This window comes from Nesoenas mayeri (assembly GCF_963082525.1).
Source record: "Nesoenas mayeri genome assembly, chromosome: 2".
NCBI classification, from domain to species: Eukaryota; Metazoa; Chordata; class Aves; order Columbiformes; family Columbidae; genus Nesoenas; species Nesoenas mayeri.
In genome coordinates, this window is record NC_137543.1 from 144,657,137 (window position 1) to 144,938,906 (window position 281,770).

General features: G+C 40.7%; 3 protein-coding genes across 7 annotated transcripts in view; 2 read left to right on the forward strand and 1 right to left on the reverse strand.

The window, feature by feature from the left end:
• The window catches only part of LOC308038007 (polycomb complex protein BMI-1-like), a gene marked incomplete at its 3' end in the record, with an annotated part of 14,244 nt that extends 6,453 nt beyond the window's left edge, over positions 1 to 7,791 (forward strand). The window contains exons 6-14 of the mRNA XM_080340199.1: positions 4,138 to 4,271; positions 4,681 to 4,777; positions 5,477 to 5,532; positions 5,654 to 5,704; positions 5,958 to 6,066; positions 6,157 to 6,202; positions 6,747 to 6,845; positions 7,296 to 7,376; positions 7,462 to 7,791. Coding sequence (XP_080196325.1) covers positions 4,138 to 4,271; positions 4,681 to 4,777; positions 5,477 to 5,532; positions 5,654 to 5,704; positions 5,958 to 6,066; positions 6,157 to 6,202; positions 6,747 to 6,845; positions 7,296 to 7,376; positions 7,462 to 7,791 — 1,003 coding nt within the window. The remainder of the gene's footprint in view (positions 1 to 4,137; positions 4,272 to 4,680; positions 4,778 to 5,476; positions 5,533 to 5,653; positions 5,705 to 5,957; positions 6,067 to 6,156; positions 6,203 to 6,746; positions 6,846 to 7,295; positions 7,377 to 7,461) is intronic.
• An 11,927-nt stretch (positions 7,792 to 19,718) lies between these two features.
• Positions 19,719 to 54,543, forward strand: SPAG6 (sperm associated antigen 6; the record flags this gene model as incomplete). The annotated part of the gene is made up of 10 exons (XM_080339843.1): positions 19,719 to 19,743; positions 19,826 to 19,921; positions 30,978 to 31,144; positions 34,776 to 34,959; positions 41,482 to 41,687; positions 42,560 to 42,733; positions 45,135 to 45,287; positions 47,665 to 47,856; positions 49,050 to 49,166; positions 54,520 to 54,543. 10 exons carry the CDS (start codon positions 19,719 to 19,721, stop codon positions 54,541 to 54,543), a joined length of 1,338 nt encoding a protein of 445 aa, XP_080195969.1.
• A 58,441-nt stretch (positions 54,544 to 112,984) lies between these two features.
• PIP4K2A (phosphatidylinositol-5-phosphate 4-kinase type 2 alpha) lies at positions 112,985 to 231,214 on the reverse strand. Of its 5 annotated transcripts, XM_080338577.1 has the most exons (13): positions 230,886 to 230,994; positions 209,740 to 209,807; positions 206,074 to 206,195; positions 205,056 to 205,140; positions 166,739 to 166,836; positions 165,522 to 165,618; positions 146,963 to 147,115; positions 134,154 to 134,300; positions 131,614 to 131,652; positions 121,813 to 121,926; positions 118,330 to 118,573; positions 117,261 to 117,364; positions 112,985 to 115,560 (listed from the first exon to the last, which is right to left on the reverse strand). In XM_080338577.1, exons 5-13 carry the CDS (start codon positions 166,801 to 166,803, stop codon positions 115,480 to 115,482), a joined length of 1,044 nt encoding a protein of 347 aa, XP_080194703.1. In that variant the 5' UTR covers positions 166,804 to 166,836; positions 205,056 to 205,140; positions 206,074 to 206,195; positions 209,740 to 209,807; positions 230,886 to 230,994; the 3' UTR covers positions 112,985 to 115,479. The 5 variants fall into 5 exon arrangements, with proteins under 5 accessions (XP_080194703.1, XP_080194701.1, XP_080194704.1 ...); XM_080338575.1 differs by lacking the exons at positions 205,056 to 205,140; positions 206,074 to 206,195; positions 209,740 to 209,807 and adding an exon at positions 226,707 to 226,760 and having other exon boundaries at positions 230,886 to 231,214; XM_080338578.1 differs by lacking the exons at positions 209,740 to 209,807; positions 230,886 to 230,994 and having other exon boundaries at positions 206,074 to 206,499.
• Positions 231,215 to 281,770: the final 50,556 nt, after the last annotated feature.

Sequence of the window (281,770 nt, forward strand, 5' to 3'; positions counted from 1 at the left end):
TTCCCTCTTTTCTCCCGAGCTCGGGAAGAGTAAATTTACATTAATTCCTTTGTCAGATCTTAAAGATGTCACGAGTGGGCTCCTCGTGCTGCTGATAGGCAGCACTGAAAAGTTGCTGGTGTATGTTTTTGTGGTTGTGTGGCCTTGGCAATATACAGTGCGGGGTATTTCTCTGTGTTTACTGTAAATGTTTGCAAATAATCTGGTAAAAATAAGCAGAAAAATGGCATTTCTGTAGAAGTGAGATAGTCACCCTTCAGCCTCTATAAACTTTGATTCACTCCTCCAGTCTCCAGAAAAGTTGAGAAAAACCTGGGTTCATGTGCCCATTAGCAGGCTTGGCGTTTAAAAGATTTTTTTGCGTCGTCTGTAGTGGTCAGAGCAATTTATTTTATGGGACGGTCTCAAGGACCAGGGACATTCTGGAAATGCAGTCCAGTAAAACTCCTTTGAGTGACTCTGTAGTGCGTCCTGGATACTGAGACAGACTTGTGTTGCAGTTTGCCAGGGACACGGAGGCTTGACCTACCTGGTCACTTAGGTAGTACAAAATTAACATTTTAGTGGATTTTTGAAGGTAGCCGGATCGTGTCCTTTATCTCGTTCCAGGGAGGCGATTTAAGGAATTGGGGTCCTTTTGCACTCTGTTGCCAATATTCAGGTCTTTCCTCGCTGCAGCGAGCTGGGCAGAGATATTTGAGCTTCGTGTGCCCTCTCGGAAAGAAGCCCCGTCCCTCCTTTAAAACATATGTGACCATTTTTAAGCGAAAGGGTCATAACAGGCTCGATAGTAAAAGTGGCTCTGACTGATAATGGGTGAAGATGTAGAATGACGGCTTCTTTATTCCTGATGAGAGAGTTTTCTGAGAGGAGATGGGTGCAAAGTACACAAACCTACCCCAGCGATGCTTCTATTTTTTATGTGTGTATTTTCTGTTGGAGACCTGTCGAGCAAGGTTTGATAGATCATTGCCTTTATAGATTTTTAATAATGTGGCTGATTCTTGGGAGATTACACTTCTGTTTTTCTTCATTTTGACATAACCTGTTTAAGGCCTCTAAATAATCAGTCGGCTGGCATTGTGTACTTCTAGAGAGTATTATCTTCGTATATTTTGCGTTTGGTTATTCTGTGTGTCAATGTGTAAATATATATTGTCCTGGTTAAGAGCCTGTTGGTATTGCCTGTGTGAAGTGTTGGTATTCGCTGTGCTATCAGTACGAGCAGGAAAAAAAAAAATCTGAAAGAGTTTCACTCGTACCAAAATATCAAGCTCAGGCTGCTGAAGTAAAATGTGCTGCGTTCGTGTTAGGTACTCGCAGGCACAGACACGCGTGTGCGTGTGCCTGTCCGGGTGTTTTTTGGGGGAGAAGTTAGGCGCCAGGTTCAGCTCGCTGGTGAGAACAACTGATTTCAAAGATAGCTCATAGCACGTTGAAAATGTGCTAACTTTGGGCAATAAATAATCCGCGTTTAGGGGTTGCTTCGACAAAACAGGTTTCACGGTTGAATTTAATCCCCCTCCATTTAGGAAAGGGCTATGCCTGCGTGAAATAAACGCGTTAATGTCTTGAAAGGTTTGTCCCAGTCTGGCAGGGCTGGGAAGGAATTCTTGGTCAGCCGACTTGCCTGACCTCGGTCACTGCTGGGTTTTTTGGTTCAGATTTTTATGAATTATAAGGTAGTGACTTGAACAAATAAAACACAGAACCGTGAAGGCAGCCTGCCCATGTTTAAGTACCTAAAGGGACCCCAGAGTCGCCGGCTTCAGGGCACTGGACTCTTCAGAGAGGAGTGCACAAGCCAGGGCTCCGCTTTTTCTGGGAAAAGCAAACCCTCGGTATCAGTTTAAAAGTAAGAAGCGGAAGATCAGGGACCCTGGGAGCGACATTTAAACCATAGTACAATGCAGCGGGGGTCTTGCTTTCTCGCACGGGGGTAGGAACAGATTTTGGGACCTGATCTGGCTTGATGCTTCTTGCACTTTGCTTTTCTGTGTGGTGCTTGGCTGCGGTTTGGTGCTGGGGAGGGGGTTATCTGCTGCTCACTCGAGGGTTCTCCTGCAGCAGCAAGAGAGGTTTCCTGGCTGGCGCTGTGCACACTTCTTGGGCAATATTGTACCCCTGTCCCGGCCAGTTTGGCCGAAATGCAAAACTTTTAGAAAGCTTGGTGTGTTGGCTTTTTTTTTTTTTTTTTTTTTTTTTTCCCGCTGCTCTGACATCGAAGTTTGCGAGTGACTGGAGAGAACCTCGTGTCTTGAGGCTTCTGCAGCTCGCACGGTGCTGCAGTGAGAGGAGGCTCGCAAGCTTTGCCTCGGCAAGAGTGGGGACCAAGGGCAGGAGCTGGTGTGCTGGGAGCACTGACATGGGGAAATGGGTAGCTTGCGTTGGAGTAACGTTGTTACATTACATTTTTCAGGATCTGGTTGGCATAAAATAATTTAGTCTGCATTTGACGTGGCTGACAGGTTTTTCTCCTGGTGTCATTTCCCCCTTACCTCTTATTCCCTCTCATTTTAAATAGCATGTGTGCATCTAACATTGGTGCTAGTGCATCCGATGGGACTTTATAGGTTTCAGACTGTGAAAATGACATTTGTTTTTCACTCTTGTCGCCGCATTGTGTTGACAAGGTGTTGATTTAGCTTTAGGAATGATCTGGTCACATGGTCCTTCGCATGTTGTCACTAATGTACCGTTCAAAGTCGGTTTGGGCTTTTTCCTCCACTTCGGCAGGCTTTATTACTGAAAAGGGGGTTGGTTTAAGGATCCCGAGACTTTTTTTCTCCCGTCCAGGCACCTTACTCTGGTGTTGCAAATCTCTTTCCACCTCTTGAAAAACTTTGCACCGCGCTCGCTTCGTCCGCGGGAGGCTTTTCAAACGAGAGTCAAAAGAGGGTGGGAAGGAAAGAAAGAGAAAAAGAGGAGGGGAGAAAGGAAGGATGGAGAGAAAGAAGGAAAGAGGAGAAGGGGGGAGAGGGGATGCCGGCGGCGCGGAGCGGGAGCCGGGGCTCGGCACCCCGCCGGCGGTGTGGGGGGCTCGGTCCCCGGGAGCGCGGCTCGGCAGAGGGAGTGAGCGGAGGGGGAGAGGAGCGATCTCAGACCAGCTCCTCGCACCGAGTCGACGTGGAGAGAGGCCCCTGAGAGGATCCGAAATGGCCGAGGCTCGGGAGGAGCCTCTGACGCTCGGCTCCGCCGGGCTGAGACCCCAAAGCCCGGCTCAGCCCCGCGCCCGGAGCCGCCCCGCCGCCCGGGCTGCCCCGCACCGCGCCCCGGCAACCCTGCGGGCTGCGGCACCCCGACCCCGCCCGGGCCGCCCCCCCCTCTTCCCGCCCTACCCCTCCCCGCTTTTCTCCTCCCCTCGCAAGCGGACTCCCAGACCCCTACGGGCTCCTCCACCCCTCCGCCAGCCCCCGGGCCCTGAGTCCCACCCCCTGGCCCGGCTCGGCTCGGCCCGGCCCCCGGCCGCCCCCCCGCCCGGCTCTCGTGTGTTCCCAGCGGTGGCAGGATGCCAAGTGTAAGTGTAAGTTGCTATAGCAACCCCCTCGGAGAGCGGAGCAGATCCGGATCGGCACCGAGCAGCAGCGGCAGCCGCCCGGACCCCCCTGGCGGGCCGGCCCCGCCGCCCTGGTGCCCGGCCCCGCTCCGAGGTGCGTGTCCCCCCCCGTCCCTCCCCCCGCCGCCCCTCCCCGCTCTCCGGAAATGCCAAGGCAGCCGCACCGGGAGGCGCTGGTTCCCCTTTGTGCTGCTCGCCAGCAGCCCGGTGCCTGGCCGTCCCCCCCCGGAGCTCCCCAACGCATCGCCGCCGAGCCGCCCGGGGAGCCTGAGCCGCCCGGTGCCCCGCCGCGCCGCAGGGAGAGTCCGTGCCCGCCGGGGAGCGACGCGGTGGGTGCCGCGGAGCGACCGCGCCTCCACGGGGCTGCGCCCGGGGCGGTGCGGGGCCGCCCCTCCAGCCCCGGGACCGGCCCTCGCCCGCCACCCGGCCCCGCGCCGCCGCCTTCCGCGCTTTATCTTCCCCTGCGCCGGGGGATGCGACTGCACGGGGGAAGGGGACGCGCTAGATCTCGGCACCTGGGACGCCGCCGCCGCGCTCGTCCCCGCTGATCGGTCCTGTGTGGGTGTGTGTGTGTCTTTCAGAGCCGCCCCTCGCCACGCCAAAATGCACCGAACAACCAGAATCAAAATAACCGAGCTAAACCCCCATCTCATGTGCGTGCTCTGCGGCGGGTACTTCATTGATGCAACAACCATCATAGAGTGCCTCCACTCCTGTAAGTATTGTCGGGCTCTCCGCGATCTTCCCCCGCCGCTTCCCACCTTTCCCGATATCCCGGGAACACACACACAAAACACCCCTCCCCAAGCGCAAATCCCCCGAGGTGCTCGGCACCGCTGTCCCTCCGCCTCCCCGACGGGCTGGGAAATAGGTGCCCCGGCTGCGGTGCAGTTTTTCTGGCGATTGCCCTGCGGTCTTTGTTAAAGTAATAATATATGTACTCTAAGCGTCTCCTTTTCATGGTAATTGCAGCTTATTTGGGTATTTGTTTAGCTTAAGCAGCGCGATGCTGACAATGGACGATTTGCTATAGCTTGCATAGTTTAGAAAATCGCACCTCTATCTATGCATATCTGACGGTCACCTACAACCATCACTGAAAGACTTTCGTGTTTGACTTACAGTCTGTAAGACCTGTATCGTGCGTTACTTGGAGACCAGCAAGTATTGTCCTATCTGTGATGTCCAAGTTCACAAAACTCGGCCACTTTTGAATATAAGGTAGGAAAAAGAAGCAATGCGCGCCCTCCATCTCCTATTTTACTTTATATGGGGAGACCAGCAGTAGTCGTGTAGATGTTATCTCTTCATCTGTGATTTAAATGTGAAAGGACTTGTCAGTTTACAAGCTAACTCATGTGTGTGCTCTGTCTTTGGAGTTTTGTCATTGATTGAAATTGAAGATTTCTCTGGATGTGAGACAGAAAGTTTTTGTTGGTCTTTTTTTTGCATATGACAAGCTTTGATGCTGCCTCTTCCCTCTCTCCCATTCTCATGTACCATCCCGACAGTTTTTACCTCCACTTTCTATTTCTCCCAGACATGCTTCACTCCAGCCATAGCTTCTAATGATGAAAACTCTTGCTGAAACTTTCCAGGCTAAAAGGCAAAAACCTTCAAAACATGTCTCTCCTTTCAGAATTTTTTTTTTTTTTGGTCTCTCTATTTTCTGGGGCTTCCTTCGGTCCGCGAGAATTATTTTTGAGTTGTAGTGGCACAGATGAGTTTTGGTTTATAGCAGTATTTAAGAGCAGTGGTAGTTTGATTACATGGTCTTGTAAGTTAACTTTTTATGACTAGCCTCCCACTTTGTAGAAGATGCCGCATTGTTGTGAAAGATTATAAATGAGGAGCTGCCACTTAGATTAAAATACTGCTTCATCAGCTTAATTTTATGTTTTGGGGTTGTTCTTTTTTCAGGTCAGATAAAACTCTCCAAGATATTGTATACAAGCTAGTACCAGGCCTTTTCAAAAGTAAGTAGTTAAATTGGGTTTTTCTTAAGAGCAGAAAAGCAAAACCAGAGCTGCTGTGCTGTATCAATGCCAGGAGTTACAGAGTACATACTAAAAGAAAAATATGTGCTTTTCCATCTAGATGAAATGAAAAGAAGAAGGGATTTTTATGCTGCTCATCCGTCGGCTGATGGTAAAAGATTCTCATTCGCAACTTTAACAAATGTAGTATTGACCTAGATGCTTTGCTGTTTAACTTACAAGTTATGTATTACCATGACAGAATTTAAGAATTAAATTTAGCGTAGTAAAAGTTTATTGTTTTAACAGTTAGGTAGCTTTAATTCATAATCTTACTATGGAGATTTTTTTTCTTGTTACTGAGAATTGCCGTTCTTCCTGATTTGAATTTCAAAATGTAAATTATTGTGGAAATTTCTGCGCAGCTGCCAATGGCTCTAATGAAGACAGGGGAGAAGTGGCTGATGAAGACAAAAGAATTATAACAGACGACGAGATAATAAGCTTATCCATTGAATTCTTTGACCAGAATAGGCAAGTTCCAGAATGGCAATATTTTATGTTTACCTGACCAATAGCAGCTGTATTTATTATTTGTCGTAATTGTTTCATTTCTTCTCACAGACTGGAACGAAAAGGAAATAAGGAGAAAGAAAAATCAAAGGAAGAGGTAAATAACTTTCCCTTACTCTAGAGGAAACATAACACACATGAACATCTTTGGGGCAGATTTGTAGCTGAAAAAAAATATATAGGTGTGTGCGTCTAGAACAAAAGCAGCACACCTCTTATAATGGCACAAAATATAGAAGAGGTCAAATATCTTCATACAGCTGTATATGTAAACAATTATTTAAATAAAAAATACCTGCAGTGTTACTTTTAAAGTAGAATCTGATTTTTTTGTCAGATTCTGCAATAAATTATTTATTAATTTAAAAAAATCAATATGTAATACATAAATATTCTAAAAAGGGTTTTACTATGATATAAAAATCTTGATGTATAAAATCAGTTGCATTTTTATTACTTATTCTAGAACTGTAATTTACCACTTGTTTCTGTTGTTCCCTATAAAGCAGCAGAAATTTATATATTATAATTAATCATTTAATAAAGTACATTAAAAAAAATAACATAAATTGTTAGAGTTCCACTTCAGTGGGAGTAATTGCTTGTTCTCTGTAGACTGATTTCCTTTACTATTCCATCAGGTGAATGACAAAAGATATTTACGCTGCCCAGCAGCAATGACAGTGATGCATCTAAGAAAGTTCCTGCGAAGTAAAATGGATATACCTAACACTTTCCAGGTACCTACAGGGAAACAGTGATTTTTTTGTTTGTTTGGTTGGTTTTTTTCTTAAAATCAGTCTTGCTATTTTAAGCCTGTTCATGCTGGTTAGCACTCATTTTCTCATTACAGCCAACTCCAGCAAATGATAACTACCAGGCATTTCTGGTGTGTACAATAAGTTGATGGGATTATGAATGTTATTTTTAAAAATATCTATCCACAGAGCTTGGTGGCACTCTGTAATTTTTTTAATGCTTTAAATATAGAGGTATCAAGAAAGTTGCTCCTTAACGTATTTAAATATATCTAATAGATATGAGAATTCCTTACTCCCTTCTACTTGTGGTATAGCATTTTTTCAATTTTCTGTTATCTATGGCAGCGGGGTTACTTTCACCTCAGAGCAAATGTGTGTAGGGGTAAATGCCTGGATGCTCTTTAATGTAGTGATTCATATCTTGAACAGATCGATGTGATGTATGAAGAGGAACCTCTGAAGGACTACTACACTCTCATGGACATTGCCTACATCTATACCTGGAGGCGGGTGAGTATGGCTGGTGTGTCGCCCATGGGCGTGCGGGTCATGGCCCCAGGAGGGCACTTACTGGGGTCTCCCCTTTGCCTTGCAGAACGGGCCTCTCCCCCTGAAATACCGGGTCAGACCTACTTGCAAGAGGATGAAGATCAGTCACCAGAGGGAAGGCTTGAATAACAGCGGGGAGCTGGAAAGTGACTCTGGGAGCGACAAGGCGAGCAGCCCGGCAGGAGGCATCCCCTCCACCTCCTCCTGTTTGCCCAGCCCCAGCACGCCGGTCCAGTCTCCTCACCCCCAGTTCCCCCACATCTCCAGCACCATGAATGGCACCAGCAGCAGCCCCAGCAGTAACCATCAGTCCTCCTTTACCAACAGAGCACGGAAAACATCGATAAATGGCTCCTCGGCCACTTCATCTGGTTGATGCACCAACCAGGCTACCGCCCCTGCCCCTCCTTTATATAGATCTCTCCATGCCATTACAGCTTTATAGATGCTAATCCATGTGACTATCGTCCAAATTGCTTTCTTTTGTAGTGACACTGAACTTGGCTATAAAAGGCGGACTAGGTGACATTCAGGATGGACGTTAATGGAAACGCAAGATTGAAATGTAAATTGTTTTCAGAGGACTTGGAAGCAAACAAAAGTTACACCTTCACCTGTTCTGAGTGATGCGGAGTTGTTTCCGTTCCCACCATGTGGACCTAGGAGTCTGCAGAAATCAATACAAGTCCTGGGAAGTAGTTTGTTAATCCAGACTAACTCCTCCATTGCGTTCTCTTTGATTGTTATTGTTCTTATGCTGTTTTGTGAACCTGTAGAAAGCAAGTGCTTTTTCATCTTCAAATCCAACAAAATGGAAAGAATATGCATAGAATAATGCATATATGTAGCCATGTCACTGTGAATAACAATTTTTGCGTATTAGCCATTTTGATTCTTATGTTGCATCTTTTACTTCTCTGTTGCTGCGCAGAACCGATCAAAAGAAAAGTAAACTTCAGTTTTACAATCTGTATGCCTAAAAGCGGGTATTACCGTTTTATTTACTGACTTGTTTAAATGATTCGCTTTTGTAAGAATCAGATGGCATTATGCTTATTGTACAATGCCATATTGGTATATGACATAACAGGAAACAGTATTGTATGATATATTTATAAATACTATAAAGAAAATATTGTGTTTCATGCACTCATGATATGGTTGTTAAATTTCTAAACTGGTTCGACCCTTGCAGATGCCGCCTGTTTGAGCTTTGCTCATACTGCAAGAAACACTGCGTGTGAGAGCTACAGTATTGGGAAAGCACATTCAAGTCTCTGATAACCTGGAGGCAATTGGCAATCTTAAAAGGATTTTACTGGCTTTGTCTTTTTTTTTTTTCTGAGTGATATATTTTTACTTTACCAAATGTTGAAGTGATGATGCAGTGAAGAAAAAAAGAAAAAGGGACATGGAAGCCTACGATCTGTTTGATTACCTTTTTGTTATATCTGGTGCGGTGGGACTGTGTTTTTAAAAGCACATGGAATCATTATAGAAGCCATAAACTTTTTGGTATAAATTTTAAGGAACCAGCAAGTTGCTGGATGAAAGCATTTTATCTAAATTTGTTTTAATATATATATGTGTATGGTACAGTACTAACTTCATTAAAATTTAACAGGTACTTTAATATTTCAAATAAATTGTGGAGAATGCCTCCTCTTTAATGGCCTGCAAATAGGTGCATTTTATTAGAGGCTTCTAAGGGTATTATTTTTTCAGTAGAAGGAACTTTTCCACCATAAAGTATGAACAGCCCAGAACACTTTTCAGTTTGTGCTTTGCTTTGGTCGAACTTTGTGTGTTCATCACCCATCAGTTATACATTTGTGAGGGTGTTTATTCTATATGGATATTGTTTCATGTTTGTACGGGAAAACTGTAGTTAAACATTTCATTGTCTCCAGTCTGCAAAAGAAGCACAATTCTATTGCTTTGTCTTGCTTATAGTCATTAAATCATTACTTTTGCATATAAATTGCTGTTATTTGTCCTGCTTGTTTTTATAGACCAGGTGACTGCAAATCCTCCACAAGGTTATTGCTTATTGATGTATAATGTCTTGTTAAACAAGAGTTGATATTTTTTTCCTGTAGTAAACATGTACAGTTCAATTTCAACAGTTAAAACTTCAGTTTTATATACACGAATAACTTTCATTTATAGCTGATCAAATAAATAAATAAAAGGGATAATTCATTGAAAAATAGCAAATGACCTCTGTTGATAATGTGGTGTTGAAGGACAAAGATTTGTTCCCATTGGAAGTCTTTCTGGGTGCACAAAAGATTTTAGTGAACATAAGAGTATAGTACTAAAATAACAAGAACAAAGCCTAGAAATCGCAATGATTTGGTTTGGTTGCCTACCTCGAAAACATTTCCTGTCTTTATTTGACCCCGAATTATTCTTGAAAATAAACAAATGGTGTATTCTTACATCCCGGTCAGCCACAGGTTTTACCTCTTGTCTGTTCCAACTTAGCCCCTGTTAAACTGCGCTGGCTGGGAAAGGAAGAACGTAAAATTTGTGATGGTGAGTGCCAGGTTCTGCCTGCGCAGCTCTGGATTGCTTTCTAAAGCCTCACTAGAAACAAACAGGTTTTAATGTATATACTCCATGCGACCGACTGCCTATCTTGACTCTTCCCTCACCTATGTGAGTTAATCACACCGTACTGGTTGAATTAATTCGCTCAAAGACCAGCCCTCAACCTGCAGCACAGTGATCAAATTGCGCTTATTTATACTGGAAGTAGCTGATAATGACAAAACTTAGCATCAAAATGGAACTACTTTCGGTGTTTGTAGAGTGCCTGTGAAGTATAAAGCAATGAAACAGGAGCTGAATAATTCCCTTCGAGGTTTATGAAGCTCTTAAAACATTTTCGACGTCTCCCGTCCGAAAAAGAACAAACGTTTTCAGTAGCTCTCTCGCCGAGCTGCAGAAGCCACCGAGGATATTTGTCCTGCCATGTGAAACTTTTGTTTAGCTGCTGGGCAAATGGCACTGGGATGCGTATATATTGCTAAGCACAACTGGGAGGACGATCAAAGATAGTATCTTGGTCTTCTACTTGCGAAGCTGCTGTGTCAGCCTCCCCGGTTTCATGATATTTTTCTTTGCAGCTACAATAGCGAATGGGTTTCCTTGGAAATATACGGAAATCCTCCCTATTTGGAAAGAAATCTCAGCTCAGTATACGTAAGAAGAATCTTTTTATTATCCGACGTTGCATTTATATAGACCGAGGGGTAAAGCCGAAGTCTGCTGCATTTCTCTGAGCGTGCTCAACAAGCAATCGGATCCAAAGTGGAGGCAGGGACGGTCTGTGCCCACTGGAAAATGATGTTTTTCTGTCCGTCCGACCAGATTTTCCGCCCTGGTTCAGCTGCCTGCAGCTCCAAGCAGCGCTTTTGTGCCCGGTCGGAGTGGGGAACAAGAGGTAACGATCCAGCCCCGACGAGAGCAAGGGAGAGGGAGCATGAAAAGCTCCACAAGCTTCTGGAGAAGACAAGCAGAAACAGGAAAAAAGAATGCAGAAATGTACAGAAAGAGAGAGAAGGAACATGACGAGCTCGCTGAGCCGAGCTACTTGTCCTCCAGCATTGCTCAAAACAACCTGCGCCGACGCCATTCAGCAGGCCAATGCCGGCGGCCGGCACCGCCGAGGAACTCCCGAAAATCGGCCCCTTCCCGTGGGCAGGGAAGGGGAACGCAAGGCGGTTTTCGCCGCGGCGCCGCGGGCCCGGGGAGCACCGAAGCGAGCTCCGGGGAGCTCCACTCAAAGTCGGCGTCCTCCGATTCTCTGATAATGAAGGGGAACACTGAAACCCGAAGGCGGCGGCAAAGCCAGCGGCGGGCGTCCTTCCAGCTGAAGCAACTCTTTTGGTCCTTTATCCCCCACTGCTGCCGAGGACGTACCGCCTGTCACCTCCCCCGCCGTACCGCTGCCCAAGGATTCCCTGGTTTCGCTGGGGATTTTCAAAGTGCTGCCAAAGCGAGACCTACCGCGGACGGTACCGGGGCGAAGTCTCCCCCTTTCCAACTCTGCCATCCCTGCTCCTCCTCTTCTTCTCCGCAGCCCCGGACCGCCCGTCCCTTCGCGCCGGTGGCACAGAGCTGTGCTCCTGCTGTCCAAACATCACTTCTGGACTGTTCATCTCTCACCACGCAGGAACTCCTGCAGTTCCGATCTTTGCCACCAAACCGGTTCACGAGGATCGGGCTGTCTCGCCGCGCCTGGCTCCGGTTTCCAGCCCCGGCGCGGGGCGGGCGGCGGCAGCGGCCCCCGCCGCCAGGAACCGCAGCGGGGGGCGGGTTGCTGCGTCCCCGCCGAGCACCTTGAGCCCTTCCAATTTTAATACGGTGAAATTCTGAAACAATGTTTACTCAGATAAGTGTTTCCTGTTTCCGCTGTTAATTTTTAACGTTCTTGCTTCTACTCTGGGTACTTGAAACGGATTTCCTTTATTTTACTATAAACAGTTTCTTTTTCATGTTTTCTGCCTGTCTCCTACTGAAAAAGTGCCTTGAGAAGAACCTGCTCTCCCATCCGAAGGGCTGCGAATCTCCGCTTTCCCGAGTTCAAAGTCATTGCCCTGCTCCGAGGGCTAAAAGCCACAGTTGCTTTGTGCTTTATTAATTCAAGAATTGGAAGAGAATTGTGGCAGCAAGGACTTCTTCCAGCTGCGGCTCCTTCACTCCTTTTCGCCACGACTAACAGAAGATTATCACCAGGATAACATGAAAACTGTTAAAGCCCGGTAGGGACCGGGGCGACTTTCGGTCTCACCATCATTGGGGATGGGACATTTATTTAACAGCGATGATGTGGGCTAAAAAAAAAGAACAAAAAAATCAGAAAAACAAGCCGGTACCGGCTAAAGCACGAAGGACAGGTAATTTCCACGGCAAACAGAGGTTTTCCCAGCAGGGAATGGGCACACAGAGGGACCCACATCCCCGGTCGCTGCCGCGGAGCCGCGAACGCGCCGGGCAGGGCAGCGGCGGAAAGGCCGCGAGCGGCACCGACTCGAGGCTGCGAGGGGCCCGAGGGCCTCTCGGCCGCCGGGGAGTGCCGCCGCCGCCCGCCCCGCGCCGCGGAAGGCCGGCGGGAAACCGCGGTACGACTGCGCTTCGCTCCGCGCCGCCTCCGCTGGCCGGGACGTGGCTCCTCGGCCGGAGCGGAAACGCGCCTCTCGGCCCCGCCGGTGCCACGGACGCGGCCTGGCCCCCGCCGGCTGCCCCTGCCGGCTGCCACCCCACCGGGCGGGCCGGGCCGGCTCCGCGCCCCCCGCCGCCCGGGCAGAGGCCATCTTGCGCCTGCGCAGCTCCCCGCCTCGCGCCCGCGGAACTTCGCCCACGCGCCGCCAGATTCGAACGGGGCGCGCGGGGACCCCCCGGGCGCCCCGCGCAGCCGCGCACTGCCCGGCGCCCCGCGGAGCGCGGCCCGCTCGGCCTCCAGTGGCGGGGCGGCCGCGGCGAGATGCGGAGCTCGGCTTCGCCGCCAGGCCGGGCCGGGCCGGGCCGGGGCGGGCCGGGGGGGACGCGGCCGCAGCCGCAGGTCCCCTCCGCCGAGTCGATGCAGCGGCGGGTCCCGCACCGCCCTGCGCCCCTGCCTGCCCTTCCCCTCCGTCCTGCCCTAGGGTGCTCCAGCGGGCCCGGACGCTTGGGGATGTGCGTGCCGGGAAGGGGGCACTGGGACGCGGCTTTCCAGCATCCCCGGGACGGCTGCGGGGCGCAGTAGCCCCGTGTCCCAGTCCGCCCTGCCGCAGGGAGACGGCCTCCCTCCGAGGCTGGCCGTCTCCAGACCTCCCCAGGGGACGGCGGAGCCCCAGTCCCTCTGACCTCCCCCAGAGAGAGGAGGGGGACGCGGCAGCCATTTGGTGCCTATATTTTCATGGTACGCAACTGAATATCGCACCTCGTCTAGAAAGACAAAGGAGTGTATGCTCCCCATACAGGCAGATGCTTTCCCCGCACCTCGCACCGATGCTCTCAACGGAGCGTAGGGCGATATTTCCCAGGGAGCGGCCAGGTGAGTCTCCCCGGTGGCAGGGAGGCACTTTTCCCGTAGCAGAAGCAGCCAACAGCCCTTCCCCCTCCGCGCCCGCCGCCGGGCTCCGCGCCGCCGGTGCCTCTCGCACGCCGCATCCTCGGTGGAGGAGGCCGAGGCCGGGAGGCGCCGCCCCGCATCCCGGGGCCTCCGCTGAGCGCGGACCTCCGGGGCATCTCTGTCAGTACTGGCATTTCCCACTCCTCCCTCTACATGTGCAAGGGATGCTCGAAAGATGCCTCCTTTACGAGGCATTTTCTGATCTGTGAGACAACATCGTGCCAAAGATCCCGCGGCTGTTGGAGGCCTCCGATCCTTAAAAACAAACAAACAAACATAAAAGCCAAAACCAAACTCCAACAAAAAAAAAATCTCCACGCCAAAATAGCACTGCATACATGATCCCCAAAACTTTAAATGGGAAATACGAAACAAACAAACAAAAGCCCCATACAATGCAACAAACAACAACAAACCCTCCACAATACCAAACAAAACCAAAACCAAACAAAAAAATCACCCAAACAAACCCAAAAATTTCAAAAAGCAAGGCAAAAACGATGCTGCAAGGGAAGGTGTTGGCACGGCCATGGTGCAGGGATGCTGTGTGAATGACGCCCCTGAGGGGCAGCTGTCGCTGCACGGGGTGCTGAGCCTGCGCATCCCCTCTGAGGATTCCTGGCTCCGGCAGCCCGCGGGCCAGACCTGGGCTGCTCGGGGCGCCGAACTGCAGCTCCTCCGGGCTATCGGGTGTTCCGGTGCAGCCGGTCGGGACATGTCCCATTCGGAGAGACGGGAGTTTGGTTTCCAGGATGAGTGGGCTAGTTGTGGAGGGCGAAGGGGTGCGGCTGGAGCCCCGGGGGACACCGCACTGATGCTCCCCGGGCTGGGGCGCTGCCCACGGGCAGGCGGACCGGCAAGGGGAGCCCCCGGGCACCGAGGAGCTGGCAGCAGCAGGGACAGGGGGGGACGAGACAGGCGCTCAGCACCGAGAGGGATGCCTACAAACCACGAGCTGCCATTTTGTCTCTTTTAAGTGGGTTGCCTTTCCCCTCTCCTGGAGCGCAGTGCGCGGCGGTGGCAGCGGCGGCTGCCCTTGCCCTGTCCCTCCTCGGCCGCCCTCCGGGGAGGCAGCTCGGGGCTGCACGGAGGTCCCCTCGGGAAGGCGCCCACCAGCCCCAGCCTCTCCAGCCCTGGCGTTTTCCTTGCCACCTCCGCCCTAGGTGCTCGGGGTTTGCAGGCTGTTCAGCTGATTTGTTGCTAATAGCAACCACACGACAGCGATTTGCAGCCTTTTCTGCTGCTGGTGCCTCTCGTTACACCTTCTTCTGCAGACCGGGATATCGTCGTGTGGCTGCTGCGGGTCCCCACCCCTCTAACCACAGCAGACAGGGACAATGATGGGGCAGGAAGACGAGGCGGCCGCGGGGCGAGCGGTGGACTTCGCCGGGCGTCGCGCAGATTGGGTCCTTCTAGATCTGGAGCTAAATACTGGCCAGCTCCTCGCCACCGCAGCCGCGCAGGCTCCGCGTATTTCTCATTGTCTGGCAGCATTGTCGTGAGCTGCCAGCGCCCGCAATCCCACCGGCATGGGCGGGTGAAGCGCTGCTGGGTTTATATATGTAGATGCGGACAGCGTTCAGCGCCAAACCGACACACACCCTCCCCCGAAGCAACAGACACAAAGGAAAACCTCGTTCCTTTCAAGTCCTCAGAATAAATTAAGCTCCGGCTTTCAGTTTTGGAACGTCCCGAAAATATTTGTCTCCTCTTTTTTTTTTTTTTCCTTTTTTTTTTTTTTTTTTTAATGACACTGCACAAGCGCTGACGGTTCCGCAGGAAACCAGAGGTGTAACCATATGCACGTGGTTAAAAGGGCTGAGCTCTACCAGCTGATATTTCCTGACCCCATCCCGCAAGTCAACCTAAGATGTTTTGCCCTTTCCCAGTTTTTTTATCCCTTCGAATTTTTATTCTGCCTTCGGCTAGTGCAATGGCGACGCACCAATCTCCACTGGCCAAATCTACACCGTTTACATGTTTACGGTTACAAATGTCTGCTCAAATGCTAGCGTCGTCCTCCTAGGCGAATAAAAAGGAGAAGTCCCCTTTCTAGTGTGTTTGAAGTGCCTCAACATCTCTATCTTCGTCTCACAGAACTAGTTTACTCTACAGGAAAGTCTCACAAACTAAACTCACTACCAAAAATCCGGAGTACCCCAGAATATTGTGTGTTGCTGGAGCCCCGAGTCAAAGCTCAGGGAAAAAGAGAGGGGTCTCTCCACTTCTACAGTCCCGCTGACAGTTTTTGCTAAAATTAGGTAATGGCAAAACCCAACTTAAATTTGAACAACAACAAAAAAATAATCAAGGATTCAAATATATTTCAGTAGAAGCTATACACAGAGATGGAGATCACTCACTCAGCACACTCTCTTCGAGACAGCACTTCAGTTCCCTACATCCCATTCACTCCCACTAACCTTTCCACGCTTAACCTCCCTTCTTTCAAAAGCTCAGCGTTTTCGACTCCAATCCGCGGGAGCGAGCGGAGCGGTTTGCGCGCTGCTCTTCCCACCAAACGCACTCAGTCGTGCACGCACGGGATTAAAAATCTAATTTCTGTAACCCTGTAAATATCTGCTTAAAACTTTGAACAATTTGCCAGGCGTGTGGCAAGCGGAGGAGAATCTCCAGAGGCAGATCAGGAGACGCAGCGCGGTGCCGAGGGGTGCGGGGGGCGGCCGGGGACGGCCGCGGGGCGGTGGTTCCAGCCCGACTCTCTGCAGCCCCAGCGCGCTGTCCCGGTGGACACCGGTGGGTGCCACTAGGAAGTCCCCACACCAACACGCGGGAAGAGCTCACCTTGTGATGAGCGTCGTGCAGTTTCATGTCGTAGAGAAGCAGACACAACTTGTCCAGACGTGGCACCACGGAGCGGGAGTCGGGGGGGTCAGCGAGCCCGGCCCTGGACCTGACACCCAGCGCCCTTACAGCCCAGGGACCTCCGGGGGACCAGACTGCTCCCGTGCGGGGGCTGAGCCACCAGTTGCCTCGCACCCGAGGGGACGGGACTAAGCCGGGAAAGCCCGTGGTAAGCCCCCTCGGCACCCCTCACTTTCCCCAAAAAACTCCAGGAGCAACTTCGCCCTTCATCGGCTTTGGGAAAATGACGCTTTCCCGCCCCGTTACGGGCGTATTTCCGAGTGAATCAAAGGCTGAGATTTTAAAGAAAGCGAATGAACGTTATTAATTTGGATATTTGTTGCCTGTTCCCTTGTCTCCGCTTTATTTTTTTAAGATGACGTCTACAGTAACGCAGTTGTTACTAACACCGCACGTCTAAGGATACAGGTTTCCCACTAATGAGCACCCCAGCAGCAGGCAATGAAGTCTCACAACTACGTCATTTCCATAAATGATTTTCCGTCTTCAGTACTTTTGCGAGAACTGGTGACATTTCCGCAGACCGTATTTGCATGGTGTTTATTCCTCGTTATTAATAATAACCATGTGAACAGACTCAGTATCAAGCAACGAAATATAACAGTAAGTTTTGGAGGTAGTCAGGGTGCGTTTTGTTGTTTAACTTATCCGAACATTAGACTTAATTAGACAGATGAATCAATGTATCTGTAATCGACACATCTGCTTTTTTTTTTTTTTCCCCTCTGGAAGTAATTAATCACTGTTTGTTTATTTTTTTAATTTAACTTAAGAACAGAAATAAGTATACAGAAATGTGTTTAACAGCTGTTCCCTTCTCAAGTACACATGGTGATAATTTCCCAAAATATTTTCTGTGGCAAACGACCTTCTCACCAATCTGATTTAATTTGTCTCATTTATTTGTAAAGAACAACACATCGCCTGTTTTGTTTGTTTGCTTAAAGAGAGACTTTTTTCACATTAAATACTCCTGGAAATACGTGGCTCATTTTAGACCATCATATTGTTTACATTAGCCCACCTCTTTTCAGCCGAGCAAACCCAGAGATGATTTATTAATATTAGACTTCTTTCTTATACTTTTTCAAACTTTTAAAATGCGGCTGAAGTAACTTCAGCCTTTAAACTTTAGAGGTATGAGACAAAACTTTATAGTGTCAGTCATCTGATTTTGTACATTTAGAGCTTTGCAGAACAAAATACCAGCCTATGAAATCCTGAAGCCACTGTGCCTCAGAGGGTGGCTACGGAAGGGGGCATTTTTAAATTGAATTATTAGACTCCGATTTTCTGCTGTGGATCTCAATTTCACGTGGAGCAGCCTGATCGATGGCAGAGCCAACTAGCAACTCCGTTCGCAAATATCCAGCGTCTTGGGAATCGCCCTCAAAAGATACTGGAGGAAATGTAGAATCCATTTACATTCAAATCCTGATGACCCTGTTTTCATTTTGCAGTCCCACTGTTCGCATTAGTTGCTGTAGAGACCTCCAACGCTGTGTTTACTCACAGATGCAACCATGCTGGCAATCGGCTATGAAGAGAATTATTCGTAAATAGTCCTTAGAGCCGGAGACACCAGGATGCAAAAAGTGGAAGGCACTCACCAGTTTACCTGCCAGAGTGATACGCTGTTGAAAAAAACTAAGAAAAAGTACTGTTACATGGCAGAGGAATAACTAGTATCTGTGCTTGGCAAAGCCGAGGGCTGCTGCCGGGTAGTTCCCCCAGTGTCCCTTCCTGCGCTCTCCACTGCACGCAGAGAGCGGGAGCTGCCCCCCAGCCGCCGGCACGCGAGCGGTGCAGGCAGCTCCCGACGCTGCGCGGGTGGGTGCGCTCGGGTTCATCATCAACTCTGCGCGGCTGCATGGTGTGAGCAAAGCCTCCCCGTCCCGCGGCACGACCCGCGTGGCTCCTGGCAGAGGGAGTGGCTGTAGCCCGCGGAGTCGCCCGTGGGCGACCGCGCTGCCCACTCCACCGACAAGCCGCAGCGCTCCGCGGCCGTGGGTGGGCAGGGGCTGCGCGGTTCTGCGCGGAGCGAGTTTAACCCTCGTGTGGCGCTAAAAAACCCGGAGTGGGCCGGCGCGACGGTGTAAGGAAATAGCATAGATCCCCGAGGAGGAATCGCGGTGGCGGTGAAGAAAAAGAAAAAAAGGAAAAAATTAAAATCAAAGGACCTCCTTTCCCGAAGAATGAGGTTCCTGTGGGGACAGCTCCGGGAGTGCTGCGGCTGCCCTTATTTTTCGTTTATCTTCCTTTTTATTTCTCCCCACCCAGGAAGCGAAGGGGGAGTAGGATCCGGACAAGGGGACCCCGCAAGAGCTGCCGAGCGATGCGTGGGGCTCAGCCGGGACGGCGGGGCTTCCTGTCCCTGCTCACCGGGTCCTCGGCAAGCTGTGCAGCAGCGGAGCGGGACGAGGCAGCTCTCCGACCGCGGCGAACGCAGCGCGGCCCGTGGAGCACCTGCCCGGGCCCGAGGGCCTGAGAAGTGACTCCCTGTGCGGGGCGGCGCGGGCAGACGGGTGCCCTTCGCCCGCCCAGGCGCCTCCGTCGCACTCCCAAATATCAGCGGAGGCCGGCAGGTCCCGGCCCAGCCGCCCGCGACCCCAGCGCCAGCCCCTGCGGTCGAGTCTGCGCCGCGCTGCGCGGTACACAGGGGGACAGCAGCGGCGGCCGGCGGGGACGAGCCACCTCTGTGGCCCGGGCAAGTCCCTGCGCTGGGCCCGGCACCGTCCCGCGGGCGCTGGCACCGCCGTCCTGCCCCGGCGCTCCGGAGGACGGCAGCTCTCGTAGGGAGTTGAGTGAACACAGCTGCCTGCGTGCGTTCTGATGGAACTGCCCGTTCCTTTATACCCATTGATACATCTGCACGCCGCTGTGTATGTATTTGTGGTATGTATGTGGTACAGAGGCGCCAAGTCCTCTCTCCGCAGACCTGTCGGTCCGTACGCCCCCGCGCATCTCTATAGGTGCCTATACCCACACCTGTACCTATACATATACCTATACATTTAACACAAGTGTGCAACATGCCTTCAGGCGGGCATAGCCCCCGGGCTGTGTCTCTCTCCGTCCCCGCACAGCCCCACCGGCACACACCGCCGATCCCCTCCGGAGCGGCGCGCAGCGGGCCCGGGCACTCCGCGGAGCACCCCGCGGCGGCCGGGCGCGCTGACGTCACGGGTGGCGTTAGCGCGGCCCCGCCTCCCCCGCGGCGCGGCTTCCGCCTGGTTGCCAGGGCGACGAGTACACAGTGCGGCCCTGCGCGGGTGCGCAGCTACCGCGCCGCCGCCATGAGCCAGAGGCAAGTTCTGCAAGGTAGGCCGGGGCGGCGGCCGGGGTCGGGGCCGGGGCCGGCGGGGTGGCCGCTAACCCGGTGCCCCGGCGCTGCCTCCCGCAGTTTTCGAGCAGTACCAGCGCGCCAGGACGCAGTTCGTGCAGGCGGTGGCCGAGCTCGCCGCCCGGCCGCAGAACATCGAGACCCTCCAAAGCGCAGGTACGAGCCCCCCGCCTTTCCGCCACGCCAGGGGCGGCGGGGCCGGGCCGTGCGCGGCCTCGGGGATTTCCGCGCCCCGCCGCTGCGCTTGACGCCCGGCAGCGCCGCGTCCCTCCCCTTCAGGCTGGGCGCTGAGTTTCCAAGGGCTTATTTTCCCGGTAGGACTCGGGCTGGTCCCCCGGCACCGCGGTGCGAGGGCGGGCTTGGCAGGTCCCGGTGGCGCGGGTCAGGTGCATGCGGAGCCGAGCCGAGCTGCGGGGTTGTCTGTGTTTGTTCTGAAGGTGGATGTCTCTGGCTGTGACCTCATAACTTTTATTTCGGGGAAAATTTCTCAGTGTAACCAACTTCTTCATTTGCTTCCTTGTGCTTCCGATGTAGCTTTATGTAAAGTACAGAGAACAGAATCCCCGTTGACGCCAGTGCTGACTTGCCAAGAAAAACCTATTTTAGAAGTAACTATTTTTATACTGGCTTTACAAGTTGTTCCTGAATTCTTGAATGCTTTTTACCAGCAGATTTGCTCAGCTTAGGAGGGAATTGCTTTTGTTATATTGCTGTTGTGGGATGTCATGAACCAAATTGAGCATTTTTAGAAACAGGAGCTGTGGGAGCACTTCTACCAGCTGTTGTGCTGCTGACATCTGGCACATCCACTCCCCTTGTCCAGCGTTCCTCAGCTGAAAAGAGGAAAAAGAAGTGCTCAGTAATCGATTACTTGAAAGCCAGATTGAAAAAGTGCTATAAATGAATTGATTATGTTTTGGTTTGTCTTGTTTTTGTTTTCCCAAATCTAGATAAGCTGTCAGTTTTTGTTTGTTTGTATTGGTTTGGTTGTTTTTGTTTTGGGGTTTTTAATATATAGAATGGGAACAAACAAACAAAAAAGAAAACCAATCACATAAATACTTTCAACTTTTGGGTGTTATATTTACAACTGTCTATTGAAATGGTTCTGTTGAAAACCTATCACTTAAATTTTCGTTAAAGAAATACTTGCTTTAATTTTGGGAGTGACACACTGATACCAGGCGTTTTGGATTGCTTTGCTGTGCTTTTTTTTTTTTTTTTTTCCTTTTCCTTATCATCTTTCAGTGAGTTAGTGCCGCTGGTTTGGTTTATACAAATGATCACTATTTACCAAAGAGACATCTTGGTCATGGAAATAATTTATGTCTTATTTATAGGTCCTTCTATGTCCCTGTGCAGTTCTGGTTTTTAGCTGTTCACAAAGATCCAAAGAGAGTGGCAAGATAACTTTAATTACATTGTATTTATTGTTCTTAAAATAATTATTTGATGCAATACAGTTTACTAGTTTATCTCAGAACTGATTTGTTGCTTGTGCAGAAGAAATAATCAGTTCAGAGGCCTGAAACTGCACAGCCAGCATTGGCCTGAATGTTAACTTCACAGGGATCATGCTCCGGGGTAGTTATGTGGAAATGTGCATTTGTGTAGCTTATCATCCTTCTTGGCTCATTCTGGTACTGAGTTGCTTTTCCATAGGCTTTAATTTCTTGGAAGCTAAAAAAGAGAGGAATATCTGCAGAAATAGTGTTTCCTATTGCCATTTATTTGAATGGCTGAGGCTCACAAATATTTTACCTTCTTCCCCAGTGTGTGCCTTTCAGACTAATTCATAGTTCTGTAATTCAAATGGTAGCTGTTAGTTTTGACCCTTTCTGGATGTGCTAGATGCAGGTTTTAAAACCTTCTCTTAATGAAATGTGATTAAGTGGTTTTTAAAACCTCCCCCCAAATAAAATGTGATTTTGTCCTTTTAAAAAACACTTATACAAATATTTTGAGAAATAGCTGTCTAGCAGATAACTGGTGTACCTCTTACGGTCTTGATCTAGTGAGCTCTGGAGCAGTGAGTTGAAAAAGATAGATGTCTGTCTACATGTCTGTATAAATCCATATTTGAAAGACTGGGGACTCATTTCTTGTTGATCACTGTTTTAAGAGAATGCAGGAAGTCTTTGCCTCCTGTCATTTTCCATTAGGTTTATGAGTTGGGGCACCTTGAAGGGTTCTTTGGTTGGATCTCAAAGGTTGTCAGGGTTTAGTCTTCTTCTGGCTGAAGCACAAGGCAAGATTACAGTGCCTGAATTTGAACAAAACTGAGCCCTTAACATTTACTGTGGTGTACTCTTGCATTATATTCCTGGTATATCCAAAATTCAGACTGACAGCAGTGAAAGATCAGTGCTCAAGGAGTCACATTTTTAGAAGCACTTTTGAAAAATACTTAGTATCTTATAAGGAAAATAAATACTAACTTGAGACCTTGTTCTTTGTGGAGGTGTCTTTGGGCACCTCAGTAACATCCTGGAAGATGGAAGTGTGTTTAAAAATTAATTCTTAATTACACTAGAAGGCCTGCTCCTGCGGTATTAAACCAGGTTCAAGCAGCAGCAGACTGCAGCATGGAGGGCAGAAAGCAGCCGGGATCAGAGCTGGAAGTTCCTGAAGCTGGCTTGGCTGTTGAGAAACCCCAGGGTACTCTTATTGTGGAGACTCTGATGCACGTATGACCTGTAAAGAAAACTGGTGTGAACTGGCAAGCTGGAGAGGAGGTCAGAGAGGGCCAACAAGAAACCCACCATTTCCCAGGGCATCTCTTTCCTGAGGCTTCTGTATCTCATCAAGCTCTGGAGCTGCCTTTCCCACTGAGCAGAAATCCCAAAAGTGGTTGTAACCAGGGGACTGAAATCACACCCTGGACTTTGACACATTTACATGGCACTGGCTCTGTTGTGGCCAGGAATGTCCTGGGGAGTTAGTACCTGGGAGCTCAGCAGCTTTCGAGTGGCGGGGAAGTGCAAGGAATGATCAGAGAAATTCCTTTGTCAGAACTCATTCCTGGGTATTTTCCAACTCCGAGGTTGGCTTTGATAAGGTTGAATAATAATTGCAGGATTTGTCCTTCTAATGTTTAATTAATTGATACTTGGAAAAAGAAAAATCTCCAAAAGTCTTAAACTTTTTCAGTTTAGTAAATACATATATGTGGAACAATGACAGACAATTAATTTGTCAAATCTCATTTCTGGAGGACTGTTGACTAATGGGAGAAGCTACTTTGATAGTAAAGTTTTAAAACATATTCTTTAATATAAACCTATTCATTTGACGGGCACAGCTCACGAAATTTGGTACTGGAGTGCATTATTGAGCTTCAGACCCCTCGTTCTTCCCAAACTTAAAACCCTAGAAATAGACTGTTTTCATCTGTAATGTCATATGAATTCAAGCTGCCTTTCTTGCACTGAGATTTAGGCAGCTTTCTGTCTTCTACAATGTTTCAAAGAGTGGTAGTTACTGAGGGCCTAATTTTTCTTTCTTTGTCTGCCTTGTGAAGTGCAGCAGTCTGTAAATAACTAGTCCATTTGAAATAGTGTTTTGTTTTGATTTTTTTTTTTTAAAGAGACATTTACAATTCAGCATTAATAAATGTATCAAAATTATACTTGAATTGCTTCTGGGTATCCATTTTTGTATTCCTTCATAGCATGAATTAATTTTTTATTTATTTGGCATTAGAGCTTGCGATGGGATTGATGCTTTTAATTTGTAAGTTATTTAAGGATATAATATAGATTAAGAAACAGTTTAGCAACTTAGCCTTTGACTTCAAAGATATTACAAGATCAGGTCTTTAACTTCCTTCTTGGGGCTGTTCACATTCTTAAGCATAATGGCTGTGGAAGTCATCTCAGGCAGGTACCTTCAACTTCTGTTGCTGTGCTTTACCTACTTGCTGGCCAGTACACAGGGTTCCAGGAGCCAAGTTCTAAAATGTTGGTGTAAAGGAAGACCCTTTCCCAGTGAATCTCTTCCAACTGTCCTCTCACTCCATCAGCCCACAACCCTGAGCCCAGGTCTCCTTTCCATTCTGCCTGGTATCAAGCTGCTTCTGAGGCCTTACACTCCAGCATACAAACTGTACTCCAGGATAGAGTCCTCTCTTCCTCTTTTACCTCTGGGCATCTGCTCCTGTTTCCGTTCCTCACAAGCTGTGTTGGCAAGAGGCTGTAGCTTGGGGTCAGGGCTTGCCTGCATCAAACCAGGGCTCTGTCACAACCACTGGTGGCACGGCAGATTTTCCCCTACTGCATGGTCTGTTTTTATGCAGGTAAAGGATGATGTCATGGGCATTAGTTCTCTCCTGGATCCAGAGCTATTTCGCTTGTGATAGGTTTTAAAGGTGGTATTTCCAGCTCTTTAGAGTGGTTTTAGGAATCTTTATTTTTGAGAAATTCACTCATCCAGTTGCACTGAGGCTTTATGGTTGTGCTCTTCTCAACTTCACTTTCTAGTGTACACATTTTAAATGTACCTATTTTAAATGCAACAGTTGGATGCTTGGCCCTGTGTTAGGAGGATCAGACTCTGGAAAGGCATTTCAGGATGTAGTTCGAGATTTTAAATAATATTAAAGAATGTTCTCTGATAGTGCAGTGCTTTGTAGAAAGCCTCCTGGGTGCGTAGGCTGTGTAGAGAGGAAGGCTATTGAGTCAGCTGTGCAGAAAAAGAGCTGCTCCGTTAAGTCATCTGTTTTCTTGCCATATCTGTATCTTGCAAGTGGATATGCATGGACAGACTCCAGTTCCCCTGTGTAGCTGGTTTCAACATTTGAGTCTATGCATCCTGTCTTGTGCAGGATTTTTTAAAAAAATAACTTTATTTTTAGTTAAATGCTTTGCTAAGTGGGAGAGAAGTATGCAAAGTGGCATGAAAGGCAAAAGGTTATTTTTGGAGTTGTAGTAGATCAAGTGAGGAGAGTAGCTTTCCCTGAGGCTCGATGATGTAGTGGTGCTTGAGGAAGGGAAGGAGGAGGCTGTGTATTAAGGAAGGTATCAGAGAGATGAGAGGAGAAAGTAAATGCAGCTGAAGCTGGAGGACTGTCTTTTTCTGTAACTCAAATCAACGGAAAGTTCAGCTGCTGCAGGATTCTTCCTCAGCCTCCTGGCCTGTTTGGAGATGATTTGCAAATAGAAATTTCAAAGCCAGAATTTGTTGGGAACTTCTGTCTCATCTTAGTGAGTGGCCATTAAAAAGAAGCAGCTCCTTGGGACTACCTTGTTTTTTTTGTGTGTCTGTGGAGGACTGAGTGGTGGCCACTGTGAGAGGCATTTTCAGAAACTCAGTCCTCTTGGAACAGGATTAGTTCTGCTCCATTAGTGCAGAAACAGGGTCTGGAAAATTATCAGTGAGATCAGCTTTTAAGGAGGAGAAATGTACTTCTCCTCGATCCTTCAGAAATCTCCAGCCCAGCTGTCAAACTGAATCTGTATTATGTCCCACACCATCTGGTAATTGCTGTACGAATTACTTGATTACCCAGAGTCTCTGTTACCAAACTGTATTTAATGTTTCCTTTGATATTGGAAGGATTGTGGTTGTCTCATGCATGGAACTGTCACAAAGAAGAGTCCTTTCTTGGGCTGATTCACACTTGAAGGGTATGTGCTTAAGACGTGTTTACCGTGTCATGTCTGGAAGAGGATGAATCAAGACAAGTGAGTGGGAAAGTTTGCTCTCTCACTATTCTTCTGGGAAATTTGTTCTAAGTGTCTCACTTAAAACTCACTGCTATGCTGCTTCTAGGAAAGGCTAGTTGAAGATAAGGAGCTGGGGTGAGGCAGAAATAAATTTCCATTTGATTTCCTTCTTATATCACCTGAATTTGACATCAGGAGCTCTGATAATCAAGGTGATATGATGAATATTTGAGTGCTAATATTAGCTGGGTGAATGTTCTTAGTGTAACAGGTAGCACACAAAAATGAGAAGACAATGTTATATTTGATCCAAAGCATAAATTAGAAGAGCAGCATCTTCAAGATAAGAGTGTGTCCAGAGACAACACTAGCGTAGAATGACGTTTTTCCACATTTACATTTTAAAACTGTAATAAATTTTGGTTTTAAGGAAGGAGGATAGGGTAGGAGTAGTCACCTTCAGGTACAGAAATGGAGAGAATTTGAAACACAGAGTGATGTTTCTCTGACATGTGGCTATTCAAGTTTGACAAGGGTTTGGTGGGGCTGGAAGGAGGGTAGAGGAATTTGGCCTGACTTCCAGCTGATTTTCCCTAATAAATCAAAATGACCAAATGAAGATTGCTGTCTTCAGAATAGTGATTGTCTGACTGCAGAAACTTGGAATGAAGAAACTTGGAACTTGCTGCTGCCCTGAGTGTGGTGTTTATTTTTTTTTGGGTTTTTTTTTTGTTTGTTTTTTTTTTGGTTTTTGTTTGTTTGTTTTGTTTTTGGTGTGTGTGTGTGTGTGTTTGTGTTGTTTTCCCCAGATAGGCATCAGCCAGCACTTGCTTGCTAAAGGAAAGTGCATCAGGCCTGTGCACAACAGCTCCACTTGAGAAGTGTGTAAGAGTGATTCAGCTTCTGAAGTGTGTCATTCTTTGAAACAAATCTGAGTGGGAAACCGAGGATAGAAAGGGAAATCGTTCCTTGCCCAGGGTCAGTCAAGGTTCTGTGATGCAAGAGAGAATATTTGGCAGTAATTCTTTGCTACCCTGTTTGAGTCGCCAGTGGGAACTCTTCCAAAACAAATCTAGTCAAATGGTCTAAATGCCTTATTTTGTAGTTTACTTTCTGAGTTGCTGCCTTTGAATTGAAGTTAATGAATTTCCTACTTCTGTTAGAACAGGCTTTTTTTAGAAGAAGACCAAAGAGTTCTCCTAAAGTTTTCGGCAGCAAGACACTGCTACTCCCTGCTCTGTATGGCCTCATTCACTTGATGGAACTGTAGAAGTGTAATAAAAGGAGGTTGTTGGAAGGTTCTTACCTATTTTCCTACCTTAAGGCAGTGTTAAAAAAATTTGAATGTAATTCAAAATGCTGATAGGAATCCTGGCTTGAATCTTGTTGGAGAAGAGAGGTAGACTTTGCTGTAGACAGGACAGTCAAAAAAAGTGAAGAGATCAAATAGAGGATCTCACCAAATACAGCTATCTCTAGGAGAAGGAGCTGGGTTGGACACGAAAGCTTCCTCCTGTGTCAGGCACATCTATCTTTTCCAGAACTATCTTCAAAAGTAAATGCAGTCATCTTGGTTTTCCTATAGATGTTTTAGTGAAGACCGTATAATCTCTATATGGCTGTTTTCACACTCTCAGAATTGTTTATTTTTTCTAAGTGCTCTAAAGAGAGAAACAGTTTGGTGAAGATGTAAATATCATGACAATTATCAAAACTCCTCAAGCAGTTGGTCTTGCAGTGGAGTCAGAGATGATGGATAGTATTTCGATGCAGAGAAAGAAACTGGTTTTAGAGAAGGTGGAAAGCAGAGGTAGAAGCTTTTAATTATGTCCAATGCACAGGCATAATCTAGGCCTATATACTTCTCTCAATTCTCAGTTAATTTGATGTCAATATAAGGCTTGTACAGCAACAGGAATTGATTTTTCTTTTTCTTGTTCCACCAAAGCTCTTGTAATGATAATTATTTGTTCACTGCCTTTTCTCACTAGTAGACGTGACTTTGAGAAAATATATTTACCTTAAGGATCAGCACAGTTTCTATATTTTTAAACCTTTTCCATCAATTCACTGTTTTTTTTTTTTCCCAATGTGTTTTAGCATCTTGTGTCTTCAAACAGTAACTCTCACTTTTAATCTCTTTCCTTACCTTCAGTTTCATCAGCTAAAATAATTTGCAGTAGAATGCTTTGTGCTGACGCTTAAATGTCCTCACTAAACTTTACATGGTTTATAATACAAAGAAAGGAATAAGGTATTGGTCATGGGGCGGCATGCTGCTTGGAAGCATTTTCAGGCTCAAGGCTTTTTAGCTTATATTAAAAGTGAAATCTGTATCAGCTAATCTTGAAAACAGAAATTAGATAAATCTCATATTTGGGACAGCTCAAAACATATATATAGGTAAACTTTCTTAAATGTGGTTTTACATTTTTCAGTGTCTGGGTAGGTCATGCAGGCCAGAAATGTGTCACGTGGTCTGGATCTAGCTCATGGGCTTCTCCTGGCTAAAGTGACTCTAGGCTGTTTAAATTTCACTGGATTTTGAGACCATCACCAGAATTAGATTGTCTGCCACATCCTGATTGAATGTCCCACCCATTAGGCTCTATGCTTTTCTAGGGTCAGGACACTGCACACAGAGATGCTCCTTTTTTTTCTCCCAACCACTTCTAACAGTATCTTTTAGATCAATAAAATGCCTGTTGTTATTATTATTATTATTTCTTGTTTTTCTTTATTAAATAATCTTGTTTACATATTATCTTAACTCAAGGGCTCAAATGTAGTATCAGTCCACTAAATACAAGTCTACTACTTCTAACTATTCCCACTTTACTGAAATATCTTTAGTGTAATGAGTCAGAAGAGCATGAGATCCCCTTAGGAATTTCAGCAGCTGTTTGACCATGCAGCTGATGTTAGAGGGAAGGACAAGAAAATGCTCTGCCATAGAGGCTCCAGGTGACTTGCTAGAAGATTGCTCGCTATAGATGATATACGGGGTTGGCACCAACTCACATGTTTGTTTATTTTTACTTTTAATTCGTCATATGAAGTACTTAGTGCATTTTGATATGAAGTGTAACTTGCTAATGAGACCATACCTGCTATTTGGGAGAGTTTGTGAGAAGATGTCAAAATGATGACCATATTCTGAAGTAGTGATTTCTGCAAAGTGCTAAAGGAGTTCACATTGATCTTACAATACTGGAGGATCTAGCTTTTCTCTGTCGGTACACAGGAGGCCTCTTTCAGCTCCCAGTGGCTTCCATAGAAGTGCAAGCAGGCCTCAGTTATACTACAGACCTATTTCCATAGGTTCTACATGTACATGTTCAATTAATGCATGTTACAGAGCCATTTTTGGTGCTTCTGTAGTGCTATTCAGACATCACAATTTCATTTCACTTTTCTTCTTTCACTACATTGCCCCCTGCGACCTGTGAACATCCTAGGAGGCCGTACCTATCACGGCAACGCAGCTTCTGTCTGGAGTATTGACCTTCCCAGAACAAATTCATTAGTGATTAGCATGGCCTCCATGGTTAGTTTTACCCTCTCACACACTCTTTCGGAGCCATCTATAGATTATTAGGCTATTCTCGTCTTACTGGGAGAAATTTCGTTTTCATTTAACAGCAATGTTGTCTGTGAGAAATATACTGCTGCTCAAGTTTTTTTCCTTTCATAGTGCCCCTTCTGTACAGAAGTGTGCTATGAGTGTAACTTGTTACAGCCTGCATCCCTTTGGACTATTTTTTCCTCTAAGGCCCTCAGCTTTTCCTTGTTATGATGTGCCTGTTCAGCACCTGGGTGTCATCTGCCATTAGGTACTGATCCTACTTGTGGGACTGTCACACCAAAAGACCTTTGGTCAGTGCTTCTAACCACACAAGCCTTAGGGAAGGGAAGTCTTGCTTTCTTCCACACTCACTCAGCTAAATCTCCATCTTTGTTAGCCAAAAAATGTAGCAGAAAGAGCTGAGACAGCTGATACAGAGACATCTGAATGTAGCTGTGAGTATTTGATGTTCTATTGTAGCACTTTTGCATCTTCAGAGAGCATTGCTTTCTGGCTGAGGTATAAAGCTCAGAAGTATTAATTAATGAGGTCCCTGGTACAGGGGCAGCACTTCTGAAGAATCGCAATACAAGTAATTTTCCTTTCTCAGACCTTGCAAATAATATTTTTTATTGTAACCATGTGGATCTTATTTATATCCCTGTTGAATCTTGGTTTAACTGTAGGAAGAGCTTCCACATACAGAATGGTCTTGATCGTCTTTGTTGCCGTTTACTGAATCTTTGCCAGTTCTATTCTGGGGGAGGGTATTAAATGCAGGATAGATTTATACAATAGCATAGTCATGGTTTCTGCTTTGGCCTTAGTTCCTTTGCAAATAATCCTGAGCACTCTGTATACTTCTGTGGGTGAAATTTCTTTTCTGCCACTGAGCAGTGAGCTGGTATCTCCGTGAAACTGTCTATTCTATCATAGAGATCTTTCTCCTGAGTGATAGGATCTATTTGGGGTCCATCACTGTGTATTTAAAGCAGGGATTGGCTTCGCCGTGTGTGTTCGCTTTCTCTTGCAATCTTGTTACTCTGTCATTCTGTCTCTAGTTCCTTACAGTTTCCCTGCTTTGAGCCACCTTGAATAAGTCTTGAGTCCCCAGCAAAGTCTCACCTTGCTGTTCATGCCCTGTTCCAGAACACAGATCAATAGTGAATGACCCATGTCCTAGCGTGGAGGCCTGAAGAACTGCACTGTGACCTCCTCCCTCCTATTGCAAGAATGGAAAGTTTACTCCTCCCATCTCCTATTTTTAGCCAGATATTTATCACTGTAGGGCCTTTCTTAGGCAGTAACTGTTAATGGTTCATGTCACAGCTGCTTTCTTCACCTAATTTCAAGTATATCTTATAAGACCACCCTAGAGAATGGACTTTCATGTTCTTTCATGTTTAACTGATATGCTGTAAACTCATCAGTGAAAACCCATAATATATGATAGCGTGATAAGAAAATCATCAACTCTTCTGTCCGCAGTATTATATATTATGATTATTGGTCCTCAAATCAATCATTGCTTATAATAGATGAAATGTAATTTGGTGTAATTCAACGTAGAGGTTCTGCTGCTGTACTGAATGAGTGACATGCCAATGTCGGCTCAGCAGGACCTCCAGATGGAGTTTCCTGTGTGTACTTTAACACATGCATTTTATATTTGAATACACCTTATTTTCTTGTGTATACTTTAACACATATATTTTTATAGATGTTTGAATAGAGGTTATTTCTATATATAACTTTTTTTTTTTTATATTTCAGAAGTGTTTTGTACATGTGAAAAATGGGCAGAAACACTGCTAAGCATCAGCAGTGCTGTCCAAGTGCCAACTTCATTTCAGTGGAACACCTGGATTTCCTACAAGTTCTTATTACCCGGAAGAGTAATTTAATACATTTTTATGAATTGAGGCAAATGCTTAGAAAAACTTCTGCTAACCAAATGGGCTTTTCTGTTCCTCGTGTAACTCAGGTGTCATGTCTTTGCTGAGACCTCTTTTGCTGGATGTTGTCCCAACTATTCAACAGACTGCTGCTTTGGCTCTTGGGAGACTTGCCAATTATAATGATGACCTGGCAGAGGCAGTCGTGAAGGGAGACATTCTTCCCCAGCTCGTGTGTTCATTGTCTGAGCAGAATGTAAGGCATCATTGTTTTCTTAAGTAATCATTTATTTTTTAACTATTGCATGGGGGAAAGGAAGTCTTTGTTTCATCTGTCTGCTGTTATTCTAATATGCCAACAAATGTGCTGTGAAGTCAGAGACAATATGTTTGAACTCCTGAGAGATTCATTTGTACTGTGTGCCTAAGTTTGACTTTAAATAAGTTTGACTTCAAAATATCATCTTATCTTGTAGTACACTATTAAAAAAAATCTATTTGTGGTGCTGCTATATTTTTGAAATGCTGAGTGATCCTTTATAAAAGGTCCATCTTTAGAAATGAGACAGTTTGAAAGCTGTTGTGATAATTGACTAGGGTTTGTTGATAATACTAAACACTTGTAAAATACATATACAAAAATGGAACTTCTATATTGGAATATTTAATATCTCCAAACATAGCTTTTTGGAAATCTGTAGCATGAGAAATATCAAACCACTGACACAGGGAAATACACTGAAAGGTTTTAATCTTCATAATTGTAAAAAAACCCCACAAAATTATTGTCATAATTCAATGCAAGTGAATCTGTCGATCTCTTTTTCTCTGTTCTTACCATTTTTCTTCAGGTTTTGCATATATTCCAGCTTTGATTTTTCTGGTGATCTTAACCTAGATTAACAGAAATACTTTCAAATAAGGTTCCCAGTAACTGGAAAAAAAGAGACAATGGAGAGTTAAGTGCATTGATATCACAGCCATACTTAGATTGCAGTTTTGATTTATTAGATTTAGGAGAAGTAGGATTTCAATGGAAATATAATTTGGAAAACCATATATTTTCATTTTCAGTCTTTTGAGGAAAATGTGAATGTAAGTACTCACTGCAGATTTTTTTTGTGTGTATCTGGTTATTGCCTATATAATTAATCTTAAAAAAAAAAGCCAAAGAAAAACCTTGATGTCGAAATACTGGCATGGTATGGAAAGTTAGACAAATTTATAACCCTTTTGGTTATTTTATTTCTATTTTTAAGGGAAGAAGGGGAGCAAAACTCTTTATCCTCTATTTTTGAGTTGGAAACCACCCCCTTGCTACAACTCAAAGCCCTCACTAAATTAGCTTGAGTACCCTGATTTATCTCTTCCACATTACTGCCCTGCTGTCGTTACATCGAGATGGCTGTAATTCAGAATCACTTGGGGCAGCAGCAAGATTAGTGTGAGGTCATGGAAAGCCTACTATGCCTTGATGAGTGAGGGCAAGTGAAGGAAACTCATTATCCAGTTCATGCAGAGTTTAGCAATGCATGCAGTTTGTTACTTCCCATAGGCAAAAAACCCCCAAAAACCAAACCTAAACCAACCCAAATAAGTTTTCATTCCACTCACTGTTCGTGTATCAACATTTATATTTAAGGAGGAGATTCTTTGAGCATACAATAAATACTGATTCTGCTGATTTATGGAGTACAGTTACAGGGTCACATCCCAGATAAATGTTTTGTCAATTAAGCTTAAAGAAAATACAGTTTTACAGTGTGTTCTGACTGTGCCTGTGAATATGGGTTGTTTGTAAATAAATATGTTTTGAATAATAGAAACAAAGAAATGTTTTTCTTTGCCAGGAGCATAATTGCTTAACAGAAATAACATATTTGCACAGCTGTATATTGGTGTAAACAACTATAGCTCCATTGAGTCCAGCAAAACTTACAGTAACTTGCATTAACTGGGGTTTTGACCATTTGTCTGTACTGTTTCCCTTCTATTCCCCCTAAATGATGTTTAATGCTTTGCTCGTAAATTATGTTTAATGTACCTGCTTGTAGGCCTTAACTTAGAAGACTAGATTTTTTGACATTAAGGAATTATATCAGTACTGGTAAACTAAGGAAGGTCAGGGTGTTTGAGCGCTGGAAGGTGACTGTGCTCTTTAATGATTAACATGCTCTCTGATGTGGTTTTAGCCAATGCCAACCGTCAAACTACTTGTCAATGCCTGGACATGGTTAGGGGTTAGTGCGAGGCAGGGACAGTTTCCAGTAGTGTAGATGAGGCCATGGTGCTTTGAGGGAAGAGGATGGGCATGGCATGCTGGGTCACTGTCCTTCAGGGCCACAGAATGGGCCTGGGTCCGTTTTACTTCCTGTGGAACCATTGCAGATATTTCTCTGTTGCAGTACTGTGGTGTTTTAGAGCTATTTCTCTGTTGCCATACTGTGGTGTTTTAGAGCAGACTTTTGAAGGTGTTTGGGCACCTTACAGGATGCACAAAAGCACTCACATCGTTTTTTGTTTCTTTGGACTTGATCCAAAAGGGATGTGGGCTTTGTATTGTTGAAGTTTTGGGTACCTTGACAGTAGGAATCTGTCAGTGTGAAACGCCTAGGCCCTCTGTGCATGGCAGGGGAGAATCAAGCATCTTGGAATGAAATTAAAGCCAGCTGCCACATAGAGAATGAGACCTGGAGTTAGGGATGATCTGTCAGCTGCCAGGCTGGAGAACATACTCCAGGCACATGGATGTAGCAGTAGATTACTGGTGTCTCATTGAATCTTGCACCCATTGCTGCACAGTGGCTTCATGAAGGAGGGAAACTGGCTTTCTCCCAGCACAGTTGTCTCTGTCTGGAGTCCTTTAACTGGGCTCTGGATTCTGAAACTGTAAGATAGGGGAAGAAGTTTAATCTTTAGCTTACACATCCCAATCATATTTATGAAACTGCAGGAGCAGACCAAAATGTGACTTTTTGGGGGAAGACTTTAACTATTCTTTTAGAAGAAACTACAACCACTGCTACAGTTTACATGGAAGCCCATGATGTGTGCAGCACCATATGTTATATATATGCTCAAAACATGTGTTGGGTCCAGCACTGAGGGAAATGGGTAGAACTGAGACAAGTGCTTCAATTTTGTTTGAACTTACGATAGAGCTGCCAAGGTGCTTAGTCCTGTAGAAAGGGAGCTGTTTCTGGACACAAGCAGGAATAGAAGTGCAGGCTGCCCAGTCAAAACTGAGAGTCATTCAGTTTGGGTGTTTGCTGGGATGGGTTTTCAGGATCTTAGCTGTGGGCCTAGGCAGCATTTAGGCATTTCAGGATTCAGATCCTAAACCCTCTAGTTGGATCTAATTATCTGTATCTCAGTTTCCTGTTTGTAAATGTAAACAATGTTTTATCACAGAGATGTTGTGAGGGTATATACCTTAGAAATTGTGAAACCTTGCAAGTGTCACAGATGAGTAGAATTATTTTAGGAACTTGCACTGCGTAACCTGTGTAATCTGGTTAAATATGTTAAGAGCTATTGTTTTTGCAGCTCTTATCGTTCACTACTCACTTAAACAAACAGACTTATCTAGACTATTATCTTTTCCCCATATCCTCTTAGCCCTCTCATTTTTTCTGTTTGTTTATGCACTTACTGCAAATTTTAGATCATAGACTGTCTCAAAGAAGGACTGTTAGCTCATTGTTTGTGTGATGTCTGGTGGTCCTGATTTGGATCTGTATGAGATATTGCTGCTACTAAAACAGTCTAAAAGTCTAATTTATGCATGTCTGTACTGTATTATACTTTGAACTACTTAATGTCAATAATTTCTTTTTTGTTTTGTTTTGTTTTTTAACCTCTTTCTCCTCTTCTCCTCGTTTGTATAGCGTTTCTACAAGAAAGCAGCTGCATTTGTGCTAAGAGCGGTTGGTAAACATTCTCCACAGCTAGCTCAGGCAATAGTTCAGTGTGGAGCGCTGGAAATGCTTGTGATTTGCTTGGAAGATTTTGACCCTGGAGTCAAAGAAGCTGCGTCTTGGGCACTTGGGTATATTGCCCGGCACAATTCAGGTAACAGGTTTCACGTGTGTTATCTTTCAGCTTAATGATATGTGAGAGTTATAATAAATTGCATTTGTGTAATATTAATAAATAAAACTAGATGCTTTTTCTTCTCTACTGTTATAAAATTTTAAATTTGGAATAAAAACATGCTCTAACTATACCAGTTTTACAATGCCGTACCTTTAGTGGGAAACTGACATATCTGACACCAGCACTGTCCAGTTATGAGAGATGCTCTATGAGGAGATGCACTGGGCCTGTGGCCAGGAAATGACACTCTGCTTTATTCTGCTTCATGGAGAAATTTCAGAATCTTTATGTATTGTATTAACTCTTACTGTGGAACAAGGTTTCTTTTGCTCAGCATTAGTTGTTGTTTTATACAGATAGTAAAATGGAGAAGACTAGGCAGAACCAGGTTTCATGCAGCTGACAGCAGTGCCTCTAGGATAAATGTGGCAAATGCATTGCACTGGCTATGTTATCATTACCCAGTAGACCTCACTCTTGTCCAAGAGTCAGGAATAGATCCTAGGAATCCGATATCGAGCAGTTCACTGCTGTCTCACAAGCAGTTGTATAACTCACTGGCAGTGTCATGTTCCTATTTAAAAGCTGATCCATGTGTCTAGTAATTCTTTTACCAGCTATTTATATAGTTCAAGTAAAAGCTTAGAGCTTTGAATCAAGTGAAGGAAGAAAGTGCCGGATGGAAAGGATGGGAGAAATGGCTTGTGTTCATATTGTTTAAAGTTCAGATTTTTCTAGGATCACAAGGTTAACTCATTTATGTTAGTTTTGGCTCTAAAATGTGCATAGAATGAATTTGGAAGTGATTTTCTTCTTCTTTTTTTTAAATCAACACGGAGTGCTGGACTGCGGAAATCATGGGAGATTTCCCCTTCTCACTTAGAGAGAGGCTTAACTCACTGCGGCAGACTCCAAAGTTGTCAGCACCTTCCTACCAGACTGCTTTTTCTGGGGAACAAATTAATTCTTGGGGCACCTCTATGGGCTAAAGATCTTTTATCTTCTGGTCTTTGAGTCTGAGTCGCACCCTTGGTGGAAAATAATAGTTGCTTCCATCTGAAAGGTATTTGTTTAACTGTCATTTGAAAGTGTTGCTTTGTATAAATGTGTGTAGTGTGTGTGTCTGTGTTACTCTTAACATAAACATTTATGTAGTTTTGTTATGTCAGTAAATCAATATTGACTCACCTCAGTTGCCCTTCATGCTATTCATTGCATGAACGCTGGCTGATCTTTAGGGTGATCCAGTTCACTCTATGATGGCATTGTCTGCAAAGATGGAGATGATGTGGGGGTATTGAAGAAAAACTCTTTGTATACATTTTTATTCCACAATTAAGGATTATTTATTTGAACAGCATTTTCAGAAATCAGGCTGGAATTGCAAGTGCTACCAAGCTGCAAGCATCAGGACATAGACAGATCACTAGATGTAATAAGTTAAACAAAAAAAAAAAACACAACAAAAAAAGAAAAGGAAAACCCAAATAAAAGAACCCCAAACTGGCCCAAAATAAAAAAAACCCTGAAAAAAAAAAATTGTTCTTCCCCTACCCAGCTATCGCCAATTTGGGGGATTTACCTTCCTCTGTAACACAGTCACAGGAAGTCTCTTAAATAATTACTGAAAGTAGAGGAGTTATACTGAAGAAAGATCACTCTGTGCATGGTATGTTTCTTACACTCCTACGAGCATGCCTTTGCAACAGGATATTGTTGGAGATGGGATACCAAGATAGATGGACCTGTTCTTATCATCATCATTGCAGTTTACTGTTCAAGAAAGTCTGGATTAGACTCACGTGCTTGTGTTGATAAAATTTGGCAGTTATGATTTTTTTTCATTGACTGTCTGTGGATACATATTGCAGCTTAAACTGTAAAAATAGACTTGGGTGTGAAATGGTTTTCCCCACCCACAAAGGGTTTTTCAGTTTCAAAAATTGTTTCGTTTCCAAACTGGGACAACATTAAGTCAAGAGTTTTATTTTTTTTCTCTCCTGAAAAGGTTGGAGGCCAGGGAGGCTTATTTGCCTCCAGCAAGAATAGTTCAATAATTAGGGCATATGTCTGGGATGTATGTGGGAGACAGATTAAAGCCCTGATCTGTCTTAGGCAGGATATGAACCTCTGTTTCACTGAACGCAAGCAAAGGCTCCCAGCATTAGGTGGTAACTGCTTGTAATGGGGGGGTCTCTGCTTTTAATCAGAAATTCCATCCATGACCTGGTAAAACTGCTGTCTAGGAACTGTGGTGTATGTTTCCATGAAAAGACTTCAATGTTGAGAAATCAAGACCTTTTTTTTTTTGGCTTTTTTTTTTTCCCCTTGAGTAACACATTTTCTGGCTAGCAAGTTCCTTGCTGTTTTCATACAACAGTCTCTTAAAATGCAGTTCTTCTGTGAACAGATGTTTCCAGAAGGCCTGTGAGATTTTAGGTCAATACAAATGTCTCATGAGATTTCAAGACACTAGAAATCTTGCCAGGTCAGATTCCAAAATTTAGGAACAGCTCCTGCAGTTCTGCTCTTTCTTGAAGGTTCCTTTGAGCTGAATTTCAGAAACTGATCTTCCTCTAAAGTACGGAGATATGTGTGCTGTGATTTTACCATTCATTATATCTACTGTATTATTTCTATTTATGTTTGAAAAGACAATCAAAAGACCATCAAGGCCATGAAGGGTATTTTGTAAATTTTTACTTATACTGTAACCAGTTTCTTTTAAAATGTGAAGTTCTTATTTTGAGACATGCAGATAACTTAGCTTTCCATTTGCTCTGCCTACATAAAAGGTGTAATTTATAAATCATCTCATACCTGCTTCAGCATGTTGTAAATTGGTAGGAAAACAAAAATAAACAACACTATTTACACTCAGGCGTATTTCTGAGAGTGGAGTTACACTCATTTTCTGTCATACAGTGATTCTCTAATGCTCGCAGGATAGCTTGGCTTGGAAGGACCTTGGGAGGTCTCTGCTCGAGCTTCCTGCTCAAAGCAGGGTCAGCTGCAAGGTTAGACCAGGTTGCTTAGATCTTCAGTGATTTGAGCCTAGTGATAACTCTTTCTTATTCCAGGATCTAAGCTTGCCCCATAATTAATGGCCTCCAGCTGACGAAAGCTTTTCCTACTGGTTTCAGTGGAACTTTAGCACTGTGGTTGTAGCAGTCTGCACAACCTGTGATTTTGGAGTGCAGCATTGGGACTACATGTGGGGATTAGAGCCTTCCTATGTGGCCATTACATGATCATACTGTCCTCAGAAAAATACAGTGTTGGTGGTTGTTTTGGTCAAAACCTGTTATTTCCTGTGGATACACCTGCCACCACAGCAGGGGCTGTTTGAGAGCCCTGGTAGTCCGGACTGAAACTTGCATTTGCTTCCAAGCAAAGAAGGTTTTGCTGTTGCCTTCCACTACGTGAGTATGACATTTGTTCCCAAGCGATTTTCGTTCTCTGCAGGCTACCTACACGTGCGCTTCCTCAACTTTGACTTTTCTCCCTAATTGTGTTTTTGCTTGGTTGGTTGGTTTTTAATCCACACTGTTATTGTCAATATTGCAAATATGTTAATGTTAACTGTAGGCTACATTAGTTCAATCCCATAAGACTTCTCATTGGTTTCAGTGGGTTTGTAGTCAGGATCTCTTTGTTCACTTTCCACTCTTCCTGATCACATAAACTCATGATTAGTCCCTGATGAGTACTTTTGTATTGAGACAAATCACTACAACTCTAGTACAACTACTAGCTGAACTGGTGACATCTTAAACTCCGAAGTCTGTCTTTATCAGGCTTTCTTCTACCTCCAAGTCAGTCTATCTTCCTCTCTGCAGTATCTCCATCTACTAAAATCTTCTTCATATTGTTCTGGACAAAAGCAACTAATTTATGGTGGGTTTTGAGTCCAAGTTGTCTTGTCTCTGAGAATATGCAGAATAACATTTCCTACTTTCCCTCAGATAGGGGAGAAGTCCTTATTATCATGTGGTTGGACAGGTTCCTTGGTCTATACCCCAAACTGAAGTTCCAGCCCAGGGTTTTCGTATCTTTCTGTGGACGTAAATGAGGTTCATAAAGTATTTTTTCTCTGCTTTCTCCTCTTCAGCTATTGGTCTTTGTCTTTCTTGACAACTGTATTTTTGATTTTAACTCTTTCTCAGCCTTCACTTTTTTTCACTTCTGTGTTTTGTAAGTGGATAGCAACATTTCATTAGTTCTTTGGTGTATAGTCTGAAAAAAAGGTGTTCTACCCAGTGAGAAGGCTAATTTCGTCTCTTTTTGAGGAAAAAGAATTGCAATTATCGTAGAATCACTAATACTTAGTATCACAATTTTGGGCTAAGTTTGCAATGGACTGTAATGGGAAGATCTGTTTTTTCTTTTGTCCTTTCCTCAGCTTTTCTGACAGTCTATTTACTTCTTGATTGTCTTTTGACACATGGTCCAGCCCTCCATGTGGTAAGTTATTAGCCATATAAACCACTGAAAGAGAAAACATTTACTTAACCGTGGCCAACACTAACCATCAGTATTTAAATGATATCAGACTTCTAACAGCAAGAGCCAATCTAAATTGAATCAGATTTAGTTTGCTCTTTTAAAATAGCTTTTTGTGGTTACTGTTGGATGCTTGGATGTAGCTGTAACCTTAAAGTATTGCTCCTTCTCTCCCTACTTGAAGTTCATGATTTCAGCTCATAAGGCATCATGGAAACCTATTCTTGTAGCACTGCCCTGTTCCCCTTGACATGATTTTCTTGATGTTAGCATCTCCTTGGCAGACTGTAGGCAATTGAATTGGTTGCTCTGAAGTTGCTTCTGGGGCACACTCAGATGGATTCACCTGGACTGTTGGTCTGTAGTTTATGATGTATTCCACTTGGTCAGTGTACAGCGTCAAAATACAATTTGAAGAGATCAAGTATGGCTTTTTTCCATGAAAAGTTGAATGTAGCTTATACCACTTACACTGACTAGCTAGTTTTCAGATACATTTCAGATACATTTTGTTTCAAGTTTGTAAAATTGCAGATATAGCATTTGGCAGTATTTCAATATTTTGTTGAAATACTATGATTTGTGTGTATTTGGAGGGTTCACGCTGTATTTTCAGTCAAATAGTTATTTGAAAAATGAACCTTGAAGGGTTGATTTTTGTATTAGCTTAAACATCTAATTATTTATTTTAATTTTGTAAGGTAATATTTAGACTTTGTTTAAAATATATTATAAAATAACATACAGTGTAAATATTTGACTAATCACATATACTGGAGTGTGTGGCTATAATTCACTAATTGAAAACAAATTTGGTCATTATTTGGATATTAACAACATAATGATGACATGACTTACAGATTTCATGAAAAACTGTATTAGTCTATGTATATTTAATGAAGTATGCTATATTTTTCTTAGTATGAAAATCTCTTTATGGATGGACTATAAATTAAAAGCTAAGTTAGAGTCTTGAAATACAACAGCCATATGTTGCCATGGTACTGTAAGTCAAGATAAATGTTAAAGATAATAATGGATATGCATAATAAGGTGTAGCAAAACTGAACTAAGAACCTAATAGATTACTGAATCCTCCATGATTTTTACCACTTTTTCAACACTATTTTAAAATAGCACAGCTTGGTTATGGTATAAATTTTGCTTCTGAAATCCAGTAATTCTTATTTTAGGACTGTGATTAATGCTACATACACAGAGAGAGCTAATGAATTTCTAATAGTGTAATTCTGTCCATGTCAGCTAATCATATGCTCTGTTTTTTTTGGTTTTACATTTTTTTAATTTAAGGTGCAGTTAGTTAAGAATATTGTACTAATCTTAGGCACACAATATCCAAATGATGATATTTCTCATTTGTGTAATTGTGTATGATAACGTTTTCATGTCATTAAAGTATAAATTCTGTCTTGTCCCATGTATAGTAGCAAAACCTAGTTTTGATCAGCAAGTTCCATTTTTCCAGTCTTTTATGTAAGATAAATCTTTAATGTATGTTTTTTGTATTTCTGTTTTTGGCATTCGATCTATGCTAATATCTGCTTATCATTTAAAGAGGGTAAAATGCTCTCTAATTAGGTGGTTGGTAAAATTTCGGTACTTTGGCTTTCTGTGTTGTTGTTAGCCATGCATAAAATGCTTTCCTATTGATCAGCGTAGAATAGCCAGGGTTTAAACAGCTGACATCTGCTTACTTTAAAAAAAGAAAAAGAAAACAGAATAACAAACCATTTCAGCCTAATCTACCTCAAATGTGTGCATGTAAATGGGGGTCCATCTATTGACCTGCATTCTTTTCAGTTGTGGATTGGTCCACACGGTTTATGAAACCAGGAGGGCTGATTTGAAATGCAGATGTCGAGACAGTGAACTGCACCCTCCCCTTTTTCCTTTGCTGTATCTGTCAGGGTGAAAAATGGCTTGCACAAGGGTCAGTCACCCATACTCACTTAATTACTTTCCTTGGACCTACAGAACTGTCACAAGCTGTGGTGGATGCAGGAGCTGTTCCTCTTGTAGTGCTCTGTATCCAGGAGCCAGAAATTGCTTTGAAAAGGATTGCTGCTTCAACTCTCAGTGATATTTCAAAGCATTCTCCAGAGTTAGCGCAGACAGTAGTGGATGCAGGAGCTATCGCTCACTTAGCTCAGATGATCCTGAACCCTGATGCTAAACTGAAGGTACATTTAAAAATTATTTTTTTAAAAATCTCCATTATACCAGTCATTACTTGATATTGAATCGAAGACACTGATGTGCATTTTTATTTAGGAAGCTCTTGTTTGGGGCGTTAACAAAATGTAACTACATAGTTAGTGACAAAGAGTTCTGAACATATTCACAGATTTAACTACTGGATAAAAACTGCCACTCTGTGAGGAGCAGCTAAACCAAGCTTTAAAGTGAATAGTATGAATTTTTTGTTTTTAGAATTTTATAGTATATGAAGAATTCAACAGATATTTTTCATAGATAAAATTTGCACAATTCAGTTGCAAGAAAGGTTTTACATACTTAAGTTTATACTATGAACCAGTTAATGTTAAATGTGTACTGTATTGTAGAATGTACTGTCTGATATGAATAGGCGTTGTTGAAGGTTTAATCACTAGAGTTTAATTGACAAAAAAAATTGATTCTTAATATAACTTTTCCGTCTAACAGAAGACAATGTAAAAATGCCACTTCAAACAAATAGATAAAAATGCTTTAATGTAAGGTCTGATGGACCCAACTTATGCAAATAAAGATATTTGCTATAGATTTCACTAAATTTTAGGTTTAGATGGTATATATATATATATATTTATTTTTTGATACATAGCAAGCTTGAATGGGATAAAACAAAGGACAAACTTTTATTCAGGAACCAGTGAATGTTCTGTGCCATTATACTCGTGCATGAATTGACTCAGTGAATTGTAAAATAGCTGTAATTGTTTTCCCTATCCTGCTTTGTTTTCCTTGATGCAATAGATTTTTGTGTGCAGGAGGAGTGTGTGTTGTGGGATGTTTGTATACTATTGATTTTATAACAATTTTTATTTACTAGCGTCAGGTGCTGTCAGCTCTAAGCCAAATAGCAAAGCATTCAGTGGATCTTGCAGAGTTGGTGGTTGAAGCAGAAATTTTCCCGGTTGTGTTCACATGCCTGAAGGACTCAGATGAATATGTCAAGAAAAATGGTGCAACTTTAATTAGAGAGATAGCAAAGCATACGCCTGAGGTAAAACCTTGAAAATGCAAATACAAGGTCATATCATTAGATTTTACACTTTAAATAAAATACAGGATTATTCTGTCATTTGCTTTTCGAGAGGGAGGGCAAATAGCTGTTTGGCATGTTCATTGGAAAAATATGGAAATGCTTGCTGATATTATGAGATGTGTATTGAATATGAATTGTGTTAGGGAACTGGGAATCATATAATGTATACCTAGCTACTTCATTCCATAAAATATCTGCACAGAAAGGGAGTTTTAGACTGTCAGTATTGTCAATCCTAGATATTAAAAATATCATGAGAAAAGCCTCGCAGAAGTCATGATACCAGCTAATAAATGACAAGATCATCCTATAACAATAGTAGATGATGTGCGCCTTTTAAAGAAGTCTTCAGGTGTACTAGGATCACATCTTAATTATTTTTCCAATGACAATGAAGGTAAAAAATTCTTACTTATTATTAAACTGCTGATAGTTTCTTTTATTAGCTTGAGTTCGTAATTTGAGCCTCAGCATTTGCAGTGTTTTTGCCAGTAATTGATACAGGAAGGTGGGAGTGTTTGGCAAAGTCAATTCAATAAATAAATAGAAAAAAACAAATAATTGTAACTATGTTAATCTGTCATACCATAGAGATAATTAAAAGGCTTTAAATATGACTCTGGAATGAAATACAAGCAATTTATTTGTGGAATGCACTAATGCTGAGCGCAGCCATTTCAAAATCATGATGCTGGCTTAACAGTTAAGAAGCGTTTAAACATGAATATTGTGCTGTTTCTTCAGCCTGCTAGTCTTTAAGCCGCTGGTGATTAAAGGCTGCAGTCTTGTTACATCTCCTGCTTTCTCTCTGCACCTTGTGAGCAACACAACTTCGCTTTCTCAAATAAGTGAAGAAATTATCATTATCAAAGGGGGGCAGTAAAGTTGGAAGCCAGCAGCCAAACTCGAAGGCTGCAGGTGAAGGAGCCTCCACACAGCGGGATGCAGCTCTCCAAAGGAGCTGTAGGAAGCATCTCGGTGACTCCCAGTGGGAAGTCACCATCCACAGTCACCTTGAGAGTGACAGTGATGTCTCTCCATCTCTGAGCAACTCTGTTCAAGCAAAACATGTTGCAGCAGAGACAGACTGGCAAATGATATTTCTAGAGGAGCTGGCTGTGTCAGCCATGTAAGCATTGTGGCTTTTGGATCTCAGCTCTCTGTCTGCGTATGTGGTAAAATTCATGTGAAGGTCGAGATCTGGGGGACTTGCAGCAGGGCCTGAGGGTCACAGCACCAGGGAGAGTGTCTGTGCAGGAGCTCCGTGTATGTGGCTGTGCCCACACGTAGGACTTGCTCATCACTGGCTGCAGTTCACAATCAGGTGAGCAGTTTTTCCTAAGTGATAACTTTAAATTTCATCTAGCTGTTTTTTGAAAAAAAAAAAACAAACAGTGGCCTTTTAAAGGCTCAAATGCAACGGTGTGTTTTGTGTTTTTATAAATCAACTGGATTGGAAATCCACATGCCTCAGTTTTGTTAATTTAATTTTGATTTTTAAGAACATGTTTCTTTTGCTTTGGGATCTTTGGGGAAAATGTGATATACCTAACAAGACAGAAGAAAATAATAATAATACAAAATTATTTTTGTTTCTGTGCATTGTTGATGTTATACATACACTACTCCTGTCCCTCAAGTGATGTGAGAAGTGAATACCTTTTGGAAAGAAACATTACATAGCTTGATGCACACAGCAAGCATCATAGACTGTGGACATGTTTACAGTTTATAAGCAAGGCTATATAATTTGGCATTCTGGGGCAAACTCCATTGCCCATCCAGTGTGTTCCATGGGCACCTCCCTGAGAATACCCTAAAACAGCAGAATGGTGGAGTCCAAGTCAGTTTTGGACATCCATGACATTTGTCTTCATGTCTCAGTAGGGGGTCCACAAAGGCTTTTATGCCACAGAGAATGCAGGTGCGAGGAGGAGTGGGCTTTCCCTCTGTCCCCTGCACAGAATTTACAATGTTGACTCGGGAATGAGTGGACACTAGTATGAAAGAATATCTGGCTCAGGGGGTGCATCTTCAAGGGCATTCAGGTATTAAGAGTGTCATTTGGATGATTCTTTGGTGTGTATTAATGGAATTGAGAATACATCATTGCATGCTGCGCAGCACCAAGAATTCAGAGTACTGATTTCCTTGCCATAAAGTCAATCAAAAACAGAGTAGCAAAGCAGCTTCATTCCTGAGAACTTAATGTTAATGCCCAACAGTCTGTATGATACATCACTCTTAAACCACCTTTGTTTTGTAAATCAGGAGCAATATATTTAAAGACTTTTGTAATGTAGTGCATTATGCCTGTTGATACTTCACAGTATCTAATCTCTTCCCTTTATCTTTTCAGCTTTCACAGCTTATAGTAAATACAGGTGGTGTTGCTGCTGTGATTGATTGTATTGGCAGCTGCAGAGGGACTGTCAGGCTGCCTGGCATCATGATGCTCGGTTACGTAGCAGCTCATTCGGAGAATCTGTCAATGGCAGTGATTGTCTCCAAGGTTAGCTATCACTTTGTCATCTTCCTGTAATTCTTCAGTGGCGTTCTGAGAAAGAGATACAAATTAACATAGGCAGAGAATATATTTTGTGGCAGAATTGTATACTTGCTGTTGACAAATGAACTTTCTCCTGACATTGCAGCTTGCTGTGGCTGAAATTATGTGGTAACCTGATCAAATTGTGTCTTTGCGAAGTTGAGCCTTTTATAAACTGTCCTGGATTAGTTTGTGAACATCCATTTGTATTACAGTACATTATTTTTCTGTGTTGCAATTGAACTGGTACAGAAAATAAGTCACTTATTTTCTGTGGTCTGTTTCCTCTTAAAATGAATATTTGTGGCTACATCAAAACCCTTTTTGAAACAAGAATGTTTAATGGCACGTTCTTCATTACACTAACATGACTGCTAGTACCACTAGAGTAGCCTTGCAACAGGATTCTTCAGACTTGAAAAGACCTCTGTTTCTAATGTAATGTGGTTTGATTGAGTTGTTAAAGTGACATTTCAAGTGAGATAAACTATACATTTTCAGGTTTAAATAAATTCTGCTGGGCAATGATACAGAAGGGAGACAATTCGCAGTATTTGCAATAGGTGAAATTAGTGCCTGACATAATATTCTGATGTGAATAATGCTAACTAATGACAGGAGGAAGGAAGTAATTTCACTGAGCATTGTTGGCCCGTTTTCACACTATGTCAGTCATTTGAAATATACTGTATGACTGGAAACAAGGAAACAATAAAAACAGAGGAACAGAAATGTCCTCTAGTAGGAATGCCAGTTAAAAAATGGAAATTGCTGCAACATAACATCAATAAGTATGCAGGGAAGGTAAGAGGGATAAAAAATAATGTTCTTCTGCATTTGAAAACGGAAGAAATAGACACTTTTTCCTTGCCCTCTCTGGAGGCCCTTCTTCTCTGGATGTGTCTCTGTCTCTCCACAGTCAGGATGCCCAGAGCAAATGTGCTCCTGCTGTTGAGTGCTTGACATTCAGTGGGATGAATCTAGGATTAATTTCATGAGGAGGCATCTGAGTGATATATTTTTGAAGAGTAATAATGGCTGCTACCATAACTGAATGGGAGTGCAATGAGAGATTTTGTAGGCATCTGTGTAAACTGTCATGAAATGAAATATTTTAATGAATGATCCACAAAAGAAACCCAAATAAACTCAAAATCCATTACTTCAGGGGAAACTAACCTTGTGGAGTGGTACATAGTGCTGAGGACAGGGCTTGGTAAAATGGAACCATTTGAAAGAAACACACTGTGGCATAACCACATGCAGTTACACATCTACTGTGTTAGGATATAAAGTGATAGCACCATTCTGTGGTACTATATTCTGGAAAGGATGAATTTTGAAAAATTATTTTTGGGGCCCTACTGGACAACCCTTCATTGTGGTCTTCTGCTGCAGTGCAGTGGCAAAAAAAACCCCAAACAATTTAGTCCTTTGCAGTATTAAAGAGTGGAAGATGAAGCATTACTGGAAAAGAGAAGCTAATCTATCTGTAGTACTAGTGCATGTAGTTCTGTTGTCTGTATCTGAAAAGAATCTTGAAAAAAAAAAACTAAAGGGTGTGCAGAAAAGATGAAAAAAAAAATATCCATAGGATGGAGAAAAAGGTTTTCTAGTTAGAGGTTGAGTAGCCTTGCCTTACCTAAAGGAGCAAGAAGTGATTCCTGTTGAAATACGCTGGCATAAAATACCAGCTACTAAGTAGCTCCATAATCCTGTGGAGAAAGGATAAAGATTGTGACCCTGAACCCAAAGAACTTCAGTAACAACTGGATGCGAATGAGGTATTCTGCATCTCTTCTTGTCTTCAAATCAAGAGTCGAAATCTTTCTGGAAGTGATTGTCTGAGTGAAACATGAACTGCTGGACTCAAGAAAAGTTTGATAAGTTGAAATTTAGGGCTGTGGATTTAAAAAAACCCAAACAACTCAATAATCGAACCCTTCTGGTCTTAAACTGCTTTCGTAGATTTTTCATAGATTCATAAACACTCAAATTATTTTATTTTCAGTCTGACAAAACTGAAGCCTTTACTCTTATTACAGCTTGAATTGTATCATATATTCCTTTTATCCCTTAAATTTGTGTGTTAGGTCAAACTGCCTTCTGACTGAAAACATTAAATCTGTTTCTCTCTTTAAGTAGATTTATTAAGATTTATTCAAAATTCTTGCTAGTCTTGATGTTGTAAAATTATGACACCACTAACATGTGTTCTCCTATAGCTTATTGTAGAAGAAGAATGTAAATTGAGAAACATTTTCTAACAATCTGTACCAGTTTCAAGTTGTCTTTCCCTGGTACAGATTTGTAAAGGTTGTGCTTTTGATTAATGCTACAGGGGGTACCATCACTGTGTGCCTGCCTGATAGAGGAGCATGAAGATCATATTAAGGCAGCAGCTGCTTGGGCCTTGGGACAGATTGGAAGACACACTCCTGAGCATGCACGTGCTGTTGCAGAATCAAATGTGCTACCCACACTGCTTGCTATGTATATGGACATACGCAGTTCAGAAGATCTTCAAATAAAAGCAAGTATATTTGTGATATGAATATCTGCAGTATGAGATGTTTATTGTAATCACCAGGTATAAGTGCTTAAAAACTACTAAATGGTATATGCTGTTATTGATATTCATTGAGTCACAGACTTCCTGGGTGTAGGGTGTCCGAAGGCTGCGTATCATTTATGAGGATTGGCTGGTCCTAATGGGTGTGCACATGGTGCATAGCAAATCACACGGTGCAGCCACAGCAGTCTAGTCCCTCATTTTCTTCCCAGTTTAAATGAGAGTTGCATACAACCATAAACGCTATAATTTCTTGTGAGCGACTAATTTCTAATTTTTTTTTTATTTTTAAGTATAGGCTCTTGTACAAAATATTTTTGTCCTTGTAGCAGATTTGCTTACATTTTTATTATTATAAGTAAACTATAACAAATCCTCAAAGCTCTGTTCTTGAAAATGTGCAACTGCTCATATTTAGGGCTTTCCTTGCATGGGAACCAGTAGAGTTGCAATTTGGCAAAGTGTATTTTTGAGAGACAGTAAGTGAACCGACTGAAGAGTATAATATGATGGGATATGGTCTCCCATGTTGTACTGTTCGACTGAAGTATCACGTTCCAGATCTGTAAAACAACTTTTGTATAGCTGTTTTCAGTGGTCACCAAAATATCAAGGTCAAGTCAGCTGTACCTGTAATCCTACCCAAGAAGGTCATTACTGCTTGTAGCAGCCCACATTGAGTCTGTTTGCAGAAACTGAGCACTGCTGTACAACTGTTTCACTTTCTTTCCCTCCCTGCATGGGTGCTTGTGCACTTTGCTATCCCAGACCAGCAGACTCGCCCAGTAAGCCACTTCTAGAACACAATCTTTTAAAATGTGTTTTGATTTAGTTTTCTTATTATATTACAGTACTTCAATTTACTTAAAGGGTCTACTCGTGCTGCTATTGTAGTCAAAGGAAAATTGCCATTACTTTGACTGTAGATAACATAATAAGGATGTGATGCACTGTAGGTTTTGAGGTTTAATATATCTAAGTAGAAAATTGATTCTTCATTAAGTCACATGATAGATATCATAGTTTTTATTGAGAAAATGCGTTCTGAGAATTCTGATCAATTTTCTTTTTTGATCTGACTTCAGTGATATATAACATGAATTCTTGTTTTCACTGATGCCTTACTATAGCAATTTTATTTTGCATTTTGATAGACTAAAAAAGCCTTAAAGAACATCCTTCAGAAATGCACATATCTTCCAGCACTTGAACCGTTGCTGCATGATGCCCCTCCCAATATTATGAAACATATTGTTGGGCAGTTTAGCAAGGTAAGAAAAGGCTCTGCCTGATGAGTAATGTTTTAATTGTTTTCCATTCAGCAAGGAAGCCATCTTTCCAAAGATGGAATCTCTCTAAAGGTCTCAGTTGTTTTCTCAGGATCCTCAAGGATCCCCTGCAGAAGCAGCTTGGAGCATCCCATTTTTTTGTCTGATAAAGCTGGATACTGTTTTATCTGCCATAATTCATCCTAAGACTGGGAAAACAGTTACTTATGAGCAAGGCGGGTTTTTTTTCTCCCTTGCCCTTTGAGATTAAGTGGAGTATTAACTCACGTGCAAATATTTTCACTGAGCCAATGTATCACATAAATCCCAGTCACATCTGTTTTAGATAAAGTACAAGCTGTCTGTACAGGAGTGACTTAAGTCAGGTATTTTACAGTAATCTAGAGCAGAGGTGTCAAACTCATTTTCATGGAGGGCCACATCAGCCTCCATTGGTTGCGTTCAAAGGGACAAAGGTAATTTTAGGACTGTATAAATGTAACTACTCCCGCATTTATAAAGTTCTAAAATTACATTTGTCCCTTTGAAGGCAACTGCAAGGCTGATGTGGCCCCCAATGAAAATGAATTTGACACCCCTGCTCTAGAGTATAAAGGCTGTCCTGATTAATTTTCAGTTTCCATTAAGTAAGTGTAAAAATCCCAAATCTTTTCTCATCCCTCTCAAAATTCAAAAATGTTTGTTGTTAATTACATTGTTGATTTGAGCACACCATGTAAAAAGTTATATAATTTAATCAAAGTATTTCAAATTATCTGAGTAATTGCTAACTCATCAGATTTCCAGTGTCTGCAATGTTCACCAGCTGTTGGGAATCCTGCTGAACTATATACTGTCTTTTGTGTAATACTCTGCAGTGTAATCTGTTCGCAGGGGATACCAGGCTCTCTTGGTGAGATGTTCTTTCTGGAAATGACCAAATAAAACACTCTTGATATTCAATTCTGGTTATCACAGCTCTGGAAGCACTGCTGTTTGTAGTGCAGATTCCTGATTACACTGCCACTCCTAGGTTTGTTCTGTCTTCCTGCTAAGTCTGTACAGAGAATAGAGATTTGCACAGAATCCAGTGCCTTTTGCTTCTGTGTGCTGACTGGAGCTATTAATGAGCTGAGTCATAGTAATTGGTTACCCAGTGTGTAGAGTTGAATGTTGTTTGCTGTTGCACTGGTTTTGTACCCTTCATATCAGCTGATATTCTGGTTTATTTCATTTTTCTTCTCCTACATTGTACTAAACAAACTATACTTGTCTGGGATTTGCTCTTCTGAAGTATACATTTAAAATGAAGTTCTCTGCAGTGAAAGCATTTTTCTTTCCTGTATCATAGCTTGGGAATTTTTTCTTCTTAGAGCTATGGTGTATCGCTTCTGTGGGCTTATTTATAGCACAGTAAAGCCTTATTTCTGAGCTGTGTTTCAGAGTGGGATGCTATCCGTTCTTGGTGCTGGACTGTGTCATTTTAGCATTATCCTTCTCAGGGTCTGTGCAATTCTATGCTGTCTCAGTTTGGACTGGGGGAAGGGACTGTGTCTCAGAGGTGTTGTCTGTCCTTAGGGCCTCTTCCAAGAGAGTTTTCTGCTCTCATATCCAGCCTGGGAGTCCCGGTGTGGAGCAGGAAGGCAGGGAGGGCGCCGTATCCTGTCTCCTTGCTGGTTCCTCCTTGGCAGTTCTTGTTGTGGGAGATCTGTGGAAACAGACGCCTTTTCAGTTCCCATAATGAAACAATCACGGTTGTTCCTGACACTTGTGTGGAGTACATAGTAGGGACAAGTCTCTATGCTCCTTTTTTCTTTTTTCCCTTCCCTTCCCTCTGCCTGACTGTTGATATTGCAGAGCCTATAGGGACCAGAGAAATGAAGGCTGTTTGCCTATATGCATGGTAGAAATCTCATTCTTCTTTTCCTTCATCCTTTTAGGCAGGCCCTTCCTCCTTCAAGTCTCTTGTTTTACACTGAGATACAATCAAATTTGTGGCTTGATTTTTCTGACCAGTGTGAAGGCTTCCAAAATGGTTTTACCCCCCTACTATGTAACTCTCAGAGTTGGTTTTAAAGCTGTCTGGTTTTGTTATAGGTGCAGCTGATGTTGTACATTATCTCTTATTTCCCCCCACCCTGCCTCCTCCTCTTTTTTTTTTAATATTATTGCAGCCCTGTGGGTCTGTGGACTACATGCTGTCATTCTTCCTCGCCTGGCTCAGCCCCCACCCCCTTCTTCCCCTCCCTCCCTTCCTCCCATCCTCTGGACAGAACCGCATATTGGCATCACTCAGGGAGCACAGAATGTATTGTCTGATCATTTCTGCTTCTCATCCCCTTTGGCTGCAGAAACTTCACATTTTTGCACTGTGTGTGTGTGTTTGTAAAAGGCTTCCATGGCTACACAATGTGTTGTAGGATTTTAATATCTATGAATTTAATAGTAACATGTAATGCGTCAAGGCTGCATTGTTCACTTGCAACAATTCTCAGTATTGTTTTCATGCAGTAATCTATACTGGATCATTATAATGATATAAAATTCTGCTCTACAATTAAACTGTGGAAATTGACATAAAGACCTGAATAACTTGGTTTAAGTGGAACAGATGCTGTTGTTATTCCATGGTAGTGTTGCGGTTTTATTATCTATTTAATCCCCGCAATCTTTTTGTCTCTGTATTCAAGAAATATTATTTATCTAAAGATAAATATTCAATTAATTATTTTTAGATATGCTACGTATTAAAGTACATGTTAAATTATGTTATAACCATGAAGGGCTGTTTGTGTGTGTGTGTGTTTGTTTTTTTTCCCCTGTATAACTGGGTGTTAAAATACAGTAGTCATTACAGATGTTGCACCTCTGATGTTCCATTTTAGCTGTCCTCTGAATTAAAAACAGATAAGCAATATTTGAGCCTAGGAACACCGAGATTCCTTTAAAAGTCAACATTATTTTTTTTCCTTAATATACTTTTCTGTGCGTAGGTGTTACCACATGACAGTAAAGCACGTCGTCTCTTTGTAACAACTGGTGGACTTAAAAAGCTTCAAGAAATACAAGCAGAACCTGGTTCTCTTCTTCAGGAATATATCAACACTATTAACAACTGCTATCCAGAGGAAATAGTAAGGTAGGGAGAATGAAATTTAAAAAATTCATACTTATAACATTGTTAGATGTTTTTTCACAGGAACAACAGAAAGCAAGGATTTAAAATATTAATTGAACTTCCGCATAATTTGTTTTTAATAAAACAGCATAACATTTGGTTAACTGACCCAGAGGTAGTGAAACCACCAGACACACACTTTTGCACACTTTCTTTTGATTGTGTTTAGAATCAAATTGCTTTGTCTGTAAACAAATCCCAAATAATCAGTGTCTTGCAGGAAACTAGGAAGAAAAGTCAGTCCTGTGCTACCCAGGCAGATTCTGAGGCTTCAGCACAACTGCTCTCATATTAATGGATGTCTGTGGGAAGTTTAGTTTATCTTGGTAACTTATTCATGGATTACTCAGGCTCCAGAAGACAGGCATTGGTGAATCTTTGGATGCATCCTTGACTTCCCTAAGAGCCTGGGGTATTCAGAGGCTCCTTTGAAACTTCTTCTGATGTGCAGAGGGTCCAGAGCCTCTCCTGCACAGTTGCTCTGCCCACAGCTGCCCTTCCTCCCCCAGCCTCATCATGAGGCTTAAGTGTTATATAAAAGGACCATACACCAGCTGTCTGCACCAAGTTGAACTTTGCCCTTAATGAATACAGAAACACTATTAAATAGCTTACAGTCAAAATGTCACCGTCCTAAATTGTAATAATGAGAGAAATGCCCTCCTAGATTCTAGATATCCATTTACTAGTCCTTCACTCCATCAACATATCAAAAGGATGTTGTACTCCTGCACTCCCTCTACAGGCTCTGAAAATCTGCATCATCAATTTTAATTATAGCAACAGAGTTCTTCAACTAATAGTAGCTACAAACTAAGTCATGCAAAATGAAGCCCTGTTTGTCTCCACAAGGAAAAGCCAGCAGTTGCCAAATTGGTAAAAGCAAAATCATAAAGAAACTTTATTCTGCAGCTAATACTTCAGAGGGAAAGAGGACATTTGCCTGTGCTTTTCTGGATATAATTAATGTTTCTTTGTTACAGCTATTTTTTTTCCCTCTAAGTGAAACAAGGTTAGTCATATAGGCTGGGATGTAATAAAGGGCCCCTTCGAGCATCTCCTGCTTGCCTCTTTGTACTACTGCTTGGTGTTGGTTGTGCTGCCTGAGGCACAGCTGCTATAATAGACTCCAGCTCTGGGTTTGTCCTGGAGACCTGTTATTGTAGGCAGTTTGCAGACTGAATATAATAATGCATTGAAAAGTTAGCTTTACAATCAGAGAACTAATACTAGTTTTTAAGAGTTACATTATGCAGACATCGTCCAGAAAATGAACAAAACAAAACAAACAAAACCTCCCAAAGTAAATGGATCTTAATTAAGTGTGAAAACATTGGGATTTCTATTCGAATACGTTTTAGGCATACATTACATGGAAGTGTATTCCTCTCTCTTTATAGTTAAAGCTTCCAGGGCTCAGAGATGACAATTTACGTGCCTGCAAAACCAAAAATGTACTGAGATGTATGTTTTTAGAATAAGTCAGTAATAATTTTCAGATACTCTTAACCTGGAAAAAAAGAACTAAATGCAGCTTTGGTCATACTTACATATTGGAAACATGTAGTTGGTCCATTGTGGAAAACCAACTGAATGACAGCAGGACAATAATGGCACCACAGAGTCCTACTCTAATGAAAACCTATTGGATAATCTCTGTCCTTGAGTTGGCATTAGAGACAGAAGGTCATTGTGATAATTTTTTTTTTGTTCCAGAATCAATGTGTCTTACATTGATGTAGACTTTGCATTAGCTTTGGGGTGTGTGTTTATGTTCGATGAACAGCAGTAGACTATTGTTGTCTGGCAGCCTATGGTTCTGTGTAAACTCATGCTTTTTTTTATTAAAGGCCATAATTTCAAAAGAAGTTAACATCTACATTTCTCAGTAAAGACAATGCTTATGGCTGCTGAACCTATATAAAAACTAGCCACTTAGCTACATGCCCTAAAAGAAGCTAAACATACTTTTGAAAACCTGACTTCCAAGTATAAATGATAACATAAGTTGAAAAAGCAGTCTCTTAAAACGTTGTAAGGGAATAATTGTAGAATTCCTTGACCAGTGTTTAGTACTAGCATTTTTTTCCTGATCAGTAGAAACATGAATAGTGCTTTATTACTTAGCACAGAACATACCTTGTAGTCTAATGCATAAACAAAATGTTTCTCTTTCAGGTATTATTCCCCTGGATATTCTGAGATACTTCTGGAAAGGTTGGAAAATTACCATCCAGTTTCATAGACTTTAGGTTTTTATTAGAGCTGTATTTCACATTTATACCTTTTTGACTGTAACACAAATACAGCTGTTGAAACTCGTTTGATTCTGAATCTCTTTCTACTGTTTGAACTACTGAAAGAGCTCAGCAATTCCAGCAAGCTATATTTTATTCTTTATAAATTTGTTTGCTATGTTTTTGTTCCTTTTAGTTTTTCTCTAACATTACTACCAGATATTGCAGCATATATGAATGGAATTTCATGCAGGGGCGATGATTTATCACAGAAGCTTTTTTAGAATCAGTCATTTCCTTTTCCGTCCACAAGAAAGGTTTGTTATTATCTCATTGAAATTTTAGCCTTCTCAGTACTGTAACTATTTTCCCCTTTTGCCTTTGCATATTGTTTAGAGCTTCCCAAGCTTGATGAGGGGGAAAAAGCTGGCCCCTGTGCTTTTTCTAATTATGGAATCCATTCTGCACTGAAATATCTCCTACTGCTACCTTTCAGAAAGTAAAGTCATGTGATTTTGCATCTCCAGACATGCTACTAGCTGCTAAATTAAGAAATAATCTGATCTGATGATGATAAAAGGGCTGAATTCTGCATGATGTGATAGTGTGGTGGTCCTGGCATGGCAGATAATACGTGTTCTGCAAAAGTTATCCTAATTTAAAGTAGGATTCACTGGAGGGAAGGAGCAATACACTGTTTGGTGTATGTATCGTTGTTCCTCTTGGAAAGAACAGAGTGAACTTAGAACTTCCACAGGCACAAAGCGAAGGACCCTGGGAGATTTGGCTCCAGTTGGGTCAGCAGCAGATTTGTGCAGCTCAGAAGAGAGGAGAATTGCTCGGCTGCAGGAACTCTGTTAGCAAAGTTCTGAGCACGTTCAGAGGAAACCTGAGGATACCTAAGTCCCACTGATTTGAGTGATGGGACTAATGCTGCTCAGTACTTTTTCTGTAAGAGCTGAAATTGCTACAGAATTAAGTTGAAACACACTTGGAACTTAGTCGTGAAGTTGCAGGTCACATTGATGTGGAAGTTATTTGAGGTTTGAGCTCTTGCCTGTCTGTAGAACATCCTGGAAATATTTTTGCCTTTTTTATGTAGAGTGAAAAAGCTCTAACATTCTGCTTACTCCTCTGGTGTACTGTAGCATCAGGGAGCAGCATACAACCCTTTAGTATTCCCTAACACGTAACTGTCATTTAACGTTTTTTGTTCTTCTAACCGTTTTTTTTTCCCTTGTGTGCAGCAGGTTGGTTTGTGTGTGTGTGTGTGATGGGGTTTTTTGTTTGTTTGTTTTTTTCCTCCAAAGACTAATAAACAGTGTTTCTGGAACAGGACATTGAAATACTTGCAGCCACAAGGAAAGACATTATATGAAAACCCCCACAGGAGAGAAACTTGTCTACTTTCTTAAACATATTATCTGAATGCGTTTATAAAACAGGGGTAGTCTCTTCTATCACTCGTAAAACAGGAGCAATGACTTGCTGCAGTTGGAAATTATTTAGAGTGGCTTTTCTCTGCCAAATTCCAAATAACTATTTTCTTCTATACTTGTCAGTGTATTTTTCATCAGTTCACAAAAACACTGATGGGCTATCTTGTGTTAAGGTTTAATTCCACAAAGGGCTGTGCTCCTGCTGTGAGGTACTTGGTGCTCTCAGACTCTGCTTTTCAGGAGGAGCAGGGGATGCACAGTTCCTTGCTCTATGGAGCCTGAGATGGAAACTGTTGGTGTCACAAATGCTGGTATAGAAACCACACCAGCTGGGTTCTTTCCTTAGCCCACATCAGAGTGAAAAGGCTTGGAGCTGACTAGCTTCTATCAAATGCCTTTTCAATTTTGTTGTTTATACTCTGACATTATTAATGCTAGGACAGTTGTGGAAAATCATTAGGTTGATGAAAAATATTGTTGTAATATTCAATAATTTTCTCACATGCACTATGGATATTTAAAAGTCAAATCTTGTGCAGTCTCTAAAAGAAAATGTAATGGAAGGGCTTCCAGACAGTCTTGAAGGATCTGAAGCCTTTATTTTCCCTAACGGAACAGAAATGTTACAGAGGGCTGAGCGCAGTTGCAGTGCAGATGGGAGGCAGGGTAGGCACAGAGCTGCGTACCCAGAGCTGCATCCTGTGCTGGGGAGCACACCCACACCACACAATGCTAATGTATATGTGTTGTGCGGAGAGAGTGAAGAGGCTTCAGTCCCCTGACAAATGTGCTCCTGCTGTGTCACACTGTGCTACACTGTAAGGATTCCACAGGGTTAAATTTCAATGCCTAAACAATTTGTTCACAGTCTTTTCACAGTCTTTTTCTGATTCCTGACAAAGGAAGTGATTGCACAAGGCAAGCCTTCAAAGCGATCTGATTGTGCAGAGCACAATCCAAATCAGACCTAGCATAAATACATCTTCGCACCAGCTAGGCAGTTCTATCCTAGGCCAGTGGGACTGTTTGGCCTCTTGTCACAGGACTCTCCCAGATGATGTGACATCCCATTAGGCTGTGGCAGTGTGAAGTCCTCTCCTACAACCTTGGAGACCTCCTCAGCTCTCCTTTGCTGGCACGCTGCTTCCCTGCCTTGTACCCACACCTTGTGGCTGGAGGCTTACCTGGAGGTACACATCTCCCCAAGGCAGATCTAGCCCTTCACAGCAGAGTTACTGCTAATTTACATTTTAGGCTTACATTCCTAGGGCCAGAGTTGCTTTCCTGTGGTGTTTCACAAGCTCTGATGTACAGCGTTTCTATTCCATCCTACCTTTTGGCTGAAGTCATCATTTATACTAATGTTTGTAATTGCTACTCTGGCAAGCTTCAAGTGTGTAACATTGTCTCAATTTAATAGAATAAAAAGTAGATTTGCATTTTAATTCATTGTGTAAATGCTGTTTTTATGCTAGTTCGTGACTGTGATGCTAGCGAAGATGAAGAACGGGCTCATTTTGCAGCTCGAGCCTGATGCCACCTTTGTATGTTTGTCTCAGCTTACCACTCAACAGTGCCTACTTCTGAGCTTAGGACACACAAGCATTTCAAGTAAGAGTCCCTCTCACAGAGGTGGCTTATTAAGACACAAAAAAATTAAGCCAGTGCTTTGGCAGAAACAAATGTGAGCAGAGACAGCCCTTAAATCATTTTTCTCCTTACTTTGACTGCAGCATTTGGACTTTTGAACCCAAGTCTTTAAAGATCTTCTCTGGGGGCCTGAGACATGATTTTTGACTACGTTACTATAGCCATTATTACATCTACAGATGCAAACCAGGGCCTTGCAAGAACATGTGGATGTGTAAAACTTTACCATATTTCATTCAGTGAATGGATTAACTGGCCTACAAAAGCTCCATTCTTTATCTGAATGACTGGGAACCAAGAGGACCTGAAAAGAGGAAATTCAAGGAGTTCACCTCTTGTGAATATAATTATGTTCTGCGTTTCCAGAGGGATTTACCAAGGGATTGCTTTGTCTCGTCTGAAGTGATCAATCTGCTGGAGATCTGCATCTTAAACAAATGAACAAAATGTTGAAGGAGCTGAATGGAATTGGTGAAGGAAGAAATGAACCTCGTTTTGTGAAGTAAAGGGTAAATTTACTGTAATTAGGAAGTGGATGGAGTGTGGATGGATCCTCAGCGTTCTTGGTTTGGTCTAGGTTGAGGTGTCAAACTCATTTTCATAGGGGGCCACATCAGCCTCACGGTTGCCTTCAAAGGGCCGAATGTATTTTTAGGACTGTATAGATGTAACTACCACTACATTTATACAGTCCTAAAATTACATTCGGCCCTTTGAAGGCAACCACGAGGCTGATGTGACCCCCGGTGAAAATGAATTTTACACCCCTGGTCTTGGGGGTTGTGAATTAACTTGGCCAAAAGGGAGTTTTATGCATGGAGGATGCCATGGGACAGCCCTCAGCTTCTGGTGTAAAAGGGAGTTCTCTGATTTCTAGGTGTCTAGGGGTGCCTGACTATTGTCCCTTCAGGTGAGGGATCTGTGAAAGAATGCTTGCCTCCCTGTCTTCCTTAATGGCTGCTTGGTGTCCAATATCTTGGTTGTTAGACTTTTAGATCTCACTGTGTGACCAGGGTAGAAAGGAAATCTGGAGTAGCACTAGATTGCAAAGCCAGTGGTTCCACTTCTTGCACTAACATAGGGTTGCTTTTATGGTCTTGGATAGTTATTACAAATCCCTATGTATCATTATCTTCAGCTGTGAGGTATCTGTTGTTCTCCTTTGTTAACTTGCAGAAGTGCTGGGAAAATTAAATTAATATGAGAAGTCAATGCAGCAGAACTTAAGCTCTTTATAACTGATACCATACTCAAAAAGGAATATTGTTCAAGAACCTACAAAAACTTACCTAAGAAGTCTTCAAGATACTGATTTTTAGGTTTTGAGTTGAACTAAAAGCCAGTGTATTTAGTGAGTTTCTTCATCTGACACAATTTGAAGGGATGTTGGAGAAAGAGGAAATTACAATGTCTCTCATGACTATACTGAAACTATTGATGTCATTTTTGTATAATACTTAACTGTTAATATTGATGCTACTATGCTGTATTCTGCAGTCAGCTCTATAATTTAGCTAGTGAAAATACTAATTACGTTATTACCGCTGTACTGTATTTCTAGATACTGCACAAAAGATTGAATTAGAAAATACATATAAGCAATACTACAGCATATGCTGATGATGAGAATGCCTTTGAAACCAGGAAATGGTCTTGTACTGCCTTTCACAAGAAGTTACTCTTACTTGGGTTAAACACATTTTGTAGTTGTGTTCCCTTCTAGCCAGAGGTCCGATTATGAGGCTCACTGAGTGCTCAGCGAAGTGCTGAGGGTCATCAGATTTGCTGTCTGTAGCAGAAACCAGCTGTGTTCACTATTGTGCATCAGCATGCTATGGAGAGGAATGATGCGAGTGTCCTAATGTCATCAACTTAAAAAGATTTCCACAGAGATTTTGAAGGATTGCTTTTTCTTCATAAAAATATGCTCCTTCCTACTAGTTCTTACCTCCAAAATGAGTTAAATAATAGGTACCCAGATTAAATCTAGCTATTCTATATTTTGTTCCTTTTATAACAAAAATTAAATTTTGAGGGGTGTGAAAGTGTATTAATGTCTTTCTTTGAAACAAAGTTCTTGATTATTTATGTCTTCATAGTCTTGTGACAAGAAATGTGCCCTTTGCTCTCAGAGGAAGTTTTGTCTTCACTGATACAGACTAGTGACATGTTTTATCCCTGTTATCCTATTTATAATTAGGTCTGATGTCCTCTATACATGTTCACCTTTCAATATTAGGTCAGTGTTAAAGCCATTATCAACCTAAAAGGTTGGATTACTTCCAAGATTCAGTCTTTGTTGCCCCACAATGCTATAAATTATATTACAATCTATTGTTAAAAATTAATAATATGCAACATAGAGGTCTGATGGAATCATGTTAATGAGAATACTGAAGGTTCATTGACTTGCAATATCATTAGAGCTCTGAGACAGGTTTATAGCCTTGTGCAATGTATATTTGTGTTGGTTTAGACACAGTATTTATTTGGTCACACCCAGCCAAATGTTTCCTTACTAAATTAAAATAAATGCTGGTTAGTTCAATGAGCTACAAAGATATATAGTGTAATTTCAGGTTCTCAAGTCACAGAAAATAAGCCCCAACAATGTAACTCAGTAAAGGATCAAAAATGATGGATATACTAGAGTGAATATAAACAAAGAGGGAACCAAGTTTACTGAGTTGGGTGAAGTTGTTTTTTTATGATTTAAGCAATGTATAAAATTTGAAAGAACAGCTTCTATTTGTAGTCTGCTCTGATCTTCCTGTAACCCCTCACTGCATACACATACATACATACATGCTTGTAAGCATGGTCAACCAAAATGTGATCGTAATTATTTCGAGTTTGGTCATGGGGCTTGTTGTCGCTGCCTTCTGCTTTGGGGCCAGGCAGTTGTATCAGATGGTGATGTGGTGGTTGCGCTGCTCATGTCAGCCTGGCATTGGATCATGAATCCTACAGACATCTTATGGGAATGGAAAGGAGGATAAGTCCAGCGATTCTAGAAGCAGTTTAACAATATGAAACTTGCTTGCTTTCAGTTACTCCAAAGCAAATGCTACGCCAGCTTATCTGTGAAGACTGCAAGGGCTTGGAGCACACCCAAGAGAGGGAAATTTGACAGTGGGAGGCTGGGTAGGTGTCGTGGTTTAAGCCAAGCTAGCAATTCAATCACAATAGCCACTCACTCACCCCCCTCCCCACCTCCTAAATAGGGAAGAGGATGGAAAGGAAAGGGAGAAACTTGGATTGAGATAAACACAGTTTAATAACAAAATACTAATACACTACTAGTAAATATATATATATATAGAGAGAGAGAGAGAGAGAAAATAGAAATAGAAGATGAAAGATACTCAGTGCAATTCCTCACAAACTCTGTCCACACCAAGCAGCCAGTCCCAGGAAGTGGCACCAGGTCCCGAACAGCTGATCCCAGAGAAAGAAAAGAGGAATAAGGCAAAAAGGCCCAGAGGCCTCTGCAAAGTGGCAGGATGGCAAAAAAGCTGAGCTAAACATCCCGAACAGAACTCCCCCAGCTCCAACAAAAAGAGTGAAGAAACGAGAGACCAGAAGATCCAGATTCTTCTTAAATATGAAACATGACATTAATGGAGCACAAGTCTAATGAGGAACAGTTGAGGGAACTGGGGCTGTTTATCCTGGAGAAAAGGAGGCTGAGGGGAGACCTTATCGCTGTCTACAACTACCTGAAAGGAGGTTGTATCATGGAGGGTGTTGGTCTCTTCTCCCAAGTAGCAAAGTGATAGGACAGGAGGAAATGGCCTTGAGTTGTGCCAGGGGAGATTTAGATTGAATATTAGGAAAAAATTCTTCATGGAAACTGTTGTCAGGCATTGGAACAGGCTGCTCAGGGAAGCAGTGGAGTCACCATCCCTGGAGGTGTTTAAAGGACATTTAGATGAGATTCTTTGGGACATGGTTTAGTGCTAGAGTTAGGTTAGGTTATGGTTGGACTCGATAATCTTGAGGGTCTCTTCCAAATGAATTGATTCTATGATTCTAATGGGATGGAATACTGTTATTGATCAGTCTGTATGTCAGTCAGGTCTGTCCCATCCATGTCCCCCTTCCTTGATGCCTCACACCTGTGGGCAGAGCGCTCAGAACATCCTTGGTTCTCAGACCAGAGCAATTAAAAACATTAACTTTGTCTTGTGGTGTTATCACCTTATTCTCAAACTAAGTCCAAATAATAACCATGCTAGCTATGAAAAAGAAATATTTCTAACTGCATGGAGAAAATTTTCATTCATTTTCAGTCAAACCTGCACAGCAGGGGTCAAGGAGAGCTGGCCTTGTGTCTGTGCTGCTTGAGTGCCATCGCAGCCAGAGGGGGAGCTGAGATCAGTCTGCCCTTCTTTGGATGGGTGAAGTCCCCACCCTGCCCTGGAAAAGGCAGAGTACAGCACATACCCATAGGCTGAGAGGAATTACAGATTTCTCTCCCCTCTTTCATCCCGTGTCTGTTCAGCAGCAGCACAGCAACCCTGCCTTGCTGGGTCTGCCACAAGGAGAACTTCCCAGGAATACCTCAGGACACCCAGGGGTGGTGGTCATTAGTGCTCTGAAGCTGAAAACTGCTATGAGTGCTCTTATTACTGTTTACTGATGTGATCAATGTGTAGCTGACCTTGACTCACTTCCTTGTGTAATTCCTTCGGTTAAAGTGGAGAAAATGAACCATTTTGATGACAGTGTTTTAAGAAGCTGCCATTTCAGAAGCTATAGCTATGCCTGTGATACATCGACCTGTCCGACAGCAAGGATGGAAACTTGGCTTTCTCTGAGGTTTAGAGCTGTGATTTGGACCATCTCCTCATACTTCTGTATTTTTTTTATATCAGACATGACTTACTAGTAACAATAACTGTTAAAATTTTTGCCATTGACTTGAATTATCATGAGGTCATGAATTGTTACTTTAGGCCTGTCCCTTCCCCCTCCAAGTGCTTTTTTAAAATCCCAATTTTGTGTTTATGGTAATGCAGTTGTGCAATGGGAATGTTTGGTAAAATTGCCATTTAATTTACAGTAGAAGAATGCTTTAGCAGCTGTTTTCTAGCAGTTTAACTACTCTGACCTCAGTGACTGTTCTGAAGAGACTGAAAAGTAATTGAAAAGGTGAAAAAGTTCAGAACTGTCCTCTCTTTATATTTTTTTTTTTCATTTTTTGTGTTTCTTTTTTAAAACATCTTTGAAATGGCTTTGTAAACAATTTGAGTTTTTTCTAGATAATTCAGATGAGAGAGGAAAGATTGCCAGTTTACTGGGACTTGCTCTCTGACCACCTGAGAAAAATGAGTTTTTCATTCTCTTGAATATCATCTGGAGTAATAATAAAATGTGCTCTTGGCTGGGTTCCTTCTGTGTGAAAATAGACAGAGCTACATCACTGCACACCTAAAGGAAAGACATAGAACTACAGAAGCAATCTGAAATCTGGATTTTTCCTGCTTCTCTGCTTCACAAGTACCTCTCCATTCTCCTTAACCTGAGTAGTCCAAAGGACCAGAGCTAGAGATCCTTTTATACACAGCTAAGTTGCCTGTCAAGATCCCAGTGTGAAAACCCCTAGCAATAGCTAGTGAAGGAACTGAAAAAATCCGCAACACTAAAAGGTAGTTATAGATGAATGAAATGCGGTGCTAGCGTGTTGGAATCCTGGGGTGACAAATACATGAAGAACACATGGAAGTAGGATGTTAGTTGACTAGTGTTGCAGACAAGGCATCCTACTTGTCTGGGGAGCTGGTCCTGCAAACCCTCAGCCAGGCAAAGCTTTTGTTGATGTGACTGTGCACTGAAGGAAGGTTCCTGGACCCAGGCATGTGGCAGTCAGATGACGGCAGCACAGTTCCCGTGATGTGCTCTGGGCTGGTGGAATGGTTGGATGACAAAACTCTGCAACTTCACACGAGTGTGCTGTAATTTGAAGCCGTCTGCAGGGAAACTGTAGGCAGCAAGTACAATTTCTAAGCCTGATATAAATTCCATCCTGTTTAACTGCCATCAGTTCTACTGCTGCAGAATAGCAAACCAAGTGAAAGAACAAAGCAAGGGAGAGATTTGATCTGGCTTCATAATGCAGTTGGAAAACTCCTCATTAGAAGAGTGTTTTCCACAGCCCCAAAAGCAGAGCACTGAGGCCTTCGCTGTCTACTGCTGCCATTATCCTTGTTTCCTGAGCGAGCGGCTGGTCCATTTGCTTCTTTCCCTTTGTCCTGCTGAACGAAGCAGTGGTTCGGTCACTTTCTTCTGGATTTCCTTCATCTTGTCTCTCTGTCGTTTTGGTTTTTAATTCTTTCATTTACTTTAACTCAAATTCACTAGTGCATGCATCTCCTACCTGACTTTTATCTGTGGGAGAGATGCAAGAACTTTGCCTTTAGCTCCTTCCAATGCTTTTCCAGATCTCGGGTACTCCCTCTGTTCCTTGATTCCAGGTTGTGATGCACTTAAATAATTTGTCCTCTGGTTTTGTTTATCTGGCTAATTACTCTCCACATCTCCTTCAGCCCTTCTCAATTACTACTCCGCACATTGCTTGTCATAGTTCACACTCCTTTTGTTTAACTTTCCTTTTTCCAAGGCTACTTACTGAGTCTTGGCAGAATTGTTATAGCATTTCACAAACAGCTGTTTTTTGCTGTGACAGTAGGCTGATTTATGTCTCAAAAGCAAACACGTAGGCCTGCCTATTAAATGCCTACAGTATAATGACAAGCACAACCCATTTTTTGAAATATTTTAAAAAAATTAGGGTGGAGATTAAAAATAGGGAATAACTGAAAAGAAACATTCCCAAATGGAGGAGCAAGCATGCTTAAGATGAGCAACTGCCTTCATCCTTCTCTCTGTGTCTCTCCTGCACCTTTCCATTACTTTTTCCCATTAATGTTCAATGCATGATGCATGTAAGGTATGTCTGTCGGTGAGTATTACTTTCACCAGCTTTTCTTTGCAGCAGTATGTCTATAAATGGCAGAGAGCATCATTCCTAATTACATGTTGCCCCCAGATGCTCCATGGGTGATGCTGATGGATTGCTGTGTGGGTGGTGGTGACAGGGCTGGGGGAGGGGGAGCCGGGATGCAGCTCCTCTAAGTGGTAGCAGAGGTCTCTCTTCGGGCTGGGCTCATCTGTCCTCCTGCAATAAAGTGAGCTCAGGAGCCTCTGAAAAGGTGCATCTGGGCTTTGGAAAAGGGGACGTAACGCAGGAAAGGCTTCAGGATACAACCCAAACAGGGAAGCGGGAGGGGCTGGGAGAGACAGGGGATTTACCTTTTACCTGTCACTGCAGAAAGCACTCAGCACGGAGGGCTGACACAAGCTGCTAAATCACATTTTCTTGATTTCAGTTTCCACCCTGCCCTTCATTCTGTGCTGGTGGTGTCAGTGCTAAAAGGCAGAGCCTTATTGCAACAGGCTGCAGCAGTTGGAGGGTGCCTGCCCTGCCAGCTGCAGGGGCTCAGCTTCATTTCATTAATGGTATTTCCAACAGTGACCTTCTACATGGATTAAGGTATCCCTGTTGTGGTTGAGGACAGACAGTGCTTTGGAACTGAATCAGGCCTTTTTAGGCTGCCAAAAGTGTGGCTGTGGAGCAGACTGAACCACTGACTTGTACGTGTTGCCTGCTCACAGGCCAGGTCTGTAGAGGAAGTTGGTAGAGGAGGAGGAGGAGGAATGATCATCAGCCTTTCAAAGGGACAGGCCTTCCCACAGCGTAGGGATGGACGTTCCTGCACTGCAGGCTGAAGAGGAAGAGTGAAAAACTGAATGATCCTAGACCTTGAAAGGATGCTCTCCAAACCCCAGAGAAATCCAAGAAAAGGTGAGGGGGTGAAAGCAGAGATTTCCAGCCAAGTGTTTGTCATTTTTGCACAGACCTTTACTCATGAAGGGCTGCTAATGGAGAAGGAGGAAGTGAGAGAGCACACGTGTGCGAAAGTGCATCTGCAAAGTCTGTTTCCTTCTCTCTGTAGCTGTCCTGTGGTCACTGAAGGTTTTTATATTTAGTGTGCCTAGCAGGTCAGCCTGCCAGCAGGTCAGCTACTAGGAAGGCACGGAAGGAGGCAGGTAATACTGGCTTTGGGAACTGAAGCAATTGGGCTCTATGGGTTTTTACATCCCCAGCTTAGTGCCAGACCAGAAATTCACTCCATCAGAGTGTGCACTGAAATTAGGAAGTGTCCTAGGACAGTGTGCAAGAAGCACATTTAAGAACAGAAAGCATTAACTGGTACATCAGCCCGATGGTCCGTCCAGCCCTGAGTCTGTCTCCGACAGTGTGTCGAGGGTTAAGATTGCGGGGTGACAATAAAACCCTGGCAGATGTATTGTTAACCCCCTCTCCCCCCCACTTCCCCCTTTTGCCCCTCCCTCTCCCCCCTTCCACTCAGGACAGGCGATCGGGAGAGAAAAAGAAGGACAGAGAGAAGAGAATTGAAAAAATTAAAGATGTTTTACTAATGCTACTAATAAGAATAGAGAAAATAATACAAAATATACAAAACCAATCTTGAAAGTCTCAGCAACTGCAGAGCCGGCACCCAAAGTCCTGGATTAGACTCCACAGCCAACCAGAGCTGGATTCAGTCTGTCACTGGCCTCAGTTCGCAGGGACGACTAGCAAGGTCCTCTCCTAATGTCGGCCATAGGGAAAAAGGGACGAGATCCTCGTGATCTCCCATTTTATATGAAGTATTCACGTGAATGGAATGTTATACACAGTTGGTCAGTTGTTCCTCGTCGCCCCTCTCGCGAGATGTCCATCCATGCTTATCAATAAGTTTGCATTCCATTGCTAGGTTTTACCAAAACATGTGTCTGGTTCTCCAGGAAAATGCAGTTAATATGAAGGCTTTAGCTGACAGGTAAAATTCACTGAAAGAGAAACTTGTTTTTAACAAAACCAGGACACAGTGGCAGGAAGCAGTGCTGCCTACAGAGAGCAGGTGAGCCTGGTCAAGTCCTGCAGCCCATCCTCTCTGTACTCCCCCAGCATCCCCAACTGCTGGATTTGGATATTAGAGGCTCATCACTGCCTAACTCTTCTGGTACCTCATTGTGTGGAACTATTGCCCACTCAGTTTTATGAAGTCCTTCTAGAGTTACTTGCCTTGCAGAGCTTAGTGTCACATACATACTTGAGGACTTAGTCTCCTCTCTTCAGGTACTCACTGGAAGTGTCGAGTAAAGTCAGTCCCACCATCAATCCCCCAGCGGGGAGACCTTGCTGATGCCTGTTCTGCACCCTGAAAAGTGACTATTGAGCTTTATATTTTGCTTCATATCCTACCTCCAGTTTTCAGCCTATAAGAGTCTTCCCTCCCATCCTGTGGCAAGTTAATTTATTTGATAACCTTTGGTCTGGAACCTCATCAAAAGCTTTTTCAGAGTTGGACTGTTCTGTGTCTGCTGGGCCCACTCTGTCTTTACTGGTGATCCTGCCTTGTTCCCAACAGACCATGTTTATCCCTGTCTACAGTGACTTAATTTTTTTAGGCCCTACTACCATTAGCAAGGATGGATGGCAAACTTTCTGGTCTGCAATTACCCAAATCCCTTCTAAAAGCCTTTTTGTGGCTAGGAGTTGCAATGCCAGATTGCCAGCCCTCTGGCAGCCTGGTGCTTGCCACGCTGGGTTACCCTCCCCATCCCGCGCAGCCCGAGGCCGAGAGGTGAGGACAGAGTGGAGCTTTACTCAGGAGTGGAAACTACCACCCAGAGAAATGTTAGGAACTCATTTTTTTAACTTTGAAACACATTTGCTTGAGTTCTGAAGTGAGTATTTAAAAGCCAGTTATTCTTTTGTGCCCTTTCCTCCATAGACACAAGGCATTTTACATGGCTTCTCCTACAATGGTCTACAAAACACAGAGAAGATGTGTAAAGATTATGTGATAATACAACTTCTGTCATAGTTCTTGTACCTGGTATTGATATATAATTGGTAATTGGTGGAATATTCCCTATGGCGTGACAGGAATATCTGCATTGGAAGTTTATTGGAGTAAAGGTGGGGAGAGAGACCATAATTCCATACTGAAATCATATAGATGAGGGTTTATCAAAACAAATGAGCACAAAACTGAAGAACATAGCTAAATACAGACCCTTTGGGCTAGAGAAACACCACAATGAAAAGTTTTTGGCCCAACTAGTGAACACAGATACCTCTTACATGACATTTGATGGGGGACAAATGCTGCTAAGGAGACTCTGAGAGGATCCAGCTTGGGAAAGAGTCTGGAAGGTGCCAAAGCCATTTCCTTGTGCCCACTCACAGTCAATGCAGTTTTGCAGGTAATACCCTTTTGTGATCATCACCAAGATGAGGAGAAAGGAAAATACAAAACAAAAAAAGAAATAGTGAACAGTAAACAGAAACACAGGAGGCAGCAGTAAAATAAGTCAAATTTCTCTTAGGCTCAAGATGACTATCAAGGAGCTTTGTTCTGGGAAGAGAAAGTGCCGCAGCAGGATGGGAATGCTTGGCTTGGGTGGGCTGTCATATCTGTCATCATTATAAACACGGACAGATGATGATTATCTCTCCATTCTGTTTCTGTTTTTTCTCGGTCTACAGAGATGCTCATCCAGCTGTTTTCGTCACAAAATTTATTCAGCTAATTTGTCCACTTTCCTTTTCCTTAGCGCACCTTTTACCTTCATCAAGCTGGTAGCATCTTCTCTGTGCCCACTGCTACTTTCAGCCTCCCCTGTTCCTGGAGATGCTGACTACTTCCCAGTGCCTGGTGGTGTGTTATTGTCTTCCTCCTGCACTGCTTCTCAGCTTGTTTTCCCCTGCACAATGCGGCATCTCACACTGCACAAGGCGAAGGCAAAGTGGGGGGAGAAAAGCAGGCAGCGGCCGGGGGCTCTTCAGGTGGGTCACTTCTCACAGACACGGGCTCCCTCTCTGCACCCATCCCTCGGGTACTTGCCCCTCATTCAGTTTCTAGCCTGCAGCACCAGCGTGTGTAGAGCCAGAGCCAGGCAGCTACAGCACAGCTCATTCAACTACTGCTGTAAGATTTCGAATACAAGGAGGTTTCACAAGGCTGCAGCTGGAGGGAAATAATTTTTAGAAGCTGATTCCTCTCCAGACCTTTTGGAGAAGATGTGTGTAATCACTAATTCTTTCCAGTCTCTGGTTTTGTTAAGGGAGGTGAATAAAGGTACTCTAAATACTTTTTTTTTAATTTTTTTTTTTTCCAAATGGTAACTAGGATATAGAAATTGTACCTAGTTCTGCAGCTCTGCACACCCTGAGCTTGTCACAGCCTGTGTCTGAGGGGGACCGCTCTGAATGAGATTTATGTGTGGGCATTTGGTATAACTGGAAACAGATTGAAGCTTAGTGTCAGGGCATTTCATGACATGCAGAGCCTTAAAATTATTACAAAAGTCATCTGGGGACCTGCACTGACAGTGTGCAACCCTTCTTGCCAGAGTTGTTCCTACCTGCTTACCGCAGCCTGCAAAACAAACAACCAACCATGCAATCGCAGTGTGGAGAAAATGCCACGGTGATGGATGATGTCCAGGTGTGACCTTTCACCTGTTACGGTAGCCAAAAATCCTTGCAACAAGAGTGCTTGATGGAAGATTATGGGATAATAATAAAAAAAAAGAAAAGAAAAGAAAAAGATCAATCAGGTGAAGGATTCTGTTGTTAAGAAAGTATTAACTATTTTTTAAATACACAAGCATCTGACAGGCCAAGCCACACCTAAAAGAGCTAATGATAAAGCCACAGTTGGCTGCAATGGTTCAGTCCAAAGGGCACTGGTTTGTTGGCGAATGCAGAGCATATCTTCAGCAAGCTGCTACAGCGAATGCAAGAAACTGAGCACATAATCTATTATCAAATGCATGGTGGAAACTTGACATTTCAGCAATGTAATATACTTGTTTTCCAGTGGCATGAGACTAATATACTCCTTTTCTGTGCTTGACGCAGCGTCATTCACATCTGAGCAAAATAAATGGGGAAGATGGTTTTGGTATCTATTCTTGACATCACTAATTTTAGCACCACTAAGGAGAGGGATTTTTTTCCACTAAAAAAAAAATAAAGTAAAAAGCACGTGAGTCTTAGAATAAAAATAATTGTGAATGGCAACATCGCTGATGTTTCTTTGATACTGACACTTCAATATCTGCTGTACATCCATTATGTTGTCTGGAACGAAAACCAGCCCTCAAATTGACACCGTGGTGGTATGAAATCTTTCCAGCTCCTCTGAACCCCCAAAGCAAACCAGGATTTGTGTAGCTGAAATAAATATAGAATGACCATGAACGAAAGCTTCTTAATTCAGCCCCATCAGTACAATATATTACTTCTCTAGTCTAACTTCTATGCTGTGTGCAAGAGGTTTTGAATCCCAGTTTTGGAATCAGTTGCTTATTTCCTTTTTGCAACACCTCCTACTGTTGCGGTGGTTCATAACATACAGATCTGCATATCGAGGAAAAATAAGGGAGAAAAGGATTTTTTTTTTGCTTCCAGTCCTACCTCCTCTGAAATGCCTGCAGACTATTTTTTTTCCCCTATGGCAGAGCTCCTATTATGTGCTTTGCACCTTTAAATGTGCGAAGCATCATGTCTGCCTGGCAGGACCCTGAGATTCAAGACAGAAGAGAGACAGGCTTTGTTTTCTCTCTCATGGAGATGTTGCATTTGGTCGCGCTTTACCATTAGATTGGCTTGCAGAGAGGGTTAGTAAACAACCCCATCCTGTTTCCCAGTTTCTTTACATTTTCTGTACACAAAGAGCAAAACGCACATTTTCCCCCTGCACAGGGAAATGCCAGGAAAGGAAAATGTACAAAACCTCAGCATGGGGAAGCAGCGTCTCCTTTGCTGCAGAGCCTGCTTGCAGCAGACAGGCAGGATGAACGCTCACAGTTGAAACTGCAAAACAAAGAAAATAAACTGGCAGGCACACGTTCTTGGGTTCCTAAGGATTATTTCTTTTCCTCACCAACCTGCTCACAGCCAGTGCAATAATGAAAGTTTGCAGCTGCATGGAGGTCCCACACATACGACTGCATTTGCAGATTAGGCATTTGCCTTTGCATTTTTGGTTCGTTTCATTTCCTACCGGGTTCATCCATACTAGAGTACAAGAAAGTAACAATACTGTGAAGGTCTTTCTTCACCTATGGTAGGTTACTGGTTAAATTGGTTAAGCAATGATCTGATTTTGCGACTTGTTCCACATGAGCAAACGCTGGAGCTGCAGCCAGCAGGGAGGGAGCCTTGGCTGCGTCCCACGGGGGTGGCTTTCCTGTGGGGTGACAAGTTTGGAGCCCTGAGTTTTTCAAGGATAAGTTTCCTTTTCCCCACTCTCATACGGGCTTCATAAGCTGTATGGTGGCTGCTTTCTGAGAGGAGGTGAGCCTCAGGAAAGCCAAAATGAGTGAAGCCACATGAGTATTTGAGTTTGTTTGCATGGTCAGAGGCTTACCCATGCTGTCAATTCTGATGAGTTCATGAAAAAGTGATGGCAATTTGTGGGGAGGCTTCTAGGCTTTTGGCTGAGGTGTGGATGGACTGTGGTTGGCGCTGTTTTCTTTTTTTCCCCCATACAAGTGACCTCCTTGGGAAAAAAAAACCCCAGGATTTATGTCAGAACAGTGTTCTGCGTTCATTAAACTGAGATGCAGCTGCCGTGTATGTAGATGTGTGCACATGGAATAGCAGTCTCAGTACCAACATCCTCCCTCAAGAATCCTGTTGCGGGAGGACAGTTATAAATAACTCCTTGGCCACTATAATTGTTCTGCCAGTACAAGCTGCCAGAGAACCACATTGACTCAGCACACACCCGAGCAAGATCCTTTCCCTGGCAGCACCTCCCACCACATAAACATCCCTGCAAAGTCACGTAGGTGCCTGGTGGCGCAGGGAGCCGGCATAAGCCAGGACTGAATGAAAATTAATGTTTGCAAAATATACTGAATATAAAAAAAGCACTGCTTAGGCGCTAGTTAATATTTTTCCAGTACCCTCTTATAATTCTGTCGTTGCAAAAACTGCAAGTGCCTTCCATGCTCTGGCTACCCTGGGTGTTTTCTGTGGAGAAATGGATGTTCTGCCGCTCGCACAGAGCCACGCTGGTCCTAACCGAGCCAAGTAAGATGATTTTGTGTGTTCACTGACAAGTGGAACAAAATTGTCCCCCATGCTAATGTTGTGAAGTCAGCCTGCTGCTATGGTAGTTTTTATGCCTCTTCTGTCTGCCACAGTCTTACCAAAGAAAGCTCGCTGGCCCTGTACCAGGTAGGAGGCTACAGCCTGATTTTTTGTCGCTGTTCCTGAAAGGATGTTAATTATTTTTGGTAATTACATGGGAGATTCTTTTTCTTATTTTAAAAATTACCTCAAAAATAATAATTAGGAAGCTGTCATTATTATTTTTTTTCAAAGCAGGTTCTACATGGAATAAAGAACCTAGAGATTTGATTTGCTTTTTATCACTTGGAACACCAAAATGACTATAAATGAATTCAAATGTAATTTTCCTGAGAAAATAATTCCTCTGTTATACAGAACCTATTTACTGTACTTCTCAGGGCCTGTTTTACCTATGTAATTTGAAATTATTCAGAAAAAAAAAATCTGCCTTCTGACTGCCTTTTCTACAATTATTAATCCCTACAAGTAATTGTAAAATACTTTTATCTTCAGAATATCACTCTCTAGCTTTCCAGGAATCTATTTGAACATACACAGTAGGTTCCCATAACTACATGGCTCCATTTATAACAGTATGATTGCTTGGTAGATTTGTAGGTATATTAGTGTGCTATTCTTACATTGCCATATCTCTTTCCTGAAACGGTGATGGCATAACACGTACTAATGCATCATATCTCTTATATGAGGAAAATTGCATCTGCAGTAAATGTTTTACCAGTATAACTGCTTTGGTAAAATAAAATTGTACCCCTGCCTAATTATAATGAAAGAAAACCATGACGTGGACCAAAACTCACTAGTTAATTCTTTATTACAGTATGTTTCCAGCTGCAACAGAGTTTAAATATCACATTTCCCCTTGTGAGTTATTTTATTTTTTTTCCGTAATTTCACGGATTTATTACTTCTAGATGCAATGACGACATCAGTTACAATGGGAGCATTTTTATCTTTGCCCTGCGTTCTGTAGAGACAAACCTCTAGGAGTCAAACAGTGAGCTTTCAAAAGATGAGCTTATCTCTGAGCTTAAACAAGGTGTAGCAACCCTGACATGGGTCTCTTGCATCAAGAAAATGTCATTTTTCCAGCCCCTAATAGTGGTCCTCATTCTGTAAGGTAAAGATAGTTTCATAGCTGTGTATTTACATATTTTTAGCACCATCATATACTTTGTTTTCAATTGAGAGGTTATATTTAGAAGTTTCTCAAAATGTGGAGCATGTGTTAGATTTCTTTTGCGTAATCCATCAAGACTAATTTGATTTGAGACCAGTGGCTTTTTTTTCCCCCCATCTGTTTGGAAAAGTGCAGTTGTAGAGACATCAGTCATGTAACACTTTCTGTGAACCAGCTTTACTGACAGTTGGGAGTTGTCAGTAACCATGTGGATTTCAAGCTCTCAGTCTGGCTTCGCGCAGAACAACCCTCTGACACATAATTTCCACAGAGCCACAGAATTTAAGGCCGGAAAGGCCGAACGTGATCATCTAGCTGACCTCCTGCCTCGCCAGCCCAGGGATAAGTCGTGTTTCAAGCCTAATAGCTGCAGAAAACACCAGCCTTTGGGACAAACATACACTCAATTTAATAGCATTCGCTTGCCAATGACCAGTAATTTATTTCAATAGTTAACGAATGTTATTTAGTTCATATGTATGTTGTGCACATAATGTTGTGTGCTGTTTCAGCTGATCTAGCTACAACTTCCAACCTTTGGAAAGCTTTAAGAGAAGCTGAATCTGTGTTCCTTGTCCAAATAGGTGGAGCCCAAAGCCCATGTTGGGTGAGGGTGAAACAGACAGATGCCCCAGGCAGCAAATTGCTAGAAGCAGCAAAACGGATCTGCAGAGGGAAAATCCTGTCCTTGCTGCCCATGCCCACAGCTCTGCTCTGAGTTGGCTCCCCCGGTGCTGGGGCACAGGCAGGACCTTGCAGGGCTCAGTGCGGGCTTACAGGGCTCGCTGGCTCTACCGGTGTGCAGGAGGTGGAGGGAAACACACCAAAGTGCCCATAAAAACCTTTTTCCTTTTCAACTAGGAAGCAGCAAAATTCAATTTTGCTCCTATGCTGCTGAGAAATAATTCTCTCTCTTTGAACCAATGCAGAAATCTCCCTTATGTTCACCTTTGGAAAGCTGCTGTACTGAAATGTCTCAGCCTCTCACTGTAAGACACTGTGTTCCCTCTAGGTCTTCTCCTGTTCATTCATATTCTGCTCAGGAGGTGGCCGTGGAACAGCCCGTGAGGGGTGATGTCAGAGGTGACATAACCTACCACGTCATACTTGGCGTTTCCTTTTCTCTGTGTTGGCGTGCACCGATCTCTGTATTAGCTCTTTTTTTTTGTGTGACAGCAGTCTGCGCTGCAAATTCAAATTCATTTACTGTGCTCTCCAAGTCTTTTTCCCTAACCTCTGCTGACCAGTATGGTAACTCTTCTGCTGTAAATCTTTCATCCTTGTAACTGTCTGAGCTTGCTTTTGGCTGCACTGAGAAGCTTATGGTTTCACTGTGCTCGTGCAAATGATCAAGTTGCCTCTTTGGGTTACAATCCTTCCTCCTTGTTAGTTACCGTTCCCCTGGTCTTGAAGTTTTTAAAAATGTTACTCAGGAATCACTGTATAGTTTCTTCTAGTGCAGTGCAAAAAATAAGAAATAGTGCATATTCAGCTACCTTCTCTTTGCAAATGGGAAACAAATCCACTTAATCTTATTTTATCAATATTTTGTTATTACTTCATACAGTTATTATTTTGATTAGTTAATTGTAGAATCAAAGGACCTCTGAAGTTCATCTAGTTCAACACTCTGCTTGAAGAGGGGCTGTCACCAGCAGTGGACGAGGTGAGCCATGGTCCAGCTAAATCCTGAAACATCTCCAGGAGCAGAAGTTCCACAGCCGCTCTGGGCGATTTGTTACAGGGTGACACTGCCCTCCTGATGAACCTGTCTTCTCATGTCCAGACCTCAGCTTGTGTCCACTTGCCCCTCTTACAGCCTCTAGCACTAAGAAGATATCTGGTTCTTGTCTGCATAACCACCCTTCAAAGAGCTGTGGGCAGCTGCTCCAGTGGTCCTGAGCCTCCCCTTGATCAGACCAAACAAGCACAGCTCCCTCAGCTCCTCTCATGCTGCTCCAGGCCTCTGAGCATCTCACTAACCCTCCGCTGGACCCTTTCTAGTTTCTCCATATCCCTCTTGGACAGCTGGACCCAGAAACTGGGTGCAAAGCTGAATAGAGGAAGATAATAACTTCCTTCAGTTTTCTGGCCACTGTCTTCTTAATGCAGCCTAGGATGTGACATGCCCTGTTCAGATGAGAGCATGCTGGTGACTCACATTTGGCCTTGTGTCCTCTGTAATGCCCAGCTCCTTTTCACCAGGCTGACTCTTCAGTGAGGTGCTTCCTAGCCTGTGACAGACCATGTTTTCCTTGTTTAGCCTTATGGGGTGTCTGTTGGCCAAAATCTTAAGTTTATAAAGGAGCCTCTGCGTTTAAGTTTTGCTCTTTGTCAGTCCAGACAGTTTAAGTCATCAACAAATCTGACTGTGCCACCATCAAGGTTGCTGATGAAACTACTGAACAACGTGGATCTCAGTACCGACCCCTTGGGTGCTCCTCTGGTTGCTGGTGACCTGCCAGACAATCCCTGATTTTCCAGTGACTGAGATGCTCCTGATCAGCAGATAGTTCCCCGGTTTCCTTTCTCACCTTTTAAAAGACAGATGAAGCGTTAGCCTCTTTCCAGCCATCGGGGACTTCCCCAGTCACTGCAGTTGTCACAGACAGTAGATGCAGTCTCACAACCACATTGGCCAGCTCTTTCAGGAAGTGGGTGCCAACCCTCATGTCCATCTCTTGTATGCTCCCTTTTTGCATTTTGTTTCACCAAGAAGGTGTTTCCATAGCCAATCATGTCTTCTGCCAAAATTCCATCTTCCTGCACAACAGGATCGTTTTCTGCTGAGCTCTCAGTAAGGTCTCTCTAAAAGTTGTTCAGATCTTCTGGGCACATTTCTACTTCATGGTTGCATCCCAGGTGATTTTATTTATCATACCCCAGAGTAAATGGAAGTTTCTTCTGAAATCCAGAGTCATAACTCTGTAGCTTACCTTCTTCTAGATCCTGAATTTAATTATGGTGACGGAGGATAAGCCCAGGCAGATGCTGTGACCACTTTCACCACTGATAAGACAGGTAGAGTGTAACCCACGACTGACCCCTCACTAGCACAATGTAAGAAGCTCCTGGTTTTCCTGCTCAGTGCTGTGTTGCCCTTCCAGCAGGTGCCTGGATGGTTGCAATCCTCCATAAGGATCAGGACTTCTAAGAAGAGCACTTCTGCCAGTTGTCCTCATTCACAGGCTCCTCCCGGTGAGGTGTGCTGTGAGAGGCTGCCCCGTCTCCAGTAGGACTGTCCCCTCTGCTACTCACACAGAGACTCCCCTGGTCTCAGCTTTCCTGCTGGAGCTTGGTACAGTCAGGGAAGTCCTTAACACAGAGCACAACTCATATCGTTCATGTTTGATTCACTGTGATTCACATAATCTTGATTCATTTTGAATCTCTTGATTCATATCACTCTTGTTTCCTAATCAAGATATCGTTGATCTCTAACCTTACAGTCAAATGCAGTTGAAGACAAGAAATCTAATTCCTCTTCTTATTATCTGGGCTTGGTATAGAACCGTAATAATAATAATTACATATATTTCTTTATCCTCAAGCTCTTTGAACCTGACCCACACAGAATTTGATGTTCTCTCATTCAAGACATTTGCACATGATGACATCAGAAGATGAAGTTGTATTTGCCGCAGAGCACCGCATTGGCACCCTAGCATGCCGTGGCTGTGAAGGTGGAAGGTATTAGAGGGGGATGTGAGCAAATCTTTGTGCTAATGAAGGTACCACACTAACATTAACATCAGGCTGAACAAGCAGAATTTTTTTCTTTATTGGTTAATCCCCCAAAACCCCAAACAATCATGCAAAGAATAGACTCTTTTGAATGAAAGTCACACATTAACTTTATGTTTATATTTTGCTTCCACTCTAGTTGAGTGGGTTTTTTTTCCTCCTTCTTCCACTCATTCATTTGATCGGGATTTTATATAAAAGAACAGAAGTGAAGATTTTTTAAAAATTTTTTTGATTTTTTTTTAAAAAGCAGAAAGCTTGCTGCAGAACTTGGGCTGTTCCTGTTGCCAGAAGGTGAAGCAGCCTGGCTGCACGGTGACTCATGGCCCTATGCCACATCGCAAATAATGCTCTTATTAATCTCTCCAGGCTTTGTTCGGGCCCCCCTCCTAGTGGTGTCTGATTTCACGGTGCGGCGTAGCCAAAGGTCAGATAAACTACATGATGGCCAGAGTTGCTACTGAAGAAGGAAATCGGAAATGCCTCTCCCAGCAGTTTCAGCAATGGGAATGGAGAGAAAAATAATTTATTTTACTATGAACTTCCCTGATGCTTCACCTCATATTGCTGGTTCAGCAGAGGAAAGCTGTGGTACAGCAGTAACCCGGAGAAGCAGCAAGCCCGTCTCTGTTGCAAACTTTTCTGGATCTGCCCGACTCAGTACATTTTTCAGTAAAATTGTTCTTTCTTAAGATGTTTGATCATTTGCAACAAATGACAGTCCTAATCTAAAGAAGATGCTGAGTTTTGTCTCTAACTGAGCTGATGTAATTGACTGATTCACTAATTACTCACTTTTCCCCAGATTTGATTCAACATACTATTCACAAAGAGAAAACTAGTCACAAATTAGTCAGGCTGAAGTTTGATGTGCCTGGCTACGGGACCATTTTTTTGTTACCAGTTTCAGATTAGTGATTACTCCAGCGAAACTAGCAAGTGCTTCTTGCAAGTTGTTTCTTTTCCCCCATGGCTACCCAAAGCGTTTTTATTCAAATGAAATGGAGCCAATACGCACTGGGCTGGAGCGCTTTGCAACCAGCTAGTACAGCCAGATCAAATACGTATGCGTACTGTAGACATCGCGTGGTTTCCTCGCTCTCCTTTGAACCAAGCTGTCTTGTGGTTTCTGGTGACTGCTGCCTCTGTGCTATAGGCTCTGGGTAATGCTGACACATATAGGACTTATCTGGAAAAAGAGAGAGGAGCAGAAGACAACATCACTTCCTGCACACACAGCCCTGTCCTGTTCTAGCAAAGGTCAAGACCTTGTCAAAGCTCATTTCAGGAGAAACTCCCTGGGCTGTATTTGAATGATTTTGGGGGCAAGGAAACCTGCCTTTGGCTAGAAAGATACAGGAGAGCAGTAAGTTTGTTCTTCAAAAGCTTCATAACTTCAGGAACAGGCATTGCAATTCCAGCCTCATATTACGATCTTCAGCATCACGTTTGGGCAAGTCTGCAGCATGTGGGGCTGTGTTCTTGCTCTGTCACGCAGAGACACATCAGCCTTGTTCTCCAGCGCTGTGTGGGGCCTTTCTCTTGCAGCAGGGCTGCTGCCGTCCATGTGGGCACAGGGCTGCTGTCGGCTGAATCCAGCAGTGTTCTGTTCCCATCTTGAGCAGAAGCCAGTAATTGCACAAAGCACAGGAAAGGGGAGAGACTGATCAGGGGGTCTGTGTTAAACATGGCCTCTGCAAGAGCCAGGGCAAGTAAGGCTTTGCAGTGAGCAGATTTGGGACTTGTCAATCTCTTGGCCATTTTTGAGGAGAACAGCCCCAGCTCAGCACCCCATTTTACAGCTTGCCAGCAGCTGCTCTGGGCCGAGATCTCACCCCATTTCTGCATGCCACCTCGCTCGTGGAACCATGGCCATGGCAGGGATCAGGGAGGTGACAGCCAGGGCCAGCCCTCCTGCCCCAGCCTCTGGTGTCCTCTTTGTCACTGCCTGTCCCTGAACAGCCTCCTATTAACCTGCTGGCTGACTGGTGGGAAATCGTGCGGGAGCCCTGCCCTCTTCGGTTTGCTTACCCAGAGGGTTTTACTTTGCGGAGAGTGGTTATTACTGCTCTGCTTTTGTTCTTTGTCATCAGTCCTGCCTTATTTTAATGTGGATTAACTGTTAATAATAATGTGAAGCGTTAAGCTTTGGCAACCAGCTGAGCTCTGCACAAGTCCGAGGACAACGTGGCTGAGGCACGAGGCTGCTGGCAGCTGTGGCAGGCAGCTGGACATGCCAGGCACTCTGTTTGGTGGCCGGCACAAGCGGCTGCGTCCCGACGAAGTGGGAGGGGAGGTGGGAAGGGTGGCTCAGCACATGCTGGTGTAGGGGTCAGCACCAGCCCCTCTCCTCTTCAGCCCCGAGCTTCTCCTAGCGCTGCCCTTCGGGGTTCCTTCCCACTCTCCCTGTCATCCCTCGGGAAGGCGGCGGGAGGAGAGAGGAGAGAAAGATTTGGCTTTACTCATAGATGCTGCTGCTGTGGAGTCACTGCCATGTGAATGTAGATGGACAGGCAGAGGTGATTAATAGTAAGACCTATTATTTTAATTGAGTCATATTTGGCCTCTCACTTTTGTCAGTACTCGATTTTTTGCTATTGTTATAGTGTGAATTTGGAATTAATGTAAAGTATAATAAGAATCTCTCAGCTGGCAAACACAGGCAAGACTGAAAATTAAAATGGTATGTAAATCTCACAAGATTAGGGCATAAACTGCAGCAAGCACTGGAATGGCTGAAGCTTGAAGATGCTGGAAAAGCCTCTCTCCACATTATTCCTGATAATACAAAATCAATTTACATTTAATGCATTTTTTCCAAATAACCATCTACCACATGCTATTTGATATTACTAATGAATGCAGAAATTGGATCTTAATACATTCCAGGGAAATATTCTGCAGAGGTTTTATTAGTTCTAAAAATACTCAGTGGCATCGCAGTACTTTGTCATTAAAATTGCCAGGTTTTGAGATACAGATATCGTGGAACTGTAATTAAAATGCTGTGGTGCTGGCAGTGGCAGCGTTTTGTTTTGAAATCCCGGGTCCTTTCTGATGGCTTTTGAGCCACCGTTTATGAGATCCTACCACCCTCCTGCTTCCACCTCTGCTACAGTAATGAAGGCGAGAGAACGGCAGCAGGCAGCAGCCGCTGCAAGGACGGAGCAGAGGAAGGAACAAGGAGGCATCAGTCAGACTCATGCACAGCACCAAACTCTCACATGCTCTCCTTCCTCGGGGCTACCTCATCCTGCCCCGGTGCCCCTGAAGAAAAGGCAACAAGCACTGAAATGGTTTCTTCCCACTTGGGATACAAATTAGGCTCAGGGCTGTGAATGCTGCACGGTCCTGCACGTGGCAGAGGCCGCTCAACCTCGTGCTTTTGGGGGCTGCTGCGGCAGTAGACGCTGGCTGGAGCTGCTTCTCCCAGAAATCCCAGCAAATCCCATTGAAATGAAGGCATCTAGCACACGGAGTGGGAGAAATCTCAAAGAGCCTGCCAAGGAGATAAGCCCTCAAGTGCTGGAGCACACCCTCGGCTTGCCATCCCTGTGACAACCATGGTGGCTGCTGAGGCTGCTGCGCGGCTGGGGTGCAACAGCGGCTGGGGGGCACAGAAGTTGGGGTGCGCAGTGGCTGGGGTGCACAGATGTTGGGGTGCACAGATGTTGGGGTGCACAGTGGCTGGGGTGCACAGAGGTTGGGGTGCACAGAGGTTGGGGTGCACAGAGGTTGTGGTGCACAGAGGTTGGGGTCCATGGCGGCTGAGTCATGAAATCCACCTCGCCTGCCGAGGATGTGCAAGTCCCCGCGCTTTTGACAGTTGCTTGGAGCTCCATCTGCAGCACTGCTGGGGAAAATATCATTTCTGCTGCTCTGAAGGCAGCCCCGAGCCATTAATTCCCGGCTGCGGGAGAGCGATCCCGAGCATCGCAGAATCCAAGAGTGCGATGCCGGCTCCTGGTGCTGGGAGAGATGGGCCTGGGGCTCCCCGCGGGTCTGTGTCAAACAAGCACTATTTCTGACGTGCCAAAAGGTGCTATTTATCTCTGCAGATTAAAGCCAGCCTGGGTGCGGGGCAGCCCTGAAAGTAGGCCTCTCTGCGCGGTCCTGGGCAGCCGGGCAGCCCCCCCATGACTCAGCTTCCTTGTCTTGGGAATTAGGATAATAATATCTGCCCATGGGAGCTTCATCGGTTACAGCCAGTGGCTAAAATTGTCAAACCAAGTGAGAGAAAAGGGCCATGTATGGTTAGATTTCCCATCAGAATTTGTTTTTGATATGTTTTTGTTGGTTTTGGTTTTGTTTGGTTTTGTTCTCCCGCTTCTATCAATAAAACCGAAGTGAACTGAAAATGAGACACATGGAAGAGAAAAATAAAAAGAAAAAGAAAAAGAAAAATGAAAATAAAAAGAAAAAGAAAAAGAAAAAGAAAGAGGATAAGAAAAAGAAAAAGAAAAAGAAAAAGAAAAAGAAAAAGAAAAAGAAAAAGAAAAAGAAAAAACCCACACTCGATCTAAATAAGACTCTATTTGCCTGAAGCTTTCTGTTGTCTTTAACTGTTTTGTTGTGCATACAGGCAAGCAACCCATCTCTGGCCCAGAGGAAGGTTAAGACCCCCAAAATGAAGGCTATCAGAAGCAAAGTGGAGAGATGAGTTACAACAGCAGCATTAATATTTTTTTCGAATCCTTTTCAGCCGTGGTTACAGCTCCCATTTATTCTGCCACTGACTAATTTGATCAAACATTGTGAACAAATAATTTGTATTAAAAATCATGCAAGTTCCACCCTTCATGCAGTTGGCTTCAGGCAGGTATTTATTGGATAACATAGTCTCAGACTAGTGAATGTTGACATTTAATTAATATGGAAGCTTAGCATTGTGAATATGAAGAATAGAAAAAGGCCCAAGAAAATCCTGTGATAATGAAAGGAGATGACAACCAGGTTCTGGTAGTCAGACATTTCTGTTGACATTGAAGGGTCAAATGTAGATATGTGGTGGAGGGCTGCAAATAACACACTGCAGGTCAGGGTTTGCATGTACAAATAGCCCTGTATGACGCCTGACTTATACCTGCTTGAGCTGCTTGTATTTACATCGGCGGTACTATGGTAGATATTTTTGTTGTGCTTATACTAGGAAAATGTTACCAAAATAGGGAGAGAGGTAAAGTGACAGTAAAGTGCTATGCCTGTGAATGCATACCGCACAGCTATAGGATTGCCTTCCATTGACCATACTGGAGAAAAAAAAAGCAAAATTAGGCTAGTAAAACTGCATCTGTATTAGGAGATAGCCACCATGACCCACATACCTATGCATGCAGAACCCTGTAGCAGCTCAGTAGCACTTATGTCCTGTCTAACTTGTGACATCGGCTCCCACAAAAAGCAAAGAAACTGCAAAGAACTTGACTGTAATAAAAATAAACTTATAGAACTTACAGAGACTTACGGCAATGGTTTCTTTTGTCAAGCATAAATCAGGAGCATGAGGTTGCCTGAATTTTTCATTCTATTAACTCTGTAGTTCTTAAGATGAAAATGGTTTTGGAGAAAGGAAACAGAAAGAGTTATTCTGTACTGTACACTGAGGATATCACAAGACACGCTAAATTCCCCAGTCACTTTGTTGGACATAAATCTACCACTTACTTCTGTTTATTTTGTGGTTTACCTTATAAAAGCAATTGTGCACAGAATCTAGTTTATTGTGTGTGCAGGAAGGATACTACTTTTTCCTTACATTATTGGGCTTTATAACTAAACCCCTATGCTTTCATGTACTTCACACTTAAATTTGACAAAAAAGAGGTGAGAATCTGTCTTTTTCTCTGTTTCACATTGAGATTCAACAGAGAAGTTTCTACTGAGTGGAAACAGATATTCCACTAGAAGTCCACTGCTGCTGTACAATTTAAAAGCTTTTTCAACACCACAAACTACCTCAAGCCAAACAGCTGGTGTTGACTAAGAACAGTATTTCAGTCTGTTACATGCTGTGATTATTACTTCCCAAACAAGAGTTTATACTTCATTTTCAGTGAAGATTAAATTAATTAGTGTGGCATGGGTATGATACAAGAATAAGGAGGTGAGTGAAATTAACAGTTTTCACCTACTCTGAGGTTTGTTTAATTATTTCCATTTGTAAGTGTTCTTCTGGGATTGTATTTTAGCAAAAGTACTTCTTTTTGAACAAATATTACACTTTTCAGTTCACGCAGAAACACACAAGCTCATCGGAGTGAGTTCCTTCCATTTTGACTATGTACAACATACTAAAGGAAAAACAAAATCACGCTGACCAGGCTTAGAAGCTCTTTTCATAGCATATATTTAAAATTAGTGCTGTCCTCCCCAATAAGTAGGAAGAATTGTAGTGTGTGAAGAAGTTGTATGTTGCTCCTTTATTATATTGGAAGAAAGTATTTTCTCATGTTGCAGGAAAATTGTCACACTAAAGAAAGCTACTACTTCCTCTTTTCTCCATTAAAATGTAATGAGCATTCTCCTAAACCGTCAATATTATTGCAATGCTTTTCTCTCCCGAGATCAGGGATTATTCCTCCATCATAAAAATAAAGTTTAGTGTTTAAAAGCTTAGCTCTGCATTCATAATGTGCTGTTGATATAAAAAATCTTCACTATCCTTACAGTTGTGTGAGCATTTCATAAGCTATTTAAAAATGAATAATAATTTAAAACACCTGCTTTAGAGAGCAGCCCCTAAGAATCTGATTCTACAAAAACGCTGGTTGCCCTCACATGCCCTTAATGACCAATTACTGGCAGCAACATAACTTAAGGTTTTAATTGATGCTTTAGCCAGGATTTTGACTTACTATAGTATTTGTAAAGATTCTAATTACATGCTATAGTAGAAATTAGAAGGCAATTTGTAAATGTTTAGATCAGTGTGATTCATACAGTAAAACTAGAGCAGCCTAAACATGTACCTAGCTTTACGGGTGGGAGCAGTCCACACTTAGAAGAACTACCTAAACATAACTGCAGATTCAGGTCTTAAGAGATAAACACTATCAATCTGACCAGGTTTCATTGCCACAGAAATGTGGTATGTAGTATAATTTGTATTCCGTCAGCTATAAGAAGAAAATTTCTTTTCCTATTTGAATGTTAACTGTGGATACTTATTGAGATATATGAATATATTTGTTATTTTAAAATATATAAGCAAGTAAATCTTAGTGTACATCTTCTTCACAAGAAGTTTCTGATGAACATGTAGACATATGAGGCATTTTGACAGGACCCCAAGGAGTGTTTCTTTCCTTGAAACACAGCCCTGGAAAACTGAGTTTGCACCATGCGCTGCAGTAAATTCTGGATTCACTTTGTGTGAATATTTTTCCACTTTTGGTTAAAAATGACTGCATCAGTGATCGCCTCACAAAAACTAGACAATATTTTGTCCCTCTGAAGCATATTTGAAAACACTAGATACAAAAGTAATGCAAACAGAGTGAAAACAAATTACTTAAACAGCAGAACCATTTTTGTAGTATCATTCTAAAGGCATTCCCAGCCTTCTGCCTTAAAAAACGTTCAAAAAGCATTCAAAAACAGAGCAATTTAGAGGTTGCATTTGCTATTCAAAACAAGATAGAAAAGCTTTAACTGCGCATTACTTACAGTTGTACAGTTCCTTAAAAAGTCACTTAACATTTCCTGACCATAGCATTTTTGCTCATCAGCCAAACCTTGCTCTTTGCATGCACAAGCCAGCCACCAGTGTTTAAACAGACTTTTTCACACAATTCTTTAAAGAAATCAGTTTCCTTTTAAAATTTTGATACAGCCTGAGGCACCTATATTTCATAGAGACAGAGAGGGCAGAAGCATTTTGTTTCTGGGCAGCACAGAGTACCTGTTCTGAGTTAGCTCTTGCTTCTCTGACTCCCCTGAATGATTCTATTGATTTCGAGGGGTCCACTTGCATGAGAAAAGTGAGCAGCAGAGACTGGATGCTCATTTTATTGTTCCATCCAACATGGATTCATTTTCTAGGATCAGTTATTCTGTGTGATGAATGGGAAGTGCAACTAAAAAATTGAGCCTAGAAACCTAATGTTAGCAGAGAGTGCAGGGAAGTCTGATTGTGAAATATGATCCAGAACGCATTTACTAACAGGCAAAACTCGAAACTCATTTCTCACACAGGCAAGACTGTTAAAGTCAGTAATACTTTGCTTTTCCATTACAGACACCAGGATTTCTGCTGCACAAAGGCTGAGCAGAGCAAAGATAGAAAGATTTGGTACTCAGAGCAGCAGTACTTTAATTTACCGAAACCTCGCGTGTGCAGAAGGTAGAATTAATTTAATTGCAAATAAATACCAAGAAATAAATTAATGAAACAGTACTAAATTTTGCAACAAAAATGTGTTATGGTTAAGATACTCTTTTGTGTCAGTCTTCTTAAAGAGAGGGAGACAAAGGAAAATGGGTAGGGAAAAAAAGGCTGTACTGAAAGCACACACAGAAACCAAACACAGGAAAACTGTTGGGGACTTAATAGTGCTAGAGGTAAATTGGCCACTATTCTTTCTATCAGAAAGAGACCAGAGTATTTGATTAAGTTAAACAGGAGCCATTTCTTTGTTCCTGAGAATAGAGAAAGCGACATTTCAACCAGACAACTGAGAGAGAGAACACAGGGAAAAAAAATCTATTAAAGAGATAACAAAAGAGAAAAGCACTTATACTAATTCTGTCAAAACTCATGGAGCATCCTGAGAGGTTTATAAAGGTGTTCTTCTTCTAAGGCACACAGAGACCAGGCTACAGTAGAATATTTGTGGTAGGTCCAAAGGATTGGTGATTTCTTGGCATTTCTACAAGTTAAAGGCCCAGTAATGCCTATGAAATAAGCTAAACAACTAACTCTATGAGGGCAAATAAAACAGCACAGCTGCGTGGATTAGAAATTAAATGTTATAAAGACAAAAGCACTCAACCTCTGAAACACTGAAATTATTTCAAGAGGTGCTGTAGAAAGGCAGACCAGCAGATCTGATGAATGTTTTAGCTGTTTCACCTACGACAGGAAGCTCTCGTGTTCTAGAGAGGGTCCAGCACTAGTATTGCTATAAATGAAAAAGTAAAAAGATGTAATTTATTGAAATCCATCATGTCAAATCAGTATCCTTTTATCTCCATGATAATTTATAATATTTACCAACCAGAGTGCAAAATAAAACATAACCCTCACCTGCACTTATATTCACTTAAATCACTGTCCACCTTCAAACTAAAACCCCCCAATTCTAATCATCTGCTGTTATTTGTTCTTTAGATTTCATATGTGAAGAAATAATCAGTTATCCTTTGAAAAAAGCCTAAGTCTCCCATTTCTGATAAGTTCACACAGAATGTATTTTACAACAGTTTGTATACTGAATGCATTTGGTGCAAATACCTTGATCTTACTGGGGCTAATTTAGGGTAAATACTGATTTGAAAGCAAAATATGGCCCACCAGCTTCCATATTTAGGTTAATGCAAAGATTTATTAGTCCTCTAGGTAAACATTGACCTTGGCTTCACCTTGGTCAATATTTACTTCTCAAGTTAATAAATCTTTATATTAACTGCAATTGAAGTCACTCTCTGCTTAAGAGATAAAGACCAAATAGGACCTCATATGAAGACAGCATTCATCAGATAAACTCTGCAGCTTGATTTATCTTCTTGCTCACTCGTCTTAAAAAAAATGATAATCCATAGATGGTGAAAGATGTTCCTCTCTGGAGGTGAAGGTGGTGAAGGTGGTGGGATTTTCTGTTTTGTTTTTGCTTTTGGTTTTTGTTATTGTTTGTTTGTTTGTTTCTGTAATTTTGTGCACTTCACTTGCATTTAAAAATGATGTCACAGCTTTTTGTCTCTTTTGCTTAGGAATGGTCAGAGTTTCCAGTATATTATTCTAAAGGATGTTACATCCCTACACAGTCTATTTACCTATGGGCAAACCTGGAGACTATTTTCTTCAGTGAACAGCCCTTGTGATCACAGAGTTGGCTGCTATTTGGTTTGAACAAGGTGACAGGTCTGACTTTTTGGAATTCATAGTTATTTTCAAAAAACATGCTGACTGGGGCTGGTGAGAATGACACTGCGATCAAACAGCAACAAGAAAGAAATCAACTAACATGTGAGGACCTTGCAAAACCAGGAAATATTGAACTTATGACAAGAGGCATCAAGGACATGATTTAACCCACCTACTGGGAATGGGAATATCCATTACTCTAAAATAAATTGTCCTAAGAAGCATTTTGATAAATAGAGGATGAATTGAAGTCACAATTAGAGATTTTATTGAAATTAACAAGGAAAAGGAAAAACAGAGAAGAACAGGTTTATACATCTTCTCTCTTCATGATTTCAAACACTCTTGCACTGATTAAAATCTCACCATGCTTTTTTCTCCACACTTAAGTTGTGCTTTAAAAACCAAACCAAACAACATACATTTTGTTTATGGGTCTCTCTGATGCAGTCCAGACACATTGTACCACATTTCATTTTTAAGCAGATTCTGAACAATATGAAGTCTTTCTGCTTGACTGATGTCCAAAAATTTAGGACTTGTTGAGAGGTAATTACTCAGATTACAGAGAAATTAAAAATTGAACTTTCTGAGAAAAAAAATCAAAGCAGCATTAACCTTACAAACTAAATGGCAAGTCTGTTTCCTTTTTAAAAAACACGTTTAAGATCTCACTTAAATAAACACTTCATGCATGCAGGCACTCCCTTTGAAGTCAATGGGTTTAGCCATGGATAAAACTAATCCTAAATTCTGTGTAGAAAGACAGGTACAAAGTCAGTGAATCATTTAAACCTCACAGATTCTCAGCATTAGGCTTAAAAGCTTCAGAGGTCTCTTGTTAGTCCTTTGGACCAGAGTTTTTCATCTTCTGCAAATCTGGGGGGCAGGATTTGTCCTCACTGGAAGATAATTTCAGACTCTCCAACTACGTTCCTCTCATCCATCGAGTGACAGTTTCAGCATCCTATTGTTTTTCTCCATGCAGCGCTGATGAATTTACAACGATGTTGTGATGCGTTTCTGAAGGCAGTGCAGGGAAATGTCATGCAAACTCCATTAATAAATCATCCTATTGGCATCAACTGTTTGAATGGCACAGCCAGCTCTACTAGCAAGACAATACATTTGCATCGTTGTTGTGTGTGTGTGCATACAAATCTATATGAGTATATATACTTCCAAACACCCAAAACCTGATCTGCATCTCTCTCTCTCTTTTTTTTTTTTTTTCCCCCCCCATCGTTGAAAAGAGCAGCTTATCCAGTAAATGACAAGGCATACAAAAGGATACAAGCTGTATAAAGGCAATGGTGACTGGTATAATATACCTCTGACGTTCATTGTAAATGATGTAACTGTTCACGGCTGTACTTCTCTCTACACTGTCTTTCTTATTTCTAGATCATGAAAATAAACCACAGATAATATTTCAACATGGTTACAAAGTCAGCCAGGATTTTAAAAGAATATTTTAAAGGATAGACATAAATAAATAAAGAAGGTTTTCCTTAATTTACTGGCATGTGAACCGAGAGTTGAGAATTTAACTGTTTGAAGGCTGTACTGTGAGTAAGTGGAAGTCCTGAGGGAGGGAAAAACAAACAAATGATGGCTGCTGACTCCCAATATTCCACTTCAATTGGTGGGGGTTGTCTCAGAGAAAGACACGTGAGCTTTTCCCGGCGGCAGCAGGATTTTGACATCTAAAAATAAGAGGGAGCATTTGCGTAGTGAATCACTCACTTATCTGCATCACAGGTTTGTACTAAAAGCCGGAGCGTGTGTCCGCGGACGCCGGTCCTGCCGCGGTGAGCACAGCAGCCCGAACCGCACCAACGCGGCACCGCGGAGCGCACCGCGGCGGCTCGGAACGCGGGGCCGCCCCAGTGCCAGCCCCGCGGCACCGGCACCGGCACACACAGCCCCGCCCGGGCAGCTCTCGTGCGTGCCAGCCGCCCAGCGGAGCCTCCCGACCGGCCCCTCCGCCCCGGGGGGCGGCCCGGAGGGCGGCGGCCGCTGCGCGGGGCTCGGCCTCCCGGTTGCCATGGGACCGGCCGCCGCTCTGCCGCCCCCGCACCGCTCCGCGCCGGGCTGCGGCTCTCGGGCACCGGCGGCCGGCCCGGAAGGAGGCTTTCCCCGCGGCTTGGCTGCCTGTTCACGGGAAGGGGATGGGAGAACGCGGGCTGTGCGCGCTGATTTTTAAAGCCTCTTGCGTCTTCTCTCTCCGAAATCAAGTGGCCGAAATTGTCGGAGGAATGCCCCCGCCCCCGCTCCGGGTCTCTCGCCTTTGTTGTGCTGAGCCCGGCACCGGCGAAGGCGTCGCTAAATGAATAGTAACTTGTCTTTTAAAAGGGGCTGGCAGGTGATGCCCCGTCCCCGGCGAGCTGGCTGCAGGAGGCGGCCGGCACCGTGGCGCTGAGACAGAAGAGGCGCGTTGGGGAGGTATTAAACCCCTTTCTTTCCCCATTTAATCCACTTCCCACCCTAATGTGACTACTTCCCCGACATACTGCGTGCCGAGGGAGCCGGACACACAGGGTAGTCAAGGGCGCATTTGTGTAATTAATAAAGTAAATTATAGGGTTTTAAAAATTAATTCTACTCATTTAGACACCAATCTGTTAACGAGGCATGGAAAACTCCCGGGATCGATAGTCGGGAGTAAAAACGAAGTAGGTGAAGGAGGTGCCTGCTGAATGGTAAAAGGTTTATAGAGGAAGTATCCATATCTCAGGCGATATAAATATATATAAAAGGATATGTATAAATCTTTGCCTGCTCTGGCGGGGTCTGGCTTCCATCAGCGGTACGAAGGCAGCCGACGTCTTCCTGCTTTATGGGGCTCCAAACTTTCCCTTCCCCAATACCGCGGGGCTTCAGCTTTTGCTCTGCCGCATCCTCCAGTCAAAGAAGCCCCTGGCTCGCACCATAAATATTAATACTCTACGCTAGCGCGAGGCATAATTATCTTCCCTTAATTGCAAATTCAACCAAAAATTGAGCCTGCTGTCATTCAGGCACCTCTAAATTATTGTAATTAGGACTTTTTAAAAATGTCAAGTGAATCCCTGGGCTGAATGTTAGTCCTTGTATGCAGTAGTGCAACATGTAAACCATATGCTGTGCCGCACTGGTCCGGGAAACCCCACTGCCGGGAGAAGCCCGGCCTCCCCGTCCCGACTGCAAGGGAGAGGCTCGGCCCGAAGCGACACGGGCTGCAGGGCATCCGGGAGGAGCTGGCGAGCCCTCGGGGAGCCCCGCTCCGCCGGGTCCCGCCCGCAGCACACCGTCCCGGGGGGCTCTGGCGGCCAGAGAACGGCGCCCAGCCCCGGAGTCGATGCCCGGCTGCGGCTCTCCGGCCACTCCGCGACAGCTCCCACAGCCACCGTGGACCCATTTTGTCACGGCCTTTCGTTCCCCGCGGCTCCTCGAAGAACCGACCCCTCCGACCGAGTGCTGTCCGCGGAGCCCCGCTGTGGGGACGCGCTCCCGCTGTCCGCCCCGGTCTCGGCGGCTGGGGCCGAGGCTCTCCCGGAGGCGGCGGGGGCTGTTTCTGCGACTCCCGGTCCCGCCCCGCCCGCCGCGCCGTGCCCCCGCCCGGGCAGGAAGGACGGGGCCGCGCCCGCCGGGCGGGGTTTGCCGGGGTCGCCCCGGGGCCTTTGTTTGGGGCCGGAGGGGCGCCTTGGCCGCCCTGGGGCTCCTCAGGGTCGGGCTGGGGATCTTCGAGCCAAGCAGGACAGGCTGGGGAGCGCCAGCTCCTCAGCTGTATGTTGAACCGGGGCCACCTTTCAGCACTGGTGCTGGGGCCGATATCTGCAGGTGCTGCCCAAAACCAGGTCTGTTCGCGTCATCTTTTGGGGGTGAGAGAATGAGTCGATTTCTTACATAAATCACTTGACTGGCGTGGCACTGTGTAGCTGAGCCATAGGTGAGGAGAGCAGAGAGCTCAGTGTATTGCTGAGGTGTGCAGTAATGTAGTTGTGCCTCTTTCCTCAGTATGTCTCCTGAGAAGTGGGCAGAGTGCTACTCCCCGTCGCATCTGGGCTCTAGGGTCCTTCTTCAGGCTCATAAGATAAGCCTTGTCTTTCTCCCCAAGGTGAGGGCACTATTTCCACCAAAGTATGTGCATCCTTCTGGATGAAGCTGGGGTGCTGTGCAGAAAGGAATACCAGATTTGTGGGGCCAGCAAAACAGCAAAGCAAAAGGGAGCCCATAGTCCATGCTGAGGATGTTCTTCCAGAATGGAGGGATCCTGGGACCCAGTCCCCAGTGATATGTAAGCAGCCTTTTTGTCAGATGCTAGAATATGTCCAGTTGCAGAGGTGCAGTCTGCTAGTGCTACTGTTTGTGAAGTCTTAAATCTGATGTGCTGCCTTCCAGCCTGGAAGGGAGAGAACTAATGTTTTGTATTGAAACTTGACATCAAGCTTTCAGGAATCTGTAAGTAAATTAATGCTTGGGAAATGATCTGGCACAGCACTAAGTGTAAGAACCATGCAAGCACACCATCTCGTTAGCCAAAGAGATGCTGCTTGCTTGGTTGCGTTCTCACATTTGGTGGTAAGGCTGCATAAGGATCTCTTCCCCTCTTATCTCCAGTTTATTCATTCTTGCCCTCATGCTGCCTGCTGTGCTGTGCTTGCAGAGCTATTTGTGTGGCTGTGAGTGATGCAGACTGAAGAATTGTTACAGCTATTTTTTATCCCACTCCCCAAGTCTAATAGCTCTGAATTCTACTGAATTGTGCACCTCTCTTCCCTAGGCACACTCCTACACTGTGTCTTCACTAACACAACTCACACAGAACTCACCCGCAGCTTCTGATGTCCCAAGCCAGGTGACAGAGTGAGGGATAAATAGAATTATATAAACAAAGAGCTTATTTTTTATGATGCTTAGTGTTCTCCCTGGGAGTTTTTTTCCTGAAAAGGAAATTGAGACAATAAAATACCATCAAAAGAATAAATATACAAAATCAAGCACGCAGGAAATGACGAGACTTTTTCCTCCAAGTTAATGTGGCCTTACTGTGAAGTGCTTTTGGTCCATTTTGATTTTGAGATTTTACATCATCTTTGCTTCTGGACTCCATCATTTAATGCAGAAGATACCCCATGCCCTGCGAGCGGGTCCAGGTTGTGTTTTGATCACCATTCTTCCCTTGCACGGGCTACGGTGTTGTGTGGGCACCAGGAGCAGGCAGTGCGGAAGGTAAACCCCCGTACCTGGGGACATGGCTTTACCTTTGCTGCAGAGCTCATCTGTCACCTGGGCTAGTCCTTGCAACAAACTTTTCTGAGATGGCCATTTTGTGCTGTTCTTATTTGTGGTCCTCAAAGAGCAGTAGAGACCTGAGCTGAAGGGGACCTGTTTGGGAAAAGCTTCTGTTTAAGTTATTGAGAGCTACATTGTGAATCTGTGAATCCCTACAGAACATGAAGATACCACAAGACCCAGCTCCCAGCGTTTCCAGTTGGGAGATCCAAAGCCGAGGGCATTAACAGGACTTACTGTCCCTGCTCAGCCTCACCTGGGGCCCACCCCGCCCATGGCCCAGGACCTCACATCAGCCCAGCCTGTGGCCTCAGTTCCTGTCGCAGTGATGCTGTAGGACGCTGGAGGATGCTGTAGCCCCTGTCCTGCTGGCCCTGAGGCAGCAGCCAGCCCTTGCTCCCTGACAAAAATCGTTGGCGAGATCTAACAGTTCAGCTTTAAATTTTGCCTTTCAAGGTCTCGCATATACAACTAAGAGAATAATGCCACCTTGCCTCACAGTGATGAAGTGCAAATAATTTTGTGTTTCTAACAAGCATGAGCTAGCGAGGTGGGAAGACCAGAGAAAACCCCACATAGAACTTACTGGTACAGTGGGAGGCTGGAGAGCCCTCACTGCAACATGGCAACAGCAGATCCTGCCTTAAAGCAACCACAGGGGAGTGAAAAACTGGATGCTTCTCATTTTACTCTGCTGTTGTCTTGAGCAGCTAAATTGCTTACAAACTAAAAGGTCATTTGAAAGTTACCAGGCATGTTAGCTGTTCTGTAAAACTTAAAATAATATTACACTCTTTAATATTTTCCAGTGCAGAGCATGTTACTCCCCTTCTCCCCAAATTTTGCTTCCTGAAGGAGGATATGGTGGCAGAGTTGACCGTGTTCTGGCCCTGTTGAAGTCAATGGGAGTTTTTCCTTGACTCCATGAGAATCAGCATTTCATACAAGGCAGAAAAGTTTCACTCCTTTGCCTCCTTAAATTCAGGGAAGGTCTGTGGATTTGGTGAGCCCTAAGTGCTATAGAAAGCTGTTTTCTTGAGCCCGCAGATACTGTCCCTCTTTTAGGTAAACCAAATTGTGTTTTAAATTCCAATTTCAGAAGCAGACACAGATGTGATAGTTACCACCTCTGAGCAGGAAACTATGGTTGTGTAAATGGGTCAACATGCTGCCTGGGCTTGTGCGAGAGAAGTGTTTTATTTATATTACAGAAACCATAGTTTGCTTAGAAGGGAAGTTTTAGATTAAATCTTAGTGTTTTAGGAACAAGTAGAATCAGAGAAGCTTGTGCTTCACTAGTTCTCAATCATTCTGCAGAGATATAATCTGCTGTGTATTTTATTTGCTTTGTTATTTGCAGTAGTGTTAATAACATTGTTTGCAATATTAATAATTTAAGATTGCTGTGAACTTGTGATTAACTGTGTGTGGAAAAATGATTTGGGATGGTACTTATGCAGCCAGTAGCATACTGTCCGTGAATTTGCAGATACTATTTATTAGCAAGTTTGGTTAGAAAGCCCTGTCATGCAAGTATAATTGCCCTTGCCCTCAGTTTGAGCTTTGCTGTGATGGCAGCGTCCTATTCCGATGTGTGAATGAGTGGTGCAGCAGGAGAGATGCTCAAGGGGTGGTGCTGGCTCTATGGGGTCTGGAGTTGGAACAAGAACATGGAAATGGCATGCAGGTGTCTTTGGCCTGCTTGGTAGTGGAGGAAAGAGTGAGGGTGAGCTTCCAGAGAAAAGAGGACACTTTCACTGGGAATATCTTTTTGTGCTAATAGAGACTTTCTGCTGAGTACCTTGACAGCAATGAAAGGCAGTTAATGAGGTGCAGAGCTCCCCTTTGCCCAAGCACTCTCACTGTGCTCCTTGCCAGAATCTAGCTCTTACTAGCTGTGCTGGTGTGCATTACACAGCCTCAACCCAGACTTCGTGTGGGCTGAAAACAAGGAGTTATGATAAGATCACCCTGTGCCCTACAGCTCAGAGAAGGCAGGAGAGGAACCTTATCCCGTGGAAACTGCAGGGGGCACAGTGTCATTACTAGAGGGCCGGATAATTAGATGCTGTTAACTTGCCTTCCCTAACGGAGAGCTAAGGTGGGATGTTTAGTGGCAGAAAACCAAATCCTGGCTTTGAAGACTTATCCGCATAAAGGTGCTGTGGTTTGATGCTGGGTTGGTGCTTTAGCCCATTGCCGAACAACAAGAGGTACCTGCTGGAATCATTTTTTTCTTGCTGTGGCAGCGAGTCGCTCGAGGAGCTTGCTGGCCCAGGTGATGCTTTGGCTTCAGGGTGTATAGCACCAGGTCGTATGACTGCAGGTGTGCTGGCAGCCACAGCACTGCGTGGGCCTTGGAGCAAGGGCCAGCCGGAGCAGACAGCGGCAGGGCTAAGTCAGCACAGTGCCTTCCTGTCAGCCGCCAAAGCTGGTGATGAACCGAGAGGCAGCTCCATTGGCCCCGATGCAAAGTGACAGGGAGGCCTGTCAAGAAGCCCCATGTCACATCAGGAACACAGCCCCTGTCATCCTGTAACAGAGTATTTGCTCCTGTCCTCATCAAAAGGGACACACGATGCAGGGGGATTTGCTGAACACCCAGCACTGAGAATTTGAGAGAATAGGTTCACTTCACCTTTTCAAAACAATAAAAAGCACAGAATGTAAAAGAATTATTGTCAATAGAATACTTTCTGCTAATACTTAATACTTTGAAATATATTAGTTTGGAAACTGAATATATTCAATGATACTTTTGGATTCTTATATGCAGCTGTGAGTAGATCGCTCTCACCTGTTCTGGGCCAGCAGGATAAGGCATTTGCTTTTAATGTGGGGATGGGGATATGACCATATCCTGAATAGTATCTCTTCTTTTTTTTATTCTCTGCAGAAATGCCTTGTACAGCTGACATCACCAGTTCAGCAATCTACAGTGCTGAATAATCGTAAACATGTTTGTCCTACTTATTCCCCTGGAGGATTTTTCCACTTAAAATATTTAAAGGAATATGTACTTGCTGTGGCACAGGTCTATTAGTTGAAGTGTAGCTCAGTGTGTAGGGGAAGATTAACCCTCCCCGCGGTCTCTGCCCTCTGACTTGGCAGCAACACCTTGTCCCTACCCGGCCAGCCCTGTCCCTACAAGTGCTGGAGCAGCAGCGCTGGGCAGAGCCCCAAGGGGTGCTTTGCTTTCCCTCCTTCCAGTTCTGGCCTGTCAGCACCTTTCCGCAGCTGGGACCAAGCTCTGCTGTTCCTGAGGAAAACCCAAACAAATAATCCCCTTAATCTGCCTTCACCCCTTCCAGCAGTTTCTCCAGAATTGTGTTTTGTGATTGATTCTGAGCTCTGAGTGAAGCTTTGCTGTGAGTATAGTATTCATCTAGTGTCTTGTTTAGTGCCCAGTATCTTGAGGGCTCATACTACCACTTTACCTTGTGCTTGTGAAGTCGCCTTTTCCTACCCAAACTCTTGTCCCTACAAAAATGTGTAGGAACTTTGTAGCTCAAAGCAATCTGTACTCCTCTGTCAAATTTGATTTAAGCTGGCCAAAGGGTTTGGATGATTACTGGGTCATACAGACACAGAGACACATGGTGCCTGTGCATCCCGGTTTCCTTAGGAAACTAAGTTAAAAATGACATCTGTATATTTTCCTAGGATCAGAAGCCAATTTATTACATCTGTGTGCATGGGGAAACCCTTCCTTTATGACTCCTGTACTTAGTGGCAGAAAGCTTACATGCAAAACTTGAAATAGATAACAGCTGTCTTAATGGGAAGCTGCAAAACTTATGGGCCTGGCCAGTGTCCATAAAGAAGCTGGGCTGAAAACCAGTTCCAGGGTCAGAAAGGACAATGGCTATCCAGCCTGACTTAGCTACGCAGTTGTTCCTTGGCTCACACTTTTACGACTTGTTTTCCAAATTTTTATCACTTTTGTGCAACTGTCTGTAAGGAAAATGAGAGATTTGGAGAACTGGCCATCAGGACTGCATGTAGTAGAGGTCTCAGGAGTGAATTGTACTGTAGAAAAATCAATTCCTTTCACTCAATATTTCCATTTGCACCTTTATGCCACAAGCTCGTATTCTGGTGCTTATTTGAATGGACTCTGCAGCTTCCCTCTGAGAAACCGATTTTCAAAGTAGTCTCCTGTCCTTCTAGCACCACCTACATTTCTGATTTCCATTTGACTTTTTTGAAATGTCCTGTAGGGCTGTGATCATTTAGCAAAGCTCATAAGAAGAACATGTCCCCTTCACTACTTTCTGCAGCCCTTGCTTTTAGTGCCCTGCACAAACTCTACTGACCTAGATCTTATGGCATTGTGTAGATGACCAATAAATTGATAAATTGATAAACAGACAGAGAACTAGTCCCAGAAAGATCACCCAGGAAATAGACTCTTTCAGTTACTTGCTTATTTAACTACACCTGATTATTTAATGTTCTTCAATAAGATGGTTTTTAATCCGTGTATGCCTTATTATCTTTATGTAAAGCAAGTTCTGCCTATTGTGTGGTATCAAGTCAGGTGCCTGGGGAAGGTTCAACTGTACTTTACTGATGCAGCTGTCTACTGGATTCTACTCAACTGCCTACCAATGCCAGGCCAAATAGTCCATACCTTCAGAGTAAGTTTTCTGTGTTTTAAAATAAGGAAGCACAATTTGACATTTTCTGGTATTGCGCAGGAAACTGGGGCTGTCCAGGCAGAGTTTTGGGTGAGATGCTTGAGGTGGACCAAGGGCTGTGGGTGATCCTGAAACACTGTGGAGGATGGTGCAGAAAGGGGGCAAGCATGAGGAGAAAGCTCATACTCCTGCTCAAAGGAGGGATGGGATCTAGGGTTCCTAAATCTCACCCTACTTTTCCAGTCACCAAATAGCTGAGAAGTTCTCTAGTGAGTCTTGCCTTGTGCTCCCTTCCAGTGCTGGTCCACCCAGATGTAACAACCTACTCCTGCTTCCAGCTGGTTTCTTACCTCAGTTGGTAGGTGTGTTGATGGTGGATCTAAGGATGTCCACCCCAGTGGCGAGCCCTGTGGTTCAGCATCAGTGCATGTCATACAATTTCTGTTTTCGGGGGGGTTGCCTTCAGTAAAATTTCTTCATTTGTTGTAGAGGTGCTATAACCATGGTGTGATGATTAAGGCAGCCAAATGATGGAGAACCGGAGCCTACCTTTGCCATTGCTACAGGGATCTACATTTTCCTGGTCAGATTATTTAAGGCAGAACTTCTGTACCACTGTTTTCATGTTTGTGAAATAAACTGGTCAGAATGTTAAACAGTCAAAGGTGGAGTTGACAGGATGACAGCTGTGCTTTGAATCTATGGAGTTCTATATAATGTCAAAATACTTCGAAAAAGCAGGCCCTTGGCATCTCAAATTACTATTTATTTTTTCCCCTAATCTGTCTCCAGTTCACAATCTGTAAAATGGGAGTAATGATGGTGTCTTCCATCTAACCTAGGAGGTAAAAAAAAAAAAAAATTAGTGAAGCATTTTGATACAGCAATGAATGTCCATAAGGAACTGAGTAATTCCTTTTGAACAGTAGAGTTTAAATAGCATGTAAAAATAAAGCATTGGATTATACCTTGAATAACAGAAGAAAACCAAAATGCTAGGCTTCTGTTTGTTAAATTAATGCTGTCTTCTCTGCATTGAATAATGTAGAGATCTTGTGGCAGAACAGTGTGTGATCATGTCATCAGAGATCCCGTATTAAAATCTGATAAACAGGTGTGCATCTGGAGGCAAAGCAAAGTCACACAGATATTTAGTTCTATTATTTTCCCAAATCTAGTGTCACTATTCAACTAATGTGTTAAAAGTTTTGCTTCAAGAAACTACCTGAAAGATTATTTATCAGTAAAACAATACAAATAACATCATGAGCTGTTCCGTATGTCCACCTCCCTATGCTCCCCTCCCTGCCTGTTGCCATATACATGTCGTAAATCCTCTACATTGTTGCTCTCTAAGGAACTGTGCAACTGGTTCTTTGTTCGTATGTCAGTTTGCATATGCAAATGGCAGGATGCCATACATTTCAGCAGCAGAAAAAGCTGTTTCTATAATCAGGAAAACTAGCAATTAATGAGGTGGGAGTTGGAGCAGATACTGCTACAAGCAGGAACAGCAGGCTTTTGTACCATTTCTCCATGACTTTTTTGTGTCTCCGCTTGGATTTTAAAACTGTTATGTAGCTGAGGCAGCCCCTGGTTGCTGTCCTTCTGGTTAATTCTGACTTTTAAGGGCTCAGCACTATATAAATATGCAACTGAAAACTTATTGACTCTGAAAATGAATTTAAAGGTGGGGAGACTTGATTTGAAAAAAAATACGTAACTGAATAGCAAGGTTTTAGAAATCTCGGTTCTTCAGCAGATGTCTTACAGCTGAAAGAGGGAAAATAGGAAACAGGAACAACTGAGGCAAACTTTCACCAGAAGTGTGCATGTGTGGGAGCTGGGAGATGCTGCCTGGAGGGGCCATGAAGAGGAGATGCTGCCTTCTGGACATTTGCTCTGCCGTCCTTTCTGTATATACTTCCACAGAATCCCTGTATTTATCTACTAGCACTCTACCCTGATATAAACTAACATATTTTACAAATACTTTTGGATCGTAGCATGGTATTGAAAAGGAAACACAGATGTTAGAGAGCAATTCAGAGAGGAAATGAAAAGAGGAAAAGCATCTGGAGGCTTGAGTCTGGGCTGGAGCTCTGGTTGTTGGTTGATTTAGTAGTTCTGGGTCTTTGCAACCAGATCTGGCCTTTCTGCTTTTGAGTAGGTGCCCCAAAGTGTTCCCCAGCATACCGGGGCGTGCTCTGGGTGTGGGACTGCTCACTGTGTGAGTTTGAGGCTTTGGAGGAAGGACAGACAGCCAAATTGCTTTGACACTAACCCCCATTGCAAAATCCACATCTAAACCAGGAGTTTTAGATCCTCTGGTGATGTTGGTGACCAGAAACAGTGGCCTGTGTTTGGAAAGGTTTGGCAAAGGACAATCACCCAAAGAGAAGAGAGTCTATACCCAAGGGTTTTGCATTTCAGTCACTGCTCTGAGTTCAGGTAAAGCTGGTAAACCTTCTCCTTTTATAGTTTTAATAGACAGGCTTGTGAGCACCTGCACAAGAAACTGTTACACCACCTGTGGTGATGATAAATATTTTATATTCTGCAGAATCTGTGTCTTAACGAAACTCTTGGTTACAGTTACCTGCGTGTTTCTGTTGTTCCTCGTGCCTGTTTTCTGAGTTTGTGCAGGCTGTATCTGTATATCTGAACCTGCCTGACAGAAGATTATTGTGTTATTCAGCTTCTCTCAGGCTGAGGAATACAGAGCTCAGGAGCAGTTTTATGTCAGAAATAAAGAAATTCACTGTTATTTGTTGTGGGTTTTATTTCCTTAATGTCCCCACAGCTCTGTACTTGCTCTCCCTCAACCTCTCTTTCTCCTCAGTGAAATTTGAGATTTAATGAATGCTAAGGCTTACATAGACGGCCAGTCTCTCTTCTGAGCTACGTTTTATTATTTAAATAAACATTTTAATATTTTGCATCCTTCTGTTGACTTTCTCAATGCATAGACCTAGGAATTCTGAGCAAGTTATCTTTTACTAGCAGGGATGTAGTTTATGTCTCCTAATAAGTAATATAGGTGTTATCTGTGTTTAATGTAGAAATGTCTTCCTTTCCTTTAGCTTTGGTGCTGTATATTATATGCTGTCTAGATCTAGTCAAACTTAAAAGCAACATGGAAGACATTTGATGGAGATCAGCCTTAAGGTCAGTTCTTTGTTATCTTTACAGTTTGCAGTGAATGGTTTGAAGAAAAGGGTAGAATCAGTGAGACGGGAAGGTGCAGAGATTTACTTTCTAGACTTTTTTTTTTCTCCAATTTATATTCAGAGTGATCAAAAAGCCTTATAAATGTAAATTGTAAAGATACATTTTTTGGGAGGGAAGAGAGAGGGGTGAGTGGATGGGGGGGTGTGTGTGTGCGTGTGTGGTAGTGTTTTCTTCCATTTTTTTTCTGTTAGAGGGACATTTTATTCTGCTCTGGGGTATCGACTGTTTTAATCCTCCGAACACACTATTCAAACCTCTTGGAGGTTTCTGCCAGGGCAACTAATTCAGGCTGCTAGGACTGCAGCGAGAAAAAAGTATGTGAATACATGTAACACTTGTGGAGGCCAAAGGTATTAAGGGTTCAGGGAGGGGTAGGTCCATGGAGGGCTATTAAATGTAATGGTCCAGACGCAACTGTGGTGTTAGCAGAGATGTGAACTCTAAATGAAAGCTGTTGGGTTAGATCAGGAGATTTTGAAGTATTATGTATTTGGGTTTGGAGATATTTTTACTTAGTATGTGGCTTTTTTTCTGGATAACAAAATCATGTGTGAGTGTTGCAATTGTGTTGGGTTTTTTATTTCTCAAAGACAGAAAAGAAAATGAGCCTTTGTGAAGCTTCCTTTAAATATTATAATATAACATATAGGAGAGCAGAGTAGCTTGAGGTTTAGGCAAGCTAGTTAATGCTCTTTTTTGAGTGACTTGTACTGTTCTTTTTGGAAATCCAGTAGAATTTTACCAACATGAACAGGATTGAGCCTTAAATGCTGAAAAATTAGTGATGCTAAATGCATGCGATTTAGATAGCCACAAATTACATATAGTAACAAAAGTGAACTGAGTACCACTAGCAGAAAACATAGAGTAGTGTACATACAGGTTACGGTGAGATTCAGCATTTAGATGGAAAATGATGAAAAGAAAGAATAAAAGCAAGCTGCTTATGGAAATAATCTTCCAGCTATCCTGGGTCATAAATAATTTGTGCCAAAATGCAAAGCACTAAAAATATTTCTTCAATGCATGTTTGATTGTTCTAGTATTGGCCCAAGCCAATTGTTGTTTGCACAACTGCTATGTGCATAGGTTGCATAATTTTTAAAAATTGCTATCCCTCCAAGTATGATGCAATATCTATCAGCTAGGACACAGAGACAAATTTGCAGCCTGTATATTTCTTTATAAAACCAAATGACACCATTCTTGGCTCCACGTGAACAAGAACATGTGGTTTTCTCTTTTTGTTTTACCCTGCATTCATTGTCTTTTAAAGATAATGCAAGTTTTGATGATGCCTTTATGTGCCATCGTTCTCTTCATAATGTGAAAAATGCTTTCATGTTTCTGATAGGGAAATGATAATTTGCAATCTTGAAGAGATTGTCACATAAAGGAGATTGCATGTACCAAACTGCATATGCTGCACAGATGAGGTAATGGCTGCAGTGCACACGAGATTAACCTGGTTGAAGCACAGAATACCATTTTAATGATGAATTAAAAAACAAAGAGGGGTGTGTGTGTGAACATATTACTTTGGGCAAAAAGGTGAAATCCTTCTCTAAGAAGGTTAAGCGTGAGAGAAAAATGCTATGCTGCAGAAAAGAGCTGTAGAATTAAGCATTGTCAGAGTGAGTTTGGAGAAAAAGGGTATCTTCCCAAGTTGACATATGACTTAATGAGGGGCTGAAGAAATGCTGCAGAGGTGTAGAGGGGAAACAGATAAAAAGAATTCCAGTTTCTTCTTACCATCAGACTTCCAGGTGTTACGTGTTTTCTTTGCCTCTTGAGTCTAATAAAGGACTTGTGAGAGTCAATGAAAATATTTTTGTGTCCTATTTTTCTGCAATAATACAAATTTTGAGGAAAAAATGAAACACCATGGTAGTCCTAAAGGCATTTCTTCAGATGATATAGGTTGCAAATTATTTCCTTACAGGGCAAGAGGTATAATCTTACATCATAGTTCAGCTTTTAAACCACTTTTGATATATTTTCACAAAACTAAGACTTCATGAAATTCAGCTGCCAGACAGTTTAAAAATCTACTTACTATTGCATTTGATAAGCTATGTTGAAACAACCCTTACAAAAATAATTTAGAGATGATCAGTAAATATACTACCTGAAATAAACCGCTTTATATACAAAGTGGAAGAAGAGTGTGTTTCACTACACTGAAGCTTTAGAAATGTGGCACAGTATTGGCAGATATCTGTATTATTTTTAGCAATTGCTGAGACTTTGTAGCCTAATGACTGAAAACTTTTACCTTTTCCAGATATTAGGAATTTCAGTTTCTGATGTGCGAATACATTTTTTATTTACTTATATATAATTATTTTAAACTGAAATAATAGAATAATGGAATAATGGAATCATAGTGTAGTTTGGGTTGGAAGAGACATCCAAAGCTCATCTAGTCCAACCCTCTGCAATGAGCAGGGGCATCTTCAACTAGATCAGGTTGCTCAGAGCCCTGTCCAGCCTGGCCTTGGATGTTTCCAGGGATGAGACATCATAAGCTGCTTCACTAACATGCTCCATTTATCACAACAGTCTTAAGAGGGTGCCTTCAAAAATAGATTTTGTGTAGCTGCAGCAGTGGAAAGAAAAGCTGACACATAGTCTTTGTTAATGGAAGAAGGTTAATTTTGTATGTTAAATTTCTTCTGTGGATAATCACAAATCTGAGCAAAACCTCAGTTGTCTGCTGATGTACCACTTCCATGAGTTACAGAGAACTATATTATATTAACAGGCTGAATAATTATGTTAATATGAAAATCCTTAAGTGAATGTTTATAACGTGGAGGAAGCAGCTATAGTTAAACAACTGTATATAATGCCCATAGTTTTATGCCAGCTAGTGAGAATCCTTTCTCCTAGGAAGGCAGGTAGAAATACAGACAGAAGCACGATTGATGTCGGGCGACTCTAACTCAAGGATTCCTTCTTGAAGTCAAGCTGCAGCCGCAAGTGAAAAGTGATTTCTGTTAATGCACCTTCCTGCACAGCATCTCGAGAAGTAAGCAGAGGGAGATCTTATTGCTGGTTTTGCTTCACATTACAGTTCAGAATACGAGTTAGTGTCCTTGCATCTCCCAGGCCAAACACCATGAGCACCACAGCTGCCATGACGTGTTGCACTGAGCTGCCGAGTGACGGCTGCCACAGCATTTGGAGCGTGCAGGGGCTTTCCCGGATAGAAATTGCTATGATTTTACTGTGCGTAGCATGTGCAACGAGGCTGAAGCTTCTGGGAAGTGTTGGATTTACTGTAAATGTGCAATAAATTTGGCACTCGGGGAGTGTTTTGGGCTTACTGTGAATGTGTGAATCAGTCATGCGGTCTGTTAATGGCAAATCTGAAGCTTCCAGGCAGTGTCTGTCTTATGGTGTGTGAATGCACAGTTAGAATCACAGGCTGGTTTGGAAAGGACCTTTAAAGATCATCTAGTCCAACCTCCAACCTCTGTCATGGGTAGGAACATCTTTCACTAGATTAGGTTGCTCAAAGCCACATCCAGCCTGACTTAAACCACAACTTCTCTTTATGTCCAATATAAATGCACCCTCTTTTAGTTTAAAGCTGTTGTCCCTTGTCCTATCACAGCTGATCTGGACAAGAACTTCAGAAATGCCTTTCATTTCCAAATGACAAGTAGCTGGACATGGGGACGTGTCTGGGGAGACCTGGGCTAGGGCAGCCCGTTGCAGATTGTTGCAGAGCAGGTTAGTGGCTTCTGGCAATTTGAGACACTTCAGGCTTTGTCTTAGGTGTGTTGTTCCTTAAAGGGAAAATTGGGAAGTACTAACCTCCTGTAGAGAGAGTAGGGGGCTGTGTAAGATCAGAAAAAAAATAGGTGTGTTGTTTTTTCACTATGTCTTTGGATTGTCTTCTCACAAGCTGTGTATGAGACAGTGATGGAGTGGAGAATGTGGAGCTCCTCGAGAGGCAGCGTTTGTGGGTAACAGCTATGGATGTGAGTCCAGACTGGGCCCTCATGAAAGCAAAGTGTGCTGCTGTCTCACTGTACATGTGCTTTGCCTGTTTTAATATGTCAGCTAGAGAATGGATTTTTTTTCTTTTTTATCTCGATGGGAATAATTTTGCTGCCTAGTCTTGAACCTGGAGGCTATTTTTAATTTTACAAGGATTTCTTTCTTGATGAGGTGATAACCTAAAATGGCACAGGAGGATCTGATGCAGCATGTTTTCATTCAGGGGCTCTGTTTTGTAGTCAAGCCTGGTGAAGAAAAAAAGGAAGCTTGAAGAGAAATCAACTTTATAGATGTAAAGATGTTCACTTTTCTGCACATGTATATTTATGGTTTTGAATATGACACTACAAATTATATGCCAAAGGAATACATGGATCTCATGTGGTCCTCCAATGGGTTATACATTTCCAGAATCTTATTGTATATGTAGAAATACACATATTGCATCAAGAGCATCTCAGAGAAACAGCCAGGGAAAGCTGCCCAGTAGAGGACAGAGGGGGATTTGAGGATGGACTCCTGACAAAACACTGAAGAGGACTGGCACTAATTACAAGGTCAAAGCCCAAACAAAAGCAAGAGGGCAGAAGGAATGTCACCACGTTAGGAAATATGCACTGACAGCTAATGCTGCTGCTGAGGCTGGATGTTTCGAGCACAATAGTTGGTAGCTGTCCCAGGACCAGCACAATTGGTGCTTCTGCCCTAGAAACAGCTGGCTGTGGGTGGTGAAATTGCTGCCTTAAAATCAAGACAGGCCACTACCATCCTTCTTCTTTTCCGTTATTGTTTTTCTCTAGAATGATGGTGACTTCCAGGGGCATCTTTGATAATGTCTTCCTGGCACTTGCACAAAAGGTAGCTCTAATTTTTGCACTTGGTTTTCAGAACGGCTGCCTGTTTCTTTCTGTTTGCAGCCCCTACCCATGCCCCAAGGACATGATAGCAGACTGTGAGCTTCTGGAGTCAATAATTAGTCCCTTAACTGCCATAAAAAGAAAAAACCAAAATCAATCTCAGTGAATTTTGGCATATTTTTTTAATTGATGTGAATGAGATGAAAGGGATGGCTGACTTTTGTGACCTCTGCAGGATAACTGTGTTTCATGTGTTGCATGAATGAGTGTGCCATAGCTGCAAAAATGGGAATTGACACCATTCTGCTCTTTAACAACATCCATTGGTGTGTGTCACCCAACTGCATTACCAGCTGTCATCCTTTATTTCTCTTCTGCTCACCTACCACATACTTTGTTCATTTGCACGATGCAGCTTGGTGAGTTAAAGAGTTTGCTGCTCAGAATGGTTGAGACTCTTGTTCCAATTTAATTTCATTAATGCAAAGGTAATTATTAGTCTGCTGATCCTCCATCTTCACCAGAGCAAGACAGTAGAACAGATTCAACAGAACATCTGGGCAGGTTCTTCATATGTTGCTGTATTGGTACCTGTAGAAGGGACACATTGACATAGGGCTACATTACAGATAAGATGCTTATCAAAGGAATAGGTTCTTCAGTGGCACAAACTGCCATGTACATTGTCAGGACTGAGGTCTGCTCTCCGATATTTTTCTTTCAGCAAAATTATTTCGAACCAACTTTGTGGTATTTCTTTCTCAATCAAAAATGAGTAGTATTAAAAAGCCTTTGAGCAAAACTGCTTTTATATTACACATTTGTGAAAGCAGTATTATTCCTATGTTTTAATTTCATTAAAGCTTTTGTGTCTGGCTGTAAACGGAACTTCTGCAATGACTTACTCCTCATGGAAGGTTTCAGAGCAATCCAAGCTGAAGTGCACCATCCTACTACATTGGTTCAGTCAATCTGGAGGTGAAATGTTCATGCTTGTGTTTTAAGTTACACGGTTAAGCCTCTTTATTCTGGAGTTGAGAAGAAGGCTTATCATAGACAGTACGAGCCTGCTTTCCCTTCCCTTGGTTAGAGTAAAGCGTTATCCTGCTGCATAGGGAAGCTGTATGGTACTAATTATGCTGTCGGAAAGCTGGCACAGACTGTGCGTGCTGGAACTTGAGTTGTTCTGCTCTCAGCTGGTCTGTGGAAATTTATTTGGCAGCTGAAGGGACGTTTGAGTTGGCTGTTAAGTACTACAGGCACATTAGACAAATGGGACTGAAGATACTGTTCAGGAGAAGGTCTGTCCAAACATCTGTCTTGCTAACTGATTATACTTAATATAATTACATTTGGTAAACCTTTTGGTGAGAAGTTCGACTCTCCTTTCAGAGCTGCAGTTGTGCTGTAAAGCTTTTAGTGCAGGTACAGTCAGACTTATGCCGGTACAAAGCAGAATGTATTTCAATAAGCATCCTAAATAAATCTTGAATATGGATTAACAATATAAGTACTTCTACCATGATATATCCAGATTCATGATAAGAAAGACAAGAACTGAGTTTATGCTGGCACTTACAAACAGCAACACCTTTTAGTTTCACAGGCACTAATTTCTATGAGTCACTGGTCATGGAAATGTTATGCTTGAAGAATCTAGTTCAATAACTATTGTGTTTAGATGGAGCCTTTGGGTCAAACTAACTTTGGATCTAACTTAAGGTATTTGTAAGTTAGAAGATAATGCTTCTGGATTTCTTTTGATGTGTTGAATGTATTCAGAAGTGAATAATGGTTTGAAGGAATGGCTTGTGCTTGACAGAGTGGACTTCAGAAATAGTACAGCATTTTACCACTGTAAATCTTTACTATAGGAAAGTCATAGTTAAAGCCAATTGTGGCAATTGCAGAGACATGGTGGGACAGCTCACATGACTGGAATGTGGTCATGGATGGCTATGTCCTTCTCAGGAAAGACAGGCCAGTAAGGTGAGGTGGTGGAGTTGCTCTTTACGTGAGAGAGCAACCACAATGTATTGAGTACTGTCCAGGCACAAATGAGGAGCAAGTTGAGAGTCTGTGGATGAGAATTAAGGAGCAGGCTGGCAGGGGTGATACAGTTGTAGATGTCTATTATAGGCCTATAAGTCCTATTGCTGTGCAGACCCTCTTCATTAGTTGCCCCATGTAATGAGAGAACGCATGTTTGGAAACATCCTGTCAGGGTAAACACATCGGTTTCTGTTCCAACCACTCCTTTCCTGCAGAGGTCTCAGATGCTGCTTGTAGGGTGTCACTCAAGTGCAGCCCTGTTTCCAGCGGTAAGAGCTGTGGGGGCCCTGCTGCCCGGGGGCCCAGGGAGCGCAGGGCTTTCCGAGCAGGGTTCAGCAGCGTTTCTGTTTTGCTCACAGCTTGCGCAGAGTACAGCAACTCATTTACTCCCTGACTTGAGTTACTGTGACCCTATTATTTCTACATTGGCTTCCTATAAAGGACGGATGAATTCAAACTGGTAGTTTTGATTTTTAAAGCACTTAATAGCATAAAGCTTGGCTATGTTTGAAGGTCATCTTCAGCCTTCATGTCCTGGGAATCTGTGGTTGGCCATGGTTCACTGCATATTGTTTCTCATCGTCTTGCTCTAAATCGGTATGCACACTCATCTTTACTGGGGTGCAACCTGCTTTGTTCCTCACAAAGCGTTTTTTGAAAAAGCTTCTTTTTCTTTTCATGGTGTAATGGAATTTCATTACTAACAACAGCTCTGTACCTTCTTTCCCTCCATCTTTGAAGCCACGTTTGACAGGAATCCAATAATTGATGTCTTAGGAATCCAATAAATGCTGATTTAGTAATCTTGCTAATAAATGTACAGTTGCTCAGTGATAACACAGGACCTAGTGCCTTTGGAGAGGCTCTGGATAATGAGCCCTGCTCTCCCACACAGGAATGTATGGGATAGCAGCTCTTCTCTGAAGGTTTTTAAGTACAGGAACCCATTTGGGGAGAACATTTTGTGTTTACAACATTTGTATTCCAATCTTGCAGAATAGCCACACGTTCAAAGCATAAGCCTGAAACTGCAACATATACATGTCAAACTGGCTGGGATCTGGGACATCAGCTGTGATCTGCATTTTCACTGCAGCACTAGTTGCATCTAATGGACTGGTGTGACGGCTGGTGCACCTTCCCCAAGGAGGCCAGTTAAAACTCTGTTTAACACCTAAAGGCTAAACTGAGGGCCCTAACCTAAGCCCGAGTGCTTGAGAAGGAAAAGGCTGTTTCATAGTGGATCTTAAGAGAATGACAGTCTTTTGACATCCATCTTCTCATCTGAAAATCTTGTTTCTTTATGGATTAGCCCACCATCTCCCTTGTCCAAATGTACCTGTGAAAAAACCTACATTTTAGGCTAAACAACTTAGTACTCTGAATGAAGCCAAAAGGTGGGTTGTGTGTCATGAAGAAATGGGGTTAAGAAAGTGGATGATCAGCAAGCTGCGAAGTGCATGAGGCAGTGTTTCTGGGTCTGTCAGAAGAAACTGCAGTCCAAATAAACAGCGTTTCCACAAACTGGTTTGGGTCACAGAAACAGCTTATTTTGATGATGAAAATGTTCCATGTGGCTATCCTCCTACTCAGAGTCTTTTCTTCATTAACATACTACACTATGATGTGAGCCCAGCAGTTTAATTATGTTTTGCATGGGTATCTCCTTGAAGCTTTTACTGCATTGCTTTCAAAGATTTTTATTTGACGGGTGCTATCATTCGGCTCTCCAGGCTGATCAGTTTTTCTCTCTGCTTTGCTCCACTGCTAATCATACACCATAATACCTTTCACATTATTTCAGATGAGTAGGATACTATTATAAAATGCTTTCATGGTGTTGTCAGCACAATATTTTATGCCTTTCCTTCCGCATCACAATCTTTACAGTCAAATTTTTCTCTGCTCCTTAACTCCGTATGGGCCCGTCCTCCCTGACCCTAGAGCAGCTGCAGTTAATGCCAAACCCAGGAACATGCAGCAGACACCCCCATGCTCAGGGATCTTGTAGAGTGTGTTCTCGGACTTCTCTTGTTTTTTCATTTATTCTTCTACTGGCCCCCTGCTTCAGAAAAGGTTTCCCTTTACCCTACCCTTGTTACTACAATCTGTGGTGTGTTTCATTTTCTCCCTAGAAGTAAATGAATCACTTCTTATTAGGTTAGTCCTGCTTGATTCAGTTGTCTACCAAGGAAGCTATGTGCTCAACATGGATCCTCCTGTGAAGGTGAGAATTTGGAGCACAGTGGTGGGACACTGCTCAGCAGCTTATTATATGTCTACCAGATGCCACTGTTTGTGGAGGACTTGTGCAGGCAGGCAGTCATGGCACAGTGTTGGAGCCATCTTCTGCCTGCCCCGTGCAGATCCTTTCCATTGTACCCTATAAAGAGATGATCACAATAGCACAGTACAAGCTGATGTTTTAACAGCCCCCCCTTCCCCAAATACAAAGTCTTTGGTGCAGCCAATGTACATATAAACTTCTATCCAACACTGACTACTGAACTAAGTGGAAATACTTAAGAGTAAAGCCCTTCAAGGCAGAAAATATTTTGTCTTTGTTATGCAATTACAGAGTGCAAAGGAAGATGGGGTCCTGACCCACAGTGTAAAGTTCAATTCAGCATTATGTGCCTGGTTAAAGTAGGCACTAATTAATCAGACCTACTGGGGTAGAAAGGATTCTTACGCATCGTTTGAATCCAAGGTGCTTATCCCAGGCACATCTTGAGAACACAGGACTTCCCTCTCAACCAGAATCAAACACAACCCTCTTATCCTCAGGTGGTGGAAGGCAAATGATAGTTGCTGTCAGCCCAGTAACTGCAGCAAGTCCTTGTATCTGCCTTGGTACCCCAACCACACTGTAGCCAGAGGAGTGACTGAGGTGTGCTTTTAACAAAATGCTTTTATGCATCCACCTGAAAATACATAAAACGGAAAAGAAAGTAGAGTGCTGTGACCTTGGGCTTCCTATGCAGGGGCAAGTGGACATAGCAGAAATGGAGAAATGTAATGAGTTAAATCACCTTGTGGAAGTGCCAAACCTCTTCCAAACACAAGGTTCTCACAAATGCCATTTATTCCAATAGGATACACATCACTAAATGAGTCACTATGAATGAATCGGATTGAGAGGGAACAAAGTAGGAGCTCTTTAAAAGCTCAAAGCATCTTGGGCAACAACTAAAACATCTGCAAATATTCAGAGCCTGGGTAAGAATGAATATATGCCATCTTGCAAAGAATATTCTTTTTAATCTCCATACCACCAAATAATTATTTTGTGCCATATAACTGACAGAGATGAGACTAGAAGCTGTGAAGAGGGAATATCATTAGGAAAGTTAAGACCATGATATCATCTAATTTGGGAAAAGAGAAAAGTGATTAGTATTTTATTGCATTTAGAGCAACAACTACAGCTAAGCAGTGGTTGTGTCCTGATTTTGAAGCTGCATTCTGTCCAAACAGCAATTATTGCCTTTTTTTTTTTTTTTTTTAAATTAGGTGGTAAATGGATGGCTAGGAAATTCTTAAAATAGAAATCTGAAAATCCATTTATAAAATCTGACTGACAATTAAGCACCATTTTAACAGATGAGTTTTTAAAATTAGGCATTACAAAAAATGGAATAGGTCATTCTGTCTAGCTTAAGCCATTTTGATTATTTTGTTAAATAAGGAAAGGGAATATTCAATTTAATATGTGCAAAAGCTAATATTTACATTGTTCAGTACAAAGGGGCACGATCACATTAAGAGAAACTGGAAGAGGAAAGAACTGTTCTCAGGGTGCACTGTAGACAGAACAAATATTAATGGGTTTAAGTTGTAGTAATGTAGAGTTAGGTAATGTATTTGAAAACATCTTTCTAATGGTACAGCTAGGGAGGCACGGGAAGGAATAGCACAGGAAGTCATGGAACTACCCTCCCTGGAAAAGAGTAACCCGATTCTTGCCAACGTTTATCTGCAGTTGAACTGCTCTGGGATAGACTGTAACTATCTCAAGTCTTTTCCAGACCTGTTTTCTAATGGTTTAATAACACTCTTGTTAGTGATTTTAATCTCACACAAATTGCCTCTGACACTTGAAGATGCTGCTCTCAAGCTCTTCCTCTATCATTTGTTCATGCACATTGATCTCTGGTCAGTCTCATGCAGGAGTTAAGCAGCACCATTGCCCAGAGGAGACCAAGGACAGCCCCCAGCTCTGTGCAGCCTTTGCTCTTTGCTGCCGTGTTGCATTTTAAAGGGTGTGCTGAGCTCCAGAAACAATACCTGCCATAGAGAAATCAGGACAGAAAGGAAGAGATGAAACAGATTTCTCTTCTAAGTTAATTGCCTTTTTTTTTTTTTTCCTATTACATGTAAGAGAGTTTGAAAGAAACCAAGAACAGTAGACAACACATTTAGAACAGACACCGGATAAAGGTCGGTGGGGGATGAGACCATCAGAATGCCACGATCTCCCTTGGTGCAGGGACTTGTGAACTACTATTACCTTGGAACAGGCACACACAAGGGAAAGAGCTGGAAATCGAGATTTTACATTTAGTTTATGCAGTTTACATAGAAAAATATTGTTTCCAATTTTTTTTATTTAAATGTTTCTTTTGCTGTCGTACTTGCATTAACAAGCCAATTGGATCTCCTGCCTTGGAACTATCATCACTGCTTTCAGGTTTTCTTCAGGTGAGAGAAAACATTTTATCAGAAAAGACATTATTTTCCTATGCATTGTCTTAGACCCACTTCTACTAAAGCCAAGACTGCTTGCTGAAGTCAGCAATGCCTGTCAAAAACAGTGCACCCTGTAGCAAACTCCACCAAGAGAAGTGGCAATCGCCCTTATCGATGCAGAAGAGGCAGGAAGGAAACACCCCCAGCTGGTGGCTGGGGATGCCTCTGCGTTGGGAGACTGGGATGAGCAGGATGTCCACAGGTAGCAGCAGGGCCTTGTAAACCTTAGGTCTGGAGCTGCAGGAAGACGACTCAAGAGTGTCAGCTAGAGAACAGGCCACTGCAGATGCAATTCCACTAAACCACCACTTCAAAAGACAGGCCTGGCTTAAAGCTTAAATGTGTGATTCTTACTGGAAAGTTAAATCTGAGCATGTCCAGAAGTCTTAGGAAAAAGGAGAAGGCGGCATAACAAATAACATGTCAGCTGTTGAATAGTTTGTTGGAGAAGGAGAACTGGAGTAGGCTTTTAGATCTGGCACATCATGCTGGTTTTGTATTTTAGAAGCTTTCGTCTTATGTTGTGAGGGAGGTGGCACTGAGAAATCACCTACAAGAACCCCATACACATCTGTATTATAAAAGCAGAGAAAAAGCTTGGCAGCCTGTTCAGATGACATGGTGGATGTTGGAGTGGTATGCATGGAGGACCAGCCAGGGAGCTTCCTGTCCACCACTGCTAATGCCTCCATGCCATCTGAGCAGCATTGCTTGAGCACCGTGTTCATACTAACCCCTAAGCAGCTGGAGCAGCTGTGTGAAGCGCAGGCTTAGATTAATACTAGAGACATCATCAAGTGTGTAATTCAGAAGCTGAATCTCTCCCCTTCCTATCACTTTACCTACTTTTACCTAAACCATCTTCCCTGTGGAGAACGTCTACTTTATCATTCATTCTGTCTATTTTACAGGTAAAAATGCTGCTGAAAAACTTACCTTGCTACATCTGTGCAACAAACTGAAAGGAACTGAAAAGTCACAAATATATTAAGAGAATTAAAAGTTAGTCAGAATAAAGACAAAAAGACTTTTCTGCCATTTGACCATGATGTGCAGCACGGGCTGCATCATGCACTGGAAGCCCTGACAAAGCGTTGAAGTTCTGTAACAGAAAGCCCCCATCCCTTGAATTAGTTGGGCTTATTTCCAAGGACTTTCAAAAAAACTGGTTTAGCGTAAAATCTTAGACATATCAGCAAAGTTCTGCCAATCCTTCTATCAATTAACTAGTGTGGACGATCTTCCTATTTTGTAGTAATATTATATTAGGATTTAGCCCATAGAATCGTCAACTACAAACCTCAGTATTTGCTCTCAGAGCATAGCCTGGGCCCCAAAATCCAAAGGCTGAATGTTTCAAGCCACTCAAAGAAAGCACGGAAGAAAGAGAGTAAAATCTAATGAAAAAGTTTTAAGTTTCTTCTTTTTTTTTTTTTCCTTTGGAATATAGGCTACACATTCATTTTAACATCCAGAATTCATCTGTAAGTGATCAAAACCATAGTTGAAACACAACAACAAAGGATGAACCTAGTAAGTCATCAAAGTGCTTTATTTTATAAAGCCTTGCTTGTGTTTGGAGTGTAATCTAAGCACTAACATATACAATGATGAGTCTTCCTTGCCCTGTCCAAATAAACAGTTTATCAACAAGAATGAGAGACAAAACTGCTACACAGACAAAAAGAATGCATTGCTGTAAATGTTTAAAATTGTCTAAAAATGTACACTTGTTGGCCGCAATTCAATATTTAGTCCAAGTATGTGTACCTCCTTTTTACTTCAGGGTCTCCCTGTGACCTCACACTTTAAGAAGCCACAGCATGCTTCAGAAAATTAAACTCGGGACGCATAGGGAGAGGACAAAAAAAATATCAAGCCACAGTACCAACTTATTTAAATACATACAATACAAAACTATACACATACATTACAGTGCTGCAGACATCACTAAGTGAAACGTAACAGAAAATCCTGTAGGAAAGGTTGGGGAAAGGAGAAAAAACGTTAGTGAACAGCAAGAGGGATAGTATTGCCTTTGGCCGCCGAAGAGAGTGTAATGGGTTGCTATTGTATAGGCTCCTCTGAAGTAAACCACTACGTACGTTACGCACAGTTGCAGGCTCAACAGCACTGACGTTAGTTACGGAGAAGGCATGCTGGCACTCCTGATCCCAGTTAGAGACAATGACGGGGAGGGTTTGACTTCTTACGTTGCCTATAAAATCTAACAATTTCAATAAAGAAATTTTAAAGGCACAGCTTTAGCACAGTGTATAAGTAGATAAACTTTTAAGCGTATGTAAATTTGTCTCTTTCAAGCATGGAGTCTTTCAGGGAGAAATACAAGAAGAGAAGAAATACAATGTTGTTTAAAAAATTTAAACAAGTTAAACATGATCAGCACAGTTTTAGGCAATGTACTATACAATCAAACTTGAGTAAATGGTAGGACAGGTCATTCTGATGCTAAAAGACTACCTTGGGAAAAGTCCCTCTGAAATATCCTTTCTCGTTTTATTGTAAAAGAGTCTGTCGCGGAGGTGAGCGAGACATTCACTTTAGTACACTACTGCACATTACACCTTGGAAGATGATAAACACTACTTCATTTGTACTGCAAAATAACTTTACATGTAAACTCAAAAGTCAAATATTGTACACGGCTCTGAAATTCAGAAATATCCCTGCTTTCCTAATAATGTAAACAGTAAAATTCAGGGTTCATTTTTAGAGGGATAAACTATAATAAAATACCACTGTTTCAACAGTACAACACAAGCATTTAAACTTCAAATTCCCAGCAAATTGTGAGGGAATGGAATTTCTATCAGCGTGCACATCTTTCACGATGGGTGAAAGATGGAGCTACTATTGCCCAAAACTATGCGCTTCTTCAGATAAGCTTTTTTCCCACTTGTAACATTATTAGTTCTTATATTGCAAGAATATAAAACAAACGAAGACTTCAGGTAACAAAGTGAAATAAGCAAAGTTTTCCCTTAACATAAGTTTGCTGTAGCAAAAACGTACACATAGCATGAGTTATGTTATCTCTTTGTATGATAAGAGACGCCGGCTCTCAGACGTCTGAGAGGCTGAACTTCCTGATGCAACGCGCTGAAGACAAAAATGGGAGAGGGATTAAGAAAAGAAAAAAACCCAAGGGCTGGGAGCTGAATGGGAAAAGCCTCCAGCACCAAGGGCTGTTGAAGCTGCTTTTTTAAGGAGTGCCAGTGGCAGGGTGTAACATTCGCAGTAAGGTTTTCGTTATTATCATCATCACCATCATCATCATCATCATCATCACAAAGAATACTGTCATGTATCTTTTTTAGTTCAAAAAATAAACTGATCCACAGTTTACAATTTCATATCAATATTGTAGATTTAACATGCATTTACTCTTCCCCACCCCCACCCCACACCTCTTTTCTCATTTATTCTGTTTCAGCTGGTAGCATCAGAGTATTACTGTCACAGTGCACTCTGAGTAAGCTGTTCTATTTATTTATTTATTTTTTTTTCCACACACAAAAGAGTCAGAAATAGCTAGAACTATGCTGGGAATATCAGGCAGCTGTTAAAGCGAGTACTCCACCCCACTTCAGTCATCTTTGCCAGCAGATGTAAACAAAGGGGTTGCTTTCTGCAAGATGAGCGCTTCTCTGAGTTCCTTTTTTTCCCTACACGTGTAGGCACTGCTGCTGTCCCCAGGTCTCATGTCTCTCCTATGTGACATGATTGGTTACGTCAAGATGTTGGCAATAAAGTCCAAGAAGCGCTTTGAATACTGTTCAGGGTTAACAGTTGAAATTTCTGCACCAGCCTATACAGAGAATTGGGAGGAGAGAGGAAAGAAGGAAGAACCAGTGTTTTATTTGATGCTTTGTCACCAAGAATCTTAATTAATATCATTTGCAATCTCAGAACCAGACACTAAAACAGAAATTGTAAAGGCCCTCAAGCAAAATCCCACTGATGCTTTTTTGGGCTTCACACAAGCACAGTTACACTCAGTACTCACCACCTTATCTGTAGAAAACCCATCTTCCATTTCTGACATGTATTATCTTTACTTTCCTTACTTCTCTTTACTTTCACAGTACTTCAGTCTCCTTTATAATTTCTACTGCATACTTAACCATGCTACCCACTGGTTCATCAACAGATTCTGATCTGTTCAGCAGCTGTGCCTTTGTATAGAGAAGACTGAACTATCATACTCCGGTCTGGCATGTCAATACTTGTGTACAATTGCTATTTCAGTGAAGTCACAATGTCATTCATTCTTTTATTTGAGGTTTTCAGAGCCTTAGCCACACTTTTTTTTGTATTTTTCCTGTTTTACAAAAGGATTTAATGAACAAACTTCATTGTCAGGTGGCTCAGGATGGAGACAGCAAAGCAAAATAAATGGTTGTACCAAAGTAATGTTCTGTAATAAGTTCTAATCACATTCTGCCTTAATAATCATAGTTTTTATTTACAACATATTTATATCCCTTATCCAAGCCAGAAGTGTGAGTTTTTAAAGTCTGCTGCATTCAAAGTGCATTAATAATTGCCAGATAATGGCTGCATATGGTCTGCATCAACTTTCAGCTGCTCGGAGAGCAGAGCGAGTAATGACAGCATTGTTCTAGACAGACAAAAACTACCTTCTACAGGCCTGTGCAGGGCTCAGTGCTGAGCATTTCACAGCACTCTCTACTGTAAACTAAAGGGCCCTGAGCCCTTCAGTCACCCCCCTCCTCAATGCCCTGATCCTTTAGATGCTTAGACAAAGGAGGGATTTTAGATTCATGAATGATTATGCTCTTTTAAAAAAGTTTATGAAATCTGAACCGTAAATCACCATCGGAGTGATAATGATAGATATAAATTGTAACTCTAGAAGACCAGGATGCTTCACCATGTTCTTCGGTGTCTGCTGCTAAGCAACTATTTCAGTCAAAATAAAGAAATTCACAGCAGTCAAACAGAAGCCTTCACTGAACGGTCTCTGAGTATTTAATATGTACATTCTATGCTTAATTTTGCAAATCATACTTTTTTTTTTTAAAAGAAGTTTTGTACAGTGAGCCACATTATATGCTGAAGAATTAACTTTCAACACGCTCTACCAAATAATGAAACCATCACTTGGGCCCTGCATCTGCAATAAGATTCATAACACCTTTCACAGTGCTGTGCACTACTGCAAGCGTCTGGTGAACAGTTCTGTTTGCAAGAATAAGGTGCATCTCTCAAACTTAGGACAAAATCCTAAAAAGGTATCTCACTAAAGTTCTTTACGGATAAAAAGCTACGCATACAGCTGAAAAGGGAGTTCCACTCTCAGTATGTATGTGTAGCACTTAATCTGTACTTTCGTATTACATATTAAACTAGAAAAAAAAAAAGAAAAAATTATAGTCTATTTCCCCTTTCCCTCAATTTCCTGAACTGTGCTGTATCAGTGCACCAAACAACAAAAATGCAGCAGCATAAATGGAATCAGAGGAAAAATCCAACGCAGATACTTACCCCATGCTTTACCGTTTTTGCAGCATGGGCAGCTTTCTTTTTTGCATCATAATGAGTAAGAATGTCAATAATGGCCATAAAGTATACTTCCTTCCTAGGTGCATCTGCAAATGGCAAATACATGGCAGTAAGAATGACTTCTGATACATCTTAATCTCGAGTCCTCCTTCTAACAAAGGAGACTTTATAAGGCTCAATCACCAGCTAAGACAGGTCAATGTCAGGCAGAATCACAGATCTGTAAAGACCACAGCCTCAAGCTGTTGTTAATGGAGAGTTTACCTGCACTCAAATATATTGCAAAACCCCCTAAATGAGTGTACAATAAAACACCAGCATACAGAAATAGGAATTATTACTTACTTCAAGTAACGTGGGTTTCATGTTCCTTTTTGGAAAAACTATATAGTTTTGTATGAAGGGTCATGTCAACAAACAAGATCATATTTTCTTTATGAATAAAAATATGTATGTGTAAATAATAACTTTCCTGTCTTGAACAGCCACAGGTAACTAGTTATACATAGTTTTACACGCTAATATCAAACCTAGTTTCAGGCTTCTTACACACTCTTTATAACAACTTTCATATCTGGAACACAGAAATTGGGTGTGAGTGCACAAATTTTGAAAAAGCAACCAAAAAAGTGAAATACAAGTTGGAATGCTGCTTTTCTCATTCTTCCCAGACTGTTTTTAACAGAGTTATCTTATCTGTCAGGAAAAGAACAATTAGATACTAGATTTCCTGAAATGGATTAAAAACCCCAAGAATTAACTGAGAACTGCTGTATCTGAATAGCTAACCCAGTATACAATTCAATTGTGTAGTAGGTGAATTATTTGACTGCATTCTCACACATCGCAATGTGTAAGAAATATGTTCTTAGCAATGCTGAGCATTACAGGTGTCTTCTGCTTTCTGCTGTACCGAACAGCAACTCATTTCCTCTTCTACAGAGAGAATTATATTTTGCTGTTTCACTTTGCCTTTACATGTTGCAAAAACTTTAGGATTTGAATGTTAGAAGCTAAACATCTTAACATAAAAATACTTATTACTGCTTACTCTCATGGGATTTTATTCCATAAACGTCAATAGCTGGATCAAATTCCCCTGGAGCCAAGGGCAGTGAGCTGTTCAGTGTGTTTCCTGGACTGTCTGGAGGGGTTCCGATGGGGTGAGTCCCATCACTTTCACCTTCCTCTTCTCCATCATTCTCTTCACACTCTACTTCTTCCTGTTCAGCCCTTTCAACATCATGAATTCCAACCAGCAAGCTGTAGTCCATGAGTTTTAACTGAGCAAGGAACTAGAAAGTGATAATAAGCAATTTATCAATATCACTGAAAAACGTAAGCTTCACTTACAAACAGGAGAAGTTACACAGAGGTGTCATCAGTGAAGAAAAACGGGCACTTCTACGAGGGAGCAAAAAGGAGGATTAAGCGATAAAGCCAGCAGAGAGATACTTGAATTTATTAAGATGTAGTAACAGCACACGGGTCACTTCCAACTTATCTTATACCAAGCTGTAAGCCACTCTCCCAAAATCCTCAGGGAAAAATGATTTTTGCTGCAGTGAAGGCCAGTGTCTGTGTGAGCTGATGACTGTCACTCCTGTCCCGTGTTTCATTTAGGGCCATTCTGGCACCGCTCAACATCCAGAGCAGCCTCTGCGCCAGCAGGCGTGCTACAATCTGCTGCTAATTCTGGCCCCTCGCTCCCTTTTAAGCCTTTCTAAAGAATGATGAAAAAGTGTTCAAATATTCTCGCAGTGGAAAGTAGTGAAGTTTTACACCATGAAGACATGAAATGATGCTACATTCTCTTCGCAGTGACAGGCTCACAATTCAAATCACGTAAGCAAAACATGAATGTGAATGAAAGGGTGGTTTTGAATAAAGGCTTAGGATAGGAATTTTTAGAAAATGGAAAGATGAGTATGTACATGAGTATGTACTTTATGTATAGACAAAGTGGTGTTTTAGTTGAAGGGAACAGGACAAGGCAGGGAGTTAAGAGAGGAGGATGGAAATAAGGAAGGTCTAAAAGCAGGAAGATGAGATAAACATTTCAGAGGGGTGAGGGACGGGCAGGGCAGAGCTGCTGCAGCCTAAAGGCAATACTGCCATTTTGCACTTGTGGAGCCTTTGCTCACGGTGTGCAGAAAAAGAGGCTGAAAATACAAATAGTTTTCAGCTTTTAGAAACTCCAAATGGTTATAAAAAGGAGGTTAGAGGAGATCAGAGAAGAAGGGATTTAAGCCAGGCTTTGGAATAGGGATAGTGATGAAAGAAATGAGTACAAAATACTAGGAAATGAGAAACTGCAGTTTGTAAAAATCCTGATTCTGAGAAAAGAGAAGAATCGGACATAACAAAGTGATTGTAAATTCAAGTGTTAGAAGAAATATTGTGAGATTTAAAAGTGGTTTTAAGGGAAGAGAAGAAATAGTCTTCTAATAATTTCAATATAATAAAGCAAATTACTCTTCACAAGACTAGAGATCTAAGTTTGAAGAGATAATGTACAACAGTATTCAAGAAGAACAGATGAGACTGTCCAAAGGCCATGGAGTGGAAGGACTCCAGGCATATCATTAGGTATTTGATAAATACTGAGAGAGGCAGAAGAAAAATCTACCAATAATCATACAAAAAAGCATGAAAGAGAACAGACTTTTTGGGAAAAAGAGTGAACTACAAATTAAGGGAGAATGGCTCTTGGGAAAAAGGTGTGCTGCTGCTGACAGCAAAAAGACTTAGGGAGATCAGCACAACGAAAAGATCATCTGATATAAAATGGAAAAAATATCCTTATGTGCTTTTTCTCATGACACTTTCAGTGGACTGAGGAGGCAGGAAAATAGACAAGAGGACATCAAACCAGCAGTAATAGGTATTTGTTTGAACACAGGAAGAGGACATTGGACTCGATTATGAGAGAAATATAGAAGCAGAACTTACTTAATGACAAACAAGAACACATATAAAGTCATATAGTTTAGAATACTACTCCATAATATATTTAGCTATAAATACTGTGTGATAAGATAATCATATGCTACATGTGCATTTCTTTCAATTGTAGTGAAACGTGTTTACACATTGGATACAAAGTGTGTACTACCAGTTACCTAACAAAGGCAGAACCACACATAAAACAAGGTTAAAGAACATCTCGCCATTGTTATGATCAGGTGCCAGATCACTTCGCACTAGTGGTTTATATGGATATTTATTATAATAATGCTCTGTGTAAATTTCAAAACCATCAAAAAATAGCCTCTCAGGACATGAGAATCTCTCATCATCTTTAAAGTCCAGTAAATGATGTAGAAGTTTGCACACAGTCCACTTTCTGGTAATAAACGATCTTCCGCATTCCTTGCACACATTTAAGATATTATCTGCAATCTACTTAAAAGCGTTAGTCAACAACAGCAGCATATGTTAACAGAGCACAAAACTTAAACCCAAATAAACTCATCTCTAGAGCTGTGACACTGGTAGAGCAGTTTTCCAGCAAAATATTTTAAATATAAAATAAACACAGATATTTCACAAAATATTTATATTTCCATAGTTATCATCACCATAATTTTCTAATCGTTACTATTACAGGAAATTAGATTTCCTCAAAAGGAAATTATTGGGTAAATTTTAAAGTTACAGCATTTTGTTTTGTGCAACTAATGAGATATAGATCTGAAGAAGTCAATTCACAGAGCTATTTTGATACAAATAGCTGAAAAACCTGGTACCCTCTGATTCTAAGTCACAGACATATTTTGCTATCAGGTCTCTCAAACAAGGAAAACAGATTTTATGCTTTGAGTATTAGGGCTGCAAAATATTGTGTTTAGTGACAATATTTTCAATTACAGAAACTAAAGTCAAGCTGTGTGAACTAGTTAGCCCAATATTTTTCTTTTATTTGCAGAACTAAATCAGTTATAATAATGTATTAACATTTTCTATGAAGTATTCACTATATTCAGACAATAAAAAATTTATATGAAAGACTACGTTAAGATAATGAGTCTAACTGCTGTACACAAATTACATTCTACTCATGCAATCCTGTGGATGATTTGAAACTAGGTTACTAATATGAAACAAATAGAACATGTGTGGCTTTGAGTGAGGATGCTATGTCCTCTGTTATGGACTGCAGTCTGTGTACAGCCTCTGCTCTGGTGTACCCCCACCTGTAAAACACAACTAACAATACTCACCTCTCCTTGGGGGCATTTGGAAGCACTAGGCTTGTAAAGTGCTTAAGTACTAAGTAGTACCATCATTTTAACATCACATCATCAAGGCAGGGACAATGTGTGGTAACCAGCTATGGCAGCAAGTCATTTATCACATCAGCAAAAGCAGTGAACAACTCCTGAAAGTTTAAATTGTGTTTCATTTAAAACAGTCAGTGCTTACAGCCTTATAAACAAGAGTTTTCATTAATGAATCACAGGTATGATTTCCTGGGATATCTGTAGTTTGCCACACATTTTAATCACATGCAGCTGAACAGGCACATTCTTACCTCAACATCCTTTTTGAGTTTCTCAAGGAACATCTTTTTGTTATTCTCATCAATATGAATCTTTTGGCCATCGTTAATGAAATCATTGTCTTTGAACGTCGGCAGCTCTTTGGCCTAAAATAAACGAGAACTCCTGTAAGAGCGGGGTGGCAAAGAGGCGTGCAGTGAAGCTGCTGGCCCGGCGCGGCCGCCCCGCTGGCAGCAGATGCAGAGGCACCTCCATTGCACGCAGCTCGCCAAACTGCACCCATGGAGACATTTCCTTAGTTTATCCCCCCTGTAAACAGCCTAAAAGGTGTACATTTACTGGACATGCAGCAAATACAGCTAAAACAAAATCTCCGACTCAATACTTGATTTGCATTGAGCTTCTTCCAAGATGTCGTTTGTCAAAGTGACTGGCAATAAGTGAAGTGGAAACACAACTTGTACCTTGTAACAAAGTGCTCCCATCAGATCTCATGGATGAAGTCAGATTGGATTGCATTTTATATAGCTACTGTGAATGTTTATGCGTGCCTAATACCAAATCATTATTTAAAAAGCATCAAGTGAACATGAATTATGTCATGCTGCTTAGATGTGGTAAATACCAGAGACGACCACTGCCTTTTAAATGAGTAATTAAACATTCTTGATGTTGGAGAACTAGTTGATTATCTTCATCTTTAACTCTCCCATGAAGCGATTTGCAACAGCATTAAGGAAAGCCAGAAACTTTCACGTGACCAGCGCAGGCAGAGTAACCGCTGCTTTCAGTACGAAGAGCCCTCAAACAGGCTCTGTTTTCAGAAGGCAGTGAATGGAAGTTTACTTAAAAAAACACAGCAGCCAACAAATAAAAAAGCAGTTACTTCAGGGTATTTGGTCAAGCAAACTGCAAGTGCTGCAGCTTCTGCAATCACAGGCTTTAAAAAATTGGCCCACCAAGAGCAAAGAACAGCCTTTCTCCCTGCACAGCACCTTTAATAAATATTAGAGAAGAACAGGTTTTCTTTAGGAAGAAAATGTTGCAGAACAACCGAGTGCTGCAACACTCAATGACCATGAACTAATGAGCACTTTGATTAAAATAATTTCCCCTTAATCTGAAAGTCCTTTTGCTAGGAATAAAAGGCAGTTAACCTACTGGAATGTCCTCCATGAGTTTAACTAGTCAGACATGACTATAACCTTACTGGATATGGTATTTTTCATAAAGTTTATTTACTTCCTATAACACAGTAAGGAAGAGAATCTCAGAGATTCTTTCTGCTTCTCCAAAATGTACACATTGGAAAGCACAGCATTAAAACGTGAGCATCATAGCAGACCCTGAAATGCCCTTACAGATCTTCACAATTCCCAGAAGTTCGTGCTGTTGGGCTGTGCAGAGATACGGCTGAAATACTCAGCTCCCCAGCTGTCCACATTTATTTTTTGGACCTGGAATTTGTGAATTGCTCAAGATCTCACAATGCTGCTTTTATTTGGAAAAGTGATCATTCTCTTCCAATAACTGCCCAAAACCACTTAAGCAATTGATAAAATGCTAATAGTTATGAATCCCTGTTAAATCCATTGCATCCTGACACCTATGAACTGTGGAAAAACTAAGGTCCCAGTCTGGCTGCTCTGAATTATTACTGTGTTGCATCTAGAATGTTCTGATATATTAAAATACCCTCTGAGACCCTCTATTTTAATTAAAAAGAAGAAAACCCATGCAGCTGAGATGGAGCTATAACCACTCATCCTCCTCCCATGGAGGAGACACCATGCAGTGCTCCTCCGCTTTACTTAAGGATGATGTTTAGACACTTCTTGAAGCTCACAGTAAATTTGTTACTACAATACAACTGCACATTGTGCATCATCAGTTTTCTTTCTAGTCTACTCAGTAAGTGGTTTAGGGTGCAAATGAGTAGGGGAAATACCAGATAAGCATTTCAGACTAACAGCTGTAGAGATTATCATATGCAATCGAGTAAACTGTCCCATAGATGAGGGCTAATTCTGCAGAGGTGGGACTGCGGATCCAGGGATGTTGCCAACACCAGAGGATGGAATCCAGTGTGTGGGATGCTTAAGAATGGAGAGGAGATTTGGCTGAATTAATTTAATATGAAACAATAATGCAAAGAACGAAGGAAACCAAGCTCCCTTCATTTCTAGCCCAAAGTCAGTAAAAATATTCTCACATTATCTTCAGACCTAGTATACACAACTTATTTATTTAAATAGGCAGAGGTTAAAGTGAAACAAACCTATTAACTCTGAAAAAAACCCTTTTAATGCTGTTTAAAGCTCTGGGGTGGGTAAAGAGGAAGGATGTGCTTGTGGTTGAGACTCAGCGATGCAGGTTCATCTGCAGGCTCTGCCACAGACCGCACAGCAGCAGCCAGCCGGCCACGGCGGGGGGGCAGCGCTCTGCCACCCCACTGCCCCATCTTCCGTAAAAATGACCTTTATCTACGTTACAAGCAACATCTTTTCAGAAGATGCTAGAGCTGGTAAGCCGGTCATGCAGGTGCCATACTCCACTTTAACCTTGCCTCTAATCTATTTTTAACAAAAGTGAGCTAGCAAAGCTGACACAGGCGCATTTCTTGCCTGCCACCACAAGACCCAAGAGGCACTTTCAAGGACATTCAGGGCAGTGAATCAGCTCTCCCAAAAAGCCAGAGTCTTTGCTGCCTCCTGTGCAGGCTCCCTCGGTCCTCAATAATCCCTCTGAGGACTTTTATCTGAGGTCATTTTTCTTCACCTGTAGCTGAGAAGACCTGGCAAGTACAGAACTGCATAAATTTAAAGCTGGTACCGAGGCATGAGAGGAAAAAGGAAGAAGAAATAAAAGCAGTGGGTCCCACTGCTAAAAAACTGTGTGCCAGTGGTTGCCTTCACCGCATTATTTGTACGATGCCTCCCAGCCTATTCTCTTCCTCCTTTCTAGGCATTATTAGACAAAGCCTTTTTTGGTGTGCTGAGCAATATCATTCTCCCCCTTTTTAAAAAGCTGAATAGGCCTAGGATACTGCTGCAGGCTCCAATATTGCTAGAGACAGCCAGCACTACTAACAATTCTAGCAGTACTTAAACTAAAATTCATTTCTTAAAATTACTTTGTGAATTTAGGAATTAAAACCTACGAAATACACAACTAGGAGGAGCTCTCACAGTTATTTAAAATATACATATTCATGATGAAAAATCCTCATATGTACAGTTTCTTCTTATGTTCTGAAATAAATACAAAGAAAACCACATTGTGGCCGTTTAAAACACTATCTGAATGAAAAAAAATGAGATTTTGCTTTAATGAAATAATTGATATAGTTATTCTTAATGAAGTCTCAAATATTTCCAATGAAGCAAAATCCTTGTTGGAAAGATTCTCCCAGAATGTAATTCATTATAATGAACATATTACAATCATTAAAGAACTAAATATTTTAAGAGCTGCACAGGAGATGAACATCTAACTACTTCCACTAAATTAATAATAGATTTTCTTTCTGAACTATCTCCATAATTTTTAATCCCCTACTTAAAGATGCAAGAAAGGCACAACAGATTTTACAATCATGAAAGCATTTATTTATTTAAAAAGCATGTTATTTGTAAACTTCAGGTTTGGATTCCAAAGTTTGCCGTTGTCACAGAGAATTTTAATGGCAGGAAGGTTTCACTGCCTTTAAAAAGGCTGAAAAAGCAATAAATATTTTGTTGATGAAGATTGCAGGATGTAAAACCTGATGCAAAACCAGGCCTCTGACATTGTTTTGGAAAAAAAATAACCTTGAAAGATACAAACCAGGTGAAGTTTTATTTCTATATGAACACAGAAATAGTTTTTGGAGATTTCTTAACACAGCTCAATTCAGCATCCTATCCTAATATGTTGAAATGAATATTAGATTGTGGTGGTTGTTTTCTTCTCCCAAAGGGATTTTTGTGCATCATGACCAAAAATAATGATCATGGCTAACATTATGCTGACATATTGGAAGAAGCTTGTTAAAAGAGCTGCAGGACAGCTAAGTCTTGGAGTAAGTCTTGGACTGAAAAAGGAAAAGGACTAATTGTCTTCAGAACCTGGCAGCAATTTCTCACCTAACAAAGGCAAAGTTAGGTTGTAGGAGAAATGTTCCATAGCAGTCTTATTGTTTGTTTGGAACTGGCCACAATGACACAGTATTCACACAGCTCCTCATGGCAAAATTTGCCCTACAGTTTTTAACATTTGAAAATGGTATAAAACATCTGCCAGGAGTGAAGTTCCACACCCTGGGCTTCTTTTCACAGCAAAGGGCTCACATACACCTTTTTAAAAAAAAAATAAATAAGTTAGATTCACTTTACACGGACTGGGCTCACCAGCATATATGGAAGTCAGTATTTTTTAGAAAAAAGGATAAGTATTGTTTGCAGTGATTTGGCACAGGTGGTTTTGAACAGAATCAAAAGTCTGGAGTCATTAGACCTACAAGATGGATGAGTAACTAGAGCTTTCTCTGGAAGGCTTAAGACTGCAGCTTCCTCCCTCCAGCTGGGACGTGAGCTGGGTCCAAACTCTTGTTGTATGATTTGCCTTGCCCTAGACAGGGGTTTCTAACCAAACGAGGGGCTGCAGCTCCACTTGGCATAGCAGGACTGTCCCTGGAAATGGAAACAGAGCTGTAACCCCAAAATGGGGATTGAGAGGGAACACTGGAATGGATTTAGTCAGTATAACAGGCATTCCTGTAGGACACAAAACAATGTGCAGAATGTTGTAGATGCATTAGGAATTTGAGCATGTACCAAAGCAGTAACTGTAGGTCTTTTCAATGCTCAGGGAAATGCATCCAGGATTATCCCTAGGGTTAATATCTTCCTGCTGTAAAATGAACATGCAACATATAAAATGCAAGACAAAGTTCTTTTATTTTGTAAAATTCTTTTAACATATGGAAAACAGACTTTTAAACAAAAAAACTCCAAACAAGCACAGGCAAACTAGTGCTTTGTTTTGAAAAACAAAACGGGATTGGTGTCATGTGAGGGCTAAATGCTGAAATAAGAATCTGAACTCTGAAAGTCTATTCCTATCCTTGCGATGCATTGCAGTGTGATGTCTTGAAAGTTATGATCTCTGCATATATGTGACCTTGAGATTCATTTCACAAAGAAATCTGAGACACGCTTCACATGTCTGTTGTGTGGGATCAGCATATAAAGCAGACTGAAATCACTAAAAGACATAAGTAAAAAATGGTGTTCTGAAACCAGTAATTTTAAAATAGCAGGAATAAACAGCTCAAATTTTGGTATAACCTACCTTAAATGAAGTTTTACCTATTGACATCAAAAGGAAAAACTAAGACTGAGTAATCTTGTTGCTGTGCTCCTAGTACTAAAATCCTTCTTCCTTTAGTTATAGTTGTCCTCTCAGAAATCAGTTAATTACTGTATGTTGTAACACACAACGTAAAAAGCAAAGCTAATAAGTGATTTTTTATATCTAGCAGCATCTTCCAATCTAATTATCAGAGCTAGGTATTTGCATACAATTTAACTAAGATGCAACATAGCTTTTAATTACGGCTTCCCCCCCCACCCCCCAAAAAAGGAACTTGAATAGAAACCCCTTTGTTCAAAGGTATTTACTATAACTTTTCTGCATTTATGCTTATTTATGAAACAACACATACCACAGAAGTGGCAACACAACCAGTTTTAGGCTGATTTAAAACCATGTAATCTCTGAAATTGCTTAAGAAAGGTAAAGTACGATGGGCTTCAGTTCCATTAGGGTATGTTTTTCTTCTTCAAATTTCCTTCCAAGTCGGTCACACACAAGTAACATGGTTACGTTCTTTGTAAGTACAAGCAGACTCAGCTGTAACTGCTAATTTGATGTCGTACTGCAAGTACAGTGTAATTGTGAGCAGGCAGACCACCAGGGGAGTTCTGCATTATCCTGGTTTCACTTAAGAGGGCAAAATTGTCCAAGGAATGAATAGAAAATGCCCACTATTAAAATAATAAAAATTAAAAAAAGAAAGAGAACTAAAGCCTAAAAAAAGAAAAAAATAAAGGAGCAGCTGCCAGAATTTGACAACTGTTGAAAAAGACTTTTAAAATTCAAGACACCTATAAGTATGTGGTACGATACTTGCTGCCAAGAAAGTGATGCATTTATTAAAAATATCACTGATAATGCAAAATAAAGGAATTTTGTGTTAAGGCAAAGTCTAAGGGATGGAGCTTGTCTCTGCACTGATTTTCACAAAATACTGGAATGACAGTTTCAGATCTTCTCATCAATATGTTAGGATATTACACGGTTGAAGGCAGTTAAACAGGAGATAAACTGAAAACAGGACAGAAAAGTAACATTCTCAAAGTCATTCCAGCCAGCTCTTCTTCCTAAAACCTGATTTAAGAAAATGTTTGAATACAAATACATATTTTACACTACAAAACTAATGTAGAAAAATACTTTTTTCCTGATTTCTTATTTTATAATCCATTAAATCTAACTACATAATTGCCTCCTCTCTATTAACTGAGAAAACAACAAAGATTAGTTTGATAGGAAGAAGACTCAAAACCATAATAATTTTAGCCAAGTTTGCAATTTCAAAGCAAGTGATCTAAAATTTGCAGTCTGCATTAGAACCGGACTGAAAGACTTGCTCTTCTGTTTTCTGGCTTCTGCAGCTTTAAAAAAAGCTAACATCTTATGCTCGATAATCCAAAAAACATTTGATTACTTGAATATTGGTATTTAAAATTAAATATGAATTACTTTAAAGCCCATTTAAAAACTACAGCATTGCCAGACATTTTAGCCACATATTTTAGCACCAAAAGCTTCCTGACTTTCATTGCTTTTCTGTTTTTGAGATGTGAATAGCAGTGCATGCCTTTATAACAAGTAATTAAATAATGGTTCTATTAGTTGAAATTCTATTATTATTAATGTAATTTCAGGGTGATATTAATAAATTGATGATTTATTTGCCTCTAGCTAAAAATTAGCTAATAAGTTACTACACCAGCTAAGTAGGTGAGACTGTCTGGCTTTGTTTAATCATTCAAAGCAATTTCTTGTAACACAGGAGATGCCAAAATCTCTTCAGAGCATTTGCAAAAATGCCTACTTTTTAAGCTAAAATTTTCCAGGTGTTTTAATATCTTTAAGCTTGGCTTGAGATTCCACCTGAGACAATAAACAACAAGTTTGAAATAGTGACATCTACTCCAGAGAAAATGGAAGTGACAAAACATGCTCTGGGGCTCGCTCTCACTTGGCAGTGATGGATCACGGACCCTTTCCCCCCTGGTGTCCCCACAGCCTTCACTGGTGTCCCCACAGCCCTCCAGGCCCTGCAGCAAGTGCCACACATGCAGAGACACATCTCAGGGCAGCAGGGCTTTAGCATTGTTTAGAATTTCAAAACCAAACTTTCCTTGTCTATTCATATAAATACACAACCCCCTTTTAATTTAAGCTTAAAAACTCCGTGTTGGAAACACTCGAGTAGTTTAGCTGAGGAAACTACTGCAGTTCTAGAGCTTATTGCAGGAGATTCACATTGCAGTGATGATGGACGTTGTGAACATCTACCATACAGGCATGTGGTATCGTATTCTTCTGACACTATCAAATCAAACAGCAGACTCCAAAACTCAGACAAAGAACATGGAATAAGTAAAATATTATTTTACCCTTGCTTGAATCCCTAAGAGTCTTAAAGTGTTTGTAAAATGTTCCCTCTATGAACTTACAAGTCTACCCAAGTCATTCCTTTCCCCAGAAATGCTTGTTCTGAGTGTGAACTCGTGGCTCCCCTGCTGCACTGCACTGGCGTTTGAGGGGAACGATGAGTAACAGAAAGCTGTTCTAAGGCCTCGGACTGTCTGCTTGCAACATCAATAATAATAATTCAGCTTAGTGGAGTTCTTTCTCCAAGAAATCAAGTTCCTTTGAAAAGAAAATAATGTGTGAGATCTAAAATAGCAGAAGAATAATTTGGGGGACTAAGGTTTTCTGTATTTCTTCCATAGAAGTACTCAAAATAAAAGGGGAGGTTCTAGATGTGTTAAAGTTGATCGGAATTTTTGTTATTTGCCTTACTGTAATTATGATTTCACATTAAATACAGAGAATAATAATTGTATACACTTATACAAAACTATACAACTTCAACTTAGCTATAATCAAGTTCAATTGCAATTTTTCCATGAATGTACATGGGAACAAAATTAAGGCACTGTTTCTTTGAGGTTCTCACTCAATGCACTAACCGCAGCACGTCTGTACTACTCTTAATCTTCTTATTATTATAAGACATATTCCTAAAAGTGCTCAAAACCACTGCACTAAATATCTGTATAGTATCAGCTCCTGTATAGCTAATATATGCACTATTGCTAGATTTCACTTTACTATTCCAAGCATTAATGTTGTAACCTGAAGAAGTCCCATCAAAATAATTTGCCCTCCTCATTTCTATCAGATTATTTTAGCGCTATTAGCAGAGATTTTTCAATGACAATAGGTATCGTTGGTAAGATACTGAAGGGTTAATCCCTCTGCTTTAAAAACACAATAGTTGTGCTATTAAACAAGAACAAAAATAGACCACAAGAAAAGAACAGAGACCATTCAAGACATGATCTTGAGGGCCTGGTACAGCAAAAGGGAACTAATGCTGACGTAACTGCAGTTGCCATTTGGGACATGGTAGTTACCTAATAGTGGAAGAAGAATTGTGTTCAGTCATTAGGATGAAGTGGAAAAACTTAGCAGAGTTTTTTATGCAGTGAGAACGGCAGGACTGACAGCTACTGTCCCTTGCTCCTTAGCGCAGCTGTGTGATCTGTAGAAGGCTCTGAGAGGCAGCTATGGTGCAACTAATGCTTAGGGGAAAAACAAATGGTCTGAATGGAATTTGAGGATAACATGAAATGAAGTCTTTTAAGTGAATTGCTGAATGATCTTATGCTAATTCAGAAGGAATGTGCTAGGAAAAATTAAGAAAACAAGGGTCATGGGTTCCTGGACTTCACCCAAATTTGGAAACCTTCGAAGTCTTAGATGATGGTGACTATGCTTCCCCTTCAATTATCTACAGAATCTCTAGACAAACCTCTCCTAAAGTGCTATGAGGCTGTTTCACTGAAACCTCAGAGAAATGTTGATTTTGAGAACATTACATTTTCAGAATGAACTGAAGTTGGAGATGGAGAAAAACAAAGCGAACAATCTCCTTTTCAGAGCAAAGTTTTAGCCTAGAATTTAGGGACACTGTCTCTCATTATAGCTGCATGTACATCTACATCAGTGGTTCGCTCATTTGTATGAGCTTTACATACCCAAAGGTTCTCACAACTCAAGGTTTGGTTCATCTTTGCATTCACTTTGGAAATGGTACCACGTCATATCATTCCATTAACTGACATGGAGTATCCATAAATCTCAATATTAAAGAGGAAGAGAAAGAAGATGAAGAAGCAGGAGGGAAGAGAAGAAAGCTCTGATGTTTTCCTACCACAGGGCAGGCCCTGAAGAAACTTAGAAGAGAAGAGAAAAAAGGAAAAGGAGGAGGCAGAGGACTGGCTCACTTACCTCTGAAATCTCAACACCATTGCAAACCAATATTCAAAGGTCTGCAGAAAATAGAGGAAAGATAAAGGAGGGAATGAGGTAGAACTCAAGAGGGGAGAATATGACAGAAAACAAAGAAAAGGGGCAGAACAGCACTGGTTATGTTTGTCCTGAGACTAGCTAGCAGGTTAGACAACTGAAAAAGAAACAGAAATGCACCATACCTTTTCTTTGTCACTGGCTTCTCGAGCCACAGTAGAGCCCTGAAACAGAAAAAATGGATCTAAAAATGTGCATATGTCAGAAACTAATTTGAAAATGTTAAGATAACAGGTCAAAAAGCGGATGAACTACATCCTTCTGAATTCGAGAGCTGCTTTAAAGAAAGGTGATACAGTAGGTAGAATGCCCAGGGCTGCTGAACTGCTGCAATCACTTGAAGAAGATGTATCATGAGAGAAGAAAGATGGATTAAATCCTCAAATGCCCTACATCTATTGTCCTCCTGACTGTTGGAGCTTCTTCCTCCTGTCTCATCCTCAGTTTGAGACTATCATTCTGGAAGTTCCATTTGCTTGGCAGGCTTCTCATCTTTTTGTGCCAATTGAGCTGTATGGTTATGCAATAGCCTGTTCTATGTAACTGTTTGGACATATGTAATACACATTTGAAAAGGATGTTCCACAATATAATCACATAAAAATAATTAAAAGATCACAAAGTACAAACAAGAACAAAGCAACTCACAGCAACATGAAGTCAAAAGAAGAGATGAGACCACCTGTGCGTTCACAAGATTTATAGTGCTTGCCAAAGAAATTTTGGATTTTTTTTTTAAATTTTATTTTCTAGCTTAAAACTAGTAGGCAATATGGTGCTTTTTTAATAAGTTGGAGGTGACAAAAAAAGGCTGTATGTATTTCCTTGCAAATTTCTTGGAGAGGGACCGCACTGTTAAGAACCCAGCATTTGTTCATCACATAATAGCACTTCAAGAAATAATAACTACAAACATGATAACTGTACATTGAGAGATGGGTAAATTAGCTCTATCATTTGTTGGAAGGTGTGTGTTGTGTAAAGAAGTGCTGGCGTGGAGTCATACCAGTTTAAAGAACATGAGGATTCCCAACCAGATCTTTTTATGCCATGTTTTATTCTGTTTGCAGAGATAAACTTAGAAAAGATGGAGAGAAAAGATAAATGGAACAGTATGTCTTAGTTATTATGTATGGCCCAGCAAGCTGGGATTTCATTGCATTATATTGTTACCTTATAATAAAGCCTGGTAAAAGCCTGACATTTCAGTTTACTGTTGATACACCTTTTATGTCATATTCTGTGCTCCAAAAGACTGCTGGGCCTGAAAACAGATCAGCTGAAAACCAAACTGGAGGGAAAAAAGTGGATTTAAAATAGTAAAAATTAAGGAGATTCAGAAATTTGACATTGAAGTCATTTTAATAAAACACCTCAGTGGCCAGGAAAATACATTTGAAATCCTATGCTGATCCATGGTCTCTTTTTCTTAGACTACACAGGTGGAGTCTTGTGCTAAAACTGAGCTCTAAGCTCATGTCAAAAATATTCATGTACGGAAAAGGACTCTGAACCTACAACTGCAGATGCTGTAGCAATCAATATAAAGAAAAAATGATTTATAATATATGCATTGTCACTATAAAACTGCTCAGTGAAGGAGTTTGTTTTGAAGAATAATAAGGTATTGATGTTAAATTTAAATGGCAAGGGAAGTTTATCTTTAAAGCAATTCTGTCCAGCTGGACAAACTAAATAGAGTACAGAAGCATTCACAGAGGTAAATAATAGCAAGAGCTGTTGACACCAATGCTAAGAACATACTGTATATAATTTATGTTTCACCCCTTTTTTAATGCATCTGGACATTATGATGCCCTAAAACACATACAGTTCTCTCAAGTTAAAAAAAAAATCTTTCCCACGTAAGCTCTGCTGCAAATAATGCTAAATACCAGAAAGTCAATTGTTGACAATCTGGAAATCAGTTGTTATAAATCACATTCAGTGAGCTATCTAACCAGCTGCAAGGCAGAAACTTGACAGTAGGAAAGGACAGTGCAGTTTGCTTCATTACAAATCCCTTAATACAGAAAGATAAAGACTATATTTTGGGCATTTGTTGAAAGCACTGTATATTAACTATTGGTAAAACTACAATAAGCAGATAAACCTTCTGAAACAAAACTAAAACATACCTTATGATGAAAGCAACAGAAATTTTGTGTTTTAAGAACCTTTTCTTTTTTACTTGGATTATTTTAAAAACATAGAATGAAATAGGAAGCTTTTGTAGGAGTGATGTACTTTGCTAGTAGCATTTTACTGTTTTAAATTATGATGCTATTTAGTTATTTTATAAAAGCCCTCTGCAGAATCAGCTGTGACTTTCCATAATGTTGATAAGAACCTATAGGAAGCAGAATTATTATTGTATTTGTGTGACTGGTTTTACCTTTAACCATCAGAGACATTTAAGAAACATACCCGGTTAAATTGCTCCATTTAAAAAGGCACAATACAAACAAATTTGTACAATTTCTATAAAACCATCCTTCATCTTTGCTAAACCTAGATGCAGAACTGAACCAGTTAATGCTGGCTCTTACATAACACAATTTAAAATTAATTAAAATTCCAAGCAATATTCAAGCATTGGCATAATCTAACATTTATAGCAAAGATTTTCAGCTACTTCGTTATTTCATCAGCAGTTATTTCTCACCTTTAAATCATATTTTCTATAAACAGATAATCGATGGCTGAACACATTTCTTGTAACAATCATATATACTTCAACTCCATCCACAGTAAGCCGGTACATGCCCAAAAACTGGGGAAGAAGTGTATTCCCATGACACTCCACAATAAACTGCAGTAGCAAAAGAAAAAACAGAAATGAGGATTGATGCATATTATATAAATATATACTTATACATTTTTAAACATAAACCACCAAGAAACACACATTTATTTGCTGAATATATATTTGTGTGGAGACAAACCTTAAAAAAAAATCATGCCAAAACAAACCCCTTCATCAGGAGGTTATCCTGCTTTTAGGTCAGTGTTTAAAGGTTAAAATCTTTAACTGCTTAACTTATAACTCTTGACTTCTATAGACAATCTCATAGAAAGAGCAGGCTGCATTGGACAGACCTTTCCACTTTCATGGTCCATGCAGATAACATATTTGGTACTGATGTTAAAAACAGAAATATTTTTTCAAACATCACAGTGCTGTATTTTGTACTCTGTTGTCCCAGATTATATTTCATTTGTATGTTTCCCCATTCTCAGTATTTGTTTATGACGATGAACATTTATGGTATTGTCATCAGCAAAGGGTATTATTTATTATCGCCAACTTTTTGCTAGTTCCCACGTGATGGTTGCATTTCAGGGTCAATAGAGATGAGCAGTGAAGTGCAGGATCCCTGTATTTTTTAATTTACAAATCATTACATTTCCTTAAGGTCACCATTTTCCATTACAAATGGGCTATTAACCTTGAAAAGATTTGCCACTTGCACCTGATTTTTTTCTTTTTTAAAATCACTTGCCTTACAACTAGTAGTTCAAATTTCTATTGGAAAGAGTACTGGAGGAAGCAGAAAAAGTACAGACTATACCGATGATGAGAACTATTGAAGAATGAATATGCATTCCCAAAATTAAAATGCCCATACTGTGTTAATCCTAAAACCAACTCAAACACATCCACTTATATTTTGTGGAACCAAGGAAAAGTTAAGTCACAATGATGTAAACCATGAGAGGACTCACCAGTTTTCCTTGTTCTGTTATTACCAAGTGTCAAACATAGGAACTTGGAGAAAATCTAATAATTCAAACCCCAAATAGGAAAAAATGAAAAGTAACCAACAGTCAGCTTTTAAAGCAGATCAGCTTTTAAATATTTGTTGAATATTGAAGCTACTGTTTCTTTTGTGCCTGAACAACCTGGTTATTTAGAAAAACATTCTTGTAAAATACAGAAGACTTTAGAACAAGTTAACTGAATACGCCATTTGAATTGTTTAACAAAGGTAGTATTTGGTATCAAATAATGTAACAAAGCTCTTAGAACTCTGGAGATTTTGCAGTTTTGGGCTCCTCTGCTAATTTAAGTAATTCCTCTCACTAGCTTCATACTGGAATCTGCACTATCACATACAGACTTCCCTTTTTTTTTTTTTTTTAAAGGCAAAATACAAATAGAAAGATTTAAGAGTCCTGAAAACAATCCTGTCCAGCAAGCGACAAAGGCAATGAACAACAAAGATGGAAACTGTTGGCTGTGAATTGAACATAATTTTGACTAACAAGCTTGACACAGGAGCTCTGTGGAGTCCTGCTGGCACAGTCTGGGCTCTAACAGCCCTTTTCTGTCCCCCTGCCGCTGTACAGGAGGCGGGAAGCCCCGAAGCAGAGGACGCGGAGTCATGCCGCAGTTGTGCCGCTTCACAGCAAAGCACTTCTGAGCTCAAACTGCCTGTGAATGGGCAAAACATCTTAAGCCGCTGCAGAGGCTCAGTGAATGCAAATTGGAATTTTAGGAAGGAAATACAATTGTATACCCCAAAATACAAATAAATTTGACAGTAAAAGGCCACAAAAGCAATGTCAGTCCTGAGCAGCGCAAAAAAATTGATCCGTTTGCACCCAAGAAGACTTCGGTGTTCAACAGATGCAGTTTTCAGCTGGAGTTCTTGAACTGCAGGGTTTTCAATCACAGGGCTGTTATCCAGATCACAAAGCTCTTATAATGTGTTACAGGATACATAGCTCACTTTGACCATCATTAGTTTCCCTTAGAGATCTGATCATAAAGTGAATAAAGTATTAATGCTGAGGTTGCAGAAAACTTGTTTAAAATACTAATCCCTATTAATCAAACTACATTGATTATTTTGTTATAAACCTCAAGTACTTGGCATATATCCTAAAGGTAAATACTATTCTAACGCTTTATACAAGGTGGGAAGAGTTGTTCTTACAAAAAATCTACTGAGCGATTCCTTCTTTAAGATGATTAGGTTCTGCAAGGACGATAAAAATGAATCCAGCTTCCAAGAAGAGTTTAGTGGCTCAGATTTTCAGGCCACTCAACTCTTTAATGCATCCAACCATTCCTAATCTTACATCTCTTAAAATAAATACTATCATTCCAATTTTCCCTGTGGGGATCTGAGATGCAGAAATTTATCTGGAATCATACAGAGAGTTTGTGTCATGTGAAAGAATGGCAGCTATAGGCATCTCGAATACTGGACTAAGAACCCCCTGCCCTTCCTCTCAGCTGCCAGGGTCAAAGTCTTGACACTTAAACCATTTCTTCAACCCTAGCTGTTGCTAACTCTCTGACCTTTCTGGTCATGAGTATCCCTACCTGTAAAACAGCAACATCATTCACACAGAACATGTGCAACATACGCACTGTAATAACATAAAATAAATACTTTGGTTAGCAGTAAACACCCCTCTTCCAAACTGTTCTGAAACAAGTAACAAGGAGAAAAAGGGCAATTAATGAGAGTCACTAGCGTCCTGTTTTTAAGTTAGGGTTAGCCATTTACTAGTGTTGTTGTTCCACTTCAATATTTTTCAAACAAACCTCTGAAAGGGCAGTGCTACTAGCATGGAACACAGGACATGAAAAGCTCTGCTAGTACTGCTCTGCACTTGATAAAAAAGGGATTTGGCTGTGTTCTTGCAGATTTCTGAGAGACCTTCTCCAAGCAGACCATGTACCGCAACAGTTGTTTCCTACTCGCTGCTGACTGTGGACATTTGTGCCATTGCCATTTAAAGTTCCTAAAATGCTTTCAGTGTTTCCCATGCCAGCATTTCTTATCCTGATGGGGAGACAAAGGAAAGAGGGAGGAATGCCACTTGCTTTCAGCATCTACAAGGTTGGTCTAGAGCTTCCTACCTTTGAAACTATCAATCCCCCATATCTGCATCACAGAGGAGGCAAAACGTGTCATCTGTTTGGGTGGGAGTCCAGCAGGACTTGCACTGGTGACTGTGGTTGGCTGATTTTCAATTTGTCCATCTTGATATAAATGAAGTAGCAATTTAGTCACCTCAAGGTGCTTTTTAGGAATGATTTCCTGAAGTTTCCCACTCACAGCTGGAATAAAAGTGAGCCTAGAAAATAAGCCGGTACATGCTTAACAGGACTGCTGAATTTCAGTGAAAGAAAAGACCTTCACTCCTTTAACTCTTTCTGAAAAAAAACATTAAAACAATTCTATCAAGCAGCCTTGCTACGTAAAACTGTAATACTTAGCTAATACATTTACAAGTCCTTATATGCAGTAATAATATCCATCGTTCTTAAAAAAGGTATTGTGATGAACACCCCATCATTTTTTACTAATTCAGAAAATTTTCGTTTTTCTGCACAGCATGAGGACAATATTGCCATTAACAAAATACAGTATCATCAGCATGTTGACACATTTTATCAACTGTGCAGCATAGGTTTCAAATATGTAATTTTCTGAGATTTCTTGAACCCCATTCTTAAAGCTGAAAATTATCAAGAAATTCCTTCTGACCCTATGTTCTCATTTGATTTTTGTATCAATACAGCTTCAAGATTCCTTAATAGGAAAAGAACTTTTCCTGTCCCATTTGCATGAAAAATAAGGTTCTTAGCTTCTTGTTTCCCTATGGTAATGCTAGTAAGATACCAGGCTGAGTAAAAGATAACAGTGCATATAATTTTTTGGCAACAAAGTTAATGCCCTTTTTTTGGGCCCTTTTTAGAAAAACATGGGGTAAAATTTCCATTTCTGCTATTTCTCCTCCTCTCCTTGGAGATAATCCATGGAATGATTTGACATCAGTGAAGACTAAATCTTGAATTATATGTAAGTTCTTTGTTAAAACTCAACATTCCTTTTTCTCACAGGTAGCCTTATTTTGCAAAAATTAATTCAGAAATATACAATGTGCTCATTCTCTGTTACCCCTTTATATATTATTTTCATTATTTTCTACATCATGATTTAGGCAATCATGCTTGAATTATCAAATGCTTATGTAACAAGTCTATACATTCATTAGGATACATTCGCTAAAGAAATGGAATGGTAAGTGATATATCTAAAAACATTTTGAATTATTGTTTAAAGACATTTTGGACACTGTGAAAGGCAAGACGTTGATATTATTATTTCGGACTCAACTTTCTCTTTCAAATCCTTTCATCTGCAATCGGAAATATCCTCCACCAATGTGTTGTGTGCACATACGTTGACATGTGGAATCACTCCCCAAAAAGGAAGTTGAGAAGTTGTCCAGAGTTACATCATGTTTCAGAATACTCCAATTATTGCCATTTTATTGAACTCTAATAATTTCAAGGAAAATTATCCATTGGGTACTTATATGACACATCAAAAGTATTAATTAGCCAAACCATAGCACACAACACAAATCTACAGATTTTCAAGGCATATAAAGCTGTTTTCCTCTAGTAAGTCATGTAAGAAAGTAATTTAATTTAAAGAAGTGTTCAATAAATACATAGGTTTTAAGATACAAGCCCTGTGATTCACAGACTTACACTGCATATTGTTTCAGACTTGGGCCAGTGTTAATTTTACTTCAAAGTGCAATGTGATTTAAATGTTACCACCATGTGCAATCATCTAGGCTGCAGATCTGCTACCAGGAACATTATACTTGCTACTGCTACAATCAAATGAGTCACTGGGTGTGCTGATTTCTTCTGAAAGCACTGTGCACAGCAACAATAGCTTATATATACATATAAAATACAATACTTATATAGAAAACATCTGCTAGTGAAACACAGGCCTCAATGGAGCCAGTGCAGCCCAAGCCTATTCTGCCATTTGGTGTAGACACATATTTGCTTATGAAATTTGACATCTTTCAGTGAAGATTTCCAATGTGTTTTTCATTAACAGTTTCAGCCTATGTTTGTATGGCGCTTTTGCATATTGCCCCTTTGCAATTCCACCTAACACCCATGCTACTGGGTTTCCTGTTTTCAGGGTGACCTCTCCTATAGGAAACAGTGGGCTTGCGGACATAGGCGAAATGTAGACTGTTTGGGTGAGAACACATAAATTCTCATCTCTACTTTTTCTGCTTCTCCTGGTTTTTCATACCAAAGCTGCTTTATAGGTTGGTTATCAGCACAGGGCAGAGGCCACATTTTGTGCAGCCTCTTGATTCGCACAAGGAACTGGCTGAAGGGTTTTTCTCAACCGTGTTTTGTTGCAAACCTCATATAAATCTTAACTGTTTACTACACTAGGACATAAAGAGAGTCAGGGTCACCATTACATGGTATGCATCCTTCTTCATGCATGTTTGTGTTGAAATAATAGTATCCATTACTGCCTCGTTCTGCCTTTTTACCTACCCTTTCCCTTCTTTTTGTCATACATACAGATGCAACCCATGAAGAAATAGAGGGGAGCTGGGAGGAAGCAAGTCATTGATAGCTGTGTAAGCAATGACGTGGAGGGATGATGACACAAACTTAAATGTAGCTTTGCTTTAGCAACTTACCAGCACGTCAGCCCAGCTCAGCACAAATTCCCAGACACCTACTCCCCACTCTTCCCTGGGGCATTCTCCAGCCTGTCTTGTCACCAATTCTGTGACAAAATTGTTTTTATCCTACAGTAACATTTTTCTACCTATTTATGATTTTAATGTTTTCTCCTATCTTCCACGCAATAACCTGGTGCTATTCCTTGATTCCTGTGCAGCTTAGAACCCCACTCTTGGTGCAATTTTTCATTTTTTTCACCTTATTGCCTTTTTTTGTTTGTTTGTTTGTTTTCATTTGCCTTCCTGTTTCTTTCATATTTTTTTTTCTCTCCAGAAGCTAAGGCCATTTTTTTCCCTGCTTTTGTTTTCTCCTTTATGCTGTCATCTTCCCTTTCTATTCTTTCCTTTCTTCCCATTCACTTCCCCATCGCTCTGCTGTTTGCTGCCTCTGGTAAATGGGCAGTCCCTCTCCTTTACCACTATTCACTATTTCTGCTGGTTGCCAGGGAGACAAATAGGCAGTGCAATAGGTGTCAGTTCTGCATACAATTACCTGTGTAGGGAAGAGAATGTGCAGTCAACAGGGACAGTCACCTATAGAAAACCTAAAGGGTATGTGCACTCATGAGTAGTTTTATACTGGAAGGCTTGTACACTAACAATTTCCTCTTGTTCACCTGCTTTGAGATGGCTTCTCAATTTCTTTTCTTTACTGAAGTCACCTGGGTGTCAGAACTGAAGATTAATATATCCCTTTTGAAGTCCATTTTAATGAAAAAAAAAAAAAAAAAGGTGTTCAAAAGGTGGTGTTTTTTTCTGAGACACTCAAGTTGCTTTCATTTATTTAAAAAAATTTATATCCTGCCCATCATCTATTCTCAAAGAGCAAATGAGTACACTTTTATACCCATTTACACTGGTTTAAAGCAAGTCTCACTGGGAAGGACAAGGTATCTTGGTCCAGACATTGCAGAAACTAGAACATCTGCCTACAGAATTTTACTCAACTGTCAGAGATTCTTGCCCTTGAAAATCATATTTGTAGTTTAGAAAATATCTACATGTATACCAATATCTACAATAGTATATCCTGTATTTTAAGTAAAATAATAAGTTTTTTTTTTTTTTGCACAGGACAATACATAGAAATTAAATATATAAACATAGCTTGAATATATGCTGAAATGAAAAGTTTTTCTTTAGGACGAAGCAGGGTATTACCTGTTCCTTAAGCACAGAATGAAACCCTGGCAATGCACTTATCATCACAGATGACTTTCATGAGCCATCCTTTAAAAATGCCAAAGGGAACGGTAGGTTTAATTCAATTTTTCTGGTCCATGCTCTTGGTGTCAGGATCATAGGTTTAAACCAAAACTGCACTAGATTTGGAGGTATTTCAGACAATTTTTCACTCAAATACTATTAAAGTGTTAAACGTGAAGATGCTTGAGTAACTTAAACAATTTTCAATTTTCATACTACATCTGCGAGTCCATACAGCAACAGCTTTTCCAATATTTGAAAGTCTGACCCATTTTAGCATTCAATAAGTAAATGATGTTCAGCTGAAGTAACACCTGAAGAGTAGCGAGAAGTTCTACTAATAACTGACAGTATACCAGTAATACAAGCAGCCCAAACCAATTGCAAATTATCATTAAAATGTGAATAAAAGCATTATTTCATAGTAGTTAGAAAGTGGGTAGCATAGAAATTCACAGGATTAAGAACTTAACATGTCATATGTACTTGTATTTCCTATAATACATAGAAACCTAGCTGGTTCATGCTCTAGGTCATTTTATCTTTAAAAGTAGATATAAGGCTGGTCTATGCATGATGGACTTTACAGACTAGTCATAAATAACAAGATGCTTTGCAACTTTAAGCATGGAGAAAAACACTATGCTTCCTGTTTGCTTAAAAGTGGTGGGATTAGTGTGTGTTGTTTTGGGTTTTTTTTAACTTTGCAAAAGAAAATAATGATCTCTACTGTTCCTGCTCAGTACTAAAAGCGTCAGACTCATCTGATGAGTTGACAGAAAGCGTCAGTGTTTAGACTGAAGTGTTCGCCATCTGTCTGAGGTTGTGGGCCTGACTGCCACAAAAAAAAAAGACATCACATCAGACAGGGTAAATGAATAAATGCAACTCATAATTTTGGATAGCAACTATAATTTACAATAGTCAGGACTATTATTTACAATTCAACAGTTTTAATTTCAATTTGCTATATAAACTTATATGCTGTTTCTATAGTAACTTCTCCAGACACTTCTTCGAGCCTAGCTGACTTTTAGTTATTTACACATTTCTAGTATGTAGCCTTAGGCTTGGAATTTGATCTCTTTGGGTTTACTCTTCATTTTTTTTTCTTTTAATTTTAAGTAGTGGTAATAATACTGTAAATGGTGATCCACCTAACTTGGTTACTTTTTCAAAATGCCATGTGATATTGCAATAGAACTCTGCCCAGAAAGGAGAAAGCTAATAAGTCAGCCAAACTAACTTATTTTATTTTCACTCCTAACAAGTTATTAGCCATTCTGTTTCCTGAAAATAACCTAATTTCTCTAAGGTGTACAGTCATGTCCATTATAACTTTGGTTCATTAAAAACCAGGCAATCTAGACTTTGTATTTTTAGACTTCCAAGTGTTTACAGACTGTGCACAATTCCTGTTCCTTTTTTAAATACCTAAGTATTTAAGTGTAACTATAACCTCAGTTCCTCACAGCCCAAAAGGACAGACAGGCCACTGCACCTTTAGACAGATGGAGAGAGGAAGAATGGAAAGAACTGGATGAGTTCGTGGACTACACATCTCCGCGATCTCCTGCCACTGCTAAAGTAATGTTCTACTTTTCAGGGGCAGTCCGCGTGTCTCTTTCTAGCCTTTTGGTGACTTCACAAAAAGCCATCGGTACTTGGAGTTAGATTTTGGAGGTGCTAATGGGAAAACTGCTCTGCTGACCACACGAACTCCCAGACGCCTCATCACTAACTTTGTAGTTCAAAAAGGTGGAAGGAGAATTACAGCTATTTTGCAAGTGCCAGGGATGAGGAGTATTTTGGTGAATGGAGAACATATCCAGCCTGTCACACTTCTGACTTGACATGGTCTCCTCCCCAGCACTCTTTGTTTAAAGATAGCTGTCCTCTTACATTTATTGTTAAGCAGTTCAAACAGTCTTGGAAAACATTTGATAAGGGTTGTTCGGTCCCTAAGCAAGGACAGAGGTACTTCCAAGGTCTACAATGATTCTATCAGCTTGGAGCTGTTAGCCTTAATAAGGAAACAGGTGAGTAAATATTATGGTCTAAATTAAACTCATTCAAAAAACCTTCCCCATGTTGAAACACCTGGGAAGAATCCTGGAATGAATTTGCAGAGGGAAAAAAATAGCCTGAGAAAAAGCGAGGAAAGAGATGATCTGTCATAAATGGCATGAATTTCACTCATAGTCATGTCAGAAATAACTGGAAAATAATCACTGCATTCTTGGGCAGGTGAAAGAAAGTGCAAGATACCAAAGGTTCACAAGTTACCATTCATAGTGGACAGACAATCTAACTTCAGGTCCTTTGAGAGTACTAGATCTCTGACAAGGGAGAAAGAGTCTTCAAAAATTCACATGAATGACCTCCCCAGTCTTCATGTACCTGAGAAACGTTATTTCTCCCAGGCTGATGCCTGCACTGTGTAACTGGGTCTGAACATGTCTGCATGCTCCCTTCCTTGCAAGGCTGAACCTTTCAACCACAGTGCTGCTCCAAGAGCAGCATGGCACGGGGTGGGACGTAAGGGCACGGGGTAGGAGGTAAGGGCACGGGGTATGAGGTAAGGGCACAGGGTATGAGGTAAGGGCACGGGGTAGGAGGTAAGGGCACAGGGTAGGAGGTAAGGGCATGGGGTAAGAGGTAAGGGCACGGGGTAGGAGGTAAGGGCATGGGGTAGGAGGTAAGGGCATGCCACAAACTCCCAAACGAGTCCCAGACACGATCACCCCTGGGCTGCGAAGGAAACTTAACTGGGCCAGGAATTTTCACATATGTAGTGAGTGCTGCTGGTGACTAGTGGACTGAAACTGGAAAAAAGCTAATAGGCAGAGCATACCCCCAAAATCCCTTATGTATGGTACTTTTGTGTGTAATTACTATTAACTTCTTTAACTGTAGAAACAATTACAAATAAGGAAGACACTAGGCAGTAAGATAAGCATGTAAATCAATATAGGGAACTTGACATTTACTCTATTGGCAGAAGAGAGCGTGCCAAAGTAAAAATGAACTCACAATAACTTGTTTTACTGGCAAAGATTTCCACAAGAGTACTAGTGCAGCATCTGAAAAGCCTTGTACTACTGCAAGTAAGCCATCCAACAGAACCACAAAGTCACATCCATACTAGTGAATTACATGGGTCTTGGACTGTCCTCTGGGATCGGTTCTGTTTGGAATGGAATAACTCACATCCAAATTATTAAGCTGTGCTCTAAACCGTGATGCTCATATTCACAACCCTAAGTAGGAGTAGTAACTGGCTTGAGTTAATACCTTGAAACTTGTCCAGAATTGTTTGGGAGACAGCTAGCTGGCCCAAAGCAAAACCATGGTAGGGACCATTAATGAGCTCAAGTGTTGATGGCTGTTACCAAGCATTGCACTGTTTTCTAGTAGGAATGTAGTCTAAGGCCAATCTGTGTGGGATGACCTGGTCAAGAGCATTATAATAAACCTTCTCACCAGGACAATGGATTCTCTAGACTTTGTCCAGCAGGCTAAGATTAGCTTCACTTTCCTGAAAAACACCTAGAGGAATGGGAGGACAAGCTGGTGTACTCAATGATTCCAAGCATTCAATTTCCAGTAGCAACATAGAGAACACAGTATCAGCTGTCACCAGAGTTAATGGGATTTAGTTTAGATTTTCTTTAATTAATTCGAACAATTTTGTTCCTTTAACAGCACATTACTGAAGATACTGAAATTAATTTATTTCATTAAAATGTCCAATTGTTAAACTGTCTCTGTACTTGAGTTACTCAGCATTTACTACACTTTGTAAAGTGCTTTCAAGTTCTGGGACAAAAAGGAATACAATCAATATCTTTATGAATTTTTTGGAGGCACCAGTGAAAACTTTCAGACTCTAGTTATTTAAGATAGTGAAACAATAATGCATAAGATGTTACTAAGACCAAGTAAGTGCATTCTTCCATTCTTACATGGAAGTTTTTCCAGTATAAAGCAAAATCAGATCCCTGGAACACATAACTTTCACATAACTATTCCCTGTAACCTAGCCTATTATGAACCCACATGTTCAAAAGCATTAATGAAAAAAGATTCCAAATATTTTCATTCACTTTAGCACTGTCTTCATTGACATTCTTGAAAGGACATGCCTATTTGTAAAGCAATATGAATTTTCAGCTGGATTAAGTCTCAAAATCTGGATCACTAATAATGCCAAACTTCTAATGCCAAACATGAAATGGACTAAAATTTTAGTTCTGTTGCACTGCTTCACAGATCAAAATCCTTTCAGATCAAAGTTTCAATTGTAAGTTTGAAAACTCTGATAAATAACAACACCCGCATTACAATTAGATAACAGTTTAAAATTTATCTTTCTTAAAATTGTAATTAAAAGATGGTCTTTTGAACATTTGTGATAGTGATAATATTTATCTAAATTAAAACAAACACACACTGGTCTTACATTTTATTTAAACAGAAGAACAACATGCAGACACAGAAGAGAGTTCATATCTAACTCACTAAAGGCTTCCCAAGCTAGCCTGGACTTGGAGGGAAATTGGATATCTCCCTTCAACATGGGAACAACAGAGATGGAGACAGAGAAGCAGCAACACAAAGATGGCTGGCAACACCCTCAGTTCCAAGCACCCCGAAATCATGCTCCCTTCCACCTCAAAAGATATCTTTAAAACTGGTTTATTAAAGTAGTGGTATTAAAAATAAAAAAAGTAGTGAAGACCAACTGCATTACATTCACCTAGTGTTGCTTTCAAACCAGAACTTGAGATTTCTATTATATATTCGTTGAAACTATCAGAAAATTACTAAACATCGTGAGACAAAAAAATAAACCACTGAAAACAACACCACCACCACCAAAACCTCCCAACGCTGAATATCCTGAAGTTTCTACCCAAACTCTCAATCCACAAAAGCGAGCAGGCAGATGGAAAGAAGCGTAAAATCCCCCTCTATCTGCATATCATGTTTTAAATGATTTTTAGAGGCTTTTCTGATTTCTTCAGCTTTAGAGCTTATTCACAGAGATCTGAGGCTAAGAAAATTAGCACTGATTTTATTAAGGCTTCGCATATTTCCCAGGTTCTGCGCCCCCCTGTGCCATCCACACACACTGAACACGGGCACAGCATGACAGCTGTCAATGCTGATTTGATGGATCTCCACTGTTCACTTTTGACTTTAATGCTCTTTATGGAAATTTGTGTTGGCAAAACCAATTTCTTTATTAGCAGGAATTTAACATTAATTATACTAATTTTTGCATTTCTCAATACAACTTTTATTGTTAGGAATCTGTTGTTAGTGAAACAGCGAACATTCAGCAGTCAGAGCAGGAAGCAAGAGGTGACCTGCACGACTCACACACATGCACACAGCTGTCTCCAAGCTGGCTCAGAATCAAGTGGCTTCAAGCCTAGAACCAGCTGAAAGAAAGAGCATCTCTCTAGTATGGCAAAGGAGCCTATGGCCTCCAAATTACTATCTCTGTATCATATAGACATATAATTTTACCTAAAGCTAGCTTAGATATTTAAAAGAATGCAGCCTTGTGAATTGCAGACATACAATAAATTGCTCATATAAAAAGTCTGAAGTGACTCTTTTTCCCTGATTATTCATTTGAAACTTTTAACATTCTTAAAAGGATTTGCATTATAATATTTAAGAAGAGATCCCACACCCTGCTAATAATTAGTACATTACCTGGTGATATTTCTTCAGTATGTTGTGCATTTCTGCTACATCTTCACTTGTTATAGTTTTGATGATATATCTTTTGTCGTAAGATGTATGAAAGCGGGCACCACTGCGTGCTTGGGAATCATTGGCAAGGGGTGCACTTCTTGTCAATGAATTCTGTCAATTGATTTAAAACAAAAAAAGCACCAAGTCAGACAAAAATACACAAAGGTTAATTAGAACCAGCATAAACCACTGACATTGATTTTTTAATCATTTTCAATATATCTGAACCGAGCTGAATTCTGCAAAAGATATAATCACAGACAGCATCAACTTGACAAATCGTTCAAAAATATTCTGAGAATAAAAGAATGTTTGGGGAAAGGTATTGACCATCGGTGGTTCAAAAGTCATTCTCAATACTGAATGATAATTTCTTGCACTTTGACACACATATAGTATCAGCTTTTGTCAAGAAAATATACAGTCATTAAAAATCCAAAAGAAACACTGTATTACACCACAATAACTATAAAAAGGGGGTTTATTCATAGTAACAGTATTCCTTTAAAACTGAGCAGGATTTTCTCTTGAGCCAGTGTGATCTGGTTCATAAACAAGATCACAGAGATAGATTTCTGAGTTGTAGTACCAGAGCTATTCCAAAGATTTGATATCATTAAGCAAGTACTATTATTGTACCTTCTTTTGTAAAATAGATGTACCTTCCTAAGACTTAGGATGGGAAGGTTAGTTAATGACTGTATAGTAGTTAGAAGGAAAACTGCTAGAGATTAGTGACCATTTTTAGACTGAAGCTTGAGACTACTTGTACTTCAACAGTAGCAAAAAGCCCCTTTTTTTTCAGAAAATAAGGAGTATTCAGATTAGATTTCTTTATGTTTTAAAACAGTAAAACTAAATTAGACAAAGTATAACAACTTGCTTTTGGCTGGAAACGTCTTTATTTACTAGGAACAGTTTATGCCAACTTTTACAAACTCAACCACACCATTATTTTTTTTTAATAGGTAGTAACAGGAGTAGCACAGCCATGAGAAAACACAACATGTTCCTATACCCCATATGTACTTCCATAAAAATGGACCATACCCTGGAAAGGTTAAGCAAGTTAATTACAGACTGGTGGAACACTTCTCTGTTTATGAAATAACCTTGCAGTACTCGTTTGCGATATCCCTACTGGCAGCAGCAAACCCCAGCTCCTGCTATTGTTCCTCATTGGATCGTACTGCACAAACAACAGTTGCTAAATTGAAATTCCTCTTCCTTGCTCACATAGCATAACATTCTCTCTGCTAGAAGAAAAGCCATTTTCACAGGAAGTTTTAATAAAATTTTGTATATAAATGTAAACATTGCAGATTCCTAAATAGCAAAAGTTCAGCTCCAGCAGCTACAGAATATTATGTTTTTGTTTGGTTTGACAAGGCACTGTGAACTAAGTCACAAAACAGATCTACACTGGAAGAACAATGATGCTTTCAGAAAGTAATTGCAAATAGACTCATTCTACCACAACCAGGTACCAAAACCATAACATTTTATTTTTATAGGAGATATGTCTTATTTGGAAGTTTTACCATTGATAAATCTGTTCACAAACCCTATGGGCTTCAGCAGCAGCTGGACATGCAGATTCGACCCCAGTGACTGAAGGTCAGTAATTATTATCAAGTAATAACCTCAACGAAGAGATGAGGACAACTATAGCCCCAATTTAAATAGACACCTAAACACATACGATTATATCTCCATATTTTGGAGACGCATTGACTTCAACAAGCCTTCAGCATAGTTAAATCTTATCCCAAATGTGGGATGCTTTCTGAAATCAGCTTAATATGAAAAAACATTTTCCCACAAGGTTACTTTGTTCAACTGAAATACTCAGAAGTAGAAGGAATGACAGTAAATCACCTAAAAGCACACAGGTCTACAAGGTCTTATTAAAATGAAAATCTTAATCATGACATATAGGCGAAATAAATCTTTGCGTGCTTCTCCTTGTATATTTCTAGGCTTGTGCAATGAACTAGAATAATTACTAATGTCTATGATGAAGAGTGATGTCCTTCTCCATTATCCTCTCTATTCACTAAAAAAAGAAAGGACGTGGGTGCTTCCCTAGTGTTTATAAACAAACAATTTTTCTAGACTGATCATGACAGAGCTTTAGGGACAACCACTGCAGACTCTGGTCCCTCTCTGCACTGGCTTTGGACAGCCAGTTTTAACAGATGCAAGTCCTGATACGCCATCATTTTGCATGGTATTGAAGACACTAAAAAAAGGAATTTTAGTATTATTGCAATTTTCTTTACCCATTTTCAGATGTTTCCTATTCAAATTGATTTCCTACCACTCCACCATGGAAATGTTTTTAGGTACTGCTGAAGTCTATTCAAGAGAACAGGTATCATAAATGGATCAAATTTTCTTCATGCTACACTTGATATCAGTACTCCATTAATTTTTGAACTGAACCATAAACAGAGTTAGTCTTAGAAACTGTCCTATGTAGAAAACCCCTCTATTCTAGAGTCAGGACGGTGCTTTATTGCCAGGATGTGCATTTAATAGTTTAAGATGAATAGCTGAGAATAGAAGTTTAAAAAAATTGTCCAAATTCAGTTACCTTCATCACAACCTAGAAAATATGATGTAAAATAATAATTATTTTTAATTTTGAAAAAAGCCAAAGCATAGGTAATCATTTCTGTACGTAGTGAATTAAACTACTGCTAAGTTATTAGACTATAATTCAGTTAGCAATAATGAAGGCTACTGGGTAATTATATGTTATTGTTCCCAGCAGAAAAAGGTGCTTTATTCTGAAATTAACAATTGCAATAAAGCAGTAACCACAGTTTTCTGAATGTATTTTTCCCAGAGAACCCTAGTCTTTAAACTGTAAGCCATGTGATAGAAACTTGAAAGCAATTAACAGTATTTGGGGGAAGACTTAAATTGTTTTGCTGTAAAAAGTTGCAAAAAAGTGTACCTGCCAGTCTGCCACTGAACATCTGAGGGAGGAGGGAAGAAGGGAAGATGGTAAGGAGGATCTGAACTAGTATTGTTCTCCAAATTTTCAAATACTCTTGGGCAACATTTTAATATTCTTCACCAAAAGACTTGTCAGATTTGAGCGAAATTCAGCGCTGGGAGTACTCGGTATGAACAAAATACCTTACTAGCACACGGGAGATGATGTTTCTCTGAACTTTTCAGTTGCTGAAGCTCTCTTACTAATTCTGTGGCCAGAAAGGAGACAAAAATAATGACTCTTGACTTGAAACTTTACAAATGCTATTCCTTCAACCGTGTGTTCTTTTAAGATCTGTCTTCTTTTGTCTTCATAAGCACTATTTGCACAGGAGAGCTCTTCTAAGTGTTAAGCCTTAAAATAAAATTCTTCTTGCTTTCCAGAAACCTCCTATCATCCCTTCATTAACAAGGAATATCTTGTATACAGGTATATTTATGTAGCAACTCATCAAAATAAACATTTCACAGAATCACAGAATGTTAGGGATTGGAAGGGACCTCAAAAGATCATCCAGTTCAATCCCCCTGCCGGAGCAGGAACACCCAGATGAGGTTACACAGGAATGTGTCCAGGTGGGTTTTGAATGTCTCCAGAGAAGGAGACTCCACAACCCCCCTGGGCAGCCTGTTCCAGTGTTTTGCCACCCTTACTGTGAAGAAGTTTCTTCTCAAATTTAAGTGGAACCTCCTGTGTTCCAGTTTGTATCCACTGTCCCTTGTCCTATCATTGGTTGTCACCAAGAAGAGCCTGGCTCCATTTTCCTGACACTCACCCTTCACATATTTATAAACATTAATGAGGTCACCCATCAGTCTCCTCTTCTCCAAGCTAAAGAGTCCCAGCTCCCTCAGCCTTTCCTCATAAGGGAGATGCTCCCCTTCCCATAATCATCTTTGTTGCCCTACGCTGGACCCTCTCCAGCAGTTCCCTGTCCTTCTGGAACTGAGGGGCCCAGAACTGGACACAATATTCCAGATGGGGTCTCACCAGGGCAGAGTAGAGGGGAAGGAGAACCTCTCTCGACCTACTAACCACCCCCCTTCTAATACGCCCCAGGATGCCATTGTCCTTCTTGGCCACAAGGGCACAGTGCTGGCTCATGGTCATCCTGCTGTCCACCAGGACCCCCAGGTCCCTTTCCCCTGCACTGCTCTCTAACAGTTTGTTCCCCAACTTATGCTGGAGCCTCGGGTTGTTTCTATCCAGGAAATTTATAGAAACTAGTCAAATCCAAATAGAAACTAATAAATTTAGTCACATGTCCTGGTTTTCGCTCGGGAACCCATAACGGCAATGAGAGCTGTAGTGAATGAATTCCTTGTTTTGCTTTTATTGTGTGCGTGGCTTTTGCTTTATTTATTAAACTATCTTTATATCATCCCATGACTTTACTCACATTTACTCTTCTGATTCTCTCCCACATCCCACCTGGGGAGAAGTGAGTGGTTGCAAGGCGCTTAGTTGCTGGCTGGGGTCAAACCACAACATTCCTTTTTGATGCCCAGCATGGGGCTCTAAGGCTTTGAGATGATGGCAGATTTGACTGGAATGTGCTAGATTGAATTGATAGCTGTTATTGTTGTTTAGCTATTGATTGGCAGGCTTCTGTGCCTGCCATGGGGCTTCCTTGCCTTACTGTAAATTATATCCTTGTCTATGGCTGCTTTTCGCTTTCCCTGCTTGCTGTGCTGCTGATCACCTTAGCCTGCTGTGCCTGGGAATGTTCTGGCAACAGCAGTGGTGGTGTGCCAGAGCTGGCAAATGGCCTGGGCGCTGCTGCTTGAGACAGGCTGGAACTCCAATGTGAACTCAAGTTGAAACAACTCTGCAGACACCAAGGTCAGTGAAGGAGGGGAGAAGGTGCTTCAGGTGCCAGAGCAGAGATTTCCCTGCAGCCTGTGGTGCAACCCACGGTGAGGCCAGATGTCCCCCTGCAGCACATGGAGGTCCATGGTGGAATAGAGATCCACCTGCAGCCTGGGGAGGACCCCACAGCAGCACAGGTGGATGTGCCTGAAGGAGGTTATGATCTGGTGGGAAGCCCATGCTGGAGCAGGCTCCTGGCAGGACCTATGGCCTCATGGAGAGAGGAGCCCATGCTAGAGCAGGCTTGCTGGCAGGACTTGTCAGCCCATGGAAGGAACCCACTCTGGAGCAGTTAATGAAGAACTGCAGCGCATGGGAAGGACCCATATTGAAGAAGTTCACAGAGGACTGTCTCCCATGGGAAAGACCCCACACTGGAGCAGGGGAAGAGCATGAGGAGTCCTCCCTTTGAGGAGGAAGGAACAGCAGGGACACGTGATGAAATGACTGCAACCCCATTCTCCATCCCCCTGTGTCACTCAGGGCTGGGGGGAGGAGGTAGAGAAAATCAGGAGTAAAGTTAAACCCAGGATTTGAGTTACACTTTGTGGGAATTACTGTAGCAGGAACGCCTTGTTGCTAGCCCCGCTAGGGGCAAGGGGAAGAGCTAATTACAATGTTAAACCCTATAACCCAGCCTAAAGGGACATGAGGAGGAGACTGTAATGTAAAACCTTTAAATTGTTGTAACCTATGATCTGAGTTGCATGTTACAGGAATCACTATAGCAGGAACCACCTGAACAAATGGAGGACAAGCCTCTACAAGAAGCAGTGCGAGTGCAGCAGTGACCCGACCTAAGCCGGCTCTGGTGCCCAATCACTCCACTCAACACACCACCTCTCCTGTCCTGAGTGACTACGTTAACAGATGGAGCCTACAGTCAATGACTAAAATGAACTCAGTGGACATTCTGTGGACATTTATGGATGTTTTGCAGACATCTCACAGTGGCGGTCCACAGACCAAGGCCATACTTGTGCATTATGTCAAAGGATGGCAAGGGTGGTGGTGGGTAATGAAAATGTACTGGATACTGTGAGATCTCAGCACGAAGTAAATAGTACAGAATATGGAGTGAATACTGTTCTGGTTTCAGCTGGAATAGAGTTAATTTTCTTCCTAGTAGCTGGTACAGTGCTGTGTTTTGAATTTAGCATGAGAATGTTGATAACACACTGATGTTTCAGCTGTTGCTAAGAAGTCAAGGACTTTTCAGCTTCTCATAGTGACCTGCCAACGAGAAGGTGGGGAGTGGACAAAAGGTTGGGAGGGAACACAGTTGGGACAGCTGACCCCAACTGACCAAAGGGATATTCTGCACTACATGACATCAGGTTCAGTATATGAAGTTGGGGGAAGAAGAAGAGAGAGGGACTCTTGGAGTGATGGTGTTTGTCTTCCCAAGTCATGGTTACATGTGATGGAGCCCGGCTGTCCTGGAGATGGCTGAACCACTGCCGGCCAAGGGGAAGGAGTGAATGAACTCCTTGTTTTGCTTTGCTTGCGTGCACAGCTTTTGCTTCACCTATTAAACGGTATTTACCCCAACCCACGAGTTTTCTCATTTTTACTTTTGCTATCTATAACTTCCTGGAGACAATAAGGAGCAGCATGTAGTAGTGTTATTTGAATTGCACTGCTCTGTAGTTCAAACTGCTATTGGACACACTGTATAGACTTGTCTCTTACTGTTAAATGACGTTTTGTGAAGCAGTACATGGTAAAACACTCCTGTGATTCAGATGGCTTTTGCCAGAACACGCATATAAGTTTCAGTGATGATTTGTACAAAAAGTGAGTAAACTAAGGTGTACTATAGACTTCTGTGCACAAATGCCTTGGAAGAAAAGCTGATTGAACCTGCCTAAAGACAGCAGTGCAGGGCTTGCCTGTGCCCTTCTTGTTCAGCAGTAAACTCAGCTAAGGGAGACCCATTGCAGCTGCAATATCTCCTTGTTAGGTGAGGCTTCTGTAGGGAACTGGGAAGGAAATAAAGAATGAAACTCAAGCATCTCCCTTTTCCAAAAGGAAAATATAAGTGGGGTTGAGGGAGGGGGAGAGACAGAGACAGATAGATCACAGCAAATACCAGATTGAATTCCCTCTGGCTCTGCTTCTTAATTAGGGGAAGACTAAGTGGAATATGAACAGATGGGAAACGAGCCACTCCTCACTTAGCACAGATCTATGAGCCACAAAGCCAGAACAGGGAGGATGGATATACTTCAGATAGACAAAAAACCACCCAACTCTTATCCTCCAAAAGAGACACGTTTGTTCTAACAAGTCTTTTACCATCACTTACTGCTATTACGTACCAGTTCCACACTGTGTCAGGAACCAATAAAGCACATATCTAACTGCCAAATGTTGAAGTATTAGTCATACTAAGTTAATAAACATCACCTGCTTATACTATAGCATTAGTGAGCACAAACCCAAAAGAAAAGAGGGTCACATTGCCCTGTCCCCTTCAGATTTTCCCAGCCTTCTCCAGCCCTGCCATGGTGTGCCTCTGCCCGCTGGCACAATTAAAACATCTGTCAGCCACACATACCCTGTTCCACTTAACAGCTTCGCTTAGCAACTCCCTGCAAGTCTCCTGCTCCGAGTGTGCGTGTTCTGCCAATTCCCCATTCGCTTCTCATTTGTGAAGTTTTAATCTTGTGCCTGCTGGTTTTTTGGTCTCGGGAGAAAGAAAAGGTTTTGTACTTTTAAAGTGTGAATACTTTTATGAGGTCATTTAAAGACTACGCTAAATTACTTGTGTAATTACTTATATAACTGAAGACACATTTAACATGCCAAGCTCAGAGACACCTCTACTAGATAAATTTCTCTTTCACATACATCCCCCTCTCTCCCCAATACTCTCCCTCTGAGAAGTCACTGGCTGGAAGTCTCACTGCCCTTACATAAATCAATATAAAATATATCACATATATTGCACTGAGTAGCAGGCAACCAGAAATACTCATCTGGTCTTCAGTGCTGGGAGGCTACAAATAACAAAGAATTTTGGTCTCATAACACAGAATTAGTTTCTGATAAAATAATAAAAATACAGCTTTAAATGTAAATGGCTAAATGTTACACCAGCTACTAGTATTTCATTTCCCAAAGAGTTCTTGATGCAAAAAGAAATCAGTACACCTAAATTAAACACTGTCATTTCACCCAAGAACAGCAAATTACCTGTAAGGTTACAGTTTTACTATAGACCCAACTCTCTTCCCTCAGCATCTCTTTCCCAAACTCTCAGCAATCTGTACAGAGTTCCCTCAGTAAATATATATTAGGTAAGGAAAAAGTTTTTTTCAACAGATGCTCTTAGGACCTGATTCACAATTCTCTGAAGTTTACAAGAGCTTTTCTGAAGCCCTCAACAGAATTTCATAAACCAGAATCCAACACAACCACTACCCATCAGAAGCCATTTCATTTCACCCAGCCATTCCTAAACTGAACTCCAATCTCTGCTCTTAGTCAAGGTACAACTACCAGAAAGGCAATCGTGATTTTTCCAACTTCAAAAGACCAAGATTCACTACTGTAGTTTTTCTGGTATTTAATCATTTGTGTTGCTGAAAATGTGAGTCTAATTTTGAATTTGAATTACTTCCTTTTCTGGTCATTCCTATTTATTCTTTCCTAAAGTACCTAGTAGTTTTTTTCTGCAAGTATACTCACATACTACTTCCTTCTCAATTCTAATTTTTGCAAGTGCAGCAGGTCAAACTCTGTCACTTGCACCACAAGGCATTCTCTAGATCCTTAAATTCTTTTGACACCATTTTTCCGTATTTTTTCTGTATTTTCAACATCCTTTTTTTGAGATGACTAGCCCCACAACTATATATACCATTATCTTCAGGTATAAAATAAACAGATGTTGAAAAAACATTACAGCTCTTTCTGGTCTTATTTTATACCTCCCAATTTATACACCCAAGGGTGCAGTTAATTCTTTCTAGTTAGGAGCTCACTATAGTGCTAAATTCTTGTCCTCTTTGATCTCTTTTTCCTTCTCAGATCTGCTACCACCCTGAATAAAGCCTTCACCTCTGCAGTTCTGCACTCCTTTGTATCCATGTAACTATTCATTTAACCATATTAAAAGGCATCTCATTGGGACAGGCTCAGAAAGAATGCCAGGTGATCACAATGGGTTTTGTACAAAATCCTTACCTTTATCCCACTTCACCTTTTGGATGGATTTTGAATCTTCTGCAAGTTTTCTACTACATGAAATGTTAATTGCTTGTTCACAGTTACATTTTTATTGTTGTTATTTAATAATCTATTATTTACGTAATTTTTATTTTTTATTATAAAACCCTCAAATAATTTGCATTTTAAAAATCAAAATCACAAAATATCAAGCCAACTACTTTGGAAGAGGCATCCTCAAGAGTCCTTAGAAGCCAGCTAAAACACCACCTATCCTTTGGAAGTCTACTTTTACCTTGCACAAAATAGCAGCCTGTTGTAATTAAGTAACAGTAATGATATTATTGATAATGCTAGTTATACCAACAGCAGGTATCAAAAATTAAACTGATTTCCAGAGAGACTTTGGTTGTTCCTAAGAGCAACAAGTTAAGCTGTTTAGAGCTATTTTTTCCAACTGAAACCATTTTTGTGAGGGAAACACATGGAGTGGAGCCACTAAAGTACAGGAAAAGCTTGCCCAAGAGCTCCCTCCATAATTGCAAGCTATATTTATAACAGGCAAAGTATTGCCCTCTTCTTCAAAGATGAACTGCTGGTGAGGCTCTTCCTCCTCTGCCCACTTTGCTTAAAATGTTCACAGCACGTACATTTATCTCCACAGTGGGAGGCCACGGATTAGCCACAGCCTCCAAGAGGGTGGAGAGATTTAAAGGTCAATTTAATTAGTTCATTCTAATCTCTTACACGTCTAATATAAATGTCACTGTTTCCTAACTGCTACTTTAGCAGACAAGATTATATTTTAGAAAGTTTGAACACATGAACTACGTGTTGGATGTAATACAAATACTTCATGTAACTAATCTAAAAAGGGAGCCTAATAAAAATTGTCATTGAGTCGGAGCTTTTCCTAAAAAAGAGAAAAGGCAGTAGGAAAATTCTGGTGATAAAGCACAGAGAGCTTTAGAAGAACAGTAATCTTTCAAACTGACTGGCTTAACAGCTTCTCATTGATTTAAATCTTTCCCATTTCACGATGTCTGGACAAAGGCAAACAACGGTTTCTGGTACTGTGATCTCATCCGAAAGTCGTGGAATGCTAAAACAAGCTTCACAAGCCCAACGTGCCCTAAAGACAAATCAGATCATATCCCAGGCTATTTAAGAGTGCCTCCGGGCAAGCTTTGCATGAACGAATAGAGAAAAACAAGAGCACAGATGATGCTCTGTGATGACTGAAATCATAGGTCAGTGGAAAAGCCTGGCAGTGGCTCATCGCTGTTAGAGAATTAAGTATGCACGGTCTGGCTGCTCTTCTGTGACAGTAACTAGTGGTGCTGCCTGGCCCATGCAAAGCTTCTCATGAAGACAAGCTTGCAGCTCCCCCAACCTTTTTTTATTTTTACAAGACCTCAGGAGCCATCAATGGGGATGAATTAGACCTGGATTACTAATTAAGATGCATAACAAAGAGACACAGTGTCATACAATTGGATGCTCCAAGTTTTATTTCTGTAATTTGAAACAAGCAGCCCGCTTCTGGGATGGTATTTTGCCAGTGGTTCTAAGAGAAGAAAGGCAAAGTGCTAGTGTTATAACAGAAACATCAAACCCAGAGATGTCTCGTTTTGTCATACAGGGAAGGGTAGGGAGCACTTTGGGTTTTACTTTGTATACTGGCACTATGCATCCTACCATTGCCATTGAGCAGGTTCCTGTCTGGAAATACTGATGAGAAAACATGATCAGGGAACACTGGTCTCCAACACTGACACGTTTAAGAAGCCTGGCATGTCACAAAGCATACCGGACTGGTATCATATGCCACAAGCACATTCAGTGGTATGATCTCCCTCTGCCTTTGGCAGCTGTATGGACAATACTGCACAATGATTTATTGTCAGCTCAAAAGCAAGGCTCTCAAAAGACCTAAAATGAATGTCATGTGGCCTGCAAAAGAAGAAAATAGACCACCGCTGGTCCTGTGGTGCACCTGTCAGAAACAAATTCCCTTCTATGATCTGGGTAAGATGTGGATGAACACAGTCTGAACACCTATGAACATTCATAAGCAAATTGTATTCAGGGAGTGATTAATGTTTAAAAAAAGAAAGGCAAAATACCACCTTTTTTTTTTTTTTTTTTTTTTTCCACTGAGCACGTTATGGGTTTCTTGACTTGGTCAAAGGACAGTTGAATGAATAAAATATGACTCTTTCCTAAATCAAGTTATCCTATTGAGAGTGTAGTTTTGGAGCTGCCAGCTTAAGGCATGCACTTGCTTTGGAAAGAGAGCTCTTTTTCTGGGAGCTTCTCTCCTTCAGCCCTGCAAAGCTTGGCTTGATGCCTCGTTTTCAATGGCTATCTCCGTAAGAGCTCAGGGAGCTCTACCAGCTCATTGTTTTGATGTTGCCAGCACGAGCTAAATTGCTTTTTTCTAGTTTGAATACCCAATTGCGAATGACACAAGTTTAGGCAAGGAACTGCTGAAAGGAAGGCAAATTAAATGTTTTCTCTAGAGAAGATTAAGATAAACTGGAGGTTAAAATTTCTGTTGCCGTACATACTAAATTTAAGTCCTACAGTCACTAAATTCTTATTTGGGCTCACACTTAAGGCACCAAATACTAGAACATAATATTCAGATTGGAAACGTGATTTTTTACATGCTGGAAAGACAACAAACATGCCAGTTTTTGTTAGTACAGCTGTTACTACTACTACTGCCTATGCCCACATCAAGATGTCAGCAGTTCTGAAGATCTTGGTGCCAATGTCCATTTGGGATCCACAAACTGGACAGTCTGCTACAGGCACCTCATCTGACAGACAAGCTCAAGAACTTTCCATGCACTGACAGACTTACCATGCTAAAATTACTAGCACAGGAACTTTCTTTACATGATAGCTCTTGCTTCCAGGATTTTTTATGTACTTTATTAAACATTCAATGAAAATATCATGTGTTAGGAAGAAGATCTAACTCCTAACATGGTTGTTTCTCAGATATTTATTGTGGACCTTGTTGTCAGTAGTTTGACGGTAGAGGTGGCTCATTCCTTCCCAAACCAAGGGTAAATAAATGGAGGCATGAATTTCAGTGCAGAAGAACGAGTAGAGAGCTCTGATGAATATTCTTTTTGTCCAAAGAAGCATATAATCTTAAATTGTGAAATAGTTTTTAAGACCTTAATATGATATCTTTGGATTTCATAAGTCACATAAAATGAGCAAAAGTATTCATCGCTTGACGAGAACTTTGGTGATCTGAAGTTTAGATACTTAAAAAGAAAATTATATTGAAGGCTGACATCTGAAAAATGAACCTTGAATTTACATTATTGACCTGATGTCATATTAGAGTTGGAAATATAAATCCTTCTGTACAGAAAGCTGCAAGAGATATTGAACCATAAAGAGACACCCATATCAGGAGAAGTGAAGGATACTGAGTTTATATGGTTTGTGTATTGGGTTTACTTGGCAAGGTTTTGGTACAAGGGGGCTGCAGGGGTGGCTACCCCCATTGCAAGAAGCTTCCCCCATGTCCAACAGAGCAAATGCCAGCCAGCTCCAAGAGGCACCCACCACTGGCCAAGGCTGAGCCCATCAGCAATGGTGGTAGCGCCTCTGTGTTAATGTAGTTAAGAAGGGGAAAAAGTTGCTGCACAACAGCAATTGCAGCTGGGGAGAGGAGTGAGAATGTGAGAGAAACAGCTCTGCAGACACCAAGGTCAGTGAAGGAGGGGCAGGAGGTGCTCCTGGCACCAGAGCAGAGATTCAGAACCATGAAGATGATTTAAGGGAGTGGACCATCTCCCTTATGAGGAAAGACTGAGGGAGCTGGGTCTCTTTAGCTTGGAGGAGACTGATGGGTGACCTCATTAATGTTTATAACTATGTAAAGGGTGAGTGTCAGGAGGATGGAGCCAGGCTCTTCTCGGTGATAACCAATGATAAGACAAGGGACAATGAGTACAAACTGGAACACAGGAGGTTCCACTTAAATATGAGAAGAAACTTCTTCACAGTGAGTGTAACAGAACACTGGGAACAGGCTGCCCAGGGGTGTTGTGGAGTTGTCTTCTCTGGAGACATTCAAACCCACCTGGATGCCTTCCTGGGAGATTGGACTAGATGATCTTTCGAGGTCCCTTCCAATCCCTAACATTCTGTGATTCTGTTTAACCTCATCTAGGTGTTTCTGCTCTGGCGGGGGATTGGGATTGGATGAGGATTGGACTGGATGATCTTTTGAGGTCCCTTCCAATCCCTAACATTCTGTGATTCCCCTGCAGCCTGTGGTGCAGACCATGGTGAGGCTGGCTGTGCCCATGCAGCCCACAGAGGTTCCTGGTGGAGCAGAGATCTACCTGCAGCCTGGGGAAGACCCTACGGCAGCACAGGTGGATGGGCCTGAAGGAGGCTGTGACCCCATGGGAAGCCCATGCTGGAGCAGGTTTGCTGACAGGACTTGTGACCCCATGGGGGACCCAGGCTGGAGCAGTCTGTTCCAGAAGTACTGCACCCCATGGAAGGGAGCCATGCTAGAGCAGTTAATGAAGAACTGAAGCCCATCAGAAGGACAAGCTCAACAGGATCTTCTTTCCCCGCTGATTCCACCAAGCCTGTTCCTTGGCTGTGGTTTCGCTGGAAGGGACAGGTAGGGACAGTGGGAATCTCGTTCATCCATTCATGTGAGACACTAATTAGATGACGAGGCATTTTGCTACCTTAAGAGAGTCGTAGTTACTCCCGCCATTTACCCGCGCTTCATTGGATTTCTTCACTTTGACATTCAGACCACTAGGCAGAAATCACATCTCACTGGACAAGTTCATGGAGGACTGTCTCCCGTGGGTGGGACCCCATGGTGGAGCAAGGGATAAGCATGAGTCCTCCCCTGAGGAGGAAGGAGCAGCAGAGATGACGTGTGATGAAGTGACCACAGCCCCCATTCCCTCACTGTAGGGGAGGAGGCAGACAAAATCAGGAGTGAAGTTGAGCCCAGGAAGAAAGGAGGCGTGGGGGGAAGGTGTTCTAATATTTAGTTTTATTTCTTATCACTCTGATTTGATTTGCGATAAATTAATTTTCCCCAAGTCTTTTTTTTACCCATGATGGTAATTGCAGAGTGATCTCCCTGTCCTTATCTCAATCCATGAGGCTTTTGATAAATTTTGTCTCCCCTGTCCAGCTGAGGAGGGGAGAGATAGAGCAGCTTTGGTGGGCATCTGGTGTCCAGCGAGGGTCAACCCACCACAGTTTGTTATTAGAGAAATTGCTTAAAAGCAGGAATTCTCAGTTTTCATTTTAGATTTCAATCTTTTATGTGAAAAATGTCCAAAGAGAAATAAAAAGCATCTCTAAATTAAAAAGAAGTTCTATACTGTCTGCTAAGAGTTCTTTATGAATTCTTTGTCCTGTACAGAGAACCTGTACAAACTGCTCCTGCAGACAGGCAAAGCGAGATCTGAGCATGTCTCCTATTACACTAAGTACTAAAACTTTAAGGAAAATGAGTTGTGCTCTCCCCTGTCCCCAGCAGAAGGCTCATTAGGTACACTGCGACACTGGTGCCCTCTGGTAAGAGCAATTTATTTTATTGGGCAAGAACCCAGTCTCCCTCTTTTGCCTAGCAGAATCCAGATGTGGGATTCAGCAATAACTTTAAGCAAGAACAGATGTGTTGAAGCACAGTAAACTTCCCTTTCCAGAGCAACAGCAGCAGGATCATTTGTTACTGTACTAGATCCTGTTTTTCTAGATTTTGCTGGGGGGCATTAAGTCAGCTGCTTGTCTGTTAATCTCATAATTTTACAGTTTACAGAAGATATTCCTGTAATTCTTCTGATAAAATTGTACTATTGGATTTTATTATGTCAACCAAGTTGCAAATAAATTCCAAATCTACCAGAGCTACTCCATACATTCTGGAAAAAAAGAGGCCTTTCTGTAAAATAAACTTTGCGAACCCAATATCTAAAGCTATGGTGGAATGCAGAAACTAAAAATTACTTTAGGACTACAGTGAGAGACTTGTAACATCCACCAGCACAAAACATAACAATAATCTCTTTTCCTTTGATAATTTATAGTCTGTAAGTGTTTTTTTCCACTATTCAAATACAATTTTGATTCATACTACCCATCATCTGTGTTCCCCTTTCTAAGAAAAATCAGCCAGACCATTTTTTAATTTGATGCAATAAATATGCTAGTAAGACGTGATCACAAAGAAGGAATATTCTGGTCTAATAAGTTTTATTGTTTGGTTGCTTGTTTTTTTTTTAACATAAGAAGAAAGTTTTTAATCTAGATTGAAGACTTAATTTGTCATAACAAGGTTCTATAGGCAACCTCTGAATAAAACTCAATGTTTAACTAACTTCTTACTGTATTTTCACTTTAATTCTAGTTCAGTATTAATCAAAGTGTTTCTCATAGATGCCCAGCCAGCCATGAAAGAGATTGATGTAGGCCAGATTACCAAGGATACCTCAAAAAAAGGAATTGGTTTCCATCATGTGAAGAGAGGGAGTCCATTATAGGAACCATAATTGCCATTACTAGAAATGGCTTCCTGTAAAGCATGAACCATACACAATTTAAGGAATTCCCCTGACTCTGAAGTCAAGACTGCTTGTAGGAAAAAACTTGTATTTCATGAAATTTAAATCTCTCTTCAGGAATAAGAGGAGATTTCCATAAGGGAAGATCTCTATATTAACCATTCCATATGTGGACTGTGTGTCAAGCATTTCACAAAATTTCTGCACAAAGTGAATAACACAATGTCAAGAATTAAAATTAGTATAGCCCAGTGATTAGAGTGTACACAAGCAAATTCTTTTCACGAGGTAGGGTTTTTTTCCTCTAGTCTTTCCTTGTGAGTAAGCACTATCTGGAACAACTCAAGGACATCTGCAGAACATTCTGAAAGTAAAAACATTTAAAATTAATGTTCTTCCTGATTTAAACTGATGTGTCTGACTAATGAACATGGTAATTGGGTTTATTTATCTACACCAATCCTATCTTGCTCAATAATGGGAATGACATTGTTCATAATCGATTAGGACTCCCTTCCTGAAAATCATTATATAAGAAAAACTGTCTAGAGAAAGTTACTTGCTGTCTCTTCCACAAGCTTCCCCTTTCAAGGGGCTTTTTCCAATTCATATTTGGCTCCAAGTATAAGACAACCATTTTAAACAATATTCATTGGAATTACTTCAAGACAAAGGTTACCTGAAAGAAAGTATATACAACAAGTGTCCTTTGTCAAATTAGATTGCCTTTTTAAATCACAGAGAATGTAACATTAAAATGAAGGCAACCTCTACTTTTAATATGGATAATCCCTATCTTACACATAGAGTGACTTGAATTTTCACTTATGTGTATTTCTATAAAAATGATTTAATTTTAAAAGTTTGTTCAAAATACATGACTACTTTGAGCTTTAAAAAAACCCATCAGTATAATCCAGTATAGAATAAGAACTCAGAGTGACACACTGCTTGGGTTAAGGAAGAAAAGAATAATGAACGCAGACATTGCCTTCCCTCAGGTCACAAATAATAATAACTATCTACTGATTTTTGTTAGATACACCTGAAATACTAAAGAGCATTGAAGATTTTTTCCTACCTACTACATAATTTTGTTGAATCAATAACCAGAATGTGGTTGCATTTTCTTCTTTTGGATTGTTGTTTAGCTACATTGTCAAAAAAACCCAAAACACATAGCTACAGACAAGTATTTTTGTTTTTAATCTGAAAATACAGACATTTTATTTAATGATAATCCTTTAACATTGTTTTATCATTGTTCACATTAATAAATCCAAACAGCAGTACAAAATAGCTCTAACAGGAATTTCTGTTGTAGAACAGTAGTGGTGAAACATCTCACAGTGCTGTGGAATGCAGTGCTTTTGATTACGCTATGTTTGCCAGTTGTCTTCTAATATATTTACTGAAATACAACTTTGATTGCTTAGTAATGTCACCATCCCATCTTCTATAAGATATTGAGCATGAGCTGACACCATAATTTTGAGAGCAATCACATTTCCTTCCTCTTTGACACACTGATCCTTTAACAAGAAAAAGCAAAACTTCACATAAAGGGATCAAGTAACTTCTCAAACCTCTTTGGTCCATCAGGAAAATCAAACCAGGAGTGCAATTAGGCACAACTATTTTAACTGTTCGCTTGAGTCTCGGTATATTTCCTCTTACCCAGTGCTTCAGTAACAGGATTATGAAAAGTAATGAGATAGGATCATGACAGCTCTACCAGAAAATACGACCCAACCCTCTACCTACTAGTGAAACATCTTGCCAAAGTCACAGTGGCCGTATATCAAGATCCATAACCTAATATCCATTTACACTCCTGCAAGCATGTTTTAGCCCACCTATGCATTTTAAACACACTGCTTGATATTGAAAAAAGGAAAATTGGTAAAGTGGACAGTTGAAGGACTCAGATGTAGGTTTCAGCTGCAGTACTGAGTCTGCTCCATGAAGCAAGAAGGAGAGTGTTACGACAAACACTTTGTACAATTTGTTTAGCTACTTAAAACCATTCATTAAATACCTTCTAATATATCTTAGTGACAGGCTACAAATACAATTGCAGCCAACATTGAAATAGTTTAGAAGAGCAAGAGGGCACCAGAGGAAGCAGCACTGGGTTATAGGGCAAGTGCTCTTTTGGACAGGACATCCCGCAGGTGACCACAGAAGGAATTATCCCCGCGGCTGAAAGAGTGTGCATTAGGCACAGTTAGTGGAAAAGGGAATGTCAGTGAATATTGGCAAATCAGACTGAAGCAGAGTTCTCCTTTTGCTGTATCTGCTCCTCGCAAGCTATTTGTTTCCAGGTCCTCTTAACAATGGGAAAAGGAGACATAACGCAGCAGTATGAAGTTGGCAGCTGCAAGTCACTCTTTTCTAAACAAAAAAAGCATGAAGTGAAAAAAAAAAAAAGAAAGAAAATAAAAAGGCTGTGGTCATTTCAGAAACCACATCTCACACAGACACCCTACAGAAGCAACTGTTATCTAAGTGATCCAGCTGAATACAGCATCTCTTGTCAGTAGTGCCCAGACATTATTTTTTCTTCTATTGCAAGAGGTATCACCCTTCAGTTTTAATAACATGGTTCATGACTAGGAGGTACTCTAATGGGAAACAAGGAAGCCTAAAGATTGGAGAATGGTAGGAACCACAAGACAGCGAGGGCAGGAAAAGGGGTAAAAAAATAAATGTTCTGGTTGCAGTGGGGGAAGAAGTAGAAAGAATATCTTCGTTTTCTCTTAGTTTTCCTCCAACTTACACAAAAATAACTCCATTTCGCCACATTGGCCTGTTTTTCACAACTGCACTACTCTCATGGATGTACCTTTAAAATCTGTATACATCACCAGTTTAAGTGTTTTGAAAGGAAACTTACCTGAAAGTCTTGATCATCAATTCCAAATCTCTCTCTTAGATTACGGAAAACCATTGGACAATATTCCTTAAATTTGAAATGACTTGGCATGTTTTCTCTGAAATAATAGAAAATCAAATCAACTTCATTCACCTGCATATGCAATAAGTAACTCTAGAGTATTCTGTCTCCATTCTGTTCATACAAAGCAAAGGAAAGGAGAGAGATTATAAAATCTCCTTAATGTTTTCTTTTATTCACTGACATTTGATCTCACAGTGTTATTTTCTTCTTCTTTACAATGTTCAAAAAATTTACACATATTTGTCTTTTGTCTCTAACAAGCTACAACATAACTGGATGAAATAAATTCAAGTTATATTTTTATAACTTTGGAACCTGGACTCAAAAGTAGAAAAGAATCTTTTCCCATTGCCCTAAAATTACTTCAAAGGTGAAATCTCAGATTGGATTACAAAAGAATTACTATATCATCTGTGACATAAGAAAACTCTGACAGTGCCAAAGCTTCAAGAGAACTGGACTCATTCAGTACAGGGCTAATTTTAATATCCTAGCGTTAATTTAGACTTACACATGAAAAAATTTATTTTAACATTTGTTGCATAACAGAAGACCCAAAGTAGCAGAATTCTTCCTTGCTTTTTCCAATATATTCCTGAATAAAATTCAATTTATACACAAGACAGTATTAATAGTTTTGTATGTCAGTACGTGCTGTTCAAGGAGCATTTTATTTTTAAGAGATGCAGGTATCACATTAAATGATCTTAATACTTTTGGAGATTCTATGTGATTGGTATGATTTTGCATTGTGGATTATAGAAAGCTGAAGATTATTCAGCTTTGATATATGCTTAAATTCTCATTCTTGTTCAAATATTTGTTTTAATAAAAAAGTGTATGCACATGAATTTATGTTCTTAAAAATAGCAAATAAGTGCTTTTATCAGCCATAAATGATCACACCAAGAAAGGATTACCTTCAGTATGTAAGATACTCATAAGGCAATAACAAACCATATGGAGGAAAAAATTCTACCCAGCAGCCCCTGCTGTTGCTTTTCAGAACAGCACAGATGGTTATGTTTATCGCAGGATTAACTTAATCACCAAAACTTCAGTCCCATCAACTGAAAAATAACAGAGTTCACAGTACTTCATAAAAATATCAATACCACTACCCACTTCTACAAAGAACTGTTGCTTGTACTTACTTGTTGAAAAGGTGATTGTCCACCTTTATCTTTGAGTACGCTTTGAAATCATCTGGCATCAACATAACAGGGATTTGAACATGGCTCAGTTCATTGATCTAAAGAAAACAGAATATATTTAGTTGCTGAGGTCTTTGCAAAGGTGCTGCATGGGTCTTAATTACAAAAATGTTATTCAGTCTACTATCTCTTGTGTATACATCCTGGGAGTGAATTTACGTAAAAGAAGAATGCAATAGCAGATTTATTCTTCCCAATCACAAGACAGACACTTTGGAAAAGAAGAAACAGCATTCCATATTTATACTAGTTTCAGGAAAAAAAAGTGCTTCAAAGCACACCTGGAGTGTGCTTTTTATGGAAGGTCAACGAAGAAGCCAGTAAAATGGTCTTTAATCCAACACACTGTTCCTGTTTAGGCAACTGAGCTATGCTCTCCAAAGATAACTCAAATTCTGTATTTCAAACAAGTATTTACCTTTGCAGCTTATGAGCTAGTCTTACAGTCTGTGTCTTGAGCTATGTAGTGAAAATAAAATGAAAAGTTGCTTACGTGTGAATGCACGTACTTTGGGTTCAATAAACAGATGCTAGTTTCTTCCAACAGTGCAGACCTCAACCAAGTTTTCGCAAGTCACAGCATTCAGGTTGGTTTTTTTTTTGATTGTTCAAGTTGGACAAACTATTTAAATCGCTAAATTGTTGCTTAGAAATAGAAATTCAAAGGTTGTCCTTATTTTGTTACATGTATGGGGACCACCTATTCGTTCTAGTTTTGAAACTAATTTTGTCAGTTTTCTCAAGATTAGGATTTTTCATGTTTATTTGAAACCCACTTCTCGCCACATCTTTATGACAAAACGTACAACTTTATTACTACCTAGTTTGTAGGCATGTTTTTATTATTGCATGTATTAATCTACCCTTACTTTAGTAAATTTTAACTAAAACATGATGGACATGAGATAGAGAATTGTGAGCTTGCAACGGTGCTTTCAAATGATGAATGAGATACCCATTACAACAGCAGCTACCAAATACCCATGACATACATTTTACCTATGTTCTTACGGTTCTCTACACCCTGGTCACGCATCTCGATTTACCCAGTTAAGTATTTTCGCTCATGCGGAGCACATTTTGCTTCAGCAGTTTTCTACAGGGTTTAGAGGGAAAACCAACTCTGCATCAATACAAATGCAGACCAGGGTTGGATATAGCAATACAGGGGTGATCCTCTGCTCCTAGCACTCTCTCTCAACACTGTTTTCCAACTATGAAGCTATTAGTTGCCTGCAAATGCTACCCTGCTTTTGGAGAAACCTTCACTGAAGCAGCTATAGGTTATAAATAGTGGAGGAAAAAAAATGCAAGCACGACCATTTGCAGAACTAAGTTAAACAAAATAGGAAAACAGTGAGGAGCTTTTTAGCTCTTGAGCAGAGGAAAGCAACAAACGCAAGCAGGCGGGTCAGGTGGTCTCATAATTTTCCAGTAGTTTCAAGTCCCAGTAATGTTCCTTGCCATGTCTTATTTTTATTATTCAGATCTCTCCAGCCCACATAAAAACTGATAATAATCCATTGAATTTACTTTACGGAATGCTTCTTTGAAAAGCCATCAAAATCTCTAGATAGAGGCACAGCAGCTATATGGCAGAGTGGAGAAAGGGAACAGAAAGATAACTGGGATGGGCTGACTATGCTCTGCTCCTTGGAGTTGTAGGGAGAAGGCTCTTTCCTCCTTCCAAAAGGAGAGACAGAAGAAACTCCACTAAATTTTTGAAAACGCAGCTGTACAAACCTGATAAATTATGCTGACAGCTCATTAAATATGACACAAACCAACAAAAAGTTGATAGAAAATCACTACATCTAACATACATGCTCCTTATTGCAGTTGATATCTCTGTAGGCCAATCTCACCCTGAAACCACAGGGCAGGTTTGAGAGTTCGCAGAACTAGTCTGGCTGTTGTGCAAACAGAACTAGAGACAAGTGCAAATAAAACTAGAGACAAGTAGATATATTACACAGAGATATGAAACTTTAGATTTGCTTACATGGAATTACCTACCCTCTTAGACTGCCAGACTGTACAAATTCCACACTAGAAAGAGGGATAAGAGAGATGTACATGCACTTCTACCAGAGCCAAAAGTGATTCCAAGAATATCTTCCCTTGAATACTATCAATAATGCTGAATTCACACATCATCAAACGACCCATCTACAATTTGCAAGTCTGCTTGAAAATCTGGATTTTAGATTACCAAAACGCATTAATCAAATTTCCACATGTATTCACTTTCTTAATTTACTGGTGTAAAGTTTTCCTGAATACACCTACAGAATTGCTTTCACGCTGTGAATATTTAAATTTGTGCTATAATGGCACAGTTTTAATTGTGCCTGTAGGCCTTACAAATGTCATCTGCATAGTGGAATAACATAGCCAAATGTGCTTGCATTTGCATACTTTAGAGATTCTTTTATTCCAAACAAAAATTCCAAAATAATTCTCCCCGGAAGCTCCCTACAATATGTGAATGCAGACCCCCGCCTCCAATAAGGCAAATAATGCAGATTAACAGAAGGTTTTTGGGTTGGGTTTTTATTTGGGGGGAGAGAGGGGAGAGTTAGGGTTTTTTTTGGGGAGTGGATGTGAGTGTGAGATTCATTCAAATCTGAGGTATGTAAAAGCAATTTCTCTAATATTTTAGGGAATTCCTCTCTAGGAGGAAGAGGCGGGGGGAAGCAGGTGATGAACACACAGTAGAAATGACCTTTGGTATAGCACACCAGCTGAGTAATGGCATGTCCCAGCAGCACAGGCCATTAATTAATTTAAACCTTTCAAGCATAAGGTCTGCTTCTTTGTGCGATAGTGCATTTTTCGGATAGATTTGATGAGGCCAGATTGGAAAGTGCACATAAGACAGAAAGGAATACCCATGTCATTAGATCTTGGTGGAAACTGGAACCACATGCGGGGGGGGAGAAGAAACAATATCCAACCCACCCCCTCACCCCCACCCCACCCCACCAGCTCTTGAAAAGCTAAAAGGAAGGGGAAAGGTCAGAGGGATCAATTCTCCACTTTGCCATCACCGTGTAAAGAAACAGTCACATTCGAAAGACACTAAATACCAAACACAAAGACGACACTTCAAGCCTTGCAACTCATCTCAGATGAAAATTTTGCTTCTTTTTCTCTGTGTTTGAATGTCAAGCGTGACACAAAATTAAGTAAGATGCATGTGATACCTTTGCCAAGTGTTATATGCATCTCCTCATGTTACCAGTTAAATACAGCCGGCTCCCTTAGCAATAGCAAATGAAATGTGACTGTGAGGATGAAAGTTCACTATTCCCAATTACAACAGAAACTGTGTTACAATAGCTGTAATAATCACATAAGAAATAGGAAATATCCATTTTCCTCTAAGGAGTGCTTCTGAATGTAACAAAATCATAAGCAAGAAATAATTTCCCACAAGAGATAATCACAATGCATAAATGAAGCACAAAGAGCTTCACTGGACAGAGAACTGACTTTTTGATGAGGATCCAGGATCTAACATTAATTTAATTACAACTTCTTCTAAGAGAATCCCCATTTAAAGCATCTCTACAATAAACGCATGTGCACCATATTGAGAAAGAAAGGCGTTTTAGTCCTGCAACCTACCTTCTTCAGCATTGTTGCCAATGCGAAATTTTGCTGCAATTTGTCACATTATTTGAAACAGACAATGCTTACTATGTCTTTGAGGAAATTAAATCCCACATAATAGCCTTAGAGAACAGATTATTTTAAATATGAATGACTAAGATTTTAGTTGCACAGTAACCATGTATATTATGCATAAATACCTCATGCCTATTAATAAGATTTGTAAACTCATGCACACAAGATATTAATAAGTGACCCAGAAATCTTCCTTTGAGTAGTTTATTCAACTATCTTCTGTGATATTGGTATAAAACCAGGTGGTTATGTGAGGTGGAGACATCCTCCAAGACTTAGGAGCTTTAAGGAAGAACAATTCAAAGAACGGGAGATTGGCATCGCCCCTTTAAACACCTGGTACAAAAAATGGTGGCTGTGGGGATCTGCTCAGGGCTGTGTCTGGTCGGGGCAGGTGGGAGGGGGCCGAGGGAAAGGAGGCGGCTTTCAGGCCAAAACCGACTGATTGCAACTCATTTCGCTCCTGCAGGTTCGGGATTGAATTCACACTGTCAGGAAAACACAGGTTGTAATTAAACTGCAAATAAGGGAATAATAAAAGCCTACTGGACATTGAATAAATAGTAAGACTCAGCTGGTAATGATTCTGAAATTAGCACACAGAGAGGTGTTCCCACAAAACCATCTTATATTGGTGACATTTCAAATAAGCTTCTCTAATTTATATGATTTGAAATCAAGCAATGAATATATCACAAATTGTTAGGCATTATTAATGGCCCTTACTTAATTCAGATACATTCACCCTAAACACCACATTACCAGGGCAATGCATAATTAAACATTAATTTTCATTCTGTCAGAACATAAGCAGCAATAAATTGCTTGTATGCAAAGCAGACAATGAGATATTTAAGTAGCATATAATAAAGGCAATTTACAGCATATATTGCATGCTTAGCTAGGGGAGTCAGGACAATGATCCTGTTCTCTAAGACAGAAGCTGATGCCTCTTACTACAATGCTGCAGCAAGAAACCTGTGTAACACATTACAGCTGGTATTATTCATTAAAAACTACAAAAAAAGTACAAAATCAAAGAAGCCATGCACATCAACGTCCAAAATTTCATCCCAAGCACATCACAAATCACATGCAGACTACTTAGCAATGCTCAGTGGTTCCTTCTGAAACTCCCTCCCTATTTAAAGGCTTCATTCTGTATGTGAGTTCTTGTATTTAATATCTCAGCTTTAATATACAGCATAGATACTGTTTCCTTTTAATTTAACATATCAGGCAGACACACTGGCTGAGCCTACGGAGGAATTAGATGTTTCGCACTGAACAGCTTGATAAAACATATCAGTCGCAGTTACGGCTCTTGGCAGTTTCACACACAGGAAAATCCTCATTCCTTCTGATGCTGGATGAGGCTGAAGTCATGAAGTGTTACTTTCTTTTTAGCTCTGTTTATCGCCGTTTATCTCCCAACTCTCTTTCTGAACTGAAAGCCAGTGCACAGAGGTCTGATCCACAGAGACAAACAAGCTACAAATGGTTTGTTACTATGAGAGAAAGCGCATTTTTCACACATTTGTGTATTTTTAAACACAGATTTCAGACGAAGTGGGAGAGGCTTTGGAAGAAAGAAATTATTGAAGTCTAAAAATAGAATTGAACTTTTCACACCACCAGCAGTTCTGAGATTTTTATGTTCATTGTTTACTTTTTGCATCTCTGTTTCTCCTTTGGCGAGGAAACTTGCACAGAGCTCTGAAGAGAAGAAAATATCAGTACTTTTCGTTCAGGCACAGAGCCACCATTTTGACAGGGCCACAAAGACACAGTTAATTAACTTCCTGATAGGTTAATGCTTACAAAAGCAAGTCTATTGGCTTCTGATGGACTGCACTTAGAACACAAGGCTGGAGAATAAGAATGCAACAGAGGAAAACTGTTGGGGGTATAACATTTCACATTTAGGAGACTATTACCCTTCATTTTTCCAGCACCTTCTTGATAACTGACCACCTCGTAAGTCTTAACAAACAGAGCATTTTCCTGATTACAGGAGTGCAATCATCTAGAAGATACAATTTCTTGATCTTATTCATTATATTACCCCGTAAAAAGGCATTTCCAAAGCTGTTCCTGTTTTGCAGGGAGCAGGGGTTCAGGTGAAAGCGCAGTGGGCCGGGTGGTGACAGGCAGAGCTATGGGCAGGCACTGACATCCTCTCCATCCCAGATGTGGAACCCGTCACAGTATCACTACCGGGACAGTAAATGCCTTGTGTTAAAGTATAAACTGAAAGTGAAGTGATTATTTTACAGCTCTTTGAAATCTACCTTGAAGGGTCTGAAAAGGGTGGATGAGGTCAGCAGCTAATCAATTTTGTGGAAGACATTTGCCTGTTACAGGGCAAAACCATCTTTTGATAAATGTCATTTGACAGTTTAAATTACACTCAAAGCCATTCTTGCAAGAGAAATAAAAGGTTAAGCTAAGTTCTGCTGTAGAGAAATAAATCAGTTCAGCAAAATACTCCTTAATTTGTTTTAAATGAGGTTTTCATCATTTCAATCACACAAAAATTCATCTCTCCTCTTTTTTTTCCTTCCCTAAAAGCACAAGGTAAAATACATCTACCTAGACTTTTAAAAATTATTATTATTTTTTAATTTTTAAATTAACTACACAATGTGCTAGGATTTTAAAAGGCATAGGAAACAACTTCTATATAAGTAATTTCTGGTTACCTATCCAGAGTCATGAGTTTAAAACAATGATACGACTAAGAAAAACACAGGGTAAAGTATTTAGTTTTCTCTGAGTCTTTAGGATCACTATAATTTAAGGAATATGAATAAAACCAACCAACCAAGCAACAAAAAAAACATACCAAAAAAACCCCAAAATGAAACCAACCAAACCAAACCAACACAAAAGCCCACTTAACTGCCAGAGTAATATGCACTTAAATTTTACATGTCTCAAAGTTTCTACCATCTACCCACTGCTAGAGCAGCTTTATGTTTTTCAGTTCAGGTGATACCTGTTCATTAGATTGTTGTCTTTCAATGAAATTCAATAATCTAACATTAGGAAAGTAGGCAAAATTGAACCAAACGTTTTTCTAATTGTCTTAATGCAGAAAGATATACCTTTCCCAAAGTACTGAATGCAGAATATCTGAAATAATTTGCAAAAATGATAAATAACCTTCGTGGATTTACAAATTCTCAGAAATGAACACATTGCTTAAAGCTTATCTGCTTTTTATCAAAAAAGTAGATTTTTCTGAAGTCTTAGAGTTGGACTTTGAATTAAAAAAAAAGAAAACCAAACATTTCACAGCAAACCCCAGATGTTTTCATGAGACTTTTAGTTGCTGTTTTCAACAATACAAAGATATCTTTAGGGAGGGAAGGTCTGTAGCACATGCATTCACATGGAAAACAGGATATTGTGAGATACCCGAGAAAGCTCCAAACAGGATATTGTGACATACCAGACACAGTTCTAAAACAGAGGAAAAAATGGGTTTGGAAACCACTAATTTCTTGGTGCTTACCTTTAAATTTGGAATATCAGGGCCCCAAATACAAATGAAGAATTTTATAAAACTTGGTTGTAACTCCTGTTAAGAGAGTTTGGAGCGACAGTGTCTAAAGAACCTACAACAAAAGCATCAAAATCACATACCCTTTACGAATGTTTTGATGCCAATTTTTAAGTCTTTCAAGTCTCTTGGACATTTGCACAGTCCAGAAAATCCAGAACATCTGCTGCATATTGTCAGACAAGCGTAAAGCCACATTTCCACAGATCTGGTTAAACTTCCTGTGAATCTGCTTACACCTTCCAGTGAGTGCAAAAATTAACACTTCATAATGTGCCAAATAATCAAAGACCAAATATAAATTAATCTACTCAGAAATAATGCCTGTCATGATAATCACTCTCCCAAAAAGCTGGAACAAATGCAATTGTGTATAAAGAGATACTAACGCACATTAATGAAATGGAAAGTAGAGTAACAGAAATGTGACCTATTTGTAGTGGACATTTTTGACATGTGAAATAGTTTAAATAGCAAATGGCATAGAAAAAAGTGCAGTCTCAGTCTAAAAGGAAACTAAAGCAGTGAAAGCCCATCAGATGTGCATGGGTTGTGATGCACACTATACAGATGAGCTCATTCTTGTTTGTTAATGTATTGGTTAAGAAGAAAACAACACAAGGCAAGCAGCTCAGACAATACTTTGCAAACTTAGCTAGCAGGCTTGCCACAAACTTAATACAATAACATTCTATTTTTGGAGCAGAAATATCTCAAGCCTTTTTTTAAAAACTTCAATTTGTGTGCTGGGAAGTTGATGAACTTTAAAACAATAATTCATAGCAATATGTATCTTCAGTTATTGTTTGAAATGCTGACTTAAAATACACATACTTGTTACAAGGTCTGATAGCAATCTGGTCTATATTTTTCTAAATTAAGAACAAAATGCTTATCTGGCAACAGATACACTTTAGTTCACTGGCTTTGTCCTGAAAGCTTCATAAGAGAATATCTAAAAAGAGGAAGATGCTAGGAGGCACCAAGTATTTATTTATGACATAGGGTAAAGCTTAAAAATAGTAAGTTCTGTTCTGTATAAGAAGTAATACACAACTCACAGATAAATGTTCTGCTGATTTTCTAAATGACCTATTGTGGATTCTGGAAGAAGAGTTCAACAAGCAGAAAAAAAACGAAATAAAATTACACTTCCGTTCCATGAATCATGTTACTCAGATTTGGATAACAACCAAACCAACCAACCAACCAGAGAACAGGCTTAAAGATGTCTATTAAAGAATGTCCATCTTCTCGTAACAGCTTTTAAGATCATATTTTTCGAGTATAACTTTTCTGAACAGGAAAAATGTGTCCATGCAACTAAACATAAAATTCCAATAAGCAGCTAAACAAATACGGAGATGTTGCAGCATTACCTGAATTCAATGAAATTCAATGGAAGAAAAATTCTCTCAACAAAGAAAGGCAAAGTATAATGGTAAAAGGAATCTAAGAAACCATCTCCCATATAACACATGCAACGCAGCTGCTTAATAAAGGGGAAGGTTTTAAAAGCATCCTGCCTAAGGATGACAAACTGGGGTGGCCACAGAATAAAGGCCACAAAGCAACAATTTAAGGCATCAGATGGGCTTCATTATTGTTCAGAAGCAATAACAAATGTAGAAAAGGCAAATGTTTTGGTTATTTTTACACTGGCATAATGAAGGTAATGTATTTCACATTATTACTATTATTAATTATTAAGGAGAAGAAAGGCCAACTTGTGAATAGGCTTTTTGGTAACACGCTTTAATGTGCTGTTAGACATTGCAACCTCACAAATTCATCACTATTTAGGAAAACGTTGACTTGTGAAATTATGACATTAAAACATGATTCATTCTAGCCATTTCTGACTATGGATTAGGTGAAGGCTGAAGCCCCGAGACAAATTTTCTGAAAACAGAAGCAAACCCATTTGCATTATATAAATCTAATTTATGAAGTTAATTAACTGAAATGAGTGACACTAGAAACAAGCACACAAAGGTCAAACTACAAGTATTTAACTGTTCTGTAAGGCAGTATAGCAGTTGTTCCGGGTAACATGGACCACACAGAGTAATGGAAGGGCACGAAGTACAGAACTTGCTCTGCCAGCAGGTGTTAGCCTTCAGCTACCACCATGTGCTACCTCTCAATCTACATCCTCCAGGAGAAGCAATATTCTGCGCAGCATCACACAAAATATACTGGAAGTCCAAATGGCTAAGTATTGCATTTCTTTGGTTTAGAGAAATCCCTTCATTTACGTCCCTGATGCATCTTGGTTGCACTGTGTTCCTCTTGCATTTACCATGTAACATGTTGATTCCAAGCAGTGTACTGCCTGCAGTCAGGCTAACAGGTACCTACGTGGGAGGGTTACCAGTCTTCCAGATCTTATCAGAATGCCATCCAGACACGTTTTTTGCTACATGAAGTCGCTCCATGGGCTCTGTTTATAAAAATGCTGTCAGAGAAAATGCAGAAGCTGTTGCTAGACAGAACAGAGTAACAGCTCCTGGGAGATGTGACAAGTCTTAAGGCTCAAGGACACAAAAAAGAGCCCGAGCTGGGTGGCAACCTCAGAAGAGCCATTGGGGATTCCTAAAGTTGTTTCAGCACGTTCCTCTCCACCTCTTCTGTGGTCATTGAGGCAGGAATCTTTGTCCTCTTAAAGACGGTTGCTAAACTTGCATTACTGTCCCCTTCTGACAGGCGTATTAAGAATATACATTCATTCATATACATAGTGTGTGTGTATATATATATATATATATATAAACTCTGCAGCTTCTTGCTACTGATCCCATGCATTTATGTGCCAGTTGTTCGGTGTTTGGGAAAGAACAGTATCCTGGTACGTTTACAATGAGTCAAGTTCTACTTCTGCTCTGGATATCCTTTTCCCACACAGAATCCCGATTTGTTTTGGCAGTAATTCTATATACAAAATTTCATGGATTTATTATCATTACTTATCGGATATTAACTGCCCAGATGTAACAACTGCAATGTTCGTTTTGCTGCAGGACGACTGTTTCAATTACTGCCTGGTATGTCATACCCCCAAAAAGCCTTCCCGGCCCCGCAGAAGATGAGGGGTCAGGGGGTGCCACAGAGCGACCAGAGCTCAGCGACTCTCAGGTCCCATCACCTCCAAGTCCGATTAAACTGGGAGTTGAAATGATTATATAACTCAAGGTAAACATCCTTTCTATCCCTTGATGTGAAATAAAATATAATTTGTTAAAAACAACGTAATGTAATTGCATGACCTTTTTCCTCAGTTTACAGGTCAGACTTTTGTTACTGGAGGATTTCACGAGCTTAGGGGGACAACGCAACACGTTCGATAGGCAAGAGGACATAAATCCGCTTTCTATTTATATTTGTCATAGCCCATAAATAAAATGCAACTCTGGTGGTTTTAGTGCCATTAATCTGAACATGCACTGGTGTCACAGTGCCTCTGAAGGGAGATCAAACAGAAATTACCAAACTTTGTCGTTCAGTAAACACAGTGACAGCATAATTTTTGATGTAAAGATAAAAACTAAAACAAACTATAAAGATAAGAAATTTTTGATAGTAGTTTCTACTGCACTATCCGTGGTAATGTTGTTTCAAATGCAGTCAAAAAGCATTTTCCCATGCTTAGGTGGTTTATGCCAGTATTTGATCAGCTGCCACTCATTTCCTCTCCTGGACTCCAGAATCACATTTCCAAGACCCAGAGAGCAGAACTGGCCCACAGAAATTCTCTCGCATCACTGACATTTGATTCAGGTTATGTATTGCTGATGAACAGTATGAGAAAGGAAAGCTATCCTTTTGATTGTTTCCACACTTGAAATCCAAATTAAAAGCATTTAGCAGATTTAATTTATCCCTTAAGCAAGAATTTCATATGCAGATATACATATTTTACACACTCACACGTCCATATAAATTAAAAATAATAAAAAGCCCTGAGCTACCAACATGCATTTTCAACCATTAACGCTAATCTTAATATAGGAAATTCTCCAACGCAAATTAAAAAAAAAAAAAAGAGTTCTGAATAATGCGATTCTGAATAATGAGCCCAACATCACAATTTTGAAGATCTGAAGCCGTGTAGTATCAAACCAAGTAATATTTTTGGGACCAGAGGCATGAGCATGCTGCCTGCACAGTTAACTCCACTCGCAGCTGCTTTGTATCACCGCACCAGCACAGGCAAGCTGGAATGTGCACCCTTATGCCCTCCACATTCCTCTGCGCACACATACTCATTTTTCCATTTTCAGTCTTACTAAGAAGTATTTTTTGAAAAACAATGTTAAAAAGGAAATGCTGCCCTTAGTTTTAATTCGAATATAAACCTAAAGAACTAATTTTTTTTTTTTTTTTTTTGGGTGGGGGAAAGAGAAACTCACAGTAAAAGCTATTGTCATTTTTTCTCAAGGAGACTGAGGCCAAAAGCTGCCATACTTTGTCAAATGCATAATAAAATGAAAAGTAACAGTAACCTGCACTACTGAGTGGACATTCTGCACAGAAGACAGCCGTTCATTTCTACTGTTAATTAATTTCTGCAGTGGCAGGAAGGTGGAGTGGTTGCAAGGTAAAGGTGCTGGCCCACCAAGGCACGAGGAGTCCGAGGGAAGTGCACATGCAGCAAGTTAAGGAACGTGCTTGTTGTTTTTCCACCATCAGCACAGATACAAAAACTAGGACGGATTAAGAGTATCTACTTCAAGCTTGTAAGCTCAGGCTTTTCTTTTTGCATTTTATTCTGCCCTCCAAATAATTAATGAAAGCATTTATGATTTTATATGAATTTTGACTGAAAATGCACAGTCAATACTGCAGCATTTTCAGGAAATCTAGAAGAGACATCTCCACAAGAAAGGATTCGAGGAAAATAGGGTAAGTAAGCCACAGGTGTGTTCAGAAAAACTTACAAAGGCCTGTGCTCCAAACAAGTCAGCATTACCAACATCACCCCCAGAAGCAGCACTTCTGATTGTCCCCATTTTCCCTGCCCTTGCACCATCATTTTTCCTCTTGTGACCTATTATACATGGGTGTGTGGTTGGTCATGTGATAACCAAAGCTAAAACACACGCCAAGCCTGCTGAAGAGGATTTTTGCTCATTTGGGTGATTTGTCCATCCCGCTGGCTGTGCAGGGGAGTGGAGGCAGCAGCGAAATCCTTCCTTCTGCATTTCCTTAACTTACAAAGTTTGGACTATGAGCTAAATCCCCTCAAGCTGGAAGAGCTGCCTGCAGCTTCAGATGTGATTATTACACTGGGAATAAAAGTTCATAAAAAACGTATTTTTGAAATTTAAATGAAGTTTTAACTTCAATACCTTGTAAAATGTATCATAAAATAAGAAATAACAGTAACCTGCACTAATGACTAGATTTCCTGCACCCAAAACAATTTTGACATTTGTTTCTGCTGCCAACATTTAAGTACTTAAAAAAAGAATAAAATCAGAGTTTGCTGAACTGCAAAAGCAGCTCTGGGTAACTAACTTGTTTTTCAAGTGCAGGCAGAATATTTTCTTCATTTCTGCTAACGGAATTGAACAGACAGGTCATTCAGAGTTGAGAAACCAACTGGGAGTCAAAAAAGCAAAAAGATTTGTTTTCCTTTTCTGGTTCCCTAATTAAAAAAATGTTATGGAAGATGAGGCCTAGTTTTGAAATCTTAAGGCATGTTTGTGAGTTGAACTGATTTTAGTTTTCAGATAATACTTCCTTTGTTTAAAAAAATATTACTATGTCAAGTATAAAACTTGGTTTGATTAACTTATTTTCCACTTTGTGTATCCCAGATATTGAAGGTTGTTTTATTTAACTTAGGGAAAAGAATGCTAGTTTAGTGCATTGCTTTGCAATTTATCAGATGCAGTTTGACAAAAGTGAATTAAAAAAGGATCTTTGTTAAAAAACAAACTCTTGCCTGCCAGCCCACGGTCAAGAATCTTCAGAGGAGATGGACACACAGAGGACCTTCCTACTTAGAAAAGCAGTACTCAGTTCATTAAATACAAATGTAAAACAGAATTTAAATCGGTTATATATTCACAAAAACGACTTGCTTATAAATTTAAACTTCCATTAAAGTTCTGCTTTAAAATTCACTATAGTTTTCTGCCTCAGCTCTACAGGTTCACTTGAGGAGTGCCTTGTTTCACATATTTTTGTCTCCTGCTACCTTTTGGACTCTCAGTGGATGAGATTTCTCCAGTTCCCAAGAGAATGTTATCTATTCACAGCAAGAATATGTACAACTAAATAATCTCGAAGGCTTGGCTAAGAACTGCTATGACTAAGCCTCAGCAAAACTGAAAAAGTTTACATTCTGGAAAAGAAAAGCAATTAGATTTCTTTTTAAGTCTTAAAATACGGTCATTTTCTAACTCAAGCCTGTAAAACAAGTCTTCAATATTTACACATTTTTCCCAGGGAAATTTACTGTCTCAATATGAAAGAAAACTCATACCAAGTTTTGCATTATTCATCAAATGTAAGACAGAAGTATTATCTTGGACAGCTAGATATAAGAAATGCAAAACCAAAACCAAAAACTTTTACTCCAATGACTCTAAGTATAATAAGAAAAATTTAAGAGTGGGTTTGTAGAACTTCAAAGTTTGAAGCAATTAATAAATGCTGAAGTGCACCCTATCTCTGCCTAAGCTTATAGTTACAGTCATGTATGACCTTCAGATCAATAAGCTCTTCATCAGCCAGCAAACTTTATATCACAAGCTCTGAAATTTGATTTCAAACAGCAGCAAAACTAAGAACTCTGCTGAACTTTTAGTTAGGAAGATTATCTTTCCAATGCTCATCTCTGGTTTTCTTCCTTAGACTGAATACTTCTTTGCAAGCTTCAAACACAGGAAAGCTGCCAGTGGTGTAATAATGTTTCTTGTCCTCAGGCTTTCTGTATTGTCTCCCTCCCACTTTTACTGTCTAGGAGTAGATAAGCCCAGAAGGCAAGACAGATCAACTAAAGCCAATTTTCAGGAGAGCTGCACTTGGCACAACGTGAGGAATATGTTGTTATTCTAGGGTCATACTCTCCAGGGGAAAAAGAAAAAAAGGGAGGGGGCGTGAAAGGAGGTTAAAAACAAATGTTTCAGACTACAACATGTAAACTCAGTGGGATAAAGATGACTCATATGGACCTGGCTGGTTCAAATGACCTCAAATACTAACACAGATACCTAAGAAAAAAACTAAATACATGTTCTAAAAATAACATACCACCTACCTGTCAGTGCTAAAAACAGCCTCATAATAATCTTTGCTGAAACACTGAATGATGGATAAACAGATGCTGTTGTACTGTGATCACCCTAGCCACAGCAGTGAAAGTGCCTACCAGACCCAGAGCCGAAAGACCTAGAAGCAAGAACTAACATTTTGTTCCACTTTTGTACACCACCTAGGAGAGAAGTCCTGCATTTCCCCCAAGACAAGGGCCACTGAGCATCACCTCCAGTGCAAATGTCATGGCATAAGCTCTAGAGGGACCAATGTATAGGTTTACACAAAGAATTGAGATAACACGCTGTATTCTCCTATTATTCCACTTTGGTTTACCATCTGGAAACTATTAGCTTTATCCAGGTTATAATGAAGTTAGAGGTCATTTTGCACTTGAAAAGTGTCACCAGTAAACCATTAATTTATGATAGCAAAAAATTGCACTTTTGCCACTGTAGCTTATTTCATCTCACGGGAGCTGGAGACTTGATACAAGTTGTTTTGGAAAGAGTATGGTTTCACAAGCAAATTGAAAACACATAGTCAAAGTTTTCAAACTGAAGTAGCATTAATTGATGTTGAGATCTCTTTCCTATGAAAAGTCTGTCAGTTACAGTCAAAATAAACACCCACAACACATATAGACAAATACTTCTGTAAATAAGTTAGTATTAAGTGATGAATTTACTGTTGACTAGTGGTACCCTGCAAGTCAATAATCTTGTTTTCCTTTAAAATATAGAGGTCTTACAGCCTAAGGAAAGTATTAAAAAGCCTGTGACATAAACCAGGAACAACTTCAACTTTAGAAAGTATGAATTTTGGTATTTAAAGAATCTCTTGATAGAACAAATGCTGGAAAGAGTGTTATATTAAACCCACTGTTGTCCAGCTTCCCTTTCAGAACCTCTAAGACACAAACTGTCACCAGGTGAAAGGTTTGTTTGTTGTTTTTGAAAAAAAGGAACAATTTGCTAAAACTAACATCACTGCAATAATCTCTCTTTCAGCTCTTGAGACCATTTCAGCACACCAGACATTTGAACTCTGGTTTAATGAGTGCTCCAGAGAAAAAGTCCAGACCAAGAGAGGGACTTAATGCTCTGCTCAGAGAGAGGGAGAAGAAATGCATTTCCAGTAAAATTACTGAGATGCTCATTTGACTCTTTAACAGCATATACCCCATCTTTACATATTTTTTTTTGGTAGTAGTAGATTCTTTGAAAGGAGAGCGCTTAAAGAAAAAATGTTTCAGATTTCACAAATTACTGTATTGTTTTGTAGAAGCTAGAGAAATTACAAGTGTAATTTATCCTTAAAACATCCACTTCACTGTTAACACTTTAAAAGTATATTGAAAGCATTTGGTTCAATAAAGAGGAAAATAATATCTAAAACATTAAGTAAATTGTTTCAAAGAAATTTATATAACTTGCTTTTTACATTACTAAGAGTTACAGATTGCCTTATTTCCTTACACTAATGTATCTGAATAGGAGGCTGAATTTGGCCATGTGCTTTTGAACAGTGCGCTTAAGTATCTTGCTTACATTAACATCTGGCAAGCAGCAAAACCCAAAGCAAATATGGTGTTCACTAGCTGAGATAAGGGGACTTCCAAAGCAGTTTACTTGTATGTTTTTACTAAAAAAGAAACATCCCACTCCCGAAACAACCAGGAGACACTTCACTATCGTCTGGGAACCTTTCAGAGTTCTTGTTGTTTCACTTGCTATCAAACAGTTCCCATTCACAAGCGTAAATATAATCGAAGATCCAACCTGCCAGAGGCTGTTAACCAGCTCACATTTAGACCTCGAGCAAGAACCATGTGAAGTGTTCATCCCATGGTGTCACCAGCTTCTTAACCTCTTCTCAGTCCATTCTAATTGAAATCAGCTTTTAGTAACTCTGGATTTACAGGAAATGCAGCAGACACCTAAGTACTTCTCACTTGCTTCACTTTCCTTCTTCCATCTTCCTTCAGCAAATTTTGGTCTTCCCCAGAGAGAAATAACATTGACTGAAGGACTTAACTTTAGGCTGCCCTAAGACTTGAGGCAATCATTGAAGTTGTAAATAGTTTTTGCAACTATTAATAAAGCATCAGAGCAGCAATACTGACACAGAGCAGAATTCAACTGACTATGGAAATAGCAAGAGCTGAAGCATAAGGTTCAGCTGCACTCATCGTGATGGAGATACAGGCAACAACAAAGCGAGTCCAGACTGATCTTGTCAAAGTCAAGTGTTTAAAACAGGCCACAAGATAATGCCCTTAAAACATCTCTTTCTCTGCATTAATTCCAAGCGGATCTGAGGGTGACTAGTTTGGCTCTAGACATCTGCTAGTGTAGAGGCAGGACGGATTTCACTTGTCATTCATTTGCTACTCTGCTAATCAAATATTTGCAAAGCACCTACTTACTGGGAACTATTATGTAGTATGAACAATTTTGTGGGACTGAGGATAAAGACTCATATACAAAATACATTCTGCCTCACAGAGAATATAAATACAGATAGTCACACAAGCAAAGAGCAAAGAGCACATGAAGAGTTTTAAGAGAAAAACCCAAACCATCAGTGTTGGCAAGACATACAAGAAGCAGAAGGCCTGTGAGCAGCTGCTCCATTTGTGAGAACTAAACCTGTGCAAGCACTTTGAACTAGTAGTAATGCAGGCTGAGGAGGCGGAAGAGAAGGAAGAAGAGAAAAAATACAAACCCTCAGTTTTGGTTTCTTAATTTGATGAAACATTTATACATAAGCGTGTGTCTTGTCAACACACTTCAACATGAAATATGCAGCGTTACTGACAGAAGATACTTTCCTTGACCTAAGTCTACATCTGAATTATCAGTCATTTACACCGTAACTGGTCTGAGATTTGTTCTCTTTTTAAATCAGTGTATTATGTTTTCCAAACATTTTTCTGATGTTTTAAAATTGTACTTTACAACCAGCCACAGACTGTTTTTTGGTTTTTAATAAAAGGATAGGTAGGGAAAAGCAAAATAAGTAATAAAAGCTGAAATAATCCTAGCTTGGAAAGAGCAACTAGGAAACACAAATATACCACCAAAAATATTTATTCATTTCTGAAGTCTTAACCATCCCAGAAGACTTTACACCTTCTGTGAGTTGAGTCTAAGTCTTTGATTAGTATTACTGATAATTGATAATTATTACCACATATTGTTCCCACGTAAAATATTTTATATTTCATGCACTAATTCACACATACTTTCACTGTAATTTTAGAAGGGCTCCCAAATGCTTTAAATATAAAATCCTGGATGCACTATTTAACGTATAATCACACGAACGTCAATTAAGTGAGATTTTTATGTTCATTAGTTAGAAAAGCTAAAATGAAGAGTGCTGCCATTCAAGTAGAAGCCATGCTTTTCTTATGTCACTGTCTGAATGAAAATACTTATTTGTAGCAGGAGCATTATCCATGAGAAATGGTTAATGAACTGAAGGAACTTAACCATACCTTTAGGAAGGGTTTGACAGGACTTAGATCAATCCTTAGAAAAAGCAACACAAGTATATCCTAAGAGCACAGAGGCAAAAACCTGCTGCCACGTTTACAAGGAGCCATTTAGCAATGTGGTGATGAACAGCAACTTGGAAAGCAGGCCTATGCTAAAAATAACCACTGTTTTCTTTTTCTGGAAAAATCAAAACATGCTCAGCCTCCAGAGGCAGAAATTTCTACAAACAGAAAAGAAAGTATGCAACAATGATAAAGTTCTAAAGATAATTCCTATGTGCAATGTAAATAATTAACTGATCACAGGCTGGATTTGCTCTTTGAGAAAACCAGAGCAATCCCAGGAGAAACTTCTGTTAACGATGTGTGGTCATTCACCTCTCAGTGTTAGAGCTCCAGTAAAAATCTCTGCTTTCGGGCAAAGCAGGACTTCAGTCCAAACACCTTGATTTCCTTCCCCTCCACTCCGCTCTGCAGGGAGCCTCAGACTGCCTGGGATGTATAAATACATGGTTGTGGACATTATCAAGATGAGTGAGCAATTATTATGAAAAGCATGTAAAAGTTTACAGTCAAAAGGAAGATTCCTTGCAAACACTTTTTAGCATTTGAGAACTGGGACTCATCTTGATGGTGTCTTTTCTAAATGCATGCCAGGGTCCCTTCCAAAATAATCCCTTGGTTTTCTGCTGCTGAACTACCAGTAACCAAGAACTCAGAACAGATTAAACTAGTGTCACAGTGTGTGGGGGTTTTTTGTTTCAGTTTGTTTGTTTGGTTTTTTTTGGGGGGTAGCCTCCCCCTCTCTCTTAAATGCCACACCAAGACACTGGATTACAAATAAAACAAGCCAACAGGCCAAATCCTTTAAGACAGAATGAAAAGAACAAAAGAATGGTTTTATCTAGTAGGAAAAAAGGTCACTGTTTTTTCACTACAGAATTTATGATGATGTCAATATTCTGTTTCATGACAAAGTAATACTGTATGAAATGTACAATGCAGGACAGATATTTTACAGACAAGACGTTCGAAGTAAAGGTTGTCTTTGGCTGGAGTCTGCAGTCAGGTGCTCGGGCACACAGCAGCGCTGAAGACACTCTTAGTGCTTCTTGAGTTTGACATAACTATACCCATAAGTGTCTCAACCAAAACGTAGCAGACTCTGGTTTCTCCTGATACCAGACAGGATGCACAGTCATCATGTTACAAGCTCCTGCTCAGGTTCACAAGCTAGACTGTCCTTTCATCCCAAAGGCTATGGATCAAAAACATCTGCAATGATGTCTATGGAACTGCCGCATAAACCAACTGAAATATAAAGGTGAATCAGACTCCTGGTGTTTGTCTTCCCTGTATCCAAGAGAACAAGGCCTAAACTGCAGTATTTGAGCTATGGTAAATTAATGGAAATTCCCACTGACATTGACAAGTTAACAGGAAGAAAAGTCAAGAGCTGTAGAAAGAAACTAAATGAAGGAGAGAGAAACTCAGTGGTAGGAAGGAAGAAGGCCAAAAAACTCCAGGTAACACCCTGTGTATCAGCATGATGCTCAACGTAAAACATCTATTTTTGGAGTCACAAGTCACACATCACCTGCCCAAATATCTTTGTAGTTGTGCATGTTTCTAAATAAGTAAAGCAACAGAAGAAGTTTACCTGTACCTTTCATACACAGTGACTGGAAAGAAAATGAAAGAAGACTGACTAATAATATGAGTAAAATGGTAATTCTGCATTGTAAGTAAAACACTGCAAATTCATCGGAAAAGAGCATTATTCTTGTTCCAATCTTTTCTGTCCCAAATCTTGTTATTGCAAAGAAGAGCTAAGTCAGCTACTTCCTGAACCTAATTTAACTCCTTTTCTATAAACTGAACAACAAAAATCAGTAAGATGAGATGGCAAAGGGCTCTCAAAATGGTCTTTCATTTTTTTCCCAAAAACCATTTTCACACAAGTAATTTGTTGTACCTAAAATCAAGGCAGTTTCTTGGTCCTGTGTTAACTAAGGTGGGGAGCTGCAAACAGCCCGTCTGGATCTGGTGCATCCCCACTCTGTGCCTCTCCCCGTCCCCCCACCTCCACCCCAGCCAGTCCCCAGCAGCTGCTTTGCTCTTGCTGAGCCACAGGGACAACTGCTGTGGTTCCTCCTTCTCCTTGTAGTGCATTAGCAGGCTGCAGTGGCTCACTGCTGTGCCACATCAGCACCGAAGCCTGCACAAGAGAGTGGGACGGGGTGATAGCAAGCAGGACATTAAGCACGGTGTTATACTGTTTACGGTATTTCACCCTGAGCAGTCCATAGCAAAACCCTTCAGTAATCCTTCTGCCCATATCAAGGCTTTTGTTCATTTATTTCTAGTGTCAAGCCATCAGCTGGATCTGAACAACTAGTGTGTTGCCTCAAATTGAAGGGAACTTTCTCAGGAGACTGATGGGACAGGACTGTGACAGTCTAATTTGCTGGACCATGGTTATAAATAAGCAAATGACATAGCACATGTCACATAATTTTCTCAAGCTCCAGAAGCTTGCTGAAATGTACTTATAGGTTTCAAACACTGAATTCATAAAATTAATCTCATACTGTCCTGACAATTTTAGCTGGAACAGAATGTTAGCAATAGGTTCTAGTACCTGATTATTCTGAGATAGCTCTGGATAACAAGGAAACACAAGGATGCTTTTCCTCTACATTAAAAAAAAACAGCCCCAAACAAAAATAAAGTTTGCACCAAATCACTCAATAACTTGATTAAACAGAATATTTGGTGCTTTACATCGGTTATATTCAATTTTTGCTTTACCTCTTTAGATAAGTTATGTGTATTTGAAAAAAAATAAAAATCTTTATGAACCACCACTTTTACCGGTTGTTACTAACTCATGCAGTAACTCTTATTTTACTACCTACCATGCAACCATAATGCATGATTAGTACTAGGAAAACCACATTTTTTAAACAGTTATGCCTCACTGCCTGATAGGAAGTTCACTGTTTTAAGTGTAACATCAAACAGTATGGAACTGCAGACTCTTGAATAGTAAGCTACCCCTATTTCCCTGAAAAACACAAGGAAATCAGGGAGTCTCATGAAAAACCCTACATTTAATTATAGCACTAATCCTTCAGAAAGTTTAAAATCATGTCTAAAAGTAGCACCCCTACCTTGAAAATATAAAATGTGTTAAAAGCCCCCCAGCTGGCTCAGACCCTATAAATCACTCCAAAGCAGGTCTTCAACAAGATATGGAAACAAAAGGCAAGTTTTTCAGGTTTACTCCAGCAACAGTTGGGAAACAAGTCGCAAAGCTGAGAACAAATGTGCAAGTAATTTTGACCTTAACAGACCTGAAATTTTACTTAGGTTTACACAGATCCAGCAACAGCTCACATAGGCATATATGGAATTAGCCCACGCAGGCACAGCAGCGAAACTCTGCCCACTCAGAGCCCCACCCAAGCTACAAAACCCACCCCAGGAGCTATAAAGCTTGCACTCCGAGTAAGCACAGAAGTACAGATTGCTCCTGCGGTTACACTACTAGGAGTAGCAACAGATGAGTCCAAGTTACTAACACACCGCCAACTAGAATGCAGATGTACCGATGTCCATAACTGTATTAGAAATCCCCAACCACCAAGCAAGGAGAAGTCTTTGGGCTGGATGCTATCTTCCATTGATGGAGTAAATCTCAAAGCAAAGAGAACTAGGACAATAAGTCCTAGTCTGCCTTCTACTATTGACATTTCATTATTTTAGCACATTAAAAGAACAGAACACAACTTGAGAACTTGAAACTACACAACAGGTTTTTTTTCTCACAATAAATACTTAGCAAACAGATATAAGAAACTTGCAGTGGACTTTTCTAACAAGTAATTTTATTCTCACTTAATTCAGTCCTGTTTTATCTTTTCAACAGGAGTTTCTTTGGTATACAAGTAGTATAAAATTTTTTGGAGATCAGTGAAAAAACTTGTATGAATTCAAAATCAACATTTTTTTTTTTTCAGAATTGCTAGAAAAGATAACAAGCTTGTTTGTGCAACCCTACCAGAGCACACTGGCACATTCTGCCATCACCTGACTTTCACACATCCCTACTGCAGGTTTCAAGAACTATAGGGTGCTTCAGCAAAACACCTGCAATGGCTGAAACAAAGGTTTAAGGACTTTTTATTAAAAAAGGAACAAATGCCATGATTTACTGATTATCCCAAAGATTTCAAAGTAATAAAGAGAAACCTAAAAATATGAATAGTAAAAATCACACCTGAAAATACTCTTCCTGCATATCCTTACCTACAGATGGGAACTAGAGTGGATATACTGGAGGACTGTAGAGGCTGATTGTATTTAGTTCGGTATACTCTTTCAAACCAGTGCCTGCCAGGAAACAGGAGATCTAGAAAACCTGTATTTACAGCTTTTAATACATTAACATTGAAGCACAGTTTACAAACATCTGAACAGGCAATATAACAAAATATTGCAGACCTGTTTTTTGTCCTGTCTTACCAATTTCCTGTTAAATAAAATTAGTATAGTTTCTGAAAATCCTTCACACAATTTCTGTTTGATAAGGAAAAATAGGCACATCAAATGCAAGAGTTTGACTGTTCAATTAATACTAATCATTTCTTCCACATGGAGGAAATTCCTTTATTCCTTCCTGAAGCCTCATCACCACTGTGGTTGGGTATCCCAGGCTTTTCAGAGCTCCCCCCATCCTACCACCCTTCAGGTGAGTTACCTGCGAGCACAACACAAGACAACACGCCAACAGTCACCCTCAACGCCAGAGAAGTTATGGACTATTTACAGTTTGACTGATCTTTTTTTCTTTGAGGGGTGAAAGCACCATTTCCCAAATCTCTACGTTGCTACAGGTGAGATGGCTATTCCTCCTACAGTACTGGTGGCAAGGAAAAGACAGCAGCTTGTGCAAGGCTGCTGGAATTTGCCATCAAGCACTGCAAGCTGCTGGAATTTCTCTGGAAACCACTGCCACTTGCCTTTCCACTCTCTTGCTGCTAGTCCAGGTACAGCAAGAAAGTGAATCATGTCAAGGACAATGTTCAGAAGTTACCTTAGAAAGAGGCAGTGACTTTTTTTAAAAGCATGAGATGAGTGTAGGCTAATAGAAGCAGACTATGGTGCCCTGATCAGCTCCTGCATGATGCCAGAACAATAAGGGGCATTTTCCCTCCCCTCCATACGATCCTGAGCTGTGGAGATCACACACCACCACAGGAATCCCTGGTCTGTTTCACGCCAACTTTCATCAGCTATCAATATGATAGAAATCAAAGGATGCATTTAATTGCTAACCACTTGTCAGATCAGCTGTAGATGCTTCTCTGACAAGGGTGCACATAATTTAAAAGATAATGCAACAGGAATTACTTGGTATTTCTTAGAGAGATCAATGTACTCGTGTAGGATTTTTTTTCACTGACATTACTGAACTTGCTATTTTTGTTACATCCTTTTACCCATAAAAGCAGAGGTGCATTTTGTGTGCTCTGGGGCTTGATCAAACCACCACATATTCTAAACACTTCCATGGAAAAAATACAGAACATTACCATTTTAAGGAGCCTTGCCTGTTTTTCTTTAAAACTTTAGAGCTCACTAGCAGCTCACAGCAATATTAATATGTTCCAGCATTCCACTTTTTACCCCTGGACACTCCGCTTATGCTCTACAACCAGATGGCTACAGAAATCTTTTTACCTGTTATTTGTATCAAATAAAGAAACCAATTTTTACAGAATGTGATACAAGCATATGGAAGAGTAGCAATAGGTGAAAAGAAACCGAGAGGCTTGAAACTCCTGAGGTCTACCTGTAGTGAATGATAACTCCATGTTATCTCAAATGTTTGACAGAATATAAAGAAGGGAAAACCTTATGGAGGATCACTCAGAATGAGGTACAAAGATTCAGCTCTCAAGGAATGGGACAACTCCTGTTACAGTGCAAACTACCACTACTGAGAGGTCTTTCTCAGGAAAGCAAATTTACTCCTGAAACACCTGCTGTCAGTAATGGGAACAGTATCCTTTTTCAATTACATTCTCTTTCTCAACACACATTATTTTCTGGCAGAATGCGGACTAAATGGATCTTTGGGAATTGGCAGTTTTCATCTCAGAGCTCTGAACTGCCTTTACTCACTTAATCCAGTTACTTCATTGCTGATAAAACCCAACTCATTTGGGCTCGCAGAACTCTAAAGTTAATAAGTAAGTTTTCAATCTTTGAAGACAATGTAAATGAACATCTATTGCGTACATATGGAAGCAAAGCAACTACAATTTTTAAGAAAATGAAAAGGGAGGATTAAGGCCACACAAATGTATAAATAATGCAGGGAAGGAGAAAAAGGTGGAGAAGCACAAACTTGTGTCTCCCTGACTGCATCTCATAATCTATCAGGAGACATATAAGGGGGAAAAAGGAAGAAAGGTATTTACAGAAGGAACAAGACCCATCACTTTTGCTTTTTTCTGGTACAAACTATTGTATAAATGTAGCAGCAAACTTCAGGCAAACAGATTAACAGACTGATTTTTTTCTGACTTCACAAAGAAAGAAAAACTTTTAAATACTTCACTGATAAAGCTTCATAAGGAGGGAGAAAGCGGCACAGATAACATCATTACTGTGATACACCATTTGGTTAATTAGCATTTTTAACCGCTAAGGAAACAGTAAAAATGGGCATTGTGTGCTGTTCCAAGCACAGAGAGCCACACAGTAAGTTTTTTCTCAGGTGTTTGTTGCTAAGCAATCTCTATCACTGACATGCTTTAAAAAGCATGAGAAAACCTTATCATACACATAATTCAGAAGTAGCCACAATCAAGTATAAGAACAATTATTAACATCCTTTTTTGATTATAATAGATATTTAAGATAGAGAGCATAAATTCAATTCATTACCAACATGAGCAAAGACTGCAAATTGACCTACTCACTGAGGTAGGTCATGTGTGTAAGACACTTGATTAAGGAAAGTCTGGGCAGCCAGTTTCTCATCTGGCAACAGCTCCTTTTCTGAAGGTGCTTAAAGGGACAGACTGGGATGGGAGGAAGGGATGTGATCTGTAGCACAAATCTGGAATATTCGACTGTGATCCCATGCACGCTGTCATGGCAGCATCAATTCCTGCTGCAGAACCTGCGCTATTTACTATAGAAACAAATGGACAGCATCCACCGGCAGTAACTGATGTTCCATTCCAGCTCCATCAGACTTCAAGACTCGGCAAACTTTCACTCTGAACTTAGCATTCCCTATGTTTTTCAGTTTCTGCAGAAGCTTGTGAACAAATCACTGTATTCCAAAAAAACAATTAACTTATTGAGTAAAGGTTATGCTACAGCTGGCTCACTATTGTTTCCTCTGTGGCCTCAATATTTAGGGTTTAAAATAAGATTTCAATGGCAATTATTGTCAGTTTGAATTCTTTAATGAAAAGCTTCAATCGCCTCCTTGCACAAGGAGGCTTTTTCATTGTGACTGGATCTGTACTAGCCTTTCCCATCTCGAGAGGAACACGGTGTCATTAACTGTCACACACAGCGCTCCCAGGCTGCATAAACACTGTCAGGCTTGTCCAGTTTCTGCTCTTTATCCATCATTACAGAAGCAATTGTAGGATCTAGACTGATTTATGTGTTAAAATATTTAAGTGCTGTTCTGTAAACTAAATTTCTTCCAATTCTCCTATCACAGAAATATTTTTTTCTAAACCTTCATTACTTGCAAAAAATATTAATAAAAAGATTAATGATAAAGTTGAAACTGTTATTACGATCTGTTTAAAATTCCTACAATATTATTTTAATCTGAATCGTCCAACTGTAAGAAAAATGTGAAGATCAACTTTAATGGTGCAAAAACATGCACTATGAACACTCAGGAACAAAATTAGATTAATGCTGCAAGGGCAACCACACAGAATTGTAATCCTACAGTCCAAGATGGCAAATTCCAGTGTAAAGTGATTATAATCCTAAATAGAAACACAGTACAGTCTGACCCTTTTCTACTTACACAAAAACAACTCCCACAATCCAAACTGAGTCAGATGTTGCCTTAAGAAATGCACTGCATGGACAAGAATTTTGCAGTAAAATTCAGCTGAGAAAATAGAATATGACGCTGGGTTTACGATGTAAAATTTCTATTCGGAAACACCTGGTCAATGAGCACTGCCAAAATGACTTAAACCTTGTGCTTTTTAGGTTATGATGTGTGTGGATTAAAATGCACAGCTTATGGGAATCTAAAATATGAAACCCCACCATCACTAACTAGTTTGCACCAGTTCCTTCCCCCTAGACAAAGTGGCTAAACTTGGGCTTGTACAGCAGCAGACTGACCTGACCTGGTTAGCAAAGTCCAGCTCCACCTGTCAAACAAACATCTGTACTGAATAATCATTGCATGAGCATGAATTCTCCTTCAGAGGCAGCAAGTCTTCAGCCTGTTACGGGTAGTTTGATAAACCAGCTCTGGTCTTTCAGATTTTTTAATAAAAGTGCTTTATTAATAGAAGGAAGTGGAAAGTAAAACTTCTCTAATCAATTTCCACAGGGTTGTACAGAACAACGTCTAGTGCTTTTGTGAGAGGACTTTGGGTTTTTTTTTTTCCTTCTCCTTTCTCCCTCATAGTGATGACAAACAAATAAGAATTAGCTATGTTCATAAACCATATTTACATACTTACAATTCCACTATAGTAAAATTAACATTTTTGGTTCCACAGAAGTATTAAATATTAAGTCTTTGCTTACAGGAAGAAGACCAAGTTATTTCCTAGGAAGAGGTACAGCTTTCCTTTCTCCCTGTCCTCACATGTGGTCATATAGTGCCTTAGAAATGCAGGTCCACAGTCAGCGTTTGCTCACTGGCCCTTCAACAACCACCCTTGCTCTTCTCCCCTGCAAATTAAAGCACATCTCTTTTCTTGGAGGTTGAATGTTTTAGAAGCTTGTGTACCCGCTCTAATTACTTTACAGCTTAATGTGGCAGCTTCACAAGCCAGTACCTCTGGTGCGTCTTTATTCTGCCACTCAGTGTTTACCACTGCTTTCAGTAGGCTGGTGTGATGCTGCAGCCACAGGGACAGACACGTACCACTTAGAGAGGATGCAAAAGCCCTCAAATGCTTTACTGCAAATTGTTCTCCAGAGATCTTTCAGAACTAACATACTCAGGCAACAACTTAGATGCCTTTAACCTCAGTCTTATTCTCAGCTCATCATCACAAATGCCGCTAAGACAAATTCTGAAAGTTCACGAAGATTCACTGGGAGCATTAGAATAGCCCATCCCTAGATGAGGATGGCAGACAGATGCAACATGAAGGAAGAGAGTCATGAATACTTACAATGTGTTATCAGTAGGAGTATCTTAACAAGTCCCAGAGGAAATCTTAGCCTCTCCCACAGGACACATATTTCCTTGCAGTAAGTACTATCAGCATGATAAAGAACCTAAAATGTAACACGATTTCATTTTTTGTGTAATAAAGCCCACAGAATTCTTATATATCCTCCCATATACCTACCTCCCTGCTTGAAGAAAGCTAGATTTCACAAGGTACTTGATACTATTTTTCCCTCCACAAGGGTGGGGGTCTCTTAACCCACTTTTAACAAACTTAAATTTCCCTGACAACTTCAGCTGTCAACAATAATGAACTAGAAACAAGTTATATATTCACCATCTTCCAGAAAGCTTCTGGAGGGAAATGAGTACCACATAGCCCAGTACAAGGTTTTACAGGAACAATAAGATTAAAAGAAAGAAAAAAAAAAAAGGGCAAATTGATTTGAAGCTTGCACACTCTCAGATTTCAGTTGCTCACACAATTGCTGCACAATCCCAAGTACAAAGATATTGTGCCTGCCACATGGTTTTGCCATAGAAGGAAACCAACTTGTCCTCCTGAAATTTTGAGGATTCCTGACTGGTGATGAAAACTGAATCTTAGGCTGGTTTTTTTATATCTTTTAGGAGTCACTAATTGATACTGGGTGGTCCTTTGTCTCAAAATCACTCCAACTTCAGTGTCTGCAAGCGTTAGGTCCGGCTGGATGCCCGTGATCCCGTTCCCCTCCGCAGCCAGCCAGCGGAGGAGAGCACACGGGTACTGTGCTGCAGCTTCAGCACTGCCCTGGTGCTGGGATGCCGTGGGCCTTCGTTTTAGCCTTTTGGTCTTGATATAAACACCACATTCCTCACAACTTGTGGCTAGGAATAGTGTCGTTGGCCTTTTTTTTAACCCTTTATTCTGTGGTTTTCCATGATCCTTACCCCACACATAGAAATTCATACTGCATTTGTATCAATCTTAATGTTTCCGTTACAAAACTCTACAGCTTTTTCAGATGACCACAGTGTTCATGCCTAGATGAGCTCAAGCTTTTCTGTGGTCTAGTTCTGCTACAGGAAGGAGACAGAAAACACAAAACACCTTGGTTTTTTTTCCTTTTGCCTCTGCATCTAAATCCCTGATAGCATATATACAGCATTTCAATCTGAAAACCATTTATGGGATATCACAAATAACCATCTGAAGTTTTGAAGCTTGTTATTCAGTAATAAAGCAGCAACAGATCAGAGGAAGAGCCTGTTTCAGAACAGAACACTTCTGTTAGGTAAAGCAAAATTGAAAACAAAACCAAAAAAGGACCACAGGTATAACATGAAGGGATGCATTGCCTACGTCAAAAATCCCTTGATTTATATAATGCATATTAATCTTAATGCTTGAGCTTTAACTATTTTTTTCATTTACCAGTGACTAAATATACTCTCTTTTTTTTTAATTATTATTATTTTTTTTTGCTATGTTATATCGTGCATGCAGGTACGCACATAAACCTGTGGAACACAGAAATTAAAGACCTCCTTAGCCTTTCAAAATATTAGAAAATGACAGTTGACAATTACTCACAAAAACCACAGCTTTTTCATTAAGAATTTGTATAACATACTGAAAGAAGTTTAAAAATAGATGATAGCTAAAGGAGACTGCTTAAACAGTCTTGACTATAATGATTCTAACAAAGCTGCTTTTTTTTACTTACATGTGTGTGCTTTGCCATCCAACCAGATTACTTTTAATCGCCATCTTTCAAGATTTTTGAGGTAGCATATTTCACTGTCTCATACCTCAGTTTTATTCATGTGTGGACCAAGAAAGAAAAAAACTCACAAAACTTTAAAATATCTACTTAAATAAGCTTAATTAAAAAAAAAGTCCTCTCAACAGCTACAAAACAGGCCTCTGCCAAGCAAAGCTAATTTTAACAGTCTAAAGTTTGGGCCAAGGTAGTTACTGTAAAGGAGCTCTTATTCCAGTTTAGTACTCGGATCTCTAAAATCTGAAGAAATAAGCATATTATACCTTCATATTTCAACTACTGTAGATATTGGCACTAACACTTTCAAGTTTAGAAAAAGACTGTGCCTGTGTTGCCTATTCACACAATTGATCGCTAAACCCCACATTTTAAAAGGGGCTTTAACTATATCATTTAAGAGATGATGGCTTGTTTGAGTAACTGGACTGAGGTGGAGGCATTAGGTGATGCCTTCATTGACACCTCCTTCTAAATAGATGACTGTCTTCTCCAAAAATTATTATTTTTACAACTCTAGGCCAATCTGTTGTGGGATGTCTTTGGTGTTTTGTTTTTGTTTGTGTTTTTTGTTTGTTTGCTTGGGTGTTTCATTTGCATTTTTTGCTTGTTTGGGTTTTTTGTTGGTTTTGTTCTGTTTTTTAACTCTTCAGCCTTACACATCACCTCTTGAAGCACCAGGAGAAACCCCCATGCCTGGGGAGATCTGGTGAGTACCAGGTCTGGAGAGGCTGGAGTAAAGAACCCACCCCCCAAAGGTGGGTGGCAGCCCAGGGGGATGCACAGCAGGGTTGTACCTTTGCATCTCTGCTTTAAATAAAGCAAAGGCACATCCAAGCCACGCTTTGCTTTTACAGTCCAAACTCGAGGTCCAGACGAAGCTGCTAATTGTCTGTTTGGCAGCAGAGTGATATCTGGGATAAGAAGATAGTGCCAGAAATCATTTTTACATTGAGAGAGAAGGAAAAGCAAGTCCCTTGTGTTCCCAAACGCATCAGCAGAGTGAGAACGAAAACTCCATTAGGATCAGTTAGTCTTATTGATCTCACTGGAAGCTGGATAAAACCTTAGATCTCTGATTTCTTCCACGCTTCAATCAAACGATGGCTTGTTCTCTTTGGAAGCCACCTTCTCATAGGAATCACTATTTTGCTGTCATTTCTGTTCTCACTGTAATTATATGTAAAAATGGTGAACATGTCGAACAGGAATATAAATTCATTAGACATTAGAGAAAATAAGCCATATTTGTGCTCTTACCATACTCTTCATTCTCCTACTCCAAAAGTAAGTTATATGACCATTTACATTTCCAAGAATGTTTTTTTTAATATTAAAAGCTCAGACTCCACTGCTACACACTTTTAAGCTGATAGTAATTGTTAGTAGAAAGACACAGGCAGCACTGGGCATCAGGCAAACACACACCTTCTGCCAAAACAAATCCCAGGCAAACCCATGACAAACCAACAACCATTGCTTGTTTCATTTTATTTCCCTGTTGTTTTACCATGAGCACATACCCCCACCATTTGTTTTGTGCAAAAAGGTAACTGAACTAGTATAGGAGCAAGAGGTTAAAAGAGTTACCATCTTCAAAAAGTAAGAGAATGTGATTTTTCCAAGACAACAAAATTGTTTCTGCTATTACAAAGATCTGAAGAAAAAGCCCACAACAACTACACGTACTACATTAAATCCTTACTTGTTCCAACACTGTATGAAAATCTGTTACTATTGAGTTTTAAAGTGCAGCAACCTTAGTTTGATGTTACTAACTCCTGCTAATTTATAAAAGTCTTATTGTATAGGAAAGCTACAATTTCTAGAATCACTGTTGGCATCTGTTTTTATATAAGAGCAAACATTAGAATGCGTAGCCCACACACTGGCAGAAAGAAGCCCAAGTATATAACCCGCAGAGGTCTGAAGCTAAAAGCAAGCTCTGAATGAGTTTTCATTCTTTCCCAGGTCTTATCTTCGTATACCAGGGAAATGACAGTCTTGCTTTTATTGATGTTGAGTTTTCACGTTTTCCAGATGGAACTAGCCAGCTGATGGTGCTTTGTCGGTAGTAGGAACCTGAAGTGAATTCAAGCAGGATGATGCTTTTCTTCCAGGTTTTAAAGGAGCACTTATTTAAAAACTGGTCTGTTTTATTTTTCAAAGAGTCTCTTATCTTTTGCAATCCAGTCTGTCTACTAGGAAAAGGCCTGAGCTTTTGGCCACATTTGCGCTGTACATTCAATAATTAGCTAGATACAGCAGGATTAATTTAGATGCTCAAAACAACATAAGTAGGTACTAAAGCTTACTATTTTTCTTTTTTGGAGAAAGGGCTTCTGGGAGAAGAAAACTGTCTTGTCCTGTCCCCAACCCCAAGCTTCATGTGAAATCACTGTTTTCTTCAAACCACCCTTTAGGAATACAGACTGGGAGAATGGACAGTTGGTTTTTTTTGTAAGAGGTGGAAGGAGGAAGCAAAGGGCAGGAGAAAGAAGGCAGGGATGGGGTTTGTTGCCCATCTGGTTTTAAGTCAGCAGCCAAACAGTTCTGCTGGGCAGCTGCTGGTGTGGCCTCAAGGAGGATGGAATAGGTGAGACCTTTTAATGTCTTTTCTCCTTACATATGTTCAAAGCCCCTATGATATGAACAGCACTGCTACCTAGATGTTTTATAAATACCTTGCATATAGCCTCCAAAAAAATTTTAAAAGCATCCGAATACTTCATCCATCTGGAAAATAGGATGGGCATGTTCTATTGAGGTGGGAGGCACAGGGGGCAGTGCCTGCTCTCCAAAGGAGACTTGCCTTCACATCATCCCCCCAGGGAACCAGTTCTCACCCCATTCTTACATCTGCCTCTCAGCTGCAGAAGTGGCATTTTAAGATTTAAAGTTCCAAGGCAAAGCTCTTAATTTGTCTTTTTTATTATTGTAGGCTTTGTTTGTTTTTCCTTCTAAATAAGGCATAGGTATTTTTCACCTTGGGGGGCACTTACAGCTGTTACCACTGTTTTTGGGCTGCAAAACATTAGGGGGAAAGTTCCTAACTCAACAAGAGCTCAAACTAAAAGTATTTGTAGGTGTAACACCAGACTTACACCTTAAAATTGCATGGGTTTGTACATGTGTCAACGGAGAACAGAAGACAGTAGCTTAACTAGTTTTTATTATCAGGAAGTTAATTCTGGAGTTTTATCTAAAGATTTGTTAGTAGAACTACATTTAGGACTAAGTTGACCTTTCTCATTCACTTCAATGGATTTTTTTTTTAAACACACAATTCGTAACTAATAATGTGAGTAATTCGTAACTAGTATGTGAGGACATACTGATTAATTCTGCACAGGAAGTCTGGAAGAATGCAGGCACAACTTTCTCCTTCCTTAGACTCAAACACATTTATACTTCTTTTAAGCTTCTCAAAATGTTTCTGAAAACAATGGCTCCTTATCAAGATCAGTTCTGCTGGGGAATTGGATCTTGCAATATCCCCTCCCTTGCCATTTTGGCACCACCAAGTGTATTCTACCCAATCCAGTACTGTTAGATGAAATTAACCTTATGTTCCCCCTGATAAAACTGTACGTACAAGTTATTTCCTTCCATCTTTTCTTGATTATGATAAATACATCTGTGCTGGAATGTTTTTCATTCAAATTATCAGAATCAAATTGAATACAGGAGTTCAATGCAGGGATTTCAGGGCTGACAGTTACTGAGTAACTGGATCAATTTTGCCTGGATAGGATTCTCTAACCAGAGAAACAGAGTTGGTATTCCTGCTAGCACACTGTGTCACAACAAGGCTTTATTTTATTGTCCATTTGCTTCTTCCAATCTCTTGCACTTATGCATGGGAAAAGAAATAGAGACTTCTTTAAATATCATTGTCTGGTTTCAAATTAGCAACAGTTTAAGTCCAGCCTTCAGACGGCGCTAAATTCTTAAAAATCCATAAGGATTTTAAGAGTATGGCTCATTGCATTTTATGGAGCCTACAGAACAGCTCAAGCAGTCCCAGAAAGGGAAGTTCCTGCTGACTATTCCCCACCTACTTGCAGCCACACGTTCCTCCAGCCCTGCCTGCTCTTCACCAGCTTCAAATGGGGAAGATAAACAGGTCAGTTTTCTGCTATTCCAAAGAGCTAAAGGACCTTATGAGACCATCTCTCTTTTTAAGCACAATCAAGTTGGTTAGCAATGCAGCTTGACATCACTTCTGAGCTTCCATGCAACAAATACTGCAGTACAGAAGTATTCTGCCCAGCTGGTTTGCAGATTACTTCCATGATCCAGCGTATCTGAAATAAAAATTTGTGTACCTGGAAAGTCCCAAAAAATTGCTCTTAGAGCCATGAATCTAAAGAGGAGCATAAGAAAAGGGGATTTTAAAATGTCTTAGGGCTTATGTCTGAGGTATTTTGCAATTTGGCAAAATTTAAGTATTGAAGTAATTTTGAGTACAAAATACAGGACAGAAAAAAAGTTAAATGCATTCACCTTTATTGGGATCACTAGAGGAACAGAGAAGAAATGAACAGACACAAACAGCTGAAGGAAAGGGTAAGAGGAAGTACATACTAGACTGAAAAACAACTTATAAATATGGGTAGGGGTAAGGTAGGGGTATTAGGGCTTAACAGTTTCAGTCTCCCCTCCCACATGTGCTGGCACTTGGGGGTGAAGAAAAATCAAACTTCCTTTCATGCTGCTTGTACAGTTACCTTGAGACAGCCATTTGTTTCACAGTTTCACTTAAAAACCAAGATTAACTATCACGTCTCCTGGGAAAGATTTTCTTCCTACAGACTTAATTTCAAAAAAATCATTGATACCCATGTATCACTGACAGTTACACTTTTAATTCAGGAACAACTGAATCAATTTGCACAACAAAAGCTAACAGGGTTCTTAAACATTACAAATCTTTAATAATCCCTTAGAACAAGGTCATTTGGCAGCCATTTCCCTGATTGTAAGTCAACACAGCTGTCTTCTGACCTTCTTCCAATGACCCTGGTCAACAAATATTGCCCTTACTATAGAATCATAGAATTGTTTAGGTTGGAAAAGACTTTTTTAAGTCCTGTTAACCTGACACTGCCAATGCTGCCACTAAACCACATCCCTAAACACCACATCTACATGGCTTTTAACCACCACCAGGGATGGTGAATCAACCACTTCCCTGGGCAGCCTGTTCCAACATCTGACAACACTTTCCATGGAGAACTTTTTTCTAATAAGCAACATAAACCTGCCACAGTGCAACTTGAGGCCACTTCTCCTTGTCTTATCACTTTTTACTCGGGAGAAGAGACCAACACCCTCCATGCTACAATCTCCTTTCAGGTAGTTGTAGACAGCAATACAGTCTTCCCCTCAGCTTCCTGTTCTCCAGGCTGAACAGCCCCAGTTCTCTCAGTTGCTCCTCTAAGACTTGTGCTCCAGACCCTTCACCATTGTTGATCCCCCTAAAACTTACTTTTTTTTTTTTAAACTTAGTGTGGAAATCTATACCTAAATGACTATAAACACTTAATGTTACTGGACCTAACAAGATGCTTCAGCATACGAATAAACAAACTTACAGGTGTTAGAGCTATAGTCCATGTTCTTTTATACACTTTGAAGCCTTAAAGCAATTTACAGCAAAGAGCAGAAACATGATCAGCTCTCTGACAATGTAACAGTGGCTGCCTGTGAGGCAAAGGTGTTGTACAACCAGAAATAAACTGCTTTTGAGAAGAAAGGAAGCATTATGTGGCAACAGAACAGGATGAGCCTCTTCTGACACTAAAATACTCCTTAAATATCCTCATAAAACTGCAGATTAAAAGTCTGCTGATCCAGACAGTTTTTGTTTGGTTGGTTTGGTTTTTGTTTGGGGTTGTGTCGGGTTTTTTTTGTTTGTTTGTGTTTGGTTTTTGTTTGCTTTTTCCAGACAGCTAAATGGAACAGCTTCTATTTCAATAACACGCTATGATGTCACCTCAATCAAGGAACAGAATCAACAGTGTCCACATCAGTGAAGCCTGATGCTGAGGAGCTCACAGAAGCAACTGATGCCACCTTTGATCATCCTGTTGTACCACAAACATCTCCCTTCACTTACAGGTATGGTGAAGATGATACAAAGTCAAATTTTCCTGTTGTATATGATTCAAGTCGACCAAAGAAAAGTAGAAGCAGTGTGTGCAGTGTCTCCATTTCAGTTTGTAGACCCGTCAGTACAACTTTTGACACAGAATATTTGCTCATGGAAACAGACCCTAAAAAGCAAAATTACAAGGCAAACCCAAAACAACAGAATGACAGGATTATAGTGCCTCTGTGCATAGACAACATGTTCAAATTTCAAAATAACTTCTCCCTTTGTATGATAACTAAGAAACACAGAAAAAGGAAAATGAAGAACACTTTCATCCTCCCTCAGGCAGAGAGAATGACACAACTAGAAAGTGACAAACTTCCATGTATTCCAAGCAGTCTTTTTATAACTGAGACCACATATGGTAATATCAGTGAGGTTTAAGAGGTTTTGTATTAGAAAGTATGTCTTTAACTTCCAGCAATATCTATTACTGGTTTTTCAAGTCATCTTTTTGTATAAGCTCAATCCAACTGAGCAGCTTTACACATCAGATGTGCTTTATGATAAGAGGGCAACAGAATCCACTCACAAAGTATCCAGAAACTTCAAGTCTACCATGAATGTAACAAATGCAAGGCATGTAAATGTACACTTCATGCTGTCATATGAAAACCTCTTGAAATATTCACATAAAAAAATTTTAAAAACCCCTTTCACTTAAACAACAAGTACGCTGAATAGAAAACTAACTACATATCACATATTACAGAGAAGTAGGTAAGAAATCATTAATTACTTTCCTTTAATACTTTGTTTTATGTCATTAGTCAGGTTAGTAACTCTGCTCAGATCCTGTTAAAGCATCAAAGCAGTTTCACTGTTCTTCTTAGATACCATAAAGAGATCACAGTGTCCACCTCTGATTGCTCATTCCAATTCCTTTATTTCATTTCAGCGTTACAGTTTTTCATTAAGACTCAAAGAGAACAAGTGGGAGCTTTGGACTTTGATAAAAGGTCACTTCTCATAGTTTTGTACTTTATTAGTCTCCTTGGCTAAAAGCTGTAGGAAAAAAAAATTAAAATCTTAACTCATTCTTACACATCTCTTAACACAGAAGTTCGATGATGATGATAACACTCCATACAATACCAGATTTCATTTTCACAAAGGAGAATGAGAGGAAGCTAACACAGCAAGACAAATATGCTGAAGGAAGCCAGTGGTCCACGTAAGTAAGCACCACCACTGCTGGATGATGCAGCACTTGAGGAAAAGGTTTGGAAAGTATCAACTGTAAAAATCCTGTGTTTGAAAAGAAGCTATTAACCTAGCTGCTGATTACATTACTTGAATCAAGGAAACAATCTTTAATTTTAGCTGAGGTGGTGTGTCAAGGACAAGGGCAAGATTTACTTCTTACAGTAAACTGTTCAGCAGAGCTTTTCCTCCATCTGTCCTTTTACAAGGGAAAGTAAGGGTCATCATTTCAATTATCCAGGTGGATAACTGAAAGCACCAAGATTAGAGGTTAAAGCAAAGACTAAGCAGGTCTTGATTATCAGTTGCCTCCCTCACAGTAATGATCCTTTTGTACAGTGTCTAACATAAAATTGATTGAAGTCTCACAGGTTAAACTGATGAAGGGAACATTAAGCTCTACCAGAGTATCACCCTCTGTGTAAACTTATGAGTAACCACATACTGCAACATTTCTCAGAAGAATTTTTATTTAGACTATTTTAATAACAAATATAATATACATAATCAAACTACAAAGAATTAGCTAAGAGAGCCTTTAAGGCAAGTAAAAGAAAAAGCTTAACAAAGGCAACACTGGATTTGGATTGGTTTCAAATTCACTACAGCAAGATCATTAGGATTCAATTAAACTTCTACTGTGCTGTAATACGTTTAAGAAATACAGAAAAACAATTTTGAACTGGAGTAGCAATAACTTGTCACTGGCAAAGCAAATGTCTATCATCCTAATAGTTTAAAATTCAGTGCTCCTCTTGCAATGTAGGCAGCGAGTCTACAGTACGTCACAATGATTTGTAATCAAAGATTAAATAAAGATTGTTAGCTTGTATTCTCTAAAACCTCTAACTTGCTGCATAAAGAACCACCCGGTTGCTTTAAACCTGACTTCCACACCTTTAATGGAAAAAGGGAAAAAATCACTTCCTACCCAGTCCTTGGTTTAACTTATGAGTTTTGAGACTTCACATCTCCTTCAGTCATCATTTTCCAGCCTGAGAAGTTTTGACTCTAAGTGAAGTCTTTAAATCAAAGCTGTTCCATATCTTTGATCATCCTGGTTGCCTTTGACTGAGCTTTAAGCTCTACCTCTTAGCTGGAAGAAGGGACCACACATACCATTCAAAAATGTGGATGCAAGCTGGATTTACACAGTAGCACAGCAACCTTTTTTGGTTTACTCTTTATTCCTCCTCTAGTAACTCACAACAACTGCTCAGTTGACTCCTGTTGAATGTTGATATATGCCAAGACCTCACTCCTGAAAGGTTAAGGCCAGTTTAGCATCCATCACTATATGCAAAGCTCCTCAATGCATCGTATTCACGTAGCTACCTTGACAAATTACAACATCAGAAATTCAGTCACTTGAGTTCTTCTGTGGCTCTTTGCAGTTGTGCCTCACCCTTACTACCTTAAATAATGTAAGATCACCAGCAAGCTTTCTTCTCCACTGGTCACCAGGGCTCTCCCAGGTAATTAGGAAAACATTAAGATGCCCACAGTAATTTGTCCTGCCTAGAAGTGACTTTCTCTACTGATAAAGCCAAGCATTTACTTCTACTCTATGTTCTTTGTCTTACAGGGATTTATCCACACACAGGCCTTCCCTTATTATGCTATGGCTACCCAGCTCCCTCTAAAGCTCGTGAAAGACCCTCTCAAAATCCACTCTGGAATTAGAGACACCAAAAATCACTCTTACTCAGTTATTTGGCCTCCAAGAGCCTCCACAAGGTTCCAAGACAGGTTTCCCTACAAAAGTCTCATTTACTTTTCCCAGGCAGAGACTATAATAAAGAACAGAAGTGAGAGATATCTGCATGAATAACACTACTAACTTAACTGTTCCAGACAACTCGATTGCAGCACCACAAGTACTACAGTCTCCCTCACCTGAACTTTGGCATCACACCTGCCATTCTCTATACCCTTGTTATCTGGTAGATTTAGACAAGAACAGCAATACTGTTATTTCATCTTTGAGTTTTAAGAACCAGAGTGAATACTACCCTGTCCTGGTACTTTGCTGCTGACCATGTTGCTAGCTACTTCCACAAACTCTTCTCCTGTCTCTGTGTTAGACCCACCAGTTGAGGAGTCTCTCACAAAGAAGAGTTCAGAAACTGAAACATGCCCCAGTTTCCTCCCCAGAACAAAGATACAATTTAATTTTTCTGCAAAGGCTGTATCTACTACATGTGCTCCATTTACATCCCAATCAGCAACAATTCCTAGAGGCAGTCTGGAAACCTCCTGATCTGTAGAAAGAAAGCATTATCATCAGTTTTGATACCTTTTGTAAACCACAAACTTTCCAGTGTTTTAACATCTAGACTACTAGACTCATTTTTACTTAACTCACTTAACATTCCTTCTTTTTTTCTGTTTTATTTTGAAGGCAATTTTCTGGCTTTTAAGTTGTCTCTTTCATACTACCCCTCTTTCTTCTGCAATTCTCTTGCTAGATGGCACACACCGGCACCTGGCTTCAGGTACTGTCTCCACATCCTGTATCTCCATATCCTTCACTATGCTCCATGTCACTGTGAGAGATTTAGGTCTTGAGAAGTCTAGTTACTTTCCTTTTAAGAAGATTTTTCCTGTCTTTTTTATAGCACTCTTTGAATGAGACAAGACCTTGATACATGTATTGGGCAATATACAAAAGAACAGAAAGGCTTAAGTATTCCTTTAAAGAATACAAACTAGTCTGCTCTCACCTATCATTCTTTTGAGCCATGCTGTGTGATGAGAAGTGTATAATAAGCACAGGTGGTCCACACCACAGTATTTGTGTTACACAAGCAGACACTTCCATTGACTCTTAAGTTATGTCTGTCCCCTGAAAAAAAAAAAAAGGAGGGTACACAAAGTCCAAAGATACAGAAGCACAGACTCTATATAAAGTTAGAATTATGGCTCTCCTAAATCTCTGCCAGATGGTAGTGTTTCTTTTAATATATAAAGTGGTTGCTGAGCTTTATTTGTTCACCAACTCCTTCACTAACGGCAAGATATAAGCACCAGTTTCCATATAAATAACATGAGAAAAAAAATAGATAAAAGACAAAACAAATCAACACCACCACCACAAACAACAAAACACTCAGATCAAAACCCCCCAGAACTCCACAACATTATTATTATTATCCAGACTATGGGGCAGTTCAATGAAATATTCTCGTAGACAGGGTCCATGTGGATTATTGACAAACTACACAAAACGATTCACACACAAGAATGCTTTGTTTTGTTTACAAACACTGACTGTTACAGGAAACAAGTACATGACAGTAGCTTGTTACTTGTGAACTGCTCTGAACAGGAGGACAGTGTCTTTACATTGATCATAGGTGGCACACATACTAAATCAAGGTTCAGTTTAAAAGGCTTCAAAAAGGGTTTAAACAGAAACAAGATTAATCTAAGAAACATGTTTTCAAAGAAGAGATGACAGGACAGAACAGTGCATTTGTGCTCAAAGATACAATTAGTTACACACTAACGTTATCTCAATGCTATCACATTTATATTAAAAAGTTTTTGCAGATAGGCTAAGCACATGTCTGCTTTCACATACAGATGAATTTACAGTTGTGGAATAAGATACAAGAGCACTAGCATAAATTTTCACTTCAAGTACACAATGATTGCTTATCTTGAACCTGATCCTTTCGTATGCATTGTCTCATATACACAATGTGCAGTTCAAGTGCCCATGTGCCTCAGGAATTTCTGCTGCCATTATTTAAAACAGATAAATTCAATGTAGTTTGAGTAATCTGTGGATATATTGCATAAATCAGTACTTTAGGTAAACAATACGATGCTGGTTTATGACTAAAACTGATGATAGGCAAGTTACTTAATGTTTTTGTTTTAGTCAGATACACACACTAACTGGATGCAAGCAACAGACAGTAAATGTCATAGATATAGGTGGTACTGCTATATTCTTGTTGGGACAATACAAAAAGCTTTATAGATATACTGTAGAAAAGAATATAGCTCAACATTTCATTTTTGGTGTAGCCCTTGTAAAAAGTTATTTATAAAAACTCTTACTTTAGATGCCTTATAAAAGCAATATTACTTTTAACTGCATGTTCCACACACCACAGCAAGGAGGAATTAATTTTCAGTAAGCCTTTCAGGGTTATAGTAGCTATTTCAACTCATCAAGCAGAAACCTGACATGCATAATAGAGTGTTTATTTCAACACAACTATATATGCTGGCATTCTCACAAGTCAAATAACTGCAAAAACCTACAGATCTCAGCACAGAGGAAAAACTCCAGCCCTTATGGAACATTCATAAGGCCAAGAATTACTCAGTGCATGGGGAAACCAACTGCAACAGCTAAGAGAAAGCTACACTTTATGGCCAAAGTTTTGGGGTTTGTGTTTTTTCCTTCTTTTTAAGTAGACCCTTCCTATCTCTTTCCCCAAACCCCTTATCCCCCAAACAGAAGGAAGGGACATAGCTCAATACATGTCTTTTCCAATATTTGCTAAAAGGTGGGAATGGGGGAAGACAATGGATTTCCTGAAATAACTAAATATGTCTTAAGAATTTCCATAAGTATAGGAAAACATACTTATACGTTGCATTTATGATCAAGTTGAAACAATCTGGAGTAAGAGTATCCAGATATACACGTGCATGCTATAGACATTAAGCCACTTGCTGCAGAATATCACTTTCCTTTCATGTATTTTCTGTGCTCAAACTCACCTTGCTTTCATGTCACATCAGTGAAGAAACAATTGTAGTAAGTATCCTTTAAAACAAAATCATTTAGGTTGAAAAAGACCTTTAATATTGTAGAGTTTGACTGTTGACCTAATGCTGCCAACTCTACCACTGAACCACGTCCCTAAGCACCACATGTACATACATGGCTTCTAAACACCTGAAGGGATGGTGACTCCACCACTTCCCTGGGCAGCCTGCTCCAATGCTTCACAACCCTTTTCCATGGAGAACTTTTTCCTAATATCCAATCTAAACCTCCTCTGGTACAACTTGAGGCTGTTTTGTCCTATCACTTATTACTTTGGAGAAGAGACCAACACCCCCCATGGTGCAACCTCCTTCCAGGTAGCTGTAGAAAACAAGAAGGTCTCCCCTCAGCCTCCTTTTCTCCAGGCACGAATGCTCTGATCAGGCCAAACTCAAGTCTTTTGATATTATAAAGCAAGCTGGAAATACCCATACATTAAAGATATTTCTCTATGAAGCTTTCTTCTTCCAACTACCACTGTAAATAAGCTGGTGGTACTTCCACCCCTGGCCTGTAGTGACTTCCATAGTAAGGGAAAGCAGAACCCAGACTGTGAGCCAGGCATGAAACTTCTTTTTGGTGCATTTGAGAAAGGAAAGAGTAGAACCAACCCAATTCTCTGATTCATGCAAACCAATGGTTTTCCAAAAGGTATTGGACTATACACAGACACTGAAGAACAACTCTTCACAGACACTGACAGCAGAACACGTAGGAACAGAAGGTGTTCCAAAAGCTGAAGTGCTCACTGTCTCACAGAAACTTCAAGCTATCTTTTGGGTTGGTGCTGTAATGAGGGGGAGAGGTAAGTCTCTTCAAGTTATGTTTGCAAGATAGGCGTTAAATCCAGGATCAAACCAAAAACCAAACCAACCAAAAAAAAAAAAACCACAAACCCAAAACAAAACACGCACACACACAACAAAAACACCACAAAAAACAAAAAAAAACCCACAACAAAACAATCACAAACCAAACAACAACACACCACAAATACAAAACCACAATCTTAATGATCAGATTCACATTAAGAAACTGTATTCAGTTAAGAAGTAGAAAATTATCTTAAATACATACTTGGCTGCTTCTTCCCAGTGCTAGCTTTGTGATATCTGCTCAGGGACCTGTTAGATTTATCTGACACATGATGACAGCTTCAAAAGGGTCAATTCCTATTTGACAGGAAAGTGAAACTCTCCTCCAAAAAAATAATACAGCAACTACATAGAAGCACAGCTGTCTTTCACTCTTTTAGGTGTTAGTTCATGTGTATCATACACACACTATACAATAGATGATACTTACATGTCACTACATAAGGCCTTTACATAAAAAACCCCTATAGTTACATTCAAATAATAAAACAAAACTTGTGGACTTTATTATTGTTCAGCACAAGAACTAGAAATACCTGAACAGTGTCATGCAGTCTTAATTTGATTCATTTTCCTACCCACAAGCTGTGCATCACTTCAGAGAGATAAGAATATCTGTAATTTACACCACAACATTAAATTTGCATTAGCTATAGAATTAGTTCTCATCACTTTCTATAACAATGGTACTTATAACAAAGCCAATGCACTTCAAAACAGTTTACCTTGTAGTTCCAGAGTGTGAAGGCAAGACCTTGATTTACCCAGAAGGCACAATAGAGGTTCAGAAATACTAAAAATAAATTTGATTTTTATTTCATTAGTCTTCCTCCAAAACATCAGTGTTAAAAATAAGATTACAGTACTTGGCATATTTAACATCCAACACTGACATTCACACTTGTCTTGGAAATATTGAATACTTCTTCAGACTGAAAGTATAACATTGGCCTTAAAACATCTTGAAATACATGTATCTGTAATACTCACCTCATCATAACTAACAAGCCACTTAACCTTATGGGCTTTTTCAGTGATGGACAGAATACAACTCCCTGTTTTTACTTCCCTTAACTTCCACCTTAGTTTTAATTGCCTTAGTCTCAATATGATTTTTTTTAGCTCCTCTGCACAATACGCATTCCCATTTCCATAAAGATACTACTCTGCATGTAACAGCCTCCCCTCTCTATGCAGCCTTGCTTCATACCTTCAGCATAAGAAAAACCACATGCACAGCAAAGACACAGGATTCTTGTTTAAAGATACAATGTGGTAAGTATTGATGGAATCTCATCAGAAACATAATGAAGTTGAGCAGGAACTTTGAAGCCTCACTATACATAAGTAGACTTCAGCCTATTTACCTCCAACAATTCTCAGGCTAACTGGAAACTGCTGCAAGGACTGAAGGCAAGACTGGAGAGAGAAATGCAGCAATGAATTGGACCCATAAAGAGGACAGGACCAGACTCCTTTCAGTGGTTCCCAGTGATAGGATAAGGGGCAATGGGCACAGACTAAAGCACAGGAGGTTCCATCTGAATGAGGAGAAACTTTTTTCCTTTGAGGGTGCCAGAGCACTGGAACAGGCTGCCCAGAGAGGTTGTGGAGTCTCCTTCTCTGGAGACATTCAAGACCCACTTGGACACATTCCTGTGTGATCTGCTCTGGTGAACAGGCTTTAGCAGGTAGGTTGGACTAGATCTCCAGAGGTCCCTTCCAACCCTGACCATTCTGTGATTTAAAATTCACAGACCTTTATTATAACAAAATACATATGTAATAGCACACGACAACATCATAAATTTTATTGCAGAATTTAACAATACTGAAGAAATGACAAAGGCAGTTCAAAGATACTAAAAGCTATCTATATGATATGACTGCAGTTACATCACTGTATTGCAAAATGCTATATTAATAATTGGGAACAAAAACAGCTATGAAACAAGAAACTAAAGAGTTTCTCAAATCATTCAGATCGGTGATTTCTACTTCTTACAGATACAGCTTATTTGAAGGCTTCTCATCAACAATTCTTTACAGGAAGTTTAATGAGGCATAACCATTTTCACAGACACTCATGCAGTTATGTTTTTGCATCAATTGTCCAAGATGTTTTCCAGATCTGGCTGGAAACTTCACCTTTTATTGCTATGGAATTCAATTAGATTGACTCCTTAACATGACAAACACATAATACACCAAAAAAAACCCCACAAAAAACCAAAAACGCCACATAAAACCGAACTATGAACGCACAAAACCATCACACACACAAACCTAATGTACTTGACATGGAGAGCTGAACTAATCCGATATATAGCTACCTACTCCATTTAATCATACCAGCACTCATAAATGGTACAGTAATCTACTTTCCCATTCTCCCAAACTAGTTATGGTATCAAAGTAAAAAGCATTTTTAAGTATTTTAACAGGAACACACTTGCAGAACTAGACTTGTCTTTGACATTAGCCTAGTAATTTTTATGCATTTATTCTCTGGGGTCTGACATTTGATAAATGCCCCACTTCTTCAAAATCAAATTGAAGGAATACATTCATCCTACCACTTGCTTTAATATGTTCCTCCCTACAGCAACATATCTTGAAGCATGAGGAATCACTCTATCCTTCCATTTCTTTGCATCCATTCCAGCTGCAGTAAAACAGCTGAACAGGCAAGGCTGTTGTATCCAAACTACAAGCCTGAAGTCTTATCAAAGGCCCCATCCACCACACCACAATTCTGATGCATTAGATTTTTTTAACCAGTTAATTATCTCAACAATAGAACAGACTTCATATAAGTAATGCAGCAGTGTTTCTTGGGAAGATTTGAGGCTGCCAACACAAAAATATTTTCAAGCTTTTAGAACAGCTAGTTTTTATAGTAGAGCCCTAGAAAATGTGATGTAGTAGACAGCTTCCTCTCACATAACTCTGGTGTTTCAATCTTTACTGTGCTTATACATATAGGAAAGATCCATGTCATGAGGATACTGTACAGCTGCCTTTGAGTATTAAAATAGATTTTTAAATGAAATATTAATCATTAGAAAAGCATACATTTTAACACTTAGAGAAACAAGCAGACCAAGACACAGTGACCACAGTTAAATTTAATCAGAATCCACACTCCATTAGTGGCTGGAAGAGTTCCAGAAGCCGCCTGTGCCCTTGGCCACCTGCCAAGACTGCTGATTGTGTTTTAAGTCCCCTGAAATTACACGGATGTATTCCAATATGCCATTCTCCACTTTTGGTACAGTATTTACAGTTTTCTTTTGTTGCACATACAAAAAGTAGCATCTACTTCCCCACCAATACATTTGCATTTTACAGATGTACACAGTCAGACACACTTAATGTCACTTAAATTTCAAATATGTTTGGTATCTTTTGCAAAGATGCTACTAACCTTTACATTTCCAGGCTTCTTGAACCATGGGAAAGCAAAGCACTAGTGACACAATACAAACTATAGCTAGCATCCAAGATTTGAATTCAAGTATGAAATGTAATCTATGAAAATGAAAGTCTCCAAACATTTATCAGTGCTATCTACAAGTATGCCAGAGCCAAGTAACAATTTTTGTCAAAAAACCTCATTTAAATCTACTGCTTATAGGAGTCATGACATGCACTAATACATAACACCTACAACAGCATTGTGCAGAAAATGCTGAAAGGAGGAGGAAGTGTTAAAGCCAATCACAGTAACTAAAAGTCTTTATGATACAATATCAAAATGAGATAAGCTGGTTACACTCCACAACTTTGTTTGTCGATGAACATCTCTCAAGGAGATCTGCAAAAGCATGCAGTCAAAATTCTCTCTGAAGACCTTCATATGTCAGCATTTTGTTGATCTAAGGTATCAGAGAACATCCAGGTTATGAAAAAAAAAGTTGAGGTAGATAACCATGACTGAAACAACTCTTGCAGAAACAACTGTAGAAAGGGAAGCAGAGAAGAAACAATACCACCTCAGCACAAAACCACACAAAAATCTGGTCCAGCAGCAGGTCCAGAACACTCTGGAACTATTTGATTCACATGTCCTATGTGTAGTCAACTCAACTCTGAAGATTCCTCAAGCCCACACTGAGGCCTGTCATCATTAAAGGAAGAGCTAGAATATTTGCAAAGTGGATTCATGGTAACTCACATATAACCGGTCTTAAAAGCACATTAGTACATAAGTATTGACAGGTATCACATTTAATGTATAGAAGCCAAACAGCATAAGAAAGTGAAAATATTCATTGTCAGAATGACTGCTACAAACCCAAAAGACTACTGTACAATGCAACACAGCACTATAGTGTTAATTTTGCTCATCATCATCTCTAACAGTAGCTGTGTGGCTAAGCCAGCTTGTCAGCCAGATCCAGCCTCCCACTTCTCTGGCATTTGATAGACCTTTTGTTGAGCTCAGCTGGTGGAGACCGACCCAACCACTAGCCAGCAGTTAGATCAGCTCAGGCTGTGGGTTTCCAGCCTTTTACTTCACAGCTGAGCTGAATTACATGGTTTGCTACTTGGCAAGTGGGAACAGTCTTGCCTTCTCTTCCCCTCTCTACCAATCCCTTCAATCAGCAAGTCAATTCAGCCCATGAACCCAGCAAAAATGAGAACAAAAAAAGCCCAAAACACAGTGTTTGCCAGATTAGTATCTGGTCTTTCAGCAAGCTGAACTGATTTACTGGATGATCAGACAAATACTAGAGCCAGCATAAACTAAGCAGTAGGAAATGTGCCTCCTTTTATTAAAGCCACAGACACAGCTAAGAAGGGCTTGATCAGAGTTATTTATCCCTTTACCTTATGCCACAGGTAGTCCTGCTGATTTGCTGCAATTTGTGATGATGGGACATAGTCTAGTAAAAAGACCACATAAAAAAAGAAATATCACTCAGGGAAGAAACCACTTGAATTTGAAGCACGTGGTTTATTATAGTGGCAGAGAGAAGAGACTTATGTCAGCCTTGGAACAAAGACACAAATTAAAATTGTGTGTTGGACAGCAGTAGATGCAGAAGCAACGGGGTTTTCAACAAGCCAGTTAACTACTAGATGTACCATATAAAACACACAGCAGTGCACTGTGGCTGCAAAGAAAAAAGTACATAATTTTGAGTAGGGTCCTCTTACACTTTTTGCCCACATAAATACTATACCTGCTTGCTCAAGACAGCTGTAGACTAGTACTGCTGCAAGAGTTTGCAAGTATACCCAATATGAATAAAATTAAAACTGAAAGAAGAATGAGGCTGAAGGGATACAAGACACTAAACCAAATAGCTTGGGGGGCAGACTCATTGCCCCACTACTCCCTGCAACCTGCCAGGTACATTCTGCCTTTCCCTTTTGCACTGGCTCTGGTACCGGTCAGATCCCACCAAAACCTTAATACTTAATTTCCTATCAGTATCTCCTTCTCCTCCCTAAAAATATATTTTTCCTTCTGAATTGAAAAGTTAAACAGCTTGACCAAGTGTGCAATACTGAGGATGGTGAAAAGGAAAGAATAGGACCAAGAACAACAACAACTGCCACTGAAAGAAGGTAAAAGTGAAATAAAATCTCAAATTGAACCACAAGTTAAAGTTGTGCCTTCCAAGACTCCTACTGAGAGCATATAATCAAATTCCCTAAATACAAGTAGATGTAAACAAGCTAATATAGCATTACCTATCAAAAATTGTTATTCAGAGGAAGCATGAATTGCCCTTAAGAGGAAAGATGTAGACACAAAGTTAGACTGGAAAGAGACACAGCCTCAGAGTTGTAAGTGATGCACATTCAAAAATAGAAGATACTCTAAGCATGGAAAAAAGTGATACAATTTATTTTATGTAAATAAGACCGTCCATAGTCCCACATAATGCCAGGAAGGACCCTCAGCGGACTAGCTGAAAAAGTAAAATAACTTCCCTATTTCTTGACAAAGATACAGTAAAACAGTTTGCTGAGGTTTCTTTATCACTTGCTGCAAAACCCACAGCATAAAAGATAGAATACTAAAGTGGATTAAGTTTAATACATTCATTTTCAGGTTCAGCAATAGACTTAGCCCAGTGTCAGTGTCTCCCACTAGTACAAACAGCAGCATTTCCAATATCCTCAAAAATTACTATGAGTAGAGACTACCTGTTTTAAAAAATGCGGTGTGGGTGGTGGGTTGCTTGGTTTTTGTTTTTTGGTGTGGTTTTGCTTGCTTGTTTTGTGTTCTGTTTGTTTGTGGGTGTGGGTTTTTTTGGTTTTTTTGTTTTGTTTTTTACAAAATCCCATGCAGAGACTACACCTTCATTCCCTTTACCTTTTTTTTTTTCAGTTGGCTAGCATTTGCTGCAAGTACACCTGAAAATCATTTCTAATAAGAGACTGGTATTTAAACTGGCAATATCAGTCTCAGATTTTACTGTTTCTTTTCACAACATAGAAAGTGTAATATTGATTAAGTGTTAAGAGGGGTGAAGCTAATTAGATGAGACATGATCAGACAATTTGGTGCCTGTTGCTAGAGAATAAGCTCAAGAATAAACTCACTTATTCTCATAAGTGTTGGTAAAGCCTATACCAGCAGAAATTTCAAGCAGCAGCTTAAGAGATTTTACTTTTTCCTCTATTGCTTCTCCTCTTGATCACCACTAGAATTAACACCTTCCACATTTCAGAGCCATTAGCCTCTGTGAGGGAGACAAACCAATACAGCCCAGAGGAGGATCTGTTTCACTGCTTAGATTGAGCCTTAGCCATTCCTCTGCAGTAAGTAATCACACAGCCTAGCTCCTCATGTGCTCTCCTGCCCACTAGCTACAGGCCACGTGGAGAAGTAATTTTACACATTAATTTAACCAAGAGCACTTTACATCCCATCCCTGTCCTTTCTGCTCCTCCCTCCCTGCCTCCAGAGAGGGCTAGTTTTCGGCAGGACACAAGGCTGACCTGGCTGACTACAGCAGCACTGGTGGCAGAGGGGGTCTTCTATGCCCAGGCAAGGTTTTAGGCAGGACCACCCCTTTGCATTGATGTTCCATCACATTTGCCCACCCTGATGATGAAGCCATGCCTTCATTTAACGACTTGGCCAGAAATCAGAGAAACTTAACTCTGTCCTAAACCACATAAACGCCCAAACAAAATTCCCCTCTGTTTTAGGAAACGCTCTTCCTCTTCCAGATGGAGGGAGGGAAAGTGAAATGTCAGCTTTAGATATCTGGAAATCTTTAGGAGCAAAGTCATTACACTGCAGCACTACTGGCTGCAGGTTAGTTATTCCACACTTCCTGACCTTAAGTACCCCTTGGAAGGGGAAAAAAAGCTAATAAATAATTGAAATAGTTCATTAGTAGATCACTGTGGAAAGTTAACATGATTAAATGCCTTCAGTTTCACTGTCAGAGCTGTGTCAAGGAAAATGTCACTTGTGTAAAAGATGTTTATATTCACAAAGACAATATTTTGTATTTCCAATAAAGCAATGCAACTATTGAGTCACAGCCTGGGTAGTTAAAGATGATTAACAAGTTTGTGGAGAGTTTCCACTGAGTGTTAGCTGAACACAGCTTGGAAGCTATCTTGCACTACTTTTTGCTTAATTCCAATTTTTGGTGGCAATTATCTTTCCAAAACCTTAGATATCCACATAAGCACCTCTAGCTGATCCATCACCCTGTACACCTTTAAGAGCTGATTTCACTGTCTATAACCTAGGTCAGTGTGACTAACCTAGGAGCAGAGCTCCAGGCTGGATTCATTCAGCTGCATTTCTATCACTGTTTCATTTCATATGCCTTTTCCAAAGTAACTGCAAAGGTGTCTGCTCATAGAGGGAGATACGAAACAGGTAATTAATGCAATAACAAATCCTGCCAAGTCCACCAGAAGCTCCAGTCAGATTCTCCAGAGCACTTTCCTCCCTGCATTACTTAAGCAAATCTATGTAAATGCACAGGATCAAGGCTTTAGAAAACACTTCACAAAGCAATAGGTTAATTATAGGCAGGAATCAGCTGTTCCATCCTGGGAGACACAGTAAAATTCAACAATACTAATCTTTTGACTAGTCTATTTCTATTAAAAAAAAGTAACACAAACATTAAAAAATTGCAAGCTCCCCTCAGTCATGCAGTGGTAGTGCTGTGACTCACTGCACATTGTTTATTCTATATTCAAGAAATCTAAAAGCTGAGCATTTTCCTTCCTGGTTTGTCAGGGAAAAAAAAAAAGTCTGTGAAGCCCCAGTTTGGCAAAACAATCCCAAATAACATCAAATGCAGAAGAAGGGACTGGATCCTCTTGTCCACCCTACCTCAAGCTCTAAGCCATTAGATATATCCAAAAACTTGGGTACAACTAATTGGAATTTATTTTTCCATTTTTTCAAAGAACAGTTAAGAAGTTTGGCACAAATTGTAGAGATATTACTGTATGGCATAACTGCATCAACAATAATGCTATAACAAGATTTAGCATTCCTGGACTAAATACTTTTCAACAACCAAGATATCATTTTCATGAGCTAAATACCATATATTATTATAACCCACTGAATTCCATTTAAAATATTTGGCACATTAAGCATCTGAGAAGAGGGAAAAACATGACTACCCAGACAACTACTATTAGCCCATATTGCAATCTGGAATTGAAAAAATGGGGTGTATCAGAATCACAGAGCAAAGCTTTGTATATGCTCCATAGTATTTGGAACACACATTGTTTAAAAAGTGAAATTAAAATGTGATAGTTTAAATCAAAGTAACACATACTCCCTTAAACCATGAATGTAGTTTAAAATAACTTTTAGCCTTGCTATTGAAGGAAATATACACATATAGCAACAGCTATTTAAGTGGCTGAAGTACTGTCTGTCAGCAACTCTTATTTCTATATCTCTCAACTCCCTCTGTTCTTAAACTTAATTTCCAAACTTGTTATGCATTGTGCTGCCACAAGATCAATATGCTATCCTGTGACAAAGCCAAACAACAGGAATGCTTTCCTGCCCCTAAGAGCCCTTAAGACATGTAGATAAGCAAGTATTTTTACATGCCAAGTGACTAAGGATGGTTTAGACACTCCAGCAGCACAAAGACACACCCTCCAAACTACTCATCAATACATACATTTTACTGTAAAATAGTTACAAACATGGCCTTTCAGGAAAGAAGAGTCTCAGCATTTTAAGGGTATTTATAATGGTGTGAACAAGACCTCAGGTACACCACTCCAGATAAGTTAGTAAGAACAAGCACACTGTAAGAGTCACAACCCTTTACATCCCAGTGGACCTTCACCTTTCAGGTGACCAAGACATCATGCAGGAGAACCACTACCTTCATGCTCTTCCAGTAAATTCTTCGGTGCTGAGCCCTTAATTGTGAAGCAAGTCACATTCAACCAGAAAACCTTAGGAAGTCTTTCATAGGAAAATGAAAAAGTTGATGACTTAAATATGAAAGCCTGAGAGATTTCCTCAACAAGACAGGAATATTAAGAAGTCTCCTACCAAATGACATCTTCAAAGGAGAAATTTGCAATATACCTTCTGTGAAAGATTCAGCAAGTACAAAAATTACATCTGAAGAGCAATTAGCTTTAAAAGTGATATAAAACCACCCATACAAACCACAGTTAATTGCTGTGTGTGAGGAAAAACTCTGACAACAGCTAGTGGGAGATGTGGTGCAAAAGGAAAAAAAACCTCACACCACTCCCACCAAAAAAAAAAAGGTGTAGAGCACTAGCAAGATTCAACATTTCAATAATGTTCTGCATTGATGTACTGCAACAGAAGGAGCTGGGGAGGGATGAGGAGTGCACAATTCTGTGAGCCCAGAGACATCTGAACCCTATTAACATCCCTGAGCCAACACAGCCCGAAGGTCATTGCTCACTCAAACGAAATAACCAGCTACAGCTGCCTGCAGCTGTAGGTAGAAAAGAGAAAGCAGCATTGTTGAATCAGCTGAAGCCCAAAATAATAGCTGGAGAAACTGCTATATCAGGAACTCCCTGCATCCATAGAAATGAGCAAGAGGTTCTGAAAACAGTGGCTGCAGTGCTTTCTGCCTGCAAGCAGGTACAGTATTTGTTATATTTGTTAACAAACACTAAGATTGTGTTTCTCTAAATAAGTTTTACCACTTGTCTTCTGTGGGTCTGGGGAATAACCAGAAAGCTTTTCTTGTTTCTTTGGTCCCATCCACTGTGCAAGCACAGGAGAAGGCTGGTTTACATATCACAGACAACAAATGAATCATGAGTCAGACTGAAAACTCACTAATCTGACAATTCTGCTTAAGACCTTGAAGAATAATTATACCAGCAAAATCTCTCTTCGGTACCTCCTCTGCTAACCTTATTATCACCAGAGGGGGGAAAACATCAAGATCAGCAGGGAAACCCTAGTTTGCATCAGCCCCAAGCTGCTGCACAAGAGGGTGGTGCTGAGCTGCAGCATCTGACACTGCACGTCAGTGCGAGTGAGTCAGTTCCGAGTCCTCCAAATGCAAGTTTGCGGTGATGAGGAGGCGGCAGTTGGGTATGGGCTTTCCAGTGAAGTCAGCTTGTTTGAGACTGCTATCTTTCCCAGAAACACAACCAGCTCTTTAGAACAGCCAACTGAGACAGAATGTGTTGATAAGTACTTCCTCTTCAAGGACCCACTGTAAAAATAAATTTATTTCAAGGATAAGCCTTTAAATATTATCACTACTTCGACCAAGCAGTCTCAGATATGTACATTATGAACCAAGAGCTGATTACATACTATCTTTATATAGGCTGTTTGATCAACTCTAGAAGAGATCACATTTTTCTTTCAGGATTGGAAAAGGTACAGAAATCCCCTAGAAACAGAACAGTATATAAGAACAAACTCCAGAGAAGAGAGATCTACCCAAACAGCATCTTAGTAATTATTTTCATTATCTGCAAAAGAAGACCATGCATACTTCATTAAGAAAGGATACTCAATTAAATAGGCACAAATTTTAGAACTGCTACCCTGAATGCAAGCGTTTGTGCAACTGTTTTCAGAATTACATAGAAGCCAAGAGTAACCTTTTGTACCATTAGGCCTTTATTTTTAAAAAGTAAAATTCAGTATTAGGATCTAAAAACAGATATCCCATTTATCACTCGACTGCTTTCCAAGTCTTAGATATTTTGCAATTTTTGGTCTCCCAAAACTAGCTGTAAATTCTGATCAAAACAGAAAGACTGAAGCAGGAAGCTCAGAGATTAGCAACATTGCTTTTGTTATGTCAGTCTTCTGATTTTTGCTCAGCACCAGACAATCCTAATATATCAGATTTGCATGCTCTAAAGGCCCTGACAATTACCTACTTGAAGAGTATTTCTCTCTGAGCTCCTCCAGAAAGTTTTATAATCATCCAGAACCCAAACCATGATGAAGGCCATACCACATCACCAATAAATACCCTCTAAATACAGAGAACTTACATGAGAGAAAACAAGTACACTGAACAATTACAACCAGCAAGACTGCAACATCAGAACCTGTTGTACCAAAAAAGGTTTTGGTACCTAAAAAAATCCTGGCAAGGGTCTACAAAACACTGGGCAACACAATCAAAGCAGAACTATACTTTGCAAAACAGCTTTAAGCCTACTTTGCAATAGAACATCCCACAGATGAAGGGCATTGTATCAGAACTATTAGTTTAATAACATAATTGAGGCCTGGCAACACAACCTAATCAGATATTGCTTAGTTTCAGTTCAGTATAAAAAAAGTTAATAAGCTGATTTCTTTTGACTGGTTTCAGGCTAACCAAGTTGTGTATTTTCCCCTTCCTCCCCCCAAAACAAAAAACACCACCAAAACAACAACAAAAAACAACCAAACACCACACATACAAACACAGCCTACAAAAGTAGGTGACTGCTACAGCCTAATGCTTGATATCCCACAAGAGAACATTTAAGGTACAATTACTCAAGAATTACTGCTCTTTAGAAGGTCTTCCAAATGTTAGCATTTACCTCTAAAAGCAACTTCAAAAGTTTCAGCCCCTAGGAAGCCATTGCAACTTCTGTGAAGACATTTACTCTCTATCTGGATAGGCAAATTGAGATTAGATGGTTCAGCACGTTCCAAAGACCAAAACTGAACAGATGACCAGAAACCAGCCGGTACCATATAGACAGTTCTGTTTGTTACAAAATACATTACTATTTCAAAAGGTCACAACTGCTGACAAAGGCCTCCATGTTGGAAGTGCAGAATCTGCAGGGAGAGATCTCTACTTAAGTGTGGTTTGTTTTGTTTTTGGTTTTTTTGTTTTGTTTTGTTTGTTTAGTTTTTTGTTTGTTTTGTTTTTTGTTTTTTACTATGTGTAACTTGAGGCTTCCAAACATGAAGCTGAGCTGTAGATAGATCACTGGTCAGAGTACAGTGAGCTATCAAGTCTCTCCAGCTGTCCTAAGGAACTATAAAAATCTCACCTTACAGTGCACATACATTAGCTTCTTCCGTCCACTCTCCTTGCAGTGTGTTTGCAGCTCCTCTTTTACAGCAGGACTGACATTTGTGGGTATGGTCCATTGTGGTATAAAAACTCAACCCTAGTCACAGAATCACAGAATGTTAGGGATTGGAAGGGACCTCGAAAGATCATCTAGTCCAATCTCCCCATCAGAGCAGGAACATCTACTAGGTGAAGTTACACAGGAGTGCATTCAGGTGGGTTTTGAATATCTCCAGAGGAGGGGACTCCACAACCTCCCTGGGCAGCCTGTTCCAGTGCTCTGGCACCCTCACTGAGAAGTTTCTTTTCAAATTTAAGTGGGACCTCTTGTGTTTCAGTTTGAACCCATTACCCCTTGTCTTCCCATTGGTTGTCACCGAGAAGAGCCTGGCTCCATCCTCCTAACACTCACCCTTCATAAACATTAATGACACCACCCATCAGACTCCTCCAAACTAAAGAGCCCCAGCTCCCTCAGCCTTTCCTCATAAGGGAGATGCTCCACTCCCTTAATCATCTTGGTTGCCCTGCGCTGGACCCTCTCCAGCAGTTCCCTGTCCTTCTTGAACTGAGGGGCCCAGAACTGGACACAAGATTCCAGGTGTGGTCTCACTAGGGCAGAGTAGAGGAGAAAGAACCTCTCTTGACCTACTAACCACCCACCCTGCTTCTAATACACCCCAGGATGCCATTGGCCTTCCCGGCCACAAGGGCACAGTGCTGGCTCATGGTCATCCTGCTGTCCACCAGGACCCCCAGGTCTCTTCCCATTACGCTGCTCTCTAATGAGTCATTCCCCAACTTAACTGGAACCTGGGGTTGTTCCTACCCAGATGCAAAACTCCACCCTTTCCCTTGTTATATTTAATTATTTTTTTCCCTGCCCAACTCTCCAGCCTGTCCAGGTCTCGCTGGATGGCAGCACAGCCTTCTGGTGTCTCAGCCACTCCTCCCAGCTTAGTGTTATCAGCAAACTTGCTGATAGTGCACTCTATTCCCTCATCCAAGTCTTTGAGGAATATATTGACTAGTACTGGTCCCAGCACCGACCCCTGAGGCACTCCACTAGATACAGGCCTCACTCTTCTGCATTAGTTTTTCCTCTAGTGCATGTCCCCAAATGAATGTACCACAGGATCAGATCAGTGCCAGAGAGAGCAGAACCAAATCCCGCAGCCCCAGCTTTAGTTGGCTTCAGTATTATGGATGCTGTGGTTTGACTAACCTTATGTTAGCTTAAACCAGCATTTCCATATTTTCTGCTTTTGCACCAACTCCACACTCTTTGTGCTGGCACAACTGTTTGCGTGGCTGGACAGTGAACTTCAATGAATTATGGTCCATCTAAAAACTCCTAAAAATGTATTATTTTTGCTGGATTATTACTTTGGAGCTGGGTAACTACTGATAAGGAAAACAGATATGGCTGAACTCATTGACCAGGAAGACTGGAATGTCAGAGACTTGATGGATAAAATACAGACACACAAATAGCACATATGTGAGACAGTATATGACTGAGACACCAAGAAGAAGACTGGGAAAAGTGAAAGATTAAACCAGTTCACTCAGGCAGCTGCAAAGTGGTTCTGTAAGTCACAGCCTCACCAAGGAGCTCCACAGCCTTTCTAATTATGCCACATAAGGGAAAGTGATTTTTTTCAGTTTTGTCTTACAACCTAAAGGATTATGAATATACTCACAGCTGTGTTAAGAATATTAAGGTTGCCTTGGGAACTTGCAATGCACACAAAAGAGCTGGATTAGACTAATTACTTTGCCTCTGTGCGCAAGTCAGTTGTTCACTAAGTCTGATGAAAAATAAGTACTCTAAAAGGTGTATGGCCATCAGTATTTCTACTGCAAACTATTCAGCCCTGCTCTTTGAAGATAAAGCTAATGTTTTCTTCTCAGTTTGTGACATCCATCACTACAGCATTCAGCTACTTCAAACAATTTTCACAACACTCTTATTAAGCAATCTCTCAACACAAAACTAATTAACTTATTATAGAACAGCTCAGGCTCTATAGGAAGATCATAAGACAGATGTTCACATAGCAAACCACATGCAAGAAGTTACCATCTCAACAATTCAAAGCTAACCCATTTCACCACACATCAGGACGCAGACCATGAAAACTAACCATGTTTGTCATTACCATCCCATAGCCAAGGCAGCAATTTCTTAGACTGCTTCAGCTATTTTTCTAAGTGCAAACATGTGCTCTACTAACAGTAAAAATGAGGGTGTTTGTCAGACATCTAGACAGTAAGCATCAAGAGTGGAAAAAAAAAAAAAGCAAACATGGAAATAGGCCTTGGGAGTAAACAAAATAATGAATTCATACTGGAGTCCATTACCCACAACAGCACTCAATCACTTAAAAAAGACAGTATAAAGATGAACTTGTGCTTCTTTTAAACCTTTAAAACCTCATGGTTCAAAGATGACTAACATTTAAACAAGTCAAGATACCTGTAAGCCAACACAGCTACAACTCTAATTGAGCACTTCACTCTGGCAAGATTACATTGAGGATCAGTAAATAACAGGTAGTTTCACCTTACTCTATAGTTGTCACAAAGTTGCATAATGTACAGCTAGTCTACAGAACCCTAGGGCACAAGATGTTTCCAAGGAAGAGCAGAAGACAGGACTGTACAGCAGGAACTGCAGAATGGGATGAGTCAGTTATATCAAAGTTTGCCACCCTCAAACTACAAGAGGAAAATAAGCATCTAGCAGAGTCTGGCCAATGGGCATAACGCAACTGTCTGCTTTAATGAGCAAGGAATTTGAAAATAACCCCCTAGAGACTTTTCTTTAACTCATCTGGTGCAGGATACTCAAATAAGATGACTGAGTCAGCAAAACAAATTTGCACCACCTGTTTGCTTTGCTGAACACTGTCCAGCCCTCCCCCCTGTGGTTAATGAAATTCAGTTGCAAAAACCTATAAGCAAAAAAAAAAATCTTTTTGCCTTTGCATCATCTTATCTTGTAAAGCAGAAAAAATTACAGAAAGTAGCTTTGAAACTCCTGTCAGAGCTCTTTTCATAGCCCTTCCCTTCTCATCCCTAACAGAAGCTATTGTATGTGTCCCTTTCAACAGATCAGAGAAAGAAGTTAAATACCACTCCCATTTGTATTTAACACGGGAATGGTTACTACCTTTAACCTAACCATAATAAGTATTTAAATGTGTTTTCACTAGTTCACCCACTCAGTCACAAAAGCAGTATCAAATTAATTTTTGCAGTACATAGAGCCTGACACCCAAAAAAAGAAACACGTTTTCAATAAATAGCTCTTCCCGTTCTACTTCCTTCTATATACAAACATCTGGGCTGAGTGCCCAGCTGACTTTCTGAAATAGTTTTAATTGCTTTGTTACCTGCTTTGCTGTAATCAATGCATTTTAAGACATCTTCCTGCTTCTTAGAAAGAGCCTTCTCCCATGTAGTCTACCACCACCACCATTAAACAATTAATGAGTTAATTTTTTTTATTTGTTCAGTTTCTCACAAGCTCACTGTTATGTATCTTAACTCTAAGATCAGTAACCTTAGTTTTGCTTTGTCTCAGTCATTTTGAAAAGCCACTTAGAGCATAACTGCAGTAGTGATGTTCTGCATTAAATGCAAATACTAGCAACACAGTTGACAACACAGCTGATGAGTGGCCCTCCCCTTCTCAGGCAGTTTCCAACCAACCTATTGTGCTGACAGCCAATGCCAAGAGTCAACATTACAGTTCCACATCCTCAGAACATCACTGGTCTTATCATCATTTAGGTGTATATTAAAAATACAGACCCAGAAGTTAAACTCCTGTAACTTAAGAGCTGTGGGTTTGTTTTAATGGATTTTCTTTCTTTCTCTCTTTAAAAGAAACTGACCATAAACATAAGTCAATAGTTTTTACTTCATAGGGAATAACCTAGCTTTTAGTTATTTTAGGCTTTATCTTTCTAATGATCTACTCATTAAGGTCCCTTCAGTGTCATTTTCTGAAATGTAAAATGTTTCAGAATAAGATGATCTTAGGAGAAATGTTAGATAAGTCAGTACTGAGGAGCTCAATTTATACCATAAACCAAGAGGGTACACATCTACTTAACAAGCTCTTGTGTGCCATGTTAAAACATACGGACAGGCATGATTAAGTGAGCTATTTGTGTATTTTTCTGGATAAAAGTTTGTAACAGGAAAAGACAAATATGCTAGCTAAGAAAAAAAGAAAAAACTGCGAAGAACATACACATTTTATGGCTTTCTGTAAAGATACAGAAGCTTTCCTAATGTGATCACATATATCCCAGTACCTATGAGAGTGAAAGATGTGTTTACTTGTGCTTTCCCCCCCTCCCCTCACTTTAACAGTGAATGAATACAGGAGTTACACTGGTTGACAGGAGTCCCGGGGCTCTCACTCCTTTTGTTGCTGTGTCCTTGTGTTGTTCCAGTTCGGTTAAAAAGATCAGGGCAGACTACAGCTGAGAGTGCAACAGTAGCATGAGGCTCACGGTGCCTCCTGTGAGCAGCTGAAAGAGGCTGTGGAGTATATTATCTGTTGAATCCTTCACCCATGGAAAGTACACTCTTTCTGATGTACTCTGCAACATGCTAGAGGGAGAAAGTAATTTGATTCATGTATTCTTGTTGTTCCACTTGCTTATTAGGCAGCAAGTGCCACTGAGAAGTCAGGCGCTGCTAAATTTTTAGATCAGCTTGTAATCATCCAAGAAACAGATGGCGATTACAGATTCCAGGGGCTGGGTGGGAGGAGGTTTTTTTGGTTGGTTGTTTTTTTGTTGGTTTTTGTTTGTTTTGTTGGGGTTTTTTTTGTTGGTGGTGGTGTTTTGTGTTTTTGTTGTTGTTGTGTTTTGTTTTGTTTTTTTTTTAACTTGTACAATATGCTCAATAGCTTCACTAGGCATTCACTCTCTTATCCTAAATATATTTAATTTATTGGTTAGCTCAGTAGGTGAGGTCTGCAGCAGTTCATTCTTTGTGTCAAAATTAGTTACAAAACCCCCTACTTCTATTAATTTCCTTCCATCTTTTAGGAGTGATATGTTTTGAAGGATGTTAAGCCTAGTTCCCTACAAATTCCCAGCTTTCCTAAGCAGCTTCTAACAGAAGCAGACAACCAACACGAGTGAGAGCAGACTCACCATCATTGTGCCTAGGATGATCATCAGAAGCTGCAGAAAACACAAAATGCCTGGCTTTTGTTTTTGGCACAGAAAACAAAGGGAGAATTACTTCCAAAAGCATTAGGCAAAAAGTTACATCCCACAGTTACTAGAAATCCACCAGCAGTGACAACATAGAGGTAAGAACATGGATGCTATTTACCATATCAGTTGTAAATGAAATATTATTACCATTATGTTAAGTAGCTAAAAATATGGTTTAAAGTCACACTAACCACTAAGTTTAAGTATTTGTTTCAGTAGCACATCCAGATTATTTTTGACACAGGCTAAAAGACCAAGATAAAAATCAACTCTCCATGATGCAGATGCTTGCAAGATCCAAGCACACAGGGCAATTTGTCTTTGCTGCTACAAGTCAGTGTTACCTTACCTACAAAGGAGGACATCATTGCTTTCCATTTCACTTACCAGAAAGTTTCATTCAACAGCATATTTCAGCATACCAAGAAATTAATTTACAGCTCTGAATGAGAACACCTATTCGCTCACTGCTTAAGATATTTGGGTAATATTCACATGTTCTCCCCTCACATGCCCTTCTAAGGTACTAATGAATTTGACTGAATTACCAAGCAGGATTTTACATTAGGTATCTCTCTACTTCTACCTAAACAACTGAGAACACCAAAGCAATTTGCTTACAGCTTCTTGAATGGGGCAGAATTTATAAAGATCCTTGGGTAACAGCTACCTCCCTGCAGATTTTTTCCTATTAAGAACTCACATAAGTTCAACTGCTTTGTGACACCAGTGCTCAAGATCTCCCTTTTTAGAGTCTTCATGGTAGCTATTGTGGAGCTACATTTTGGTTTTGTGCTGGAAACAGTGTTGATAATGCAGGGATGTTTCAGTTGCTGCTGAGAGAGAGTCAAGGTCTTTTCTGCTTCTCACTCTGTCCCACCAGCGAGTGGGCTGGGGGTGCACAAGAAGTTGGGAAGGGACACAGCTGGGACAACTGACCAAAAGAATATTCCATCCCATAAGACATCATGCTCAGTATATAAAGCTGGGGGAAAAAAAGAAAGGGAAACATTCAGAGTTATGGTGTTTGTCTTCCCAAGTTTGGGTTACTTGTGATGGAGACCAGCTTTCCTGGAGATGGCTGAACACTTGCCTGCTGATGAGAAGGAGTGATGGAATTCCTTGTTGTGCTTTGCTTGCATGCACAGCTTTTGCTTTACCTATTAAACTGTTTTTACCTGAACCCATGAGTTCTCATTTTTACTCTTCTGACTCTTTCCCCCATCCCATCAGCTGGGGGAACAGGGGGAATGAGTGGCTGTGTGGGGCTTATTTACCAGCTGGGGTTAAAGCACAACAGAGCCACATTCTGCCCTAGGACAGGACAGTTAAGAGAACAGTTCTTTTAACTTTTTCTTTAGATGGAGCTTCTTCACACATTCAATTTAAAAATCTTAAAATCCTCTAAAACTCAGCTATCATGTATAGCAGTATTTTGACCCCAACATCAAAAAGTTTAAAAGGCTACAGAAAAATCTGCTATTCCCTTTTTATCTTCATCAAGTGCTTCCTTCCAATATATGCTGCATCTTGTTAGAAATGTGGAAGCTGCATCTCAGCTTCACCACTTCCATACATATGTACTTCAAGACAGTTACTAAGACTCAGAGACTGCTGTTGTCTCATTAATGGATACACATCACACTGGAAGCAGTCTTAAATATGATTTTTCAGACTACTACTATGGTCTAAGTTAATTTAATTACCATCATCATTGACTATGTTCATCTCCTAGTCTAACCTTTTCTTATAGATTTCTGTTTATTCTGCTAACAAACTTAAGGATCCTCAATTCCTGTTCTTAATGAATCCATGCACATAATTTGTATTTCTCCCATGAGAAACTCTTCTTTCTGATAGAGTCCAAACACACTGAACACTTATTCTCATTTGTTGGACAGTGCCACATCAAGCATTACAATCAGGGTAACCATCTAACAGAGGAGTCTGCAATACTTCAGTGCTTTCCTTAGCCACAGATGTTTAGACTTGGACACATTCTATTAACTTACTTTTTTCATGCTCACTCATTCGGAGGGATTTTGCTTCCATGAGGCCCAAAGCATTATTCATGATTACACCTTGCATCAGGGTAAAGAAATAGAACAATATTTGCAGAGCATGCAGCAGATACTCACACCCACAACCATCATCTTGATATGAACACAAAGCTGCATTTCTCTGAGCCTACTATATTGCTGAGTTTGCTCTTTGAGCCTCCCCAATGAAAGGACTTTAGTCTACAATTTTTATATTTATGTGCATGAACCAGTATGCTGATTTAATACGTTTTCTAAGGGAAACAGCTACGTACACCACAGTAGCACATGATCACAGGAGTCATATACAGTGTTGTGTTTGTCACTATTTACTTCGTTGTTATTTGCACAGCACCAGAGAGGACTTTCTTCTGAAAGTAGTGGTATTTCCAGTACGAACACATGTAGCAACATGCTGTTGCAACAGGAAGATCTGCGTTCTCATCAGAGACCTTCTCCCTCTCTCTCCCCAGGGAGACAGCTAGCACACTGCCATTCGGCAGAAGTCTCTCACCCTGTAATTATCAGCTTGCTTTCTTTCATTAAGGAGGCCCATTTTGGCATTTTTCTATGAATAATGCTGCACTAAATAAATAATAATGCACTACAAATAAATAATAATGCACTACAAAAGCAGCAAGAAAAATTAATGTATTTAAGCCCAGTTCTGGCAAATAGCATATTATACACTTCCACAACTGCAGATATTTTTGCTTTGTAGATAAATATCTCGTTTCTTATCAGCTCATGATATAGGATGTCAGGGCTTACAACTGACCTACAGAAAACTTGAAATCCTTTGTCACCATTTCCTACCGACACACAGGGCTATCTTAAGCAGGCTATTTAACCTCACTAGAGCTTCTCTGTCATCCACACCATATTGGTACATATAGTTACAGCATTTCCCCCTAGATCATCACTTCAGGCATTGTGCTATTTGGCACAGATCTAACAGTGCTAAGCCTCGATGCTCAGCCTCCAGGCTTTAAGCAAAGACTACCAAAAGGCACACAAAGAATAAACCTCACAGCGTTTGGACATGCAGGAAATAAAAGGAACACTGAGTTAACACTACAGGCTGCTTTGCCTGTTTAATGAAGCTGTTACAAAATTTGTAGCCTAATCTCAAATTGCACATTGACAGTTATTCATGCTTAAGCGGCAACAAGAAGTAACCCATACAACCCCAACATTGAACCACCAAGAGAAGACAAGTTTTTGGCTTAAGTGCCCAGATACCTGATTTTAGGTGATCTTTGGGCTCTACACTTTTAACCTGCCATGACAGCTATTTAAAGACAACAAAGCTGCGACTTGAGCCTCATAATGCCCCAACCATGTGACATCTTTACCAGGCTCTTAATTTTAACGCTTAACAGCAGCAATTCGACGTTACTGCACCCGGTTACGGGGACTCCTGAAGACAGAGCAGCCCGTCATCCGCAGGGTGATATAGCACTCCGCAAATGTTGCAATTCTGCTGCTCTACCACATCAAAACGGGCCCTCCTCCCCTCCCCCAAGAGCACAAAGCCGTCAATAGACACTTGCTTAAGCAAACTGCACGGAAGGCGGTAAAAACTTCGCCACTTAAACGCTAATAACTGAGTATCTTTTTTTTTTTTTTAAACCGCAGTACATTTACGCAACGCCCGCTCGCGGGTGGCGACAGGAGCGGAGCTGCCCGGGCTCCGCTCGCAGCACCATCCCCGCACGGGCACCACCCGGGTGCTCTCCGGCGAGCGGAACCGCGGATCGATAGGACACAGGCTACCGCGGGCACCCCGCGGCCGGTGCAGCCCCGCGCCTCCCGGGCAGCCGGGCGCGCATCGCCCCCGCGGGACGCCGCAGCACCCCCGGCACCCCCACCCGCACTCACCGCTCCCGGGGACGCTGTCCCAGCCCCCGCCGGGGCGGAGGGCGACAACCGGCGGGCGGCTCCCGGTGGCACGTGCCTCCCCGATCCCGCCCGTGCCCCCGCAGCCGCGCTGCATCGCTCCCCCCCCCCGCAGCTCCCGGGGGGCGATGCCCCGGTGGGGCGGGCAGGCGGCAGAGTCAGGCGTAGCGCTTACCGAGTGGTTGACCCCCCACATGAGGACGCTGAGCAGCGGGTCGCTGGCCCGGAACAACTTCACTTTCTGCGCCACGAAGTGCTTTTTCTTAGTCTTGGTTTTACTCGCCATGACGGGCACGATGCTGCTGGGGGCCGCCATGGCGCAGCCGGCGGTGGAGGCAGGGGCGGGAGAGAGAAGGAAGGCGGGCGGGAGAGCAGCGCAGGGGCTCCTCAGCGCCGCAGCCCCGCGGGCAGGCGGCCGGCGGCGGGCGGGCAGCCGCGGGACGCCGCGCGCATCCCGGCCTGCCTGCCGGTGCCGCGCGCTGAAATGGCCCCGCTCGCGCGCCGCGGCCCCGCCCCTCTGCCCCCCCGCCCCCCCGCAGGGAGCCGCCGCCCGCCACGCACCGCGCGCCGCCGCGCCCCGCCCCCGCGGCCGGCGCGGGAACGGCGGCGGAGTTTCGGTTCCTGCCGCGCACTGCGCATGCTCCCCCAGCACCCCGGGCTCGCGCCTGCGCGGCCGCTGCAAGGAAGCCGGAGTCCGGACGGCGGCCCCGGGCGGGTCGAGCGGCGGGAGCCAAGCGGGGGCAGGAGAAGAGGGTGCGAGGGAGGGCTGGGAAGAGAGGGGGTCGCCGTCGCTCCTCTCGCTGATGGGAGAGGGTCCTTCGGAGGCGAAACCCGGCTCAGCGTCCGCCCGTTCTTGCCCCCTGCCCACTGACCGCTTTTCACCCTCCTGCTTGTCTCCAGGCCCTCGGGGAAACAAAACCCACCATCGTCCTAATCTTTATTTAATCATACACATCGTTACTTTGTGCAGGCTTTGTAACATTTATATGAGGTTCCAGTTCCCATAAAGGGACCTCTAGGAATGCTCAGGCTCTCTGAGGTAGGACAGCTGCTCCTGACCGAGCTCCAGGCTGTGAGCAGAGCGAAGGTTTCAGCGGGCGTACAGCGAGCACCGAGAGCTCAGTCTCCTGCAGAAGTATTGAACACCTACAAACTGCACTCCTCCATTCATATCCACAGGAAAAAAAGAAAAAGACGTTCAAAATGTTTCACAGAGGATGTGGTCAGTGATAGATGACATCCTGCAAAAGGCACATCTGCCCACCTCAGAAATGTTGTGCACAACATGCACTTTCCTCCCTTGTGTAATGAGGGACCTTAATGATAACTGTGGTCACTGTTCAGGGTCAACACACACAGATAACGCAGAGCCTACATCTGTGCATTTACAGTAAGTCATCCATCAGCTTCTCAAACATACAAGCTGACCTGCCTGCTGCAGGTCCTGCTTTGTTCATGAGCTGATTGCTCAGCAGGGTGACCAGATCCCGATGGAGCAGCAAGAGCAGGGCTGCTCCATGAGGCCGGACAAATCACAGAATCACAGAATGTTAGGGACTGGAAGGGACCTCGAAAGATCATTTAGTTCAATGCCCCCACCGGAGCAGGAACACCTAGATGAGGTTACACACGGATGTGTCCGGGCAGGTTTTGAGTGTCTCCAGAGAAGGAGACTCCACAACCGCCCTGGGCAGCCTGTTCCAGTGTCCTGTCACCATCACTGTGAGGAAGTTTCTTCTCATATTTAAGTGGAACCTCCAGTTTGTAACCATTGCCCCTTGTCCTATAATTGGTTGTCACTGAGAAGAGCCCAGCTCCATCCTCGTGACACTCACCCTTTACATATTTATAAACATTAATTTGGTCACCCCTCAGTCTCCTCCAAGCTAAAAAGACCCAGCTCCCTCAGCCTTCCCTCATAAGGGAGGTGACAAACCAGCAGCCAAGGGTCATCTCAGTCCAGGCAGTGCCGTCAGTGACGGGGCCCAGTCCCAAGGGGTCCATGCACAGTGGTCAAGGCCAGGTGCTGGTGACAACACACATCAGCAGTCCCAGAGAAGCTGAAGTGATCAACCAGATACATCCAGAAAGGTACAATGTAGGCACAGAGTCCATCCAGGAGACAGGGCCAGTAACAGGTCTGCAGGCAAGCTGAATACAACAAGGTCCAAGGTGTATGCAGGAGACAGTGCTGGAAACAGGTGTGTCTACAACAGACCCTGTTTTCCCCAAAATAAGGCAGGGTCTTATTAATAAGACAGGGTCTTATTAATTTTTGCTCCAAAGCTTATTATTTTTTTACATGTACAGCTGCCTGGACAGTATTTAAATTGACTTTTCTTATGAACTGTAACTAGGGCTTATTTTTTAAGTAGGGCTTGTATTTCGAGCATCCTCAAAAATCCTGAAAAATCATGCTAAGGCTTATTTTAGAGGTAGCTTTTATTTTCAGGGAAACAGGGAAGCTCAGGTGAAGACCTAAACTGAGCCCTCCCTGAGCTTAAATGGAGGTGTTGGGCAGAGGGTGCTCCCAAGTGAGGCTGCTCAGGGCAATGAAGGTCAATAGGTGCACTCAGGGCCCTGACTCAGACTTATACAGCTGCTCATAAATTTAAACATTTTTTGCACCAAACACAGTTGTTCAAGTGTCGCATCCTCTCAGTTTCTGTTTTGCTTTTGTGATTTCAGTAGCTGGAGTCCACACCTGTCGTGTTTAATTCCCACACATAGAAGCAATTACTGCGGCTTGTTATATGGTCTGTTTTCTGCATCTTATGGAGAGCAGGAGATAATAGAGATACAATGCTTCATTTTCTGTTTTTCTTTTTTTGTGGTTTTGTTTGGTTGGTTGGTTGGTTTTTGAGCAAGGAGTTACTTAAGAGTTACAGAGAGACTCTAATTTTTGTCTTGAAAATAGATTCAATAAAAAAAATTCCTTGTGTTTCTACTGCAGTCAATGGAAGCAGCGGAATAGTCAGCACCTTTGAATAAAAGCAGGTCACTTAGATGCCTAAATATAGATTTGAAGTCAGATTTTCAAAACACTTCAGTATCCATTTTATTCCTCACATTATGCTTAGAATGTGACATCTGAGCACCATGCAACGCTGCACACATCCACTGACTAACATCTGTCACATATTGTGTGTTTCATCTTCTTTCCAGAGTAAATCCATATAGTCAATCTTTTTGGCTTATAAATGTGTAATAAAGAAAAAACATTTTGGTAGGTTTATTATAGAGGAGGCAAGGCTGAGGAAGGAAGTTGCTCTTTTTTTTCTAGACTTTCTTGTCATCTTGGCCTAGATTCTAAAGAACTCTTTTCTGCAAATATGAATCCTTACCAATGAAGGCTGTATGGTCAGAGGAAAAAAAGACGTTGGCCGTAACCCTTACAGCAGAATTAAAATAAATCAAGGGCCTGGGCTATCTTCATGACAAGGTCTGGCGCAAAGATTTGTCCTCTCCAATGTTAAGCACCAAGAACAGGACGTTTGCCTGTACCTGTCTATCCTGTAGCGATCACTGTAGGCATAGGTTTTCCACCGAATCCATGACATACATGCAGCTGGACACAAGAGTAGCTTGAAGAGAGTCAACTACGCTGGCAGCCTACGCTCCTCTTGGGAAGTCTCTGGTTGTGCTTCAACTAGAGCTCCAGGCTCCTACTTTCCCTCAACCATAACCCTAACACTATCCCTTAACATAAAACTGACCAGAAGTTGAGTCTGGAACCAGGCCACTCAAACATTGCCCATGGCAAGAAATTCCTTGGCCAAGTTCTTGCAGCCTAGAGTTCCCTTTCAAGCCTTTCTAGCTGCCCTCCAGTTGGAGCTCCTGGGCTCTCTCAGCTCCAACACTGACTCTGAGAGGAAACCTAATCTTACACTAAGCCTCAGCCCAGATTCACCAGCCAGTGCCCACATCAAAGCAATCTCACAGCCACATTCTCTTCACGGTTCGCCTTTTCCTTTGGCATGTTCCCTTTTAAGCTCCCCTCCAACAGCAGCTCTGTGCTGTCTCTGTCCAAATGCCCACCTCAACACTAACACGGATCCTTAGATAGGATGCCCTCAATAAAATATTCTCTGCCACATTTTCTCTATCCCACTGCCTTTCTTTTCAAAGCTCCTTTCTAGCTCCACTTCAGCTACAGCTCCAGGCCTTCTCTTTCTCTCAGCCTTAACCTCAACCTTCCCACAAACCATATGCTGGACTTTGGACATGGCCTCCAGCCAGTGCCCACACTAGGAAGTTCTTGCAGCCAAGTTCTCCTTCCAGCCTACACTTCCTTGGGACAGTCACTTTCTAGCCTCAAGCCAGCTGCAGCTCTTGGCTCTTTCTTTCTGCCAACCATATCCTCAAACCTCACCCTAAACCTGACAGTTGTGTTGAGCCTTAGACCAGGCCCCTCAGCCAGTGCCTCCACCTAAAAGTTTTTGCAGCCTAGTTATCTCTGTGGCCCAGCCTTTTCACTAGCAGCTGCTTTCAAGCCTCCCTCCAGCTGGAGCTCTAGGATCTCTCTCTCTCCCAGCACTAACCCCAGCCCTCACACTAGCTGTATGCTGAGCCTCAGATCAAGACTGCCAAGCAGCATCCACAACAAAAAGTTCTTGCAACTGAGTTCTTCCTGCACCACACGCTTTCTAGGCCCGTCCTAATCACAGCACTAGCCTCTCCTTGTCAAAGTTAACCCAGCTGTAACTCCAACCCTAACAGGAGGCTAAGGCTCAGACCAGACAGTCTAGCAAAGTTCTCCTTGCAGCATAGACTTCCCCTCCACAGCCCCTTTCTGGCTCCCCTCCAGCTGGAATGCTAGGCTCTCTCTTTCTTCTAGCCCTAACTCTAACCCTGGCGTAAACCTAACTATATGCTGAGACTTGTCCTAGCCCCACTTTTAGTGCCCACACCAAAATATTCTTCCAGCCAAGTTCTCCTTGCAGCCCACCTCTTTTCTAATCCCTCTCCCACTGGAGCTCTAGGCTCTGACCTTCAACCTTAATCCTTACCCTAGCCATATCAATAAACCCAAACAAAGGTTAAACCTTGGACTAAAACTCAGTAAGCCAAAACAAAAAGTTCTGGCAACTAAATTCCCCTTGCAGCCTACGCTGCCAGTTACATGTTCCTTCCAAGTCCCACTGCAGCTGGAGCTCTTGGCTCTCTTTTTGTCTCGAACCTAACCCTGAATTTAAGCTCAAGCAGATGCTGAGCCTCAGACATGCCTCTCAGCCAGTGCCCACAGCAAAAAGCTCTTGAAGTCCATTTCTCCTTGCAGCCCACCCTTCACTTTGATGGCTTCTTCCAACTGCAGCTCTAGCCCTTCTCAATGCTAGCTCTTAGTCCAATCCTAAAAGCAAACCTAACAGAAGACGGAGCCTTCTTCTGCTGCCCACACCAAAGGGGAGCCAAGTTTCCCATGCAGGCTTCACTTCTGATTAGCAGATCCTTCCCAGTGCCACTGCAGGTGGAGTGCCTGGCTCTCTCTTTCTCTGAACCCTAAACATAACTGTGCACTGAACCATAGACCAGGACACCCAAGGAGACCCCACAACAAAACCTCGTCTCAACCAAGTTATCCTTTTACCCCCAAAGCACCTTTCTAGCCCCTCTCCAGCTGCAGCAATAGTCTTACTCTTTCTCTCAACCCAAGCCCTAATCCAAACTGCAGTTTGAGCCCTATCCAACCCCACCCCCCTCAGCCCCGTGCAGGCACTGATAAGTTCTTACAGCCAAATTCCTTGTGCTGCCTACACTTCCACTTTTAAGCCCCTATCTAGCCCCTCTACAGCTGCATCTCCAGAATCCTTCTTCCAACACAAACCTTAGCAGTAAAACTGACTGAAAGCTGAGCCATGTCAAACCCCACTCCAAGTGCAGCTCCTCCTTCCCCTCTACTCTGCCCTGGTGAGACCACATCTGGAATATTGTGTCCAGTTCTGGGCCCCTCAGTTCAAGAAGGACAAGGAACTGCTGGAGAGGGTCCAGCGTAGGGCAACCAAGATGATTAAGGGAGTGGAGCACCTCCCTTATGAGGAAAGGCTGAGGGAGCTGGGTCTCTTTAGTTTGGAGAAGAGGAGACTGAGGGGTGACCTTATTAATGTTTATAAATATATAAAAGATGAGTGCCATGAGGATGGAGCCAGGCTCTTCTCGTTGGCAAACAATGATAGGACAAGGGGCAATGGGATCAAGCTGGAACACAAGAGGTTCCACTTAAATTTGAGAAGAAACTTCTTCTCAGTAAGGGTGACAGAGCACTGGAACAGGCTGCCCAGGGGGGTTGTGGAGTCTCCTTCTCTGGAGACATTCAAGACCCACCTGGACATGTTCCTGTGCAACCTCACTTAGGCGTTCCTGCTCCAGCAGGGGGATTGGACTAGATGATCTTTTGAGGTCCCTTCCAATCCAGAACATACTGTGATACTGTGATACTGTGCAGCTCTAGGCTCTCTCTCAGCCCTAACTCTCATGTGAAACTATATGCTGAGCCCAAGACCCACAGCAAGTGCCCGCACCATGAACTCCTCCCGGCCATGTTCTCCTTGCAACACACACTTTCCTTTTGCAGCCTCTTTCACGTGTCTCCACAACTGGAGCTCTTGGCTTTCTCTTTTTCTCACCCCTAACCATGAGCACAAGGTAAGCCTTAGACCAGGACACCCCACCAGTGCCCACACAAAAAAAAAGCCTTTCCAAGTTCTCTCTGAAGCTCCTTTGTGACCCCATATCAGCTGCTGCATCTCCATCCCTCAACCATAATCCTAACTGTAGCCCTAATCCTTACTGGAGGCTGCGCCTTGCACATCGTCCCCTTCCAGCACTGACACCACAAACTTCACTTGTTAGCCATATTGTCTTGACAGCCTGCCCTTTCCTTTGGTGACCTCTTTGGAGCCCTCCAATGCAGGCCGATTGTGTTCAGAGAGAGCTCACAGCCCAGGTATTCTATTTGTTCCTTTATGCCTTATGGACATTCTTGTGCATGTGTGAGGGAGGTGTTCATTCATACAGCCTGGAATAACATAAAGGTTGTATTTCAGTCCATTAACAGTTTTTTTTATAGCATGACATTGTGAGTGTATGTCAGTGGTCATGGTGCATATACAGTGTTGGGAGATGAAAGGACTTCTGGGACAGTATTGAGCTAAGACCAAACCTCGTACAGTGTTGCCTGCAATGCCCACAGAGAGACATCTCTGGGGCAATGTATCCCCACAACTGCATTCATGCTGCGTTGCGGGTGAAACTGCTTGTTTTACTTCACAGATAACATGTAAGCAAACTAACTTAGATGCTGCGATGATGGTCCAGGCACTGACAGAATACCAAAGGACCAAATTATGATCATACCACCTCTTCTGAGGTTGCAGTGGGTAATTAGCTGGCTCTTGGAAGTCTACACAGGAACTGCAGGTTTCAGTGTTGGTAAGAACACTTATGAAAATAGAAGAGGAGATTCATTCTCTGACTTACTGTGTATTTCAAATCCTGACCGGCACTTCCCACTTGACTTTAAAGAAATCCACCTCACACAGATATACAAGTGTTTGAGACTCCTTCAGTGTGTCCAGAGTTTTTTAATAACTGAAGGTAAAGCTTTTACACTCCACAAGGACAGAATAGGGGAGCACTGTTAGGGTCAATTCACCATGCTTGCAAAATTTATTAAATCAGTGTGATCAGTTATTAAACCAGTGGATCAAGCTGATCTTTATGCAAACACAGAATGTGCTCTGACTCCAATGAACTAGTTTACTGTCCTTCATGGAGATGAGTGTATTGGGAAGCTCCAGTGGAGACTGAAAGGAAGATCCTCCAGGCTTCTAACAAGTTGCAAGGTAGGCTTGGGGAAAGCCTCATTTTGTTTTGTTCTGCCTGCTTCGGGCTTTTTTTCTGCCATTGGTACAAAAAATTCCACATTGTCCCACTTCTGATCCAAGATGCTCTCAGTTGGAAACTGGTGGACACAGGAAAGAGAAGAAAAGAGAATGATCTAGCAAGACTGTGCTAATGAATGGCTGTCATTGCTTGACTTCATCAATAGCTAGAATAAATTGAAAAAAGGGTGCGAGCTCCCTTGAATTTCCCAGGATTCACCATGACTAGCAAGCTCATTTTTTAAATCTATTTGATCTTTTTGATGCTTGCACCAGAATTTTGTTTAACTTTATTGTTTAAACAACACTTTCTAATTTGTTACTTTATTCCAAGTATGTGTGTGAATGACTTGCTTTTTGTTGCGCTGGTCATCACAAGCAGCTCTACTGGTGTATTAGGGTCTCTAATTTTAAGGAAAGGGATATCATGTAGTTTGTAAGTGAGGCTTTGCCTAGCTACTGGAAGGTAATATTTCCCTTTAGAATTATTTTCTGCAGCTGCAAAGAACAGAAGGCCCACAGAGTTTGCCTGGGCCAACTGCCATAGAAACTAATTTCAGCTAAGGCAGACTCATAAATTGTTCCATTACTCTATAAATTGGTTTGGGCACATGTCACTTCAAGCCAAGCTGGGTTACATTAAATCTAGTCTGTAGTTCTAAAATACTGCTGCTTTTTTAAAGAACATGTCTTAAAGACATGACGAAAATAAATAATATCTGAAGTGAGTTAATCCACAAGAGTGTGAAACCTACATCAAATTATTTACTGTTTTATTGGAAATACATGACCAGACCAAATATTTTGAAGACAAAACATTTCCTTCATTTATAAAACAGAAAAGGAGAAATACAAAACCGCTACCTATAAACTATTTAAAATGCAGACTTCTTAATTGCTCTGTATTCAGAAGAACAAATACAAACTGTATGTGGGAATGATTACTGGCTACATATGTTTACAGACAGAAAGCATCACCTGCCAGTTTTCAGGTGTGCCATCAAGAGCTACCAGATTCACAGCATTTCACATTACAAAAGATTCCAAACAGTCTATGAGACAGAATTTCAAATACAAAATAAAAATTATTAAAATCTAATTATTTTACAAAGATCAATGTAACTATTTCTTAAGCATAAAAGACTCAGACATTTCATTTTAGGCACTGCCTATTTCCTTCTGTTTCTCAAGAGGAAGTACAGTACATAACCAAAGGTCTTCAAAGAAACTATCAGCCCCAATTAGGGATGAAATGTGTAACCTAAGTGATGCTTTGTTTGTTTGGTTTTTTAAGGTAAAAAAAACCAGATAACCCACTCCAGTCTAAGCTTGGGAAACCAGTACAGCCAGGTGTAGTTCCATTAGTCACAATTCTAAAAGCGGCAGAAGCCAGGACAGCTCCTTTTCACCATAAACAAGCCAATGAAAACCTCCCTGTGACCAGCACCCAGCAGCAGCACTGTCCATGTTAGTTCAGACAAAGCCAAGTCTCCCTGGACAGAGGAACACTGAAGGTCCCCTGTCTCTCTGGGGCCCTTTGCTTCCCTTTACAACTTCCCTCACTCGTGCAGCTTAACAAGCCACAACTGCGGGTTTTGCAGCTTATATAGTCTTTAAGGGCAAAGCTCTTCCTTTTCCTTTAGTGAAGGCTTTTAACCCTTTTTAGGTTTGTCATTGCTACAGCTCAAAGTTGTGAGCTGTTTGTGTGCAGATCTCTAGAGAAACTGGGATTTTCTAGCGTCTCTCCATTGATCTGAACTCCCATCTCATCAGATGTAGTCAGCTGGGACATGACAGAGCTGTTCCCATACACTATTGCTCCAGCTCGGGGGTTAGAAAATTCTTGGTGCAAACCTTATCTTAGTTGGTAAAAAACACTCCAAGTTCCATTTTCCTTGAGCTGTTATTTTTATTATTTGTAAAATTTCTGAAGAATTTTAGTTCCTGCTACAGCATTCAGCAGCCTTTTCAATTTGTAGCCCCAAAGTACAGCTTCCTTAGCATATGCCACTTTAGCATTTCTTGCTTACTGTGGTTAATCACAGGAACTACAATAGCTGAAGAGCTGTTAGAGAATTACAGTTGTTTCCACATGTTCTAATTTAAGACAGTTGCCACTGTTACTGAGGGTTTTTATTTTGAGAGAAGGTTATGTTTGCGCACTCTTTCAATGTCGTTATAGGACTTTCTAGCATTTTCCTTCTAGAGACATTGAAAAGCTAAACTGATGCCAATTAGGTTAACCCGGGAAAAGTCTCAGGAAAGTAATGGAAAAGTAAGATACAGAGTTTTCAAAGCTCAGTTTACCAAAAAAAAAAAAATCCTTTAACTTTGGATGCTTCCATTTTGGGCAGAAAACACCAGATACCAAGACCCTGAGCACTGATGACAGTAATCGAATCTTGAAGCTCTAGCAGTACAGTCCTTGTGAAAATCGGGTCTCACATGTATCCATATGGTATGCAAACAAAGTAACATTTAAAACATCTGGCCCTATGTACATTTAAATAATTCACAGGGTCAGCAGTTCATTACACATCAGTTTGCTACAGACTTCCTCCATTCCAGTTCTGAAATATCCAAAGAAGTAAATCCTGCAGCTTTCCCCTTTTTGGGGTTGTTCAGCCTGGGAGAAGGTTCCAGGGACACCTTATTGTAACCTTTCAGTACTTCAAAGGGGCCTGTAAGAAAGCTGTGGACAGTCTTTTTAGCAGGGCCTGTTGCAACAGGACAAGAGGTAATGGTTTTAAACTAAAAGAGAGGAGATTCAGGTTAGATATGAGGAAGAAATTTTTTACAATGAGGGTGATGAAACACTGGCCCAGGTTGCCTGGCCCAGGTGCCCCATCCCTGGAAACATTCAAGACCAGGCTGGATGGGGCTCTGAGCAACTAGATCTAGTTGAAGATGCCCCTGCTCATTGCAGGGAGCTGGACTAGATGAGCTTTGAAGGTCCCTTCCAACAAAACTGTTCTATGATTCTATGCTCCAACATGTGTCTGTTGCTGCTTGTCCTGTCACCGAGCACCTCTGACAAGAGCCCAGTACTGTCTTCTCTATGCTTCTCTCCCACTAAGTATTTGGAGGCAGCAATAAAACCCTCCCTTTACCTTCATTTGTCACTGCTGAACAAATGCAGATCTCTCAGCCTGTTCTCACAAAGCATGTTATGCAGTCCTATAGCCGTCCTGGTGGCCTTTCCCTGGGCTTGCTTCAATATGTCAATGCCTTTCTTGTCCTGGATACCCTCAAACTGGACACAGCACCCCAGATACAGCCTCACAAGTGTGGAATGGGGAGAATAAACACTGTCCCCAAACAGATGGCTACACTTTTGCTAATAAAAACCATTCTGTCTCAGATGCAAGATCCCAGATCCTGTTTGCCCCGTTGAACTTCATGAGTTTCTGTCAGATCATTCTGCAGCCTATCCAGATCCGACTGAACAGCAGCCCTGTTGTCCCAGCATAACAGCTGCTCCCTCCAATGTCATATTGCCTACAAAGCTCCTCAGAGTGCACTCCATCCCACCACGCAGGTCATGAATAAAGATATTAAACTGTATTATCTACACTATGAATCCTTGAGGGATACGACTTGTACAACCAGTCACCAGCTCTGCTTCATGTTGTTGATTACAACTCTTGGAGCACAGTGGTCCAGCTAATTTTCTACACGTTATCACCCACTTATAGAGTCCATACCTCACTAATTTGGCTGTAAGGAGATAATGGGAGACCGTATCAAAGGCCTTGCTAGAATCAAAGTAAACCACATTCAGTGTTTCTCCCTTCACCCTGGAGCAAGTCATCTCATCACAGAAGGCAATCAGGTTGTTGAGGCATAATTTGCCGTTGATAATTCTGTGCTGACTGTTCCAAATCACCTTCTTATCTTTCCTGTAGGAGAATTCAGTCCATAACATTCCTGGGGAGTGCAGTTCAGCTGAGTGGCCTGGGCTTCCTCAGATTTTCCTTTTCCTTCTCCAAGATGGATGTGAGTTTGCATCCTTTCTTCTTTATGGCTTGTTTGTAATATGTTATTATTTGAATCAACAAATAAATGACAATGGCAGCTGAATATGCTATTAGAGGATTACAATCTATCAGGTTTCTCTTTTTAAAGGAAATTTTATATTCTAATGTAAAAAACTTGCAATATTTAGGTTTCAATAAATTGTGACATGCTTCTACTAGAGAGATTTTTACCATAGGTAGCAGTCTTGTCTCAAATTCTTTTGATTTGTGTAACAAGTACATGTTTTTCAAGAAATATTCCATAAGAAAATGGAAATAAGACAAATTCACTTCCTTAAATCTATTTTCATTACTAAAAAAACTTTTATGATGCCAATAGACATTTAAAATATTTTAATAAAATAAATGTAAATAATCAGCTTGATAAATATCAGAATAAAAAAGGAGAAAAAAAAATATAGGAAGAAAAACTTGTCCGTCTTAACTACTTTGTAACTACTATGTAAAACTCAAAGGACTTCAGAGAAAATGAAACTTGCTTCTTATGAGAACAGAAGGAAGAATGGTGTAAGAGCTGCTTAGGGACAAGACAAGGAAAGAGATTCTAATGACATCTCCAAGAAACTGTGTAAAATGCTGTAGACCTGAGTAAAGAGAAAGGTTTTTGAGTGTATGGTAATGTGTTGCAAACCTGTGGCTGGGCTCATCTTTGATGTGATTAAGCAGCTGCAAGCCACAAGACCACCACTGTTTTATGTGAGGCAGTGGTACTGGTTGAATTTAGTTTACTAAAACTCCTCCCTCTTGTACACGTTTGAAAATACATGTGTATGAGGCCTGTCTACACAATCCTTTTTGTTAATGTTTTGTAATTAAATGAGCAGTGTAACTTTTAATGTAAATAGTTATGCAAGCACAGAATGACTGCAGCTGCTTATACTTAACAATTTTTTCTAGCAAAGGTAGGCTATTTCCTGTTCTTGGAAGAAGTTGCTACATCATAAGAGCACATTTTCACACGTATGACATCCTCTACCCTAAGAGATTGTAGTGCTTGGCTAATTCTGGTTTTAAAAAGCAGGTTAAACAAAATAATTGCAGCTGCTCTAGAACTGCAAAGGTGTCTCTTTGACCAAGGTTTCTTCATTGGTAAGCTTTAGTGGAGGTGGCACTTGCTGGCATTCAGAGGGATGATAAGATGCTGCTCAGTCTGCACATGTGGCTTGGTGTTAGTAACCAGAGTCCTGGTATGAGATTAGCTAGTAGGGATTACTAGTGTGGTTCAAACAGTGTGACCTGTGTGCAGACAAAGCTTTGATCTTTATACGATGTCATAAAAAACTTCATAGCAGCCATCAGCAGCACATCTCCCAGGTTTGTTATTAGAGCAAACAGGTCTGAGGTTCTCTCCATTTTACTAGGGGACCACTGGCTTCCTCCAAAGCTTCCCCAGTGAAACGGAGAGAACCTAAAGCCTGTTACTTCTGATAACAAACCTGGGAGATGTCACAGAAAACTTCAGAGCAGTCTTCAGCAGTACATGTACCCACAGCAAAAAAAAGAGCCATTCTAGGCAGGGGCCTGATCAGTTTGTTTGTTCCAAATTGTGTTACATCACTACCAAAAATTGGTCGATAAGTATTGGAGGACTTTGGAAGGCAGACATGGCCGGGACTAGGCCCAGCACTGTTTCCATTGCAGATATTTTTTTTTACAAGCAAATGAAGGTAGACTTCCCCCAGATTTTGGTGGTGGTAAAATATATGGTCAACTAATACGAACTGCACTTTATTTTGAACTTAAAGTGACACAATATAGGTATGTGATTTATAATAGTTTATAATTTGGTTATTAGTGTATTCTACATTGTTTTAAACTACTTTTCTTACCTGTTTTCTTTTTTGTTTTCACATGCTCAAGAATCCAGTTTGTATTTGTTTTGCGTGAGAGAAAAGTCCATCAGAGAGTGGATGTACAATTGACATACCACAGATGAAGGCAGGGTATCGAATTATCCATGCAAATTACTATAGGCATTTTCTAAGCACAGAACACATCCCAGCCCCAGCTAGTTCCTTTCCTCACATAAAAAACATAGTTCTTTTAAAAACAAAGAAGATACAATGATTAATACTAGGAGAAGGTCTTGTCTCTGGTTACATATAAAGCAGGCTTGGTGATTAATTCATTAGTGGGGGGAAAAAGGACTTAAATCATAGGTGAACAACAGATATATGCCCAGTGCTCTCAAGTATATGGTTTTGTATGTGTGAGGTGGGTACAATTGCACTGGCAGAAAATGGAAGCAAAAGAAGACATACCACAAACCACAGCTGATTTGGCTCTCGACTTTCTTACGCTGTCACTCTTTCTGCATTTGCAGATGAAGTTGCAGCCACATGTCCTCTGCAAGGCAGGCAGAAAGGGCAGCCAAGAAGCTTGCAAACTGCAGAGTAAGTGCAGCACTGCAGGAGTTTCCATACTGATACAAATGGCAGCTCTTTGATGTGAGGTACTGCACAGTCCTGCAGAAATTAAGGCAGAGTTACCATCCTAGGTTGAAGAACACAACGAGGAAGCCAAGAAGATTTGCTTTGCTTTGCTTTGAAGCAAGGATGAATAAAGACTGTCTACTAATGAAATATTCATGACTTTCAGTGTGTGTTTTCAGTTCCTTGAACAACTGTATTTTGATTTGAACTCAAGCTTAAGAGGTGTCTTAAACTACTGCCCAAGGTAGGGAAAGGCTCCAGGGCATAAAGGCTGTGCTGAATACAAGGAACAGGGTGCTAGTGACACTGGACCAATGCCATACTTGCTGTTAAAGACCCTGCTTTTCAGTTTAAACCCAATACATAGTGATAGAAAATTGTCAAAACAAAAATAAGTCAGATATGCTTAAATATTTGTGATGAGGAAGGAAACCATTTTTATGCTGCTTACAGTTTGCAGACCACATAGTTTCTGTTCAGGTTCCTGCAGGGAAAGCAGGGGAGGAAAGAAAACCTGTGGTAGACTCTGGGGTCTTTTCTATTTCCATAGCACAGAAAACTCCAGTAAACATAACCATGTAACGTGATATTTGTGTGTCCCTTTCCCTATTATTTTGGCTGCTGAATATTGCAAAGGAAAGGCTTTAGCCATTCTTAGGCATGGCAAACAGATCTGGTCTTCCCACTGACTGGCAGGCAGATTCTTTTTTTCAGGATCATTATCTGACTACCAAAGAATAGCATGAAGATGCCATTTAAAAAAAAATAAAATTATTCCTTGTCATTTATTACTTGCACAACTATGCAGACACGCACACACTAATACCCCAGCCAGAAAGAAGGAGAACTGTTGCAGAAAAGAGCTGACAAAAAGGGAAATGAAGGAGACACAAGTAAATAATACTATGAAAAGGGAGGTGGGGGAGGAGGAAGCAGTGGGTGTTACTTTCCTCTTCTGCATTCTTTCTGTGACAAGAAAACAACTTCAGAGGTTTGGATGTTAGATTAGATATTTAAAAAGGAATAGCAGGGAAAGCATGAATGAGACTGGTCTTTTGAAGCAAACATTACCTTATAAATGAAATCAAATATCTTCTAGTGGGCCAGCAGGGCTGCTGAAGTGTGCCATCAAAGTGACCTACTCTGTCAGACAGCAAGCCATGCTTCCCCTTTCGCTCAGAGCAAAGAAACAATTTGTATGACTTATCACGTCACTATGTTATTAATTTGCTTTCTCATCCATTACTGGGTTATTTTCTATCAGTTACCAGGTTCCTCTTGTCTCTGTCCTTTGTCATGTTCACTGGCAGAAAGTAGTATTAGCTTGGAACAAATCTCTCAAGGAGAAAGACGTATTTCTCTAGGCATTTCAATAGGTCTGAAATATTGTTGCTTCTAGTGATCTCCAAGGAAAAGTAGGAAAAAAAACCCAAGTCTGAGTAACATATGAATGTAACAATTTAAAAATACATGTAGTCTTTTGTATATTAATTTGATTTCTATGAAGAAAATAATATTGGCATGTCAGAGAGTGTAAGGTATGGCAAAGGAATGGTCCAGGCTGTGGTTAGCCCTAACAAGCTACAGAGATAAATGCATTCCCCCCTCTTCCATGCACAAAGAGCTACACTGGTCAGCTCTTTGTCACATCTGAGGAGTATTGCAGACATCATCCCCCAGGCACTGTTCTCTGACAGTTTTAGAGTGTCCCAGCTGGTACCCAAAGAAATTGCATTCCAGTAAATTCTTCATGTTCTTCCAACTACCTGTCCTGGTTTTGTTAAAAAAACCAAGTTTCTCTTTTAGTGAATTTGCCTGTCAGCTAAAGCCTTCATATTAACTGCATTTTCCTGGAGAACCAGATACGTGTTTTGGTAAACATAGCAATGGAATGCAAACTTATTGATAAGCATGGATGGACATCTCGTGAGAGGGGCGACAAGAAACAAGTGACCAAGAAACTGACCAACTGTGTATAACATTCCATTCATGTGAATACTTCATATAAAATGGGAGATCACGAGGGTCTCGTCCCCTTTGCCTTTTTTCCCTTCTGCTTATGGCCGACATTAGGAGAGGACCTTGCTGGTCGTCCCTGCAAACTGAGGCCAGTGACAGACTGAATCCAGCTCCAGTGGCTGCAGAGTCCAATCCAGGACTTTGGTTGCCGGCTCTGCAGTTGCTGAGGCTTTCAAGATTGGTTTTGTATATTTTGTATTATTTTCTCTATTCTTATTAGTAGCATTAGTAAAACATTGTTAATTTTTCCAACTCTCTTCTCTCTGTCCTTTTTTTCCTCCCGATCGCGTGTCCTGAGTGGGAAGGGGGGAGAGGGAGGGGCAAAAGGGGGAAGCGGGGGGGAGAGGAGGTTAACAATACATCTGCCAGGGTTTTATTGTCACTCCGCAATCTAAACACTACCACACCAGTCATTAGTTAATAATAGTGGTAACACTTAAGAGTAATCACAAGTGTAGTAATATTAAAAAATGAAAAGAGGAAAAAAAAAAGTCATTACAAAAGCAGTTGGCAATTTATAGGGGAAAGTAAGCAATTTAGCTGTACTGCAGCTCAGAGATTATTCCCACATTTAAGTGTTTTAAGAATTATACTTTGACAATTTTAGGCAGCAGTCTAAAAAAGTGGATAGATATATTAAATATAAGATTAATATAGGATATAGGTGAAAACTTACAGCCATATAAATAACATGAACGTAAGGGATTAAGGTTGATGTCTGAATCAATTAAAACTCCAGTTTCTAAAAGCTCCACCGCTGTTCTGGAGAGTTTCAGAGCTGATTTTCACTGGAGTGGAAAATTTTTTGGTTTTAAAATCTCATCCTTAAAATTGTTGATAAATATGCAGACTTATTTTCCATTATTTCCAGGTGAAATTTGTCAAGGTTACAAGTAATGGTCAATCTCAAAACTCAGCCTCCAGTTTGAGGATGTTTTCCCTTTCCCTTTCCCTTTCCCTGTCCCATCTCTGATACTAAAAGTTCGGCAGCAGAAATTGTACCCTCATTGACTTCACCTGGTCAGCTGACTGGGTTGGACATCAGTGAAGAGTTCTGGTCACACACAAAGTCCTTTCAGAAAGACTGGCTCTGTGTCTATGTGTAGTAGTGAAGCGCTGGAACAGTATTTTAACTACTTCAGTAAAGAGTCATCATGCCAACTGTAACAAAGGAGGGAACTGAGGAGAAGGTAAAGTGTCAATGATATATTTATCACCAAAGCAGAAGTGCACTTGAAAAACATTCAGATAGAAACAACTACCTGAAAAATAGCTATTCTATCATAAAACTAATTCAAGCTGGTACCTAGAGAGAAGAAAATGTGAATAATGACATTTGAGAACTGGTTCTTTTGCTCAGGACAACTCTAACTGGTGAGAATTTTGCCCAAAGAAGCATGACACCCTTTGGGTGACTTGGTACCTACTTAGGCTGGCCTTGCTAAAAACATATCTGCCTTGGAAATGAAAATGAATGGTTTAAAGGAAAGGCTGTAGCCCAATGGATGGGAGCACTGGAACCGGTATGGGGTCAGGTACGGCCAGACCTCAGTGCACAGAAGACAACCAGACTGTGGGAAACTGCTCAGTGGGAAGAGGGAAAAGACGGAGCAAGAGACAGGAAGCCTTCATATCTAAAGTGAAATGAAACCACACACCTCCCACCTCTCAGGCTAGAAATGATGGGTTTGGGCATTCTTAGCTTCCTGATAGGGAGAAATTTCCAGTATTTTTGCCCTTTGCAAAATGGACATTTTGCCTCCCGGGACTTGTTTGGCTGAGAGAAACCTGAAGTTTTGGCTGCCAGGATATATTTGTCTTTTGCTAATCAGAACCCGTTTTTATTTTAGGAAAAGTTTTATAAAGTATCCCAAAGGAAGTTGCTAGTATTATTAGACATTTATATATAATATTAGCTTCTTAAAGCACAGGACAAATTACAGTTGACTTATTAATTAACTTGTTTCCCGCAGATGGAGAAACCAGACATGGAGAGTTTAGAATAAATTGGCTGTACAAGATAATGGCAGTCAGGAACATGAATCAGTATCTTCTGGCAAACAGGGCACAAGTCTTTGCCAACTGTGCCCCTGTGGCAATATGGGCTTATCTGGTATCACGTGCTCGTTCTCTCCGTGTTTGCCTCCTGCCAAGAGGTGCTGTGTTCTGCCTGCTAGGAGAGTCCTCATCCCCGGCACCTGGGGTGGTCTGGCCACAGCCACTGCCCTACACCAGCCCTCTTTACTCAGTAAACGATTCATTTTTCACACACCAAAAAAACTTAACTGTTGACTTTTCAAGGCTCAAGCTTCTTTCTTCACGTAACTGTCAAAAGCCTTGTAGACCTGCTCCACAGCAATTAGGTTTACTAATGCATTTTTATCCTCAACCCCTTTAGTCACTTTCTAAGAAGTCATCTAGTTTATGAGGTTATTTACATGATTAAAATGATGAATTTTTTTAGGTCTTTGAATTCTAGCCAAGGCATTTCAGGTATGATGAATGACTGTTCAATATAACAATCTTAAACAGTTTATAATCTATTACTCGGTCTTCCATCACTCTTTTAAAAACTGCCAAGTCTTACGCTTTCAGGTTGGAATCAGACAATCCATTTTGTGTGTCTCTGGATGACACACAACTGTCAAAGAAGACAGTTTAAAAAAAAAAACCTCCTTGGTGCACTCCCCTTCTCTGTAGAGGAGGCTCACTTCATTGACATCTGTGGATGCCAACACCAACAGTGCTGGCTACAAAAATGTCAAAAGAAAACATACTAAAAAGCCTGAGAACCATACTGGTACATAACTAGTCAGAATCCTCCTTGGCCACAACAAAATAAACTACCTTTTTTGTGTCTTATTTTAAAGAAATGGTAAAGAGTACCACAAAGACCCCATCCCCCACCACACACACAATAATGTTATGATTTACCCGTTGTGAAGGTTTTGCAAAAAGGAGTGAGATTCAGTATTACCTGCCATAGCTACAATATATATATTGCTATTGAAAGAGCAGCTTATGAAGCAGATACTCAGACACGCAATAGCACTGAGGCGTTACTCATATGCTCTGTTTTTCGCCTCACATTATCCTGCATGCCACTGTTTAGCATTTAAATCATACTACATCCTTTTGCTCTGTTCAAATCTGACCCCAGTTTTTAAGCGGAAAATTATATTAAGAGACTCATAATCATAATGCTCCCTTTGGTTCCATTAGCTTTGGAAGAACTGCACTTCATGCATTATACGTGACCAAATTAAAAGGCCCAAGTTTTTGTGTGTGATTCCTGGCTGGGTATAATTATTTCTTCTTGAGTATTGCATTATACTATAATTTGCACAATGGTCCAAAAGCCTTCCAATGTGCCAGCAGAATCAAAAACTCAACCACTTTACAGTCAAGTGCAGTGCTGCTTCTCTGCTCGTTTCAGTGTGGGTAGACAATTACATAATTAGGGTGGAATTAACCCCTTCATCCCCAAATTAGGGGTTATACCGATACATAGAAAGAAACTCCACATTTGGAACATAAACATATTGATCTAATCTCATCAAAAATCACAAACATAATATTAAGTTACACATGAAGTAATTATTTTTAAGTATGGAACTTCAAATGTTGAAGAGGTTGTACATACGATCTTCATACTGAGATTCATAAAGCTGTTTCCTCTGCAGTCTTCGAAAGCAGAAGCCATCTTTCCTGTGCTTCTGTACATGTAAAATGAGGTACCGTTGAGTCACAGCCATCTCAGTGGACAGAAACAACTTTTATTGTGACAAAAAGTACCCTCATATAAAGCATTTCAGTAATGTCACCATTTCAGCTGTCAGCTGACATTCAGCTTGACATTTATAAGGTGACTTCAGTGACATTTCTGTAATTTGACTAACTAATGAACCTGAAGAATCAACGGATGATAGCTGAGATCAAACCCAAACATCTCAAACACATCTTCAACTTATATTTATGATCCAAATTGCTATGAAATGTTGAAGATTCTAAATAATTTTGTGATTTGTTTAAATCTTGACAATTGACATCACAAAAGCAAAATAAAGGATAAATAAAATACAGGAAAATTCATATCAAAGCATTGTAGAATTTGTGCACCTGGGCTTACCATTTGCTTCTTATAGAATGTGGGTATCTTGTTCTTCACACTACAGGCATTTTTTAATAACTTATAATAAAACTCAATGGTTTCTCTGCTCCCAGATTAAACTGTGCTTTCTTGAGACTGGATGAATTCAGTGAATTGCCGTTTTCAAGAGAATGGTTGAAATGGAAAAGATAACTGTTATGGAACAGTATCTAAGAAAAATATCAAAAAATAAAATTTTATCCTTTTATTTGCATTGTCAAACCAATTACTTAAGCTCTCACCTTTGATGCAATTTCAGAATTTCCCATTATATTCAGAAAATTATGCATTATTATGCTTCAATTATTCTGCATTATTACCTTTTGTCAGACACAGAATTATAAAATCATAGAATGGTTTGGGTTGGAAGAGACATTAGACATCATCCTAGTCCCGATCCCCCCCACCTTCCACTAGACCAGGTTGCTCAAAGCCCCATCCAGCCTGGCCTTGAACACTCTCAGGGATAGGACATCCACAGCTTCTCTGGGCAGCCTGTTCCAGGGCCTCACCACCCTCATGGTGAAGAATTTCTTCCTTATATCTAATCTAAATCTACCCTCTTTCAGTTTAAAGCCATTACCCCTTGTCCTATCACTCCATGCCCTTATGAAAAGTCCTTCTCCAGCTTTCTGGTAGGCCCTTTAGGTACCGGAAGGCTGCAATAAGGTCTCCCTGGAGCCTTCTCTTCTCCAGGCTGAAGAACCCCAACTCTCCTGTCTTCACAGAAGAGGTGCCCCAGGCCTCTGATCATCTTCGTGGCCTCCTCTGGAGTCACTCCAACAGGTCCATGTCCTTCTTATACAGGAGGCCACAGAGCTGGACACAGTATTGCAGGTGGGGTCTCAAGAGGAGAGGGGCAGAATCACCTCCCTCGACCTGCTGGTTCTGCTTCTTTTGATGCAGCCCAGGATATGGTTGGCTTTCTGGGCCGCAAGCACACATTGTGGGGTCATGTTGAGCCCCATCAACTGACACCCCCAAGTCCTCCTCAAGGCTGTTTTCAATCAATATATAAAATAAAGGCTCAGGGAAGCATACCATGATTTGTATGTAATATGCTTAAATATATAATTTCAATTATATTTTCTATTAATGTTATGAGTTCATATAGTACTTACTCTGTAACTATGATTTTAAGGATTCCCTGATCTGCAAAATTAAAACATGTCACTGCAGTGAATTGCTGTCACTCATTCTTTCTCTTGTTATAGCATGGCTAATGTTGTCATTACAAATCATTTCATCTGTGCTCTTGAATATGTTTATTCAGATACACCCATTTTCTTTTTTCCTTCGAAAGTGCTGGAAACTATCACTTGCTATTATAACCTTATAAAGAAATGCAGTCACTTTTAATAATTCAAAGATAGCTCATATCTCTTCAGCACTTACCTCAAGCTCTTCTTTCTTTCTTTCTGATTTGGGAGATTGCAATTCTCTAAAAGTTTCGCTTTTGCATTTACAAGCACATAGTTTCTAAAATCTGTAGAACAGCAATGAACATGGAGATTTTCATCTCTGAAGAGATTTTGGTCAACTCAGAAGAGTTGCCATGTTCATCTGAACTAGTCATCTGGACTCCTTTCTCAGTGCTGGAGATCCAGTCATCACATCCTAGAGGAGGATAGGTGGACCATGCCCTCAAAGTGTCTGTTCCCTCTGAGATTAATATAAAAGGAGGTTAGGATGACTTTTTCTGATGGAGACCACTTGCCATCCAAAGTTAAGGGAGATTAAGCCCTCGCAAAGCCCCCATCTATACAGAAGCTGTAACAGAGCCACTGGAAATTGTCAGCTTGGCCTATGTAGAAAGATCAGCCTGCTGAAGAAAAACACATGGAGAAAGATATGTTTCTGATGAGGCAATCTAGAAACAGTAACGCTGTCAGGCATCTGGCATTTGGTTCCTATTACAGGGAACAGTAAGGACAGATCAATGCTATAAGCAAGAGAAATTAATTTCCTTACAGGAAGTGAACTGGCTGTATTTTTAATTACTTCTGTTTCAAATGCTTTCACTTTATGTCTTTGAAAATATGCACTTCTTTTTTATACTTCAGTGGGTGATCATCCACCTATCTAGACTGGCAAATAGTCATCTAGTGTGTTTTTTTCAAGGAGGCAAAAAATACCCTAAACCTCACAGTGTTTTGGTAAACTTAAACTTTAGTGAGCATTTTGGTTTACATTGTCATTCTGTATAACAGTCTATAACAGGACAGAATTTTTAGAGGATCACCCTCAACCCAATTTGCATTATTATACTGGAATGTAGCTGCTTTTCTCTATCCACTGTCATTCTTGTACTTGAGTTTGTCCCAAAGTTGTAGTACCTGCCTCAACCAACAGATGTATATCTAAGAAAGAAGGAAAGAAGTCCTTGAGTAGAGAAGAGGCTCAGAAGTCTTCATGACTTGGAATGTTATTTATAGGACTGAGTGGGGATTTTCTGAATATACTGTTTTGCCATGAAATGTTTATTAGTCAAAATAAGGAAAAATATCTTGCAGGAATATTTGTACCACTTTGGAGGAGAATTAAATGTCTGTCCCAAACCACCTGGCCTTCTCCCAAGAAGCCAAAGCCTAATAGTCACAGGTCTCTGGTGTGATGTGGCAAACTGAAGTCCAAATCTGCACTCTGCCCACTGCTGACCAAAACCTGTGTTGGAGTCACACCTCTCTTGTGATTGCCCTGTCATCTGGTCTAGTGGCCATTGAGGAAAGGGTCTCTTGTTCTCCCCTTTTGTAGCCTTTCCAGCACTGTAGCAACCAAGATGCAGAGCCAGTCTCTGACCAAATGAATATTTCACTTATACAAGTTGGAACTGCTCCAGTAGAAGAGAACAAAAGAACAAGTGACTGAAAGGCTGCTCATTAGCTGAGTACTATACATCCTGCAACCAGAAAAATGAAGTCTTTTAATGAAAAATATAATATGTAATAAAAAAATATTAACCTGAGCACCAAGTATATACAAACTGAGCACCAAGTATATACAGGGGAGGACGAGGATCACCAGAAGAGGGTGATTAAGTTCAGATCTACTCCAAAGACACCTGCCACTTAAGTTAGTGCAGTAATTTGCAGTGTGGTGGGGTTGGTTGGTTGGTTTGCTTGTTTGTTTGTGTGTGTTTGTTGTTTGGTTTTGGTTTTGTGTGTGATTTTTGGTTGGTTCATTGGTTTGTTTTTGTCTCTGCATGGACTGATAACAGAGGGGAACAGGATGGGGGACACACCTTTGTATGGAAGTTGTTGACTTTTGTTGGCAGTGACTAAAGAAGACTTTAAAATCTTCTATTCTTTTCCATCCTTTGAAAAGGAGGTGTCATTTAATTGAAATGGCTTCTTCTTCCTATTGCTCCCAGGCCTGAACTCTTTTCTGCTGTCCCTTCAGTCTGTTCTTACCCCAGCTCTCCATTTCTCATTGCCCTTCACCATCTCATACTCCTCTACAAGTCACTGCTCTAGTCTTCTAAGACTCTTACCCCAGTAAATCCCCATGTCATTAGTTTAGACTGCCAGTTAAGGTTTATTTTGTCCATGCTTTCCTATTCCACTGTGCTTTTCTGGATCATTATCTTTGTCCACTGATGGGATAGATGCCCAGGAAACCGTGTAAGCACAGGGCAAGCTTGCAGTCAACCTACAAGTTTCCCAGTAAAATACTCTCAGGTCTCAGTACTTCTCAGCCTAGAATTCCACGTATCCTTTTATTTAATGGGTATCAATGGATTTCAAATAGGACAGGATCAACTTCAAGCTCAGCCTCACCTCTTCCAAAGTGTAGATCACCATAAAGAAAGTTCAGCTTTGTCCTTGCATCCTCAGGCTAGAAAGAAGATGCTCACTTATTTTGTGGACATAGTTCTTGTGAAGTCTTGGCAATCCTGGAATCTGTAAGACACTTGAGCATGTTAGGGAAAGTAGAATCTTCACATTTTTTTAGTGTCAAAATGCAAATTTCTCTGCTGGTATAAGCAATCTGTGGTTTTATAAGAATTTACGAGACTCACAAGAAGGAAATACTGACTGACTGCATATTTTTTTCCATGCAAAATGGACAATTTCAGCCCAAATTGCTGGAGATGTGCAAAGCTACAAGTAAGTGGGGGAAAAAAAATCTACAATGAAAAGTATCAGCTGACCATGATAACTGCTGCCCTCTGCGCTGCCTCACAATCTTCTGCTGACTTACAGGCACAACACTTGTATCACAATGAATTAGGTATCTCTATGTTCTCACCCAACTAGGTATTTGAAATATTGTATGCCTGTTTGCTATCGACAAAACCAACATTGTACCACTGTACTAGGAATGCAGATTACTTCCTTCTCTTGACACTGGAAGTGCTGGATGCATGCAACAGATTTACTTTCTCCTGCCACCTCTTGTGGTCATCCTTCTTTCTGCTCTAGTCACTCGAAGCTCAGGAACGATGCAAGTCCCTTTCAGTGGAGACTTCAGACTCTTGCACTAAGCCCCATCCTTCAGCATGTGATGTAGGATGCACACTTTAGACTTAGAACTGGTCATCGCAGTTTTGCATCCTGGCCACTTCATTTCATGTTTCATGGATGGGAGGCTACAACTAACTCCATGTTCTTACAAAACATCATCTGCTGAGGCTGGGGCTAATATGGAAACTGCCTCAAAACCAAGGAGGTTCATCAGATCCAGCAGTCCTCAGCATTGTTACCTCAGTCTCCATGAGGAGACACCTCATGTGTTGATGGTCTAAGCCAATTGCCTTCTAGACCATTTATGAGAAATGTAAACCCAGACAGGGTATGCTGGTGTTTATGCTGATGTTATGAAGCAGCATAATATAATCACTGGGAAAAAAATAGAATAGCTATTAACCTATACATTTGGAGGGGGGGGTGGGGGGGGGGGGGGTGTAGAAGTTTCCAAGATGGTTTTCATAACAAATTTTGACAATCTATTCTCCCAGTTTTCTGAAAAGTTTTTTCTAACTTGTTCCCATCCCTAACATCACTGCAATAGCTCAATTCATCTATTTGTAAAGCCTTATAACTGCAAGCAAAGTCTGTATCCATGAGTATACCCCATATTATTGTTTATTGCAACATGCATGCCAAAGCAACACAGCTAATAGAACACTGTGCTTGCTTTTAGTCCTCCTCCCATACACAAAATTGCATGTGGAGAAGCAGTAATTTAAGGACACAATCAATTTTTGTCTGTTTCTACAGAAACCTGTACAGCTAGCCAGTAAACTGAAAGCTTTAAACTATGTTTGACTTGTTTAAATTAATCACCCCGACAGTCTTTAGGATATTTTTTTATTACAATGGAAAATCAAAATATATTGAATTACTACCAGTATGAAACACTATTTGCAGTCCATGGTCTGATAATAATTATTTAGTTAAAAAAAAACCACACAACAAAACAACACACACCAAAGGCTAAGCCAAATTTGCCCAATAGCTCAGTGGGTCTCAACTTCAGACTTGCAATCAGTGGTGTTCTACCAGCAGAGAATATAGCCCATACCTTTAATTTTGTTAGCAGTTAGCTAATATAATATTCCATATGAAAGGATATCACTTACATTAATACAAATATGATGGGCAAAAAGAAAGAGAAATGGTGATGCAAGTAAGTTAACAGAAGTTAGGAAAAATATGAAGCAGAACATTTGTTCTTCAGATTTAGACAGTGATGGCTAACCACAATTATGAATAATTCCTTACAGTTTTTTATCACTTTCTGCTCCAGAAGCTAAATTAGTTTTACAACTATTAATTGAATTGTCTAACTTCACTACACATTGGGAGATAGAAAGGATTATTAACTCCACTTTACAGATAAGGAAACTGAGACAGGGAGAGGAAGCGATTAGCTGGAGGTCACACAGGGACAGATAAATCCCAGATCTCTCCATTCAATGCATTAAGTGCTCAAGATTGTTCTTTCTCCACACAAACAACCAGCAGAAATGAGACACATTTCAAAGAGAAACAAAGCACCATTTCATCAAAGATAAAAGCTTCTGAAATTCATCCTGTGCTGGTGATCCCAAATGTTGTTCTCTTTTGTCTCTGTCACATTGTTTTAAGTGCAGATTATCCCTCCTCCCTTGCTTCCTGCACCATTAGGGCAGCGTGTGCAGCACATGCACTCGCATCTCTCGGTACAGCCAAGAGACAAACATCTGCCCTACCTATGTGCTGCACACTGCTTTGTGTACAGTTAGAGGTGGCTTTCCTAAGCTAGCAGGTATAATGCATTCAATGTTAATATTCGGTCTAGATATAGAAAAAAATATCTATTTTGCTTGTGAAGTGAGTACTCTTACTCACTTTTAATTATTTTTGGGGCCATTTACGTTTTGTTGGAATAAACCTATAATGTGTAAAGAACAACAGATGAATATTTGAAAAATAGCCAAAGTGAGTTTATTTAAAGTAAGACTTTCTAAAAGTAAGAAACAGAATTTGAAACAAAAGTCTTTTTTTCTTCTCAATTACAGTTATAATAGCCTGCCTTAAACTCAAACCCACGTTCAGACTACAGCTGTAGGCCATTAAACACCTGTGACCTTCTGCCATGCCCTGCTGAAGATCTTTGAAAATGACTCTTTATGGAATGGCAATTGTGGAGTAAAAAAACCCAAACAAACAAACCAACCAAACCAAAAAAAGCGGAAAACAAAACCAACCACCACCACTGAAAAACCAAACAGTCAAACAAATCCCCAAACCAATCCCAAAACTCTGAAACGAAGCACTGTCCCCCTTCCAGGGGACACTGCTCCCGAATCTTCCAGGCTGGAAGGAGGACCATTGGTTCAGGGGATCAGGCATATTCCTCCACCAGTGGTATTCCTCAGAGGGCAAGTTTGCTTGGTGTGTGATCTCATTAAAGGCCTAGGGCTATGTAAGGGCACTGATTGTCATGTCTGCACACAGAGTAGTTTTCAAACTCATCTCCAGAAATTCTTCTGATTCTTATCTCCGCCTGTTGAGTCCCAGCACAGAGGCTTGGTCTGCTTCAGCTCCATTTTAGATGCCAAAAAGAACTGAATGTTCTGCCACAAAATCAAGGCTACAACTTCATCTATATTAGTGTTGTGTTTTGAGTCAATGCAAATCCCGACAGTCCTCATTTACTGAATGTTGGTGCGGTCTGCAGAACAGGATTTATATTAACTGGGTTTCCTTTCAGAGAAATCTAACCTGATGGCTGTGCTCCATATGGCCACCAATGGGCCATAATGGGGACACACAAGCCTGTGACAGTGTTTGCTGCTTCAGGATATGTCTACATTGCTTCTTGCCAGTACAGATCACAAACGTGCATTTGGAGCACATCTCCTGCCTGTCCCACTCTTTGGTTCATTCTGCAGAGGGGTCTCAGAGAGCCTAAACCAGATTCCTTGTAGGTGAAACTAAACTGGAAAATGTACTCCAAGGGTTCCTCCTAATGTGCTGCAGCTACTAATGGGCATTCAGTACGTAAGACCAGATGAGATCTGACTTGAAGAAAATCCTCTGAAAACATATAACGTAGTCCTCAGCACCAGCTACTTCACTCTGCAAACCTGCTTTTCTCACAGCCCACTACTTGTGAACTTAAATGTAGCCTCAGGTAGATTCAGACCACATGTGATGAGGATGATTGTGGTGGTTCAGGGGACCAAATTAAAACTGCTGCAAAGTAAAACCACTGAACTGCACATAATGTAGCTCTACAGGCCTCGGTACTGGTTACTTCATTAACGGAGCCTTTTATTGCACCAAATTACTTGTTAATGTGGACATAGCAGAGTGCTCTTTGCCATTAGACAGTGGCCTCTGGTGCTTACTCATGCTAACCAGAGGGCAGATATTTTAGCCCTTTGTAAAAAATACATGCAGTTTTATCACATTTTTTACACCTGAACACTTACATTCATCTCTCTGTTGCTTTAACTCCGTTGCATTGCTGACAGTGAGGCTGCAAGCAGGGAAAGGTGAGAGACGTGCCGCCATGGAGACTTCGAAGAGGGCTGAGAAGCGTTGTTGGTTTTTATAGCTCTGCTTGGTTAAGACCTAAATTTCATCATATGGCTTATACTGATGGTTTATTTAAATCCTGCAAATGCAGTTTTATTTTATTAATGTGCTCAATATCCGATTAAATTTTGTGTATTTTTTTTTTTGTCTCTATGTATCACCTAGCATTAAAAGTAGATTCACTGGAATATATAAATAAATACATAAGTGAACTCAAATCCACCATAATTCTGCTGGTCTGATTCTGATTTCATGCTGGCATTAATCAGTACTAAAACAACTGAAAAAAAAATCAGAGCCAGATACTTCCAGAGTTTGTACTAGTGCACTCAATAGATGGTATCAGAACATAGGCCTCTAACAGCACAGCAGCTTCTGCCGTTGCAGATTATAAATACTAAAGTAAAGGGGAAATCATGATAAAGCCTCCAATTAGTCTGATGTAAAGCCCAAGACAAATCCTCCAACATCCTTGTCAAAAGGGAACATGAAAGATTTACCAAAATGTTATTGGTCAGAATTTAAAAAGTGGAAATGAAGGTTTCCACATAACTCTGTCTTGTGCCTTGTGATTTCAGTCTGCAACAGAATTAATGTACAAAAGAAAATAAATTGTGGCAGGACTACAGACAGAGATCAAGGCTGCTTTAGATTAAGTTCTCTGTATGCATCATGGATCTGTACCATCTGTTTTGTATTGAAAAAGAATAATATTTTAAGGCACATTTATTACAATATGTTAAGAATCTTAAGAGCTCACGTAGTCCTTTAAAATATATACTGAAATTAAAGACAAAGTCCTATAGGGGAAACTGAGGGTCCTCAGCATCTTTCGAGAGACATTAAACAATTTCATTATAGCACTGTAAATGAAAAACAGGCCTAATATACAGGATTCTTGCCTTCACATAGTAAAAATAATCAACATAACTTATACTGCACTACTCACATATGTTACACTCATATCCAGTAAGTTACAAAGAATAAACTTCTGTCATAATATTAACTGATAGATTTCTGTTATACAACTATATGGAGAAGTTTATAAAAACAAAGTATTTGTTTCTTTCTTGTCATGGATGGACCTACTGAGTTTTCATATACTAGACTTCAGATAAGCTGGATTTAAAATACATACAGCTTTTTATTTATGCATCATATATGGAATTCATGCACTTTTTTGTTGCAGTTGTATGATTTTTCTCTTATTATTCAGAGTTCACAATGTCCTTGCATCGTATGCCTCAGTGAATTCATTATTTTTGGTTTTTGCTAGCAAAAAAAATAATTGATGATCAACCACATGTTATCGTTGAGCACTAAAGTTACACTTTCCTTTATGCAATTTAGGCTACTCACCCATGCTAGGCCAACTCTCCATAGTCTGTTTAAATGAGTTATCCAACATCATGATAGATATAAAAGGCCCCTAATGGGATCTGTGAGTTTTTAATAGTGCTTAGAAACTAGAGTTACAAAGACCACTTCTCTGCAGACTTCTTTCTCTCTGGCTCTGAGTATCAGTGCAGCAGCAACGCCAATGCCATGCTGGGCTGCACTAGCCACAGCATTGCCAGCTGGCGGACAGGAGCATCTCCTCTGTTTGACACGTCCAGTTTTGGCAACCTCAGCACAAGAAAGACATGGGCATTCTGAATCGAGGCCCACAGACCGTCACCAGGACGCTTAAGGGACCAGAAACATGACTTAGAAGGAGAAGCTGAGGTATCTGGGTTTGCTTAGCCTGGAGAAGAGATGGTAAGTGGGAAGCTAGCTGCTGCTTTGAACTACCTGGTCTTACAGAAAGGATGAAGCCAGACTGTTCTCAGAGATGCACAGGGAAAGGGCAAGAGACAACAGTCAGGTTGCAATAAAGGAAATTCTGAGTAGACACAGAAGTATATTCCTCTGAGAGGGTATTTAAAGACAGGGACAGGCTGGCCAGAAATGGTAGGAATCTATCCTTGAAGATACTCAGAATTCAGCTGGACTGCAGCTTGAAAGTTGGTCTTGCTTTGAGCAAGGAGCTGGATTTGATATCTCCAGAAGTCCTTTCCAACTAAATTCTAAGCCTATGTGCATGGGTTGCTACTCCTGCCACTGTAATACTTCTCATATCTAGCTTTTCTGCATCTAGACACTAAATCTGTCGTCTAGATCCTCATAATCTTGCATCGTGATTAATTAAAAACTGCTGTTTTCAAGCCATCTGTTATACATATTCCCCCCTCAACTGAGTATATATTATACAAAATGCAGTGGTTATGATATTCCCTGACCACAACTCTGACATTACTGCCTTTTTGTGTCTCGTCACAGCATTTCTTATCTCCCCCAACAGCACCGCGGATTTGCTTGCCCATTTGTCAGATTCTGCCAGAGGGAAATGCCTGTGCTGGCAGATCTGCATGGCGAATCATGTGCCGTGACCACCACTTCTGAACTGGTGAAGATACACCTTCCATCCTCCCACACTCTCCCACACAGAGTTCAATTATTGTGATTTTTTGAAGAAGCTGCCAGATGATGCATAACTAGAAGGATCACGGTGTTTGTCAGTCTCTTTCTTTAAAATTATTATATATTCCGTGTATTCCCCAGTACTTCTGATCTGGTGTGTCTTAAATTTCTGACCACAGTTCAGAAGTTACTTGCCTTCAATTAAATAATTACAGAGGTTTTTCAAAGTACATAGGTTCCCATAGATACTACAGGACATGCTCCTTTCTGAATGCCTAAAAAGAGCAAATGTCTTATTTTCAGAAATAGCAGTGAGAGTTAGGTGTGCCCTCTTGCAACATATTTATCCTGCTTAGGTGCTTTTTAAGGTCCCACCAGGCAGAAATCTACATGTTTAGCCAAACAAGTCTTGAAAATTTGGTTGTTAATGTGATATGAGAACAACAGCAACAATAAAAATGCTTCAAAGTATCTTAATTAATCTTTAGGTTGTTTTTCAGTCCAGTATTCTTCAGGGTTTTTATTGACTGCATTTTTGGAGATGACTGTAGGATGTTGTACTCTGTGTAGATACAGAAATCTGCAAATTAAAGTCCATTGCAAAGGTTTGATTCACGTACTTGTCACAGGCACCTGGTGATGCCACTTGAGATGTCCTGGCTTCCCATGTACCCCCTGGCCATGAACTGGGCACTATAAAAAGATAATCAATCCCACACTGCATTTGGCAGCTACCTGAGGATGTCTGAGCTCCTCTAGGATATCTGAAAAGATACGGAGTACCTTTATGTGCAGGCAAATAAATTGGAGCTCCTTGTCCCCAGTTTGTACGTAGCTTGTAAAATAACACAATAACAATAACAATCCTACAAAATACGCTGAAACAATTAAAAGAAAAATGTAAGAAATCCAGAGCAACAACAACAACAAAGCCATCATCCGGTATTCAGTTTCAAATGTGAGGTGAATCGGTACCTGGCACACTGGAGTGGAAAGGGCTCCCAGTGTCAGTGAGTCCAGTCCCTGTCATCATTGGCACGACAACCTACAATCCTCTCCAGTACGGATACTTGTCTTATGTCAAGTACAGATATTTGTCTGTAACTATCTGTCTACAACTTTGTCAGAGAAAGTGGAAGCACTCACTAGACAACAACACTCTATTTTTCATGTCTTCAGAATAGAAACTATGAATAATGACATCTCCTTTTGCATGGCTTCTGTCCATTTTGGACTGACAATCAGCTGTCTAAAACCTGATATTTGGTTTATCTATTCTCAAATAAAGAGAGAAGAAATAAATTTAGGACTGAGACATCAACACAGAGAAAATATCCTCGTTTTCGAAGTGGTCTGACAAACAATAGCCCCAGTAAGGGAAGATTAGTAATATAACTAACAAATTAGCTTTGTACTAGGTTTTCTGCTTCAGAAATGTTTGTGGCTGGACCTCAAACTAAGCAGTCAACAGAATTTAAACCCACTGAGATGTGGATTTGATTCTCATTTCAAAGGAAGTGAGCACTGATCACTTCCTATATATTTGGTCATTTTTTGTTTGAAATTCTTTACTGGAAAGTTCAAAATAAGACAGAGGAGGAGGAGGAATATAATACAAACTTGGTGTTTCAAAAAAATGAATGTAGTGTTCATCAAAATTATAGAAAGCCTTGCCCACCAGAAAACTACAAGGTGCAAGACCATAAATAACTGCATAATTCCACGTGAATATAACCACTGGCAAAATCTTAAATAATACTGTCTATATTAGTCAAAACATTTGTATACTGATCTCACCAGAATACCCCCAAATACATCCACATAATCATTATTCAGCACAATATATACTATTAATTACTTGACAGCTATGACCAGCTTCATAGAAGCATTCTGACATAAAGTTTAACCCATGATTGTACTTATAGTAAAGGATTCTTTTCTGGTTTTACATCACTTTTTATAACAATCAGTATCTTCTTTTAGAATGTTATTACTATATTCTCTCCTTACTTAGCAGAGAAATTGAAAACATCTGATGGTTTTCAACTTATTTTTTTTCTGTATGTTGTTTCTGGCATAGTGAGCACAATGTGGTTATAGCCTTCTATCTTTTTCATCTGAAAGATGTGCATGACTGTACAATATGCTAGTCTGTGGCAATCACATCCACTGTGTCACTGAATTTAGACTTCAGACCTGCCAAGTATTTCACACTGCTTGCAGGGTTCATGCAGCTGGCTCCTACTTGGCATTCTCTTGCAGCTGGGGATCCAACACACACGTTTATTCAGCATTTACACAGACCCTTTGATTTGGTGCATGAGATCAGGGAGCAGGAATGAAGCTGTCGCATGTTCACGCCATCCTAATGGGGCCTCCTGCTCACAGGGGTCCTGCTGGGGGATGGAGTCTCTGGATGCAGCCCATTCCCCAGCTCCATGTTAGCCCATCACTCAGTGCTCCCTCTGTCCCCTGGCCTAGCATAGCATTCTCACAGGTACTGAAATAAAGGGGACATAAAAGCAATGATATCTGATACCGTACAATGCACAGAACTTGCAGTTTATTATAAAGCAGACAGTGCAATAAATCCCTCTGTATTATATTTAGTAATGGTATCATTTGTGTCATTCAGGAAAGTGATCTTGATAGTTTGGAAAAACCCCACGGCTTTGAATAAATCACTTCCATAGTGAAGTATTTGACTGATGAGACACTAACTGTCCTACAGCGAGAAAATTATTCAGGCTGGGAAGATGACAGGTTCAGAGCACAAAAAACAATAAGCCATAGAGAAGCTGGAAAGAACAACATGTACAAAAGACCAAAGGGCAATTGTCACTATCCCTGAGTAATGACCATAACAACAGGTGCTAAAACATACAATACAACTATATAGTCCTAGCCAATTTCTAAGCTGGCAGAAAGCTCAATAGCCAAGAGAAACCCTTTATAAGCAAGAGAGTCTCATTAGCACAATGAAAGGGACAAATAAAAATGGCTAGGTTTTGTTTGCAATACCCATTACAGTCGCCTGCGATGTGAAAGAGCTTCCTGTTTTCTATTTCCATTTGATCTCCCTATGCTATTGCTAATATAATAGTTGCCAAGTGAAAAAATAAGTAGAATCTTCAGTTAAAATTGTCTATGGCCTTGAAATTGTTATAATTTCTTTTCTCATCTTTCTTTCCAACAAAATCCCTGTCTTATCGAGTACAATGTACAATTATTCCAATTTTTCCTCATGAAGATGTTTATCCTTTCTTATCTAGCCTTCATGTCATATCTTGTTATAATTTACAGAAATCTGAAATATGCTGTTCTGATAAACCTGCTAGAATAATAACAGAAATACATCTAATCATTGTGATACAGTTTCCACATTATTCTGAGAAAGAATTGAATATTATTAAAAACACTCTAAATGTAATTTATATGAATGTATAAATCCTTACCACTGGTTTCCGTTTTCTAATAATCTTGAAATTTTATCAGATATTAATTGCTAATAAGCATGATTCATTACGACTTACTGTGCACAGATTTACTGTTCATGACAGTGAAGTAAGCGAACAGACATGGGCATGGAGTATTCCTGAAATTTAAAAAGAAAATAAGTTTTCTATAGGCCTGGAAAACACAAAGTAATACTTGTTCTATAGAGTGTCAGTATATCTGTGTTGGTCTTCAGTACCTATGTTACTCTGAGCCTTTTTTTCAGCATATATATTTACCAACACTTTACAGAAGAAAATAGAGGAACTCTACTGTAACACTACACAGCAGAGCTGAGCTAGCTGGAGATAAGAAGCAGTATCGAGCTGTCGTTTGGAGAAACGTTGCATCCAGATTCTTCAGGTCCAGTCTGGGTGACCTGAAGGGAGATTTATCTTCTCCCATATAATTGCTAATGATTTTAGTGTTGAATCCAAGAGTTCTGAGAAAAGAAAATATAAACCCCAGAGAATAATTTTTTGTTTGAAAGGCACATTAGCTTTAATCCTAAGCATATGTCTCTGCCTCCTGAACAAACATAGGAAAATCCAACAAAATAAGCAATGCCATCCCTTGATTTATTTCTCTGACTGCTTGTGCTTTGGCTTTGTCACCAAGCAATGCATTTCAGCCTCCTCTGTGCACCTCACATCTCTTTCCTTGTTGCTGTTTCTCACTGCAGCAATTCTTGCTGCTACTGCCACCTGAGTCACTCAGAAAGAGATTTAGGCATGAACATTTGATGGCAAAGGCCTTTGAAAATTACAGAACTATTTTTTAAAAAATGTTTTTGTCTAGTTGATAGCTTCCAGCACCAAACCAAACAGAATCATTAAATGATTCAGTGGACTAAGATCAAAGGCAGACACCTGTGAGCAAAATCCTCTATTATCCTTTCACTGTCAAAAGTAATTGTTGCTAATTGGACAAGTTTGTTTAATTCTAATATAGCTCAAGAGACCATATCCTGAGCTGCTGGAAATAGATCTGATTCTGCTGAAGTCAGCTCCACTAATCTATAGCAACTGAGGAACTGTCAGAAGGAGAGAAACGGTTAACCCATTGCTTAACTGCATGGGCTGCGTGACCAGCTACTGCAACAAAAAAGCATGTCTAAACACTTGGGCTGATCAAGGAAAAAAAAATACCACAGTCATCTTTGCCTAATTTTAAGTGAGAAGCTATTAAATACAAACTTTGTCATCAGTAGACTAGAAGATATCCAATAGAATTTGATGAAGGTAAACATTAAAATATGCTGAAAGGTCTGAAAGCAGACACCAGTCATCATTTTCTAAATGTCTTTAAAATCTGATTTCCCTTTGCAAGAAAGGAAGCTGTACTTCTCCCTCCTCAAGTTTAACACACAGCCACAATCAACCAGCAAGCAATAAAAAGCAGTGCTAGTTAAAGGTTTAGAAGGTAAATCATCACAAATCCAGCACATCTTCAAATCAGGCATCTTTATAAAAAGAGCTCAGAATAAAGTGTGGTTCTTTCTGCCACGTCTTAATTCCTGGCACAGTGAATGGAAAAAACAAAACCACCAAGCAATCACCAAAATGACTTCCTGTAAGGGCAAATTAGATAGAGCTGTAAGATATAGGTCTGTTACACACATCACACCAGCCCGATTATCAACAGTAAAATTACATAAAAGCAATGCGTTCTTAGGTAACAGCGCACATTAAAAATGAAATAATGTGATTTAGGGAGAGATTAAAAATAATTGTAACCATGAATACAAATATTATTGACTTCAGAGTCAGTGCTGGCTCCTTCATTCAGTTAAGTTAGGAGAGCCTACAAATATCTCATGTAAAGTCCTGACTTAATCTATTTCTCTGTCCATGTGTTCCTGTTTTACCAGGGCTTGCAGCAATTCCACAGTTACAATGGAATGCCAGTGCAACACAGAACTGACATGCAAATCATTAAGTAAATCTTTAAAAGACTCCATATTATCAACACAGCTGTAGATACAGTCTATAGAGAGACTGGTGCAACTACACAGATGTATGATGAACGCAACAGCACGCTGCGTCATGGGTGCTAAGGATGGCCAAACTCCACTTAGTGTCCTTGCTAACTTCAGTGCTATTTACTTAAAATGCTTATTTTACTATTATTATTGTTGTTGCTTACCACTTTTTTTCTATCTTTTTCGTTGAGGTATTCTAAGTCTCCAACCACTACCTTTAGCTCTTACTACCTTGCAGTTACATTGAAAAAAAAAATCTATAAATCACTGAAGAAGCTGACACATTATAAAGAGAGCTTGTTAAAGCTTACTTGTGCAAGCGCATGTGCATGACAGATGCCATACGTTCAGCATACATGTAGGAAGTCACCAATTCCCTTTTTTTTGGAGCAAGAGACTATCCAAACCCAGGAAACATTAAGAGCCATTGCCCAAAATATAGGGCACATGTAGACCATACCAATGACCAAGCTATGTGCATACCAGGTCCTGGGACCTAGATGTAAGTGTCGATACTTGGGATTATTAAATGGAGAAATGGACTGAGGATCTGAAGCAGGTATAGAAGGCAGCAGATAAAACAACACATAGCACGTAGTAATATATAGCCCAGAGCTGAAGAGTTTTTGTGAGAGGGCTGTCTGGAGGGAGGCTTGGCACTACAACCAAAGAAACTTCTGCTGTTGTGGAAAGAAGAACTGTCTCGAAACACATAAGATTTTACAATTGTGTGTCTATTTTGATTCCAGCATAGAGAACCTGAATGTTAACCAATTGCACGTCACAGGGAAGACAATATAGAAAATATACAAACGATATACAAACCAGCATCATTTAAACACTGTCTACGAATTCTATATTGGCTGTGATAGCATCTCTTACTCCAGGGTAACCACAATGGAAAGGAGACAAGACCATCCAGCCTAAAAATAGCTTTTTGGTAACAACCGTTCATTTGCTGGTGGCTTCTTGGATTGGTTAATGAGGGCATGAGGTGCATAGTACACAGATACATACTATTGTTGCATTTATAACTTAGTTCATCTCAGATGACTTGCAAAACTTTACAGGTACAGATGCAATGCTTTGATTTTGTGTCGTGTGCCACAGCACGTTTTCTACAAAAGTTGGTCTAGTAAGAGTATGTGTCATGTAAAGAAATTATTTTAAATGATCACCAAAACACAGAGACTTGCAGGTAGTAACTAACTTGTCAGATCCTGCTCTGTGCTACAGTAAAAGAATGTTGCACAACACCAGGTGCTCAAGAACACAAGTCCTGGGCATCAGTACAGGACCACACCTCATTAGCTTAAACCAGAGACCCGGGAGTGCTCCTGAGCTCCCTGGTTTGAGTGTGCTTGGCCGCATGTGTCACATGTCAAGGACTAAAACCCATGAACTCTCCAGCTTGCATCCTTCCCCTTCTTGCCCCTGCTCTGGTTTCTGCAGGATGGTTCCTGAATCTGAAAGGTGAAAAGGACAAGATCCCAAGGTACCACAAAGGCAGCCCTTGTTCTGCCTAGATACAGCCCCTTGCATGTCTACTTAATCATAAGGAAGGTGATCAAAATACAATTATATGCTGTAAAAGCATTTTTCGATACCATTACCCTCTGCATTGGAAACCACATCCTCAGGTTATGGATTTTCTAAAATTTTCTGAAAAGTTCATACTATCCTTCAATGAATCATGTAAGGCAACTGAACACAAATTATTGCTGCTCTGGACCACAGTGATTTTGCAAAACCACACAGCATTTAGTCCTATCTGATTTAAGCATAGATAAGGTGCATTTGTTTGTATCTACTCAGAAATCAGGACTGGGCAGGTACAAAACAAATACCACTTCTAGAGTCAAAGGGAGTGCAAGATCCAACAACCCCTAACTGAACACAGGCAAAGCAGAAGACAAAGGAGGGCTGTGTTGCAGAATATGTTAGCATCTTATTCAGTATCCTAAACTAAACACATCTCTGAAACAATTCTGTGCAGATGCCCTGCCAAATGCTCCTAAATGCACTCTGCCAAACACCTAAAACGAGCGGACTGATGACCAATTCCTTAACATCCAGAAATAGGTAACATTTTGGTAGGCTGACAATATGCCAAGATAGTTTTCAACACAAATAATGCCAAAACAAGAACTGGCTAGTAATCAACTAGGAAATGTGTGAAATTCAAAATAATTTCAAGTTAAAACAAGACCCTCGTTTATTGCCACGCAGTTTCAAGTTTGCTGACCTAAAGCATGGTTCATCTTGCTTTTTGTGCTCCTCTTCCACTTTGTGTAGGTTTTATAGGAGCAAAAATATAAGAGCTTGGGTGATAGATCTAGATATAGATCTAGATCTAATTCAAGCTATGAATCATGCTATTCTAACAATAAGGCCTGGCACCACAAACAGGCTTCAGAGACAGCAGTGCTGGCACCTTCCAAGCCACCCGTGGGCTCATTAAGCAGTTGCTCAGCAAGATGTTAGATTCTCATATCTGGCCTGAGTCTGGCAAAAGCACTCCAAAATGAATGTTTCCTTAAAAATTAGTAGGGTTGGCAACAAATAGATGCTCTTACTTTTACAAAAATTCCACTGACTCTGAGGTGGAAAGAGAGGAAAGAGTTTGGAGATACTTGGCTATCCCTAAATACCTGCATCTGACTTAACAATATTTCAGTAATAAAAGGCTATTCACATACTCTCTCAACATCAGAAAGCACAACAGAGGTATCCCAGCTGAGATTAAGGAATGTGATAAATAATATTTATAAAGACTGATATTTAAAATACTATTTCTCATCTCTGAACCCATTTTCTAGATGTAAAGAAGATTTTCAGTTAAAAAAAAAATCACAGCAATAAATGGACTTTCATCCAAACTAGCATCTTTCTCAGGAAAATCTATTTGTATGACTTAGGAGTATAACTTCAAAATTAAAAATGTTTATTTATTTTCTGATTTCCAAATGTAAAAAAAATATCCTTATATGGAGGGTTTCTTCTCTTTCTCTCAGCTGCAGACCTATTTTGCCTCAAGTTTTCAAAAGCTACATAGTAAGCAAAAGGAAAATGAAACTGTAATTCTGTGCTCTGTACTGTTTTCTGAATTGAGATTTATGTAAATTGCAGAGTAGATAAATGAAGAGGAACTGACAAAAAGTGAAAAAAAATTGCTCAATTTCCCCTTTGAGCCAGAAAGAAACACAGGGAGGAAAAGAAAGGGACCAAAACCTCAAATTCTGAGAATTCTAAACCTATAACTAAAAGGGCAAAGACTTTCACCAAGAAAAAATTTCCATTTTGAATGCTAAAGTATTGAAACAACTTTAAAATATTCATTAAACTATCTTCTATCTTTTGTGACTCTAGCCTTCAAATCCAAGATAAGAACAGAGTTGTCATTCCTTGTTGAAACACAGGCTTTGGCAAGGCTTCAGAGGATCAGAGTTGTTATGAGAATGGAAACAAGGCAGCACAATTTGTCCTGAGGACACTACAGAGTGTTTCATCTTTGAAGACTGAAGTTGTAAACTGAAATGTGGGTAAGAATAATCTCATTTTTTTAAAACACAATCTGTGTATTCCTTCATCAGCACAAGAGATTATGGCCTCTGAGAACACACAATATCAACCTTAGCATGTCCAAGATGACACTTAATACTATCCCAGAGAATTGATTCAGTTTAGCCTTGAAAAGGATATAAGTGTGGGGGAAACAAGCGATGTTTTAAAATGTAATTGCTAAGAGACTGTGAAAATATTCAGGCAGAATTATCTGATCTGTGTTAGATGTAAGGTCAAAAAGGTTATTTCCTCAGCTACCCCTTCCTTCAGTCATTCCTCACAGTCACTCCTTAACATCTCTGGTAACATCTACAGTTTTCAAATATCACTTTAGACAAAAACCACACTTGTATACATTCATTTGTGTTAGCTGACTGAGGTCACTCCTAACTCACTGTTTCATGAAAACAAAAAATACGATGGTCATGGTGACTTAAAAAAGATTCTCACTTTATTAGGATACAGATGCCCTAAGAAACAAGTGTGCCACCTATCGATTTACCAGATACCAGTTAAGCATATCCTTTCTATTTTTGTAAAGCTTATATGCTCCACCAACAGTATTTGAAGACCTTAGTGAACTTCAATTCAAAACACTGTGTCTGATGAGGACTTCAGAAGTGTCCAGTTTCATAGGCAGAAATTCAAGTGTAGAAATACTAAGGTATTTGGTCATTCCAGTTAAACAACCAAATTGGTTTCATTTTACACAGTTTATTCAGGATTATGCAGGAAGTCCACAGTCTCAACTCTCAGCTTAAAACTTTTGCCCGCCCTCTTCTGAGAGTGTCTGCAGATATTAAGTACACGGGCACACACGTGCTGGTGTTATACACACTACCAGCAGTCAGGGATCCGGGCGGTAGATCTGGGTACAAGCTACGGCTGCAGATCATCAGTTTCAAAATGATGGTGCTATGCAATTTGCCTTTTACAAACTATGATTAATACATTTGCTAAAAATAATCATCCGTTAATTTATTTTTACTGCTGTATAGAAGAAAAACTGGCTAGAGAATACAACTACACTGGGAGGGCATTTTTCAATACTCCCACACCATACACTTGGTGCAGGCAGGGTGCTTGCGAAAAATGAAGACTTACAAATCCCACTTGCAAGCCAAAAGAATGAAAGGCTTGTTCTTTGTTTTGATTTCCATTTTTTTCCTAGAGAAAGAGGTCCATTTACATTGATACTGAGTATTTTAACGTGTGAAGTAATATAGCAAACTGAAGTGCCAAGATGATATGTTATAAATTCATCACTCCCTAAGCCAGCTGCTTCTTGTCAGAAAAGGAAAGTTCCTTTTAAGTGTCTTTTGAGACTGATATAAAACAAGTTATATGACAAGACTGTTTGTACTGTATGTCATCAGGTATTTCTTAAAGCATAAATTATGACTGATTTTTTTAAAAATGGAGAAAAGAATTATTTCAGACAAGCAATCCAGCAAATAATAATTCCACTTCTGTTGTTTCAGGAAATGAGAAATGACTCCCCCAGTGGTGCTTTTGGTAACACTGGAAAGATAATTTCAAACACCTCAACATGCAAATTTCCAACACTTAAATTCAACAAATACTTTGATTTAGTAGCAGCCGATGCATTTAAATCCCTTTTTAAATTAAATATTTAAAGCGTTGTTCCACAATATTCTTTCAAATATATTTTTAACCCACACTTGATTCATTTTTGCAGAAGCCTTAATTAAATAAAATTGATAGGATATTTGGCCCCGTTCCTTCACACAATTTCTATACAGACTTTATCAAGAGATAAGTCATGAAATTTCATTAAAACGTGTGGTTAATAAAGTCCTTGTTCACATTATTAGGTATTTAGTCTCTAGAAAGCTCCTCACTTTCATAATCTATATTTAATGCAATTTGTATGATTGTGGTTTGTGTATTTTTTCAATCAAATGTTTCTGTCATTTATAACTATTTGTCAGTTGTGACTTCTCATGATATTTTGTAACTGTTCTGCTCATTAGTTCTCTTCCTTTGCTTCCTTATTAGTATGTTGTTACTTAATGACACCCTCAAAATATTTTCACCAAATTAGATTTTAAAATATATGTTATATATTTGCATGATTGTGCCAAAACATAATAAAAACACTGCAATTACATGACTGTCTCACAGTGCTTGATTGCCTCTACCCAGGGCAAACACAGATAAAAGTAGAGGCAGAAAGGATAACCTCTGCATTTCCATAGAATGGTAACACCATACTTGTTTAGACCATGGAGTAGGTAGGTGCCCACATTGTCTTCATGGTCTTTAATTCCCGGGCACACAACTGAATAGAAAATAACACTGGACTTAGGAACACAGAAGGGACGTGCTCACATTCAGGTTTCCAGTGAAGGTAATTACACATCTTTGTAAATTTTGTAGGGGAGTGGTGATGTTAAAAGTAGAATGAGACACCTTCACACACATGGCTTGTTTACACCTAAAAATGACCCATCAACTCTTCTGTCATGCTGGAAGTCACATTTATCTTAGTATAAACCAACAAGGTCAGGACCTGTTTGTGCTATGACCTCAACAGATTGATATGGCATGTAAAAAGAGAACTAAATTTATACTTGCAGTACAACTTTATAAGAAATCTATGGAGAAAGCAATGAGCTTTGTGATAAAAAGGAATCACAGGAGAGAGTTGATAGCAGCTGCAATTCTCTGCCTTTTGTTACTTGACTTCAAGGCCCCAAAATTATTATATTTGCCTGTTTCCTGTTACTGCTGCAGTTATGTATAGCAATCAGTCTGTATTTCAAAACAGAAAATGTTATTTCATTTCAGAATTTGGCTTAGTATTTCTTCCAAAATAGCCCTGGCTGTCAAAAGAAAATACTACAATGAATTGTTATTCTGAGAATAGCACAATTATCCGTACAGCACGGCTTTCTCCATCATCAACCTACAGCTGATAATAGAAAGGAGATGACTCTTGGCCCTCTGACAAAGCTCTGTGCTCATGTCTCGCCAGCGGGGCCACACCAGGTGATGCTCTGACAGGTGTTTCCCTGCTCCTTGCTCCAAGTCACGTAACTGCTTCACCTGTTTGCTCCCAAGAATGGATGGCTTTTGCAACTTTTTTATTTTCCATTAATGCACTGAAAATAGTGAAACAGGTACAAGAGGAAAAACAACAAACAGAAACAAACAACCCCACCCAAAACAATAAACAAAATAATTAAAAAACAAACAAACAAAAAAACAACAAACATACAAACTACTGCATGAACATAGCAACTTATTTTTTAGGCAGACTGTACACATTTATCAATTTTTCAGAAATAGTGTTCTTTGGGTGAGAAAGTAGCCTTTTCCTTTACTTCTGAGAAATAACTGATTTAGTTTTTCATCACTACCCCGGGGCATCAGTATTAAAGACTTAACGCTTCCTCCAAAGACGCGCTACAGCAGCGCTTTGGAGCTGGGATGAATTGTGAAGAAATGGATTAAAGCACATGTCCTGGTGAAATCACTCCGCAAGGACCCTGCAAATTCATCTTAAAGAGCACCCCGGGTCGCCTGGGGCAGAGGCGGGAGGGCAGGAGGGCGGGAGGGCAGAGTGGCCGGCGGGTCCCGTCTGGCCCCCTCCCTCAGGGGGGCCCGGCCCCACCTTCCCGCTCGCGGCCCCGCGCGACGGCCGGCGCACGCGCCGCAGGCGTCTCCTAGCAACCGGCGACACAGCGGCCGGGCCACGGCTGCGTGGTGGCCGCCGGACGGTGCGTCCTGTCCCGTCCCGTCCCGTCCTGCCCGGCCGCGGCGGGTGAGTGGGGGCCCTCCCGACCCGGCTCTCCATGGCGGCCGGCGGCAGTCCCGGAACAGGCGAGGGGAAACTGAGGCGGCTGAGGGGGGGCGGGTGAAGGGCGCAGGTACAGCGAGACCGGAGGGCCTGGGCGCTGCCAGCGCCAACTAAGCAGAAATGATCCGGTTTCTGTAGCTGGCGAGGCACCGGTTACAGCCCTAAGGCCACGAAGGCCAGGGGTTGGCGGTGCCGGGCGGCGTCGGGCGGGACGCGGCCGGTAGAGCCGCTGCCCGCGGGCGTGGGGACCCTGGTTCGAACCTCGCCCCGGGGGTTTGCCCCCTCTGTGCTTTACCGGTGAACCCAGGTACTGCACACCTTGGAAAGTCAAAGTTAAGAAACGGTCATTATTCTTCATTATAATTATTATCTTTAAAGGCATACGTTGAAGTTTTCACCAACCACCAACAATTTACTGTCTGCTTGATAACGGCAGCTACATCTTTAAGAAAAGCAGTGACAATTGCAAGTTTTATAATAAAATTGTAAGATTTAATAACACCTGAGGTATATCAGAGTGAACATAAATAACATTTACAATCCTGCACTTAGGTGCTTCTGGCACTGTTTCCTACTAGAAACTGGGAGCTTTGGCATTGCTGTCAGCAAAGGTGGGGAAAGACATGGATGGGCTAGTTCGGCAGAAGAAAACTGTGACCAGTATTCTTAGATGTGACCTGGAAACCAAGAAACTGCAGTGGACCTGCCCTAAGGACACTCACATGGTAGAGAAAAGGCATTTTATTTAAAAATTTGGATATGCAATATGAACAAAGAAAGAACAGTGCACTACAGATAGATAGAGTTTATGTGTGACAGTAACATGAAGGTATGAGACTTAAAATTGTATAGATAATAGATGAGAGGGGGAGAAAAAAAATAAAAGAATAAAATTTTAAATACACAAGCTTTATCCTGATGAACACTAGCAGGTGATTAGGCTATTGGGGAGGAAACCTCACCCCCACTTTAATGATGTTTTAAAGGCTTTCGGGTGTCTGCAGACAGGAATTTCAAAACCAAGTACAGATTTGCTGGCAGAGGAGCATCATCTGTAGAGCAGATCTCTTTTATAATCTTATTGCTAACCTGAGATTTTCTATATATGGTAGTCTGATATTATATTATCTTAACCTATGCAAGATAAATACATCTGCTTTCTGTTGTGAGCAAGCTCACTTTCTCACCTTTATTACTGGAAGCAACACTTCTTTTTTTACTATTATATTTCCTTTATTTTTTGTGATTTTTATCACACTGCTGATTTCTGATTGTCTAATGTTCTACTCACATGATGAATGCCAAAAATGGGTTCGTATATCCTCTAGTTCCTGCTTTTGTTTTCAAACAACCTGCTGCCTGTATTTTTGTCCTACATTGTAACGAAAGTTGGGGGGTGTGTGTGTTTGGTTGGTTGGTTTTTGTTTGTTTGTTTTACTGTTAATGTATGAAAGCCTTGTAAATGAGCAGTTAAAATTAGATGGTAGGGCTACTCTTGCAGTTTGACATAACCATAAAAGTCACGAACGCAATAGTAACACAGCTGAGGTATTTCCGATGTCGACATGGAAATGTGAGTACAATTTTGTACAAGACAGGAAAGGCTTCATCTGGGATGCCGTATTCGGCTGATGTCATCCATGTTTTTAAGAGGTTGTCTTTAAAAAGGCTTATAAGGATGATGTGGGGAATAAAGAAGCATTTTTTGGAGGAAATTAGGAGAGTTATTTAACCTAACAAATGAAGACAGAGTGGGGATATGTTTGTTATCTTCAAATACATTCTGATTCTATATAGTGTATATATATACTACATAGTATGTGTGGAATATAATGTATATATTGTATAATATAAATATTTAGTACAAATAACATATTTGTGTATATGCCAGCAAAGAAAGTAATCCACAAATGTTTGAACATGACATGAATAAAGAAAACTGGTCATCAGTAAATGTAGACTAAAAATTTTGAAAGGTCCCTGGCTGTCCGAGTAGTGGTTGGCTTTTTAATAAGAGAAGCGGGAACAGAATACCTAATGTTTTTTAAGATACAACATGAAAGGTATCTGATGGGATTAACATGATGCCATGGCTGTGATGGGGGACGGGAATAAATCTGATGATTCCAAGTGTCTGTTTTACCCGATGTCCCTGTGACACTCGCAGGAGGAGGCATTCATTTCAAAACATGTAGATTGGCACAGCTGGCCAAAATCTTAGGAGTGTCTTTAACTTTTTACTCGTCTTCAAAATGTTTTTCTTCCTAAGGCAGACCATATTTGACTTCTGTATGAAAAGTGTCCTGCTATTATTGCTCAGACCGTGGTTTCATAACTGCTCTCTCTCATTTGTTTTAGATTAAGTCAATTTTACTTTAGTCTCTCTCTCATGGGATGAGGGATTTAACTGTGCATCTCAGTGAGACATTTAAAATCACACACATAATTTCTAAAAATCTCCTTCATTCGGGTTGTCACAGCTTGGATTCTCCAAGGGTAGATTCTAGGTCTGATGTTAATATAATTATAGGTCTGATGTTATTATAATTTGGAAATGAGCAATAACATAGAGAAATCAAAATTTTCTGGTGAGACAAAATAATTTATCTTAAGACTAGAGAAAACTGCTAGAAACTGGTGGCACTGTGACAGATAAAATTCATTGTTGATGAGAACAATGTCATTTACACTGTCAGGAGTATTTGGAACAGTATACTCTTGAGCAGTGAACCTAAATTAATTGTGATCAACTTGGAAAATTACCTGTTTACCATATGTGGATAGCTTAGTGAAAATCTCCATTGAGGAAATTTAATAAAAATTAATACCCAAGAAGTTATAATGTCACTGGAATAAATCAGTGGTGTTGTAGAATTGATTATGGTATTTCATGTTAGGTTCATCATACCTGAGAAGGATTTAATGGTCACAGAGGGACTCGGAAACAAGAAACATTTATGTCTGGAAATGTTGTATGGAAAAAAATAATTAAGGCAGCTTAGAAAGGTTATAAATCACAATGTACAGGGAATTTTAAAGTAAAGTAGAAAAGATCAAGTCAGGGCATCTTTTAACTTAAGTTGTGATACAAGAACAAGGGGATGTTGTGTTGAGTTTAATAACACGTTTAAACTGTTTGCATACTTTTTAAATCCAAGAAATAGTTCCTTAGAGAATACACTTGACAATTGGATCTGTGCTATAGCATGTGAGACTAAGAATGAAAAGGATTAAGCATTTTTGTGGACAGTAAAACTAGCTAGTATTGTTAGCAAGAACATTAAAACTTCAGGAGATCTAAACCTTCATACTTTAGGGAAATAAAAAATCTGTAACAGATGGAGGAAATCTGACTTTTGGGATAGGTTTCATGCAATATCAGAAGCATTTGGCTCTTACTGCTTTGGAGGCAGGACACTGATCTGCTGTGGAAGACTGTTCTTACTCATTGAAGGAAGTTTTTTGTGTTGAGGCCTCTTAGTTATTCTGTGGTTTGGAAAGAATGCTATCATGTTCTTTAATTCCCATTACTTCTTTTTTTATTGACATTCATACCTCATCATTTACACTGTACAGACTGGAAAACACATTCTGTCTCAACAGCTTAGGACCTTAACACAACTGAAATGCTCCTGACTTAGTACACTTCTTACTAGGTGTACCAATCTTTTCAGCTCCAGAAAACAGCAAAGTATGGTCCTTGGGCAGTATGAAAAAAGGCACTGCTATCAATCCGAGGCTGTACATGAGTCAAAATTTTATTGCAAATCTTACATGTTTTCATAGCATCGGGTTGTGGAATCAAATACCCGAGAATCTTGGCTTTCGTTAAAAATCTAAGCATTTACCTTTGGGCTTTTGAAAGTAGCACTCAGCTGAATGTTAATGTGACATCAGAATTCAAATTAAAAGTATTGATGTATCTTAAAAGTTCTGAAATTTTAAATATTTATAATATTTTTAGCTCATCTGAAATCCCCACCTTTTCTCTCTCATAGTTGTTTCCTCACCCTGGCCTCTGACTACAAACTCATTTTGTTTTTAAGGGTTTGTCTGCAGAGTACTCTACTCTGCATCTCAGTATTTTTTTAAATCATTCTTTTTGTTTGTGTGTACATAATTTAAAAACTAATAGATCATTTGAAAGAATTGAATCTTTGAATGAACTCTCAGAGTGATCAGAGTATAGTCTTTTCTTTTTTTCCTTCAATGGGAGAAACTTTGTCCAACTGAATCAAAATATAAAATACTATCTTGTATCTAGGAACAGATTCTAGTTAAGTTTGGTTAGTTAACGTCTGTAACACAGTATCTAGTTCTTTACTTAATCCTGATGATTTTTTTGCCTAATATACACATGGGCATGGATAAAATAGTGGGCAGATTCAAAGGTCTTGATTTAATTGGTCTCTCATACAATGTATTATTTTCATAAAGCATATATCTCTAGGAACTGAGTATTAAGAGGTACTTGGTATCTCTTTTTAACTCTCTTCTTCTATGAAGCCGTTTTTTGTAATGATACTTGCGCTATCATTACAACATTGGGCAGGGGGAGTCTGTTGACCTATATTTAAGGAGAAGTACAGAAGAAAGCCGAAAGAAGAATTTAGGAGAAAGAAAGGAGTTTCAAGATTATTCCACATGGTTCTCTTAATTATGGCAAAGCTACCTGAGAATGATGATGATATTTAAGCTGGCATACAAATAATGTACTAGTTTATGGACTGAAGAAAGGAGTGAGATTGTCTGCTAATGCTATGTTTATACTTTTAGTGTGTTCCTTTTGATTGCATGGGAAGGCAACAGAACTAGAGTGTCCATACAGAAATAATTTGAAATAATCAATGAACATGACCAATTTATAGGCAATTTTCACTGTTATTGCAGAAAAAAAAAATTCTGTAAGACAAGAAGAAACAGCAAGACTTCACTTAAACTAGCTGGACTAAATTGAGATTACATGATTATCACTTGGAAGACAAAAAGAATCTCATTTGTGCATCATTTTTGGGAAGAATCTGAAAATCATGGCCAGGTTGTTGTAACACAACTTCAGACTGTCTTAAAGCATGGAACAATTAATTCGCAAAGTGGATCATGTAATAAATAACTGGTTAGAAGCTATTCTGAAATTCTTCTCTTTGCACTGCTTTTCCATAGGAGTAATTGCTCTCAGAAGAGACCTTTGATTCATTGACTAAGAGGTAAGTTCCACAGCTGTGTCTTTGACTTGTTCCAGTTCTTAGTCCCATGTCTCACGAACATTCAGTATGTGCAGGATCTTAGGCTGTTGTGTCCATTTTTTAAGGTTTTAGAAACAGAAGATGCAAGTGGAACAAGTAATGTTTTCTAAATGCATTGCCTGACTTAAATACACAAAATATTGTGGACTTTAAGCGTATGCAACTGGACTCATAGTACACATACACACTCTATACTGTACAGGAAGTGTTTATAAGATTTCAGAATTTTGAACAGAAAAACACCAGAAGACTTTCCTCATATTTCAAAGTCTGATTTATAGACCCTTTTTTTTTTTTTGGTAAAGCTCACTTTCCATCCATCATCTCATAATTAAAAAAAAAAAAAAAGTATAGTGACTAGAGGTAAGTGGATATCTCAGATTTGCAATCTAAGAAACTATTCACACTGAGCAGAGAGGTTCCTAGAGAATAAAATGAAGTACAGGGATAGTGGCCACAAACCTTTCTGTGAAGAAATCTTTCCTAATATCTGATCTGAACCTTCTCTGATGCAACTTGAGGCCATTTCCTCTCGTCCTATCATTTGCTACTTGGGAGAAGAGACCAACAGCCTTCATGCTACAACCTCCTTTCAGGTAGCTGTAGACAGCGATAAGGTCTCCCCTCAGCCTCGTTTTCTCCAGGATAAACAGCCCCAGTTCCCTCAGCTGCTCCTCATCAGACTTGTGCTCCAGACACCTCACCAGCTTCGTTGCCCTTCTCTGAACTCTCTCCAGCACCTCAGTGCCCAGGTCCTTTTCCTCCAGGCAGCTTTCCAACCACTCTTCCCCGAGCCTGTAGCACTGCCTGGGGTTGTTGTGACCGAAGTGCAGGACCCAGCACTTGGCCTTGTTGAACCTCATACAATTGGCCTCAGTTCATTGATCCAGCCGGTCCAGATCCCTCTGTAGAGCCTTCCTACCCTCCAGCAGATCAACACTCCCACCCAACTTGGTGTCATCTGCAGATTTACTGAGGGTGCACTTGATCTCCTTGTCCAGATCATTGATAAAAATATTAAACAGAACTGGCCTCAATACTGAGCCCTGGGGATCACCACTCGTGACCAGCTGCCAACCTGTCCAGGCCATGAGCAGTCAATTTCTCCAGAAATTAATTAATTAATCAATCTCATTAATTACACTTAATTACTAGTGAATAGAGTTTTAGATTTTAAAATTAATTTTTCAGTTAACCTAGACCCAACATTTAATCACATTTAAAAATCTAAATCCTGCTACAATTTTTTTCTGAATTCTAAATATATTGAATAGTAATTTGAGAATCAAAGATATGTGTACTGTAAACCTACTGAGGAAAAGATAACATGCAGTTATCATGGAAAGAAAGAGATTTGAATAAGAAGTTCTTTTATGGGTCAGTAGCCTTTCAATACCTGTACACATTGATTGTCTGCGATAATTAAAATTCAATGCAGAAGACACATTTTTAATTATCAGTAAGCCAAAGAATTCCACGTGCCTCGTTGCCTCAAGTCAGAGAATGACCGCTGAATACAGAGAGCTTTATGGGAACAAAGCTAACAACATTTGATGGCAGATTGCATTGAAATCCAGAATAGTAACTGCATCAAGGAAACAGACTGAGGGACATAATCCACGATAAAGTAATTGTCCTCTTTGTCCTCATACGGCTTTTTTAGTATTACCAAGGAACCAAAACTTTCTGCACATTTCACTTTCACACAGTGTTAAAGCAAACCTAAGTTGGGCAGAACTTGAGTTATGTTCTATGCATAGCTAGTGCTAGTGGGTCATGTGGCACTTTACTTTTGCCTGTAGCTTAACTGGAAGGTTCTGCTGAAGTTTTGCGAGGCATATGAAATTAGGTCTTACATCCACTTGCTTTAGAAGCTACTGTTAGATGCAGCTGTGAAGGTCTTCCTGTTTCACATGCACATGTGCTAAAAGGAAAAAAGCAAAAGA

Bases quoted from the DNA above. Each gene is read 5' to 3' on its own strand.
- PIP4K2A (XM_080338575.1), bottom strand. From the start codon at position 231,026: ATGGCGGCCCCCAGCAGCATCGTGCCCGTCATGGCGAGTAAAACCAAG. The intron at 166,837-226,706 runs GTGAGTCTGCTC...TGTTTTCTTTAG, and splicing joins TCATCCTAGGCACAATGATG to ATCAATGAACTGAGCCATGT. The intron at 165,619-166,738 runs GTAAGTACAAGC...CTATTATTTCAG, and splicing joins GACAATCACCTTTTCAACAA to AGAAAACATGCCAAGTCATT.